Source organism: Phacochoerus africanus, chromosome 3 (genome assembly GCF_016906955.1).
Source record: "Phacochoerus africanus isolate WHEZ1 chromosome 3, ROS_Pafr_v1, whole genome shotgun sequence".
Taxonomy (NCBI): domain Eukaryota; kingdom Metazoa; phylum Chordata; class Mammalia; order Artiodactyla; family Suidae; genus Phacochoerus; species Phacochoerus africanus.
Genome location: NC_062546.1, coordinates 109991959 through 110279924, shown reverse-complemented (window position 1 = coordinate 110279924; position 287966 = coordinate 109991959). Strand labels below are relative to the sequence as shown.

General features: G+C 43.0%; 4 protein-coding genes and 1 pseudogene across 8 annotated transcripts; 3 read left to right on the top strand and 2 right to left on the bottom strand.

Moving 5' to 3' along the window:
* Positions 1-11069: 11069 nt before the first annotated feature.
* On the bottom strand, positions 11070-14989 carry CDKN2AIP (CDKN2A interacting protein). Of its 4 annotated transcripts, none has more exons than XM_047772317.1 (3): positions 14477-14989; positions 13900-13999; positions 11070-13196 (listed from the first exon to the last, which is right to left on the bottom strand). In XM_047772317.1, the coding sequence occupies exons 1-3, from the start codon at positions 14746-14748 to the stop codon at positions 13188-13190; spliced, it is 381 nt and encodes a 126-aa protein (XP_047628273.1). In that variant the 5' UTR covers positions 14749-14989; the 3' UTR covers positions 11070-13187. The 4 variants fall into 4 exon arrangements, with proteins under 4 accessions (XP_047628273.1, XP_047628270.1, XP_047628271.1 ...); XM_047772314.1 differs by having other exon boundaries at positions 13869-13999; positions 14477-14962; XM_047772315.1 differs by having other exon boundaries at positions 13869-13999; positions 14210-14620.
* An 81377-nt stretch (positions 14990-96366) lies between these two features.
* Positions 96367-103222, top strand: LOC125123100 (putative claudin-24). The gene is made up of 2 exons (XM_047772313.1): positions 96367-96842; positions 102863-103222. Exons 1-2 carry the CDS (start codon positions 96367-96369, stop codon positions 102972-102974), a joined length of 588 nt encoding a protein of 195 aa, XP_047628269.1. The 3' UTR covers positions 102975-103222.
* On the top strand, positions 98357-102922 carry LOC125123099 (claudin-22-like). The gene is made up of 2 exons (XM_047772311.1): positions 98357-99261; positions 102863-102922. The coding sequence occupies exon 1, from the start codon at positions 98559-98561 to the stop codon at positions 99213-99215; it is 657 nt and encodes a 218-aa protein (XP_047628267.1). The 5' UTR covers positions 98357-98558; the 3' UTR covers positions 99216-99261; positions 102863-102922.
* Positions 103223-103324: 102 nt separating the features above from the next.
* Positions 103325-285582, bottom strand: WWC2 (WW and C2 domain containing 2). Of its 2 annotated transcripts, XM_047772309.1 has the most exons (23): positions 285069-285582; positions 189865-189974; positions 178520-178723; positions 177674-177750; positions 164532-164611; positions 159056-159185; positions 154640-154786; positions 152976-153049; positions 149376-149618; positions 142659-142748; positions 140642-141261; positions 137096-137225; positions 136127-136207; positions 135959-136045; positions 132580-132772; positions 130895-131059; positions 120063-120181; positions 118760-118958; positions 117361-117525; positions 115255-115347; positions 110249-110491; positions 105981-106108; positions 103325-103524 (listed from the first exon to the last, which is right to left on the bottom strand). In XM_047772309.1, the coding sequence occupies exons 1-23, from the start codon at positions 285197-285199 to the stop codon at positions 103458-103460; spliced, it is 3576 nt and encodes a 1191-aa protein (XP_047628265.1). In that variant the 5' UTR covers positions 285200-285582; the 3' UTR covers positions 103325-103457. The 2 variants fall into 2 exon arrangements, with proteins under 2 accessions (XP_047628265.1, XP_047628266.1); XM_047772310.1 differs by lacking the exons at positions 189865-189974; positions 285069-285582 and adding an exon at positions 177869-177906 and having other exon boundaries at positions 178520-178552.
* Positions 155163-155566, top strand: LOC125123101 (lymphocyte antigen 6E-like; annotated as a pseudogene).
* Positions 285583-287966: the final 2384 nt, after the last annotated feature.

Genomic DNA, 287966 nt, shown 5'->3' with positions numbered 1-287966 from the left:
CACAGCAGTAATAACACCATATCCTTAACCCATTGAGCCACAAGGGAACTCCCAAAGTTAAGTACTTTTAATGTTGTTTTGTATGTCCTTCCAACCTCTTTTCATCTGTGTACCTTTTTTCCCCCATAATTGAAGTGATAATGTATGTACTCATTTGTATTATTTATAATGGCTAGGTAATATTCTATTACATAAAAATACTACACATTAGTTATAATTTTTGGTCATTCAGGTTGTTTTTAGTTTTTATTATCTCACAAAGTTGAGATGACCATCTATGTGCTCAATTGTTTTTATGTATTTTGGATTATGCCCTTAGTCAAGTTCCCTTAAAGCAGAATTATGGAGGAAAAAGTCCTTGTTGCATATTGATATTTAGGCAGATATGCTCTTTTCCTTCCCTCTTCCCTTCTTCCTGTTTATCACTCAGCAATATCCACAATAGTAGTTGCTTTTCTTCTGTGCTTTATTTTATACCCTTCAGGATCTTGGATTTTTCTCTAGTTTGTCTTTCAGTTGCAAGGTGCTTTGCACAAAACTGACAGCCAACACAATGGGTCCCCTGTGTATTTCAACATTAGTCCCAACTAGAGAAAGAAAGAAAAGCTCAAGGTTCACATTTTATCTATCTTGCTTCCTAAACACTTCTCTCTTTTCAACTACCTTTAACAACAGAGATACAAATCAAAATATTTTACATATTTCATCTTATTTAACCCTCATAACAATTACATTAAATCTGTCTTATCTTTGTTTTATAGATGCAGAAATTGAAGCACAGAGTTTAAATAACTTGTCAAAGGTCATATATTAAATAGTAGATTGAAGATTTCAATCCAGGTTTATCTAACTTCAAAATTCTATGATACCACCGTTCCTTCATAGTTAAAAGAAAACTGAGCAAATGTCCAGTGGATTAAATTCTCAAATAATTATATAGGGCAGGAAAACTTTTAGATTCTGTGTCTAGGGCCTGTGAATTAAACACATAGGCGGGAAGACATACAAATTTTGTTTGATGTTAATTTTTTTTAAATTTTATTACCATACCTATGGCATATTGAAGTTCTTGGGCGAGGGACTGAATCCAAGCCACAGCTGCAATTCACGTGGCAGATGCAGCAATGCCAGATCGTTTAACCCACTGCTCCTGGCTGGGGATCACACCCACACCTTCATAGCAACCCAAACTGCTTCAGTCAGACTCTTAACCCCCGGGCCTCAGCAGGAATTCCTTGATGTTAACATTTAACTTTTTCACGTGCATGGAGGCCTTCATATATAATGAATATCCAAAGAAGCAGTTAAATGTAGGGGGTTATATACCATCTTAACAAAGGGTGATAAGTTATGGAGAAATAATTAGACAAAGTAAAAGGGGCTCGTGTGGGTGGTTAACTATGGGAAAGTAAATATATGGGGGACAGTAATGGAAGACAGGGTTATTTAGTGAGGTTTCATTTATGAAGACTCATCTTGGTACCATCTCCATCTCCTGTGATAAACATTGTTTTTCCCTTCCTGGTACAAGAGAGGGTGACACCTGCACAAAGGGAAGGTTGTGTTCTGCTTTCAGGCAGGAGTGGGGAGAGCAGAGAGTTTTTCTTGCACCTGCTGTTTCTCAGTTGCTTTTAGCTCAAAACAATCGTTACACCAAAGTGGCATATTTTTGGGTGGCATATTCTGATCCTCTTCACTTTACCTCTGCCACTTGATGTGATTGGCTAAATAACTAAAATCTTGCTTTCCTTAATTCATTGTTTCCCTCTATTATATTTTACTCATGTTCAGGCCACTTATTCTTTCAGTTTTTCCTTTAGCCTTGGCTCCACACTGTACAATTGAAATTTTCATTAGGTAGCACAAAATGATGTTCTAAAAAGATTGCTGTTAATTAATAAAAGCATTGCTGATTTTGGTGCTGTTTTTAAATTAAGAAAATCGAACAAAATCGCATTTGTATTCTGCTTTAACAATAAATGTAGTCTGAATCAAAAGAACTTATGAATATTTCCAAAACTGATAATATATTCTTACCTTTTTTCTCTTCCTCAGTAGCATTGAATGCACATGTATTATAAATTGCTCAGGCTAATGTCACCCTGATTTACTGAGATTGTTGCTCTTGGAAATCAATAAAGTAATCAGAATTTCCTAAGACCATGAAAACTAATCATGATCACCAGTGAGACAACAGAACACTGCATGGTCATGTAAACTTGTGGAGAAATATATACCATTCAAAGTAGAGAATTAAAAGAAAGGCAACACTAGAGTTCCTGATATGGCACATCAGGATCGGCCAGCATCTTGGGAGAGCTGTGATGCAGGATCAATCCCAGCACAGTGGCTTAAGGATCTGGTGTTGCAGCAGGTGTGGCTTAGGTCACGACTGTGGGTGGGATCTGATCCCTGGCCTGGGAACTCCATATGCTGTGGGGCAGCCAAGAAAGAAAAAAAAAAAAGAAAGAAAGAAAAAAAAAAGAAAGAAAGGCAATGTTGGATTATGGTGGTATGTTTATTTGGTCAGTACATGAAAATTTTCACCAAAGGGAACACTAAATAAAAGGCACAAGTGTTAAACAGCAAAGCCATGAAGCAAACCAGTGCCAAAGTTAGAAATAGGATTTTTAGCCAATTTTGGACCTTCTCAATCAGAATCATCTTCAGCGTTTGCTAGAATGCACAGTTCTGGACCCTAGCCCAGATTTACGCAACCAGAAATCTACAGAAGCAGGGTCCTGGAATCTGCTTTTTACCCAAGCTCCTCTGATTCTTTCACTCTCTGGAGTGGAGAATGTGGACTTAGTCTCTGATTCCCTCCCCGGGGGGCCAGGCACTGAAGAAAGTCTTATAAGGGAACAAAAGTCTGACACATGCTACAGTATGGATACACTTTGAAGATACTATGCTAAGTGAAATAAGCCAGGTGCAAAGGACAAGTATGAGTCCACTTGTAGGAGGTTCCTAGAGTAGTCAGGTTCATGAAGACAAAAAAGTAGAATGGTGGTGCCGAGGGCTGGGGATGAGGGACAACAAAGTCCTGGAGATGGATGGTGGTGATGGATGCACAATACAGTGAATGTACTCAGTGCCTCAGAACTGTACACTAAAATGATACATCTTGTGTTATGTGTATTTTACTATAATTATAAAAGTTACTGAGCAGCTACTAAGGACCAGACACCAATGAACAAGACAAAAAGGTGCCTGGCTTCATGGATCCTCCATTCTCTTCTCTAGGAGGAAACAGATGGCTCAGCAAAAAATGAGAGAATTATGAAGGAAATAAAGAGGGATTTGTGATGACCGAGAGTAAGGGATACGCATGCTAGTTAGTGATCTTTGAGATCATTCTAGGTAAAGGAGGCAGAAGTGTTAAAGTCCTAAAGAGGAAAAGGACTTGATGTTGAGGAAGAGAATGAGGCTGCGGTGATTGAAGAAGCAACGTTGGGTGATTTTCATGTCCGTTGTGGAATCTTTTGAGTTTGTTCAGGGGAGGAGGATGATGGGTTAGGTAAAGGGTCAGCAAACTTTTTCTTTTCTTTTCTTTTTCTTTTTTTTTTTTTTTTTTTTTTGCTTTTTAGGGCTGCACCCAGGGCATATGGAAGTTCCCAGGCTAGGGGTCCAATCGGAGCCACAGCTGCTGGCCTACACCACAGCCACAGAAACCCTGGATCCTTAACCCACTGAGAGAGGCCAGGGATCGAAACTGCAACCTCTTGGTTCCTAGTCAGATTCGTTTCTGCTGTGCCACAATAGGAGCGCCATCAAACTTTTTCTGTAAATGACCAGACAATAAATAATTTAGGCTTTGCTATCTAGAGAAAAACAAATAAATTTCTACAATGACATTGGGAAAAGTCTGACAAGCTGTCTGTAATTTTAAGAAAGGAGTTGCCAGTAGTGACCTTTTCTTTGCTCGGATTAGAAGTGATCAGAGCCTTACCTGAACTATCATCCACCCAAAGATGGGACTAATAACAGGAAGAGGGGCTGGAAGTGCGAAATAAGAGAAAAAAATACAATGTTTTTTAAGATATTTGGAAGAGATCATGTCATTGAGCTAAACTTTCGGCAAAATTGGAAGTAGGCGACTTTGCTTTTGATACCTGTTAGCACTATTCCTTTCTCCAGTAAAGGCAACTCTTTAGGTGTCTGGCACACAAGATGCCCAATACATATTGGTTGAATAAGACGTTTATCTGTGTTTTCCGTGTTTTTGTTTATTCCCTGAGAAATCAATGCCCTAATGCTGCCCCCTGGTGGGGTGTCCACTTCATTGGACATTTTACCTAAACCTTCCCAGGCAATGATGCCAGCTGGAAACCAAGGTTGTTTTTTTTTTTGGTTTCCTTTCCCCACAAAGGATGTTAAGGATGTTAAAAGATATCAGTAGTGTAGGCAGAAATTAGTTAGGCTTTCCTTCTTTTAAATTTGGTACTTGATTTATTTTTTAACCTTATCCAAGTTGGCCTACAGTTCTTATTAAAGACTTCGACTATGTGAGAGGGTAGTAAGTATGGTATATTTTATATATTTTGGATATTGCGAGAGTAGTTTCCCCCCACACTTAAAACTAAAAATGACTTTTTTAGGCCAAATGTTTTTGTAAAAAATAATTAAACTTTTCTTTCTTGAGATACATCATTTTTTTTCATAAATTTTTTTAAAGTCCTAAGACAGGGAGTTCCTTTCGTGGCTCAGTGGAAATGAATCTGAGTAGTATCCATGAGGATACAGGTTTGATCCCTGGCCTCGCTCAGTGGGTTAAGGATCTGGCGTTGCTGGAGGTGTGGTGTAGGTCGCAGACATGGTTTGGATCCCCTTTTGCTGTGGCTGTGGTGTACGCCAGCAGCTATAGCTTGGATTCAACCCCTAGCCTAGCCTGGGAACCTCCATATGCCATGGGCATGACCCTGGAAAAAAAAAACAAAAAACAAAAAAGTCAGAAGGCAAACACAAAAAATAACTGGTTCAAGCCAAGATTGACATTTAATTTTTTAAATGTAGTCTCAGTAGATTGGCTTTAAATTAAGGTTATAAATTTATTTTAATTAATGTTACTTACAGCTGAAAATGTATTGACAATGTTGAATAGTAAAGCTATTAAAACTGTAAGTCAGGAGTTCCTGTCATGGCTCAGTGGTAATGAACCTGACTAGTATCCATGAGGACATGGGTTTGATTTCTGGTCTCTCTCTGTGGGTTAAGGATCCAGTGTTCCTTTGAGCTGAGTGTAGGTTACAGACGTGACTTGGATCTGACCTGGCTATGGCTGTGGCATAGGTGGGCAGCTGCAGCTCTGATTCAACCCTTAGCCTGGGAAACTTCCATATGCTGCAGGTGCGCCCTCCAAAAAAGCAAAAAAAAAAAAAAAAGGGCCCTCTCCTTTAAATTGAACATTGCTGCAAAATTTCCATTGCTTGCCTATGACTAGCAGGATACTCTTCTTTTGCAGAATTTCAGAACTTGTCTAGAGAGAGATCAGGAATTTCATCTAGAGCATACCTTCAGACTGCCTTTTACAGAGTTCCTTCTCTTCGCTCAAAGTCAAGCTCTCCAGCTGAGCAGAGGATTCAGAGAAAGGATCCTTCACCCAATCTTTCAGTGGTGTTGGCAGGGAGAGTCACCACATTCCATTATGTTCTGTGCTTCTTCCAGGTGGTTTTCAGTAAGACTTGCGACGCAGGTATCTTTCCTCACTCTTAGGGCCAAACAGCAGTGGAAGCATTTCAAGATTTTATCAACATGACTTTTTCCCAAAAATTCAGTTTCTTTTTAGACTCAAGAATCTTGTTACTCAGGCTCAAAACATTTTCTCCAGGGAGTTCCCATCGTGGCGCAGTGGCTAATGAATCCGACTAGAAACCATGAGGTTGCGGGTTCGATCCCTGGCCTTGCTCAGTGGGTTAAGGATCCAACATTGCCGTGAGCTGTGGTGTTAGTCACAGATGTGGCTTGGATCCCTCATTGCTGTGGCTGTGGCTGTGGCCAGCGGCTACAGCTCCAATTAGACCCCTAGCCTGGGAACTTCCATGTGCCATGGGAGCAGCCCTAGAAAAGGCAAAAAGACAAAAAACAAAACAAAAACAAAAACATTTTCTCCAGGGCCTCAGAGGTACCTGTTCAAACAGTTCATGGGGTGACAATTTTGCTAACCAATTCATCAGATGATCTTAAAACAGGGAGATAATCCATGTGAACCCAGTATAATCACAAGGGTCATTATAAGTGGAAAAGGGGGACAGAAAAAGTGGGAGAGGGGGGCAGAGAAGTCAGGCTCAGAAAAAGAGATGTGACAGCAGAAGCAGGGTTGGTGTGATACAATTTGAGGACTCAACCCATCATCACTGGCTTTGCAGATAGAGGAAGAGGATTGTGAACCGAGGAATGCTGAGTGCTTCTAGAAGCTGCAAAACGTGAGGAAGCTGACTGTCCTTCAGTACCTCCAAAAGGGAACCCAGAGCAGCCAAGACCTTGATTTGAGCCCAGGAGTTCCTTGTTGGACCTCTGACCTATAGATTTGTACTGTTAAAGCCACCAAATTTGTGATAACTTGTTGCAGCAACAATAGAAAATCAATGTTATTATTTTAGTTTGTCTGCTGCAGGCCAAGACTCAGTAGAGAAGCTTTGCTTTGATATATGGCAACAGAAATTCCCTTACAATAATAAAGAATAGAATTTCAAACTCTAAAAAACCACCAAAGTCTACAAAACACTCACAGATCTGTTTGGTGGGAAGAGTTGAGCTGAGCTTGTGTTATTTCTATTTTCCACTTCTTTCCCCTCTTACTGTATACTGACAGAGATCAAGGACAGGTGAGCAATTTTCTTTTTCAAGATTCTTCCAGAACCAGTTTCACGCTGAAACTTATAGGATGGAAAAGGCGAGGAAGCTGACTGTCCTCCGTGGTTTCAGAAGGTAAACTTCTCAACTCTTTACTCATTTACATTAGCTCACATTAGCAAAAGGTAACAACCAAGAAAAAATTAATGGAGCAAAGAAAGGGAAAGATGAAAGGGAAAGTGAACAACTTGAGTTGGTGGGTTTTTACGGAATGCTCAGAAGAAAACTTGGTGTAATTAAGGGACATCCTCTACCTGCAAGAGAGAATAGAGACGTGTTACCTGAGCTCGACAGAAGCAATCACCTGCTTAGTGCCTGAACTTCCCCCAAGGTCGTTAAGAGAAAAAAGAATTCTTTACCAAAACCCAAATAGCCTTACTTCACCTGCTATGATTTGATTTGGGGCTACTGCCTTGAAATAATTCCTTCCATAGAAGATGTGTTGTGTGAAGTAATGCACGACCAAGTGCTGAGTATAAACAGTGCCTCCTACATCATAACTTGGCATTTGCTATGGCCAAGAACATTTTGTTAGAATTTTTAAGCTGTCCATGCTTCATAAAACCACACACACACACGAGTCTTTTTTAGGGCCACAGCCATGGCATATGGAAGGTGCCAGGCTAGGGGTCCAATAGGAGCTACAGCTGGTGGCCTACACCACAGCCATAGCAACAGCAGATCCAAGCCACATCTGTGACTTACAGCTCACGGCAATGCCAGATCCTTAACCCACTGAGTGAGGCCAGGGATCAAACTTCGCCCTTATGGATACTAGTCAGATTTGTTTCGGTTGAGCCACGACAGGAACTCCTTTATTTCAAATTACTTTTTGGGGGGGGCTGCACCCAAGGCACATGGATGTTTCCAGGGCAGGAATCAAACCTTCACCACAGCAGCAACCCAAACCACTGCAGTGACAATCCCAGATCCTTAACCTGCTGCACCACAAGGGAAGTCCCTCAGATTACTTTTTTTTTTTTACTTTTAAGGGCCCCACCTGAGGCATGTGGAAGTTCCCGGCCTCAGGGTTAAATTGGACCTACTGCTGCCAGCCTATGCCAGTCACAGCAACTTGTCATCGGAGACTCGTCTGTGATTTACACCACAGCTCATGACAATGCCAGATCCTTAACCCACTGAGTAATATAGGACAGCAATTGAACCCGCATTCTCATGGATACCAGTCAGGTTCATGACTGATGAGCCATGGCAGGAATTCCCGGAAAAATTTTTTTAAAGTCATACTTAAAACATACCCACAGATTTGCCACTGTCTAGGAAGTGAGTCAATATAGGGCTTCAGCACCACTTTTAAAAAAGACAAAGCCTACAAATTCCCCTTAAACCGGTAACAACACAATTGTAGGACTGACCTGGTTGCCAGTTGCTTCTTGCTTTGGATACCTTCTGCCATTGCTCAGGAATCCAAAGGGGAAGAAGTCTGTACCAAGAAAAGCTGTAGTTGGGAAGGAAAATGATGGCCCTTTTACACAATTTAAAATCGAGCATGCTTTTGGTAACACACATCAAAGGCCTTGGAACTAAACAATCCTCATGATAAATAATCCCAGCACTACAGCAGCAGTGGCAGGCCCCAAATATTTGGATTAAAAATTTATGACAAAAAAAAAAAAAAGGAGTTCCCATGGTGGCCCAGTGGTTAACGAATCCGACTAGGAACCATGAGGCTGCGGGTTCGATCCCTGCCCTTGCTTAGTGGGTTAAAGATCCGGCGTTGCCGTGAGCTGTGGTGTAGGTTGCAGACGCGGCTCGGATCCTGAGTTGCTGTGGCTCTGGTGTAGGCTGGTGGCTACGGCTCCGATTAGACCCCTAGCCTGGGAATCTCCATATGCCGCGAGAGCGGCCCAAGAAATGGCAAAAAGACAAAAAACAAAAAAAAAACAACAAAAAAACTTATGACAATTCCATTCTTTGAAGTCAACATTTTTTTTTTCCTTCCCTGCAGCATGTAGAAGTTCCGGGGCTAGGGGTTGAATCAGAGCTGCAGCTGCCAGCCTATGCCACAGCCAGTCATTCAGGATCCAAGCCACATCTTTGACCTCCCCTGCAGCTTGTGGCAATGCTGGATCCTTAATGCACTGAGGCCAGGGATCGAACCACGTCGGTTCCTCAATGCTGAGCCACAATGGGAACTCCTAACTTTACTGTTAGGTTTGCCAAAGGAGGAACACACAAGGCCAAGTCAGAAAAGCAAGAGATTTATTTGGACATCTGAAATGAATGGCCTGAGCCCAAGATGGCATCAGCAAGAGAGATCAACTCCTAACTTTACCATTAAAAAAATTCTGGGAGTTCCCGTCGTGGCGCAGTGGTTAACGAATTCGACTAGGAACCATGAGGTTGCGGGTTCGATCCCTGCCCTTGCTCAGTGGGTTAACGATCCGGCGTTGCCGTGAGCTGTGGTGTAGGTTGCAGACTCGGCTCGGATCCCGCGTTGCTGTGGCTCTGGTGTAGGCCGGTGGCAACGGCTCCGATTAGACCCCTAGCCTGGGAACCTCCATATGCCGCGGAAACGGCCCAAGAAATAACAAATAGACAAAAAAAAAAAAAAAAATTCTGGATTTTAGCACCATCAAGAAAAATTAGTTTCAGGACATCATCTCACCTCATTAACTTAGAAGAAAAACCAGTACTTCCTACCTCAATATCCTATTTTATTCAGTAAATTGCAAATTATTTTATTATTAACAAACTCCAAGTGTGCCCATATGGGATAATTCCATGTTGAGAACACTCAAGACACGTAAGCATGAGGGTGAAGCAGTGTAAGCATTAGGCTCTTGATGTGACTCTTTTCAAGGAAATGAAGCTTTGTGATGATGTGGTTACTTAAAACTAGCAGAAAACCAGTCTAAAGGGGACTTTCGGAAATGTTAGCAGTTAGAGAAGTGAGAAAGATAAGCAATAAAACATAGTCAGCTTGGACTCTGGAATCAGACATGGGCCTGAATTCAGATCTTTGACCAAATTATGTTTCCTGTTTTTTCATCTAAAAAATAGGCCAAATGAGAGGTTGGTTGTGAGGAAATGACAACAAATATATAAGCAATTAGTCAACCATGGTACACTTGACATGCATTATTTTGTTTGATTTTCACTGCTCCGAGACAGCTCCTCTGTTACATGAAGTTCGAAGGTTAAACTCCCAGTTATATGCCTACTTAAAGAGGCAGAGCCAAGGTTCTAGCTGGATTTCAAAGCTTGTTTTCTTCTGTACCACACTATCCTGAAGAATTATAATATGCATCTCTCTTAAATCAGAGATTCTTAAAAATTTTGATTATAAGCTTTTAGTAAGTTTACAGCAAATATTTACGAATTAAACATTTGTTTTTACACTAAGCAGCTTCCTCCAATTCTATCAATATTAAATGGTTACTATAATTTAAAACATTTTCAGTAACTTTCACGTTAACTTAAAATTTAGCCAATTTAGGAAATGACAAACCAGCTAATTGAATACATTACAGAAATTTATTCCTGACTAAGGAAACTGAGGTAATTAAAACTGCTTTCACAACCCTCTTGTAATTGCTCCTCACAATATACAAAGGCAACCCATTTACAAAATAGGGACTTGAAACTTGGCATCCAGTTTAACATGCTCAAAAATGAATCATTTTTTCAAGTCATCTAGTGAAAAAAAAATCTATTTTAAGCATATAAAATATCATTATTCTAGAATAAAAAATAGAAATAACTTCTACACATTCAAATTGTGCTACTTATGTTCAACTTTCCTACTCCTATACAACTGACATGTAAAAGGTCATTTCCTAATTTTTCCCTGTACATCATCACCATTACTGCTCAAAGACAGACTCTATAAAGCTAGAAGCATCTTGGGCTGGAGTTGAAGGAAAACAACTATACCACAGGAGAGTTAACAGTCCCGAATCACCTAAGACACAGAAGAGGGATTTCATTCCATGACCAACACCACAATTCATTTGAACAGGTCACCAAAAGAGCTGAGCATGGCTTCTCTATTCTGCCCAGAATTCTTCCATAAGATTTGGAAAAAAAAATCATATGGTTCCAGATTTGCAAACTGTTGACTTCTCTACCCATAAAAAGTTGTGTATCAGCTAGGAAAAATTACCTAGTTGTAACCTAACTTTTAGTGGGAAACCAATTTGCAGGAATTGGTTCTGACTTCAGGGCAGGGGTGGAAAAAAAAACACAACTTCTTGGAAAGGTAAAATAGCATAAAGCATTTAATATCTAAACAAATCAATGTGTTAAGAGTAGTAGTCACAAAATATGCTTAATATAGAAACCCACATTTATGTCTTTAAGAAAAAGTGTAAATTGTATTTTACCTCAAAACATAAATTAACCCACTTAAAGAATCTGCAGTGGTCAAAATCATGGTGAATTTTAAACAACGTCAGAATAAAATAACCTTAAGTACTTTACACTGCTTTATATCTAAAAAATGCTTACAACTTCTCATAAAAATAGTCTGAGGCAACTATTTTTTCTTTTATTCTTTAACAGACACTTTCAGCATTATGGCAACATTCTTAAAATCTTAAGCTTCACAAACTTTCAGACATTCAAATACTATGGTCCCCTTTCCTTTGATGTGAAGGTTTATTCAGCTAGAAAAAAAAAAGGCATGGTAGACAACTTAATACATTTTCACCAAATTGGAAGTAGTACAAAAGTTTTAAGACTCTACAGAACTACACATCGTACCTAATGTGTCATTAAAAATAGAAGACAGTACTTTCTTCAAATAAAACAGCATATTGGTATGCTGTTAATACATCCACCTTTTAATGTGTACTGTCATTCATAAATTATTTACAACTTCCACTGTGTGAAGAGAACTACAATGTAAATTTTCTGCAAAACTGGAAAAAAGCAATACAAAATTTGCGAAAGCTTGTGTTTCATATTATACAAAAGTAAGCCAGTTTTTCTCTTCAAATACCAGATGTTTTATGCAGTGATATTTTGGACATATCAGAGTAATTCTTGAGGGTGTTTTAATGCTGGAGGTAAATTTACTGGCCTTGACTCTTCATCCAGGAGTACTAGATCTTCTATTTCACTGCCTCTGTATTTCCTTTTACAAATTTTTACCACCACCTTTTTCTTAAGAAATAATTTCAAGGCTTCTCTTGATGCAACTGCTTTTGCATTTTCTTTGCTTTTTCCACAGCCAGTGCCCAAATACACAGATTTACACCTCAATTCACAAACAATGCTTTCTTGAGAGCTCTTATTTTGAGGCAGATCTGCCAGTTCTTTCAGTGGGACAAAAAACACATCCAGTGTTGCTTTCAGAGCCTCAATAGCTGCGTTGAGGAGCTCTCCATGATTCACATTGGGACTAAAGCCACCAACAGCTACCAACTTCCATGCCACGGTTTTATACAATCTATTGAAAAAAGGTTGCTTCTGCTTCACATCTTCATTGGTTAACTTGCAACAAGAGAATTTGACAGAACTCTCACTTGACTGTGAAGTACTTTTAGAAGGCAACTGTGACATGCTAGACTGAGAACTACTCTTAGAAGCCAGCTGGGACACACCTGCTATGGAAGTGCTTTTGGAAACCAGAGAACCACCAGTCTGGGAACTGCTCTTGGAAGCTAACAATGATGCAGCTACCTGTGAAGTGCTTTTGGAAGTCAGCATCGATGTGTTTGCGGAGGTGCTGCTCTTGGGGGTTAATAAAGATGTGCCTGATGAGGAACTGTTTTTAGAAACCACTGATGCAACACTTGCCTCTGAACTAGTTTTGGAAGTAAGCCCACTGGAAGCTGTCTCTGAACTAGGTTTGGAAGACAACAGTGGCAACTCGACTTCTGAGCTTCCTGAGGCGCCCAACAAGGGCACCTCTATCTCTGAGATGCTTTGAGAAGCTGAAACTGAAGAGCCTTCCAAACCACTCTTTTTCGGTGATCCACTTTGTTGTCTGGAATCGGTGGACTGGGTCACATGACTATTCACACTGGACTTCAACAACGAAGAAACTAACGACGCTGAACCATGTTTATCTGGAGCTTCTGATTCAGAAGCTTTTCCAGACCCTACCACTGTTACCTGAGAGGAAATGCTGCTGCTGCTTTGGCTGGAAACAGATCGATCTCCATCACTTGTAGAGCTATTCTGACTTGGGGTACCAGAGCTCCGAGTCGAGTTCCCACTACTCTCTGATATGGAAGCTGACCCCAAACATGTTGAGCTATTCTCCTGCTGAGCTGATGCACGTTCTGTTTTGGCAGGAATTTTTGCATGATCTTGCTCAACTGCAGAATTGCTTTTTCCTTCTATGGCTCGTTTTTTCATTGGCTCTTCTACCCCTTCTGAAAAGAAAAAGATACGTGACTAAGCCTTACCTCACACATACCAGGTAAAAATTTACAAGACAAGTACTCATATTAGAATAAAGGCACAAGGAGTTCCCATCAGGGCTCAGTGGTTAACAACCCGACTAGTATCCATGAAGACGCAGGTTCAATCCCTGGCCTTGCCCAGTGGGTTAAGGATCCAGTGTTGCTGTGGCTGTGGTCGGCAGTTGTAGCTCCCATTCAACCCCTAGCCTGGGAACCTCCATGTGCCACGGGTGCGGCCCTAAAAACACACACACACACACACACACACACAAGTAAAATAAAAAATAAAGGTGCAAGGAGAAAATATTTCAGGACTAGCAGATTGTTTAAAAAGTGTACAATAAATTCATTAATTTCTTTTAACAGTGGGGAATAACATCAACAATTTCTAATATTAAAAAATCAACAGCACAGACAACACTCGACACTTTACAATCTCACACAAAGGAAACTATCAAATTCAGAGCCTAAAACACACACATACAATTTAACATTCCAACTTGATTAATAGCATTATGTAATTGTTATTCTATTTATGTAATGTTATTCTAACGTTAAAAAATTAGTAATAACAGTAATTCCTAATTACATCAAACTTAAGTTCTAAACTCCTATGTATGTTCACATCTATGATCTGCTAACCATTGCTACTCGATATCCCTCTTTTCTTCACCTTGGCAACCAGTTCGTCTCTTGTGGTATGGATTGGAGCATCTGTCACTTTGATGCCTTCAGCCATACTAAGAATTTTATCCATAACTTTTTGAGGGTACCTGTTAAAAAAAAAAAAAAGAGAGAGAGAGAGAGACACTTTAAAAAGTGTTTCTGCTAAGCTGCCACCTCTGGGGTACAAAAACAGGCCACAGGAACTGCCATTTCCTGGTTGTAATCAAGAAACTGCCCCAACCACCAGGAACTTTGTTTCCTGGAACCCCATAAACAAACGCGCCAGGGTCTGGGAGGCGGGGTCAATCCTTACCAACCTAGTTTAAATTTAGCGTCCCTCTCCCCTCAAAGCTTTGTCAGCTCAAGGCCAGCAACTCCACCAGCAGCTCCCCAGTCAACGGGGGCACCTCCAGACGGTTCATCATGTCGGCTTCTGGGAGGGATGCCCTTCTCGCCCTTAGAGGGCAGACGGCACCGCAGCTTCCCGCGCTTCACCGCTTCCCCTCCACGCCTAGGGCTCCGGGCCCCAGGCCGGGGCAGAAGCCAAATCCAAGAGAGCTGCTCAGGGAAGCCTGCTCACTCACCGGCACCCGAGGAAGACGTGGTTGGCCCAAGCCATGGAAAAAGAGATAAGCTGCTGCAGCTGCCGATTTCGGGTCCCGCTCTCCGCATCGGCGGCCTCCTCTGGACGAGCGGAGGCAGCGCCGCCGGCGGGGGCCAGGTCCCCGGCGTTGCGGAGCAGGAACTCGCGGCGGTGGCGCCAGTGTTTGTCGGTCTCGCCGTCGCAACGCAGCGCCTCCACCCAGGCGGCTACCCGCGGGTTCTGGCTCAGGTACTCCGACACCTCCTGCGCCATGTTGGGCCTGAGGGTCGCGGAGGCCAGGAGCGGATGCTGCACCGAGAAAGTGGCGGGGAGCGCGGGCGAGCGGCCCTGTCACTGAGGCCTGCACCGGCGGCTATCCAGAGAACGCCCCTCGGAAGGCCCAAACACCAAACAACAGAGCCGAGAGCAGCTGAACCGCCCACTTCCGCCCGCCGCCGGCTCCTTCCCTTTTATAACCTCGCCGCCGCCGAGTGCCCGAGCGTCCTTCCGGCGTGAGCCGGCTCTCCCAGGACGCTTTGCGGCGCGCGAGCAGCCGCGGCGCTGCAGCCCCGGCCGCGGGGGAGGGGAGGGGAGTGGAGGCGGGGCGGGGGGAGGCGGGGCGGGGGGAGGTGGGCGTGCGCCTCCCGCCCCGCTAGGGCGCGCGGCCAGTGGAGTCGCTCGGGACCCTCTCGGTCTGGACTCCAAGACTCCTCGTTTCCGGTCGGCTTTGTGACGCCGCGCCCTCTGGCCGCCTCCCTCCGGCGCCGGGAGGGCCGAGTTCTCGCGTGCGGCGCGCGTCCTCCCGGACTTTAGCCGCCGCCCGGCCGCGAGGTCTGGGCGTCTCGGCAGTAAGACGCCAATTTTGAGCGGGCCAGATTAAACAAAGCTCGCCTCCAAATTTCCATTATTTAGAAAACGGCTTCCAGCTCTGTGGACAAGTGTAGACAAGCGAGGCCTTCCGAGGCAGTCCAGGTCGCGGGGCATTCAGGAATGTGCGGGCGCATATTAACTTAAATTGTACTAATAATAAAGGTGATAAGGTAATATTTAATCCTGTTCGGGGTTGCCTTGTGGAGCCCAGTCTTTGAAAACTAGTCCTGGCCCTACAGACTTGGGTTTGGTTTACGCAGTCAACACGGGCAGTACGGCTTCCCCTCTGGTGGATTTTAGTCAGTAACTTAAACGCTGCGCCGAGGACCTGCAGTCTCTGTCGTGTCTCCTTAGATTAACAAACAGTAGCCCCGCTGGTCGGATGGTCAGGAGGCGACTTGGGAAAGTGCGTTTGTCTCTTCGCCTCAAACCTTCCCCTCTTAGAGCTTTCTTTTTTCTTTTTTTTTTTGCATTTTTTAAATATTTGAGTGTCCACACAAATCATTACTGCCGGCTTGCTTGTTGTTTCCAATATTATTTCCAATAATATTAGGCATTTGGGTATTTTATGGTTAATAAAATTTAATAAAAAGATAAAATAAGTGATAATAATGATAAATTACGAAATAATAAAATTTGCTTTCACTAAATATTTGTTGATTTTGAATTTAAAATAATTAGAATAGGAGTTACCGTCATGGCTCAGTGGTTAACGAATCCGACTGGTAACCATGAGGTTGCGGGTTCCATCCCTGGTCTCTCTGAGTGGGTTAAGTTTTCGGAGTTGTCATGAACTGGTTTAGGTCGCAGACACGGCTCAGATCTGGCTCAGATCTGGCGTGGCTGTGGCTGGCAGCCGTAGCTCTAATTAGACCTCTAGCTTGGGAATTTACATATGCCCTGGGTTCGGCCCTAAAAAGACAAAAACAAAAACCAACCAAACAAAAAAACAATAATCAAACAAGCAAAAAGAAAGAAAAAGCCATGTAATTTATATGCATACTGGAATAAGCAAAATTCAGCTAGTAAATGAAATCAATAGTGCCCACTTTTCCTGCCATGCCAAATGAAATGGCATAAAAGGCATAGGCACAGAGAAATGTTGAAGCTTGGGATTTTGCTTCTAGTTTTTTGCTCTTCTTTCCTATTTCCCTAAAGCTTTAGAGGGGTGAAAAGATGTGGGAATCTGGCAATTTAAAAGACTAGAGAAATTTCATGGTGTTTTCCTTTCATGAATTCTTTGGCATGGGGGAAAGAGCAAGTAAAAATCTGTGCTTACATACCTGGATGATATTTGCACATTTTAAACCAAGAATTTTCTCACTTTTTTCTTTTCGTCTTGTAGCCTTCCACCCAGGGGCTTCATTGCCTTGCAGGGAGAGCAAATAGAGCCTGGATTTCAAAATCCATTGTTAAAGTTATAATAAAAGCAATATGGTCAGAAAGCTGGAGTATTTCTCGTTTGCAAAAGCCAGGTACTTGACAGAAAGATACATGTTTCATTTTTTTTGTTTGTTTTTGTTTTTCCTTAAAAGTTTGAATTTGCACATGAAGATTCAAGGCATAGACCATGGACCACAAAGTTAAGAAGAGTACTATATATTGTACTAAAAAAATTGTTTAAGCCCTCTCACTATACAAAGACTTAATCAACTGGAGGGAGTAAGGATTCAGAGAAAAAGAAGGGAACTTTCGAAAATCAATGTGGGGCGGGGTGGCTTCGATTAGGAGTAGGGAAGTGTTGACTCTCTCTGGACCTTTAGAAGTAGACAGCCCATTAGTGCCCTGAGCCAGCTTGGGTTGGCCTTTAGAGGAGAAATGAGAGAAGTGCAAATCAAAACTACAATCAGTTATCAGCTCACACTGGTCAGAATGGCCATTATCCAAAAATCTACAAATAGTAATGCTGGCGAGGGTATGGAGAAAAAGGAACCCTGCCACACTGTTGGTGGGAATGTAAGCTGGTGCAGTCACTATGGATAACAGTATGGAGATTCCTTAAAAAACAAAAATGAAGTAGTTCCCTTGTGGCATAGCAGGTTAAGGATCTGGTGCTGTCACTGCTATGGCTTGGGTTGAGGCTATGGTGTGGGTTCAGACCCGGGGCCAGGAACTTCTGCATGCTGAGAGCATGCCCCCTGCCCCCCATAAAAACCAACTAGGGCTACCATATGATCCTACAATCCCACTCCTGGGCATATATCAGGAGAAAACCATAATTTGAAAAGGTACATTGACCCCAATGTTCATTGCAGCAGTATTTACAATAGCCAAGACATGAAAGCAAACTAAATGTTCATGAATGGGTAAAGAAGATGTGTGTGTGTGCCTAGTCATATGTATACCTGTCAGGATGTGGGTTTGACCCCTGGCCTCTCTCAGTGGGTTAATGATCCGGCGTTGGCACAAGCCTCAGTGTAGGTTGCAGATGTGCCTGGATCTGGGTTGCTGTGGTGTAGGCCAGCAGCTGCAGCTTTGATTCAACCCCTAGTCTGGTTCCATATGCTGCAGGTGGGCAGGTGTGGTCCTAAAAAGAAACAAAACAAGACAAAACTGCTACATTGTGTCTGAAGAAATCCAATAAAATTTCTGCAAGATGGCTTCCCCATGGGATATACTGAAGGGGATGGCCCCTGGCTCCTGAAAAGGATCATAGAAGCCAGCAAGGGATCAAGGAAGCATTTGTGAGGAAGGTCTGCATGTGGAATATAGAGGCTTGTGTAGAGCAAATGCTGTAGTTAATGTCATGGTAATGGCTTGATTTGTGCACATTCCACAGTAAAGGGAAAAGTTTTATACAAAACAATGTATGAGGTCACAGATCAGTCAAAATCACAGTGGTGATGTGTGTCCTGAAAGTCAAAGATGAGAGTGTTTTAATAGTCCCCTGTGTCAGAAGTTGTGAAAATTAATAAAGAAAAACATCATTTAAAATGGAGTGGGGGAGTTCCCGTCATGGCGCAGTGGTTAACGAATCTGACTAGGAACCATGAGGTTGCAGGTTCGATCCCTGGCCTTGCTCAGTGGGTTAATGATCTGGCATTGCCATGAGCTGTGGTGTAGGTTGCAGACACGGCTCAGATCCCAAGTTGCTGTGGCTCTGGTGTAGGCTGGTGGCTACAGCTCCGATTAGACCCCTACCCTGGGAACCTCCATATGCTGCGGGAGCTGCCCTAGAAAAGGCAAAAAGACAAAAAAAAAAAAAAAAAAGAAAAGAAAAAAGAAAAAATGGAGCGGGGAAGCCAGAAGGAAGAGCTCTTAAGCCTTATCACTCAAGGTCAATTGTAGACCCAATAAGAAGAGAGGTACCTTTGCATCTCCAACAAGAAGGCTACTAGTTTACTGCCCACCAAGAGGAAGAATTTCTCTTGGCTCAGCAACAGTCACAGTCAGCCAAAGAGAAGCCACTACACTTCAAACTTACAGTTTCTTCCAATGGACTCACTGTTTAGAACAGCCCCACCGCTATAAAAGTTCCCTCCTCTCCTTCAGCCTCTGGATTTTCTGTCCTTTGCCGTCAATTTGTGTGTTCTGAATTGCAGTTCTTTGCTGTTGCCCGGTAAACCCATTCTGCGGGGAAAATAACTGTTCTACTGTTTTAGGTCAACCCTGTGGAGAATACAAGTAAGGGGAATACAGGTATTAACAGTCAGATTTAGAGACTGGAACCATTGGCTAGCTTAGCAAAGACAGTTTTGGTGCAGTGACTTGGAGGCAGACTCAGTCTTGTAGTAACTTCAGGAGCAGGGAACAGAGACCTTTGACTGGAAAGGCACGCAGGCATGAGGGAGAGGGGGAGAGAGAGAGAGGAAGCTGGAGAGGGTTATGGGGTCCAAGTAGCTTTTAAATTTAAGAAGGGAGTAACTGGAGCATGTGCATCTGCTGACTGGGAGGAGCTGGAAGATGGAGGGTTTGAAGATACTGAAGAAAGGGGGGCTAGTGGACAATTTCTAAGGAAATCAGAGGGGCTGGGATCCAACACTCAGGAGGAGAGATTAACCTCAGGTAGACAGAGAGACATGTCCTCCATTTTAAAAGAAAAAAAAAAGGTTTATAAGTTTGGAGATGGGAAGTTGAGACGCAGTCTGTGTGATGGAGAAGAGAATGCTTGAAATGCACATTTTAGAGAATGGAGGAGCAAGCTGCCTAGATAAACATAGTTTAAGTTCTGGCATTTTTAAATAAATTATAAATTACACATGCATGCAAAAATGAAATGTTTAAAGAGAATTTAAAGACAGAAAAAGAACATGAAAATCACCCTCCCTTCTCAGTCTGGTCTCACTCTATAGATGTCCTCATTAATGTCAATTTCTGTCTCCGTTTCTTCAGGTGACTATTTTCAAAACTCCAAATTATATGCTTACACTTGTATTTCTTGATTTTTCAACTTTAAACATTTTATTTGCCTCTTGAATGTAAAAGATGGTAGGCGTTCCCGTCATGGCTCATCAGAAATGAATCTGACTAGTATCCATGAGGACACAGTTTCCATCCCTGGTCTTGCTCAGTGGGTTAAGGATCCGGCGTTGTTGTGAGCTATGGTGTAGGTTGCAGATGTGGCTGGGATCCCGCATTACTGTGGCTGTGGTGTAGGCCAGTGGCTACATCTCTGCTTTGACCCCTGCCCTGGGAACCTCCATATGCCCCGGGGGTGCAGCCGTCAAAAGACAAAAAAAAAAAAAAAGATGGTAAATCCATATAACTTACACTCCTTTCCTCCTCCCAATTTTTATTATTTTTAGTGTTCTGTTGGCCACCTGTCATAAATATTATACTTAATCTTTAATTTCTTAGTCTATCAACTTTAGACAGCTTTTAATTCCCACATCATGTGGGAAGACAATTCTGGCGGGGAGACCATATGGCCAATATTTGGACACTCCAAAATATCTAGCTTTAAGAGAAAGTCACATCCCTAGTGGTGAACTGGCAGTGGGTGGCAAATTCTAAAGCATTTCTACTTACCAGCAAGGTTTTTGCCATTTTGATTTTACATTAAGCCCTAACATTAATAAATGTCAATAAATGTGTTTGCTGCTGTGTGAATTAAATAGGATTGTGAAGTTACATCTTTCATTGGGGATAGTTCCTAAAAGAAGCATGTAAAATGAGAGTCAGATTGACGTGATAACACTCTAGCTTCTTTTCTTGCAGCATAGCAATTACTGCAGTTTTAGAAAAGCCCCTTGGTCAACCACTGATGTGAACAAGTAGGAAACAGTGGGCTTTCTCTACAGGTTCACAGATTCTAGTTTGATTAAATTTCAATTCCAAGGAATGACAAATAATGATGTAAAATGGCTTCTGCTTAATCATAAAAGGGATTTTATTGGCTGTATGACTGAAAATCCAGGGAGTAGACTTTTGGGATCTGGGTACTCAATATAATCAGGAAGCCTGTTTCTTCTCATCTCTAGACTTGGCTTTCTCTGCATTAGCCTCCATCTCAGACAAGCTCTTCTTACACAGGGGCAAGATGCTTCCCATCACCCATAGCATGTACAACCCCCATAGCTCAGCAACTGCTTTGGGAAGAGAGCTTGTCTTTGCTGATAGTTTCTGCCATTGTCCTGAGGTTCTGTTGGGAATCCATGGATCCTGTTGGGACATATGTTTATCCCTCAAATAAACACTCCATCCAGGGATATGAAATACTCTGATTGTACAGGTCTGAGTTGAGCATTTACCCTAAGAATAAGAAAACATCTGAGTAGGGTCAATATCATGGAGGGGAAACAAACTCAATAAATGAAAGAATTTACACTCAAAAATGTGAAGATAACAGCCATATGCCCAGAAGGATCACCAAATACCAGAAAAGATTTTAAAGAAAGAATGACAGTAAGGAGTTTCAAATGACACAAGGAAATTCTTCTGTGGGAAGTCTTCTTATCAGATAACTTCCTTTCCTCCACATCTTAACCTAAATGATAAAATCTTTCAATAGCAATTATTACATTCCCTTACATAATATTATACATTATATCCCTCCCCAAAACTATTCCATCTTCTTAGTCTTCATGTTCCTCCTAATACCAATAAGATGGGGATATTAATTTCTGTACTTCCTCACCTTTTTGTGATGTGCTTCATTCATGCCTTATCTGTAGTTTAAACCTAGGAGTGAGATGCGGCTAGAGGTCAGACAAAAGTTCATCTTTGAAGAAGAACAGTTCAAGTTCCCATAAAATAATAAACTTTATCCTGGGCTCTTCAGAATCATGGAAAGTTAGCACTGGAAGGAGACCTTAAGATCATGCGTATTTTATAGATGAGGAAACTGAGGGTCAGAGTGGTTAAGTGACTACTCAATGTCAAAGAAATAGTTAATGCACAAACAAGAATGAGAAACCAAGGAAAATAGTCTATTGTTTTCTGGTTTAGGATGCTGTCCTGTTACATATTGCTCCTTGGTGGAGTGTAACTTTTATTAACTCACACGGTGTAGTGGCTGCAAAAGAAATAGGAACTGAGCTAACGCATGTTAAGTCCAGGAACTAAGAAACAGCAGCAATAATCCACTGAATTATTGGGCAATTTGCAAACCTGGAACAGGAAGCACTGATATGCGTGCCTCCTTGTATCCAGGGCTCTAATACATGAATGTGTGATTGCCTTGAAACTGTGGGCAGGAGAAGTAGAAAGGTATGTTCTACTTCACTTCACTTAATGGTTAAGAACAACCATCTGGGAATCATATTCCTGGGTTTCAATACTGGCTCCATTATATATGTCACCATTGTGGCCTTGAGCCAATTGTTTAACTTCAGCAAATCTTTGTTTTCTTTTTCTTTCTTTTTGTCTTTTACGGCCACACCTGCAGCATATGGAGGCTCCCAGGCTAGGGGGTCAAATAGAAGCTGTAGCTGCCCACCTACACCATAGCCACAGCAACTCAGGATCTGAGAACCGCGTCTGCGACCTACACCACAGCTCATGGCAATGCCAGATCCACTGAGCAAAGCCAGGGATTGAACCACTGAGCAAAGCCAGGGATTGAACCTGCATCCTTGTGGATGCTAGTTGGGTTTGTTAATCACTGAGCCACGACAGAACTCCAAATCTTTGTTTTCTTAATTGTGAAACAGGGATAACGGCACCTATGAATTGCAAGGAATAAATGAGATCACACTTATAAAGAGAATAGGTCAGTACCTGGTACATAGCTTACATGCAATAAATGAACTTTAGAAATAGGTTTTAAGTTTTAATTGGTAATGATGCAGTTGCAATGGCTGTTTTTGTTGTTGTTGTTGTTGTTTATGTCAGTAACATCTTTGCAAAGAACTAAGTTCAGTAGGGACTAATATCAGTCCACAAATACAAGGTGTAAAAAGAAATGTAACTATTTTTTCTATGATTGAATTTATTTCCATTTTAAGGGCCCATTCCACCAAGTAGTGGAAACTTAATTTCAGTCTATTTAGGATATTGGGAATCCTTTCCAGGGAGATCACATGGCTTTGAGGCACAAGTGCTGGGGTGGGGGGTGGGGGGTGGTCAGGATGAGGAGCTCCCGGGCATCCTTTGAAATATCCATCTTTCCTACCACTTCTTCAGCCTCCTCATCTCTACAGCAGGGCCTCTAGGTCAGAGGACTCTCCTTGCCAGACTCATGCCTCCTGGGGACAGGTGGACATTCCATTGCATGTTGGACAAGGCTGGGGTGTGGGACTTCAAGGCCTCTTCAAGGAGACAGAACTCAAAGCCTCTGGCCAAGACCAGAATTACCTGACCCTTATCTTCATCCGACCCATCTCATTGTAATGCCTCCTCCCCCACTTTGAGCAACTTAGCCTACTCCTTCCTGACCCCTGCTGGGAAAGTTGTGTGGCCCACTCCTCACCCAGCCCTGATATGGGCAATATATGCCCCCAACCAACCAGCAAGTGTATTGGAAAACCCCATCTTTCTCTGACCAATCAGCAGGTCAACGGCTGTATTGTAAGACCCCTCCCAACTCCCTGGGCTATAAAAACAGACAGGACCACATGCACGGTGGGGAGGGGGTGTGGGGGGGTGTCGACACTCCCTGATGGTCAGGAAGTTGTCCTGCTGCACTAGCAGCATCTCTTAGCTCAATAAATTTCTCTTTCTCTTCTCCTCTCTATGAGTCCAGAAGTTATTCTTCCGACCCACAGGCACAAACCACCACGTGAGGGATACTGAGTCTCTATAAGGCTATCTCGGGGGCTCAGTGGCCCTGACAAGTCTTGCAGTCAATTCTAGTTCCTCCCGCATGCTGTGCTGGGAGGAAGGGGTGCTCTGGGTATCTTGCAGCTTCCCTGGGTTCTCCTGGGGATGACGTATGTGTCATCTTGCTCAGGGATCCCCAGGCCTGCTGGGGTTCTCAACAGCCTCCCCTCTCTCCTTCCCCATCCTCCCTTTCCCTCTGCAGTTCTGCCATGAGGGAAAATGTAGCCTGGGCCGGCGTGGGGACCCTCCTCAGGGATGCTGCCAGCAGCCTGATTATCTTGCTTCCTCCCCTTCAATTTCTTTCCTTTGAAGAAATTTCTTATCTGGGTAACAGTAGCCTGGTTCTTTATCTATTCTTGAAACCTATAGTTATTATACCCTACCTGGGTTTTTGACCTATAAAGGTCAAGACTTTGACCCCCCCCCCCCGGCTTTTTAACAGCTGCACTTGCGGCAGATGGAGATTCCCAGGCTAGGGATTGAATTGGAGCCACAGCCACAGCAACACCAGATCCTTAATCCACTGATCAGGGCCAGGGGTCGAACCCAGGTCCTTATGGATACTAGCCAGGTTCATTACCGCTGAGCCACAGTGGGAACTCCATACTTTACCCCTTTTGCCTTCTGCATTCTGCTGCATCATGCAAAAGGCTGGGAGCACAGCACACCCTGCATCTCAAACTAGAAAAATAGTTATAAAAGTTAGCAGCACCTCTAGAAATCTGAAGAAAATGGGGAGAGGAAGCATCTTTAGCTGCATCTACCAAGGCCTTCTCAGATAGTAATGCTAGAGACTAATTTACAGTTTTTAGAAGTGATTTCTTTAACCTTGTTGAGTAAGTAGAGTCATCTTGTGGAAAATTTGCAGGCTCATAAGGAATATCTGGGTCGATGGAGTCATTCTTTTATTCTTTCATCTCGCCAAGTACCTATTAACACCCTACCCAGGGTCACACCAATGAGAAGTTATAAAATATAATGGGGGGGAGGAAATAAAGCTGAGGGGTAGAAAGTGTTCAGCAAGTGGCCTGAACAGAAAGAACGAACGTGCTGAAAGCCTTTGATGGGCTACTAAAGGCAACACTTTAAAAATCCCATCTTCTTCTCCTCTCTCCTTCTATGCAACTGTTGGTTGAATAAGGATGAGTTTTTAAAAACCTCAATTAATTTTAAGGAAGGAAACAAAGTAAGTGTTTTTCTTCTCACCAGGGAAGGCAATTTTGATGTTAAACACCTCATTGATAGTGGTAATACTATGCAGTTAATTTTGAAGATGGGAACAAAAGAAGTGTTTTCACTCTCACTAGGGAAGGCAGTTTTAAACACCTCATTGAGGGTACTACTGCCAGGCTCATTTGGGACTTGATAATAGCTCCTCTTGACAAGACAATACCGATCATCGCAGGGTGAAACCTACCAGCACTTAGACGAGTTTTCACCCCCACCTACCAGCAGAGGCACATTTTCTCTGTTTCCTGAAAGGAGTGTTGAAGTGCAGTGCAATCCAATTATTTTTACAGTGCCAAGGCCCATGGAAATGAATTCAGGAGCTTACCCCACTGATTTCAGTGGGGCTCGGGTGCAGTAAAATTGATTCCACAGGGCTTTGATACAGAATGGGGGGGGGTTGTATTCACATTGGTGTATTTTTCCAAGCTAGAGTTTAAGAGGATCAGAATGCTCCTTTTATCACTGCCAGATGAAACTAGAACTCGTAAACAGGAAGGGAAGAGAACTTAGTCGTGTCACCTCCATGACAGTACATTTGCTCACTTTTGTGTGGAAAATCTCATTGGACTTTTCAGTGACTAGACACAGACATCAGTTGAAAGCTTCGGCTTAGAGTGACAAGAGGAGCTTGAAGGGTTGGACTGTCTGGCAGCTGGAAGTGGACACAGCATTGCCTCAGTGGCTCTGGGTCACAGGGCCCTGGACTGACTGTCACTTTGGGTTGTCTTGAAAGACAGGGCTCCTCATATTCTAGTTATTGGTTCAGAGAGAGGAGATGTAATATACCCATTACAAAGAAAAAACAAAACAAAACTGGAGAATTACTTCAATTCTCTTGTGACGTGGTGGCATTCTATTACTGGCACATTCCATGGTGGATACCATTTCCTCATTTTTAGGAATGTCAGGAATGATTAGGAAACAGGCTCAGAGAAGCCCTTGAGCAGTGCCTCACACTTGATTTCCAGGCCAGCATTCTTCCTACAAGCCCTGGTTTCAAGAAAAGAAGAGGTTGGGGAGTTCCCTTGTGGCACAGCGGGTTAAGGATCTGGCGTTATCACTGCAGAGGCTTGGGTCACTGCTGTGGTGTGGGGTTTGACTCCTGGCTCAGAAAAAAAGAAAAGAAGAGGTGGGCCTCTCACCTCCTGAAGTCCCTGAGTCAGGCACAAAGAAAGCACCACTTCCAGGGAACACGTTGAGCTTTAGTTAACCTTGTTTGAAGAATTCACAGAGCCTGAAAAGGCAAGGAGAAAATGCACACACATTTGATACCAAATCCAAGTTCGCTCAGCTCACTTCATGACAGGCCAGTAAATTTGGAGATGAGTTGTTGGGTCAAGGAAGAGTGACTTTAATCAACTTTAAAGCTAGCCAGCAGACCAAGGAGAGGGCAGACTAGTGTCTCAAAAAAAACCCCAAAAAACAAAAAACAAAACAAAACAAAACAAACAAAAAAACAAACCAAAAAAACCCATCTAGGAGTTCCCGTCGTGGCTCAGTGGTTAACAAATCCGACTAGGAACTATGAGGTTGTGGGTTCGATCCCTGGCCTCGCTCAGTGGGTTAAGGATCTCTGGCGTTGCCATGAGCTGTGGTGTAGGTTGCAGACACGGCTTGGATCCCGCGTTGCTGTGGCTGTGGCTGTGGTGTAGGCCGGTGGCTATAGCTCCAATTAGACCCCTAGCCTGGGAACCTCCATATGCCGAGGGAGCGGCCCTAGAAATGGCAAAAAGACAAAACAAAACAAAACAAAAACCATCTTGCCTTAGTCTACTTTTATACAGAGCAAGGGCAGGGGGAGGGGCCAATGGTCACTCGCTATCACTTGCTCGGGGGAAGGGCCCACTGCCATGCTGACCAGTGGCTGAGCAAGCCCACAAAAGGCCTTGCTAATGGCAGGGCAGCACGTGTGTGTCTGGAGCGACAGTAGACACCTGCCCCACACGTCCCTTCCCAGCTCCCACCTGAGCAACCTGGCTAGAGGTTGAGACTCCAGAATGGCACCTTCATGGGCCCAGTGGGGAGAGTGGCACAATGCCCAGGAACTCTACTGTAGTGCTTTCTTTGGGGGGCTTTTACATTTAGGAATGGAATTGCATTCTTACCAAGGCACTCTTGGGTCTTTCTGTAAGCAAGAGGTAGGTTTTGAATATACTAAGGGAAATTTTGGGAAAGGAAACATTGTCAATCGATAAGATAATGTTGGCCAAGGGTTCCGTACTGAAATCTTCCAAAACAAAAGCCCTCTAGAAAATATGAAGCATGCTGTTTATTTTGTTTCAGAATAATACCTAGGATATTGCCTTGGCTTTGACCATATTTGGGCCATTTTTCTCTCTCTGGGCGCAGTTGGTGCCTCTCCAAGTGCAGCTGAGTACAAGCTTCAGTAACTTCAAATGTTAATGCAGTTTTCCAGCACACTCCATCACGTTTCTGCCTGTAGAATCCCCTCCTGGATGTTTCAGCTTCCCTCCGGGGTAGCTAGACACTTTCATCCCTTCTCTGTGCTTGCTGGGCTCTCAGGAGTCCAGAGAAGCTGCTGATGGCTTCAGGCTTCAGTTCTTTTTGAGGTTCAGTCCAACTTCTTCACATGGCACTTGCTGCCCACTTCGAAGTTTGGTGGCTTCCCGCCCAGCAGCGAGGGCCAGGGCTCCAACATGTACGCAGCCCCAAGGCAGGGGCCAGAGAAAACTGCTCCACCCAGGGAAGCCTCCCTCCAAAGCGCAGGTTGAGGCTCACCCCATCCCTCCTGGTCTTTCTCATGATTCTGGATTCGGCCTCCCTGGAGGTGGGGGAGGGGATCGATGTATTCCCGGGGGACTGCACTCCAATCCACTGAGGGGGGTCTGGGTCCCTCTGAGGAGTTAGTGAAGCCTCAAGCCTGCTCCTGGGGGCTGAGAGTCGCCTTTCCTAGTACAGAGCCCAGGGCCCTTTGTCTTAAGACCAGAGGGCCCCTTCTCCATGCGGGTCCCTCCCCCACAGCCCAGTCCTGTCCCCTTTCTCTTCCAGGGGCAGCCTTCACTCCCAGGCTTCAGTGCCAGGAAGCTGTAGCCCAAATTGCCTCTGTGCTCCTAGAGGAATTACAAGGACAAAGGCTATCTCTTAGACTGTCCATCAGACACGCATCTTGGGGCTACTGTGCAGTTGTACAGAAGGCTTCCATGGAAAGGGACTCCTTTCTAGCATCTAATGACAGAGAGTAAAGGAGAAAAGCCAAAGGTCTTTTTCTTCAGCTGGACTTTGGAGGCTCCTGAGATCCCTTCTCTGAGGTCCTAGATCTTATATCTCGCTTTGTTGGTGGAAGGTGGACTCTACTTGGCCTGGGAGGGTAGTGAAGGAATTGGCTTTGCATGGTCATTGAACTCACCCTTTTAGTCTAAGTGACTTTTTCTTTTTTTTTAAGGGCGGGACCCCCGACACATGAAGGTTCCCAGGCTAGGGGTCAAACTGGAGCTACAGCTGCCGGCCTACACCACAGCCACAGCAACACCGGATCCGAGCCAAGTCTTCGACCTACACCACAGCTCAAGGCAACACTAGATCCTTAACCCACTGAGCGAGGCCAGGGATCGAACCCACAACCTCATCATTCCTAGTCGGATTCATTTCCTGCACCACGACGGGAACTTCAAGTCTAAGTGAACTTTGGTAAGTGTCAGATGGCAACTGAGCTTGTGTACATTATTTCAATAATGCCAATTAAAAAAACACTTCTCAAGTATTCCTACACACAATTTATCATTTTCTTTTTTTTAACCAACTTTTTTTTTAAATTAAAAAAATTTCGGGGGGAGTTCCTGTCGTGGTTCATCAGTAATGAACCTGACTAGTATCCATGAGGACATGGGTTTGATCCATGGCCTCTCTCAGTGGGTTAAGGATCCGGTGTTGCCATGAGCTATGGTGTAGTTTGTAGCTTGGATCTGGCGTTGCTGCGGCTGTGGCGTAGGCTGGCAGCTGCAGCTCCAATTTGACCTCTAGCCTGGGAACCTCCACATGCTTCGAGTTGATTTACAATGTTCTATTAGCTTCAGGTTTACAGCCAAGTGAATCTCTTTTTAATCTTTTGAGGAACCTCCGTACTGTTCTCCATAGTGGCTGTATCAATTTATATTACCACCACGATGGTTCCCTTTTCTCTACATCTTTGCCCAAGTTTATTATTTGTGGTCTTTGAAATTTTTTTATTATAATTGATTTACAATGTTCTGTCCATTTCTGCTGCACAGCTAAGTGACCCACTTATACATTTATATACTTTCTTTTTCTCACATTACCCTCCATTATGTTCCATCGCAAGTGACTAGATATAGTTCCCTGCGCTATACAGCAGGATCTCATTGCTTATCTACTCCAAATGGAATGGTTTGTATCTACTAACCCCAAGCTCCCAGTCCCTCCCACTCCCTCCCAATTATGTGTGGTCTTTTTGATGATAGCCATTTTGGCAGGTGTGAGGTGATATCTCACTGTGGTTTTGATTTGCATTTCCCTGATGATTAGTGATGTTGAGAATATTTTCAAGTACCTGTTGGCCATCTTCATGCCCTCTTTTGGAAAAATGTCTATTCAGGTCTTCTGCCCATTTTTTAATTGAATTATTTGGTTTTTTGATGTTAAGTTGTATGAACTGGTTATATAGTTCAGATATTAACCCTTTATTGGCCATATTATCATTTGCATATATTTTCTTAATCCATCATTTTCTTCCTCTTTTTTTTTTTGTCTTTTTAGGGCCGCACCCACGTCATATGGAGGTTCCCAGGCTAGGGGTCTAATCAGAGCTGTTGCCGCTGGCCTATACCACAGCCACATCAACTCAGGATCTGAGCCGTGTCTGTGACCTACACCACAGCTCATGGCAACACTAGGTCCTTAACCCACTGAGTGTGGCCAGGGATCGAACCCACAACCTCATGGTTCCTAGTCAGATTCCTTTCCACTGCACCACAACGGGAACTCCATAATCCATTATTTTCTTAAAGTGGTAGGTTTAGGGGCTGAACCTGCCTCTTCCAGCTGCTGGCAGCTCCAGGAGTTCCCTGGCCTCACTCCCATCTCTGCCTCCATCTTCATGTGGTTTTCTCCTCCTCTTTGTATCTCAAATCTCTGCCTATTACTCCTAAAATTGCAAAAGTATTATTGTGGTTTTTAAAATATACACTGTAATCCATGACAGCAGAAGTCTGTACTCTTATTTTTCAAAAAGTTCTTCCAGGTGAACTTGAATTTCAGTCTCATTTTTGTCAAGGTCCATTAACACCACCAACATCCACTACCTCACCACCTTATCTGAGATGTTAAGTAGAAGTCAATACAGGTAGAAATTAATTCAGGAAGGATGGCCCTATCCCTATGTTGAGTCTTCTTGTCCAGAAAAATGATATGTCTTTTTATTTGGATTAGATCTTCACCTACATTTAAGCCTTCTCTTTTGCTCCCACCCTCAGACAGGTGTAAGGAGGGGCTCAAGAAGGTGGTGCTTGTCTGGTCAAGGCAGTGCCACGGCCCCTTTTGCCGTAGCTAAAGGTGAGCCATTGTGACCATCTTTCTCCCTGGGGAGGCTGCCCTGATACTCAGTTCCTGTCCACCCTTGCTCATCAGGCCCATTCTCCCTCAAGGTCAGTGATGGTACAGGTGGATCCTGGCTGAAAGTTCCGTATACATCACTCCCTTGCAGTGCACCTGGAACACCCTCTTTGGCTGAAGTTATAGAGTGGACCCACCTGTACCATTTTCACTTTTGCTCCATATAATTTTGCTAGTATTTTATTTAGAATTTGTGCATCCATTGTAAATGATAATTGGTCTTGTGTGTGTGCACTTGGCAAGATATTTGTCAGATGTTGGTACCAGGGTGATATTGACTTGAAGAAATGAACTGGAAAGCTTTGCTTCTTTTCCTGTGCACTGGAGCACGTGTAAAGCAGGGACTATTAGTAATAACCAATTGAGCTGGCTTCAGGGAGTTTGTGCAAAAACAGTGCAGAAAAGGAGTAATTAGAAATACTGCTTGGGGGTGGTCTTTTGGACCAGCAGACAGAACATTCTTTTTCCAGATGTTTGCCATGAGAAACAGATTGTGTCTCCACCTTGCCAGCTGGTTTGGGTGAACACCACTGACCTCACAGCTTGCTTGTCAGAATTTCACAAATCCTCCAGTCTGTGTCTGTACCACCTCCCCCGAGCTGTCACTCTCAGCTCTGTTCTCTGCAGCAGGGGAGCACCGAGGGGCCAGTGGGCATCTGGCCCCACAGTCCTTTGCATTGCTTCACTTGCTAAGGCTGAGGGGAGTGAGTGGGACTGATTCAGAAGCTTCAGCACCTGCATATATGGAGGGCAGTGTTACATTGGCCAAGGGCAGAGTCTTATCACTGGCTTTAAAAATAATGTTGGGGAGTTCCCATTGTGGCTCAGTGGGTTAAGTATGAACCTGAGTAGTATCTATAAGGATGAAGGTTCCATCCCTGGCCTCGCTCAGTGGGTTAAGGATCTGGCGTTGCCGTGAGCTATGGTGTAGTTCGAAGATGCAGCTCAGATCTGGCATTGCTGTGGCTGTGGTGTAGGCCTGCAGCTTCAGCTCCAATTCAACCCCTGTCCTGGGAAACTCCATATGCTGCAGGTGAGCCCTAAAAAGAAAGAAAAAAATAATAATGTTGGCAGGGAGTTCCCACTGTGGCACAGTAGTTAAGAACCTGACTGCAGCAGCTGGGGTTGCTGTAGAAGCATGGGTTTGATCCCTGGCCTGGTACAGTGGGTTAAAGGATCCACGGTTACCACAGCTGTAGTAACATAAGCCACAGCTGCAGCTTGGAATCGATCCCTGGCTGGGGAACTTCCATATGTCACGGGTATGGCCATTAAAAAAAAATAATAACAATGTTGGTAGCTGGTCTGAAAAAGGGGAGGAGGGTGAGAGATGCAAGGAGATTAGGCTGTGGGTCTAGTTTTCTTGATCTTCGTAGAAGAGAATGTTCATTGGAAAGGTTTTCTCATCAGCAGGTTGACAGGCCGCTGTAGTCAGTAGCTCCGTTTATAAAGGAACTGGAAAGTAGTGAAAACCTCATCCTATTTTATAATTAGTTCCACCTGTGCCTGTTGGAAGGCCCAGATGGTGTGTGTTGTGGGAGTGATGAAAATGAATGGAGGGAACAGGGAGATCCCCAGGTGACTTGTTAGAGACACTTGTCACTCTGTGTTTCGCTAGAACCTGATTTTATATATATATATATATATATATATATATATATATATATATATATACATGCCACTGTAATTATATATGATATATACTTTATATATAAATACATGTATTTTATCTCATATGTAATATGAAAAATACATATGAGAAAGAGAGGAAGTACCATTTCATTTACTGAACACAATTCATTTCAACATATGGACATTTTAACTAAATTACATAAAGGTTTTCCTTCTAAATTTCACCTCAGGGTTTATGAATGAAATGCCATTCAGACCATAAGGATGTAACTGAACTGCCCCAGGGGGAGGGGCTGAGCAGAGAGCCACACTTCTTGGGAGCCCTAGAGCTGCCCAGGCTCCTGACCGGACTCGCTTGTCGTTGTCATCCGCTTGAGCAAAAAAGTCTGCAGTGAGAGCTCCCCAAGGGCAGTCACTTAAACACCACTGCCTGTTTGAATTATCTCTCCAGGGACTGAAAAAATAGAACCTTTGGGAGTTCCTGCTGTGGTGCAATGGGCTCAGCCACGTAGTCTTGGGAGAGCTGGGATGCAGGATTGATCCCCGGGCACAGTGCTGTGGATTAAGAGTCTGGCGTTGTCGCTGCTGTGGCTTGGATCTGATCCCTGGTCTGGGAACACCATATGCTGAGAGGTGGCCAAAAAAGAAACAAAAACTAAAACACTTTGCCCCTTGGGAGTTCCTGTTGTGGGCAGTGGTTAACGAATCCGACTAGGAACCATGAGGTTTCCGGTCCAATCCCTGGCCTTGGTCCATGGGTTAAGGATCCGGCATTGCCGTGAGCTGCCGTGTATGTTGCAGATGCGGCTCGGGTCCTGTATTGCTGTGGCTCTGGCCTAGGCAGGTGGCTACAGCTCTGATTCGACCCCTAGCCTGGGAACCTCCATATGCCGCGGGAGCGGCCCAAGAAATGGCAAAAAAAAAAAAAAAAAAAAAGACAAAAAAAACCCCCAAAAACACTTTGCCCCTGGATCCAGACCACCAGGGCACCTCTGTGGATAAAACAGATATGTGAATGGGCCACACTGAAAGCAGCAGTACAGTATTAGTGACAATAATTATGTGGTCCCAAATCCAGCCTCTGGCTCAGTGACAGTCATTACCAGCCCTTGAAGGTTTACTGTGTACCTGTGCTACTGTCTACAGGATGGTTTATTGAGATATTTGAGTTTTCTTGAGTTGCTGTTCTTCCTGTTGTTTTCTTCCCTGTTTACCATCCCAAGTTTGGGCTCTCTTGTCTCGTGGTGGAGATGGTGGGAGATATTTCTTTAGAAGCAGAGGACAGACTTTGAAGTCTTGGAAGGGAAGAGGTGGGAGGTGGCAGAGCGACATGAGGCTTGGAGAAGTTCCCTCTGGGCTGGCAGTGGAACACCCATTCGAGTGGATTCTATATGTAATAGAGATGCACCACCCCACCTTATACTCAGGGGCCTGGTTGACAGTCTTTAGGGACCAAGCTGGAGGTACAAAATACATCTTGGCATTGACCTCTGATGGACACAGGCTAGAGCCCAACTCTGGTTTTTTGGCCACCACAGATATGCCAGTGATTCTTGTGTGATCCTGGAGATGGGAGGAGACCCCCAACATGACTGAGGTTGAATTTCTCCCTCTGCAGGAGAGTTAACTTAGAAAAATTTAGAATGTGGCATTTAAAAAATACTGCTTGTTTTAGAGTAAAATTCAGAACCATTAAATATCTCTTATCTCATTAAAACTCACAATACTTCTACGAAGTATGTATTACTGTCATCGCCATTTTGCAGGGGATGCGGTGCCTTCCAGGGGTAAATAGCTCAATTACAGCTAGTAAGGTGGTGCTGGGAACCATCTGGAGGGGAGTGCCCTCCCTCCTCCTTTGCATAATAATTGATTATGGACTTTTCATTTTTGAGTTTGGCTAAGCCTTTGTTTTGAAGTGGTTTCTCCTAAATTCCTTTATGAGAAATTGAATCCATCATGGAGTACCCACTGCACAGATCCACTTGGTCACCGCAGCCAGAGTGCAAGCTTCCTTGCTGAGCAGGGCTGCTGTTCCCCCTACAGGAGGGCACAGAAACACACAAGTGTCACTCACTAGGTCCCCAGGCTCACTTGCTCTCAACCAGGCAGGGAAGGGAATTCAGGCTCAGTGTTATAAAAAAAAAAAAAAAAAAATTAAAGAAAAAAAAGTAAAAGAAATAAACACCCATAAGAGAGTCCTTTGTAACAATTTGGTAATCCAAACAGAAAAACCTTTGATAAGACCCCTGGGAGAGCTTAAATATTTCTCCTCTCTCACTCTCTTGAGTACAGGATGGCTGCAGGTCAACCCTGAAACAAGATGACCGATTCCACCAGTATCAATAAAGCCTTCATCCTGGAGGAAGGAAGTGGGGTCTGGTTTCCACTGTTGCTATAAAAAAAAAATCAGGGCTTTGTTTCTCAGGATTGCTCTTCCAGGAGTTGTAACACACTGCGGTTTGCTTTGGCAGAAAAAGCGCCTTCTGAACACAAAGGGCTGTTTTACGCCAAAGCCGCGCTGAGCTTGCGGGATGTTCCGCCCTGAGGCCACTGGGTGGCGCTCAAAGAGCCGGGATGGCGGGTGAGGCTCGGGCTTCGAGCGCAGGCGGGTCCAAGTGGGCACGACTGTTCTAGAGCCACCGCGCAGAGATGGCTCTGAGGCAAAGAGAGTGGGGCCAACCCCCTCAAGCCACTTTCAGTGTGGACAGTCGTGGTTTTCTCCCACTTATATAAGGAAGGAATAAAAGCATATTTAGAAAGGATGTTTTTACTTGGGAAATGCTGTTTTTATTGGTTTGTAAAAGAACACTGCACAAAGTGTGTAAATGCAGCATCAAGGGTGTGAGAGAGGACTCATCTCGACTCCATGTGGCATCAGCTGGGACAGGTGGGGCGCTGGAGGATCCATTTACAAGATGGCATTGGCACACATCTGGAGAATTGGAGTTGGCTGTTGGCTGAGAGCTCAGCTGGCGCTGAGAGCCTGGGGCCATGGTTCCTGTCCCTGAGGGCCTCTCCACCATGGGCTTGGCCTTTCTCAGTCTGCCTCCTGGGTTCCCAAGAGTGAGTCCCAAGAGACGGGAAGTGGGAGTTTTCGGTTTCTTAAGGCTTGGGCCTGAAACTGGCACTTCAGCTGTCTTGCACCCACTGTATTCTACTGGTTACATAGTTGCTGGGGTCAAGTTCAGGAGTAGAGGGTAGAGATGCCACTTGATTGAAGGAGTATCAGAGAATTTGGGGCCACATTTTCTTTTTTTTCTTTTTGGGGCCACATCCGAGGCATATGGAATTTTCCCAGGCCGGGGTCAAATTGGAGCTGCAGCTGCCAGCCTACACCACAGCCACAGCAACGCCAGATCTGAGATGTGTCTGCCACCTACACCACAGCTCACGCCTGTGAGCCATTATTATAACATTATTATAACCCACTGAGCAGGGCCAGGGAGCAAATCCACATCTTCATGGATACTAGTCGGGTTCATAACCTGCTGAGCCACAATGGGAACTCCCTGGGGTCATGTTTTCAAACTGCCACACCCAGGATCCTGCCTTTACCCCTCTCTTCTCCTCTTTCTGCTCCTTTTTACTCTTTGCCTCCATCCTTCTAGGCTGGAGCTGGTGGGAACAGTCACCAGAAGTCATGACTATGGCTCATACCTCAACCTTAGGGCTGCTTCCATCAGTGGTAGCCAAGCGTGCAGATGAAAAAGGACGGCCGTAATTTAATGTGTCCCTTCTAGGGGGGATGGGGAGGAGGAAGAAGTTTCAGGGAGGTCAGGCAACCAGGCACTTCCATCCGGAGCCAAGAAGAATCATCCGAATGCAGGGAACAGTGATGGTCAGAATAGCAGGTGCTGTTTCTCAATGTTTCTGAGGGGCCTTGGGCACAGATGTGCTCTCCAAGTACAATGCAGAGTTCCTGCTTTTGCTGTGGTGGTTAGAGGTGGATTATTGTTTCTGGAATGGGTTTAAGCTGCTTTTTCATGTTCTTTCATTGTGCTACAAAGGTAATAGAAATTAATAGTCATGAGGCCCAGCCAGCCTCAGCATTTTCCTCTGAGTTGGTGACAAGGAAGTGAGGTGTCGTTCCAATGAAGGTGGACATTTGTGCCACACATCGTCAACTCAAGCCCCTAATTTACCTCACAGATGCTGCCAAGTAACTATGGGAGTAATGGCTATTGTGCTCCAGACCCAAACCGACCTTGAGTCAGACTGTACCTCCCATGGCTACTCTATACAGAGGAGAGTGATGGCAGTCAGCAGACTGGCTCCTTCCAATTATGAAGGTAACGAGAGACATAAATACTTAAAGTCCCAAGGCCCTTAGGGTGAGGGTGGCTCAGTGCCAAGAACTGCAGTGGCCTTTTTTTACACCAATTAGGCACATTTTCCCCATGTAATCTTTCTCCTTTTGCAAGTATTGAATTAATCTCTCTCTCTCTCACACACACACATGCACACATGCACGCACGCACACACCTTCCGCCTCTGTCAGATTAGGAGCTCAGGATGGTCTTCACCAGAAAGAATTTATAAAGGGCAGTTAATAAAGTGAACATTTATCTTAAAGGGGTTTCTACCCAAGGAGACAGAGAGTCCAGGAGAGTCTAGAAGTCAGCTTGGGATCCAGGATTATTTCTCTGGGAACCCCTTGCATCTCTATCCAACATTCATTATAAGAGCTTGTGGAAAGTCTGTCAGGGCGAAGCCCAGCTCCCTCGGAGACAGCTTGGCCCACAGGGACTGGGAGATTTTGTTGGATTTTGAGCTGGACCTTGATGAATGGATAAGATTCAGGTCATCATAGAGGAAGGGAAGGGGGAGTCCTCAAGGGAAGCCAGGCAGGAGACCAGTAAGAAAAGAGACAGTGTGACTGAGGCTGCTGGGACCATAAAAGAGCACGAACTCCAGGGTCCCACCTACCTGGTTCAACTTTCGCTTCCATTTTTAGCACCTTTGGGGAAGACCCTCTTTAAATCTCAGCCTCAATATCTTGTATGTCTTTGGGATTTTATGTCATGCTTAGAAACAGCTTTCTCTTCTCAGATTCCTCTAAAACTGGGCATCCATGTCTTTGTCACATAGTTTATTTTTTAATTTTTCATTTCATTTTATTTTCATTTTTAACACTTTTGTGGAAGTTGATTTACCATGGGGTGATAATTTCTGCTGTACCACAAAGTGATTCAGTTATACATACACACACATCCATTCTTTTTCAGGTTGTTTTCCCATATAGCTTATCACAGAATATTGGGTAGAGTTGTCACACACTTTTCTGATTTCACCTGATCCCATGTCAAGGCTGATCCACGTGGGTGCTCTGGTGGGAGGTGTCTTGGGGCAACCCCAAGCAGCCTTTCTCCTGCCCGGGTGGGGAGGGGCGTGGTTAGGGGCGTGGTCCTGGAGTCAGTCGCTGTGTGAGTTTCTCCACCTCTGTGTCTCCATCCCTCGTCGTAAAATGGGGGTAACAAGAGAACCCACCTCAGAGGTATGAGGTAAGGATTAATTGAAGTGATACATAGCGCTTAGAACTGTGTCTGCCACAGAGTAAATACTTAGAAAACCTTGAAATCATGTTATCATCCACCAAGTGCCTGTGTCTTAAGGACCTTCAGGCTGATGGGCAGAAATCTGGGCCACTACTGTCCCTGTCCCAGCGCTTGGGCAGTGGACCGAGAGCCCCTGCGGTGCTAAGGGCTAGGAAGCAGCGGCCAGCTCTGTCTGCCCCAAGGGCCACTCGGGAAGGGTCAGGCCTGAAGGAGGGCCGGCTGGGCAGAGCTAGGAGAGGTGGGTGGACAGAGCACGGGGCCAAGGCTTGAACCTCAGGGACCGCTGCACACTCTCATTGATAGGACTCTCTGTCGTCACTAGAATCTTGTAATCGGCGGCATCCTCACCGGCTAATTCTTGAAAGAAATCTCCCCTGGCTGCTCTTCCAGCCTCTTCCAGCTTTGCTGTCCCAGTGGGCTCTGTGCACATTTTTTAATAAAGGAAATTAAACACACACTCTTACGCGCGTGCGTGCCCCTCCCCCTCCCAGTTTAAATAATTAACAAATTGTGGATTGAGGATAGCGATTTCCTGGCTTTAGCTGGGCTGTAGCCAGCCACTTAACCAAGGGCAGCTGATGAGAGGCCCCTGGAGGGCATAGAGAGGCAGGGGCGCAGCCAGAGCCGGCTTGGGGCACGAGGAGGTCCTTATCCTTGCTCCGGAAACCGGGGTGAGAGGGGAGGTCTGGAGCAGGGCGTCCCAGTCTGCCCATCTAGTCTGAGGGCGCACTGGGTGGGTTGAAAGGATTGGAAGCCTCAGGTATGGTTTTTAAGCCTCATCTCCTTCCTGACACCCTCAGCTTCTGCCCACTTGGGCCACTTTTGGTCCTATGGTTAGCGAGGGTTTCTGCTTGTATTGAAGCCAGCGGGCATCTTCACCATCCCAGCAGGCACAGGGCCCCACCCCTTTCCTCCTTCCGCACCTGGTCTGGATGAAGACCACCCTCCGGGAGCTAGAAGGCTCTACCCTGAGGGTCCCTCCCTAATCACTCTCATTCGTCATCCTTCCCTGGCTGACTAGGCTGCCAACTGGCCAGAGCGGCTCCGGCCCCACTTGCAGAACCCAAGTTCTGCTTCCTCGGGAGCCCCCACATCTGCCATGGGCCCCTTCTCTCCTCTTTGCCAACCTGCATCCTTCCCTGCTCATATTCCCTATTTTCACTTGTCAGCCAGGTTGCTGCGCTTGGCCCCCAGCATCCTCGCCATCCCAGGGTCCCCTCAGCAGACAAGTCCACAGGCCAGCGCTGGAAACAGTACCCCTGGTGGCTTTATTAAGCCCAAGAGGCTGTACCTGCTTCTCTCCGTGATGCCTGGAGCACCCTTCCCCAACAAGACTTTCTGGTTAACTCTCCTTTAAAAAGCCTGTTACAATAGCTAAACTTTCTTTACCACCTGCCCTTAAACCCTCCGAGTTTCGCTCTTGCTTCTCTGTGCGTCCTTTGAAATGCTTATTACTAACTACTCTGTTACTGTAGAAAATTGGTAATCAGTGAGGTACTCATTTGCTCCATTTTCTAGACTCTGAGATCCTTGAAGGCAGAGCTTACATCTTATTTTATTATTTAAGTAATATATCTTAATAATATCTTACATAACTTTGTTTCTGGAATCAAACACAGTACCTTGGCATTCTCCTTTTTTTTCTTAATGAATTTATAATGAATCACTAATTCTTTTACTATGTCTCTTTACCCCCAGAATAGTCCTTTTATTTCTTCTATTGTATACTTCCCTTACCTAACTTATCCTATTCCTAGATATCTGCTTACAAGGAAACCACATTTCTTAAGGATTTACATTAGAAGTGCTGCACTCACAGGGATTCTCCTGTTATTTTTATTTGTTTGTTTCAAGGGCATGGCTCCTATTTATAAAAGAGATCTTGTCTTACTCTTGGACATGCCAAGAGAAATAAATTACGGAAGAGTAAATGGGCATGAGGGTCGGAAGTGCGTTCCGTGGTCAGCCCCCAGAACTGGTGTAGTGCTTGTGATCAGTCCAAAATGGCCCCAGGGGTGTGAAGGTAATGACTGTCGTTGCCTTAGATGAAAGAAGAAGCAGGGAGTTTCTGGGTATGAAAGCAGGAAGGCACAGCTGGGTATGAGAATGGAGTGGCATGGTTTTACCAAGACTAATTTTAAGGACTTAGTTAATTTAATTGATTAATTTATTTTTTGTCTTTTTGGGGCCGCACCTGGGGGCATATGGAATTTCCCAGGCTAGGGGTTGAATCGGAGCTGTAGCTGCCAGCCTACACCACAGCTCACAGCAATGCCAGATCCTTAACCCACTGAGCAAAGCCAGGGATTGAACCCGCATCCTCATGAGTACTAGTTGGGTTCTTTCATGCTGAGCCACAACGGGAACCCCTAAGGATTTATTTTTTAAATGAATTTAATTTTTAAATTTGATTTATTTAATGTATTAAATCAAGGATCATCTTATTAATAGCCTAAGAAAACAGAATAATGCTTTCAGAATGAAACATAAACGATTAGCTTGGGTAGTTAAGAATAACTGCCTGCATCATAGGTAGGATGAACCTGGACCAGAAGAAGGAGAAAACTTATTGATCGGGAAGAGGAAAGTTAGGACCTAGAAAGTGGAAATAGAAACAAGAAAGAAGTAGGAAGTGTCTGGTTCTTTAATCTGACATGAATGATCCCGGACAAATCTACTCTGTGCTTCAGGTTACTCTGGATGCTAAAATGGTCAAATATTTATTTACAGACTCCCTACTACTTATCCTTTGAATCTCCTCCTGCTCATGGGTCTGTGTTATGGGCATCATGGAAAACCCTCATTCAAGAAGTATGTGGGCTTCCCCGACGCAGCTAGTCTGATTCATAAAATGCCAGAATGTTGTATGCTGGAGAAACAAAAATTAACTTTTACATTCTCTGTATGTTATTATAGGTTTGAATGGTGATTCTCATCTGGATAAAAATCTCCTTTGAGCTATTGGTGTTACTGCCTTAATAACGTCTGTGTCTTCAAATTCAGTGCAAATTCAGTGCTTCATGAGAATTCCCTATTTGCTATAACATGCACATAGCATTTACTTTTTTTGGCCCCACCCACAGCTTGCAGAAGTTCACCGGCCAGGGCTCAAACCCATGTCAAAGCAGTGACCTGAGACACAGCAGTGACAACACTGGATCCTTAACCACTAGGCCACCAGAGAACTCCAACATTTAAAACAACTAAAACCAAAGAAAAACAAAGTCAAGTACCTGACTAATTACAGAGCTTCCTACTTAGTAACCTACAAAACTTTTGCAGACTGCAGATGTTTTGTTTGTTGGTCTACACGGTGTTAGGTTTAAATTTTGCATGGTTTTCAAAATTTTTAAATTTGAGGATTTCTCATAAAAATCAGAATTTCTGACTTGTATTGAAAAATTGGAAGATCTGAAGTTCCCATTGTGGCTCAGCAGGTTAACGACCCAGCGTAATATCCACGAGGATGCAGGTTCGATTCCTGGCCTCACTCAGTGGGTTACGGATCTGGCGTTAGCGCCAGCTGTGGCGTAGGTCGCAGACACAGCATGGATCTGGCGTTGCTGTGGCTGTGGTGTAGGCTGGCAGCTGCAGTTCTGATTTGACCCCGAGCTAGAGGACTTCTATAGGCCATGGGTGCAACTGTAAAAAGGAAAAAAAGAAAGAAAAATTGAAAAATCTTGCATCACTGGACCCTCATCCTGAATGGTAATGATCTGTGGGCACTGAGTGGCTGCTGCCCCCTTTAGATGGGGCTGTAGGTTATCTCAAGAGCTCTGCAGCTTTTCGAAGGTGTTGTGCATCAACACAATATGGGATGAAGCAAAACTGAGAGATGTTGCTGCCAACTCACACACACACACACACACACACACACACACACGCGCCACATTCAGTCACCAACTTTTGAGCTGCCCAAGAACCCAGTCATCCCTCCAGGAAAACTGCCATTGAAAGGGAACCACCCAAATGATGTACTCCCGCTTCAAGCCCTGTGATCTCAGTTGTATAAGACCTCTTCTTGTTATAGCTTTTAGTACTATAATTTTTTAAACTTCAATTTAAAAAAAATTTTTTTTTGGCCATGCCCATGGTATGTGGAAGTTCCTGGGCCAGGGTGTGAACACGGGCCATAGCAGTGACCCAAGCCACTGCGGTGGCAACACTAGATCTTTAACCTGTTGCATTACATGAGAATGCCTTAAAAAAAAACACAGTCTCTTAAAGATTTTTCCCAGAGTTTTGTGCATTTCTGTATTCCCATCATGCCGTAAGGTGCTATTTTACAGACAAAGAACACCGAAAATCAGAGACCAGATGTCCTGCATCAACCAAATCTGTGAATAAGTTGGGAATAGGAGGCAGTGTTACTGACTAGAGTTCTTGGTCTTCTTAAATGTTAGAAACCACTAAGAGGTCGGACAAGAAATTCAGGCAAGGCTTTACTGGGGCTCCTGCTGTACCAGGAGAGATCAAAAACAGGTAACAGTTTCACTTGCTCACTACCTGGGGAGGGGGGGGCATCCCACATATGGGATGAGGGTAGGGGTGTGTCTAGGAGTCAGGCATGAGGCATGGCCTAGGTGATCTGCCCCCCGCGCCCCCCCCCTTGTTGCTGTGTGCAGAGTGCATGCACAATACCCTGCTGTTTGCTCCCCACTTCTCAGAAGCGACAGTTGGGTTTTTGGTCTTTTTGTATCTTGTTGTTCATAATTTGCCCCAACTGAGCAGGCATGCAGTTATTTTTAGTCCCTTATAGTTTCTTTGTGTTTTGTTTCCAGGGCAGAGGTTTGTCCAGGTGCAAGCACTGCAGCAAAGGGCCCAGCCTGTCTCTGCAGGAATCCTGACCAGGAGTCTAGCTGCCATCCCCTGAGCATTGCTCTGCCCAGTTGCCATCTTGCTGGGGAAGTAATGAGATGACAAAACTCCAGTGTGGATATGTGCAAATAATCATGTGAGTACAAGCACCTTCACAGCAATGCCTGTTTCAAAGAGAAGAGGAGTTCCTATTGTGGCTCAGCAGGTTAAGAACCGATTAGTATCCATGTGGACTAGTCTGACTAGTATCCATGAGGACTAGTATCCATGTGAGTTTGATCCCTGGCCTTGCTCAGTGGGTTAAGGATCCTGCGTTGCCCTAAGCTGTGGTGTAGGTCACAGACACAGCTTGGATCCCGAGTAGCTGTGACTATGGTGTAGACCAGCAGCTACAGCTCCAATTCAACCCCTAGCCTGGGAACCTCCATATGCCACGGGTGCAGCCCTAAAAAGACAAAAACAGAGAGAGAGAGAGAAAAAAGGATGTGTCAAGTTGCCAACTGTTCAATACATGATTGTAAAAAGGAAAACTAAAGCAATCAGGGAGGGGAAAAGATCACCACAACAGTTAAGGGTCCAAGAAATGAAACTAACCCCACTATGATGAAGCCAAATCCACAACCTGGCTGCTCTCCCCAAGATCAGAGCAAAGTGTTCTTGACCGTCAGATTGACAATGGTGAGTCCTTATTAATGCATTTCTCTCACACGAAGAGCTGTAAAGTAGAAGGCTGTGCGGACCCACTTTGGCAAGACCTTTACTCTGCACTTTACTCACAAAAAGAAGGAAAACGATTTAATGCCACTAAACTAGAAAAGACAGAGAAAGGGAGTTCCCGAAGTGGTGCAGTGGTTAACGAATCCGACTAGGAACCATGAGGTTGCGGGTTCGATCCCTGCCCTTGCTCAGTGGGTTAACAATCCGGCGTTGCCGTGAGCTGAGGTGTAGGTCACAGACGCGGCTTGGATCCTGCGTTGCTGTGGCTCTGGCGTAGGCCGGTGGCTACAGCTCCGATTCGACCCCTAGCCTGGGAACCTCTATATGCCGCGGGAGCGGCCCAAGAAATAGCAAAAAGACAAAAAAAAAAAAAAAGAGAGAGAAAGGCGGGAAGGAAGAAAGGGCAGGAAGTGAGGGAGGAAGAGAGAAGAAAAAAAGATGAAATTGTGGTTGGATCTGGCAAGCTTTGTGAGGAAGTGAGGGAAATGAGAAGAGATTGAATCTAACACATGTAAGGTAATACACCTGGGAAGAAATAACAATCAGTAAATATACACTGCTGTTTAGGAAATAGTACTGTTTGAAAAAAACAGGGAGTAATTCTAATTACTTACCATAGATCTGAGCCCATACTGTTGTCACTACCAAAAAAACAAAACAAAACAAAAAAAACAAAAAAAAAAGCTGATGCTGCCTTGGGCTGTATGTTTAAAAGGATCCCTCAGAAAACAGAAGTGATAATAAAGTTGCTTTCCACGCCTTTGTCTGGCAGTAATTTTCGGTATGAAATGTGGCTGCAGACTTGCAGAAAGGGATGTTATAAAAAGGACGTGAAAACACTGTTGAATGTTGAAAGCAGAATAGCTGGAATCTAGCACATGCACTGACGTGGGCGGTGTTTTGATGGCTCGGTCAGACCCCATCTTTGTTTAAAGATGTCAAATCCAGTTGGGCCCACATTTCTCTAGATGTGGATTTAAAGCAGGCCTCAGGTCCACATTGTTTGCTGTTTCCCTGTGGAAAGTGGCACGTCCTGCAAACATGCTTGGTGGTACAGTTGGCCCTTCATATGGGCGGGTTCCACATCCCCAGATTCAAACAATCTGGAAATGTTCAAAATTTTAAGAAAATTCCAACAGCAAAGCTAAATTTGCCCACTGGCAGGCAACTATTTATATAGCATTTATATTATTTTAGGTGTTATAAGTAACCTGGAGATGATTTAAAGTGTGCATGGGTTATATGGGGGTGAAGGTGAGGGCGCAAACCCTCCAATCTCCTCTGAGTCCTCCAAAAACAAGACCCAGGGCTTTTGCATATGGTCTTCAACTAGTTGAGGGCACTCTGATAATTGAGTGTGGTATACAGGCTTCTAGCAAAATGCTGAGGCTGAATATTCACTTCATAAATTGTTGCTCTTAATTGTCATGACTTGCTTTTTACTATATGCTCCTTGAGACCAGAAATTTCACATCTTCAATGCTGTGAAAAGCCCTGGTAGATTTAATATAATGCCACGCTTCTGAGAAGCATTCACGAAATATTAATTGCTATTGATGAAAGTGGCAACTATTTTAATTGAGATGCAAACAACCCAAAAGGGCTAAAAACCCTTCGCTCTTTGCCTCTGTTGCATTGGGAGACACTGATTAACGGCAGGCTTCCAATTAACTCCTTGGCCTTCCCTCTCTGGCATCTAAAACTCGGGTGCATTTAAGTGACTGAGCAGTTGTGTGGGCGTGTGAGAGGCTTTCTTGGGCTTAAGCCAGAGAGCCATGCTATTTGCAGCAGAACCAGACTTTGAAGATATGGAAAATCTGGTAAATATGCTAAGGGAGAGACAAGGAACCAGGCCAGGTCAGGTCAGGCCAAAAAATGGGGCATCCAGAGAGATGGGAAGGCCCTGAAGCCGGGTATGTGCAGCAGACACTGGAGGCTGGGAGGTCCTTTGAGCGAGCAGAGGGGCTTTGGGGTGGCACTGGGGCCAGTGTGCTCTGTCCCTTCCCCAGGCCTCCGTTCTATTTATTCGGCCACAGAGGCAGCATGTGGAAGTTCCCAGGCCAGGGATCAAACCTCAGCCACAGCATTAACAACATTTGATCCTTAGCCTGCTGAGCCACCAGGGACTTGAAGCTCCATTTCATGCTGAAAATGTGATCACTATCTTGCTGAGTGTAGGCAAAAGTCCAGGAGGGGTCGCCAGGATCCAAATTGGCATCATTCTTTTTTTTTTTTTTGTCTTTTTTTTAGGGCCACAACCACGGCATATGGAGGTTTCCAGGCTAGGAGTTGAACTGGAGCTGCAGCTACCAAGCCTACACCACAGCTACAGCCATGCGGGATCCGAGCTGCATCTTCGACCTACACCACAGCTCAGGGCAATGCTGGATCCTTAACCCACTGAGCAGGGCTGGGGATTGAACCTGCATCCTCATGGATACTAGTCAGATTTGTTTCCGCTGAGCCACGACGGGAGCTCCTGGCATCATTCTTAGGAAGTGAACCAGGGTTCTCACTCCTTGCCCATGGGTAAGTCGTGATCAGTTTATTTCCCAGGATGATCACTGAGGTAGGCGGATGTCATACCATGCTCAATGATTTCTATACAGAAGCTTGAGAAAAACATCCATGGCAGGACTGAAGCTTTATAGAGAACTAATGCCATGGTGCGTTTTAAAACAAAAAGTAGGCGGTAATTGTCGAAAGCAGTCACAGTGCAGAGAAATGCAAAGCTGCATTTCTGCTTATATCTAGATGACTTGGGATCAATTGTAGATCATACTTTCATTTTGTTCAACTTTTATTCATGAGATAATAACTTTTGCCAATGACTTAGATGTATCTGGTGGTCCAGCTCTCCTCAATTATCTGGCAAAATGAAATTCAGTGTGTTCTTAGAGAAAAAGTAGAGGGAGTAGAGGATTGTGTTTTAACTGCCAGGTTTACTTAAAACACAGTCCCCCTCCCCATTAATTTATATTCCCTGAAGTCAAATGGCAATTCCTTTTTAATTAGCCAGGAGTGTTAAATAAAAAAAAGAAAGCTGAATTTCTTCTTTTCCTTTCCTGGGTGATTAGGATTTGGATCAGTAAATTTTGGCCAGTGCTTTTTTTCCGCAGCTGGAGTGACAAGGACCCAAGGCAGGATATCTACCTTGATTTTAATGACTTTGCTAGAGGTCACTTTGAGGGAAAACTTTCAAAGACATCCACTCAGCAGTGAAAGACAGCACTAATGTTCTAATGCCCTGGGCACATAACTATTACTCAAAATGCGTGTGTGACGCGCGAATTCTTGGGAAATGATATGTCGAGGCAAACTTGTCACCACAGTGTAGAATGATGGCACCCACCCTACATGACTGTCCCCTTTTTCCCTGACCCCTTAAATCAGTAGCTTCCCTAGGTCTCCTCCTGGGAGTGTCATCCAGGTGGTGAAATAATAGGAAGATTGCTCCCATATTTGTAGCAAAAGGAAAATGCATAGTCTTTACTTCTATTTATATTTCTGCAGGAATCATGGGCCATCCTAGAGTAAGGTTTTTCTAATGAATTAAGTTTTGAATTAAATAGACTTTGTTTTGAGTCTTGGCTCTGCAACTTCTTCTTTTTTTGTCTTTTTAGGGCCAAACCTGCAGCATACAGAAGTTCCCGGGCTAGGGCTTGAATTGGAGCTGCAGCTGCCATCCTATACCACAGCGACAGCAACACCATATCTGAGCCATATCTGGTGTCTTCGACCTACACCACAGCTCATGGCAACACTGGACCCTTAACCCACTGATCAAGGCCGGGGTTTGAACCTTCAGTCTCATGGATACTAGTAGGGTTTGTGACTGCTGATCCATAACAGGAACTCCCTGCAACTTCTTAATTATGAGATCTTGGGAAATTTTGTAAACTCTCCAATTGTCATTTATAAAATGAAGGTATTAACACCCCCCCCCCATGGGATTAGGTGAACCTAAAGGAAAATGTGCATAAAAGCACCCAGCCCCGGGTCTTGGTACCTAGTGAAGACTCGTGGTTGGCAGGGAGATTATTCTTTCTCTCCTGACCAACCTCTTCAACAGGTGGTGCTGCTGTCACTGAGGCCACCTGGAGACGTGTGGGAATAGAGGCAACTAGCACCATGTGCTGACTTTGGGAAGTCCTTTTCAGAAACTAACAGCAGATGGGGACATTCCAGAGAGAATGGGTTTCCTGCTGCTTCACTGATGACCAGAATCCGCACATGCCAACGGCAGCGCAGTTGGGTGAAGCAGTGTCCCGAGTAACAGCCTGGTCAGAAAGTGGGTCAAAGAGCAAAGAAAGAAGTTTGAGGAAATGTCCTTCCATAACTCAGAGAACACAGGGAGCCGCAGTAGCATGACTCATGATCCGCCCCTTTCCGCATGTAAGGGGTTAAATTTGGAGCCGGAGTTTAGCCCCCAGCTGATTTGCCAGTGCTCGCCCACTGCCTGGCACTTACTTATAGGTGCTTAATGATGACTGATGACTGATTAACTGAATGAAGGTTACGCCTAGCCTCTTGAGGACCCAAATTTGCATTTTTCCTGCCTCTGAGAAAAAGTGAGCATTTTGTAGGGCACCAAGGTCCCAAAGTCTATTTTTCTGAGTTGTCTGAAATCCTTTAGAATTCACCCAAAGTACTCCTTTGTAGCCATGGAATAAGAGCGGAGGATCCAAGCAGAAGTTTTGACACAACAATCTTTCTGCCTGCCTGTTTTTGTTCCCCCCTGTGGCTTATGGATTTCCTGGGCCAGGAATCAAACTTGCATCAGAGCAGTGACCTGAGCCACAGCAGCGACAAAGCTGGATCCTTAACCTGCTGAACCAAATGTTCATAGGAGCTTTATTTTTTTATTTTTTGAGAAGAAGAAAGCATTGACATTTATTTTTTAACCACTTTACTGAGGTATAATTGACATACAAAAAGTTATGGACATTTAATGTATCCACTTGAGTTCTGAGATAGGTGAAACCATCACCACAACCTATGCCCTAAACTTGTCCACCACCTCTGAAAGTTCCCTCCTGCCCTCTTTATTTATTACCTATTGGGCATCTTTTGTGTCAATTTAAGAGTAAACTCATTTATCAAGTGCAGATTATATGCCTATCATATACCGGACACTTTACGACATATCTTGTTGGATCCTCAAAAAATTCTCATCTAGAGAAAGGAAAACTGAGGCTCAGAGAAGTTGAGCAAGTTGCAAAAGTCACACAGAGTGAGTCTCAGAGTGGAGTGTGTTCAGTTGCAATGAGCTGGTTACTAGCCTGGAGGATTAGGTGAAATCCAGAGGAAGAGAAAGGGGGAGTGGCTTTTGACTCAGGTGGTCCCCTGGGGAGAAGTCACAGATCTCCGTGGACTTGGGAAAAGGCAGTGACTGCAAGGCAGGGTGTCAGGGCAGTGCCGAGAGAGAGAGAGAGAGAGAGAGAGAGAGAGAGAGAGAGAGAGAGAGACAGACAGACAGACAGACAGACAGACAGACAGACAGAGAGACAGAGAGACAGAGAGAGAGAGACAGAGACAGAGACAGAGAGAGACAGAGACAGAGAGAGAGACAGAGACAGAGAAAGAGACAGAGACAGACAGAGACAGAGACAGACAGAGACAGAGAGAGAAACGGAGAGAGAGAGAGAGAGGTGGGGCGAGGATTCCCTTGCAGCCAAGGTGCTTCGAGAGGGCGGCAGCGAGAGAGTAGAGAACACCTTTTCTGGGCAGCTGTGAAGAGCAGGAAGCAGGGAAGTGGGGCGGAGACGCACGGATGAGGCTGCGGGAGCGGGAGCGAGGGAACTTCTGCTGTGGTTTTTTTCAAGGAGGTCAGCAGAGACAGGACAGTCAGGCTGAGTCCGAATTCTCAGGGAAGGACATGTGCGAACCCTGCGTCCCAGGCGAGTGTTGCCTCTACTAATAATCTTGGTCAAAGTTTCCACTTTTATTACCTTCAAAAAATTACCTACTGACTGTTTAAAAGCCTGGAGTCTTTAGGCTAATTATTTTAAAAGGATTAATTGCCAGTGTTTTCATTTGTATTTGATTTGGAGAAGACTCCATTTCTTTGTTATTTGCAAACTAGTCAACACTGGAAACCCACATCTTAAGGACTACACATCCCAGCAATTCCCTGCAGGGTCCTTATACCTGGAGCTAGTGTTAGAAAGATCATTAAGAACAGAGCATCCCTGTCTTCCCTGGAGCTCCTGCTAATTGTGTTTAAAGACCTAGAGTCTAGCAGAGTTAATATTTACAGTGAGGTTATATATTATTTACATGCACTCCAGACACCAAAACATCTATAAATTCACACATAGTTAACCTCCTTCTGCTCCTTCCTTTACTTATTAAGTCAATTCAAGACCCTGTCTATTATCAGATATAAAGTTCTTTCAATAATTGCACCCTTAAGCTTTTTAATAAAAAATGAAGAAGTTGCCAAATTCTCATTTAACAAGAGGTGTCTTTACAGACTTTAGAAGGAGTGGATCTGGGTAAAGTAAACGATTTAAAAAAAAAAAAGAAAAAGAAATTAGTACCATTTCATCCTTCGGAATTAAATACAAATTTAAGAGGAGGAAATGGACTCCATGGTGTGAGATCTTCCTTTGGAATGTAACAAGCTATTCCTAAGGATTTCCAGGGATAAAAGAGTATGCATAGGAACAAATTCGTCGAAAAGGCAAATTACATTGCTTAATAATATGTGCATTCATTAACATGAATTGACAAGTCACATATTGCGCAAGAATTCTTAAGGCAAAGTTCTCAGCCAAGTTGTAAAACTTTGCACCTGCTGTGTCTTTTTATGCACCTCCTGCAGCAGCCTGCTCATTCCAAGTTCAAGCTGCCCAAGTGTCCAGGTGTCCAAGCATCTCAAGATTTCACCCCAGGCTTAAATCCAGCTCTGGGTATGTGATCCGCTTATCTTTCAGGGACAGGAATAAAGAGGTCTCCTCACTTAATCACACAGCAACCAGGACCTGAACGCAGGTGGCAATTGGGAAGTCCTGTTGAGATCCAAGTAGCAAACAAGTTTAGAAGCTAAAGGAGTCCTGATCAAGAATTTGTACATGAATCCTTATGGAATCATTATTCATAAGAACCAAAAATGTTTACAATTCAAGTGTCCAAAAAATGATGAATGAATAAATAAAATGTGGAATAGCCATACAATGAAATATTATTCAGCAATAAAAATAAATGAGGGGCTGTTATATATACACTACAACATCAATAAATGTAAGTCACCAACATCAGCAATAAAAGGGATTATCACTATAGATCCTACAACCATTAACAGAATAATATGGAATATTATGAACAATCTTATGCCAACAAATTCAACAATTTAGATGAAAGTAGACAAACTCCTTGGGTAACTCATAAAAACTGACACGGAATAAAACAAAATTTGAATAGCCCTTTATCTATTGGAAGAAATCAAATTTGTTTTCAAAAACCTTAGGAAGAAAATTCCAGGCTCATATTGTTTCACTGGTGAATTCTATCAGATATTTAAGAAAAAAATGATTCTTTTTGAAAATGAGTGGGGGAAATACTTCTAATTCACTTTATGAGACCAGCATAATCCTAACACCAAAACTTGATAAAATATTACTGAAAAGAAAAGACCATTAGAGGCTAATATCCCTTATGAATATAGTCCTAAGAATCCTCAATAAAATATTAGCCAATCAAATCCAGCAATATATAAAAGGGATTAATATCATGACCAAGTAGATTTTATCCCAGGTGTACAAACTTTTAGTCCCATCCCCCTGACCTCCTAGAGGTTGAATCAATTGCCAGTGGCCAATGATTTAATCCCTCATGTCTATGTGATGTAGCCTTCATAAAACCCCAAAAGGTTGGGCTGCAGAGAGCTTCTGGATTGGTGAACATGTGACCATTTGGGAAGCGTTACACTTGAGAGGTCGTGGAAATTCCATACCCGTTCCCTACACTTTGATCTCTGCAGCTCTTCTATCTGGCTGTTTCTGAGTTATCATGTATTATAGCCTTATATATATTATAGCCTTTTATAATTGAGCAAGTTTCTCTCTCAATTGTTTCTCTTTTTTTGAACTGCTCTAAAAAATTTATCAAATCCAAGGAGGGGGTTGTTGGAGCCTCTAATCTATAAACAGTGGGTCAGCAGCACAGGTGACAACCTGGACTTGTGACTAGCCTTGGGGTGAGGGCAGTCTTGTAGGGCTGAGCCCTTAACCTGTGGGATCTGATACCATCACCTTGTATGTAGGGTCATAACTGAGTTGAATTCTAGGACGCCCAGCTGGTATCTGAGAAATGAGAATTGAGTTGGTGATGCTGAAACCACCCCCTCCCCACCTCTGGATTGGAATAGTTGGTGATCAGAATCTTTTCTTTTTTTGATCTTTTTTGGGCCAAACCCTTGGTATATGGTGGTTCCCAGGCTAGGGGTTGAATCTGAGCTGTAGCTGCCTACCCTGCACCACAGCTGCAGCAATTCGGGGATCCAAGCCACGTTTGCGACCTATACCACATCTCACTGGCAACGCTGGATCCTTAACCCATTGATCAAGGCTAGGGATTGAACCTGTGTCCTCATGGATATTAGTTGGGTTCGTTAACCACTGAGCCACGACGGGAACTCCTTGATCAGAATCTTGTGTCAGAACCCTCTACACACCATTGCATACCCCACCACACATACCCCGTCATCAGCACAGCCCACCAGCACCTACATGTGTCAGAGAGCCACCAGTTGGCCACAATTCTGCGATTTTCAGAATTTCCCCAAAATGTTTTCTGACATTAGTGGTGGTTTCTTTTCCACCATTGGTGGTGAGGAGGAAACTATTAGAACTATTTTATTAATAGAGACATTCTTCTGAGTCTTGTACTAAAACTATTCACTAAAAACAAAATCAGAACAAAAAATTGAAATGGACTATAAGATATCTTTCTTTGGGGGTCTGCTAGTTGATTTTTATCCTGAATGGTTTCTGTTTTATTTTCTTATTCGTAGTGGAGTCATTGCTAACAGAAGAGCAGCTGAAAACCAGCATATTCCCATCACATTCTTTCCCTCATTTTCTCTGGTTCTATTTTTCTTTCCATTTCTTCTCCACGGACTTTTTAACCCCATCTCCTCAATGGCCTCCATTCCATCATTTGTCCTCGAACAGTTCTTTTTATTGGGTCTATCTTATTTCTGAAATGTTCACTACTCAAGTGTCTCACGGTTCTTAAAATCCCCAAAGTATTCATAACCCGTGATCCTTCCCCTCCCTTCCCGCTCCATCTTCACTAGGAGCCCGGAGCATCTTCCCAGCCGACCTTGCTTGGAGCTGACAATAGACCCAAGTGCTCCAGACGCGTGATTAGTTTTCTTTCTATGGAACCAATCCATTTACGTAAACAATTTCACAGTTCCATTCGAAACATCTAAGCACAGCCAGCTCTTTTAAAGTAGAAGAATTCTTTGTTAGAAATAGCCTTTGCTTTTTCTCCAAGAAAAAGCCAGAGGTTATCAATTTTTTAAAGGAAATGTAAACAACTGTCTGGTAAGGAAGAAAAAAAATCCCACATCTCATAGATTTCACTCACTTCTCTTTTCTTCTCCTTCCTGCCCAGCCTCTGTGGAGGGCTGTTTCAACCCCTTTGATTATGGGGAAATGCCAATTATCAGAAAGGATAAATACTCCCTAACTCTTCAATAATGTCTAAAAAGGGTGGATTTTTTTTCTACTCATGGCATATCTGGATGGTTTCATGGGTGAATGGATCTTCTTATTGAATTATTGAGCAAAAGCCTTAAATAAAAACATCGAGGAAGCCTTGATCTTATTCTTCCCCAGCCACAGCACAGGCCAGCCCCGCAGCCTACTTCCTTATGAGAAAGACCAGCAATGCTGGATTTCTCTTCACGGCACACTCATCTGAACTGTGCTCAGCCAGGGGACCTCTCAATGTCTCTTGCCTACAAACAACAGAGCTTCCCTGTGGGGTAAGGAGTCCTTTTTTCTAGTCTTGAACTGAATGCTGTTTGTTTTTCCACAGATCGCTCATTACGGTTCTCCTGTCCCCCCACCCCCACACACACCTGCAGCATGTGGAAGTTCCTGGGTCAGGGATCAAACCTGCACCAAAGCCATTGCAGTGACAATGCTGCATTTTTAACTCTCTGTGCCACAAGAGAACACCATGTGTTTCTCTTGCGGCATTCCGATTCTCTTGAGAGGATCTAAAGTTGGCAAAGGCTTTGTTTACCAACCTTGGTTTATAAACAAAAGGGTAAGTATTGTCTAACTCTTCAGTAATCTTCCATAATATCTGAAAGCATGTAACTTGATTCTACTCTCAACACGTTTTGACGGTCTTGTGGGTTAACAGATCTCCTTATTGAACAACTGAATTATTAAACCTTGTGTAAACAGTAGAAACTCCTCTTCAGAGGTGTTAGATGAAAGAGGGGCTTGGCAACACCATCCTGGAAAAATCCAGTTTTCCATTCTGTTTTTCCTTTGTCGTATCCCAGACTGGTTAATAGAAGCTAAAATAGATTAAGGATTGAAGTGACTTGAATTATTCTGGCTGTCAGATTTAACTTTTGACAAACAAGTATACTTAGTGCAATCTAATATCTGTGTTTGTTCCTAAAAGTCTGTGTGTGAGTTCAGTTTTGGTCATTGAATAATTTTCTCATTTATTTATACTGTAAATTTTAGCATGCTTTATTTTGGCACACCACTTTTTTTTTTTTTTAAGACATTAAGAAATTTTGTGCACTGGTGGGAATGGCTGGTCCAATAGAAAGGGAAAAGTTGGTAACGCAGGAGAGGGGCTAATTGCTTCTGCGACCCCCTTGAGCAATGAGAAGGGTGGGTTCAGGGTGTGAATGAGGGGTTGGCTTCAGGTTGGATGCACCCGCAGCTCCCCCAGAGGAACAGCAGGACGGACCAGATCTCTGGGTAACTGGATGGGTATGAGGTGGCACATCCGGAAGTTCTCTTATGATGCTCCATCAGATCCACGGAAGAGGATCTGGGGGTCTAGGAAGGGGGACTATTTGCCAAACAGCATCAAAATGAGGGAGGATTGAACTCATAGGACAGGAAGCAGGATGCCCAAGTTGTACCTGGGACCCAGGCTCCTGCCTGGGGCTTGAAAGCAGGACCATCGCAGCATTGTTCTCCATCTTCCTCAGCTGCGCGGAGGCCAGGGTCATGGTGGAGAACCAGGTGTGAGCAGGCAGGAGGTCTCCAGGTCAGTGCAAAGAAAGGGAGAGAAGGGAGAGGGGGCTGGGGATAGCAAAGGATAGCTGGGACATGGCTTCGGGGTCTCCGCTAGTTAAGGAGCAAAGGCAGGGATCCAAAGCAGGCAGCGGTGACAGAGGGAAGGGGTGGAGTGTTACATAAGGCTTCAGAGCCATTGAAGTGTTTCCCCACTGGGGTCAGTGGTGACATTTTTTTTCAGATGCTCAAGCTCTCCTAAATTGTCTAAAAATACACTCCATACCTAATGGGGAAACAAATAACTTACGGGGTATAACAGATCCCAAACCAACTAACAGAATCACTGAATGGTTAGGGTTTCCTGTTGGGTCACCACAAGCTGCCCAGGATCACTGGCACCACCCAGCCTTAGAGAAACTGGTGGCCTTTGGTCCAGGCCTGGGGCCTCTGTGGGAGGAAAGGACACTACTTGCTGGTGCCTGGGGCTACAGTAAAGGCAGCCTGACATTGGAGGACAAGGACACTGGGGTTCTGTCTAAGGCCCAGGCCCCAGGGGCCTGGAGCACAGGAGAAGCAGGTGTGTGTATGTGTGTGTATGTGTGTGTGTGTGTGTGTGAGAGAGAGAGAGAGGGGGGTGAGACTGGGGTTGCTCACTGGTCCCCACTCCGCCCACTGGGATTGTGGATTGGCTGGGCACCGACAGTCCCTGACCCTGGCCCTGGAGCACTTTCCCTGCTCAGCCCTAGATGTCAGCCTGGAGGATTTGCTCCTGGAGGCCTGTCTGACCCCTCGATGGGCTTTGGTGGGGCAAGGCATCCTGAATTTCTCCTCCTTTCCATACACATCACACTGTTACATTGTCTGCTTATCTCTCAGAATTACCAATGTGACCAAGAAAGCAGGGCCTCTGTCACTGTGGCTCACAGTTGTATTCACGGTGCTTAAAACAATTTCTAGTGCACAAATGGACCCAATAAAAATGCTGCGGATGAATGGTGAGTTGGCCCACCCCGCTTCCCATTCCTCTTCTTTCAGATGGCATAGCTGCTAAGTTCCAGTCTTGTTCCAGGATTGGGCCTCCCGATGCCATTTCTCATCTTCATTATTCTCTGGCTCCCTGGGTAAGGATTTCAGCTCCACCTCAACAATTGGTGAGCATACTTTTTTTTTTTTGGCAATCCCACGGCATGAGGAAGTTCCTGGACTTGGGATCAAACCCAAGCCACAGCAGTGACAACCCAGAATCCCTAACGGCCAGGCCATCAGGGGACTCCCAATGAGCAAACTTTTTTTTGTTCTTTCTTTCTTTTTTTTTTCCTTTTCTTTTTAGGTCTAAATCCTAGGCATATGGAAGTTCCCAGACTAGGGATCAAGTTGGATCTGCAGCTGCCAGCCTACACCACTGTCACAGCAGCTTGGGACCCAAGCCATGTCTGCGACCTACACCATAGCTCACTGGCAACTCCAGATCCTTAACCCACTGAATGGGGCCAGGGATCCAACTGGCATCCTCACAGACACGAGTTGGGTTTGTTGCTGCTGAGCCACAACAGGAACTCCCCCAATGAGCAAACTTTTAAGGAGGGTTTCTTTCTCAGTTTCCATCCCAAACTCCACGGATCTTTCTGGCTTCCTATATTTGAGGTGTATTCTGACCTTTGGTGAAAGAGAACAAAGAATATGCTGTGGATTTGATCTGTGAGGAAGTGACAGTGAGATGGTTTTGAACCATTTCAGGAGCTGGCTCTCTTGCTGGCTGCTGTCAGCTTGCTGGTTGTGTAGCTTTATTTCTTCTATCATGTGCCCAGGGGTGGGGATGGGGGTTAACAACGGCAACAGTTTTAAAGGCTAAAAATAAAAGTCAACCAACCAGCCATGAGGACTGTCAAGCTACCGTCGCTCACACACGGTTGAACCTTTTTCTGAATTCCCAACAATTTGTGTCCAACACTGACACCAAACCCTGGAGCTGTGGTTTGATATGTCCCTGCTCCTGGGCCCCAGCGCCAGTGGAATGGCAGTGTGTGAGCTGCCGGTCTGTCAGCAGAACTATTACAGACCACTTGCCCAGGGCTAAGTTTATCTTCATCGTGAATTTCTTCAGCAGGGGTGGGCTGGGTGGTTCCTGTGCAAAGACCTAAATCTTTCCTGGCAGAGCGAGAGCACAAATAACCCAATCATCTGTGAAAAATTAATTTACGAAAACACAAGGAAAATACAATAATACAGGAACTGTATTGAAATTAATTAAAAACCGGAGATGCTGCCCTTTGGATGTGGCTCCGGGTTCTAGTTATCAGGGCTGCTTAGAACAGCCTCTGTATTTTCTCACTGGGCCCTATTGCTAAGGATTTCTTGCACTGAAAGAACAAAGCTCCATTATAATTAAATCAAAGGATGATATTATTCTCCCATTGAAGTGTAAAAATTCCGGAAGAGCTGTAGTTAAAAACAATAGTCACAGTCCCTTTCTGCACTGTCAGAGGGTGATTCCCTTCGGGCAGTCCCTGGGCACAGGGTCCAGCTTTCTGCGCTGCATAGCTTCTTGCTGGGGTCTCAAGAGGTCCGGCCATTTCTCATTTTGTCACTGAGCTATGAGTTTGTACCGGGTTGGGGGAGGTCTAAAAAGAAGGAGGAGGCAGAAAAGGAGAAGAGAAAGCAGCAGAAGAATGCCGTTGTGCAGAGAAAGGTAACGTCTCCTTGGAGTCACGTAGCTTTGATTCTTCTGCCAACCCTCACGTGTCCAGGGGGTGTCCCTCCCTCCCTCCAAAAGGAAAGTCTGGCCCCAGCACACACATAATTCCTTTTTTCTTTTTGCTTTTTTAGGGCTGCACTCACAGCATATGGAAGTTCCCAGGCTAAGGGTCGAATTGGAGTGGTAGCCGCTGGCCTACACCACAGCCACAGCAATGGGGAATCTGAGCTGAGTCTGCGACCTACACTATACCACAGCTCATGGCAACGGTGGATCCTTAACCCACTGAGGGAGGCCAGGGGTCGAACCCGCATCCTCATGGATCCTAGTCGGGTTCTTTAACCACTGAGCTATGAATGGAACTCCCTAAGTTTGTTTTCTTAGTGTCTCTTAGTACAAAGGAGTCAAGCTGGCCTTTTCCAAAGGGAATTGACAAAGGAAAGCAAAAAAGAAATCACTCCGGAAAATATCAGTGGCCTGCAAAAGCCAGACTTCCTGAAGACAGATTTCTGATCCTACCATGATGATAGTCACTTCCTGGAACACGGCAACTCTACAGGCGCGGGGCTGTGAGTGCCATCAGGTCACCCGGGAGCCGTATCATCCCAGATGCTGAGGAAAACCCCCCACCCCCCATGCTTTGTTTTCCACGTGAGATAGTCACCATACAAACCCTGAAGATCCATACTATGTACTGTCCGCCTTTGGGGGGGACCTGCCAACCTCACCTACTGGAAGATGACTTTCCAAGTCTGCAGGTCCACTAATGTAACAAGAGCTGAAATACAGGATAATCCCCGATGTTCATATAATTACCTACATGCGTTCCATCCTCAGACATGGAATCCTTGCCCAGACAGGAACTCAGTGGTTGATGAATGAATGAATGGCACTTTATTTCTCAGATTGATTCACAGCCCAGAAATGATGGGCGGGCCTTTAGCCCAGCGGATGCTTAAATAAGTATATTGTGGGACTCAGCAACTTCCCTAGGTTCTTCTAGACTGGATCATTATTTGAAAGTTTTGTCTCTTTCATTCTTTCCTTCCATCCACCTGAAGCCTTCTGCAGGGGTGCACTTCATACAGAAAGAACCCAAGACAGGTACATGTAAATGAGACGTCCTCCCCCAGGCTCTCCGAGGCAGTGGTGGGTAATATTCAGAGAAAGTAGGGCTGAGAGCAGCCCCGGTGTGGATGGAAAGAATCATGAGGATTGCAGGCTACGGAGCACAGGGAAGTCAGGGAGGCTGGGGACCAGCTTCAACTTCCGAACAGTTTGCTCAAGGTAGGAAATGTAAGCATATCTTTAGGAAATGAGGCAGTTAGCTTCTGAAACGGTGCACATATGAAAGTAGGGTTGCTAAATGTCTTTTAACAAATGGAAAGGACAATAGAATAGTAACCAGAAACCGATTTACGTAATGACTTGCTGTGAACACTGTCATGAGAAGCGATATTGACCTTTAGGATTGGCAACCAGGAAAAAGAAAGTGGGTTTGCAGGGTTGCGCAGGGAAGTAAGGACACAGGTGGTTGCAGACCTGCGGGGGAGATGGATTTACGCAAGTTTTCTGGGTTAGCTAAGATGTAGCAAGAGCAGTTTTAAAAGTGCATTTCCTTACTACTCAGCCATAAAAAAGAACAAAATAATGCCATTTGCAGCACCATGGATGCAACTAGAGACTCTCAGACTAAATGAAGTAAGTCAGAAAGAGAACGAGAAATACATGATAGCACTAATATCCGGAAACTAATATATAGCATAAATAAAACTCCCCACAGAAAAGAAAATGATGGACTTGGAGAACAGACTAGTGGTTGCCACGGGGGAGGAGCAGGGAGGGGGATAGACTGGGAGTTTGGGGTTAATAGATGCAAACTATTGCCTTTGGAATGGATAAGCAATGAGATCCTGCTGTATAGCACTGGGAACTATATCTAGTCACTTATGCTGGAGCATGATAATGTGAGAAAAAGAAGGTATATATGTATGGGTGACTGGGTCACCTTGTGTACAGTATAAAATTGACAGAACACTGTAAAGCTATAATGGAAAAAATAAAAATCATTAAAAAATAAAAAAAAATGCATTTCCTGGAGTTCCCATCGTGGCGCAGTGGTTAACGAATCCGACTAGGAACCATGAAGTTGCGGGTTCGGTCCCTGCCCTTGCTCAGTGGGTTAACGATCCGGCATTGCCGTGAGCTGTGGTGTAGGTTGCAGACGCGGCTCGGATCCCGCGTTGCTGTGGCTCTGGCGTAGGCCGGTGGCTACAGCTCCGATTCAACCCCTAGCCTGGGAACCTCCATATGCCGCAGGAGCGGCCCAAGAAATAGCAACAACAACAACAACAACAACAAAAAGACAAAAAAAAAATGCATTTCCTTTGAACAAAAATTCTCTGTACTTCCCCCATGAAAACCCTCACCGCTCTCACCGCACTTTATTTGAATTCTTTAATATCTAAATTCCCTACCCAACTGAACTTCCCTGGTGGCCTAGTGGTTAAGGATCCAGTGTTGTCTCTGCTGTTGTGTGGGTTGCTGCTGTGGTGCAGGTTGGGTCCCTGGCCCAGGAACTTCCGCAAATAAATAAATAAATAAATTCCTTACCAGACTAACCACTCTGAAGGAGAGACCTTGTCAGTCTAGATCATTGCTCTATTCCCAGAGCCAATGGAGATGCGTGTTAGTGGGCATGTGTTAATGAGTTAGTTACTACCTCCCACTCCTAGGATGTACCTTCAGGAAACAATTGGTCTAGGGTGCAAAATTTTTGGTAAAAGGCCATTTATCTCTTCACTGCTTCTAAAATGTCTAAAAAAGAGAGGCCAAAAATGAGAGGCTGGTTAAATTAACGAGGGGATCTATCCAACAGGATACTATGCAGCCGTTTAAGATGAGGCTCCATATTAATGGACATAGAAAAATATTCGCAATATAGAGCTGGAGAGAAATGAAGCCAATTGCACAACCGAGTACCATCTACTATGGAATTTTTGCGAAATTAAAAAAAGATGCTCTGTGATGGAAAATCAGGCATTTTAATTTTCCTCTTTAGGTTTCTGTATTGTCTGCTTTAAAAAGTCTTAAAAAAATTCTTTTATAATGTGAAAGGCCAATAAAATCACTTCCACTTTGAAAATGTAATCGTTCGTTCCCATTTGGCCTTTCTCCATCCACAGAGCAATTATGTGTTGCACTTGTGATGGGGGAAAGAATGGCTTCAATTAGAGAACACGAGAAACTAGACATCATTAACTGAGGGAATTAAAAAGAAGGAATTGTGTCTGCTAGAGGCTCTCTCCTTTGTAGCAAACAAAAAAACTGAAAAGGGGTTTTAAAAAGCCAAAGATATAAAAAGGCATTGTGGGATATAGGTTGATTTGGAGCCCAGGGAAGACTCAGAACAGCAAACCTGGAAGTGATAAATCACAAGGGTTTCCCTCCTTTTGATCCATGCACAATATTATGCAGAATTGCAACCAATCTCAGCTGTCTGGACGCTTCTACGTCCTCCAGCCTTCTGCAAATCACCCTTTTTCTTTACTATCCACATAAACTCACTTGAGACTCTAGGCCAGGCACTGGCTGTAGAATGCTCACCAAGATGTCTGATGACTGCCTCAGATTTGGGGCAACGGGGCTCTGGCTGTGTCCCCATGGTCAGCTCTTTGTACAAATTCCTGCTTTTACTGAATCTATGTCATCTGTTCATCTTGTCACTTCCTAAGGCTGCTGCCTCTATCCACACTGCTTGCCAACACCCAAACACCCCTCTCTCTCACTTCCCAAAGCACCAACAGCGTGGTGATGAATGTCTAGGGACTAAGAGGATGCTTACAGCACTGCTCAGAAAGAATACGCAAAGACTTGCAACTACTCTCGGCCCTCCTCCGTTATCACGGTTCCGCATTTGTGGGTTTAACCAACCACGGATGGAAAAAAAATTTTTTTTTTTAAATTCAGAAAGTTGCAAAAAAGCAAACCTTGAATTTTCCCTGCCAGCAGCTGTTGACATGGTATTTACAACTACTTACATACATTTACATTGTACTGGATGTGTTATGACTAGATTAGAAATGATTTAAAATAAGGGTGAGGGTGTGTGTAGTTATATGCAAATAACACACCATTTAATTAATTTATTTATTTTTCTTTTTAGGGCCGCACCTGAGGTATATGGAAGTTCCCAGGCTAGGAGTTGAATCAGAGCTGCAGCTGCTGGCCTACGCCACAGCCACAGCAAACTTGGGTTCCAAGAGATGTCTGCAACCTACACCACAGCTCACAGCAATGCCAGATCCTTAACCCACTGAGCAAGGCCAGGGATTGAACCGGAGTCGTCATAAATGCTAGCTGGGTTCATTATCTCTGAGCCACGATGGGAACTCCAACACCACATTTTCTATAAGGGACTTGAGCATCTCCAGGTTTGGGTATTTGTGGAAGTTCCTGGAACCAGTTACTGCCCCTTGGATAGCAAGGGATGACTATAGGTATCAAATATCACAACCCTCAAGTCCCTTCCCTCTCCCTGCCATGGGGTCCTTCTCATTGGCTGTCTCCCTCACCACTTTGGCACCTGCTGTCATGTTTTCTCAACATGCCTTTTTTCTTCCATATCTTGTCCTCCTCCCATCATCCAAGCCCATAAAGCCATTTTCCTCCAGAGCTGCCAGAGGACCAAGGCTGCCTTCCTCCAGAGCTGCCAGAGGACCAAGGCTGCCTTCCTTTTACTTTATGAAGCAGAGCAATTTCCTTTTCTTTCACTGCCCAACCCCTAAAGACTAGACAGCAGACTTCACCTTTCCTGACCCAAAGGCCCATGTATATTTTCTTAAGTATAGGTGCCGCCTACTTTGAGTAATGCTTTTTTCACCCCCGGAATGGGAAAATTCTATAGTCATTTGACTTTTTAAATAGTAATCCCTCCTAATAAAATATGCCTAGATATCAGATGTCAGGGCACTGAGCTGCATGGATATTTGCTACATTCTTGTATTTCTGTGTACACATGCTCATCTCTATACATACATGATTTTTTTTTAATAAATAAAAACTGGTATATTTCTTTCAGAAGCTGCTCGCATTTCTGTTGTACAAACTTTAGAGGTGGAGAAGGAAAACAAGAACATATGGAAAAGGTATTTTGGGGTTTGGCACAGACATTTGGTAAGAAACCTCAAAGCAGCTCTGTCTCAGAGCTATTTGCCAGGAGGGGCCCAGGGAGGTGGAAACCAAGAGTTTCCATTTTGATGGCAGAGACTATTCAAGACCCTGGGGGCTGAGCCTGAGAGGTTTCCTCCTCTTGCTGTTGGCAGATGGTCCCCTGGAACTTTTCCCCTCTTTTTTTTTTTTTTTGGTCTTTTTGCCTTTTCTAGGGCTGCGGGAGGTTCCCAATAGCTGCCGGCCTACGCCAGAGCCGCAGAAAGCAATACAGGATCTGAGCCTCGTCTGCGACCTATACCGCAGCTCACAGCAACATCCTTAACCCACTGAGGGAGGCCAGGGATCGAACCCGCAACTTCATGGTTCCTAGTCAGATTCATTAACCACTGAGCCACGACGGGAACTCCCCTCCCCTCATTTCTTTGTTCAGTGTTTCTTGTAATTTATCGGTCTTTGCCTCCAGTTTATTTCTAAGATCTTGAATCATCTTTACTATACTTAGTCTAAAGTCTTTTTCATAGAGGTTGGTAATCTCCAGATCACTTAGCTGTCTTTCTGTGTTTTTCTCTTATTCCTTTAATGGACTCATAATTCTCTGCCTTTTCATTTTGTATAGATTTTTTTGTGTGGTTTCCTTTCTGCAGGCAATAGAGTTGTAGCCTCTCTTGCTTCTGATGTCTGCCCCCCTTGTGGCTGAAGTTGGTGTGGGGACTTGCTGTAGGCTTCCTGATGGGAGGGCCTGGTGCCTGCTCCCTGGTAGGTGGAGCTGATTCTGGTGGGTGGGGGTTTTGGAACTTATCCACTCAGCTGGGCTTTTTCTCACCAGACGCTAGTGTAGCAGGCACCCCCAGGTCCAGAGGAAAGATGATATCCTTTGAAGTGGCCCTGGGATGTATAGTTATGACTTTTTTTCTTTGGCTTATTCCAAGCTATGAATAATTTAGGGTTGCATTTCAACCCAAGACTCCACTGACTATTCAAAAACCTCTGCTCCTCCTGCTCCTCTTTCTGCCTTGGATTGTCCTGGAAATGTTTAATAAAGCATCTGGCATTGAGTTTGTGCCTAAGCATTCAAGAAACACGACTACAGTTACCCGAGCACATGCATGTGCATTGGCTGAAAATAGCACAAATATTGTCTGGAAGTCAAGTCCGGGAAACATGATGGGCTCATTGTGGGTATCCACGTTCTGGAGGGACATTTATAGCCACAGCTAAAAGGCTGGATAATGGCCCTATTTAGAACAGCCATTTAGGACCATAAATACATTTCCTCAAATAAATCTGCTAATTCCCCTTGCACCGACTTGACAAGCTCAGCCAAGTTGTTTGCCCTGAATGCAGCAAATGGCCCCACCGTGTGTCCGTCCACATCAGGGACCTTTGCAAAGTGTAGAAATGCAATTGTCAGGCCCTTTTTGGAAATGATGGCACACAATGTGCAAAAAGAAACGGGGTGAACATCTTACAGAAGCAAGCATTTGTTTTCCAGCTAGTTGCCTGGATGGAATCAGAACTACTGCTGTAGGAAAAATTGGCCACCATTCAGGACGCAGGCAAGTGTTACTATAAGTATTTTTGAAAGGACCAAAGGAAACAAACAAACAAAAGCAAATTTTCTTTCAGGTACACTATAGAGATTAGGGTGGAGAGTAGAAGGCTGTTAACCCTTCAGGGGGGTCGGCGTCTTTAAAATCCTTCAGAGCCTCCCCTTAGGATTGTTTTCTTTAAGGCTGCACCCTCGGCCTATGGAGGTTCCCAGGCTTGGGGTCAAATCGGAGGTACATCTGCTGGCCTATGCCACAGCCACAGCAACGCCAGATCTGAGCTGCTTCTGTGACCTACAGCACAGCTCACAGCAACGCTGGATCCTTAACCCACTGAGTGAGGCCAGGGATCGAACCAGCAACCTCATGGTTCCTAGTCGGATTCGTTTCCGCTGTGCCACAATGGGAACTCCTCCCCTTAGGTTTTTAGGAAAAAGTCCAAATCCCTTAGGATGGCTGAAAAGACCCTTTCCGGTTTGGCTGTGTCCCTTCTGCCCTGCATCCAGGGCAAACAACTTGGCTGAGCTTGTCAAGTCGGTGCGAGAGGAATTAGCCTTTCGTGATCTGCTCTAAACTTACAGAATCACCAGCAAGTGTCTAGTTCTCTGGAGTTTTCTTCCTCTTTCTGTTCCCAGCTTTCCTCACCTAGTGAAATATTTGCAGGAATTCCTGTATAGGTCATTCTCTCTGCTAAGTCTTCTTTGAGTGTTGTCCTCCACCCCAGACTGACTTGGATGGTCACCCGGCTTGTCCCCATGGGCCTGTGGCTGTGTGATGGCCATCTCGTCCATTTTCTTGTCCCTTTTCCAGTAGGCTGAGAGAAAGGGTCATCTGCCTAGTGCTAAAACACAGTAGGTGTTTGCTAAACACTTCTTGGCTAATAAGAGACAACATGTATTTATTCCTACCGTGTATCAGGCACTGTTCTCAAACACTTTACATGCCTTATGTCCTCCTGTCCTTCCAACAGCCTTATGGGGTCAGAGCGGGACTAGGAACAGACTCATTTTATAGGGGTGGAAACTAAAGCTCCGAAGTTTGGGGCAACATTCCTCAGGTCAGTCACATAGCCTGTCAGCATTGGGGTCAGTATTTGAATCCAGGCAGTTGGACTCTTGAGCCCATATTTTTAATCCCCTGCTGGGCTGAGTGATGGATAAATACATGAAGGGGAGACATCATTTTTTGATGCTATTTCTTAAGAGTGGAGGAGGGGAGAAGAAGCCAGGGTTATACGGTCACAGACACAGGAGCCCAGCCCCTTGCTCTTGAACTCTGATCCCTTATATGACACCTGTGGAGCAGGATGGCAGAGGGGTGAGCAGGGGTAGGGTGGGGTGGGTTGGGGAGCTGTTCTTCCTCGGATGTCTTCTTGCTCTTTTGACTTCTTGCCCATTTGTTTTTTGAGTGGTGAATAATTATAGATTATAGAGGTAGGTGTGGGTTATTCCATTCGCAGGCTATAAATAATAAGCCCCACTTGTCCTTATTACTGCTTTGTGTTAATATTTTAGAAAAACATTAAATCTAAGGAAAAACACCCTCTTCCTCCAGCACAGGTGTTCTTCAAACCAAGACTGCCACAGCTCCCTCCCGCAGGCACTGGAGTCCCAGCCACAAGTCATCAGCGGCTCCATAACTGCCCCTGCCAGGCTCTGATGGTCCATCACTCAGATCCTGGTGGGGATGGAGTGGGAAGAGATAAGATTGAATGGCAGGAACCTACTCAGGAGCCAGCTGAGGTGGCCACAGGCTCCAATAGGGTGTTCCTCCCGATTCACCTCTAGAAAAGGGTAGAGCGGCTGACCTGCAGATTGAATCCTTTGGACCTGTAGTACCTCAACCTTCTGGAGCAGTTCTTGGGGCTTCATAGGTCCTTGGGGGATATCTCTTTGCCTGTGGAAGGTAAGCAGAAAGAGAGGAAGCAAGAAATAGGTAAAAGAAGAAGGAACGAAGGGAGGGAAGATCAGGAGGATACAGAGACTTGGATATTGAAGAGACCAAGGTTAGACATAAGAAAAGCAAGGCAAGTCAACTCAAGTAGATGCGTCTGAGGATGAGGTGGTCTTTTCAATGGTGGGTTTTCTTTTTTTTTCCTTTTTTTCTGTTCTTTTAAAAAAAATTATTGGCTATATTCCTCCTGTCATGCAATATATCTTTGTACCTTATTTTATACCTAATAATTTATACCTCTTACACCCCTACCCCTACATTGCCCTTCCCTCTTCCCTCTACCCACTGGTAGATACTAGTTTGTTCTCTGTACATCTGTGAGTCTACTTCTTTTTTGTTATACACCCTAGTTTGTTGTATTTTTCAGATTCCACATACACATGATATCATACACTATTTGTCTTTCTCTGACATTTCATTTTGCATAACGCCCTCCAAAGTCCATCCATGGGTGGGTTTTATTTTCAATTACTTTCATTTAAATATCATCTTTTTCCCATAACTTGATTTATTTTGGGTCTTTGAGGCCTGTTAATTTTCCTGTCTGCAGGACTTGGGTTTTGGGGATGAGCAATTTGCTTCCTTGGGATTTTGAACAGCTGGCCAAGGTCCCACGGTGGTTCTGATGCAGACCTCCTTTGTCACAACTCTTTTCTGTACCCGCCCAGCACCTCCTGGTTCAGATCTGCTTCTGATTTCTCTTGAAACATGAAGTGACTTTACAATAGGTGTATTTCAGTTCTAGGCAGAATTGTGTTTGGAATAGCAGAGAATGATTGTGAGATTTCAGAATTGGTTATGGAGTTAGGTCACTGTAATTCAGTTTCCACAATCTCACCGCAAAGACCTCCTAATGAAATTATATCAAAGCACGACACAGTTGCTCATTTATTATTTTTCCTGGGTATGCCCGGATTGATGGCGATGACAAACCCAACTCTGATTATTTTATCACAATGAGGTCAGCTGCATGAGCGATCTCATGGCTGAGACTCAGAAAATATCATAACTCACTCAAGATAAGGTCAATATCATGGTGTAAACCACACACTCTATAGTTAGAACAATCATCCCTTATACACTGACATCCGTTTTCAGATGTGCGTCCTTAATCAGGTCTTCCAAACAATGCGTTCTTTATTAGAAGGTTTTGCTGCTTTAATCTCAGACAATAATGGCCATTCACTTACTTGAGCTGGCAGCCGCCTTCTCCTCCCTATTAAAATTCCTTGATTGGAATCACCCTCTCATTGACCTAAACCATTCATTACAAACTATTTCAGACAAGCTCCTGATAACCCTGAAGTAGAAGTACCACCTCTTTTTCTCTCATCCAAGACGTTTTTCTCTGGGAAAGCTCTAGTCACTGCTCAGAAAGCGAATTTCTTCTGTCCTCACATTCTCAATGAACAGCTTTGCATTAACATGGATCTTTGGGTTTCCCTGATTATCCAATAAAGTTGATGAGAGCTGGTGCTGGGAAATAGATATTCTTTGCTTCTGATGGGAGTGTAAGTTGGTAGAACTGTTCTGGAGAGCAATTTTGTACTATGTATTAAATCAATAATAAAGTGGTAACTATCATTAATGGTAAATAAGTTGTTAATGCTTTTTAAAATTTGTTTTATTATAGTTGATATACAATGTTCTGTCAGTTTCTGCTGGACAGCAAAGTGACCCAGCCACATTCCTTTTCTCATAACATCTTCCACCATGTTCCATCGCAAGTGATTGGGTGTAGGTCCCTGTGCTATAGAGCAAGACTTCATTGCTTATCCACTCCAAATACAATAGTTTGCATCTACAAAAGACCCCTCACCCCGGTCTATCCCACTCCCTCCCCTTCCTCCTTAGCAACCACAAGTCTGTTCTCTGTGTCCATGAGTTTGTTTCTGTTCTGTAGATATGTTCATTTGTGCCAAATTTTATTTATTTGTTTATTTATTTATTGTCTTTTATCTTTTTAGGGCCGCACCCACAACATATGGAGGTTCCCAGGCTAGGGGGCCAATTGGAGCTGTAGCTGCTGGCCTACGCCAGAGCCACAGCAACGCAGGATCCGAGCCGCATCTGTGACCTACACCACAGCTCACAGCAACACCAGATCCTTAACCCACTGAGCGAGGCCAGGGATCGAACCCAAAACCTCATGGTTCCTAGTCAGATTTGTTTCTGCTGCACCATGATGGGAACTCACATTTGTGCCATATTTTAGATTCCACACATAAGTGGTATCACATGGTATTTGTCTTTCTCATTTTGACTAACTTCACTTAGTATGAGAATCTCTAGTTGCATCCATGTTACTGCACATGGCTTTATTTTGTTCTTTTTTATGGCTAATATTCCATTGTGTATAGGTACCACATCTTTTTTTGTTTGTTTTATTTTTTGCTTTTTGGGGCTGCACCCATGGCATGTGGAGGTTCCCAGGCTAGGGGTCTAATAAGAGTCACAGCTGTTGGTCTACACCACAGCCACAGCACTGCCAGATCTGATCCGCATCTGCCCACATCTGCGACCTATACCACAGCTCACGGATATGCTGGATCCTTAACCTACTGAATGAGACCAAGCATTGAACCTGCAACCTCATGGTTCCTAGTTGGATTTGCTTCTGCTGCACCATGACGGGAACTCCTGCATCACGTCTTTTTTTTTTTTTTTCCTTCATCTTTTTTCCATTTCTTGGGCCCTCCCTTGGCATATGGAGGTTCCCAGGCTAGGGGTCGAATCGGAGTTGTAGCCACCGGCCTACACCAGAGCCACAGCAACGCGGGATCCGAGCCGGGTCTGCGACCTACACCACGGCTCACGGCAACGCGAGATCGTTAACCCACTGAGCAACGGCAGGGATGGAACCCGCAACCTAATGGTTCCTAGTCGGATTTGTTAACCCCTGCGCCACGACGGGAACTCCTGTATCACATCTTCTTAATCCATTCATCTGTTGATGGACATTTAGGTTGTTTCCATGTCTTGGCTATTGTGAATACTGCTGCAATGAACATAGAGGTGCATGTATATTTTTGAATGAAAGTTTTGTCTGGATATATGCCCAGGAGTGGGATTGCTGGGTCATACGGTAGTTCTATATTTAGTTTTCTGAGATACTTCCATACTGTTTTCCATAGTGGTTGTACCAATTTACATTCCCACCAACAATATAAGTTCCCTTTTCTCCACACCCTCGCTTGCATTTGTTATTTGTAAACTTATTAACGATAGCCATTCTGAACCATGTGAGGTGGTATCTCATTGCAGTTTTGATGTGCATTTCTCTAATAATTAGTAATGTTGAACACTTTTTCATGTGTCTGTTGGCCATACATATCTTCTTTGGAGAAATGTCTATTTAGGTCTTCTGCTTTTTTTGCTTTTCAGGGCTTCCCCTGAGGCATATGGAAGTTCCTAGGCTAGGAGTCAAATCAAAACTGCAGCTGTAGGCCTACGTCACAGCCTCAGCAACTTGGGATCTGAGCCATGCCTGCAATTTACACCACAGCTTACAGTAATGCCAGGTCCTTAACTCACTGAACAAGGGAAGAGATTGAACCTGCATCCTCATGGATACTCTTTGGGTTCATGACCCACTGAGCAAGAATATACAATGGAGAAAAGACAGCTTGTTCATTAAGTGGTGCTGGGAAAACTGGACAGCCACATGGAAAAGAATGAAATTAGAACACTTCCTAACACATACACAAAAATAAACTCAAAATGGGTTCAAGACCTAGATATAAGACCAGACACTATAAAACTCTTAGAGGAAAACATAGGCCAAACACTCTCTGACATAAAACACAGCAACATCCTCTTAGATCCACCTCTTAGAGTAATGACAGTAAAAACAAAAATAAACAAATGGGACCTAATCACACTTAAAAGTTTCTGCACAGCAAAGGAAACTCTAAACAAAACGAAAAGACACCACACAGAATGGGAGAAAATCTTTGCAAATGAATCAACTGACAAGGGATTCATCTCCAAAATTTATAAACACCTTCCGCAGCTCCATACCAAAAAAACAAACAACCCCATCAGAAAATGGGCAGAAGATCTAAACAGACAATTCTCCAAAGAAGACATACAGATGGCCGAGAAACACATGAAAAGATGTTCAACATCACTCATCATTAGAGAAATGCAAATCAAAACCACTGTGAGGTACTACCTTACACCAGCCAGAATGGCCATCATCAAAAAGTCTACAAACAATAAATGCTAGAGAGGGTGTGGAGAAAATGGAACCCTATTACACTGTTGGTGGGAATGTAAATTGGTGCAACCACTGTGGAAAACAGTTTGGAGATTCCTCAGAAAACTAAAAATAGAATTACCATTTGATCCAACAATCCCACTCCTGGGCATCTACCCAGAGAAAATCATGACTCAAAAAACACATGTACTCCAATGTTCATTGCAGCGCTATTTGCAATAGCCAAGACACAGAAACAACCTATATGCCCATCGACAGAGGAGTCGATCAAGAAGAGGTGGTACGTCTACACAATGGAATATTACTCAGCCATTAAAAGGAATGAAATACTGGCATTTTTAGCAACATGGATGGACCTAGAAATTATCATGCTAAGTGAGGTCAGTCAGACAATAAGACTCCAATATCAAATGCTATCACTTACATGTAGAATCTTAAAAAAGGACACAATGAACTTCTTTGCAGAACAGATACTGACTCACAGACTTTGGTAAACTTTTGGTTTCCAAAGCGGACAGTTTGGGGGGGTTGCAGAATGTGTTGGGGGTGTGGGATGGAAATACTATAAAAAAAACTGGATTGTCATGATCATTGTACAACTATAAATGTAATAAATTCATTGAGTTATAAAAAATAAAACAAATTAGAAAACAAAAAAAAGAGAAGTAAAAAAAATTCTGCCTTTCATTCCTTGGGAGTGTGCACATTAATTGTCTTAACTGATTTGCAAGAAGGTCAGGAGGGAAGTTTTTCTGCTTTTGCATGGCTTTGAGGAAGGGAGAAATGGGATTCTTCATGCACTAAGTAAATAGATGAAAACCTGTAGAAGCTGGAGTGTCTCTGAATGAGAGGAAGGAAAAGGGTGGAGTGTTGAGCTGTAGGTAGGGATTTGAAATACCTTGTGATCTGTTTTATCAATGTGACAGCCTGCAAAAGTCCGTGGCCCACCAGTAGGGACCCACTACTCCCAAGGTTTCTTTTACATGTGTGGCTGCACAGAAGTTACTAGAGAAAAGCATTTCATCACCCAGTAGAAGAGGAATCCTATTTGCAGTTTAAAATCTTTATTTTTTCACCATACTGGGTAAAACAAAAAAGAAAAAGCTTCCTGCAGTTGTCTTTTTGAGCACAATTCCATTTGACTTGCAGCCTGCAAGTCCTTGCCTTTAGTGGGCCAAACCACCACCTCCCACAAAAATCTGTGACTGTGACCATATTTGGAAAATTACTTGGTAGATGGAATTAAGGATCTCGAGATCCTCCTCTGTGATCTGGTGGGCCCGAAATCCAAGTATCTTTACAAAATGGCAAGAGTCACAGGCTGCAGAGAACAGCCAGAGGAGAAGGTCATGTGAAGCCAGGCGGAGAGGGGAGTGATGCCAACAGCCACTAGGAGCAGGAGGAGGCCAGGGACTGAATCCTCCCTGGAGCCTCCAGTGGGAGCACAGCGGACTCCTTGACTGCAGGCCTCTGGCCCCAGGATTGTGAGAGAATAACTTCCATTCAGCTTGTGGTAATGTCCAATACACCCTGTCCACACACATTATCCATCCTTGTTATTGCTCTGGTCACCTGGTGTCCCTGGAGGCAGTTATCTGTTTCCTGCCTATCATTCTAGAGTGTATTTTCCATTAAAAATTGTGGTTGCTCTGAGAGTTTCCTGGTGGCTCAGTGGGTTAAGAACACAGCAATGTCACTGCTGTGTTTGTGGCATGGGTTCCATTCCTGGTCCCAGAATTTCTGCAAGCCGAAGGCACGGCCAAAAACAACAAACAAAAAAAGTTGGAGCTGTTCTGGAATGCATGCCCTCAAATGCATTTCAGTGTTATCTCTTGGATGTTTTTCTTCTATTTCTGAATCTCAACCTCTTACCCTCATTTCCTTCCTGGGCTCTTCCCATTTTAGGGGTACCCCTCAATTTCTGGAAAATTCCTCAGACAGCAGAGAGGATCTGAGGGGTTGGACCCTGTGCTTGGCATCCACCCCAGGTCCCCAGGAACCATTGATGTCCCCTGCAATCCATGACAAACCTCCTCTTCATCTTTTGCCCTTTCTCTTGGGACCTGAACAAGTATGTCATTATTTTCTTGTATACGCTCACCAAGCAGAGAGACGGGGGTGTTTCCCATAAAAAGCTTAGCAGAACCTTTTTACTGGAGATTTCCATGGATTTGGAAGAAACCCCTTTAGTCTCACAGTGGGGATGGACTCGACTCCCGGTCCATCTCACTTTGTTCAGCAGTGCCGTGTGGATTTGCTATCAGTTCGATACACAACAGGAAAGGCACCAAGACCATTCAACTTGGGCCTGATGGGTGGAAGGTCATGCAGGTGAGACAGAGGCAAGCGAGAGCACTCAAGTACCAGAGACAGCGGCCAGGAGGGAGGAACAGCCTTGATCACAGGCTGCGGTCATTGAGTCTAGTCCCCAGTGCGGCAGTGCCCGTCCAGACTGTCCTAGTTACGTGTATCGATAAATGTCCTTTTGCAAAGAAGGTAGTTCATGATAAGTTTCTGTGACCTGCCATTGAAAGAGCCCAAATTCTTGAACCAAAGTTGCCAATGACCTTCTTCTTCTTCTTTTTTTTTTTTTGCTTTTTAGGGCGGCACCCATGGCATATGGAGGTTCCCAGGTGCTAGGTGTTGAATTGGAGCTGTAGCTGCTGGCCTTCGCCACAGCCACAGCAATGCAGGATCTGAGCTAAGCCTCATCTGCAAACTATACCACAGCTCATGGCAAAGCTAGATCCTTAACCCACTGAGGGAGACCAGGGATAGAACCTGTGTCCTCATGAATGCTAGTCATATTTGTTAACCACTGAGCCATGACAGGAATTCCCACCAATGACCTTCTAACTGTTAAGTTTCTTCCCCTCATAACAGGGAAGCAAAAAAAAAAAAAAAAAAAAAAAAACAGGACCAGCATGTGGATCTTAGGACTTCAAGTCCCAGTTTCTTGCCATTAAAGAGGGAACATATTTCAATTCATCTCATTTGTGAAAAGCAAGTCGCATGGAAGATGTGATCAAAAAGCTCTGCAAGTTACAATTAAAAATTCCATAAAACTCAGTTAACATGGACACAGGATTCATGTCTTCCATGTGCTTCCCTGAGGTGCTAACACACTGGTGTCACCATAAGTGTATCTTGTTGGCACCGTATCTGAAAATCCGGACAGAAGTTCTGTCCTGGTGGATTTGGTGGTTTCCACGGCGGCCAATCCATTTCCTTTTGCGATTGGTCCCAATATAGAGATTAGTCCAAAAGTGTCATGTTCATAAAGCAGTTGCTGGACGTGGGTACGTTTTTACCACCCCCTAATCACCCGCTGGCGAGTGATGTGCAAAGGTTACATGTGGCTTAAAAGCTGATGTTTTCTTGAGTTCTCCTGATGGCACAGCAGGATCAGCATTGTTCCATCCAGCACAGGTTCGGTCCCCAACCCAGTGGGTTAAGGATGCAGTGTTGCCTCAGCTGCAGTTTGCATTTGATCCCTGGCCCAGAACTTTCCTATGCCTGGGGGTGGAAAAAAAAAAGTTGACATTTTCAAAGAGCTTTGCAAACAAGCTAACTGGGTGCAACTCAGGGGCCACTCAGTTGAGACCTACCCTCCGTGCCTCCAGCCCTGTATTCACTCATCTTCAGAACCATCACACACGTTTTGATTATGTTGTCCATTAGCCGGATTAACTGACACTCCTGGGCCTTCTGGGAAGCACATGTCTGACCTTGCCACCATCAGCGAGCTATCAGCCCAAAGGCTGTTCTAAGCAATTTGCTCTCAGATTGAGTTGTGCTCTTGCCAGGAGCAAGAGTGGTGTTGGTTTCCCAACCTGTTTCTACCATTTTTCTTTGATACTGATTTGTAATTTAGTTAAGACACACAGGCTGATTAAATAGGAAGCAGGGGATAACCTCCATTTTTATGAAAACTAGTTTGAAGGCTTTCAAAAAATGGATCATGTTTGCTCTATGATTAGATATTGGTGAGACAATTATAAAAGATTAGGAGCAAGTCAAAAGAATCTTGACATCTTCTGCACTTGAAATACTCAACAGCCAAGTTTTTACTTTACTTAAAAAAAAACAACAACCAAGAGGAGTTCCCATTGTGGCTCAGCAAGTTAAGAAGAGGAAGAGGACATAGTGTCTTTGAGGATGTGGGTTTGATCCCTGGCCTCACTCAGTGAGTTAAGGATCTGGCATTTCCATGAGCTGTGGTGTAGGTCACAGATGAGGCTTGGATCTAGCATTTCTGTGGCTGTGGTGTAGGCCAGCAGCTGCAGCTCTGATTCGACCCCTAGCCTAGGAACATCCATATGCTGCAGGTGCAGCCCTAAAAAGACAATACAGAAAAACCAAAACCAAAACAAAAAGTGGAGTTGGTAGAAGTTGTGTTGAAGTGTGGTTTCTGCCCAAAAGTTGGAGAGATTCCCCAGTCCCATGACTCGTTTTCATAGAAGGGCCTGCCCTGACCTCACAAGATGAGTGTCCATATATGGAATGTATATTTCTGTCTTTGAAAGTAAAATTCTATGACTAAGGTGAACATGTGTCATTGTTCCTGGTTCCCTGCTTTAAGAGGCTGTTTCCATTGGATGACCAGCTACCGATGTGATCGTGTCCGATCAGAGGGCTTCTGCCCTCAGCGAGTTTCTCGGCCCTTGTGTCCCTTTTGAATGGGAATCTGCACAAACCTGCAGCATCTGTGGGCTCACATGCCACCTGCTTAACTGTCCTTGGCCATCATTTTCCTCTGAGTCAAACCTACAGAATTTTAAAATTGAAATATAGTTGATTGACAATATGGTGTTAGTTTCAGGTGTACAGCAAAGTGATTTAGTTAGATACATACCTATATATTTTTTAGATTCTTTTCCATTATATGTTAGTATAAGGCGCTGAATATAAACATCTCCCTGTGCTATATAGTATTGTTGCTTATTATTTTATGGATAGTAGTTTGTGTCTGTTAATCCCATGCTCCCAATTTATCCTGCCTCCTCTCCCTTTCCCCTTTGGTAACCGCATGTGTGTTTTCTTTTTTTTCTTTTTAGCCCCACCCCTGTGGCATATGGAAGTTCCTAGGCTAGGGGTCAAATTGGAGCTACAACTGCCGGCCTACACCACAGACACAGCAACACCAGATTCGAGCCACGTCTGCGGCATACACCACAGCTCACGGCAATGCCAGATCTTTAACCCATCAAGTGAGGCCAGGGATTGAACGTGCAACCTCATGGTTCCTGGTTGGATTCGTTTCTGCTGCGCCACAATGGGAACTCCTCACTCTGGACATTTCAAACCTTGTTTCTTCACACAGCTTGCATATTTCTGGTGCCAGCCCCCAGAGGTCACGTTCACATTGTTGTTGGACCTCTGGACTTGCATCTTCAGGCTGTGGCGTTTGCTGCATCAGCACAGGTGTTTTCTAGGAGCCTCCCACATTGGGACAGCTATCAGTACCCTAATTCTTGGAAATAACTGAGAACCACTTAAACATTTCTGCACACCTCAGTTAGATGCATCCTCAACTTGAATAGGGAACCCTCCTACGTTGTTGGTGGGAATGTAAATTGGTACAGCCACTGTGGAAAACAGTATGGAGTTTCCTTCAAAAACTAAAAATAGAGTTGCTGTAGGATCCTGCAATCCCACTCCAGCACAAATCCAGAGAGAACGCTAATTCGAAAAGATACATGCATCTCAGTGTTCATAGCAGCACTATTAACAATAGCTGAGACAGGAATTGACATGAAAGCAACCTAAATGTCTATCTACAGATGAATAGGTAAAGAAGATGTGAATATATATTTAGTATCATACTACTCAGCTATAAAAAAGAATGAAATAATGCCATTTGCAGCATGGATGGACCTAGAGATTCTCATACTAAGTGAAATAAGTCAGACAGAGAAAGACAAACACCATAGGATATCACTTATATGTAGAACCTAAAATATGATACAAATGAACTTATTTACAAAATAGAAATTGACCCACAGACACAGAAAAAAAAACTATGGTTACCAAAAGGGAAAGGGGGTACGGAGACATAAAATAGGAGTTTGGGATTAACCTATGCACACCACCATATGTGTGAAATAGATAAACAAAAAGGTCCTTCTGTAGAGCCCATGGAACTATACTCAAAATTTCATAATAATAATAATCTAACCATGTTGGATAAGAATATGAAAAATAATATATATATATACATATATAAGTATATGTATATATACTTACAAATCATCATGCAGATATATATATAAACATATATATGTATGTATGTGTGTGTATATCTATATATCTATATATCTATCTGACTCAATTGCTGTATACCAGGAACTAACACAATATTGTAAATCAACTATACTTCAATTAAAAAGACGTGTCCTCAACTCAAGTTCTCTTTCGTCAAGTCCCCCCGAAAGATATGCTCTAATGCTGACCAACATGGGGCTTGGGTGGGAGGCAATGTGAGAGGAAGGGAGATGAAGGGAAAGTCAGAATGACAATGATAAGAAAGAGACAGTGGTCTTGACTTATTGCAGGGACGATATCTTACTTTTGCCAATTTCCCCCCAAAATAGGACCATGTGAACAGATTGCTAGGCCATCGCCTGGAATGTGGAATGAGCTCACACAGGCAAGTGGCCGCAAAGTTTTATTCCATTCGCTTTGTAGAAGTCTGCCTTTGGTACAGAGGGGAACTAGCAAAGACTTCCGGTCAAGATGGTGGACTCCTGTGGGCTACTGGTCCCCCACCTCCCAGTCATTCCTGGAGAGAGAAGCATGGACTTGAGGAACTGATAAAGATAACAACCCTGCTTTCTCCTGTTTCCAAGAAGCTTTTAAATAATTATCACCTGTCTGCTTGACACAGAAATCAGCAGCAACACGAGTTCCGTCATGGCTTAGAAGAAACGAACCTGGCTAGTGTCCATGAGGATGTAGGTTCGATCCCTAGCCTCACTAGTGGGTTAAGGATCTGGCATTGCCATGAGAAGTGGTGTAGGTCGCAGACATGGCTTGGATCTGGCTCCACTGCTGTGGCTGTGGCTCTGTTGTAGGCTGCAGCTACAGCTTCAGTTGGATCCCTAGCCTGGGAAACCTCCATATGCCAGAAGTGCAGCCCTAAAAAGACAAAACAAACAAAAAAAGAAATTAGCAGCAACCATTCAGGCCTTTGGCGTCAGTGTCTGGGGCACTACTATAAGGCAGGACAAAAGTCAAGTAAGTCAGGACAGGAAAGGGAGGGAAGTAGGTGAAAACAGTTGGGGATTCCTATGGGCATTTACTCCTCCACCCTCCTCAGTCTCCAGGCAGAGACCATCGTCCCCCCACATGGCTTATTTAAGACTAGATGAGAGAAGAAGAGAGGCCTGGTGGACCAGCAGCAAACAGGGGTGCTCAGCCAGGGATTCTTCGGTGCCTGTGGCTCGGCCTTGGGGAGTACCCCTCCTCCTCCTTATCTTCCCAAGAGGCACCCAGACTAGGACCCGGCCTTCAACCCTAATGGGCATTGTCATGTCCAGAGTGGCTGCTACCCCGGGAACCTGATCTTAGGCTTTCCAAAAAGAAAGACTGAAAACTGGAACAGAGTTTTTTAGTCCCAGAGCAGGACTATTGGAACAGATGGACTAAGATTTTAAAATATTTGTTATTTATATTTATCTTAATAGAAAAGGAAGCTATTGGCAATATAAAACAGGAATAAGAAGTCATTGGTTTTTCAAAAATTTATTTTATTTTATCTTATCGCTTTTTAGGGCCGCAACTGTGGCATATGGAGGTTCCCAGCTAGGGGTCAAATTGGAACTACAGCTGCCAGCCTACACCACAGCCATGGCAACTCAGGATCCGAGCCATGTCTGTGACCTATACCACAGCTCACGGCAACACTGGATCCTTAACCCACTTAGTGAGGCCAGGGATTGAAACCGCATCCTCAGGGATACTAGCCAGATTCGTTCCCACTGTGCCACAGTGGGAACTCCAAAAGTCATTAGTTTATAACTTATTGGCAGAACAGAAAGAGATATCTTTGGGCTCTCAATAGAGAAATTTTACCTTTTCAGTTCCTGCCAGGCACCACATGAAGCAGAAATGAGACAAGAGACTTCCTTTGCATGGAGCTGGCCCTCGGTGTGGGGGGAGAGAGGCACATCTGTGTCTGAGGAAGATGTGCAGGCGTGCGGTCCAAGTCAGAGACAAGCAGCATCAAAAACAGTGGCCCCGGGTTTTGACATTACAGTTCCCACCTGGGGCCGTAGGGGTCCCTGATTCCAGGTTGGGGTTTTCTTTCCTCCTAAAGAGCCACATATACATCTGCTTTTTAAAAACATGCTTTGGGAATTCCTGCTGTGGTGCAACACAGGAGTGTCTTGGGAGTGCTGGGATGCAAGTTCGATCCCCAGCCCGGCACAGTGGGCTAAGGACCCTGTGTTGCTGCAGCTGTGGCTTTGGTTGTGACTGTGGCTTGGATATGATCCATGGCCCGAGAACTCCGTATGCCTTGGGGTGGCAGAAAAATTTAAAAAATAATATAAAAACATGGAGTTCCCGTCGTGGCACAGTGGTTAACGAATCCGACTAGGAACCATGAGGTTGCGGGTTCGGTCCCTGCCCTTGCTCAGTGGGTTAACGATCTGGCGTTGCCGTGAGCTGTGGTGTAGGTCACAGACTCGGCTCGGATTCCGCGTTGCTGTGGCTCTGGCGTAGGCCGGTGGCTACAGCTCCGATTCAACCCCTGGCCTGGGAACCTCCATATGCTGCGGGAGCGGCCCAAGAAATAGCAACAACAACAACAACAACAACAACAAAAAAAAAAAAAGACAAAAAAGACAAAAAAAATAATATAAAAACATGATTTGTAAATGAAGAACTTGAGCAACTCTGCAAAGAAAGGACCCAAGTAGAATTTCTTTCCTGTCAGGTTACCTTGTAATGATTGTAGAATACTTACATACTTTAAAAAATATAGTTACCCTCAGCAGGGGCATGCTGCTTTACATTCTTTTTTCATCTTTTAGGGCCCCACCCACCGCATATGGAAGTTCCCAGGCTAGGGGTCGAATCGGAGCTGCAGCTGCTGGCCTACACCACAGCCATAGCAATGTGGGATCCTTAAACCATTGATCAAGGCCAAGGATTGAACTCGTGTCCTCATGGGTACTAGTTGGGAGCCACAACTGGAACTCTGCTTTACATTCTTTCATGGCTTAAACATCCCAATCTGAACGTGCCTGTGTGGTCCAGGTACTTGTCGTTGTTAATGGCCATGGCACATTTTGTGTCACTGCATAATTTGCTTAGTCGTTTCCCCATTGTGTGTGTCTGGCCCATTTCCAGTTTTATACTGTGTTGAACTGCAGCTACTGTGTATATATTTGTACATATGAGGTTTTTTCTTCTTTGGAGTTATTTGCTTGCAGCATATCCCCAAAAGTGGGGTTACTGGGTCAAACAGTTCTTAGCTCTTGTTACATATTGTCCAATTTTTCCCAAAATGAGAGGAACCATTATAAAGAGCCACCAGCAGTGTACGAATGCACTTATTTCCTTAAAGTTCCTGCCAGCATTGTGCTTTATTCTTAAAAAAAAAAAAAAGTGTTAGCTTAATAGACAGGAGATTGTTTTAAGTGACATTTCTGTCATTGCTGGGGGTTTGAAATCCATCAGCTTGGCATGGGGCCAGATGGCCACAGGTCTGTGTAAGGTTCCCAGCAGGAAAGAATGCAGTGAGCCGCACCCAGAGAAGAATAAAGAGGTCACCGTGGGGGCAGCACCACCAGTGCCCGGTAGTCACTTCTCTTCAATATAAGTGAGTTCCGAGGAGGCTTGTCCCACACATGTGAGGTATATTTTGTCCCTGAGGGTAGACTCCAAGAATTCTTTTTTTTTCTTTTTTCTTTTGGTCTTTTTGCTTTTTATAGGGCCACTTCCCACGGCATATGGAGGTTCCCAGGCTAGGGGTCGAATCGGAGTTGTAGCCGCCGGCCTAGGCCAGAGCCACAGCAATGCCAGATCCGAGCTGCGTCTTTGACCTACACCACAGCTCACAGCAAAGCCGGACCCTTAACCCACTGAGCAAGGCCAGGGATCGAACCTGCAACCTCATGGCTACTGGTCGGATTTGTTAACCACTGCACCACGAACAGGAACTCCAGGAATTCTTTATATTAGTCTGGACCTTCAAACTCTCCCTTACTCACCTTCCCAGAAGTGGTTGGGTGTGAAGCATGCCAAGTTTGGTTTTTATGAAAGTATGGATTAAAGTGCTTGGCCTTGGTTCCATTGGCTTTGGAGGGGTGCTCTGGGAAAGCACAGAGGGGTTGGGAGCTTGGCTCTGTCTCTGCTTCTCCCCACTTGCAAAAAGAGAAACCTCCCCACCGTATGTGTGTGGAGATCATGGCCCCAGCGCATCCAACAACAGCCAACAGCCTTCCACTCAAACTGGAGCCATTCCAGTTGACTGAGCCCAGAGGTCCCTGCAGAGGGTGGTGTAATTTCTCCCAGATGATTCCTAGGTGGGTGGCCCCAGACGGGAGGCTGCTTCAGTTCTGGGCCACGCTCTTGACAGTGGACATTCTCAGGGTCAGCCCAAGAGGATCCCAGCTGGAGCACCAGCAGGACACCAGGGGGCCTCTTGCCTCCCCATCTCCAGACCTGCTGTTTCCTCTGCCCAGCTGCCATCATCCATCTTTGCTCTTGCTAATACCTGTCATTTCCATGTCAGCCTTTCCCAGAAGCTCATTCCTGACCTCTGGTTCTGGGCTAGGAGCAGCTGTGCCGAGCTTCCCTAACATTTTGTCCTTTCCTCTTTCTTGTCTTCGTCACGCTGGATCACGACACCTGGAATGTTACCCATCTCAGGACCCGCCCCACTGTGGTGCCTGGTGCATGGCTCCATTTGTGAACCAAAAGAGGAAAGAATGAACAGATGTGATGGTGCAAGGATGAATTAATCAACCCTGGTGCTTCCAGGGGCCCCCAGGGTCTACAGTTTGCAGCAATCCAGGGCTGGACCAGAAACTTGTGAGCCATCCAAGGCAGAACCTGGATATGAGGGGGACTGACCCCTAACTGTGGTAGCAACGGGAGGGCTCTGAGGTCTCATAGGCCACTGGTTCTCCATTTTCTCTCAGCTTTGGTAAAACCAGAATCATTCCTCCCAAACACAAGTTGGACTGTAGTCTTTGTTCTAATGACCTCAGAATCCCTGTATGGAATGAGGCCAGAAAATCGAAAAGAAACACAAACAATCAATCAAAACTTTGCTGTGAGGAAACATTTCCTTTTCTTTTATGTTGCTCTACAAAACCGCACAAAATATCACACGTCTATCACAATCCATCAGAGGTCCCCTAGTCCTTACCGCACTTCATTCAGCTTACCTGACAGACATAAATGAGCCACTACAACATTCTGGACACACTTTGGGGCCAGGGCCAAGGCCAGAATTCCTTGGGTTGTGGGTAGGTGAAGAAATTCTAATTGGAGGCAACTGCAAGGAATACAACGACCAAAATAAAACGAAAACAAAAACAAAAAAAAACCCCAAACAAAAAATGATTAGCACTGAGAATTGCACTGAAAGCTAGGTCTGAGAACAAGGATAATCCCAAGAGGGTGGGTTGGCAGAGAGGAGAGGAAAGACATGGGTGTCACTGGGCAAGAGGAGGCTGCATGGTCAAAGCCTTGTTTTTTTTTTTTTTTGTCTTTTTGTTGTTGTTGTTGTTTGTTTGTTGTTGTTGTTGTTGCTATTTCTTGGGCCGCTCCCGCGGCATATGGAGGTTCCCAGGCTAGGGGTCTAATCGGAGCTGTAGCCACCGGTCTACGCCAGAGCCACGGCAACGCAGGATCCGAGCCGCGTCTGCAACCTACACCACAGCTCACGGCAACGCCAGATCGTTAACCCACTGAGCAAGGGCAGGGACCGAACCCGCAACCTCATGGTTCCTCGTCGGATTCGTTAACCACTTGCGCCACGACGGGAACTCACAAAGCCTTGTTTTGAGTGGCTGTGGTCAGATGGTCTTTGAAGGGCCAAAGGTGCCAGGAGTGGAAAAAGCTTCCAGAAAGGAATTGCATATGGCCATTGCCTTCAAGGACTTCTTCAAACATCCAGTTAGCAGGGAAATCGTACAAGGAAATGGGTCATAGCACACGGAAGGGACTGGTAAAAGCAAATACTATTTTCCCACCATGGCCATTTTCTAGGTGCAACGATAATAAGTGTATTAGCAGTAATTTTTATGATTTCGGCAGGATGCACATTAGTCTTTGCTTAAGTAAAGAGTTTGCTTAAAATGTGTTTGACGTTAAAGATGGCTGCATAAACCAAACTTATAATATGATCTTCAAAATTTTATTGTATGCACTCTTTGGAAAAGAGATAAATCAGGCTCAGCAGGTTAAGAACCCAACATAGTGTCCATGAAGATGAGGGTTCAATCCCTAACCCCGCTCAGTGGGTTAAGGATTCAGCTTTGCCACAAGCTGCTGCATAGATTGGAGATGTGGCTCAGGTCTGGCATTGCTGTGACTGTGGCTGTGGCTGTGGCTGGCAGCTGCAGCTCTGATTCAACCCCTAGCCTGGAATCTTCCATATGCTGTATTTATGGCTCCAAAAAGAGAAAAAAAAAAGAGAGAGAGAGACAGAGAGTGATAAATCAATAAAACGAAAATTTCTTGCAACAATGTTGTTTTGCAGAGTTGATAATTGTCTTAGCCAACTTCAGATTCTTTAGAGAAGTAGGTTAAGTGGGATATAAATTATAAATTAATAAGTAAAATAGAATCCCAAGATTCTACTATTTTCCCTCTACCATAGGTTGAACTCATAACTAAAATTTAATTTTTTTCAGTATATCATGTAAAGACAACAGCAACTGCTCTTTTTCAGGCAACTAGATGGTCTATTTAATTGTAGTTTTCTAAAATACAAAGTTCTTCAAACTGGGAATCACAGATGCCTAAACATCTGCAAGATTTTAATTTTGCATTTTTGCCTTAGTGATATTTTTTTAAATTAGCAATTGTAAAGAGAATACTTACAATGTCAATTTTCTTTTAGTAATTGTCATAAAAAGACTGAGTTTCTTAAGTCATTGTTTTCTCAAACTGGTATTCATGAGCAAATTCTGAGAGGACTAAAAAACTATTTCCTTGTAAATTCCTCAAGTTTAAGAAATGTTGCTATAATACATATCCTGCTATAATTCAGAGTCCATTCTCCAGTTCCTCTAATGACATAGTAACACTACATCTCATATTTTCTAATATCTCTTTGATATTAAATTAAATCTTTGATTGTTAAAAATCTGATTCTATTTTTATTTCCTAAAGCACTTTTTCCCCCATATGTTTTAAGTTTGTCAAGCAGCATGGTGTTTTTTTTCCCCAGGACCACGATTTTCTCCACTGTTATTAGGGATTCATATAAGCCATGGAAAAGAATAAGTGTGTGTGTGTGTGTGTGTGTGTGTGTGTATCTGAGTCACTTTGCAGTAGAGCAGAAATTAACACAACATGGTAAATCAACTATACTTCAATACAATTTTTAAGAAAAGATCCAAGTAGAAGATGCATGAATGTCACAAATGAAGTAAAATATTTTTGTCTTTTCCTCATTGTAATGACCATGGAATTGTTCTAAAATCTTCGCATTGTTGGAGTTCCCGTCGTGGCTCAGTGGTTAACAAATCCGACTAGGAACCATAAGGTTGCGGGTTCGATCCCTGGCCTCGCTCAGTGGGATACAGATCCAGCATTGCCGTGAGCTGTGGTGTAGACACAGCTTGGATCCCATGTTGCTGTGGCTCTGGCATAGGCCAGCAGCTGGAGCTCCAATTGGACCCCTATCCTGGGAACCTCCATATGCTGCGGGTGCAGCACTAGAAAAGACAAAAAGACAAAAAAATAAAATAAAATAAAAGCTTCACATTGTCATCTTTGAAAAAATAAATTTCAATACATACATTACATATGTATTCAATCAATGAACAGGTAAATCAATGTGAAATTTAAGACTTTGTGTGGGGGCCATACTCCAGACTCAAGGGGACCATATGTATCCATCTTTGTGTGAGTCAGAGATCCTACTGCCATGCCTTTCATCAGGTCAGTTCTCAGTAAGTGTCGGCTGAATGAATGAATGCTGGGAGCAGCAAGCTCATGACACAAACTTCAGTAGCACCAGAGTCACTGTAGATCCATCTTGGCTCTTCATCTGGGCCAGAATAGATGGAGCAGCAGTGGCAACACCTCACAGATTTTTTTCATGCTCAGTTTGAAATGGTAAATCTCATCATGCCAGTCCAACTCCTGCCAAATCCCAGTCTGAAATTCTTAGGGTGGCACGACTCATTCATTTATTCAACAGACATTTACAGAGCACCTCATATATGCAGAGGATATATGGGGATCCAGAGGTGAAAAGACAGATGGACTCCAGCCTGTAGGGTGTTCACATTTCGGTAAAGACAGGAGGACAATGAAGAGCAACAAATACATCAGAATCTAGAGAGGCTGGAGGGAGCTGGGGAGGAGGAGGTAATCAAGCTGGACCAGGGGATTGTGCACCTGGAGTCCATGAACTCCAAGAAAGGGGTTCTTCCAAATGGGAAAAACTACCATTTTTACTAAGTTAGCATTACTATAGGAATATAACATGGAGATACCTGGTGTAGGAAGGAACCAGTGAATGGATGGATGGATGGATGGATGGACAGATGGATGGATGGATGGATGGATGGGTGAATGGACGGATGGATGACGGATGGATGGGTGGGTGGATGGATGGGTGGGTGGATGGATGGGTGGGCGAATGGATGAGTGGATGTATGTACATACGGATAGGTGGGTGGGTAGATGGGTTAGTGGGTAGATAGACAGGTGAATGAAAAAATTCAGGACAGATGCAAAGTGTTTCACATTTACAATGTCTTTAATCAATTATTCTCCTCTTAGAAATAAAATTTCCCTTCTACCTAAAGCTAATGGAAATCTTTGTGATGATAATATCAACAGCCCTTCTCCCAAAGAAGGATCCTCAGGAAACTTGGAAAGAAACACTGACTCTGGATCCAGCCTCCCAGGCTTGGCCACAGGTAGAGCAGGTGGGCCAGTGGCCACAGGAATCATAGTCAATGACCAGGGCATCTGATTTTCCTCATCTAAAGGCAAAGGAGGCAGTCACACAAGACTGCCATGGGTGGTGCAGCATGAGAGGAGCAGCCCGATGAGAGAACTACTCACTCCCATCTGAGGAGAAAGAACAGGTTTCAGTGGCAGGTAAGCCAAGCCAAGAATGCCTGCCAAGCCATTGCCGATGGCACAGACCCCAGTTTTAGAGGACTCCAGGCGTATAAGGACTTCAGAAAAGGGCACCTGTTTCAGCCAGTGTATAGTAAAAACCCAGGCCTAGAAGAAATGCAGTTTCCCATCATTGTCTTTGAAAGACAAAATACAAAATAAACATACTCCCAGAGCTCCCGTTGTGGCTCAGTCGCAGCAAACCCAACTATTAACTGTGAGGACAAGGGTTTGATCCCTGGCCTCGCTCAGTGGGTTAAAGATCCAGTGTTGCTGTGAGCGGTGGTATAGGTTGATGACTGGGCTCAGATCCTGAGTTGCTGTGTCTGTAGTGTAGGCCGGCAGCTATAGCTCTGATTCAGTCCCTAGCCTGGGAACTTCCATATGCTACGGATATAGCCCTAAAAAGAAAAAAAAAAAAGTAACTTTCCTGTATTAAGAGCCTCTCATGTGCTTTGTAATTTCATATGTATCCCCAGTCCTCGCAATCATCTTGTGAATGTTGGTGAATTATTATCACCATTTTACAGATTAGGAGACTGAGGCTCAGAGAAGTGAAATAAGCTGTCTCCATTCACATAAATGTAAGTTGCAGAGTTAACGGTTTGAAGCCAGGTCTTTCTGATTCCAGAACCCAATCTCTTCCATCTTCTTTAGAAAAACCTTGGGTTTATGGAGGAATCTCTTTCTCTTGGAGGTGGGGGTGGGAGAGAGACCCGAGTAATAATTCTGAAATACTATCACACCATGTTTAGTGTGTTAATAGACCATGTTTAGGAGTATTCAGTGGGGGTGGCTAAAGGCCCTTTACGTTGACTGGGTGAGATGTATCCTCCTTGGGAACTGCCTGCAGCAGGGTCCAGGGGTTGCCACTCACCTCCTTCCTTGCAGCCAGGGAAGAGGGCTGTTGGGTGGTGGTCTCTGAGTAGAAACAGGTGTGTTAACAGATAGTAAAGAGTTTATGAAAGAGAGGCTGTGATGACAAAAAAAAAAAAAAAAAAAAAATCACCAGACACAAGGATTTCCTTTGCAAGGGGATTTAGAGAGAAATCTCTCTCAGCCCCTTAGTGCCGCTCTGGGGAAACCCTAATGGAAGACCTTGCTGAGAGAACAAAGATAATTGTGTTGGGGAGCCGGGTACCTGGCAGCAGCGGGTGTGCTGTCAGGCAGAGGTCCAAGGTGCGCTGCTGGGACCCTCTCGCCTCCCTAGACAGGAGCCAAGTGCCACGCCTGCCTGGCTCTGGGTTGGAATGACAGCTTCTAGCGTGGAGCTGGCTCAGAGGGCCCTGGGGCGCCAGGGGGTTGCTCAGATTGGTCATCTGGGCCATTCCTTTACTTAGTTAATTAATTTATTTATTTTTGTCTTTTTAGGGCCATACCCATGGCATATGGGGTTTCCCAGGCTGGAAGTAGAATCAGAGCTGTAGCTGCTGACCTACACCACAGCCACAGTAGTGCGAGATCTGAGCTATGGCTGCTACCTATATCACAGCCCATTGCAAGGTGGGATCCTTAACCCCCTGAGCAAGGCCAGGGGATAGAACTGCATCCTCATGGATATTAGTCTGGTTTGTTTCCACTGAGTCACAATGGGAAATCCTGGACCATATTTTTAAATTCCCTGGAAGGCTCAGGTGACTAGTGGGACCTCTGAAAGGACACACCCCAAAAGGGGTCGATTCTTCCCTCCCTCACCTTCTCCTCGGGTCTGTCCCATTTCAGTACACTTTACCGCCAGCCACCCAGAGGCTCAAGACACGACACGACTCCGAGTGTCACTGTTGACTCATGCCCCATGCTCCCAGTGTCACTGTCGATTCATGCCTCATCAGCATGTCCTGCCCACGCACCCCCTGGAGGACGCACTTGAATTCCTCCGTCTCCGCTGGTCCCCTCCCAGGCCTGCGCATCCCCTCCACCCCATCAGTTTCTTCCCACCTCCAGCCTGAGCTTGGTCCCTGGCCGAAGCCCTGGTCCTGCCTGTCTGGCTCCACCTAGTGCACAGGCCTCCTGCCCTCTAATTGGTTCCTCAGCCACGTCAAGGATGTTCCCTTTGGGCTTCAGGCTCACCTTCCCTAGGCCACCGTGTGTTCCCCCATGTTTTCCTTTGGTTGACTTTCTCATTGGTCAGTTCTTGGCTCACGTGTTACTGTCTCAAGGAGACCCGGAATGCCCATCACAAATCTCATCAGCTTCTACCACCGTTTGGTTTTTTTTCCTCTCACTGCGTGTGTCTGTCTCCCTACCAGTCACCCAGGGCTATATTTTTCCTCATGGCCTGCCAAACCTCAGGGCCTAGTTAAGGGCCTCACACGTGGTAGTGGCTCAATAAATGTTTGTGGAACAGGTGAATGACTGTTCCTCCAGCCTATTTGTCCATTGTAACCTCCTGTCACTCCTTCCCACCCACCCCATGCTCTTTCCGGCCAGGATCTGGGAAGAAAGACGACAGAAGTCCCAGACTGGGCACTACCCCTGGCCATGCCTTTGCCCCTGTCCCCTGGGCCTGGAGTCATGCCTCCCTCCTGGCTTCTGCCCCTCCCCCAGCTCCTAGCACTTTCCCATGCATGACTGGTGCATGGTTACTGTTCGTATGGAATTTGGTTTCTCTCCCAATGAAACAACAAACACTCTGATGGCTGGGGCAGCAGCAAGGACTGTGGATTCCCGCCAGAGCCAGGCAGTGTGGGAGAATTTCAGAAAGAGCTGGGGAATCTGAATTTGGAGGCCAGGCTTGTATCTTCACCCTGGTTCTAAGCAGGTGCGGGTGCAGCGTTTCTTCTGGCCTTGGGTCCCTATAAGATGAGGCCGCTGTGGCGTCTGAGGTGTGGGCTGATCCCGGATCCAGGAGTTTCTTGACGTGCTCACCTCCTCAAGAGGAGGTGCCCAGCTTGTCACTGATTTATGGTGATTTTCCCATCTGCTAACTGGAAATTAACTCAGCCGTGAGGGTTGTGAGCCTAGATTAATATTTAGAAAGGATTTACAAAGAAAAGAACCCAGTTAAACTTGAGATAGAGGGCTTTTCATTTCTATTTGCAAAGTGGGTGGGGATGGAGTTCCTGGCTAGGACAGTCCCCACATTTCTCCTAGCAAAGCCCCTTTGCTGTAACAGTTTCTAATTTTACAGCCATGAAGGCAGCACTGGCTTTTGCGGCTGCAGCCCCCCTGCTGTGGGATGCACTCAGCACCCGCCTCTGGTCCAAGGAGGTGCTGAGTGAGTGCCCAGGGTGAGCAGGTGACACTTCTAGATAAAGAGGAGAGGCCTCTGTGACAACAGCCAAAGATCGCTTTTTACAGTACAAAATATTAAGACCTGGACTTCGGCGTTCCATTTGGGCTTAAGTTTTCCTCTGCGTACAGCAAGCTAGTTGGCTTATTTAAGCCTCAGATTCCTTATCTATTAAATGGAGGTAATAATAGTGCCTAATCACAGGGTTCTTGTGAGGATAAGTAAGATCACACAGATAAAGCCCTTCTCCTAATACCTAGCAAGCAGTAAGAGCTCAATAAACACCGGCTATTAATATTATACTTTATTCTGTCCCTTGGTCCCATCAGTCACTGTATGACAAGATGGTCCCTTCACTTTCCAGTGTGATCTCACATTATTTTAAAAATATTAGTCCTTTTATATTCTTTTTTTCTTTCAAGCAAGGTCTGTGGTATGCAGAAGTTCCTTGGCGAGGGATCAAACCCACACCACAGTAGCGACCCGAGCCACAGCAGTGACAACACCAGAGCCTTAACTGATAGGCCAGGGAACTCCTAAATATTAGTCGTTTTAAAGTTCAGCATAAAATTTCAGCTGGGACCTCAGAAGACAGAAACATCAGGTAACTAGGCTTTCAGAAACATTCCACCCACACACACCCAGCAATAATAAAGGGCTTTCAGACCTGGTGCTGGAAATGCCCTTATATCTCCAATTTGGAGAGAGCAAGGTCATGTTGACCAGGGTTCCCTACTTCCTCTCTGAAATGTCATTGCCTGAGGCCACCTGCAGCCCCGAATACACCAGTGCCTACGTGTGGACGATGCATCCTGGTGTGGATATTTGGACCCCCTTCGCCTCTGCTCCGGGACTTGAAGGCCAGCCCCCGGGAAGAGTCCACATACCCTTCCCCATCTGTCCCCTAGATGCTCGGCAGGGCTGACCCCTCCTGCCAAAATGTGTCAGGCCAGTGGGATTAACTTTGGATGCCCACCCCACAATGATCTTCTGATGTAGGAAGCCACTGGCAAGTGTGAAGAACCAGGGGCGCACGCGTTAAAGTTTGCAGAACAGTATTAGCTTACACTTGTTGATAGATGTTTCCTTACAGTCTGTGTTACCTCCTGATCTGGGTTTTGTTTTTGTTTTTATCTCCAATGAGCAAGGGCAGGACCTTTTTCTTTTTCCTTCTCCCCAAACTCTTTGATGAAAGTTTTAGGGCATTCAACAGAAGGCCTGGCAGTTATAAATCAAATTAACCAATCCAAGTAATTGATAAGTGCTGTGAATTTTAAAACAATTTTTAAAATATCTTAACCACCCATGTCATAAAGGTCCAGAGGCCTGAGAGTCACAGAGCTGGTGGTGTTTGGGGGAACAGAAAGACAGAAGAGGCCACATCCATATTTCAGAGAAGTCACCTTGAGCAAATCAGCAACAGTTGAGAGGTAGGTGGAGTAGGGAGGGCTGGCAGAATCCAGATCAGACCAGCTGCCCTCTGCCTTCTCTGCAGCCCCCAGGCTGAGCTTTGGTGGTGGGTGTGGGGTCAGCCCAGGATCCTGACAGGGTCTCAGCCCTAAGCTGGCAAAAAAGCCAAGGACCCTGGCTCTCAAGTGGTGATCAACATGTTTTCGAATTCTTGCAGGAGCTTGTTAACCAGCAGAATCCTGTCCCCCAGCTTCCTTGAGAGACTCATTGTCTGGGCTGGTCCCAGGCATGAGCTGGAGCTGACTCTTGCTGACTCAAAAGAGCCGGGTGTTAATTTTTCAGGAACTTGGGGAGTTGGTTGTTAAACATCACTCTCACTAATGTTGAACGACATACACTTGAAAGTTATATGAAAAACAAAAGTATTTATTAACTCTCAAAACTTGTCACTTCCTGATTGTTTTATACCACTTAGTTGTTATCTATGCTCTTGAAGTTATTGACATCAATGTATCTCTATGTAAAAATGCTCTATGGTGGTGGGCTGTGGCACGTCTCTTCCTGACCCCACATTCAATCACCCATATCAGTTGTCTGGATTGGTTATGGAGAGAGTATTTACACCAGGAAAATTGGCAAAAGCTATAATCCAGGGCTCTGCGTAACCCCAGGGGTTGAATATTCATGAGCACACCACTGGGGTGGAATCTACAAGTTTTGTTGGAACAATCCCCTGCGGTTCTGATTTAGAGAGAAGCTCTTCTTGGCACACACTGCTAAGTGTAGACTCAGGAGACCCAGCCACCTACCTGTGTGCTCTCAGAAGAGAACTGATGTGCCTGCCTCCAAAGCTCTAAAAATGACTTGGTGATCCTGGGCAGGTCACTTGCCTGTCTGTACTTTGGTGCTTTTGTCTATAAAATGGTGCTGCTCCCAGGGTACCCCCATTGGGTGACTTTGAGGATTATCTGAGATAATACATGTTAAAGTCCTCAGAACAGTGCCTGTGAGTTAGAAGACACTTGATCATTGCTACCTATTGATTCTGATCTGATGAAAGATAAAAAGGTTCGTCCAGCAGGTTATCATTTTTTCTTCTTTTTTTTAAAATTTATTTATTTATTTTTCTGCTGTACAGCATGGGGGCCAAGATACATGTACATGTATACATTTTTTTCCACCCTTCGTTCTGTTAGAATATAAGTATCTAGACATAGTTCTCATTTTTTCTTAGAACATTTTTTTTTTCTTGCGAGAATCCTACATGGTTGGTAGAAAATTGAGAAAATATGCTGAAAATGAGGAAAAGAACAAGTAGCCATTTCTAGCATGCTGTGAACATTTTGGGCCAACTCCAGCCTTCCCATCTTCTCCCCAAACCTAGACCATGTCCTTCTTTCTTTTTCTTTTTTTCTTCTTTTTTTCTTTTTAGTGGCATATGGAGGTTCCCAGGCTAGGGGTGGAATCGGGGCTGTAGCTGCCGCTGACCTATGCCACAGCCACAGCAATGCCAGATCCGGGCTGCGTCTGTGACCTATGCCACAGCTCACAGCAACAATGTCGGATTCTTAACCCACTGAGCAAGGCCAGTGGTCGAACTCTCGCCCTCATGGATGCTAGTCAGATTTGTTTCCGCTGAGCCACGACGGGAACGCCGTAGACCATGTCTACCTTGACATCCTTCAGCAATAGGACAGTGTCATGGGCCAACTCAAGCATGATGTTTTGGCAATGTTTCCTTATCCTGCTGAAGGTGGTTGACCGGGTTCGTGTCTTTGAGAGTCATTGGTCCTGCTCAGGCACCAGGATGGCCTGTGGTCCTGAGGACAGGTGACTGGCTGTGGGACCAGTGTCCAGTGCTGGCATTCTACACCAACATTCACTACCAGATGGAAGGCTCCAGCTCATCTGCTTTTTAGACCCATGTTTGTGGAGCACATGGTGGAGACAAGGTGCTGTGCTCTGGGGGCTGTGAAGGCAACAGAGTGTTTTGTCCTGATAAGTGAGCTCCTGGTGTTAGGAGCTTTACTATTTAGAAGGACAAGGAGTTAATAAGAGAAACAAATAAACGATTGCTTTCTTTTTAGCCAAAAACCCTGTGTTTGGCCGGAGGCATCCCCTTGCCTGGGGTACTCTTTAGGAGAAAGGGCAATCCTCCCGCCCAGGATTAGAGGCCAGGGTGGGGCTGGGGGGACTTTTACTGTCCCTTCAGTGTCCCCAAGGCCCTCTTATCTCACAGCAGTGATGATTCTAGTGTTTTAAGATTCGGTGGGTGCTTTTCCTACAAGATCTCAAACCAAGCCAACAACTACTTCATCTTGTGCTCCACTCAACCTGGAGCTCAGTAAGATGGATGCTGGGAGGTGTGCCCTGATCTGCAGAGCCTCAGGGACTTTTTTTTTTCTTTCTTTCTTTTTTTTTTTAGGGCCACACCTGTGGCATCTAGAAGTTCCCAGGCTGCTGAGCCACAATGGGAATTCCCAGAGCCTCAGGGATTTTTTTTAAAGGCAATTTTGATGATGTGAGATTCATGTTTTTCTGCTGACTTTAGGCTAACGCTCCCAGAGGACATCAGTGGTCCGTCCGCTCCATTTCCTTCAACCCCTGTCCTGTGCCTCTGCCCCTGCAGCAGGGCCACAGTGTCAGCTGAAGACATGGGACCACAGCAGGCCCTCCCCAGGGGCCATCTCTTGCAGCAGCCACCAGGCCACAGTTGGGCTTCAGGCGGTTCTGTCCGTGTGTCTTAGATGATACCTAGGTGCTCATCACTGGACTTACCAGTTAGGTTTCTGAGATGCAAAAACAATCATGTCACATCCTTGCTTATGTTTTTTCAAAGGTTCTTAATTATCTGTATCCTAAAATCCAAGTGATTTAGTGGTACTTAACTGTGTCCCACAACCCAGCCTTGTTTCCTAGGGGCTCCCCTGCTTCCTGCTGCCGCAGCTGCTCAGCATCCCCCACCCTACCAACCTCTGGGAGCGACCCTTCCTTTCAAGACACTTTTGCCTGCTTCCCTCCCCCTAAAGAGCCACCCTCCCTTAGTGAGAATATTCTTTTGGGGGGGGGGTCTTGCTCGAGGACAGATCTTTGCACCCCTGGCTTTCCTGTGGTCACCGACACAGACATGCCAAGCTGAATCAGTGAGCCAGGCTAGGGCCTCCTTCTGTCAGCCCTGGACCAGCAGGAAGGGCAGGACGATGGGAAGGGGGAGCTGGCACAGACCGGCAGAGGCAGGAGTTTGTGCAAAACATGTCAAGGTCTTGGAGTTCCTGTTGTGGCGCAGTGGAAATGAATCTGACTAGGAACAATGAGGTTGCAGGTTCAATCCCTGGCCTCACTCAGTGGGTTAAGGATCCGACATTGCCATGAGCTGTGGTTTAGGTCGCAGATGTGGCTTGGATCAGGCGTTGCTGTGGCTATGGCATAGGCAGGGCAGCAACAGCTCTGATTAGACCCCTAGCCTGGGAACCTCTGTATGCTGTGGGTGTGGCCCTCAAAAAAAAGACAAAAGACAAAAAAAACAAACAAACAAACCAAAAATGACGTGTCAAGGTCCTTGCAGCCTAGGCAGTTTGGTTAGGACCACAAACTTAATCTTGAGCACAAAAGCCTAAACCTGAGGAAAGAAAGAAAGGCCAGCTTTTCTATGCAGGGCTTGCCATGCACCCCCTACAATCCAGATTTGACCAGTGACTCCATTATCAGGCCCTCCTGATTTACTTTCTTTCTTTTTTTTTTTTTTTTTGTCTTTTTAGAACTGTTCCCGAGGCATATGGAGGGGTTGAATCGGAGCTGCAGCTGCCAGCTTACACCACAGCCACAGCAACGCCAGATTCAAGCTGCATCCTTGACCTATGCTGCAATTCATGACAATCCCAGCTCCTTAACCCACAGCATGAGGCCAGGGATCAAACCTACATCCTTGTGGATACTAGTCGGGTTCTTAACCTGATGAGCCACAACAGGAACTCCAGCCTTCTCATTTCCTAATGATCATATGCATGCATTTACTTTTTTTTTTTCTTTTTAGGGCCGCACCTGAGGCTTATGGAGATTCCCAGGCTTATGCCACAGCTGTATCAGATCCGAGCCTCGTCTGCAACCTACGCCACAGCTCATGACAACAATGCCAGGTCCTTAACCCACTGAGCACTAAGCAAGGCCAGGGATCGAACCTGCTACCCCGTGGTTCCCAGTTGGATTCGTTAGCCACTGAGCCACGGCGGGAATTCCAAAAAAAATTTTTTTTAACATGTTGAGAGAATAAATGAATTGGAAGTTATTTGGGTCCAACCCCCACCAGAGAAATGACCTCCCTGATAGTCTTGACAGGTGGGAATCACCTTTTAAAAACATCTTCGGGGAGTTCTCATTGTGGTTTAACAGGTTAAGAGCCTGACATAGTGTCTGTGAGGATGTGGGTTCTATTCCTGGTCTTGCTTAGGGGGTTAACATCCCAAGTTGCTGTGGCTGTGGTGTAGGCTGGCAGCTTGCAGCTCTGATTCAGCCCCTAACCTGAGAACTCCCATATGCCCAGGTGCAGCCCTAAAAAGAAAAAAGAAAAAAATGAAAAGAAAAAAAACCCACCACCTTTGGGACAGAGAGCTCCCTATCTTTCAGAGCAGCTTATTCCATTCTATTTTTTGTTAAGTTTCAATGCTATGTTTGGAACCACGTCTCCATAATTGTTTGGGTTTTTTTTCCCTCCATAATTGCTAATGATGCCTCTTGAGAGCTGTCATCAACCTGACTGCCCCCTGGACAGAAAGTTCTAGGTCACTGCCATCCCACTGCCTGGGATGAGGCCTGGGGCAAGTCTCTAGCCCTTTCTGGACTCTCATGTCTTTTCTCTCTCTCTCTTTTTCTTTCTTTCTTTTTTTTTTTTGGCTTTTTAGGGCTGCATCCATGGCATATGGAGGTTCCCAGGCTAGAGATCCAATCAGAGCTGCAGCTGCCAGCCTATGCCACAGTCACAGCATCTCGGGCGGGATCCAGGCTGTGTTTCTCACAGCAACACAGGATTCTTAACCCACCGATTGAGGCCAGGGATCAAACCTGAGTACTCATGGATACTAGTCAGGTTCATTAACGCTGAGCCTCGACGGGAACTCCAGGACCCTTATGTCTTTGTGCAAACAGGAACAACTTATTTCAGTACACTGAGGACAGCAATAAACTCTGATTCTGAAAATCTGAAAAAATTAAGGAAGAATTCATCTCCTCATTTAATGTTCGATGCTGAACAGATGGTGCTGAAGAGGGTGTGTCTTCTAACCCGACTCTCGGGCTTCCTTTGGTGTGTCAGGACCCCCCATTGAGTGACGTTGTAAAGGACCTTTTCTCATCCTGGACCAGAAATGTGATAGGCAGTGGGTTCTGGTTCACAGGTTAGAAATTTCCAGGGCAGTGGCTCCACTTTAGGGGCCTGCATATCCTGCCTGTTCCAGGCAGCCCATCAGGACCAGCCTCTAGCTGTGGGTGCAGGAGCCGGGGACCTGCGGGGAGGAGCAGCCCTGGGAATGCGGGGCACTTGGCCACTAGTCCTGCCCGGGAAGCCCCTCATCCTGAGGGGTCGTGTTCTGCAGAAGCAAGCCCTCTTCAGTCCAAAATGCCAAGGTGATTGCCTCAAAGTTCAGCCCACGGTGGCTCTTTTGTCTTGGAATCATCAGCAGCCATCCTGCTACGTGCTGCTTTGTCTGTGTGGCTTAAATGACAGTGAAGACAGCTTGGCTCTGGACAAAAACCCCCTCTCAGATATGAAGAAATTATGTCCCTAATGAGGATGGAGAAAATCCCCTCATGAGAGCGAGACCTTCCTCAGATGCCTCCTTCTTCACTTCAGGACCTCTGGGCACAGCCTTGGTCTTTTTTGTTTTAATGAACCCAGTGAACCAGCCTCTACCTTTCAAAGGAATCCGAGGGAGTCTTTCCTGCCAAGTCTCCACCGAGTCTCTGTGACACTCGAGAACGTGGGCCAGGCTCCTGTGTAGGTTAAGGAAGTCCGAGAAGAATAAAGATTATAGGCAAACAGTCTACCTTTCTTTACAAGGTCTTGTTTTGCATCCCTGAAATCTCAGATTCAGCTATTACAATGAGGTCCTGTTGTAGAAAGAGCTGGCCTTTTATCACCACTTAAAATCTAATTAATCCATATTGAAGCACAAAGATTTCTGTTGTATTTTAGGGTGAGGGGTCATAGAGCCCTCTTTGTTCATCCTTTGACTTATACTCATCAGGCATTGGGGATATAATTTTACCAAGCAAATTGGAAGGTAACAGATCAAATCCTTATCAGAAAGCCTAACTCATAGTTTTAACAGAGTCCTTCGTCCTTTACATGAAACATTATATTCAAGAACAAAAACGCATTTCAGGGTGCCCAAAGAGTTAACAGCCCATGCTTATATTCCCCAGGCAGCATAGAACCAAGATCGTCACAGTCCTGGCCACCACGAGAGAGCAGCTCCTATAGGGGTGGCAGGAATCCTAAGAGGTTTTGCAATGGCTTTAGTCTTTAGAGTAGTGATGCAATTCGTTGGAATTTCCCTATCTTTGCTGGGATGGGTTTTGTCTATTATTACAACTTACTTGCCGCAATGGAAGAACCTCAACCTGGACTTAAATGAGATGGAAAACTGGACCATGGGACTCTGGCAAACCTGTGTCATCCAAGAGGAAGTGGGCAGGCAATGTAAGGACTTTGATTCTTTTCTGGCTTTGCCGGCCGAGCTCAGGATCTCCAGGGTTTTAATGTTCCTGTCAAATGGGCTGGGATTCCTGGGCCTGCTGGTCTCGGGGCTCGGCCTGGACTGCTTGAGAATTGGAGAGACACAGCAGGACGTCAAGAAGCGGCTGCTGATCCTGGGAGGAATTCTGTCCTGGACAGCAGGCATCGCAGCCCTGGTTCCTGTCTCTTGGGTTGCCCACGTGACAGTCCAGGAGTTCTGGGATGAGACCCTCCCAGAGGTTGTGCCCAGGTGGGAGTTTGGGGACGCCCTCTTTATCGGCTGGTTTGCTGGCTTTTTTCTCCTGCTAGGAGGGTGTCTGCTGAGCTGGGCAGCCTGCGGGACCCGGGCTCCCCTAGCTTCTGGCCGCTATGCAGTGGCAGAAATGCAAACTCAGTGTTCATGCCTGGAAAATGGAACTGCCAATCCTAAAGTGGAAGACTTCGACAGGACCAGAGAGCAGTATCTTCCTACAACTGTGCTGGAGGGATCTACATGATCAAGGGGCCTTAGTTATATAACCAAATATGTGCTGCTCCCATTTTCTCATTCAGTAACTACTTTTCTGTCCTAGATAACCCTGCCCTGCAAAATCTGGAGGAGAAAGAGGCAAATCTATGTAAAAGAAAATTATAGTGGTGAACAGATTACATAGGTAGGAACAAAAAATATTTCACTCATCTGGTTATTCAAATCCAGATGTGGTGGCGGTTGTTCAAGGTAGTCAGTGTTAAGCTTTAATGTGTTCATTGGATACTAGAAACATTCTTTTGTATTGGTGGTAGCTGAAATTGATAATAATTAATTCCTGTTTCCTACAGGAAAAAATCCTAACAATCTGAGCTCCTTTAAGCATTCTACACCAGCAATACCACAGACTAAGTGTATTTCCACAATGATTTTTTTGAACAGAAGTGGTGCATGTTTAGGAAATTACAAGAACACTGTGTGGCAGGGCTTGATGAGGCTGGCAGTTTTCAGTACATCACGATACTCCCAGATGTAAAACACTGGCCAATCTTTTCTCTCGTCTCTTCACTCAAAGCTTTATATTTTAAAAACACAAACAACTGCAAAAATATTTTGCTTGATATTCAGCTCATCTGCCTTAATAAAAATTTTCTTTTGTTCAATTAAAAATTATAAGCATGGGGGCGCGCCAACAGACGTTGATGCTAATCTACCAAGTCCTCCTGCTTAACTTTTCTGAGGTATAGAAAGCGCATTTGAGCAAAGAAATGAAAATCCCAAGTGCTTATGCTCATGTGCGTGAAGCTGACAGCAAGGCACAGAGGAAAGGAGACTTGGTATTTAGTTCAGAATTGTTTCACGTGTTCTGGGGTATATGTAGCCTAAGGGATTAAAAAATAAGCCGGATTGAAAGTCTACAGAAGAGATTTCTGAGATAGATTTATTGGGTTAAGAAATGCTTTCCTTGAAGCTATTTTTTAAAAATGATAACACCCAGTATAAGCACCACATGAATACTGAAATAGGAGACCTCGTAACAGACGGAAATCTGACAGGTGCAATTAATAAGCTATGAAGCAGCAGGAGTTTGCAACAAAACTGTCGATTAAACATTTCACGTAGAGACTTCTTAATTCTTTGACTCGCTGGAAAGGTTGGGAACAACATGAAAGCCATTTATACGTTAACAATGGGAGGAGGATTACAACTGTTTAATGTTATTTCGGGGACAAACTGCTTACTATAAAATGCAGCCCATAGGACATGAACATGATCTCAGCCACACCTTGGCACTACTGGTTTGCAGAATTATTTCCCTATCCTTTTCTGAAACCTATTCAACGTGGAATTGAACAATAGCAACTCTGGCAAGAATCCTCCTATATACACAATGACAAAATAGTTCTGGGCTTGGAAGTGATTAACGCAAGTGTGACACTCCTTTTCACAGCCACTGAAAGGCAGGAGTTAGTCCGGCTAAGGTCGCAGGACCTTCTAATGGCTTTGGTATTTCGAGCTGTGGCACAATTAGCAGGAATTTTGTTATCTTTGCTGGGATGGGTTTTATCTTGTCTTACAAACTACCTGCCGCAATGGAAGAACCTCAACCTGGACTTAAATGAGATGGAAAACTGGACCATGGGACTCTGGCAAACCTGTGTCATCCAAGAGGAAGTGGGCTGGCAATGTAAGGACTTTGATTCTTTTCTGGCTTTGCCGGCCGAGCTCAGGATCTCCAGGGTTTTAATGTTCCTGTCAAATGGGCTGGGATTCCTGGGCCTGCTGGTCTCGGGGCTCGGCCTGGACTGCTTGAGAATTGGAGAGACACAGCAGGACGTCAAGAAGCGGCTGCTGATCCTGGGAGGAATTCTGTCCTGGACAGCAGGCATCGCAGCCCTGGTTCCTGTCTCTTGGGTTGCCCACATGACAGTCCAGGAGTTCTGGGATGAGACCCTCTCAGAGGTTGTGCCCAGGTGGGAGTTTGGGGACGCCCTCTTTATCGGCTGGTTTGCTGGCTTTTTTCTCCTGCTAGGAGGGTGTCTGCTGAGCTGGGCAGCCTGCGGGACCCGGGCTCCCCTAGCTTCTGGCCGCTACGCAGTGGTGGAAACTGGGCATCACCGTGTACACCCGGAGATGAAAACCACTCACCTGTAACTCTAAGCCAGAAGGGATCAGTGGTGTCTACTCCCCAGATGATTTGGTAGGATTTCCTGTTACTCAGTCACCCATTCACTCTGCTTTTGATTTTCTAAAATGCATTTCCCCCTGTCGCTTTTGCAGCTATCATTTCTTGCTAAGGTGGTAAACCACTTTTACCTTCTACTCTGAGACCAAAAAAAATCAAGACTTAATAGTAATCATCCTCATTACTGGGGATGAGTTTTCTCAATTATAAAATTGATTATGATTGCACAGAACAGGCAAATAAAATATTGTATTAGTACTTACATATTCTCGAAGGTGTTACTCATAGATCATTTGGCACCTGGAAATGTTATTGCTGATCATTCACTTCTCTTAAGTGTTTAAGATTACCTATTACACTGGAACTAAATTCTGGCTGCTTAGTTAAAAGGTATGACATCTGATTATACTAGAGAAATGGCTGGCCCTCTGGAAGCTTGAGAGGGGTACTGGGGACACATGATCTCCCTTTTATTTTTATTTTTGTCTTTTTTGGGGGGTCTTTTTAGGGCCAAACTCGTGGCATATGCAGGTTCCCAGGCTAGGGGTTGAATTGGAGCTGTAGCAGCTGGCCTATGCCAGAGCCACAGCAATGCTGTGGCCATGTCTGTGACCTACACCAGAGCTCATGGAAACGCTGGATCCTTAACCCACTGAGCAAGGCCAGGGATTGAACCCACATCCTCCTAGATGCCAGTCGTGTTCACTAACCGCTGAGCCACCATGGGAACGCTACATGATCTTTTTCATTGGAGACCTCAGTGCCTCTATGGAGAATTTCCCAAAGTCAGCCAGGGTTCATTTAGGCTTTTTTTGTTTAAATTATGTCAGAAGCAGAGGAGGGCAGTCTTGTGTTTTGAAAATTCATGTAAAATCTCCTACACACGTGCTCTTGCTTCTGTGTCTTATGCTCTGTGATACATGGCACAGCCACAAGGGGGCACCTCGGATCAGGATGGGTGTGGGGGGGGGTGGTTGTAGAGCCTTTTTTTTTTTTTAAATGGGCAATACACGTGGTTTAATCCAGAACTACCCACAACAAGCTGCTGGCTTGCTGGATTTTTTTTTTTTTTCTTTTTAGGGCAGCACCTGTGGCATATGGAAGGTCCCAGGCTAGGGGTCAAATTGGAGCTGTAGCTGCCAGCCTACACCATAGCCACAGCAATACCAGATCCAGCCTCATCTGTGGCCTACACCACAGCTCACAGCAACGCTAGATCCTTAACCCATCGATCGAGACCAGGGACTGAACCCAGGTCCTCATGGATACTAGTTGGGTTCATTACTGCTGAACCATGATGGGACTTCCTTGAGGGATTCTTCATGAAAGATTTTATCCTTGTTTGGAACATGGTTCAAGTAAACTTTTGTGCTTGTGCCAAGCAGGGAAATTAACTGAACAATAAATGACACTGAAATAAAGTATTAGGTAATACGTATCTTTGTTTTAAAAAAAAAAAAGCGCTGAATTTTTCTCCACTCACAAACACATGAAAAGTGCAGAAACCAGAGTTAATCTGTGATGTATTTGCATACTTTTACAAACAAGACAAATTAAAACAGAAACATATTCAGAATTTAACCTGATTAAATATTTAGTTCAGTCCTGAGCTTCTGATATTTAATACAATATAGATAAGGTAATACCAAAAATGTTTTAAATTTATTTGATTTGCATGCTACAGAGATTCAGCTAAACTTTGTTCATTTGGCTAGCAATATTCTTTTTGTACCTGTAACACTTAGATTCTGATATACAAAATCGTAATAACATACTGGTAATTCAAACTTGAGAACTAAATATTACATTCTTTTACCCTGTGAAGAATAAATTCTACCTTTAAAAAATAGTATTTATAATATTAAAATTCATGTTGTCCATATGGTTTTGTGATCAAGTTATTAAAATGTTTTGTCACTGTGAATCATTTGGGTTAGTACAAATATGACAGGATTGTTAAGAGCTGCCTATAAATACATAACACTATTGCTGATTTTTTTAAGTGTGAAAAAGGATTATATTAAAATAAGTTCGTCTTTCATGTTAGAAATGAGCAAATGTTGTAAAATAAAACCCAAAGCATCTTGGTCACAACAGTTAACTACCAGCCTGAGACAGATTTTGTTCTTTTATGCTTGTCTGAAACTCTTTGTATTACAAAAAGTTAACAGCTAATCTGATGGAATTTATAAAGCCGTAAATATTCCAATATAGCCTCTTCTATGGCAGACATTTAAGATGGTCAGAACCGAACTATATATTAAACAGAACATAAATAAGACCGTAAATAAATAAATGAAGAAAATAAAATCGTACGGTACAACCACACATAATCCTATAAACATTTTCATGGTCAAACTAAGAAGCTGAAAACAGCTGACCTTCATTGAACTCTACATTAAATAAACTTCTGTTTTTCACATTTGACCTCGACAAGGATGAATGGGGCTCTTCTAGTTCTCCTTGGTCATCTAATGGGAGAACCGGGCAGCCTGGAAGGACTGTGCTCGGTCAGTTCACGAGGCTGGTTTTTGTTCCAAGTAGTGTCACGTCCAGTTATCGCTTCAGAGATAGTTGTATCTAAAATGGTGGGACACTTAGGAAAAAGTCGGTCAAGTTCTAGGCTCAGAAATTGCTTAATTTGAATTTTGATTCTGAGAAGATGAACGTTCCAAAATATGTGTAATGACTTTCAAGAAAATGAAAGCCCTTACCAGTGAGGATTCTAGCTTAGGAACAGAACATGTGTTTCTTTCTTTTTTAAGGGGACCATTCCTATGTGATGATTTTTTTGCATCTCAGAAAAAAACTATTGATTTCACTTGCTAGATAAAATGGCTCACCCAAAACTGTCTCTTCCAGTATTCCCGACTGAGAAATAAGTACGACCTAATTTGCAGAAAACTATTTACTTTAAAAGCCTTTTATGCTGGCAGAGCGACACAGGGGATTTAATTCTTTTAAGAAGTGCCCGGGCGGGGGAAGCTAAACTTCTCCACTGGAGGACACTTCAGCCAGTTTCTCTCTTGTTCATCTAGAATATATTTATTTATTTTTTTTATAAATGACTCAGCTTTTACTTCAAATGAACCATCTTCCCAAGTGCTCTCTTTGCCTCCCAACTCCTCACCACAAACGGTAGCTGGGATTTCCTAAACATGAGAGCAGCAAAGTAATCTCTAGTAAATGTTAGCAATCTGCTTACTAAAGTGATTTTTTAAAAAATTTTTGGCAACCTTGATTCAATCCAGATACCCGATGTTCCTGGTTTCACCTAGCAAGTGCTGATGTGCTGCCTTCCACACTTACCAGCACCGCCTATCCTCCCAACTTGGGGCCACCACCTCCTTCAATGGAGAACCAACCTCACACTAGGATGAAACACTACTGGTCCAGGGCCAAAACTCACATCTCAACGCTCTCGCAAGTTCAGGTTGAGTGAGAAGCACAGCTGCTCACCGATGTGGGATCTTAGTGTACTGGGGGCGAACTGGCTTTCTCCTTTCATCTCTCTACACTAAAGTCCTAAGTCATGGGATCTTGAGCGTGGCCAGGAGTATGGCTCCTTTGCATTCTTGTGTTCTTGCACTCAACATTTTGTTTTTGTTTTCTTTAGACACATAGAAAAGGACAAAAAGGAAGTTGTTTTAAGGAAACAAGCTGTTCCAACAGAGGTGACGGAAATGAATGCAGCGCCTGTTTCAGGTGGACCTGGGCCTCTGCACTGAAGCTTGCACTCAGGTTTAACGTCACGCTGGACAAGCTGCCCTCCAGTACGAAGTACCCAGCGCCGCTGCCATCTTCACAGTCGCTCATGGAAAAGCAAAGGAAGAGCGAAAACCACCTTCTGCTAAACCGAGTTATTTCTCAACAGTCATTTCAATAGGATACATCTCTGGATACTGCTTCTATTCCATTTTTACAAAATAAAGCCCACTGGCAATACACATATACTGTACACTTGTGTACCACATTATCCCATTTTGGTTATCTGATTTTTTTTTCTTTTTTTAAACATATAAGAATTATATTCAAGGTACTTTACAAATTAACATGTTGAAAATCTGATGTGAAATAAAAGCTCTTTAAGAGTTGATAGATATATTACAAAAAAAAAAAAACACCCCAAAACCCCAAACAAGACAAATGTTCAGTCTTTTGCCCTTGCTAAGAAATGCAGTGGTAAAGAAAGGACTTCGTCGGTGCTGTAATCACACGTCATCAGCCGGCAGGGACGGGATGCTTATCTTCGCTCTGGTGAAGTAGGCGATCTTTTCCCTGGAGTCGGGGTGAGAAACATGCCAGCTTCAAAAGGATGTTGGAAATACTGTGCCCATTAAAAACAGTCCCAAGAATGCCAGCATGGTCTCTACAAGCCTGGATGGGAGGTCTTTTCCTTAGCCAGAGCATCGTTTAAATCAAGACTTTACAGGGAGTTCCCCATGGCTCAGCGGGTTACGAACCCGACTAGTATCCACGAGGACATGGGTTTGATCCCTGACCCAGCTCAGTGGGTTAAGGACCTGGAGTTGCCATGAGCTGTGATGTAGGTTGCAGATATGGCTCGGATCCCGCATTGTTGTGGCTGTGGGGTAGGCCGGTGGCTGCAACTCCTACTTGACCCTTCGCCTGGGAACCTCCATGTGCTGCGGGTGTGGCCCTAAAAAGCCACCAAAAAAAAAAAAAAAAGATTTTATGGAAGGACATAAACAGAATAGCTGCTCTGCCCCACTGAGAACTACCCGTGGACCAAGGCAGCAAAAACCATCCCAGGATCTCCAAGGTCAGACAGTTTTTAAACCATCGGGGGTCAGTCTACCTCTGAGAGCTTCTAGACCAGCTGGAGAAGATCCCAGAGGCCAGAATTCTCACAGCAAACTACGTGATCCTGGGAAAATTCTGAAAAGTCAACACCACACTAAGGTAAGGGCACCTTGGTGAGCGCTACCAGGACTTGGACAAAGGGAGAAGGGGCCTGACTGTCGTGGAGGCAGGTCAAGTAGAAACAACCTGAATGGGAGAAGCCGAGAAGCGAGGGGGCCGAAGGGGTCTCAGAGGTTAGGAGAGTGTTGAAAAAAATACAAGATTTTAGGGCCATAGAGCCTCCAAAGGCAGGAGCAACACGCCCATCCTCTACCAAGTCTACATTTGAACAGAATTCCCTCAAGATGAAGGCTGAGGGTGTCACAGATGCGGGGCACACTGGGCGCTGTGGAGAAGAAGAGAACACTGCCCTTCTTTGAGAAACAAACAGTTGGATGGTGGATGAAGATGTGAGAACTGAGTGGAAAAGCTCTAAGGAAAGGGGACAGAAGAGGAGGGTGAAAACCCTGGGAAACTGGAAGGGGAGTGATTTTTTGTGGTGGAGCATCCCTTCCATCTGTTCTGTTCCATAAGAGAGAAAATTAAGACTTGAAAGAGGAAGTGAGAGTGGTCACCATGTCACTGAAGGCAGAACTCAAAACTGGGGCCTTTGCCTCAACACTGCCTGCAAATGAATTTCTTTGGCTTACATGGTGTTTTTCATTAAATACCCAAAATAGCTGTCAATGTCTGCATCTGAGCTATCTCACATAAAATTCCAGGCTTCTAAGTTGCCTTGACAAATCAGGAGACCAGGGAGCACTGGGCTTTGACTCCAGGTGAGACGGCAGCTCAGGCAGAGGGCACCACAGGCCCCACCACTCCCTACTCTCCCTCTGCCCAGGCAGTGGCAGGGACTGGCCCCACGTGCTTCCAGCGTGGCCACCTCATCCCAGTCCATCTCCCTCATTTTCCTCACCTGCCTGATGATATAAATGGTTTTATATGACAAGGCACTTGAGGAGTGTTTATAAATCTTTTTTTTTTTTTGGCCAGCACCGAGTCCTAACCACTTAACCACCAGGGAACTCTCCTGTAAATCTTTATTCCAGGTTTTAGCAATGGCTGGTGTTGGATGACTTTCCCCTTGGACAATATTTCTTACTCTCAAAATGACCACAGCACCAAAGCATGAAAAGATTCCTCTAACCACACTGCAGTTCTCACCACCCCAGGGGCAGCTTTTCTGAAAGTTACAAGAGCGATTCTGGAGCAGAACAGAGGCAGGAAAGACTTGACTCTATTAAAAGCCATCACAGGAAACGAAGTGAACCCATGATGCCTCTGCCTCCTGTCCCTTCCTCCGACCCACTCAGGATAGCACCACTTCCCTCCCACTTGGTCCTCTGGCACCAAGTCCCATCCCTTCCCAGGGGTCCCTCTGCATGCATGGCCCACCCACCCTCATGTCACACATGCTCCCCCGACTGCTCCCTTGCAGCCGCAGAGCTCCTACAGACTCTGCCACGCACACACTCACACACGCAACCAGACCTAAGCCCACCGCAAACTCAAACAACCCAGCCTCATCTGTGCCCCTCCTCTCACTTGACTGAAACTGCCCTGGACAGTCACCAGTGGCGTCCAGTCTGGGGATGCTTTTCAAACCTCTTCTTTGCTGTGGGGTTTGACAGCATCAGTCACTCTCTCCACTTGGCTCCAGGACCACGTCCCTGGGTTTCCTCCTACCTCTCCAGATATTCCTGCTTCCATCTCAGTGGTCACCTTCTGGATGTTGGACCCATGTGCATTGTGAAGCCACCATATGTGGGATGAAGACCCCCATTTGTGTCTCCCCTCTGACCCCTGTGGTGAAGGCCTGCGTGACTCAGACATGCGGGGATAACCCAGGGCGTTTCGGCGGGGCCTACCTGAAGGACTGAACCTGCCGGGGCACCTTCCGGCTCTGCTCACGGAGCCGACACACGTCCTTGGAGACCTGCCTCATCAACTTCTCTGCATTCAAATCCTGCTTCTGCTCTTCTTTTGACTGTTCAGCCTGGCAAGGAAATGAAACACAGGACCCCACAGAATGTTAGTTAGATTCCCAGAGGTGCTAAGACTTGAAAGATGCCGGCCTCGCGCAAGGAGGGCAGCCTGGCAGCCTAGGATCTGGGGGCTTCACCAGACGACACCCACATGCCCAACTCAAGCTGATAGGGAGCAGCCACTGGGTCGGGCCAAGTGTGTTTTAAGGCATTTAAAAAATCTTATTACATAGACAATATGGGAGCACCTGGTTACATCTGGAAAACCTGATAATCCCCCAAAAGAAATTAAAAATAATTCACAGCACTGTGTTCAGGAAACACATGCTGCTAACATTTTGGCAAATACACTTTCAACATTTTATTCATCTTTTCAACCCACTTTTTTTTTTTTCCTGTTTTAGCCATTTTAACAGCTGTTCATTGAAGCAGAATTTACATACCGCAAAGTGCACTCAGAAGTGTGCTGCCTGAGGACTTTTACAAAGTGATAGCTTCTCACCTGCTGGCCCTGAGCATGTGAAAGGACCGGAAGTCAGGGAGAGGCCAGAGGATGTCTTAGTCCCTCAGTTTCCACTGAGGGTCCTACTTCCAGGAGGACGTGTTCTGAGCTGTGCTCTGGCCCTTGGCCGGGGGTTGGGGGGCGGGTGTGTTGGGAGGGACACTATTAATTTAAGTCAGACGTTGGGGAGACTGCTCATCTAAGATGCCCCACCCTGCACTGGTCAAACCCTCTCCGCTCGGCCTCCTAAGTGGGGCACTCCAGTGACAGAATTTAAATGCAGCCCTGCTCAGTGGAGGCCACTAGTCATGGTGGGGCAGCTGGGGCTGTAAAGGAAGTGGGTGGGGAAATTTAGAATGTTCGTATTTGCAGCTCAGAGCACAGTCTTATGAGAAAGATGAGCTCAGGCCAGAACTAAGCTGTTGGCACAAAGACACAGAAGGAAGAATGGCTTTGCTGACAGGGTGCCTACATCCTGCTGTGAGCTGGTGGACCTTCCCATCACTGGGACCCTTTTGGACTTGAAAAGGCCAACTACTGTACTTGTGTTATTAACTTAACAGGTAAGGACCTTAAAAGCAGATGAGACTAGCGCTGGCAAGAAGGGAATTAAGGGTCTTGTCTCCCCAAATGCACATACTGTTTCAGACACCTTTAAGGCCAGGAGTCACGCTTAAGAGACAAGATCTCTGACTGGTTCACAGTGAAAGGTAGACAAATAGCAATTCTACTACTAGCATTTGTGCCCTGGAGATACTACTGAAACAAGAGAAGTGCCCTAAAATGTACATGGATATTCATTTTCACATTGTCTCTAACTGAAATTTGGGAAACTATCATTAATAGAACAATGAAATGATTATCATATATTTATGAATAAATATATATGATGATATACTCATAATATTGTCTACTATGAATGCCTTAAAAACAATGAATTTTAGCAACAGTTACTAATATGGAAAACTTTTCGTCATATATTAATAGAATTAAGTGGGAAAAAAAAAACCCAGTTTCAGAATACATCTTTAGACCCTATTTTTCTTTAAATCTGCTAAATGACACTGACACATACATGGCATAAAAAAGAGCTGGAAGGACATACACCAAACTGTCATCAGTGGTCACCCTGGGGAATGGGGCTCAAGGGCACGTCTACCTTTTGCTTTATTGTTGTGCATTATTTGGGTTTGTTACAATGTGTTAGTTTTTTAACTAAAAAAACTTAAAAAAAAAATTTACGGCTGCACCCTTGGCATATTTAAATTCCCAGGGCCAGGGATTGAATCCAAGCCATAGCTGTGGCAATACAGGATCCTTTAATTGGGAGCCAGGGATTGAATGGTCACTTCTGCAGTGACCCAAGATGCTGCAGTTGGATTCTTAACCCACTGCACCACAGTGGGAACTCAAACTTTTAAAAATTTATAATATTCTTATCACAAAAGTGCACTAAACTCACTTTAAACTTGAAAGCAAAAATGCTGTTGCACTTTTAGGAAAGATGACATTTTACCAAAACTATTTATTCAGGCATGTATTTATGAGGAATCAACTTACACCACTTTTTGGAAAGGCCCCAGGTGAGGGACTTAGTAAACACAAAGGAACGACTCCTACCAGGATGTGGTACATCAAACTAGGAAACTAGTCATTCTACTAAAGTATTGCTGCTATTCTAAATCTCAGTAATTTATATCATGAACAAAACAGTCTTAAATAAGCCATCTGCTTATTGATTTGAACAAACAGAAATCAGGAAAAGCCAGAGAAGGAAGGTACAGGCTGGATATATTTAGGTAAGAAAATCTAGTCCATTTCCCCAAGAAAGTGTATTTTAGCAGATCGGAGATATAAGAGGCCCCAGGGCACCTGTTCAGAACTTGGTCCCCTTCCATATGAATGGGAGGGTAGAGGGCTATTTTATCCCTTGTAGCGTCCTATTAAGATGGCCCCTCTAGGTAACCTTAAAGGCTGCTGATAGTTTCAACTACCAGCATTTATGCAGTGACTGCAAAATCCCCTTGAACCTGACTTTGGAGTTCCCTGGCGGCCTAGTGGTTAAGGATCTGGCGTTGTCACTGCAGTGGCTCAGGTTCAATCCCTGGCCTGGGAACTTCTGCATGCCGTGGGTTCGGCCACAAACAAACAAACTTGGCTTTGATTTGTGCAAAGACTGACTACCATGGAACACAAGCAGCTGTTCCTCTTCCTGCTGTATAAGAACACACTTCACTAAAGACTCCCTTTTTCTCTGTGTTTATATATTTATATCTATACCTGGATCTGTATCTTCCTCCAAAAGCCTGGGTGCCAAAATATAGCATCAAATTTTCATCAGCTGTTAACAATCAATAACAGCCAACTCTGCAGGCAGTTAAGTCTCAATGCTGAGTACTTCACTGTAATCATTAAGATTTATTTTGTTGAATGAGATGTATTAATAGCTTTGGCACAACTTTTCTTAGCAGATTTTAACTTTTAAAGATGTTAACATCTGTATTAGTTTACACTTTTAAGGAGCCTAGCATCATGGAACACTGGCATTTTGACAGGGAAATACTCAGAGGAAGAAAAATAAATTTCTGCTTTGTACGCAACTTGAGGGTCCTTTGGAAAAATGCCAACCCTCCCTGGACATGCCTCTCCCCGTCTCCGACAAGTCTGCCTGGTTCACAAGGATCAGAAGCCAGTTTTTATGCCCTGGGTTCCAGGAGAGTGTGCCTGACCTCCAGTTTACGCGAGGGGGCCTGACCTGCAGAAAGGTCCAGTGATTTACTTACAGTGATGAGCAGTTAATGAGCCTGACGGAGCAAGGAACACAATCCAGTTCTAATTTACAGTCCTTAGTTTCTCGCTCTGCTTCCTAAGGGGGTTGTGTGGTGCTTGAGGACACTAACTCTGATTCCTATTCTGGGCTGCAAAACAGACTTTCAGCCACAGAGGAGGAAGGTTATGGAGTGTGACCCAGAGGCCTGACAGCTTTCCTGACAAGGGAGGCAAGTCTGGGCTCTGCTGCGGGCTTCCATTCACGGCTTCCCTGGGAGCCATCTTTTTTATGGCAATTGGCAGGCTCTTTGCTCATTGTTAGGTGTTTTATGGCCACAGGGCTGAAAACCTCACAAAGCCCCAACTGCAGGGGAGAGGTGGACATGAAAGGGCAGAGTGTGTCTCTGTGTGTGTCTGCACGTATATAAGGAGTGGACCTGGGAATGAAGAGCAAGCAGGAGAGAAGCTGATAGTTCTCACCAACTTCTGAGGCCAGAATGAAAGGTGTACAGTTGGAACAGCCTCTCTGTCACGGAGCTGGTGACCACGTCCTTTGTCAGGGATGAGAAATAGAAGCACACATATCAAATGATCTATGCACAGAGAGTTGGTAAAAATAAAGATTTACAGAAAAATTTGTACTCAGGGGAATCAGACGGTTCTCAAACAGTACAAATGCACCTTGTTTTGCAGGTTCTTTCTTCACCATTGTTTGATGCAGCAGCTGCCACTAGGCGGGAGGAAACACAATGGGAACAAATGTGTCCCAAGTTCTGGCAGACTACTGCCAGACTGGGGTGGAGGTGGGGCCCCTTCCACGCTGCAGTTTAGGCCACGTGACCTCCAGGGAAGGGCCTCATGGTGACCCCAAGCGCTGTACCTGCTTCTCGGCCTGCCTCAGCAGCTTCTGGAATCCCTCGTCCTCCAGCACGCCTGGCGGAAGGTCGGTCTCGCCCTGGGCCTTCAGGGCCTCGAGCTTCTGCCTCAAGCCCCGCAGGGCCTGCAGCTCGTCATTGAGGCGGCTCTGCCGGGTCAGAGAGGCCTGGAGGTCCAGCTCCAAGTCCAGGGAGGTTCGCACTGGGCATTCTGGCGCTGCCCTTCTGAGGACCGGCTGGCACACTGTCTGCAGAGTTAGGAAACAACACAACACCCTCACAACACTGGTGGTCACTATTCTGCTCTCCCCTTCCCTGGAATCAAAGTCTGACCGGCTGAGTGACTGTGACCTGCTCTGGCCAGTGAAGGGGGAGTGAGAGGAATGTGAGTCCCCTCCAGGCAGAAGCCCTGCAAAGCCAGCACGACATCTGTACAGTCTTGTCCCCTGCTGGAGGGGCAGCAGAGATCTAGAGGTGGAGGCCCTGGTGGCTGGGGTCCTGAGGGAGGACAAGGAGCGGGGCGTCCAGCCCACCTGCCAGGAACAAGCAGTTAAGCCACAAGTGAACCTTCATGGTTTGAAACCACAGAGATTTTTAAAGTTGTTACCGTGGTGAAGCCCAGCTTAGCCTGACCAATTTACTACACAAGGCCGGCCCTCTACAAACAACCAATACATTATAGGAAACCTAGAGCTCTTCCATTCAGGACATGTAATGGCAGGCCCTTAGCTTATTCCCTTGGCTACCACTTCTGTACATGCCAGCCCGTATGTCACTGGTCAGGGGAGAAAGGTGTTGACTCCCTCCTCCAATCAATGTTTTTTTTTTTTTTTTGCTTTTTGCTTTTTAGGGATGCAATGGCAGCATATAGAAGTTCCCAGACTAGATCCCAGCAGCGTGGGATCCGAGCCACATCTGCGATCTACACCACAGCTCATAGCAATGCTGGATCCTTAACCCACTGGGCGAGGCCAGGGATCGAACCTGCGTCCTCATGGATGCTAGCTGGGTTTGCTACTGCTGAGCCACAACGGGAACTCCACCTATCAACATTCTTAAACTCCAGCTCCTTCTTTCACTTCCCATTGTCTATTACCTACTTTCAGCCCTGAATCACTGTGTTCTTTCTGGGGCCAGGCTTATCCACTTACTGAGAAATAATTACTCAATATGCAAGAATAAATGTCTGCTGGGGGTTTGTAGGCAAAACAGTAGGAAGAGAAGATGAAGTTTTGACCTCGAGGACTTCGTTCAGAGAATGATACAAGCCAGTGAACAGCAATAAACCCTGAAGCAGCATCTTGTGTCACAGGGAGTGAGGGGAAGGGAGAGATCATTTGGGGCTGGGTCAGACGCTCTTGAGGAAAGGAATTTTTTCTTTTTTGTCTTTTTAGGGCCGAATCCCCTGCCACATATGGAGGTTCCCAGGCTAGGGGTCTAATCGGAGCTACAGCTGCCAGCCTACACCACAGCCACAGCAACACAGGATCCAAGCGGCGTCCATGACCTACACCACAGCTCATGGCAATGCTGGACCCTTAACTCACTGAGCGAGGCCAGGAATCGAACCTGTGTCCTCACGAATACTAGTCAGGTTCATTAACCACTGAGTCACAACGGGAACTCCTGAGGAAAGGAAATCTAATGAGGCTGGGCAGGAGCACGGAAGCAGAAGCAAACAAGGCAGGTATTTCTTGCCTGGACTGTTGGCAGTGGGAATGGAAAATAAGATAGAAACTGGTACTATCTGATACAAGAGCACAGGACTCAGACTTGACAGGCACTCCAGCCTGAAGATCTGGAACAGTGGTGGTGCTCATGACAGACAAAATGGAGAGAGAAGCCTGTCTGTCCCTCTTCCCGTTTCAGAGCCGCAGCCCAGGTCTGAATAGCTTTCATTGTCTCCTTGCTCAGCACATACTGCTGGAACATTCTCTAACGTTCTTCTTATTGGATTTCCCTTTATTCGGCCTCTATGCTAGTAAACTTATTACACAGCAGAATCCTCTAAACACACTCTCTTCACCTGCATTACTCAAGTTTCTGGTCAGGAATCCGTACTAGGTGTCAGGCAGGTGGAGGCTTTCTAAAGACGCCTGTGGCAGGGGCCTGCTGGGAAGTGTTCGACAGAGGGCTCACTGATTTCCAAGACTTGCCAATTGCCTTGGTGTCAAAGCTCCTGCCGCAACCGCTTTCTGGCCATCAGTGTCGCACGCTGAAATGGGAAGAGCAGTGCCGACAGGTCTCCCCAGCCTCCTGCCTCATGCCCCGGGCACTGCCTTCCCAGCTGCTGTCAGTGACCTTCAGAGACACTTCTGCTCTTCGCCTCCACCTCTTTCTCGTGTTCTGTCTCCTAAATCAGAGTACTGTTCCCCATTTACATCTACCAAACCCTCTGCCCACTTTATGTTTTCTAGGGCTGCACCCTTGGCATGTGGAGGTTCCCAGGCTAGGGGTAGAATTGGAGCTGTAGCTGCCAGCCTATACCACATCCACAGCAACGCGGGATCCAAGCCGCATCTGCGACCTACACCACAGCTCACAGCAACACCGGATCCCTGATCTATTGAGCAAACCCACATCCTCATGGATACCAGTCGGATTCACTTCTGCGGTGCCACGATGGGAACTCACTCTATCTGCCCACCTTAAATAATCTCCTAAACAATGTCTCAGGATTCACCTTTGTCTGGTTCAAGAAGTTCTAATAACTAAGTTTATCAGTACCCTGACTGTTTTTCAGCTCCATTCAGTTCATACACACTATGGTTAAAACTTCTCTGAAAAGGGCTACCATCCTCTAAGAGTATGTGCTTTTAAAAATGCAGGGGAGAAGTTCCTGTCGTGGAGCAGTGGTTAACGAATCCGACTAGGAACCTTGAGGTTTTGGGTACGATCCCTGGCCTTGCTCAGTGGGTTAAGGATCCGGCTTTGCCGTGAGCTGTGGTATAGGTCGCAGACGTGGCTTGGATCCCGCATTGCTGCGTCTCTGGCACAGGCCGGTGGCTACAGCTCTGATTCTACCCCTGTCCTGGGAACCTCCATGTGCCTGGGTGCCGCCCTAGAAAAGGCAAAAAGACAAAAAAAAAAAAAATGCAGGGGACTTTTAAAGGAGAAGAGAAGAATTTTCATTCAAACTGGTGGAAATTTAGGTGCTTTCAAAGCATAAAGTTTGGTAATTTGAAAGATCTGTACTTCAAAATGTCCTGAAAATGCTGATGTTAAATAAATTCACATTCACCTTTAGAAAAGAGAAATGTAGAGTTCCTGTGGTGGCTCAGCAGAAACGAATCTCACTAGTATCCATGAGGACAAAGGTTCGATCCCTGGCCTCACTCAATGGGTTGAGGATCCGGTGTTGCTGTGAGCTGTGGTGTAGGTCACAGACGTGGCTCAAATCCCGAGGTGCTGTGGCTGTGGCATAGGCTGGCGGCTACAGCTCCCATCCGACCCCTAGCCTGGGAACCTCCATATGCCTCAGGTGCAGCCCTAAAAAAGGCAAAAAGGCAAAAAATAAAAATAAAAAAAGAGAGAGAGAGAAAGAGAGAGAAAGAAAAGAAAAGAGAAATGCGCTTATGACTGTCTAGTAACTAGGAAGTTAAATGTTATCTAGTCACACAGTGGCTTTATTTTTTTTTAATTTTTTTTGTCTTTTTTTTTTTTTTGCTATTTCTTTGGGCCGCTCCCGCAGCATATGGAGGTTCCCAGGCTAGGGGTCTAATCGGAGCTGTAGCCACTGGCCTACGCCAGAGCCACAGCAACGCAGGATCCGAGCCGTGTCTGCAACCTACACCACAGCTCATGGCAATGCCGGATCGTTAACCCACTGAGCAAGGGCAGGGACCGAACCTGCAACCTCATGGTTCCTAGTCGGATTCGTTAACTACTGCGCCACCACGGGAACTCCCACACAGTGGCTTTAAACCAGAGTCACTGGGGGGGATAATTATACAACTTAAGCTTCCAATCTCCACTCCCAGCCTCTCCATCCACAATGGCTGAACTCTGACCAAGCTGGGTCACTCCTTATCCTCTGCATGTGTTTTTCTGCCCCCGTGTCATTTCATGCCACCTACTGACAGCACCCAGTATCCATCTCCAACCCCTGCAACAAAGTGTCCGCTTTCTTTTGAAATCTTTTGAAACTTTATGGGGGCATCAAGGCCAGAGACCCTCTCACAAGGCCTTTTTGATCCTCCCAGCCAGATGAGCTCACTCCTCTCTTGCATCCACACTTGGAAGAGCCCCGTGTGCCCTCAGAAGGTCTGCTCTGGGCTGGGAAGTCCTGTCCCATCACTGCAGGGCTCAATGTGCCCAGTGCTGCCTGCTTACTGAACAACATGATCTCAGCTGAAATAAAGCAGCTTAGGAAATTAGTCCAGACAATGGTTGGTAAACAAATAACTTTCCATTAGAATTTCCGCTGTTGGTAAGTAAATACGAATTTCTGAACAGTCCAACCATTTATTTATTTAAATATGCATCCAGGGTTACCCTTTCAAGCTCATCCAGAGACCTCTGGCTTCCAGCAAAACCTGACTTGGGCTTTTCCATCTTCATTAATCTTAACCTTCTAAAAATATCTGTCTATAAGTGAGTTACTGAAGCCATGTACTACTTTACCAGAATGTCTGCCCCTCACAAAAGGGATGGGTGTTATGTTCTCCCCACCGCAGCTGAGAGCCCGCTGTGGTGTGGACACCAGGCGGTCAGCGGCAGAGTGCGCCCCCACTCGGCGGCCCTTCTCCAACCATCTAAATTCACTGCTTTCATCATCACAGGTCCCAAACAGGTGACGAACGAACGCTGTCCAGCAGGCCTGTCCTCCCAAATGACACACTGTGTCTCCATAATACAATGGCTTCCTCCCATAGCCCAGGAGCATGGGGCAAGGATGCTCAGTGGTGCCGGTGTTCATGCTTTCATGCTTCTGACAGTCAAGGCTCTGGGTGGGTCAGAAGACATGTTCTCTGGGTCTAGGACAGTGGGGTGTTGCTGAGGGAATACATACCCTTTTCACTCTCAAACTTCGCCGTTCGGTGGAATTTCTTACGAACAGTGATTTCTTAGCCAGGGTGGAACTGTCACTGTCACTTCGATTTAACTGGAAACAAGTGTAAAAAAAGGGAAATCACTGGATAATAAGTGATTATTATGTCAGGGGAAGTTTACAACTGAGAAGTTTATCACAGAAAGAAGGTAGTGATAACACAGGTTTATTTCTTTATGAAAATGCTCCTCAAACAAGTTTTTCTGTTTGATGTGCTTCTTATTTTATTGTCTTTTTGCCTTTTCTAGGGCTTCACCTGTGGCATATGGAGGTTCCCAGACGAGGGGTCTAATCGAAGCTGTAGATGCCAGCCTACGCCAGAGCCATAGCAAAGCCAGATCCAAGCCACTTCTTCAACCTATAACACAGCTCAGGGCAACGCTGGATCCTTAATCCACTGAGCGAGGCCAGGGATCAAACCTGTAACCTCATGGTTCCTAGTCGGATTAGTTACCACTGAGCCATGAAGGGAACTCCTGATGTGCTTCTTAAATAACTTGATTCTCTTAAATAAATGCCTTTTGGTGGCAGTTATCAGAAGTCATGTGTTAAGATAATTACATCTAGTTTGAAATAAAATTATCCTGTGTATTTTTAGCTAATATGCACTATTCATTCTTTAAAAGAAAGGTCTGTATAATGCACAGAGCTCAAGGTCAGAGTGAGGTCACAGTATGTGCAATCCAGCACACCCCTAGCCAATGTCCCACTCTCCCCATCCTCACTCCCTCACCTGCTTCAGGTCTTTGCTGAAATGGCACCTTCTGAATCCTACTTAAATTTGCAACCCTCAGCTTCAACATTCCCATTTCTTCTTAAGTTTCTCTACTGTTTCCTATAGCATTGGTCTTCACAATTTATCTATCATGTTTATTGTGTGGCTCAACCCTTAAGAATGTAAGCCCTGCAAAAGCAGAGTCTGAGGCTTCTGTTCACGGGTGAGTCCCAAATATCTACAAATATGCTTAAGAAATAGTAGGTGCTTAATAAAAATGTTTGTTGAATTGAATGCATATATTTACAATTTTGAAAGTATTTTCTAACCCATTTTCTAATGTTAAATCTAAATTGCTATAAATCACAAATACTTATGGAAGTAGAATTTGGTTGATCCAAATTACACAATATTCTCCATTGAACTCTGAATGTGATTCAGTGTCTGGAGGCATTAGTAAGGGCGATTTTTGTTCTAAAACCCAATTCACATTTTTTTTTTGTCTTTTAGGGGCGCACCCACGGCATATGGAGGTTCCCAGGCTAGGGATCAAATTGGAGCTGTAGCCACTGGCCTATAACACAGCCACAACAAGGCAGGATCCAAGCTGCAGCTGCGACCTATACCACAGCTCAGGGCAATGCTGGATCCTCAACCCACTGAGCAAGGCCAGGGATCGAACCTGTGTCCTCATGGATACTAGTCGGATTCATTTCCACTGAGCCACGATGCAAACTCCCAATTCACAATTTTTGATTCAGCAGGACTAATGTGGTTTGAAGTATGCATGAAATGCAGCAGAAATATATAAGATATTATAAATCTACAGTTCCGATTGGACCCCTAGCCTGGGAACCTCCATGTACCGTGGGTGCGGCCCTAAAAAGACAACAGACAAAAAAAAAAACAAAACAAAAACAAAAAGATATTATAAATCTCAAGTCACTTGAAGTTTCTAAATACGTCCTAATGTCCAAACAGACTTAGCAGCCAGATCTTTAATGTTACTTATTTGCCAATAAATGGCATTAGAAACAGAGAGACATTAAATTTGGGAAAAGAAAGAAAAAAAGTTCCACAACTCAAACTACAAAAAACGATTGAGAGTGATATTTTATGGCATTTCTAGCCATGAGTATTTGTAGTGTTTCAAGATCTCTGTGGCACAATCTATTGCCACTAATAGGCCACTCCCTGGCAGGGGTCAGGGACAGGCAGCAGCTCCCCAAGAGGTCTGTCTGCCTGACCTGGCTGACAACCAGCCCCACCCCACACAGAGCCCCTGCCCTGAAGATAATGCCCTGCCCCACAGACGCCCCGCCCCGTCGACGCCCCACCTACAGATGGCTTACCCTGCAGACGTACTGGCTCCGCTCCCCAGGGGAGAAGGTCTGCGAGCGAACAATCACGCTGCTCCTCACGAAGGGACGCTGTCGGGCGCTCAGACCGCTGCGGTCTTTGGGGCGAACTGCCACACTGGCACTGCCTGCCTCGTCCGTGTTTGTCTCTTTATCAACCTAGAAGAGGAGTCAGTAACTTGTCAGGATTGGAGACACGTAGGCAAGTTGATGCTACTTTCTTCTGAGTAGGAAAGAAATACCTAATCTTACAAGAGACTCATCTAGCACCAAGGCTACTTCTAAGAGACAGGCTTCTTTCTCCTGATGGGAACCACGTGTGATGGTTTTCTGCTTAGGTCTTAGGTCTGTGGGTAGGATAACATCTAACCAGGAGAGTTACCTATAAGTGGCGGTGCCACCTCTAACAGATTCGATTTTTAAAATGAAAGTTTAGATTTACAGAGGGCAAATGTGCTTCTACAAAGAATCTCATTTGAGAATGCTTCACTCTTAACATTATTCAACTTTCTGATTCATTTTTTTCAGAATAAATGATAAAAGTAATTAAAGAAAATGAAAATTGAACCTCAGGTTTACACAGAATGTGCAATTATATATATATACACCATCATTCCTTGGTATTCATGGGGATGGGTTCCAGGGTGCCAACATCCGTGAATGCACGGGTCCCATGGTTGGCCCTCTATCTGTGGTTCCACTTTCTCGCCTTCAGCGATTGTGTACGGTTCACAATCTGCCCTTTGCTGAACCAGATTCAAGGCTGGTTGAATCCGAGGATGCAGATTCCGAGGGCCGGGAGTATACGTACATGTAAAGTCTTCCATTAACGTATAACATTATGTTTCTCAAAAATAAAGAATTGAAATTCCAGAGTTCCCAAGTTTGCCAGCATCCTCAAACCCTGAAAATGATTTTTCCCCTTTGGGGCTGTCAGTCTTAACGTGCCTCTTACTAACTAGCAAAGTCATCTGCTTAATACACATGGCTGGCGCCTGTGCCTAAACGGAGTCATCTGCCACCTTCTGGTGTCACCTCAATCAGGGCACCATCTAACCAAAATGAGCTTTACATGCTTACCTCTTGCTTAAAATTGAAATAAACTTACAAAATTTATGAAACTTAGTTCTGAAAATGCTTTCAGTAAATATTCACAGGACATTTACAGAGAGCTAAATAGCACTGTCTTCTTACATGAAATTTAAGTGGAAAATGAATATTTGGGGCCTATTTGAAAATGTCAAGGCATTTACAACGCTTCTTACGGTCTACTCCCATAAATGCCCATCCTGGCACAAAATCCTAATAAGGAATTATACTTGAAGACACAAAATGGGTCCTCATGGTGCCTCTGGGAGACCAAGTTTTAGGAGGGGTAGCTGAGAAAGCTCACCAGGGCAGGTACTCCAGAGGGAGGCTGACTCCCAAGGTCATTGGCACAGCTGTTGCTTTTCCTACTCATGTCCTCATTCACTTCCGGCACACTCAGGCATGAGCTTAAGTCTTCTGCACAGTGATTGCCCTCAGCCAACTTATCTTCAGCCCCTTCCTCAGCCGCAATTTCATCAGAGGCCTCTCTTAGCATGGTTAACCTATGGTGAAACAAAACACAATACCATTCAAGGTCAAGCAGGCATGCTCCGTGATCAGTGCAACCTGGACACTTTACCCATAATCTGGGTGATGAGCAGATTCACACATTGCGACTCAAGCCAGTTCTCAGGCTGGAACTTTCACTATGCATATATGTGCCAACGGCAATTCCAACATAACAGTATAAACAACAATACATTCAAAAATTAAACCAAATGTTTTACATATATACTAAAAAGAATGACACATTCACTAAAATTTGTTTTTAGAGAAAACAGTACAAACCTAGAAAGATCGTTCTTTATACATATGTGAATCTAGACAAGGGCTATAATAAACTTTTTTTCTTTTAAAAAAAAATGAGGTATGAATAATGAGAAGGAAACAGAAAAGAAGGTGAAAATGGCAAGAGACAGAAAAATAACTACTCAAGCTGTTTTCTAAACATCAGCTTTGACTTATCAGAGCCTAAATGGTACTTCTGGTAGTTTGCAGAAAAGGAGTTGTTTTTAAATTTATGTATGACTCTACCAAAAACTAGCATATACCTTTCAAAATAGATAGTTTAGACTTGAAATAGTGTCAAAATTACTGAAAGCAAGGAGTTCTCATTGTGGCTCAGCGAGAACGAACCCAACTAGCATCCATGAGGATTTGGATTTGATCCCTGGCCTCGTTCAGTGTGTAAAAGATCCAGCGTTACCATGAGCTGTGGTGTAGGTCACAGACTTGGCTTGGATCCTGAGTTGTTTGTGGCTGTGGTGTAGGCTGCTGGCAGCTGCAGCTCTGTTCTGACACCTAGCCTGGGAATTTCCATAAACCACGAGTGTGGCCCTAAGAAGGAAAAAAAAAAAAAATTACTGAAGCAAGAACAAAGATTCTTGATCATGTGTTAACTTTGCCCACAGTCTTGCCATTCCTTCTTTTAACTCTCTATTGACCAAGGAGAGGCTTTCCCCTGGGGCAGCTCCCTGAAGCTGCATTACTTTCCATTAATTTCAGAATAAGATCTAAACCTATGAAGGTTTCCCGGAACGTTTCTTATGAGAAACTAAACACATCCTCTCTGAGATCCCAGTAGCAACAGGAAATAACGGCTTTACCAATCTCCATCTGGACCTCTTTGCTCTTCTTCTTGCCCTGGGTCTTCTTCTTGTGCTAATTCTTTTTCCACAGCCAATAGCTCAGCTGATGTTCTTGCGAGTAAGGCTGACACTGCATCCTGGAGAAGGTAAAACACATGGCAATGAAATTATATACATCACAAAATGATTTAAAAACTTATCAGTTGGGGACTTATGCTTCCAGTTGTGAAAAAGAAGGAAGTATGAAACCCAATTCCATTGAGACCAAATAAAAAAGCTGAATAAAATAAAACAAAAAGCAAACAACAAAGAAAAACTCCAGCTGTTTTAAAGCAAGGAAGAGCACCAAAGGCAATTAGGATTTGAGGGCCAAGATTCCAGGGAGAAGGAAAAGGTAAGAAGTTGAAGGGATCATCTTTTCCCTTGGGAGCATGGTGAGGCACACAAGCTAACAGACTGTGGTCGCCCACAGCTGTGGCAGTGGTAGTAGGATGCAAAGATGAAAACTGAGTTGAGGACAAGGTAGCCAGCATGGGAAGGGCCAGAGAAAATGAACTGCAAAGTGATCTCAATACTCTGCATAATATTTCTTTCAAGACACTTGCCAGTCCTCAGCTGCCTACATGCAGAGCAAGAAGCTAGGAAAGCAAAAACCAGCTGCTAGTAGGTTAAACAGTAGGCAGCTATTTCAGTTGCCTCATGGTCCATCCAATGCAGAGAAAATCTGGAAATCAGGTTCCTCAAGTGATCCAGGGGATCTGCCCATTTTCTTTCCTTCCTTCCTACATTCCTTCCTTCCTTCTTTTTTTGCTTTTTAGGGCTGCATCTGCAGCATACGGAAGTTCCCAGGATAGGGGCTGAATCAGAGCTGCAGCTGCCAGCCTACACCACAGCCACAGCAACGCTGGATCCCAGCCATGTCTGGGACTTATATATACTACAGCTTATGGCAACACAGGATCCTTAATCCACTGAGTGAGTCCAGGGATTGAACCTGCGTCCTCATGGATACTAGTCAGGCTCGTTACCTCTGAGCCATGACAGGAACTCCTGGATCTGCCCATATTGTAACCTGCCTTCCAGAAGCGTATTAAATCCTCCCTGGAGGAAGTGATCAGCCAGTCTCTACAATCCTTCATATGTAATATCTAGCATTCCACTGGAAATGGGACTCAAGGACTGAAAGCCAAGAAAAATAATAGGCAAAAGAGGCAGACCTATAGTTGATTCAATTTTATAATTAAATTTCAAGAAAACTGATGAAAAAATGGAGAATTTCACTAGAATAAACACAAAGAAAACCACATTAGCACATCAGAGCAAAACTGCTGAAAATCAAAGAAAAACAGAAATTTTACAGGTAGTGAAAGAAAAAAGATGTAATACCTTTTAGACTGCCCTCTAGCAGCTCAATAGAACAAATGGAAACCAGATGACAACAAAATGTTATCTTTAATGTGGTCAGATAAATAATTGCTTTCTTAGAATTTTGACTATGAACAAAAAAAGGAAAGAAAAGAAAGAGTTCTTCATGAATGAAATTGAAACAAAGGTACTAAGAGCCCTGTACTAAAGGAAAATCTTCAGGCAGAAGGAAAATGATCCAAACTGGAAGCACAATAATGCAGAAAGGAAAAAAATATGCCAGAAAAGGTAAAAATGTGAGATTCAAAATATATCTAACTAAAATATATGCCCAATATTTGCACAGAAGGAGGAAAAGGAATAACAAAGTCTTTTAAAATCTTTGTACTGCCTGCAAAAAAGCAAAAGTATTAATTTAACAGTTTCTAATGTCAAGGATACATGCTATAATCATTAGGAAAACAGCAAAAAAAAAAAAAAAGAATGTATTACTAATGCTTTAATAGAAGGAAAAATAAAATTTAAAAAACACTTGATTAATCCAAAAGAAGGAATAAAAGGAACAAAAATAAAACAAAAATAAAAGGAACAAAAATAAAAATAAAAGAAAACAAATGACAAGATAATAGGATCAAAACCAAATACATCACTAATAGCATTATGTGTAAATAAAGTAAATATTTCAATTAAAGATGAAGATTTAAAACTCCTGGATAACAGGAGTTCCTGTCATGGTGCAGTGGTTGGCGAATCTGACTGGGAACCATGAGGTTGCGGGTTTGATCCCTGACCTTGCTCAGTAGGTTGGGGATCTGGCATTGCCGTGAGCTGTGGTGTAGGTTGCAGATGTGGCTCAGATCCCACGTTGCTGTGGCTGTGGTGTAGGCTGGTGGCTATAGCTCCAATTAGACCCCAGCCTGGGAACCTCCATATGATGCAGGAAGCGGCCCTAGAAAAGGCAAAAAGACAAGAAAAAATAAATAAAAACTGGATAACAAAACCAACTATGTACTGCTTGTAAGTGGAACTCTTTAAATATAAAAACTCAGAAAGGTTGTTTAAATATAAAAATTCAGAAAGGCTGAAAGAAAAAGAATAAACTATTCAAAGCCTAAGCAAAAAAGAACTGATGTAGCTTTATTAATACTAGACAAAATAGATTTTAAAATGAGAGGTATTATTAGAAATAAAAAGGAATATTTTATAGTGATTAAAGAATCTATTGGGAATTCCTGTCATGGTGCAGCAGAAAACAAATCCGACTAGGAACCAGGAGATTGCGGGTTCAATCCCTGGCCTTGCTCAGTAGGTTAACAATCATGGATGTGAGCTGTGGTGTAGGTTACAGATGTGGCTTGGATCTGGTGTTGTCATGGCTCTAGCATAGGCTGGCAGCTACAGCTCTGATTGGACCCCTAGTCTGGGAACCTCCATATGCTGCGGGTGAGGCCCTAAAAAGGACAAAAGACAAAAAATAAAATAAAGAGTCTGTTGAACAGAAAGATACAATACAATGCTAAATTCATATTCGCCTAATAACCTAGATACAAAATACGTAAAGCAAAGGCTAACAGAACTAAAAGGAGAAACAGACATCAATAATCATGGAGACTTTACTATACCTCTTACTAACTGATAAAATAAGTAAATTGAGGTCAGTAAATGCAAAAGATTTGTAAAGCAAACGTGACCTCCAGAAAATACATTCTTTTAAAAAGCACATAGAACTTTTACTAAAACTGAACATAAAGCAAGCCATAAAGCAAGTCTCAACATTCTTTACAAATGATATGCATTCTGTTCTCTGACAACAGTGAAATAAAACTAAAAGTCAGTAACAAAGATAACCAGAAAACTCCACTAATTGGGAATTAAGTAAATATACTTCTTTAAAAAGTCTTGGCTTGGAGTTCCCATTATGGCTCAGTAGAAACAAATCTGACTAGTATCTAAGAGGACACAGGTTTGATCCCTGCCCTCGCTCAGTGGGTTAAGGATCCAGCATTGCTGTGAGCTGTGGTTTAGGTTGCAGATGGCCAGCTCGGATCTTGTGTTGCTCTGACTGTATGTTGGTTAGCGGCTATAGCTCCGATTCCACCCCTAGCCTGGGAACCTCTATATGCCATGGGTGTGGCCCTAAAAAGACAAAAAAAAAAAAAAAAAGCCTTGGCTCAAAAAAGAAACTACAATGGAAATTATAAAATATTTTAAATTCTACAGGATTTTGATAATGTCCCATTATCAAACTTGTGAAAAGCAGCAAAAGCTGTGTTCAAACATAATTTTTTAGCCCTAAATGCATATACTGTAATAGAGGTTTACAAAATAATTACCTAATCTATCTCAAGAAGTATAAAAAGAGCAGCAAATTAAAGCCCAAAAGGTAGTAACAGGAAATAATAAAGAGCAGAAAATAGAAAACACATATATGACAGAGAAAAATCAGCAAGGCCAAAAGTTGTTTCTTTAAATAATATAAAAAATTTGACAAGTTCCTGGTAAGAGTGAGGAGGAAAAAAAAAGGCTCAAATTAACAATATCAGGAATGAAACAAAAAACATAGCAAACTCCTTGCATACATGGAAAGACAATAAAACAGTATCATGAATAACTTGATGCCAATGTTTTGATAATTTAGATAAAATGAACAAATCCTGTGAAGAATACAATCTACTAAAACCAATGTCAGCAGTAAAAGTTGAAATAGTCTGATAACTAACAAGGATATTAAATCTGTAGTTAAACAATCCACCAGCCCTTTCCAGCTGGGATTCCATGAGAGTTAAGCCCCAAAGCCCTCAGGCATCCATTATACTAAAACAAAATGAAACATCCAGGAGGGTATAAGTTACATACCATCCTTGGGAGAAATAAGAAAACACTCACTGTAAACATTTTTTTTGGTAGTACTTATTTCTCTCTGAGAACCCTGGTTGAGAAAAGTTGCTTATTAACAAAGAAGATTATAGGCCAGGTTGGTGAATTCTCTTGGATATTCTCCCAAATACTTAAGGAACATGTAATACCCATCTTACAAAAACTTTTGCAGAGAGTAAAAGAGAATACCTTTCAACCTGTATTATGAGGTCAGCAAAACCCTGATATTAAAAAAAAAAGACAGACATTACAAGAAAATTAAAAACCAACCTCTCTCATGGACATAAATGAAAAAAACCTCATTCATAAACTCAAGAAATCAAATCCAGCAATGTATATAAAAATACATATAAAATACACTGCAATGAAGTCGGTTTTATTCCAGGAATCCAAAGGTGATTTAACATTTAAAAGACAATCGATGTGTAATCCACTATATTAAGAGAATAAAGGAGAACAACCATGTAATCATCTTAAGAGATACAGTAAAAATGTTTGATAAAATTTAATATATATGCATAATAAAACTCTCAGCAAACTAGAAAGAGAAAGATACTTCCTTAATCTGACAGCAATTAACTAAAATAGTATCAGAAAAAGCATTCTAAATGATGATTAACTGAAAGCCTTCACTTTGGAAAAAAAATGGTATTATCTACAAAGATAAACAACTAAGCCAATGGAACAGAATAGAAAGTTCAGGAACAGACTAACACATGTAGAAATCATCTGGTTCAAGACAAAAGTGACACTGCAATGCAGTTAGGAAAGAAAGTCTTTTCAAAATACAAGGCAACCTATAAAAAAAAAAATACAAGGCTGGGTCAATTGGCTATCATATGGATAAAAGGAGTCTTGACCCCTACCTCAAACCTCACACAAAGATTAATTTCAGGTGGACTATAGATCTAAATGTGAAAGGTATAACAATAAATCTTTTATGAGACAATGTATGAAAACATCTTAATAACACTGGGATAGGCAATAGTTCTTAAATAGAAAAAAAAAGGCACTAACCATAAAGAGAAAAACAATGATAAATAAGACTGTATTAAACCTGAGTACTTCCAGTTGCCAGAAGACAACACTGAGAAAATTAAAAGGAAAGCCACAGAATGGGAAGATATTTTTAATGTACATACATTTTATCAAACATTCAAATCTAAAATTAAGAACTATTAAAAAAAGCATACAATAGAAGAAAGGGCAGAATCTTGAACAGACATTTCACAGAAGATGACATTCATTTAACCATTAAACATTATAATCAGGGAAACGCAAAAAACACAACAAGAGAGTGCTATATATCTACCAAAATGGTTAAAATGAAAGAAGACACACAATGTCTTTACAAAAATACATGTATAAGAATGTTAATACTGCAATGTTCATAACAGCCCCCAAATTTAAAACTCAAATGTCCTTCAATAGCAAAATATACTGTGACTATAATTATGCAACAAAATATCATTCAACAATGAGCATGAATGAACTACAATTACACAAAAAAATATAGATAACCCCACAGACATAATGTTGAGTGTAAGATGCCAGACATAAAAGAATACATACTGAACTTCATTATATGAAGTTCAAAGACAGGCAAAACTAACATATGGTGATGGAAGCAAGAATAGAGATTACCTTCAGGAGAGAGTGGTAATGATTAGGATGGGGCACAAAGGAGGATTCTAGGGTGCTGATCATGCACTGTACCTTGTTCTGGGTGGTAGCTACATAGGAGTGCCTGATTGTGAAAATTCACATAAGATTTGTACACTTTGTTATACATCTCTCCATCACTCCTCTCCATAAAAGAAACAAGTAAGAGTGAGATTAAAATAAGATAAAAAGCATAATAAAAATATCTCTATATAAAACTATACTCTAAACTGACTAGACCTAATGAACACCTACAGAATACTCCATCCAAAGGAGAATACACATTCTTCTCAGGAGCACAAGGAACATTCTCCAGGATAGACCATATGCTAGGCCATAAAACAAGCCTCAGTAAATTTAAAGGGACTGAAATCATACAAATTATATTTTTGACCACACTGTAATGAAATTAGAAATCAACAGCAGAAGAAAATACTTAGAAATAACAAATCTGTGGATATTAACAATTCTAAATAACCAATGAGTGCAAAAAGTCATAAGGAAAATTAGGAAATACTTTGAGATAAATAACAATGAAAACAAAATATACCAAAATTTGGGAGTTCCCGTTGTGGCGCAGTGGTTAACGAATCCGACTAGGAACCATGAGGTTGCGGGTTCGGTCCCTGCCCTTGCTCAGTGGGTTAATGATCCGGCGTTGCCATGAGCTGTGGTGTAGGTTGCAGATGCGGTTCGGGTCCCGCATTGCTGTGGCTCTGGTGTAGGCCAGTGGCTACAGCTCCGATTCGACCCTTAGCCTGGGAACCTCCATATGCCGTGGGAGCGGCCTAAAGAAATAGCAAAAAGACCAAAACAAACAAACAAAAAACCAATATACCAAAATTTATGGATGCCCCTAAAGCAGTGCTCAGAGGGAAAACTTATTGCCATTTGTGTCCATATTAAAAAGAAGATAGATCTCTAATCTATAACCTAATGTTCCAGCTTAAGAAAATGGAAAAAGAGCAAAATAAACCTAAAGCAGTAAGAAGGAAGAAAATAATGAAGATGGGGGTTAGAAATTCATGAAATAGAGAATAGAGAAATATTAGAGAAAATGAACTAAATCAAAAGATGATTCTTTGGAGTTTCTGTCTGGTGCAGCAGAAATGAATCTGACTAGGAACCATGAGGTTACGGGTTTGATCCCTGGCCTCGTTCAGTGGGTTAAGGATCCGGCATTGCCACGAGCTATGGTGTAGGTTGCAGACGTGGCTTGGATCTGGCATTGTTGTGGCTCTGGCATAGGCCAGCAGCAACAGCTCCAATTTGACCCCTAGCCTGGGAACTTCCATATGCTGTGGGTGTGGCCCTAAAAAAAAAGACAAAATACAAAAAAAAAGTTGATTCTTTGAAAAGATCAAAAAAGTTGATAAACCTTTATCCAGCCTGACCAAGAAAAACAGAAAGCTCAAAGACTAGAATAAGGAATGAAATTGGGACATCACTATCAACTTTACAGATATAAAATGGACTATAAGGGAATACTATGAGCAACTGCATCCAACACATTAGATAACCTAGATGAAATGGCCAAATTCCTAGAAAGACACAAACTACTGAAAGTGACACAAGAAGATTCTGAGTAGACTTATAACAAGTAAAAGGATTTAACCAGTAAACTGCGCCCCCCCCCCCAAAAAAAAAGTAGGCCCAGGTGACTTTACTGGTGAATTCTACCAAATATTTAAAGAAGAATCCATATGAACTCTTCTCAAACTCTTCCAAAAGGTAGAAGAGGAGGGAATACTTCCTAACTCATTCCATGAGGCTAGAATTACCTTGATAACAAAATTAGACAAAGGTATCACAAGAAAACTATTACTACAGAAAAAAAAATAGGCAAACAGGCAAGAAGAATAAATAAAGGTGATTGGAAAGAAAAAAGTAAAATTGACTCTATTTGCAGAAGATATGATCTTATATATAGAAAATTATAAGAAATCCACCAATAGACTGTTAGAGCTAATAATTCAGCAAGTCTGCAGGATACAAGATAAACAGTCAAAAATCAATTATGCAATGAATAAGCTGAAAATACAATTAAGAAAGTAGTTCTATTTACAACAGTATCATTAAAAAAATTAACAAAAGAAGTACAAACTTGGACTTTGAAAACTACAAAACATGGTTGATAGAAATTAAGGAAGACCTAAATAAATGGAAAGACATCCCATATTCACAGAGCAGAAGATTTAACACTGTTAAGATGACAATACTCCCCAAATTGACCTATAGACTCAATGTAATTACTATCAAAATCCCAGCTGTTCTTTTTTGGTGGAGATTAACTAAGCGATGCTAAAATTTGAATGGAAATGTAAGGGACCCCTGAATAGCCCAAGCCTTCTTGAAAAGAGACCATCATGACCCACACTTTCTGATTTCAAAATAACTGCAAAGCTATAGTAATTAAGACAGTGTGGTACTGGCCTAATACAGACATATAGATTGATAGAACAGAATTTAAAGTCCAGAAATATAAATGCTCAAACTTGGGGTCAATTGATTTTTGGCAAGGTTTCCAAGGTAATTCAATAAGGAAAGAATAGTTTTTTCAATAAACAGTACTGAGACAATTGCAAACTCACATGCACAAGAATGAAACTGGACCCATTCCTCATATCACACATAGAAAACAACTTGATCACAGACCTAAAAATGAAGACTAAACTTTAAAACTCTCTGAAGAAGGAGTCTTTGTGATGTTAGGTTGGACAAAGCCTTCTTAAACGAGACACCAACACAAACAGCAGAAGAAAAAAACAGATAAATTGGACCTCTCTCAAAATTTAAAACTCTGTACTGCAGTAATTCCCGTCATGGCTCAGTGGTTAATGAATTTGACTAGTATGCATGAGGATGTGGTTTCGATCCCTGGCCTCACTCAGTGGGTGAAGGATCTGGTGTTGCTGTGGCTGTGGTGTAGACTGGTGGCTAGAGCTCCGCTGTGACCCCTAGCCTGGGAACCTCCATATGCTGTGGGTACAGCCCTAAAAAGACAAAAGAGACAAACAAACAAACAAACAATGCTCTGTACTGCAAATGAAACCATGAAGAAAGTGAAAAGCTAACCCATAGAATGAAAGAAAATGTCTGCAAATTGCTTACTGGATAAGAGACTTGTGTCAAGAATATATGAGGAACTCATCACTCAATAACAGAAAGATAAATAATCCATTTTTAAAAAAGACAAAGGATCTGAACAGACAGTTCTCAAAAACAGAAACGATATACTAATGGCCAAAAAGTCCATGAAAATATGCTCAACATCTTTAGTCACTAGGGAAATATGAAACAAAACCGCAAGGGTACCACTTCACCCCCATCAGCATGGCTAGAGTCAAAAAGACAGATTCATAACATGGGGTGAGGGTGGGAAGAAACTGGAACCCTCAGACACTATGAGAAGAAGGTGAAATGGTGCAGCCACCTGGGAAACAGTCAGGCAGTTCCTCAAAAAGTGAAACATATAGAGTTACCATATGACCCAGTAATTCCACTTCTGGGTATACACCCAAGACAAATGAAGACATATGTCCACACAAACTCTTGTATACAGATGTTTGTAGCAGCTTTACTCAGAGCAGTCACAAAGTAGAAACAGGCCAAAGGCTCATCAGTTGATGAATGGATAAATAAAGGGTAGCATATCCATGCAATGGAATATTGTTTGAAAAAAGAAATGAAGTACTAATACATGCTTCCATATAGATGCACCTTGAAAACATTATGCTGAGTGAAAGCAGCTGGTCACAAAAAGATAGATGTTGTATTCTTCCATGTATATAAAATGTCCATAATAAACACATTTTTAGAGACAGAAGGATGATTAGTGGTTGCTTTGGGTGAAAGGGGTTAGGCAGAATCAGAGGTGGTTGTTAATGTGCACGGGCCTTCTCTCTGGGGTGATGAGAATGTTTTAATATTATCCTGAGGGACGGTTGCACAATTCTGTGAATGTACTACAAACTATGGAAGTGTGTGCTTCGAATGGGTGAACTGTACACTTTAAACAGATGAATTACATGGCATGTAAATTACACTGGACTAAAGCTATTTTAAAAACCCCATACACAGTGCGACCATTAGAAAAGTGTTCTTAAATGCAGAAGCCATATTTTACCATCTTGCCCACATTCCTTAGTGTCTTTCAGGCATTTAGTACCTCATGGGCACAGGAGGAATGTAAGCTCCACCAACACATGTGTTGTTTCCTGTCCCACCTTCCACAGTGTTCACCGTAGTTTCTTGCACACAGATGGTCGATAAAGCACTGTTGCTTTGTAAGATAATTACTCTTGCCTAGTACACTCCTCACAGATAGTCTAAAATAACCTTTACAGTAACAACATCCACAAATACCAAATCCATGAAGGATGGCTTCACAAGTTGCCCCCCTGCATGTTTTGTTTTGTTTTGTTTTTTAAATTCTGAAGTGTGACTGTTGCTTACAACAGTTTTTAAAAGAAAATATTTATGGATATTGATGTTACAAATGGAAACTAAGACACTGTTTAGGCTTAACAATTTAATGCTTGCAAAAGGTAAGAGTTCCAAATGAATAACCTGACAGCACAATGAAAGATGTGATCATGACATATGAAGGTGCAAATTTAAATAAAAATATTTTCCATGGTCACTTAAAACAATGAGGTGCCCACATTAGTTTAATTTTTACAGAAGAAAGCATGAGCAGAAATGAATGATTCTTTCACAGGCTTAAACAAAGCTGGAAATTTATTTATTTATTTATTTATTTATTTATTTTTGTTAGGAAGCTGGGAGAAATGTTTTTGTTGTGATTGTTGTTGTTGTTAGGAAGGAGTGAAAGGAGGGAAGGAAGGACAGTGACCGTGAAGAAGCCACAGTGGTGTCACAGCATGATCTCTCCTCCGTATTATTTCATTAAACTGTAACGACGTTTTTCTCCAACTTTGACTCACCAAGTCTATAGAATCGACTAATGGCTTGCTTGGTTGAAATACAGAATCCTCGGTTTCTTCTTCATTCTTTTTGCAGGGCATTTGCTTTGAAGGAAGCAAGTTATACCACAGAGTGAAAATCTCGTTGGAAAAAGGTAAATCTGCCAGGCTGATCTGAGTTCCAGCCTATATGAAATATAAGGAAAAGAAAGAGAGAAGATAAAATGTTTCAATTTATATTTGCTTCCTCTGACATAATTAAGATTATTGGACATTCTTGTTTTAGAGCAGAAAAATTGCAATACTCATGATATAAAGCATTGGGAGATTTTGTAAAACCTGGAGATGTCACATTTTCAGCTGTGACTAAAAAAGAAATAGAGTTGACCCTTGAACAACATGTGGGTCAGGATGCCAACACTACTCCCACCCTGAAGTTGAAAATCCCTGAGTAACTTCAGAGTTGGCCCTCCAGATCTGAACTTCAACATCCCCGAATTCAACTAATCACACCTAGTACCAATTTAGAGAAAAAAGAAAAGTCTATGTATAAGTGGACCACAAAAGAAACCCAGGACTGGTTTCTATTTTCCTCACAGAGACAATGTCGGGTCCTTAACTCACTGAGCCACAAGGGAACCCCCCAGGACTGGTTTTTGGATTGGGATTATAGCTGGCCTTGAACTACCCAGGGTTTCAACTGGAGACCAATGTTTCCGGAACACCTGGGCACACCTTTAGACACCTGCATATGAGCACCATATGTAACTTCCTGGTGTTGTCAGAGAGCACGATGGCGTGTTAACCTTGCTATTAGTTATGTATGAAGTCTTCTGTGTTAGCACTTAAACATCCTATTGCTCTAAACAGTAATGCTTCAGTCTTCCCAGAAGCTCTAACACCATAGCTGGGAGAACAAACTGAATAAAGGAACTATACTCAGTGTCCTGCTTAAATCTGTAACAATGAATTAGGTGTGGGATGTCCTTTTGATGTCTATCCATCATTCATGAGCTGTGTGACCCTGGACACAGCATTTCTCCTAGAAGTTCTTCCCCGTTGTGGCTCAGTGAAAACGAATCTGACTAGGAACCATGAGGTTGCAGGTTCGATCCCTGGCCTCGCTCAGTGGGTTAAGGATCCAGTGTTGCCATGAGCTGTGGTGTAGGTCGCAGACACAGCTTGGATCCTGAGTTGCTGTGGCTGTGGCTGTAGCTCCGATTTGACCCTTAGCTTGGGAACCTTCATATGCTGCAGGTACGGCCCTAAAAAAAGAAGAAAGAAAAAAAAAAGCAGTTCTTCATCTGAAGATAGGAGTAATCATACCCTTCTCATAAGATTGTCCAGAGGATTAAACAAGATACTGTATACAAAACACCCAGCATGAGGCTCATATCGGGAATAATAAGCATACCCCACAGTGAAGGTCATAACAGAAGTTAGAGAGTTCTTCTCTATCCAAAGGTTAGAAATAAAAAAGACTTTATAGAAAATCATAATTTCTAAGCAGATGTGAAAGGTCTAAAATAAAAGAATGGAAACCAGAAATCATCACGTCAGATAAAAAATGAAACCGCCATTGGACATGTCTGGGGCACCAGGCAGGTCTGTAGGCCCATCAGGCTGGCAAAACAGCAACTAGAAAATTATTCTCTGAATATCAGACTGTGAGTGTCATCTGATAATGGCACTGAGGAAATTCCTACCAGGCACTCCTCCCTTCGGTGTCTACTGACAGAGCACAGGTCCACTCTCAGAGTCTTCTGCTGCAGGGCTGTCTGGGAGATGGCCACTCTGAATGGGTCATTGAACAACATGGACTCCATGGCTGGATGGACTTTCGTTCGAAATAGACAGCTGACATCAGTTGAGGAGGGAAGTAGAGCAACCCTAAAATATCTGCCAAGAACAAGGATGAAATGGGTTTCACTGGTACTTCAATAATATGAGTCACAGCTGAAATGACCTGCACAGGAGACAAGCACAGGGAGCATGAAGGTCACTATCAACCCAGAGCTCTGCTGCCACCATCAACCCTGAGCTTTGGCACAGAGCCTTTGTGGCTAACCCGATGGCGCCGACAGTGCCCTGGATCAAGCAAGGCCACACTGCCACCCACATGGGGCTGCAGCTGAGGCACACGGAGGGGAAGGGAGAGGGACAGAGACTGTGGGGCAGGAGGATTGAACAGCCTGCTTGCCCGTGAGCTGCCAATTCCTTAGGAAGCTCTATCTGAACCTGGGAGGGTGGGAACACACCAAGTAGACACGGTGACTTTGTCCCCAAGAACACGCATCCTGCGTATTCAACAAGAGATGCTGATGGTCACTCCCTGAGAATGGAATACATTCTCCAACTAGAGAAAAAGAAACTCAACGTAGCACATTGTTAGGAAAATTTAAAACACAGCATTTAACAGTTCAAAAATCACTGCCTAGCATCTCAGAAGTCTCAGGTATGACGAAGTGGTTTATGCTTTGTCAAATTCAGAGGAAGAGTCAGAGAAAAACAGTAACTTCTAATACTAATTTAAAGTGAGTTTTCTGAGCACACACTGCATGAGGACTCACAATTCTTAGAAACAGCATGAAGTATTTTTTTTTTTAAATCTCAGAAAGAGAATACACATTAAATCCTCCCCTGTCCCATTTCCAGACTTTCTAATTCACATGCTGAGGGGCACCCTTCTCCAATTAAAAAAATGAAATTCACATGAAGAACCGAGGCAGGTCATACTATTTCTATATTTTGTATCAGCACTGATTATGGAGACTCAGCATTAAAAACCTAGTGGACCTTGGGACATAGTTGTTAAGTCTGGAGATTCAGTGGAAGAAATCTTCCTCTGCCTTTAGGGAAGGGAAATATTTCAGAGAGGTGGGCAGGGGGAGGAGTGTTCTATTTCTCCAGACTCAGTTTCCTTTGTCCCAGTGGTCTAACCACGTACACAGTCCTAAAATAGTTCCAAGTGAAAAAAGAGAGGTTTCACATGTTTAGGAACCAAAGGCCCAGGGGAAGGAAGGGAGGGGTGCTTTTCCTCTCTTTTGCTGGGACGTGGGGTCAGGAGCCACTACAGAGACACTGTGGCTGTCGCCAACCATCTGAGGAATCAACTCTGCTTGTCATAATTAATAATCAAAAAGTTTTGACATCAGGAGAAAAAAGAGAACTATTCTGAGGCTATTTCATGCTAGCTGTCATCTTCTCAGTGTCGTTATTTAGGCCAAGGTTTCATAATGGGTTCAGAACGTGTTGCCATACATTCTGGGAAGGTTCAGGCCAGTTAGAACAGTGACTGCACAGCAGCTTGGGAGCAGAGAGGTGGTGCTCAGGACCTAGTCCTGCTGCAGGTCCTACCATCACCTCCGGAGGGCGCCCCGTGACTTCCTGTGACCAGGTGAGCAAGGGTACTGGGGTTGCAGTGGCGGAGGTGGAGGTGTGGGCAGGCCCGTCCCTCCAGCAGGAGTCTAACCCAAGTCTGTGTTCTTGGGGAGCTCTGGAGCTTTCACCTGCCCCTGTGGTCAACTCTCACTCTTTACATATTCCATCCCTGGTGGATGTCTTTCCTCTGATACACTACCAAGACTCACCCTCCCAGATGGCAGTGTACTTATCAGTAGAAAAAAGTCACAAATGACATTATCAGCCAGCCCTCCCTGAATATGATACACAGCCATTCCCAGTCTCTGTCCTGGAAGGCAGGCTCTCGGGCGATCCAGCCAGCATCCTGTGGGGCCCTCCTTCCTTGCTGGTCCTACTGTGTGGATCCCCCCACACCTTGATTCCAGGAGGTCCTTCTGGAACCCTATCCCCTCTTGCTTTGATGAGTGTCAATACATTGACCTGGAGGAGCGCTATTCTGCTTTCTTTTACGAAACACTCTCCATCCAGCTCTTCCTTTATTAGATACAAGTTTCTTCTCTCTGATAATTCTTAGAAATTAGGGTGTGAACTTAAAAGTAAACCTGTTGGGAAAACATCCAGAACTCTAACATTTACTCTATTAAGTGTCCTTCTCACTGAGGATGACAATCTATCATTAAGGAAAACATTCATCTGGCTGGGTGTGGCATCTCGGGGTCACCTCTCAGCAGTTTTTTCTGGGAGTTCCCATTGTGGTTCAGTGGAAACAAATCTGATTAGCATCCATGAGGATGCAGGTTCAATCCTTGGCCTTGCTTAGTGGGTTAAGGACCTGGCATTGCTGTGAGCTGTGGTGTAGGTCGGCAGCTCTGGCTCCAATTTGACCCCTAGCCTTGGAATTTTCCATATGCCGCCAGTGGGGCCCTAAAAAGACAAAAAAAAAAAAAAAGAAAATGGAGCTCTTTCTGAGTTCTGAGCCCCTGTACTAGCGTAGTCAACACGTATTATTAAGTGTAGGTAGACTTATAGGTTCTGGAAACTAAGTCAGACATGCTAAGTCGAGATCCGGATTCTTTCCAGCACTTAAGAGAGTCCCTGGCACTGAACTCTGACTTAGAGCGGGGACGGTAGCAAAGATCGCTAGAGACATCTGTCAGGAAACAAAGTCTCTAAGCAAGAGACAGCAGAAGTATGTGTCACTTCGTTGGGATTCATGGTTTGATGAAATAAGTTTAAGAAATTATTATTCACAGGAGTGAATGCTTGATGATAAAAACATAATACTCTTACAGGTGCCAATGATGTTTGGCAGTGTTGTACTGATACAATTTAATCTCTACATTTTCATGAAAAAGATCAGAAAGTTCCTCAGCACTTAGAATAGTCCCAATTAGGCAACAGCAAAAATTTTAACTATATTTCAAAAAAAACCTGAGGTCCCCAACACAGCATGATACGGAATTTCTTGTTGAAAAGGGAGATAAAGAATCTTGGTTCCTATTCTTAACAATGAATCAGCTGAACAAGGATCAAAACCCAGTATGCTTTTCTCTCCTCCTCCTTTTGTCTTCATCTGCCTAGAGCTGATTAAGACATCATCAGCCCTGTGAGGTCTTTCCCACATCTTCACTGGATGAACTGCGAGATTACAATGTAAAATGCTCATACGCACAACTGCACAACTGTAAGCTCTTTGATTTGTTCTTCACTGATTTTACTTACACTTTGGAAGTGTGAGGTATCAGGAAGACATGAAGATTTCGGAGTTGTGCTATAATCACCAAGAAACTTGAACTTTTTGCATCGTATCTGTCAAGAGAGAAGCTGATGAGATGAGGAAGAGCTCGGGGTCTAGGCATGCCTCTCCCTGTGCAGAGTCTACAGCCTCACCTGAGTCCAATCTGCACCTGGGCCGTCTCCACGATGGCCACATCCTCTTCACCGAACGGAACGTCTTCGACTTCGCTGGGCCTGGGGGCAGGGAAACAGCAGGCACAGGTTTGTTACCCTGCGACTGGAGAGCTATGGTCACTGTTCTCCACTTACTGATTTCGAACGAAAACCTGAATTAACAGCACCCTCTACTACCGGGTGGGCCTCATTCTAGCAAAAGCTCATTCTTTTAAATCTTGGTTCTCCTTGTCAAAAGGAGTCTGCATCTGGGCCTTGATAAGGAGGACCCCCCCAGTGGATGCCTTTGCTGAGCCTCCCTGGGCTGTACCACACCCCAGCCCTGAGCCAGGCTTTCTGCAATCTGCGCACAAGAGAAGCTTCGTGGGCCAAGCAGCCACTGGCAACCACTCCAACATTCTCATTAAAATCGAGGTTGTGGAGTCCCCAGTGTGGCTCAGGGTTAAGAACCCAACTAGTATCCATGAGGATGTGGGTTTGATCCCTGGTCTTGCTCAGTGGGTTAAGGATACAGTGCTGCCATGAGCTGTGGTGTAGGTCACAGATGCAGCTCGGATCCAGTGTGGCTGTGGCCGTGGTGTAGGCTGGCAGCTGCAGCTCGAGCTGGACCCCTAGCCTGAGAATCTCCATATGCTGCAGGTGTGGCCCTAAAAAGACAATAAAATAAAATAAAATAAAATAAAATAAAATAAAATAAAATAAAGTAAGGTAAGGTGAAATAAAGTAAAATAAAATCGAGGTTATATCTCTAGGCCCAGCTTTGGGCACACTCGCCTGTTCCTCATCTCCCTGCTGATGGGGTGTTTCTGGTACAGGTGAAATTTCTAGGCACACCACTTCCACTGCCTAAAACCCTTCCTACCGCAGAGAGTGGACTGACATCAGTGCGCTCAGGGCCGGGACCCACATGCCGGCTGTGAGGCGGAGGCCCGCCTACTGAATCCTTACTGTTTCACGAAAGCCTCGTAGACCCCGCTGTCTCCAGCCACAGACTCATCCGACACGGCGGCTGACACGCAGGTGGTTTTCTCCCCAAGCAGGTGGATTCCTCTTCTTTTGGGTAATGATTTTTCCATGTCTAGGGAGGCAAGAGTGACAGCACTGAGCAGGATTCTGTCTTAGGAAAGGTAAATATAATACACACACAGTGTTTGGCTCTGAGAAACCCCAAATAAAATTTCCACCTGAGAATCAAGGATGTTCCTATTCAAACGGATACATTTGGATGATTCCAAGCACTAAGACTTACATGATTCTTAGGATGCTAATAATTTTGGTCATTGTTTGAGGAAGGGTACTGTTTCTTTCTGTCCCGGAATTTTTTTTTTTTTTTTTTCCTTTTTAGGGCCACACCTGTGGCATATGCAAGTTCTTAGTCTATGGGTTGAATCTGAGCTACAGATGCCCACCTATACCACAGCCACAACAACGCCAGATCTGAGTCGTGTCTGCAACCTACACCACAACTCACTGCAACACTGGATCCTTAATCCACTGGGCAAGGCCAGGGATCAAACTTGCATCCTCATGGATACTGGTCAGGTTTGTTACTGCTGAGCCACAGTGGGAACTCCTGTCCTGGACTATTTTAAGGGAAGGGATAAATGCAGGAATCCTTGTGGGCCCCTGGACTCTCTCTTTTTGGTGCTCACTGCGGATACCACACTCAGAGCTAGGCCACTATCTGCCTCCCACAAGCAACAGAGACAATTCTACAATAGAGAGCCTGGAGCTGCTCAACAGCAAGGAAGGTTTCCACCTCTTTTGCTCCTCTCCACACGCCATGGTCTCCGTCTCCTGAGCTGCTGCTCTAATAGAAGTTAAAGAGAAAATGTCTTTGACTTACAGCATTCCTCACAGGCTAATACCATTAAAAAACTCTGTGCTACTGAATCTTTAGCACCAACTACCACTTCACTTTTATCTCCGACTCTATTCCTAGCCCGGCATCCTGCGGAGAGCAGGGAGCCTTCCTTTAAAGCAGTGTTCCTGGGTAATAAGCTGGAGCCCGGGGCGTTCTTTCATCCTCAGGCGGCCGAGTGAGCGGGATCCGTATTGGTATGCATTTCGCCCCCCTTCTGAGTCGTGACTTTACATCTTGTTAAGATGTTTAAGTTTTAAGGCTTCAGATTACAGGATTGATTGCTGCATTTTCCCTTTTATTTCTGGCAGTGGGAATGCTTTTTCCTTGATGATGAAGTGCCTTCTCTCCGCCCACCCCCCTTTGTGAGGGGTGAAGGTGATGACATGATTTATTGATTACCCCCAGGAATAACCACAGCAGTCTGAAATTGACTTTGACAATGACAGAGACTGACTGTGGAAGGACTTCGGAGTTATTCCAACTTGATTTCTGCCATCCAGCAGGGGCTGGTGCCAGGGGGTCAAAGGTATAGAAAAGGAATTCGACTTTACCTGCACAAGAGTCTAGAGAACAGAGGGGTGAGTGGGTTTCACCACGTGAGCTACCCGCCCCCATGCCAAGGTTAGACATCCCCCAAGAGACCCAGTGCTGGTGACCTGATCTGGAAGGAATTAGTCTTCAAGGTTAAATATATGCTCTCAGTTGTCTTTATACGTGAAATGCTATTATTTGCACACAAACCTCTTCCCTTAGTGTAACTTTTTAACAGTGCTTTTCTAATACAATATGCATTAAAAAAATTAAGAGCTGTTTCGTGGAGGCCCAAGATACTGTTCTCCAGGCATGGACCCTCCGGACAGACACAGGAGCAGACTAAGGGTGAGGGGCAAGCCAATGGCCAGGCAGACGATGCAGGAAGGCCAGGGACGCCAGTGCTTCAGGACTGCTGGGTAGGCTGACCGTGGGCTATGTTCTCCCAGATCCCATTCACTTCCCCAGCATCCAGCTTCATTTACTGGCCCCTCCAAGCAGACTGAACAGCAAAACCAGCTTGGAAATGCTCAAGAACTCTGAAAGCCTTCAAGCACAAAAGAATGGCCCCAAACCCACTCCACTCCCTCTCTTGCTCTGTCCTCCCTTTGTAAATTCCAGCGTTTGCAACAGGAAGAGGGTTTAGCAGAGTTTGCATTGCTTAGTGTCATATGGTTAATATTAATTACTGTGAACTGAGTGCCAACTGCCAGGCTGGGCTGGATGCTTCAGAAGCAGTTTAGGAGTATTAACCCTCCCAGGACCCCCCTCTAGCTCCCGCTTTGCAGATGAAGAACAATAAGCTTGAGAGACTAGGTAACATGCTTGCTGGAACACGGCCAGTCAATAAGGCCACCGAGACTCTAGCACAGGAGGGGCTGGCTCCAGGGGTGGCAAGACTGTGCCACACACCACATGCCTTTCTGGAGGCAGGCATGAGGCCTCACTGAAGGTTCCTGCTTTGCTGGAGCCGTTGTATAAACACCGCTCCTGTGCTCATTTTCTCTGTGGTTCATTATTTCAATAAGACATCACTTGTAGCTTTGGCACCTGCCAGGAGAGTGGCACACAAACCACACAGGTGTTTCCTATGCTCTGCCTCTGCCCCAGGCCACTGGCAGGCAGTAGTTTAGTTCAGTATTTGAAACCACACAAATGAGCTGCATCTCTCCACCTCTTTAAAGTCTGAATTGGCCAACTCCTAGGGTCAAAAATACAAAATAAATATGCTTCTTGAAACAGCAAGAAAATACTTCTCAAGAGGCCTGTCCTTGACTGTTGTTGACTCGGGAGCACGTATAGATCTGAGCCAGGCTCCAGGGACCAGCGCTGGAGTTTATTCCACTTTTCGTTTGGGGTGGGCTCCTCGGACCTCAGCTTTGACCATCTGCCAACCAGAGTACCATCCCATTCTCTTTACAACTAAATCTAACATGTTAAAAGCTTCTGCCTCCCAGAAGTGAGTAATTCAAAAAATATTAAATTCTCCCTCTGTTTCTGTCTCTGAGTACAAATGTGGCAGTAAGAACTCAATCCACTGCACTTTCTTGGGCTGCAACTAGTACTGTGGCCAGAAGATGGCAGGGTGACACCATGCATGGGGACTGGCTTTCTCCAAATTAACTTTGGGCAGAAAGGGAAAGTCTGGCATGAAACAAAAATTGTATTTATATAGAATTCCCATAGCAATCCAAACATTGAACCTTGGTACTAATTAGCTGGTACGCTAATTGCCTTGGTTTTAATCTGTTTTAGGCCAACTTTGAAAAGAAAGTCCTGTTGCCTCGGTATTTCAGAACCAAAACCTATTTGGAAGCCTGAGGTGTACATGCTCCCAGGCAACTGCCGTACAAAGTGGGCTACTAGACAACAGAATGGATACTTAGTGATTAAATCTATTAAATGGGGAAGGTGATTCGTATTTGCTGAAGAAATGTGTAGGTTTATAGCAATAAGAACTCCCAAATGAAGCCAAAATGAAAAAAGGAACAGCAGCAGGAGAAGGGGGACAGGTACCACTTGTTTCCATGGGAGAAATAACCTCCAATCCTTCTCCTTACAGTGGCTGAGAGGGAACTGAAAGCAGGGTCTCCATTTACCTGCAGGCCCTTCAAACAGTGGCTCCCGAGCACATTCGGCGAGGCTCTTCTCCTCTGAGAGAGACTGGGGCACTCCCCCCGAGTCGGAGTCCAGCAAAAGCTGATTCTCTCCCAGGCCCAGGTCTGCGAAACGGCTGCTCAATTCACAGTCCTCAAAGTCTGCGGCGAACTGATGTAGAGGGACGTCGTGGGAAGACATGGGGAACGTGCCTTCCAAGACCAGGGGCGAACCGGGAGGGGACAAGGACGACAGGGAGGACCTGGAGGACAGGGACGCCACGGACTTGGGGGCCTCGCTCACGGGGGGAGCGTGGCCTGTGGCTGCGGCCACTGCCCCGCAGGGCCCGCTCTGGCCGGGCTGGCTGGGGGACTTGACCACTTCGTGTTCGTGGATGGTGGTGATAGGTCCGGAGGGGATGTAACCACCTTTCTCCTGCAGGAGGAAGTCCAGTTTGTACTGATAATCCACGTCTAGCTGGTCACCCTGACCCGTGTAGTAGAGCTCGCTGGAACTGAGGGAATTGAGCGACCCTCTGCTGGACGTGTTCAGAGACCCTCGGCTGGAGGCCAGGGAGCCCAGGCTGCTCCCGGAAGACATGGACAGGGTACTGGCCGAGAGGCTGAGGGAGGAAAGCACACGTGTTAGAACGGGGACGATGCGGCAAAGCCCTGCCGGCTCCTTTGGACCTGAGAGGGAGGGAACCCAGTGATACCAAAGGACAGTCAAAGACCGGGGAAAGGAACTTGCTTCCACATCGCACGTTCCGTGTTTCCAACCTGGCTCCCTACATACTCTTTAAGCAGCAGCCCTACTCTTACTTAAGAATCAGCCCCCTTGTGCACAAGTTACAAAAACTTTAAAAAAGGCATCAAACACCTATTGATAAACCTATCTGCATAAACATCCAGAAGCAACTATGCAGTTAAAAAAATACAGAAGGGGGGGTATCAATAGTACAAAGGGTTAATACAGTGACTTTACTTAAAGAATAAAACTTTCTGTTGTGAGAGAGGAAAAGGCAGGTTTCTAAAGACAAAGACCCCATGGCTCACTCTCCTTCCTCCTCTTTTTGTGTCTATTTTAGGGATGAATATGGGGTTACTCTAGGGCAAATCCCCCCCCTCCTTTTTAAAAGAATGGGTAAAGTGGAGAAATGTGTCATTTTCCTAAGTATGTCCTGATAGTCAAAATACATCTTCTTCCCAATACATTTCAAACATATTCCAAATAGGACCCTGGGGTTCATGGGGAAAAAAAAGCAAACAAAACAAAAAACAGAACAAAAACCAAATCTCTGCTACTTTAAATTTGATCATCCAATTTTTTTTTTTGTCTTTTGTGTCTTTTGTTGTTGTTGTTGTTGTTGCTATTTCTTGGGCCGCTCCCGCAGCATATGGAGATTCCCAGGCTAGGGGTCTAATCGGAGCTGTAGCCACCGGCCTACGCCAGAGCCACGGCAACGCAGGATCCGAGCCGCGTCTGCAACCTACACCACAGCTCACGGCAACGCCGGATCGTTAACCCACTGAGCAAGGGCAGGGACCGAACCCGCAACCTCATAGCTCCTAGTCGGATTCGTTAACCACTGCGCCACGACGGGAACTCCCAAATTTTAATTGTACTAGTATAGATATTCTCTTACTTTTTTTTTTTTTTTTTGCTTTTGAGGGCTGCACCCACGGCATATGGAAGTTTCCAGGCTAGGGGTCGAATTGGAGTTGCAGCTGCCGGCCTACACCACAGCCACAGCAATGCAGGATCCAAGCCACATCTGCAACCTACACCACAGTTCATGGCAACACCAGATCCTTAACCCACTGATCGAGGCCAGGGATAAGAACCCACAACCTCATGGATGTTAGTCTGGTTGGTTACTGCTGAGCCACAACAGGAACTCCAATATTTTCTTACTTTTAAGTCATTGAAAGTAAAGAGAAAAAGAATGTACAAAGAACTAAAACATATCTGAATGTAGTCAAGAAAGATTTTCCCCTCAAAGAGACCAAACAGGCTTACTTTTTAAGTTGTGAATGCAAATATGTAGTTAACTTAGTAGTTTCTTCAAGTTTCTGTAGCAGTTCTTTTCTTCTCTCTTCCAATTTCAATCTAGACCAAAAAAAAAAAAGAATGAACTTATTTTCATGTGACTATGATCAAGTATGAAAACTGAAGGGAAAAAAAAGATTATTATTTCTGCTTTGTGAAATTCGAATAAACTTGACACAGAGAAAACAGAACAACCCACCAGAAGGAAAGTGGGCAGAGTTGTCACAGCCACTGAGTGAAGCAGAGCACTGAACCAAGTGTGGCCAGTGTTACTGAGAATTTCTAAATTTCTGGTATTCTAAAACTTTCTTAAAAATGGGTAAACAGGAGTTCCTGAAGTGGTGCAGCAGAATCTAATCTGAACAGGAACCGTGAGGCTGTGGGTTCGATCCCTGGCCTTGCTCAGTGGGTTAAGCATCCAGCACTGCTGAGCTGTGGTGTAGGTCACAGATGTTGCTCGGATCCTGCGTGACTGTGACTGTGGCATAGACCAGCAGCTGTAGCTCTGACTGGACCCTTAGCCTGAGAACCTCCATGTGCCTCAGGTGTGGCCCTAAAACAAACAAACAAACAAACAAAAAACAAAGTAAACAAAACCTCACAAGTTCAGGGAAGATAGTGGGGAGGAAAAGAACAAGAAAAAACCAAATCAGAAATCCTTATTTTTATGGAATCCTTCCGCAGGCTTCAGGTTCCATTACTAAAACATTTGACAGCAATTCAGAAAATTAGAAAAGACTATCTAAGTAATGAATGTGGTAAGGACTATTCCAAAATCATATTTAGTGATAAAAATTCCAGTCTTATTTTGATGACAATTTTGGCGATGAAGAAACAAATTAGTCCATGTTGTCAGTGTGAGCCAATTTGGGCTGAACTGTTTAAGCAAGAAGAAGACATCCAAGTGATTTCTTTTCCCATCGACAGCACAGCTCGTCACCTGCACTGGATCATCAGGAAATTTCATCCACAGTCAAGTGGGGTCTTCAGAAAAAGCTAGACAGCAAAAGAAACTGCCCAAGTTTGGGAACATTCTCATAGTCACAGCAGAGTTTAAAAGTGGGGTGTGTGTGGGGGGGAACAGCCAACGCCATGAACTGTTTCAGACCCTCTAAGTAGATTATCCTGTTTAACCACCTCCACAACCTTGTGGGGTAAAATCATTATTAACTGCATTTTATTTATTTATTTACTTTTTTTTGTGCTTTTTTTAGGGCCACGCATGAAGCATATGGAAGTTCCCAGGCTAGAGGTCAAATCCGAGCTCCAGCCAGCCTACACTACAGCCACAGCCATGCCAGATCTGAGCCGCGTCTGCGACCTACACCACAGCTCATGGCAACGCTGGATCCTTAACTCACTGAGCAAGGCCAGGGATCGAACCTGAATCCTCCTGGATACTAGTTGGGTTCGTTTCTGCTGCACACCACCATAGGAACTCCCACTGACTGCATTTTATAGATAAGGAAACCGAGGGTGGGAAGGCCCAGCAGGTAAGCTGTGGAGTAAGGATGGGAACCCAGCTCCGCTTTGTTTGGGGTGGAGGCTTGGCCCTCAGCCCTGCCGCTTCAGCTGTGGCCGCTTCAGCTGTGACCACTTCGGCTTCCCACACATACACAGCCTCCCTCTTTCCCTCTGGCTCTGAAGGGGACACTCACAGCTGCACCAGTGTAGTGCCACCCTCCCTACTCCTTCTAAAATTCATCAAAGTACGGTGAATGTTACCGATCTGGGTTCTTGGCCTTCCTTAATCAATAAAAATTGATGAGGCCAGAAAGGGAAATTTAGACAAAGCTGCATTGGGGCTGCGGCTGCAGTGGGAAGGCAGCAATAGCAAATTTAACAGGTTCCCAGGCATTGCACGCTCACTCATTGGGGGTGGGATGGGGATGAAACAAGCCTTAGTGAGGATTTAAAAAAAAATCCAAGGAGTTCCTGTTGTGGCTCAGCAAATTAGGAACCCAATTAATATCCATGAGAATGAAGGTTTAATCTCTGGCTTCGCTCAGTGGGTTAAGGATCTGCAAGTCAAAGATGTGGCTCGGATCTGGCATTGCCACGGCTATGACTTCGGCTGGCAGCTGCAGCTCCGAGCCAGCCCCTAGCCTGGGAACTTCCATATACCACAGGTGCAGCCCTAAAAAGAAAAACAAACAAACAAAAACCCAGTATTATGGGATTGTGTACTTGAACACGCCATTTTGAAATATACGAGCAGATCAGGTCTTTAGACATCATTGAAATGAGCTCCATCAGCATGGTCAGTGGGCAGCAGAATAGGACCCAGAAAATCAGCATGGTTTTTGGGCTAGCTGGCTGCTTACTCCTGTGTCCTTAAGCAAGTCACTTAATTGAGGGTCTCAGCGTCCTCATCTATAAAACGGTGATTATGATCCTATCGTGTCTACCTGCTAAGGCTGATCAAGGGATCACGGAGAGCAGTGTGTGTGAAAGGAGTCTGCAGACATCAGAACAAATCTCCCTGGTTTGAAGCCTCAGCACGCCCTGCAAGGTGCTGTTACAAAAATGAGCTACTTTTCTTTGGCAAAAAATAAAATTTCCCTAATTTTCAACATCTTTGAAATGTTATGTATGTTTTAGGCAGGGAGTAAACATGCCCATCTTTTATTTATAGATACCTATCCTTTGATGTGTCACCCACGCAATTTCATTATATGTTAGAATAAAAAAAGTAATTCTTGTCTTTTTGTTTAGTACTTCAAAGGGTGATAAGTTCTTAATTCACAGCTTTCAAAGATGTATTGTGAAAAGGAGTACAGTCTCTACTTTTCAGAATCTCTTATATGTAAACAAAAACTCAACATGGAAGAATATTAATTCATAGTGGATTCACTGAGTTAGAAGGTACATAAAGGTCTGAAGAAAGCCCCCAAATCTACTAAAATCCACGTCTCTGGACGCAGGAGCAGGACTTTTGAAGTAAGTTTTGAAACTAAATATCACACAAATGAAGGCATTTCTGTACAACATAGTGTGTTTCATGCTGAGATTTAAATCCAAAGCTTTCTCATCTCAGTCACAAATGATGGTTCCATGGTGCCCTCCTCCAGTGATGGCTCAGGTGCTGCACTTCCAACCTTTTCCGGTTCCCCTGAAATACTGAGGCCTGGTTTGTGGTCCCCAGTGAGGCACCAGCTCACTCCGCCTGCTGCCTGCAAGCCCACTGCCCTTCCTCAACCTCCTCCTGGCAGGAGTCCTGATAAGTTCGCCATTGGGAGAAGCTTGACCAAGGTCCTGGCGAGTGTCAGAAACCCTGCCAGGGGGCGGCTGGTACTGTCCTCAGTCAAGCGCCCCACCTCTTGTCTCTGATGGAATCAGAGCCTCTCCTACTGGGAGCTGGTTCCTGGAATCCTTACTGGGAAATGACCTCCCCCGCTTTGTCTGGACCAGGGGCTACAAGAAACTGCTCAGACATCAGTTCCTTCAGGAGGGTGCGCCCCTGTCTCTCCGAGCCCTTCCAGCCCCTGTCCAGAATATGAAAGATGTGTGAAAAGTCTTTTTTCATTTGAGAGCCATTTCTCTTTGTCGATGATCCTGTACAGAGCATCTCTCTTCCCGCTGCACCTTTCGACCACTAGGTGGCGAGCTCCGTCACCGCTGTCTGGAGAGTCAGCCACAGAACGACAGGGCTGGCGGGCACACAGCTGGGGGACTCTGGGATCATACACAATGGCTGAAAATTTGTGTGAGTTTAGCTCCTTCACCAAAATTCAGTAATGACTCAGAATCTTGCCTGAGGCCACCCCTGAAATAATGAGAACCCCCACAATGTAAATGGAAAACAGGACAATGTGAGGGATGTGACAAGTGCTCCTCTAACAGTCCTTGTAGAGGCCAAGAAGAGATGGAGGGGTCTGGTAGCAAGAAGAGATGGAAGGGTCTGGTGTTGGTAAGGCACCCTTTGTCTGTGATGAAACTTAAGTTTGACACAGTGAATCCTATTATCCAGAAGTGTCTCCTGTGACCTCCTGCTGGAACACTGAGACACACTGACTGCAGAGGACTTCCCTGGCTTTCAGGGTCAGGGCGGGTGGCGAGCACCCTCTTTCAGTTCAACAGCAACTATCAGCAAAGCAGGAACATACACATGCAGTGGGCAGAATCGATGAAGGCGGTGAGGGATAAGAAAGGGAGCGAGTACAGGAAAGTAAACACTAACAACAACCAAAGCCAAGCCACTCTATGTTGTGTCTACTGGGAAATAAAGGACTCAGTGTGCCCTTCACAGGGGGCTCCGCTCTCTTGGACAGGGAACACCGAGCCGCTTGCATCCAAGGGAGAAAACTGTTTAAGTTGCTCAAGCAAGAATGTGTGAGTTCCCCAATATTACTCATCGGATGAGCTTTCCAGAGAGGAAGCTGGTATTCATTTTGTAATGCTAAATGATTTGACTCTTTCAGATGACTCAGAAAATCAACATATCACAAATATAAAACACATACACTTCTCTTCCCGCTAACAACCAATCCACTCATGGGAGATGGCCATGCAGGGGTCATAGGTCAGAAGGCTATCTGAGTCGCTTACTCCCTGTGTGACACAAACCGTGTGGCTGGATCTCATTAGGTAGATAATCATTTCATGTAAGGACTTTATAGCTCCTCTTCCAGGAGGTCAAGCCTACTGCTGCTGCTGGAATTTTGATAATTATTATGCGTATGCAAGCAAGAGTATAAAAACCAAAGTGTAGGCACTTAAATTCTATTTTTAATGTTACTTCAGTGGTCATTCGTGAAGCTCTAGCCCTAAAAAAAAGACAAATAAGACATCATGCCTGTAAAAGCTGATTCAAACAAACAAATGCCAATTTTCTCTCTCCCATAACAAATCTAAAGTCCATTTGTAGCCCTTCCTGGATTTACATACTGCATAGTAGAACAGCTGAAATGTCAGATGTTTATATGTTAGATAGGTATGATTATATGACATTTCTTTTGTGGCCACACCTGCTCATATGTAAGTTCCCAGGCTAGGGGTCAAATTGGAGCTGCAGCTGCCAGCCTATACCACAGCCACAGCAACACCAGATCCGAGCTGTGTCTGCGACCTACACCACAGCTCACGGCCACACCAGATCCTTAACTCACTGAGTGAGGCCAGGGATCGAACCTGCATCCTCATGACACTTTTCGGGTTAGTTACTGCTGAGCCACAATGAGAATTCCACCAACCAATGTTCTTAAACTCCTATATGACATTTAGTAAATGTGACATAACACATAAAAGATCACTGGTGTTTTATAGATGAGCCACACAAAGCTATCCATTTCATCACATTTACCGATGATTATCAAACTTTTATCCTCGAATTCAAGACACACAGACTCTCATACCATCACAGTTATTCAGGAAAACAACTGAATTCTGGCTTCTCACCCTTACTTTTTGTTCCTTTTGGTCTTTGTCACATGGATCCTTACCTGTCCAGCCTTGCTCACACCTGTCTTTGGGCTGAGCCTGCAGTCAGCACCACTGGACAGAGGTGTCAAAGCAGGAGAGGGAGAGAAGTGGGCAGGTGAGCGACTGGGATTATTTAAGATGGTGAAAGAATGTCATCTGTAGAGGGTTCCCCCAACACTTTTTCCCGCTCCCTAAAGCTGAGATGCTGCAGCTGTGCGTTACCTCCGTCAGCCCTTAGCTCACAAAAGCCAACTCTCCCCACATGGTGAAACAAGCGCACGCAGTAACGCCTGGCCAGGATATCAGAGGTTTATCCTCCACTGTCCTTTCCAGCACCACCCTTTTCAAATGTTTTGATATTATGTTGACACACAACCTTAAACATTTACAGAGGACGAGGTATTAGAAGGCAAGAAGCCAAGAAGTTAAAAAAAATAAAAGCGACTGGATTATGGCTGGGTATGTTAAATTTACTTCCAGGTCACCTGAATGTGAATTTCTTTCCTGTCATTGTTGGCTTAAAGGATGGTCGAGCAGTGGTTCTAAAGGGCTCCTCGGTCTATGGCTGAAACAGGTAAACAGGTGTCTGACCCTCAGTCAGCAAGGCGGGCACACGGGGCTCCGGTGCAAATGACTTCAGGTCAAACTGACACACAGGGTTCCCCTGCTTAACAGCCCAGCTGACCTGCTTTCAGAAGTGGACTTTTTAGATCAATTTACACCTCCCACAGAAAGATCAGAACAATCACTCAAAGTGTTTTCCTTTATGTTTTCACCTGCTTCAGAGGAGGGTTTCAATTGATAAACAAAATCCAAGTGAACATTTTGTGACCTGTTAAGATATCAAAGGGAGCAAGTTGTCTTTTCCTTATGAAATGAAAAGCAATAAACTTTTGCATTCTTGTGAGTAATAAAACCCAGAAGGGGAAGCGTCAGCCCGCTGTAACAGTCCAGATAATCTCTCTTATCAGAGTGCCGTGGTTTACAGCCACTGTTATCGGACGCGGCCAGTGATGGACTGCATTCCTGGGTTTCTGTCAACATTCCTTAGTTATTGGACATCTGTCTCAGGCACCTTCACGTTCCCAACCCACATGGAAGAACTCCGGGGCCTAAGGAGGGTGTACCCTACTGCTCTCCACAAGGCAAGCCCTTTCATACTGGTTCCCTGCCTGCTCAGGGCGGAGGCGTTTGGGGTTGCCAAGGAGCACGGAGATGCATGGAGGCCCCACTGCCCACACCCCCCAGCCCGGGAGGAGGACACACCTCTCGGCCAGGGCCCTGCTGGGCGCCCCCCGCACTGACAGCAGCTCCTCCTCTAGCCGCTGCCTCTCGGCATCCAGGCTCTCCAACTCATCTTGCGTGCGCCTCTGTGGAGTGACGAACTGAAGCTCCTTCAGAAGTTCTTCTTTTTCATTGATCAGCATCAGCTTCTCCTTCTCAATGTCCAGCGCCCCGGGCCAGGCCTCACTGTCCAGTTTCGACAGTTCAATCTTCAAATTGGCCATACTAAAATAAGATGAAATAAAATAAAACAGGTGTGCACAAGGAAATTATATTCATTATCCTGTGATAAACCATAATGGAAAAAATACGAAAAAGAAATATATGTATAACTGAGTCACTGCGCTGTACAGCAAAAATTAACAACACTGTAAACCAGCTATCCTTCAATTAAAAAAAAAAAAAAAAGGTGTGCACACACTTAGAAGTCCTGAGAAAGGGGAACACAGGACAGGCCAAATTCGAGGCTGCCCCTGGGGATGGCTGTGAGCGGCTGCTGTGTGAGGTGACGGAGCTGATCCCAGCTGATGCTACACTTAGTTGTCATCTGCCTCACTATTCCCATCTTTAAAATCTGAGAAGCAGACCTCCCCACCTGGAGAAAGGGTGAAGGTCAAAGTACAGAAGCTTAAAAAGCAGAGGGCTGAGGCCTGCGTGGGGTGGCAGCAGGAACACCCGGGGGCTTCATTTAAAAAACAAACTGTGGTAAATGATGCCTGAAATGCCTTTGTTCTAGATCTCATTCCTCTGGACAAAGACGATGTCCCCAGGCTAGGCTGGGCAGCAACCAGGGACTCAGTTAGGGAAGGAAGTGGGGAGAAAAGGACCCAAACCCAGTCCATTCACCAAGGCTCCAGGGTTGCCAAGGAAATGGGAGTGTGGCTTCTTTCACCCATGTTCTTAAGCCGTGCACCTGAACTCTCTTCCTGCTCAGGGCCTGGATGGAGTCTACACCATATACCCGGCGCTCACTGAGCTGGCCCTGTGGATGTGGTGGCGACCTGGTTTTCCTCTGAACATATATATAGCAGCACCTGGGGACCCTGGCCAGCACAGGTGGCTGAAGTGGCTCCACTAGAGGGACAGCAGGTGCTGAGGTGATGTGGATGGGAGGGGACAGAAGGAAGCAATCGCAGCAAAGGGAGACTTTACTGGTTTCATAATTTTGCTGACTCCAGATTTCACTGTGTCCAGAGCTTCCTATTCAGTGGTCAAGCTAACTCTTGACTCAGTAAGAATGCTGTGAGCACCTGAATCAAATAACTCACTCTGTGTACTGGGAAGATAACCAGGGTTGTTCACAAGGGAAATGGCACTTGGCTGTTCTGACCATAAGCACATGATCAGGGCAAACCATAGACACAACTGATGTTGGCATAATGAACCCATATTCCTATTAAAAAATGTTGGATGATTATTCTGGGTATTGTTACAGCACCCACCAGAAAATGAAAATCAGAAAAAGGGGTCTTTTCCCATCTTTTTGATGGCAGAAGTTGTGGAAGAGAAGGAAAAGGTGATCGAAAAACATGATCGGGACATAGAAGAAGTTCCACACTCCTGTGCCCTAAGTTTCTTTCTTGAGTTAAAAATAAAATTGTCATCGTAACCTGGCGCTGCATACATAATGTACTTCTGATTTCCACCCATCGCCTGCACTTATGATAGATATAACATCAGCTTGTCTTCAGCTTTAACCACAAAACCATAAACAACTGTCTCAACGTACCAGAAAATTAATCATCAAAATGCTAAATAAGCATGATATTATTAGCTTCATTAAGGACATAAAACAAAAGCTGGAGGAGAAAACAGGTCTCAGAGAAACAGAACTTGCCTCTCTACTTACTCAGAATTGAGGAAGAAAAAGCATTTTCAACATATGCGTAAACCCTTGAGACATAGCTTCTCGTCAGAATCACTGGTAACTTTAAAATAAAACCCTGAATGCTAATAGAACAGCAAAGCTCTTTCTATTGTAAAGAACTAACATCTTAAGTTTTGATGTGACTGAATTAACCAAGTGAACTAGGAGCAAGGATGTAAAGAAGGAAAGAATGGCATCTGTTACTTGTGGGGTCAGGTACTGGGTAGGTCTTGAATTTTATTTGGAAAGAATGCACCAAATCTGGGCAAGAAGGTTTCTGGGATATGGTGCGTCAGCTCCAGATGGAAGGAAATATTAGTGGCCAAAGTGACGCAGAAGCTCAAGTGGCCTCAATGGCAGTTGAGTCAAAGCCCAAAGACCCAAGGACGTTAGGCCTGGCTCCCTGAGATTAGTTCTAAGTTGTGGCCCTTTTCTTTGGAAAACCAGATACCAGTCCTGGCTTTGTTTCTATCAGAGTCGAGGAGTTCTGGCTGCTAAGGGGCTGGCGTGCTCATGGCCAGAGAACCCTAAACAGGCTTCCCCATCACCAGACCACAAAAACACAAAGCCAACCTCAGCCCTTGCTAAGGGCAAAGCATGAGCGTGGGACCTGAGAAGCAGACAGTAAAGTATGCAGACTTCCCTAACCTCAAGGAATTTGTAATGTACTTGGGGAAATTTATAGGCATCAACATTGGCGGAGTAAAATGCTGCTCAGAGAGACTAAGCAACTTGCTTAAGCTCTTATGGTTAATAATTTGTGGAACGAAGCAAGGGGTTCTTTCAGTAACTCCAAGAACCAAGTAATAGTAGTAACAGAGGCTACACAGAGGCAAATATTCTACTTAGGCAGGTTAAGTAAGTACTTTGTTAAAGCCAGACAACCTCAGGAAGTCTGGCCAGTTACTTTCCAATTATCATCATCACCAACAATAATGGATGTACTTCGACATCCATCTGCTGGGCGGGCTCCTCAAGGTGGGAAAGCATGGTGGACCAGCATGTTCTCAGCCTAGCCGTTCCTGCTCCCATAGTGTAGGTCTGCCCCCCACCCCAGCTTCCTAAACAATAAAGCAGCAGCATGTAAAAACTTTTACAAGGAAAATAATGAAATGAAATGTATCAGCATGTCCCTCTCCCTCAGAACAAGCCCAGAGCCTGGAATCCGTCACCAAGGGAAAGACAAAGACGTCTCCCGGGCCTTCACCAGCAGAGTCACAAGGTAAGAAAATGGGATGGCAGACAGGGGTGAGGAAGTGAGGATATGAAGTGAGTCGCCCAGCAGCAGACACCTCAGCATCCTCCAGGTCACCAGCAGGGGGTCTTTGGGGCAAAGGAAGATGCTGGATGCTGTTTCCCTAAAACTTCTCAACTGCTACAAGCCACAGTATCCCGTTTCAACCTGCTTACTTTTAGTTGTAAATACCACACAAGCTCAAAGCTTCTTCCTTCCAGAAAGAAGGGGACAATTTCATTCCACCCCTCTCATTAATTCTCCTTGTTCTTCAGCTTTTTGGGGGGAGGGGTGAGACAAGAGAGCAAGTATGGAGGGAACCCCCCAACCTTAGAATCTAAAAACTGCAAGGTGACCTTGGTAAGAAGGTGTAGGGAGCGCCCACGAGGTGTCACTACAGGCGCAAAGATCAATTCTGGGGAAGGAAACCCTTGGTTGAGTCCGCTGACCACTGACCACTCAGCAGCTCCCCTGCTGTTACCTTCTTTTGGCTTCTTCGTACTGGAGGCTCAGCCTGACCTTTTCAGCTAAATTTGATCTGCTTCTCACTCCGATCTAGTAAAAAAAAAAGGGAAAAAGTCAATTAACTCTGCTAATGAATGAAATAAACTGCTTTTGTTTCTGGGAAGTACAACTAATTGAAAAGCTAAAGAAGATGGTTCTGAAATTGGGAACACCAGTTTAAAAAGGCACTTATTGGGAGTCCCAGTAGGGACAAAACATTTCTTTTTAATTCAAGCTTGTCTGTTTTTCAAAGACTTTAACATCATTTTCTCTACACATTAAATTCAAGAGAAAAAAATATCAGGTAAATGTTTCTGGAATCTAAGAGTTTGTGAAGGGCATACAGGTCAATAAAATTTATGAACTGGAACTAATTTCCTTGCCTCTATGAGCCATCATTTCCATCATTTAGCTTTCAAATGCACAAAACATAAACTAAATAACTTCGAAAATTATTCAAACAGGTAAGCCTCTACTGTTGGTCTCTACCTGTTCATAGCACCAAATTCAAAGAAGCATAGAGAATACAGAAAATAACTGGAAACTTATTGAAAAGTAAATATCTGCTAATGGCATCCTCAAAGGTGGAACACAAATTGTTAATAATATTTAAATATTTAATAACATTAAATATTTTCTTTTCTTTTTTCTTTTTTAGGGCCTCACCTGTGGCATATGGAAGTTCCCAGGCTAGGGGTCAAATCAGAGCTGGAGCTGCCAGCCGACACCACAGCCACAGCAAACCGGATCCGAGTTGTGTCTGTGACCTACACTGTAGCTCACAGCAACGCCAGATCCTCACTAAACAAGGCTGGGGATCAAACCTGAGTCCTCATGGATACTAGTCAGGTTTGCTTCTGCTGAGCCACTATAGCAACTCCCAACATTAAATACTTTCAAATGCCAGGTATATAAACCATAAATCAATCATTTTATTTATTTTTTATTTTTTTGTCTTTTGTTGTTGTTGTTGCTATTTCTTGGGCCGCTCCCGCAGCATATGGAGATTCCCAGGCTAGGGGTCTAATCGGAGCTGTAGCCACCGGCCTATGCCAGAGCCACAGCAACACGGGATCCGAGCCGCGTCTGCAACCTACACCACAGCTCACGGCAACGCCGGATCGTTAACCCACTGAGCAAGGGCAGGGACTGAACCCGCAACCTCATGGTTCCTAGTCGAATTCGTTAACCACTGTGCCACGACGGGAACTCCTAAATCAATCATTTTAATATAATCAACTTCAGATTTATAAAAACAAGTTTACTGGTTAGTTTTTAAAGGCATATATTTACCTTTCTCATTAGCCTTACTGTTTATTTGTAAGGACCTTAATTTCTAAGACTCTAAACTTAATAGGAAAAACTTAAAGTCTCATGTGTCTCTAGCCTTTCAATAGAGTCTCTAAATAAATACAGTATGACAAAGTTTGAACAAAGCTATTCATATGGACAAATCCTGATATGCCTGGCACTGAGGCAGAAAAGATAAGGCTATGCTTTTTAAAACCAATCTTATGAGTGTGAAATACTGAATGCACACAGCTGGAATTCACACCACCTTTCTAGCTCTGTTCCACCCATAGTGTAATTAGGGTCTATCGAGGACAGTTCTGGGCCAACCCTTCCACGTGGGTAACTTACATCTCCGGAAATGCTTGTCTGTGACCCAGCATCCAGGGTCTGTCTAGAGAGAGATAAATGGGAGTTCACAGGACTGGATCTCAAGTCTGGCTCAGATGTGCCAGTGCTCTGGTCCAAATGAAACCGCTCCTGCAGCTTAGCAAGGCTCTGTTCAGGAAAGACCAAGTACCCCATGAGGCTTAGCATTTAAGAGGGTGAAACTTCCCCACTAGGTAAAATTAAATTGAAAGAACTGATCTCAATAGAAAAAAAAAATTACTTTATCTTAGTAGGTCCTTATCACTTTAAGTTGTTGAAAAAAAAATAGTGTAGAATATAATTTTTGCATATACACACAGGGCTTTGAAATTATGTATGATCAGGCCGCCACCTTGCAGACCTGGACTGTGAGTGGCTGTGGGCACGGGCACAGGCGTGGGCTGGGCAGCGCCGACAGGCGACAGGCGAGGGACCTGGGTCCAGCGGCAAGCAGGGTTGACTTTGTCTTCGTCAGACCCCAGACGGGACACCTGTCCCCTCCAGAATGAAGGTCTTCCTGCTAGCACTGCTGGCTGCCCTCCTGGGTGTGGAGCGAGCCCACTCCCTGCTGTGCTTCTGTTGCATGAACAAGAACAACAAGTTTTACTGCCTGAAGCCCACCATCTGCTCCGATTCAGACAACTACTGCATGGTCATCTCTGCATCTGGCAGCATCAGGAACGTGGTCGACTTTGGCTACACCCTGAACAAGGGCTGCTTGCTCCCCGATTGGTCCTGGCCCGAGCGTCAATCTCAGTGTGGCGTCTGTAGGCACCCACTGCTGCCAGAGCTTCCTGTGTAACATCAGTGTGACCCATGGCGGGCTGCTGGCCAGTGCCACTGTGCTGGGCCTCGGGCTCCTGCTCAGCCTACTGTCAGCTCTGCTGCGGTTTGGCCCCTGACCCTGGGCTACTGTGCCCTGCCCAGACTCCCAAAGCTCAGGAAGAAAGGAAAGCCCAGCCCCTCAAGGGATCTTGAGGCTGACTCCTCACCCTGCTGATCCCACCCCCTCAGCCCTGGCACCCCACAGGCAGCCCGCTCCCTGCACCTACACCTGCCAGCCACCCTGACTTTTGTGTCAGGCCTTCCTTGGGGGGGGACTTGGGAACAGATACTGAGGGTCCCACGGTCAGAACTGAGTTCCTGCTCCTGTGTGCCCCCAGGTATGGAAGATGGGCTGTGTGGACAGGCGTGTGGCCCATGTGTCCTGCCAGGCGTGCGTAAGCATGCAGCCGTGTGTGAGGGGAGGCGTAGAAGTGTCGGAGTCCAGTATCAGCAGCCCTCAGAACCCCAAGTGTCAACACAGCCCCTTCCCCCCAGCATCTCTAAGTAGCTCATTTTGCTTGGAGGGCAGCCTTATGGGAGGCCAGGGTTCCACCATCCCAGGTCTAGGCTGCTGACCCAGGACGTGGCACCCACCTTCGGATCCCGCTGCAGCCCTTGCTCTCCACCCCCCACTGAAGCCCTCCTGCTGCTTTGGTGCCTCAAATAAACAAGGATGTTCCCACCCCCCCTAAAAAAAGTGTGTAAGATCATCTTAAACAGGTTATCCTTCCCAAGACAGCCTGGGAATTTTTCACCCCATAAGTAATGCACCTTTATATCTAATGTTTCTTATTTCTAAAATTTTGTTAAAATGAAGTCTATGTTAATAAGAACTACTCACTTTATGTAGTAGAAATTACGGAAGCTTGCAATACCTATAATGCAATCTCATTTTAGATGTGGCAGGAAAACTTCCCACTTAGAAGACTTCTACAATTATGCCATTTTATATCTGGGCAGGACCCAAGAGATTATTTCGTTCACATTAATGTTAGAGATTAGGAAACGGAAGCCCACAAGTCACATCAGTACCCATGGTGATGTTTGGATTGGGAAAGTGCATAATCACAATCGAATGTGACTGGTGTTGGCACCCAGGTTTAATAGAGTGAGTTTACTTTAGAGGGAGGATGTGGGCAGGTGAAAGTATTAAAAAGGAAAAGTCTAAATTGATACCAACAACCCCCCAAGAAACACTAATAAAAACGCTAGAAGCTCTTTACTATCAACTTTCAGGAGAGCCAGGATTTAATCCTGATATCTAAATTCTCATAAGAAATTAGAAATATCAGTGATCTGATATTTGCTTTTCACTTAACCTTTCCTATTTTCTTTCAAAGGGTATTTATACAAAATATATATGCGAGAGGATTATCAAATATTACAGAAAAAAAAAAAGAAAACTTTGAGGGACTCTGAACAAATCTTTTCTATTTTTTCATGGGAACAGTGCAAAGATGTGTATTCTTCAAACCTGCAATGACAATGCACTCAATCGAGTAGGTTATGATTAGCATGTTTTTAAATGAAACAGAAGAGACTAGAAAATAAAATCAAAGTATATTAATAACATTAAGAAGGCATATTTCTGTGAAATTTTTGTGTGCCTATGTATCTATAGGTAAAGGCATTTGTGTTGCTGAGTTCTGATGTAAAATATATTTCTTACCTTGGGTTATTGCCAAAGAGGTTTGAAAGTCACAGAAGATGTCTAATGTACCTTTCAGCCCTACTGTTGATTTCTGTATCTACTAATTATTTTATATATTTGGCATTAAAAAAGGAATCTAATTTTGAAATTTAACCTGACCTGTGTATAAACCCAAAGTTTACAGGAAGAATCAAAGATGACCTAAAATTGCTAAATTATTAGGTTCCAACATAAATTTTTTCAAGTTCCATTAACTTTTTCAAAGGACATATTATGTGTACTTAAGGAATTACTAATTTAGACAGCAGGATCACTGTAATAATTAAAAACACATCCAAGTAAAGTTTAGTATATGTTACATATATGTTAGAACCACATATTCTGGAGCAAGACTTCCTGGGTCTGAACTCAGGTCCTGCAAATTTAAGTAACTTAACCTTCTCTTTACTGTGATTTTCTGTGCTGTCAATCAGTTGAGGATAATAACAGTGACTATCTTTAGGGCTACTGTGAGAACTAAATGAAGAATTTCCCTGGAAGGCAGGCAGAAGATTGCCTGGCACAAAGTCAAGTACTTTAAGTATTTGCTATGATTACTGTTGTCTTTTCTATTTATTTTCTTCTTGAAAGTTATTTCAAAATTCCCCAAATGTGGAGTTCCCTTGTGGCACAGTAGCTTAAGGATCTGGCATTGTTACTGAAGTGGCTTGGGTCGCTGCTGTGGCGAGGGTTCAATTCCTGTCAGGAATGTTCACATGTTGTGCAGATGGCCAAAAAAATCCCCCCAATGCAAAATTACATGCATTCAAGAATATCCACATATATTCAACTAGCATTTTGAAAATGACATGAGGAAACTGAATATGGTATTTAAATGCAGAGGTTCTACAAGAATGCAAACCATGGGCTTTAACATTTTTCGAAAGGCACAGACTAAATCCTCATTCAGCTAGGTAAAGAACTCCAAATACCTGAAATATTTTTTTGGCCTCACCCACAGCATGTGTAAGTTTGAACCCATGCCACAGCAGCGACCCAAGCCACTGCGGTGACAATGCTGGATCCTTATCATGCCTGAGCCACAAGGGAACTCCTGAACTCCTGAAATATTACAAAGAATTCTCAGTGCTTGTGATAATTATGGGATGGTGGGGAGGTAAGAGGAATTAGATACTTCTTAAAAAAAAAAAAACTTGACTGTTTCTGCTAAAAATAGATATTCATAATGCAGAACACTGAATGGTTCCCTGAATGGTTGTTTTCTCTATACATAAGGCTGGCTCGCTGGAGCCTGGAGCCATAAGGTGAAAATAGATGTACAGGTATAACAAGGAGATCTTCTGCCATCAGCATTTCTCCTAGGGTGACTATACAGACACCCCCAGCCTGGTGGGCATCCCCCATCCCACCCCCAGCTAGCGCCCTGGAATCTCCTGGGGTGGGGAAAAGATGTTCTAAGCTCCTCTTATCCCCTCCCCCACTCTCCAAGGCACAGCATCTACTTAATGATGACAGGCGACATACCCTTTATGCATCCTGGGCTGAGGATTACTGGTTTAGATAACCCTGCTTATCAGGGCTACATGAAGTTTTCAGTGGGCTGCAGGTTGCACCAAGATGCTAATCTCCTTACATGGGCTCCAAGATCCAGCAGCCCCAGTCTCAAAGGTCATCCAAAGCCTGCCTTCAAATAAGCATATCAGAACCTTGGCACCAATCTGTTTTCCTCCAAGGAGACGGCGGCCTGAGCGCCTATAACAATCTCCTAGGGGACCAAGTTCCACATGAATGGGGTTGGGTAAGGTGGCAGTTGGGTTGATAAAGGGCCATCCGGACTCTGATGGAGAACTTTTGCCCCAAGACAAGTTTTGAGGGGCTCCAGAAGGTAGCAGTTTGACTTAACAAAATGTTCGATCACATACCTGCATCAGATCCTGTTTTTCTTTTTCTCCTGAGCTAATAGCCTTTCTGATGGATTTCAGCTCAGTTAGAATGGCTTTGGCTTCACTAAGTTCATAGCCACTCTGGCCTCCAGACATTTTTTTATCAATTCTGTTAAAGGGGAAAAAAAGGTAAAACAAATCAAGCAATAACAGAGCACAAGTTAAAGAGACAGTAGGACATGGGTTTGGGGTTGCCTTAGATTATTTGGCTATTTAGGTCATGCACACCAGTGTCAAGCTGATGGTTTCTCGTTCTCCCTCTTCTGATCACTTTGACCTGAGACTCTCTCACCCTCACTCATCCCCAGTCCACTGGAATCACCTTCAGCCTCAGGCCTTTTGTCTTCAATCTGTTTGGGTGACCCTACTGCTAGCTGAACTCAAACCTCATCACAGGCTGATCCTGACCTGCAACTTGAGAAAGAAGGCTCGGGACATGGGGAGCACAGGAACCTGAGGATTCGTCACTGCTCCCGAATTTTACATGCCACCATGTCTGTGCACAGCACCTACTTATTTCTTTTGCAATATATGAAAAGTATTCTATTTTTATGACAGTGACGAGTCAAGATAAAATTGCCTGCCTCGCTGAGTGAGTGCAAATCTAGGAATGAGGCAGAGAGCAGATGTGGCCATTTGTCCTCTGAGGTTGAGTAAAGAGTGCGTCAATGAGCTGGTTATTGCCTCTGCAGATCTGCTTACCAAGCGTCCTTACAGTCCACATGGTTGCCCTATGCCAGAGGATTTCATGTAACCTAATTCTTTGTGTTTGAAGGGCCCAATGAAATAACCTAATCTTTCTTAAAAAAAAAAAAAAAAAAAGGCTTAACAGTTTCTTCCCAATCCCTCTCCTGGTTCTCCCCAACACCTATGCTGCCTGGGACATGTTATGAAAGAACTTGGGCTTCACTTGAGGAACACATGGCCACGCCTGTGCCCCATCAGCCAACAACGCTATTACACACGTTCTCGGATGGAGCCTTGCGTTAGTCACAGACTCTCCAGAGCAACGGCACCTATTAAATCACAGAAAAGTGGCTCTGAGCTAATTCGGTTTATAACATTTAATAATTTCTATTTATTTCAGTGTGAAGGGTATGGTCTGGAAAAAAAAAAAAAAAAACCTAACACATTATCTCATTCACTCTTCCAAACTCTATTCCAACAAGGGCAATTTGTAGAAAACTTATTTTCCCAAGTACTATTTTAGAAAATATTTTATGATGCTAAACAAGAAATCAGAGTCTAAAGGACCTAAGAAAATAAAATAAATTTCATCATCGGGTCATTCTATAATAAAGTACACCCAATGAAGTCATGGAATTACACACACACACACACACACACACACATACAGTATTTGTGATTGGAAGGGACCCTAGAGAAGATCATCTAGTCATGTTTCTTCCGAGTGAAGAAGCTGAGACCAGAAAGTTTATGAAAATTTAGCCCATAGCTTACATAAACACTTAGCTAAGTAATACAGCCGTCCTCAAAATGAAAGACTCAAGCTTGGGGTTCCTAAGACTATTGCATTTAGAATATTTGATAGGAACCCTGGAAGTACTTTGAATATTGGTTAATTACATTTATTTTGGGAGGGCTTTATCAATGCAATTGTTGGCTCCCTTAAGCACCGTAACTACCAAATTAGTTGAGGCGAAAGGCTTGTTTTATTAAGAAAAAAAAGTCTGTGAGAATTCACAATACTGTTAGTAATAAAGGCATATCAAACTGTCCAAGTGACTTTCTAAAGCCCAAATAATTTCTCCCTATTTGTAGAAGACCTGCAGAATTTAGTGGTAAAACAAATCTTTAATTCAGAAATCATCTTTGACATTTGAAAATAAAAGCAGGTGGAACTGTTTTTTCAGAAGTAAACTTTAACATTTAAAAATAATTCAAAAGAAAATCATGGACTTGGAGAACAGACTTGTGGTTGCCAAGGGGGAGGTAGTGAGATGGATTGGGAGCTTGGGGTTAACAGATGCAAACTACTGCCTTTGGAATGGATTAGCAATGAGATCCTGCTGTGTAGCACTGGCAACTATGTATGGTCACTGATGATGAAGCATGATAATGGGAGAAAAAAGAATCTATATATTTATGTGTAACTGGGTCACCACACTGTACAGTAGGAAAAAAATTGTATTGGGGAAATAACAATTAAAAAAAATTCAAGATTGCTAATTCAAATTTCAGACAGTTTTAAAAATAGATGAGAATTTCTCTGACAGCCACTGCTCAGCTGAATGTTAAATATGACAAGAACCACATCCACTCAGCATTCACCAATGGAACCCCTTTTGGTCTTTCTTTCCCTTTTTCCTGCCTCATTTGAACCCCTCTACTTTATTTATTTATTTTTTGGCTGCTCCCTCAGCTCGTGAAAATTTCCAGGACAGGGATCAAACCCATGCCATAGCAGTGACCTGAACCATGGCAGTGACATTGATGGATCCTTAACCCACTGAGCCACCAGGGAACTCTCTACTTTAAATGTTGTTTTTCCCCTTTACCTCCATGTTCCCCCCCCCCTTTTTTTTTTAACTTTTTAGGGCCACACCTGCATCATATGGAAATTCCCAGTCTAGGGGTTGAATCAGAGCAGTAGCTGCCAGCCATGGCCATAGCCACAGCAACGCCAGATCCAAGCAGTGTCTGCAACCTACACCACAGTTCACGGCAATGCAGGATCATTAACACACTGAGTGAGGCCAGGGATCAAACCCGAGTCTTCATGGATACTAGTCGGGTTTGTTACTGCTGAGCCACTATGGGAACTCCATGTTTTTCTTTTCCCTCCACTTTTCATCTCTCCCCTTTTCTCTCTTTTGACCATAACTGACTACAAAATAAAGTATTAACATCAGCTGCTGATTTTTAAAACAAAGTATGTACTGTGCTTTTTACTCTTAATTGAGAAATAAACATTTTATATTCTTCCCTAAAAAGCTAAAAAAAATTTTTTTGGTTTGTGTATACCCTAATTAATTTTTCCCCTAAAATCTCACCCTCTGCATGCCTTCCCTAGAAAATGTGTACCCGCTGGGCCAAACTTTTAAAGATACTGTAAGTACCCTTAGCTTGCTGAGTGTTTCATCACTTTCCATTTTCCAGTTTTGAATGAACACTGGAGGTGGCAAAGCTGAAATACACTTCTCTTCCTAATATCCAACTACACATAAGCTACACTACCACTCAGGCCAAAGTCGAATTTGGGACCACAGTCTGAAATGAGTAATGAAAAGAATAAAACCACCTTCGTTCATCTGGCATAAACTATGGCACCAGGTAAAATGAAAGCCAGGTTTAAATTACTTAGTAATACCAGATGCCACAAAATGATTCCATTTTATTGTGAACAGTGAAAACTTGCAAAAGTCTGTGGTGGGATTCTGCTTAAATCTTTTCCTGAAATATACTTTCTGTCCTAGCTCCACGCAAAAGTCCCCTTAGAGTATGGGGAATGAGGTTTCTTGAAAAGTATGGTCTCTGGGTTTAATCGATTATTATTCAATCTTCTAGTAGCATGGTGGTTTAGATTTGAATGAAAACAGCTTTATTTTGTCTATAGTTAAGGTCAACAAGAGAGTTCTCTGATGTTAGATATCATATCTTTCTGCTCTTGGTTCAATGGATTAGAATCACTGCAAGAGAAAGCCTGAATTTCTGCAACAAATGTCCATTGTTTTCTTGTGGAATGTTATTGACAGATTCTTAAACATGCCTTAGATTCCTATAAAAATTGCTTGCAAGCAAACTGCTTTGAAACAATACGGCATTGTTACATCAATATAACAAAAACAGCAAGTTTGGCTAACCTTTAATCCCGGGTGGTGACATGAGTTATAATTTCATGTGCCTTAAAAATATGTAACGTGTGGCTAAACGTGTGGCACTCTTCAAAGTTGATTTCCCCTCCCCGCTCCTGCCTCAAAGCCCTCCTTTATGTTGATATACAACTTACTAGATAACACATTTGGGTATTTCTAGGTCTGCTCAGTTTTTAGGGCAGCCTTGCAACCAAATGAGAGTTTTTGAACAGAGCTGTACCTGAGAACCACCTAGAGATCTCATAAAATATTACATGGGGTGGAGACCAGAAACAGGGTTTTTTGTTTTTTAATTTTATGGCTGCATCCATAGCATATGGGCCAGGAACTAAATCCAAGCTGGAGCTGTGACTTATGCCCACTGCACTGGGTCGTGGATCAAACCTGTGCCTCAGAAGCAACCTGAGCTGCTGTAGTTGGATTCTGAACCTACTGCACCACAGCAGGAAATCCCAGAAACAGGGACTTTTAAAGAGCTCCTCAGATATTCCAATAGGCAGTCAGGTTTGAGACCACCAGGATGGGTGCATCTGAAAGAATATCACAGTCATGATCATGAGGTGAGTGTCAGAAACAAACACTGAGACAGTAAACCCAGTGTCTGAAAAGAACATCACATGGCTGGTGGTCAGGAGGAGTGAATAGGGTTCCCAAAATTTAACTCGTAATCCAAACGGTATAGAACAATCAGCTTACGTGGTCCGGCCTGAGAGCATGTAGGGTGTTTAACGGGGAAACACCCTGATGCCTTGGACTGCTGCTTAGGGAGTGGGGAAGAACAGGAACCCACCTGACCTGGAGCCCATGGGGACCCCTGTGAATAAGGCCCCCTTGCTACAGGTGGCACCCAGCCAGGTGGCATGAGGAGGGAGGGAAGGGGGAAGCAGCTGGCTGCCTTTCAAAGGATGAGGCCTCGGCCCTCCCTGGTCATGTGGCTGCTTCCCTTGGATGGGGGACCCCGGGTGGTGCTTTGGGAGCTGGGACGTCTTGGGGCCTGTTGGGATCCCGTTACGCTGGGCTTCCTCAGCAGGAAGAAGGTGATTTCAGGGCTGGGAACTGGGCAGGGATTTCCTCCTGGAGGATTTCTAGCCTCTGTCATCTACGTTCTCATGCCCGGCTCAGCCTAGAGCTGGGATCCAGCCGACCGCCGCACAGAGACACAAAGCGCAGAAGGAAGACGGGAGGGGAGGCGCTCACTCAGCTCCTCTGCAGACACCCCCTGCTGTGCTCGCTGTCATCAGCTGCCACCAGGTGAGCCTAGGGCAGACACACGTGGCCAGGCCTCTGAGCTCAGAGGGCTCAGAGGTGCAGGCTCACTGCAGCAACAGAGAGCAGGCCGGAGGGGACCTGGAGGACAAAGCCAAGTTTTTCACTTTGGTTTCCTTGGATGCCCAATGATTAGTAAAAACTTTAGACCTTTTCAAAGGATATAGATTTTTCCCAAGTTTTGTGTGTGTGTTGTTGGTTGATTGTTATTCTGTTTTTTGGTACTCAGCTCTGTGCTTTGTACTTTATTTCTCTTTGAGAAATCTCTTAAGTCATCTGTGCTTCTATTTTCTTTGTATCAGTTTGAGGGCTTTGGATTATTCAGGAGTCAATTTTCATATTTTTATACTCACTGTTTCAAGGTTGCAAAGCCTTGTTCTTTATAGAGCAATTCTTGCTTCATCTGTGAGAGCTCTCGCTTCAGCTTTTTAACCTTTTGTGAGAAATCAATGTAAATATGAATGTTTGTAAATAATTAGCAACACCGCTTTAAAAGGTAATCCACTAGTAAACTATTAAACACATAAACAAACACAGCCATGAGTTTAACATTCACTCGACTAGTTTCTCCTGGACATAAATTCTATGGAAGGTAGATTTAGTTTAAATGATCGTTAATGCGCATTATTTCTCATATTTACCTTCATCATCGTAACATTATTATGAGTTGGACATCACGATGGTCTCTGCGATAAACAGCCAGTATGGGGAGAGGCAGGACATTCAGCCAGGGTCTGTCTGACTCTGTCCTCACCCTTCCCTATACTTCAGGTCCCCTGGCCACCGTTCTGCTCCCTCAACTGTACCAGCTGTACCAGCCTCAGGGCGTCTGCACGCGCCGTGCCCCCTGCTAAGAGGCTTCTCCCTCAGATTATCAATAGCTGACTCCGAGTCACCCAGCCTTGGCTCCACGTTACCTTTTCAAACAGCATTTCTCTGGCCATCCCACCCGGAACCATCCCTCCGTTTTGTTTAGTTCACAGTACTTTCCAAGAGCTGAAACTATATGTATGTGTACTTGTTTCCTGTCTGTCCCCCATGGGAAAATGGGAAGCATCGCACCAGCTGGATCTCAAGCTTCTAGAATGGTACCAGGTGAACAGCAGGGGATCGATAAATATTTGTTGTCAAAACTGATAAAGTTTTTTTTTTTCTTGTTCTCTTTGGTAGTAACAATACTAAAATTTGGCAGGTCAGAGAAATGGCACAAGCCCTATTTAGTTACAAAGGAAAGGTCTTCTCATGGGTGTCAGAATCTTATTTCCACATATTAAGTTACAGCCTTAAGTTTTCAGCACATTCTGTTTTAGAGTATTTCAATGTATTTTGAACTTTTATTTCCTATTTATTATACCCATGCCATAAATATTTACTGATTCTCCACAATGTGTCAGATCCTGGGTTCTGAAGGGTGAATAAAACAGACCTGATCTTTGCCCTTATAGGTCTTACAGAGTGACGAGGAGCCTGACACCGGGAAAATAATCATCCAACCAAATAAATCTTACCGACTGCCATAGGTGCTATAAAGGAAAAGCACACAGTAGTTGAAGACATAAAGGGGGACAGGATTTAGTCTGAGGCTTTGGGTAAAGTCTGGGAGGAAATGAGAGATGAGTAGGCGTCACTGACAGAGGGGGTCCCCACAAGGCTGAGCTTGTGAATAAACACTGAACAATGGGAGGGGAAAGTCAGCAGGTCTCTGGGATTTAAAGAAAGCTACCTACCACTGCTGGGTGACAGAGGTGTGCATGGCGGGGGGTGGGGATGGAAAAGGAAGGCTGATTACACAGAGCCTGAAGCCACATTGAGGATTTCTAAATCTGCTTCTAAGAACAATGAGAATCAAGGAGGGATTGTAAAGCATGAGCTGCATTATGATTTTAAAAGATCACTGTGATGATGCCACGGCGACTGGACCAGAGGGGCCCGAAGGGGCCAACCTGCCTGCACTGGGGCTGACAGGCAGGCAGTGCTATAGGAAAAATATATTTTAGAGGCAGAGTCAACGGGACTTGGTGACGGCTCAGGGTGGGGTGTGAGGGGAAGGTGTGTCAAAGATCACTTCCAAAATCTTCGGTGCACGAAGGTACTTTCCTTGAGAGTGGGACCAGGTCTTGGGGGGAGAGAGGAAGGGTTTTTGTTTTGTTTTAGGGCCACATTTGTGGCATATGAAATAGAGGTCAAATCAGAGCTGCAGCTGAGGCCTACACCACAGCCACAGCAACACCTATGCGGGTCTGAGCGGCGTCTGCAGCCTATGCCACAGCTTGCAGCAACACTGGATCCTTAACCCACTGAGTGAGGCCAGGGGTAGAACCCTAATCCTCATGGACGCTAGTCATGTTCTTAACCTGCTGAGCCACAATGGGAATTGCTAGGGGTTTTCTATAAGACATTTCTTTTTCTGATACCCATGACACTTGAAAGGCAACTGGGATATGTGGACTTGAAGTGTCTAGACTAGAGATATAAAATTAGGAGTCACTGACATACAGATGCTATTTTAACTGCATGAGAACACATAAGATCACCTAGGGAGTGTGCACTGGGAAGGGAAGGGAGCTCAGGAAGACCTGGGCATCTCCATCACTCAGAGGGCAATGAGAGGAAGAGACAAAGTACATCATGAAGTGGAGGCAAGAGCAGTCGCAGGATGACAAGGGGAGTGGCAGGATGAAGAGAAGAGGGTCGAGAGGGAGCAAGGCTCTTCAAGGCATCAAACGGCAGGGACAAATGCTGTGTGATACTACATTTGTCGACTATAAGGCACAATATTTTGGATACAGGAGATATTCAATAACTCATCTGCTGAGTCTATCTGGAGGTTTAACAGTTTGTGCCCCAAGGAACATTAGGGAAAAGGAAATACAAATAATTGTGTTGCAAGACCCAATTCACAACTACAAAGAGAGGTACAAACAATGCTACTGGAGTCCAGGGGAGGGGATTACTTATGGACGGGGCATGGGGGCAGCCTCAGCAAGGAGGAAGAGATTCAGAGCTGAATTTTGAAGGTGTTTCGTATTCACAAAGTACAGCCAGAAAGCTCACATAGTCCAGTAAAGATATCTCAGTTTTAGTGTCAGACTTTTATCATGTCGGGAGCCATGTAACTTCATCCCACTGGTAATTCTACTTCTGACAGTGCTCTCAAAAGCTTTTTACCAAAAAAGACTAACATTTTTATTTAAAAACGACATGAGAGTTTCCATTGTGTCTCAGCAGGTTAAGAACCCAATGTAATATCCAAGAAGATGCAGGTTCGATCCCTGGCCTTGCTCAGTGGGTTAAGGATCCAGCGTCGCCCTGAGCTGCGGTGTAGGTTGCAGACATGGCTTAGGTTCCATGTTGCTGTGGCTGTGGTGTAGGCTGGCAGCTGCAACTCCAATTTGACCCCTAGCCTGGGAATGTCCATATACTGCAGGTGTGGCCCTTAAAAACAACAACAACAACAACAACAACAACAACAATAGAAATCTGGAAATCTCAAATAGCTGGGCTGAAACCTGTCTTTACCTCTGAAAATACTGTTGATAAAACAATGGTGATATGGAGCCCTCTTGGAACAACTGAGTTAAAACATTACACCTCTCTGACATAAAATGGCATGCTACTTAAAATCATTTTGACTGTGAAGACATCCCAATTTAATCTCTTTCAAAAATTACCATTTAAAATTTAAATTAGCTTTGACAATTTAGATTCTCTTCTTGTTTAAGTGATTTGAGATTTTATTGTATGTTGGGAAACATACACCTGTGTTTCCTTTTCTTCCACATTATTTACTTCACCTACTTGGCTGAAAGCTACTGTTTTGATTTTGGAGTCTTCTGAGTGGGTTACTGAATGGTCCTTAGCTCTCGAATATCAATGTTGCATTTTATTTTGTCAATGATGAAAAAGGTTGATTTTATCATAATGACTATTGAAAACAGGTATCATTTCCAACCTGACATTATTTACAACTGTTTTTGCTTATAGGAGTGTGGTCTTAACTGTTGGACACCCTTTCTTCTCAGAGGACAGTTTGACATGGTTCGCTGTTAGAGGATCACTGTTTCTACTCTCATTCTCCAATCCACTCTTTCGTTTGTTTGTTTGTTTTGTTCTGCCTTTTTAGGGCTGCACTTGCAGCATATGTAAGTTCCCAGGCTAGGGGTCAAATCTAAGCTGCAGCGGCTGGCCTACGCTATAGCTATAGCTACATGGGATCCCAGCCACGTCTGCAACCTACACCATAGCTCACGGCGACACCCGGATCCTTAACCCACTGAGCAAGGCCAGAGATCAAACCCGCAACCTCATGGATCCTAGCCGGGTTCGTTTCCACTGAGCCACAAGGGGAACTCCCTCCCCAATCCACTCTTAAATGTAGGACACAGAATTCGAAAACAATGTCCTTAGGTCACAGCTAAGGATTACACTAATGCTGACTTGCAAACCTGGCACAATGTGGACTCTACTAGGAGGCAATAGTCAGAGCCAACACTCACAAGCACTTCAGGTATTCTAGGCACTGTGCTAATATAAATACCTGCTTTCATTCCCCACAACTACCCTATTAGACAGATACTGTTTTAGTTCTCATTTTGCAGGTGAGGCATCTCAGACCTAAAGATTTTTTTAAACTGTCAATTATAAAAGTTATAGTTATTAATGGCATGATCATATGTGGAATATAAAAGGAAGACTAGAACTGGAGCAAAATGACCTAAATAAAATTTATGGCCCTTATTCTATATTATAAACTTCAATATTCCTATATCTCACCCAAACTGGAAGGTGAGAATAGTCCCAAAAGCCCCAGTGCCTTTTTTTTTTTCTTCTCATACACACTGAACTTTTGGCAGCTGGAGCCAACTATCAAATTTTACAGACCTATGTCTATGGACTCAGATCTCACACCCCAGAGCCCTAAATTGGAGGCAAGAGACCCCTGACTTTTGCACATTCCCTGCCTTCTATACTGACTACACCAAAGCAACAGACATTCTGAATTGATTCTAAAGTTATTTCTGAAAACCAGAAAGATATTGTGATTAAATGTGATAAGCACGACTGGAAATCATAGAGACTCTTACCATTTCTTACAACCCTAGTGTGTAATGAGTTTTCTTTTAAAAGAAGGAGAAAGAAGATGACAATGAAAGAAAAGTAAATTCTAGAATGGGTAGGCCTTGGAAAGATCACAAGACAGGCAGGTTTCAGAAGTCTGCCCTAAAAGTGACCCTTGCAACATTAAAGTTATAATGAGCATGATGACATTTTCCTAATGACTACCTTCCCTTCTCACTGCTCTCTCCATTGTCGTGTGGGAGCTCCCTAAGCAAGCCAACAAAGGGCACCTGTCACCTGGTTCTTCTGGAAATCATTCTCTTCACTGTTGCTTCCACCTTACTGAAAGTCCTCACCACCTGCCTCATCTCTCAGGTCACTTCAAAGAAAATGAGAAATCAGCTCCAGAGAGTCAAAAGATCAATAACAAAAACATGTCTGACTTTACTAAAGAATAATGGAAAACTGAATCCCAGATGCTGTTAGAACCATTTGTGGTGATTAATAAATGGATTCTGAAGAGATGACTGAATATATATATATTGTCTTTTGTCTTTTTAGGGCCACACCTGCGGTTTATGGAGGTTCCCAGGCTAGGGGTCTAATTGGAGCTGTGGCTGCTGGCCTACACCAGAGTCAGCACAATGCCAGATCCGAGCTGTGTCTTCGATCTACACCACAGCTCACAGCAATGTGGGATCCTTAACCCACTGAGTGAGACCAGGGATTGAACCTGCAACCTCATGGTTCCTAGTCAGATTTTTTCTGCTGCGCCACTATGGGAACTCCAAAAATATATTTTTTAAAAACTTAAACTTTTGTTTAACAACAATAAAAAGGAAATAACAAAACAAAAACTACTGAGACAAATTATATGAAACATTTTGGAAATATACAACCTTGAGATACAAATAATGATACAAATACTGAAGGTCAAGGCTACATCTTTTACTTCTAAATAAAACAATAAATTGCCATATAATCCAGCAATTCCGCTCCTAGCTTTATACCTAAGAGATATGAAAATGTATATCCACACTAACACTTGTGCAGAAATGTTTGTAGCAGTTCTATTTATTAATCAAAAGTGGAAACTCAATACATGAAATGTGTTATATATCTGTACAGTGGAATATTCTTCAGCTATAAAAAAGATGAAGTACTGACACATGCTACAACATGGATGAACTTTGAAAACATTATGCCATGTGAAAGAAGCTGGTCACAAAAGAAGACCACATTTGCATAATTCCCATTATACAAAATGTGTAACAGAATAGGCAAATCTAGAGAGACAAAATATAAACAATGGTTGCTTGGGCATTGAGGGTGGAGGTGTGGGAAATGGGCAGTGATAGCTAATGGTCTACAGGGTTCCCTTCAGGGGAGACAAAAATGGTCTAAAACTAGATTGTGATGATGGGTATACAGCTATGAATATACTAAACCCCACTGAATTGTACATTTTAAACAGGTGAATTGTGTGGTGTGGGAATTATTTCTCAATAAAGCTGTTGAGTTAAAAATAAATAAATTAGCAAACAAAAACAGAAAAGGTAGAACATTACACACAAAAAAACCCTCAAATCATCTTAACAAAGACAAAACTGAAAATCATAGGGTCATTATATACCAACTCAACTTGCAAAAAAATAAATAAATAAATACAAATGATAAACACCTGGTCAATGGCTTCCTAGTTCAGATTAATATCCAAGGTCCATGGTGGTCTCCAAGGCCAACACATTCTGTCTTCATCTCATCACCAAGGTTACCTCTCTCCCCTCTTCTCTGCTCTCACGTTTTCTCCCTCTATTGAGGACATACTTGACTTTTTTGTTTGTTTTTAGGGTTGTACCTGCGGCATATGGAGGTTCCCAGGCTAGGGGTCCAATCAGCGGTATAGCTGCTGGCCTACACCACAGCCACAGCAATGCGGGATCTGAGCTGCATCTGTGACCACACCACATCTGTGACTACACCACAGCTCACGGCAATGCCAGATCCTTAACCCACTGAGCAAGGCCTGGGATCGAACCCGCAACCTCATGGATGCTAGTTGGATTTGCTTCCACCAAGCCGCAACAGGAACTCCCCACACTTGACTTCTGATTGTTCCTTGAAGACCCCATGCCTTCTCTTGACACCTGGACCTTTACGCTGCTCTTCCTCACCTAACTTCACCACCTCCATCTAGTTTTTACTCAAATGACACCTTCTCAGTGAGACTGACCCTAAATACTCTATTCAAAATGATGATCAGCCCGCCTTCATTCTTTATGCCCTGTTCCAGAGCAATTATTTTTAGTTGGATTGATTAAAAACAAAAAACTAGAAGCTGAAATTATCAAAATGCTTTGTCTGTATAAATTGGAATGATTAATGATTTCTGTTTACTCTGTTAGTGTAGTGAATAATATAATTTTCAAATCGTAAACTGTACAAATCTAGGATAAGTCCAACTTGGTCCTGACAACCTATTTTTAAATGTTCCTGAGTTTTATTTACCAATATTTCGTTTGGGATTTTCGTATCAAAGCGCATGAATATGGTTGGCTTATTTTTCTTATTAGTTTGTCAGAATTTGGTTATATGACCCTAATCTTCAGTGTGTCTCTGGAATTTCACTGATAGTAACAAGGCTAGTCAGATTTTTTTCTTTGAGTAATTAAAAAAAGTTTTTTTTAATTTTTATTTTTTCAGCCACAGCATGCAGAGGCTTCATGTGGGATCTTATGTCCCAGACAAGGCATTGAATCTAATATACACATTCGTTACAGTAATAGAATGTGGTCTGCACAAAACTTTAAAATGTACTGAAGCTAGTGTAATGGCCCAATATGGGGTCAGTTTTCATAAAGGTACTCAGTGTGCTTGAAAACAATTTCATCCTCTACTCTTTTGCTGGCATGTTGCACATACATTTCTTGGATTACACTTGTCAACCATGTTATTCACCTAGTCTATACCAATTTTTTGAATCTGCTTGATCTACCAATCCTTCAAAGTTATACTGAAATCTTCCATTATGATTGTGAATTTGTCATTTTCTCCTTGGATTTTCTGCCAAATTGTGCTTTATATATTTTGGGGTCCCATATTTTAACAGATTCCTTACAGATTCATAGCCTTCTTTTTTCTTCTTAGTAAAGCATTTTGCCTTATCTACCCCTTCCAAAATTAACAAAGCGATACCAGCTTCGTTTTGGTTAGAATTTGATTGATGCCTCTTTTTCCCTTTTTTATTTCCCCTCCAATATTCTGCAAAATTTTATCTTGTTTTCTCTTCTCTACTCCTAAGTTACAATTCTGATATTGCATCCTTATAATATTGATTCTTCTATTTAGGAAAAATGTATGACTCTCATTATCAAAATTAAAATGTATGACTCTCATTTATATCCCTCAACAAGGTTTTATAATTTTCTTTAGATAGGACCACTTTGCATTTCTTGATTAAAGTTATTCCTAGGCATAAGTTTTGTTAACTTTATCATGTATATGATCTTTCGCATTATATTTTATAAGTGGCTGTGACAGGTATGTAAAAAATATATTATATACATATATAATACACATATATTCTATTTACCTTATTTATAAGTTCTAATAATTACTCCTTTAACTCTTTTCCCTCACATACAAAATGATATTTTAATCACCTTTATTGCTAAATAATCTATAATAAAGTTCATCAAATTTAAAAGTATAATATGATGAGTTTAGATAAACATATATACTCATGTAACCACCAGGTGGTCACCATAATATTTCTTCATGTCCCTTTGCTGTCCACCCCCACCTGGCCCCTAGGAACCACTGTTCTGCTTTCTGTCAGTTTTGTCTTTTTAAGAATTTCTCATACATGGAAGCACACAGTAGGTAGTCTATATGGCTGGCTTATTTCACTTCTCTTATTGCCTGTGAAATTCATCCACATCACCCTTTTGATGACATTTTATGGATATACCACAATTTATTTATCCATTCATCCTATGATGAACCTAAGGGTTTCCAGGTTTGGGTAGTAAGAATAAGGCTCCTGTGAATATTTACACTCCATCTTTGTTTGAGTACATGCTTTCGCTTTATTATTATTATTATTATTTTTGTCTTTTTGCCTTTTCTAGGGCTGCTCCCACAGCATATGGAGGTTCCCAGTTTAGGGGTCAAATCAGAGCTGTAGCTGCTGGCCTATGCCAGAGCCACAGCAACGTGGGATCTGAGTCGAATCTGCAACCTACACCATAGCTCACGGCAATGCCGGATCCTTAACCCGCTGAACAAGGCCAGGGATCGAACCTGCAATCTCATGGTTCCTAGTCAGGTTCGTTAACCGCTGAGCCACGATGGGAACTCTCCATGCTTTCACGTTTGTGTAAACACTTACAAGTAGAATTTCTGGGTAACATTTTAAGTATATGTTGAACTTTATAAGAAACATATTTAATATAAATAGATATTTTCATGGACTCAGGAGGCTGATTAGGATTATGTCAAGGAAAAGCATCAAAGTATAAGGAAATTTTTTCTATTATAATATCTTCATCTCACACAGTTTCACAGAGCTTAATCTCCAAGGTCCTTCAAAAATTGAGAATGAGCTTTGCAGGCTATACAGGATCATTTAAAATTGAGCATTTAGAAATCATTATTTCCCTGTTCCTGTCTGCTTAGACTGTATACTCTCTCACAGAAGAATTTAATTGCATTTAATTTTGTAAAAGGTCATGAGCATGAAGATATCCAAGGGTTTATGCATGGAGATGGAGAAGTCTAGAGTCATGGCCAGAGAGACTGATTTGGTAGTTTACTCAGGTGAGGAGAAACCAAACATCTCCTCCCCAACAACAGGGTGATGATGAAGGATTTCCTCTGATGTATAATTATCTAGCCTGCAGCATGGTACCCTTCAAAGTTAGAAAAGGAGGTCAAAATCATTAGAGAGAAAGAGAAAAACAAAACATTATGAAATCAAAAACTGTGATTGTGTTAGAATTTCACTCTTCTCAAGGTCTGAGTATGCTTTTTGAAAAACAAAAAACACTACTGTGTTATGAATTTTAATCACTTCCAGCTGTTAGTGTGTCTTAGTGATAAGACCAGTTCTCCCATTAAGCATAATATCTTCCTCTCACTTGCTTCTTTTCTTTGGTGAAGGTGGGTCAAGTCAGATCATTCTTCATTTCACTCAAACTTGACTAAGACTGTTGCACTACTTTAATATCCAACAATAGAAATTCCCTCTGGACATCTTAAGAGAAGAACCATGCCTACTGCACAGCTTGGTGTTGGCAAAGCAGGATCACGACATCTCCCATAAACCCCGAGATCAGGAAGTTGCCACTGAAAGAACTCAGGGTGGAAGCTAAGTATAAAGATGTTACTCCTTTTCAGTCAAAAGACAATCCTTATTTGTAGCAATTTGCCTTCCCAGGAGGCATATTCCTTTTCCTTTAAAGTACATTGCAATGACTTTTGTATGTTACTTAACACCAGTGGTTAAAGTCATAGTTTGATGTGCACATGAGTTAACTCTATTCACAGTTACAAACTAGTTCTTATACTCAGCTGCCATTCTTGTATTTTTTAATTTCTTTTCTTTTCTTTTCTTTTTAGGTCCCCACCTTTGGCATATGGAAGTTTCCAGGCTAGGGGTCGAACTGGAGATAGAGCTACTGGCCTACATCACAGCCACACAACAGCAACATCAGATCCAAGATGCATCTGCGACCTATACCATGCTTGATTCTTAACCCACTGAGTGGAGGCCAGGGATTGAACCCTCGTCCTCATGGACACTAGTTGGGTTTGTTATCAGAGCCATGAAGGGAACTCCAGCTGCCATTCTTTTAAAATCTATGCCCAAGACTACAAATAGGTGAGACTGACCTATTTTTCATTAATTCAATAAAACAAATGAAGCGTATCTACTAATACTGTTACATTAAAACAATCAAGCATGAAACCAGTGCTTGACTTTGCCTGAAAAACTGTTACTATGACCAAAAATGCAAGCAGGTCCCCTGAGACATCAAAGCAATGAAGAATTAGCTAATTCATGAGTTACTATTTCTGTGGTATTACCTTGTGAAAGGAACTACTGTACAAAGGGTTTCTTACAGGGTAGGCCAGCTAAGAAAAGCTAGGCTATCAAAATCCACAAAACTCTGCTCAAGTTACCCACCACTTCTGAATGGCTGGGACATTCTCAAAGAGCTCCCTGGCCAAAATGGGCACAAATGGTAGAGAGGGCATCATCGGCCCTGCTGGCATCAAACCATGACACAGGTCAAGATATCACAACAGAACACAGACTACAAGGGCCAGTGTGCTAAGGAAGCATTTCTATAAAAAGGCACTTGTACCTACAGGAAGTGTTAAACACCTATTCAGTAATGGAAGAGATGCTCATCTTTCATTACAGTTATTTATTTATTTTTGTATTTATTTGTGTATTTATTTATTTACTTACTTATTTTTGTCTTTTTGGGGCTGCACCTGCAGCATGTGGAATTTCCCAGGCTAGGGGTCAAATTGGACCTGCAGCTGCCAGCCTACACCACAGCCACAGTAACGCAGATGTAGGTTGCAACCTCAGCTCATGGCAATGCTGGATCCTTTAGCCCACTGAGCAAGGCCAGGGATCAAACCCACATCCTCGTGGATACTAGTTAGATTCTTAACCCACTGACCCACAACAGGAACTCCTCATTACAGTTATTTATGAATGTCTTTTGCCCTCTTCTTGAAGGAAGCACCATTTTGAGGAGGGCACTCCTTCCTGACTCACCTCTTTGGTCTCAAGTGTTGACATACATAAATAATACAGGCTTCTGATATTAAACCTGGTGCAAAATCAGCTTTTATTTACTGCTTTAGGAGACAGGTCTGGGGAACTGATCAGCTGGGATCTTCCAAGATCTCCTCAATTGAAATGCAGCTCCATTTCCTTCTCAGGGAAATGTGTGAGATATCCTATATGCTTTTATTTTAAACTTCCTCTGTTAGTTTGTATCTTTCCAGAAGGGATTAAATAGACAGGTTATGATACCCTGTTAAGGTATCCCATTTACAATGTGTCTTACAAAGAATTGAAAAAATGCACAACAGAATTAAGCTGAAATCAATAATATAAGAAAAGAAAATCCCAAACTATTTAAAAACTAAGCAATACACTCATATGAGAAATCATTAAAAAATGGAAAATATTTCGAACTGACAATAAAAATACACAATTTGGAGCTCTCTTGTTGGGCAACAAGTTAAGGATCTGGCATTTTCACTACAGCAGCTCAGGTTGCTGCTCTCATGTGGATTTGATCCCTGTGTAGGACGCAGCCACAAACAAACAAACAAACAAAAAAACCCCACTCAATTCAAAAGCTGTGGGATGTAGGCAAAAGCCATTTACTGAGAGTAATTTAGAGCTTTAAGGGCAGATAACAGAAAGTAAGAAGGCCCAAAGCTGTGTGTCAGTATCTGCTAAAGCTGAAGCTCTGAATGCTTTCTGACACAGCAATTCTACTCCTATTTGCATAACCAAAAAAAACATGCACATATGTGTACCTGAAGGAATGTATAATAGATGTACTTTAAGGCCTAATTTCTAACTACTAGATGTTGGAATCAACTCTAACATATACTGATGGTGGAAGAAATAAAGAATTCATGGTATCTATACAAAAGGGGAATGAATGCTTTACAGCAATACAAGTGGATGAGTCTTGAAATGTTGTTCAAAAGAAGCCATCATTAATCCATATGGGAGCACTCCATGTTCACCAAGTTCACAACAATCAACTCATCGGTCTGCTAATAAAGGTACCCTCGTGTCACCTTTAGACAGAAGGATGAAGATGGTGAGGGGATACCATGAGTGCTTCTGGGGTCATGGCAATGATCTCCTTCATGACCTATGTACTGGTTGCAGGTGTTTATTGACTTGGTGAAGAATCTTCAAGACTCCCCAAATCAAGGATGTAAAAGCTCTGACCTTAACAGCAGAGTGTTTAAAAGATCAGCAAACAAGCCAAGAGGAAGTGTGAGGCACTGGTAAAGTTTGACCTAGAAAAGGAAATGACTTGGTGATGTGAACTGTGGGCATCTTGAAATATTGGGTTGTCTGATGAAAGAGCAATCAAGCTCAGCTCTGGAGAAGTATTTCAGCACAATAAGGAAAAGTAAGTTTTTGAGACTCAAATTCTGATGCAATATACTAACTACAAGTAATAAAACTGCCCAGTAGTGGAACAAACTCTTCCTCAGTAACAAGAACAATCTCGATCATGCATGCCTTCTAAAAAAAGTAGAAAGACCAACCTCCCTAAGGATAAGGGGAGGGGGTCCTACACTGAATAAAGATGGCAGATGACCTCAATGTCCCTTCCTGATTCTATGCAGATGTTCAATGCAGAACCGTAGTAAAAAATCTTACCCTTAATCGCGTAGTGGAGATCTCAGCTTTTAAAATATCAGGGTCATATTTAGTACTGGATGAAGATCCTGAGAATACTTTCAAAGGGAAAAAAAGAAAAAAAAAGTAACTTGTACAAGCTGCCTGACTAATTGTCAACTTGGAATTTACAAACTCTAAAAACAACAAGATTCACATGCTTCTGTGGATACTTACTTAACTTTATAACTCCTTTATTGTCATTCATCAGACACCTAAATATAAAAAGTCATCTTCAAACCTTTATAATTTTTTTTTAAAAAAACTCAATAAAAAGGAGTGTTACAAAGACCCCAGTGCCTCATTTTCTTCTGAATCTTCTATCTACGGACAAAATCTTAGAGGATCTTATTGCAGGTACCAGAGCTTTGCATTATCCAGAAATTCATAATTAAAGTAGAACTTTGAGCCCATCATAGCTGCTTCTTTAAACAAGGCCAGGTCCATATTATTAGTTTTTGAGATGAGAGAGAGAGAGATGAACTCAGGTGGTCAACAGAAACTTCATTCTAGCTAGGGGCTCCAGTTTTAGTTTTGTCCCAGTGAAAATATTGTACTAGAGTAACAAAAAGGGCCAGATTATTTACCCATTTCAGTTCATGAAAAGATAAAAATTAATTCCCAGCTGAGGAGACTTTTATCTGGAATGGAGTCAAGGGTTTTTACTGAGAAATCTGACGTGTGCCCTCGGCCTCATGTGGCTTTGAGGGACCCCTCCTGCCTGGGAAGCAACAGGACTCAAAATGAAATCCCACAGAAACCCAGTGGCCTTCTGTTACCTACAAATTGGTCCCCATTTCTAAGGTCTGAAGAGCACACTGTACTTACAGCTGGTACGAGAGCTCGACTTTTCCTTGTAGGCATCATTCAAGCGGACGTATTCGTCCAGGGCCAGCGCCAGTCTTTGCTCTTTCACATGGTACAGCTCCTTCTGCGTTCTGAGAGCCTCCTGGGCCACTGACAGATAGTCCTTGAGCATTTTCTCCTGCTCCCCCCTCCATTGTTTTCTTGGATCTTCAATCTGTGTGGTTTCTGAAAATATATCAGGTAGGTTATTCTTTAGAACTTCATGGTGGGTTTTTTTTGGATTATTTAAGCTTTTTAAAAAAGCCGCCATCCTTAATTCTTATCTTCTCTAAGTAATCTATTAGTACTACAAAGTGATGTTTCCAGAAATTTGATAAGAGTTTTTGTTTTATCTTACCCAGTGCCTTCCCACTCCCACCCCTATTGGGTTCTTGTCAACAATTTATTCTTCCCACACGATGTTACCAAAGTGAGCACAGCAACCGGCTATGCTCAGGTCATTCCTTTCAGGAACTCTCTGGCTCCTCAATACTTTCAGGATAAAAGCAAGCTATTACTGGCAGCATTCAAGCCATATGATCTGAAGCCAATCTACCTCCCATGGCACATGCTTCTGTTCATTTAATCCAGGACTCGCCACATCAGTGCTACTCAAAAGTCTGTCTGCAGACCAGCATGGGTCCATGAACTCTATTAGTTCTGCAACGGTAAGTACGAAAATCAGGAGGAAACATTTTGAAATGTCTACAGCAATTTCATACAGTTATTGTCTATCTGTTGATTCTAATAATAATACTGGGGCTTGCATTTTGTAATTCTTTTTTTAACTTTTAAAATTCATTTTTATTGCATTTTATTAAAAACAACAACAACAACAAACCAGTTAGTCCACAGTGGATGAGAAATTTTAAAACAAACAAATAAGAAGATGGAATCCTGGTCCCGGAGTTGAGAAGAATCTCCAAAGGCACAGCCCTTGGTTCTGCATTTCTGCACTCTAGCATCACCTAGAGAGCTCTAAAATACATCTAAAACCAATGAGAGCTTTTTCAGGTGGAAGCCAGGCAATGGCAGGTTTACACGCTCCCCCAGTGATTCCCATGAGTGGCTGTAGCTAAGAGCCCGTGCTCTGCAACAGCTCACACACCGCCTCCTGGATGGAATTATGAAATTATTCAAACTATCCCGTCCTAAACTTGCTCAAATCTGCCTCCCCTGCCTCACCCTCTCCTCTCCGAGGAAATCACAATAAAAGCTCTGGCTCAAGCTTTCTCCTGCACTCCTTCTGCCTCCTGACTGAGCCAGGTGCCTCCCCACATGGCCCTGTATAGTGTGATATGGCCCCATTCTCTTGGAAACTGTACGTGGTACTATGTTTTCTGATGGCACTGACCTCCTTGTGTTGTCACTCAGTCACCTGTGGAAATTAAATCCCAGGTACAATCAAGACAGATGGATTGTATGGGCTGTCCACTGCATGAAGATGAGGACCAACCTGTCCCTGACAAGTTAGGATCAGAAAATTAATTTATCAGTTTGGTGAAATGACCAGTGGCATGTACTGTCTTCAAAATGCTTTGTGTGTGATTCTCAATCTTAATGTATTTCAACTCAATATTTCTGGCTTCCCCCAAGGACTGCAGTGAGTCAAAACCAGAGAATGACAGGAGGCATTCTGCTGTGACCACAAGATTCCCTAGAAACCAGGCTGGTTCTGGAAACGTTTAACCTGGTGTCCAGGGATGAGGGATAATACCACAGTGTCCAGACTGGGAGGCCTGGGCCAGCCAGAGGCACAGCCACCACTGCCTCAGAGCTAAAGCCCTCCTTTTGGTCACTGGCTAATAAAAACTCAACTTTCTTTAAAGTAGTAAGTATTCTGAACACTAATTTTTAAAGATGTAAATACTTCAATATGAGGCAAATCTCATATAATTGTGGGGGGAAAATATGCTAGAGTCGAGATACAGGAGGGGCCGGTGCGGACAGAGAGCCCTCCAGCCAACAATCTTCAAGGACATCATCACTGGGCAGCCTCACCATCTGGGGCACACAGAGAGTAGACAGAGCTCAGCCAGCAAGACCCTAAACTTCTCCAGATTTCTTATAACTCAGGTCTCTGACTATCCAAATATGTCATATTGACCCGACTTAAAACACAGAATTCACCCTCTAACAAACAGAAATTTATGGTCTTAAAAAAGTGTTGATAACCATGGATGACCCACAGTGATCCTCACCTCCTAGTATTCATGCCCCTTGAATACAGGCTAGACCCAGACTTGCTTGGAATGAATGGCACTCAAAGAGAAGGGATATCACTTGAGGCTGGGATACAAGAGGCCGTGATTGCCATCTTGCTCTCTCTGCCCTGCTCTTCTTGGCTTTTTTGCTCTCATGGAGCAAACTGCCATGTTATAAGCCACCCAATGGACATAGCAAGGAATGAGGGGGGTGACTGACCAGCAGCTGACCAGGAACTGAATCTTGCCAACAACCCCAGGGAAGCAGACCTCCTGCAGTCATGCCCCTGGCTCGCTCAGGGCAGGCAGCCCATCAGAGACCTGCAGCCAGAGGACAGCTCGGCCTTGTTTGGACTCATGACCCACAGAAATGGTGAGATAATAAATGTATTTTAAGCCACTAAGTTTGGGGATAACTTCTTATAGAGAGATCTATAACTTGTAAACTAAGCAGAGATGATACAAATTGAAAATGTATATGAAAACTTGAGACAGTTATAATAGTTATAGTAAGGTAAGTACTCCCAGTTTTCTCTCACTATCTTAAGAGGTATATTTCTAATATATTAATCTATTTCCCTACCTACTGGCGAATTAGCATACTGTCAAATAAAATGCTTATCATCAGCTAAATTGCCACAAAACACAGAAAGTAACACTGACTGACACGTAAATGAATAAAGCACTGTAATAATAATAATAAGAAGAAGAACAACAACAACAACAAACATAAATTATCAGCATTTGTTTGGGTAGATGAGCAGAAAACACTCTAGTTGACTGATTTATATACTGGATGCTACAATAGATTCAGCAGGAAACTGACATTTCTGAAATACCGCACCATTCAAATAGGAACTACAAAAGAGGGTCCCTAGAGGCACCTTTGAAGAAGGCTTCATAAAGCAGGATTGGGCTTCATCTCCATCAGTTATATTTGCTGAAAAGATCTGTGAAGAATATTTATTAAATGTAAATACTCAGAAAAGTATATTATACAAACATGGTATTTTTATAAGACCTGGTGGCCTTGGGAGATCATTGTATTATAATGCAATAAAAGTTGCATGTTGTCTACTATAGGCAAGAAATATTAGATGATATACTGTTAAAACATCATGTACCTCAAGGGAATTCACATTCCGTCGGGTTTGTGTATGTGCAACTGTATAGATAGTGAACACATTGTGAGTTACAAGAGCTTATCAGGGAAGACATTAGACTCTTCAAAGGAACATTATTTCTGTCTCTCATGCATATTTCTACTCTTTCTGTTGTGCTCAGGAAGAGTGAATGAAATGAATATGAGTAACTCTGCTTATCTTCTTTTTTCGAAACCATCTGCTATGCTTATTTGTTACCTGTTTGTTCCTTCCACGGAAAATTATTGAGCATCTACTATATGCACTAGAGGAAACAAGATCTTCCGACATAATCCCTCCTTCCAAAGAACTTAGAAAATATAGAAGAAATTGTGACACAGGAATTAGAACAACAACAACTTTATACATCAGAAAAGGGTAGGCGCCCTTAGAAGAGAAAGGTTAAGTGCCACGGCAGTTTAGAGACACAGGGGTTTCCTCTGGCTGAAAAAGTAAGGGCCCTCGGAACAGGCAGTGATTAGTAGGGCTTTGAAAGGTTCAGACAAGAGGCCCTTCAGGACTTACTCCTGTTTACTGCCCTAGCCCTTTCCCCCAGCCCCACTCACATCAGCCTTCAGCGGCACTGAACTTCTTTTCTTCCTTTCATTAAGGCCTCCTCAGACCTCTGGCTGTACTTGTGGGCCTTCCTTCTTGCAGGCAGTTCCTCCTCCCAACTGCCAAAGCTTCATCCCCTTGTTCTCCTGGCTGGTTAACTTAGCCATCCTTTGGGTATCAGCTTAAAGTGCCTTCTCTAAGTAGCTGCAGCCCTGTCCTTGAGAATGGATTTAGTGCTTTACTTGTTCTCCGTTGTTCTGCGCATGATGGTCTTTCCTTGCACACTCTGCTTTCTCCCTTCTGCCCCAGTGCCCCTCGGGGGACGAGCTATGGTTTCCTGAACATCAGGTTAATAAAGAGGAAACTGATTTTGTAAGCAACAGTGTGCTGCAGAAAGCTTCTAAGGAAGGCCACGAAAGGATCTTAGTTATATTTTAGGAAGCTCATCTGAGAGAAATGTGAAGTTTTAGAGCTGAAATGATTGTGCAGAAATTTTTTTGGATGAAAGACTGTACATTAAAAGAAGCAGTTTTATAAACTGCATGCAATATAATCCCACTTGAGGTATAAAATGTATTGAAAATTCTGTGTGTGTTTTTGTGTGTGTCAATATGAAAAAGTCTGGAAAGATGCACATTAAAAAGGTTTAGAATACTTAGTTATCCATGAGTTGTGTGAATATGATTTGTTTCTTTATTTACCTACATTTTCTACTTTTCTCCTATGCATCTCTATTACTTTCATAATTTTTTTTTTTAAAGAGAAAGTTGGGGAGTTCCCAGGTGATGCAGCGGGTTGGGGATCTGGCTTTGTCACTGCTGTAGTGCAGGTTTGATCCCTGCCCCAGGAACTTCTGCATGCTGAGGTTGCAGCCAAAAACAAAACAACACAAAGAAAAAGGAGGATTTCTCTGGTGGCTCAGCAGGTTAAGGATCTGGCGTTTTCACTGCTGTGGTGCTAGTTTGATCCCTACCCCAGGAGCTTCCATATGTCATGGGCATGGCCCAAAAGAAAAGGGGGGGGGGACAGGAACAAAAGGCACAAGGTAAGGAGGGTCCGAATTAGGAAAACAGCAGTGAAAATGAGGCTAAAGGAGCAAATCTAAAAATACATTATAGAGGAAAAAAATCAACAGGAATTGACAAAGTGATTCTACATTTTTCAGTTCAGTAACCATGAGGGCTATGATGTTTTGAAAATAACAAAATCATAGGGAAAACTGAAGAACCCCATTTTGTACTACATAGGTAGCAGTGTCCTATAGCTGGAAATGTCTGACAAACAGGAGAACAGTCAGAGCCAGAAAGACAGACGGGGGAGTGGTTCACACAGCAAAGAACAGTCCAGCTGTGGACGAAGAACAGCATTCAAGGGGAGGAGGGTGAGGCCACACCTCCAGGGAGTGACAAGGTAAGGGACTCTCAAAAGGAGTATAAGCAAGTGAGGAGAGAGAGAAGGACCAGTCTGAAGTGAGGAAAATAATGGCTTCAAGAAGAAAGGGAGGAGTTCCCACTGTAGCTCAGCAGTGATGAATCTGACTAATACCCATGAGGACATGGGTTCCATCTCTGGCCTCACTCAGTGGGTTGGTGATCTGACGTTGCCATGAGCTATGGTGTAGGTGGGCAACTGTAGCTTCCATTCGACCTTTGGCCTGGGAACTTCCATATGCCATGGGTGCAGCCCTAAAAAGCAAAACAGAAAGAAAAAGGATAAAAAAAAAGAAGAAGAAAGGCGTAGTTGTCTACCTCAGCTCTACATCTGGGCAGAAGAAAAGGATGACTGTGAGTGAGAAGAGGTCCTTGGACTTGACAACAATAGGATATATGTCAATTATCACATGTCAGTGATGCTAACTCCTAAGTGTCACTACCAGCATAAGGCATTTTACGTGGGATATTTGAAGTATCCGAGTTTTTTTTCTTTATAAAATATCTTAACAGTTTACCCTCTGAAGAAAACACAAAGGATGAAATAAGATAAAGATGAAGTAACAGGACCAAAATTTTATTTCCTTTCTTTTAAAGGAAACAACTCCATAGAAAACATCATATACACCTGAGGAATGTTCATCAAACCCAAACACACGTGTTGCTTCAAAGTTTGGTTTAGGGTGGATTTTCAGGAGTTCTTTGTCCTGGCTCTGGGTTCTGTGTCAGATAGGTGTACAACAGAACAGTCTTCTGTGAATGATACCGAGTGTGTCAGTAGTATACTCCGTAAAAACATGGGGAGTGAAAGATTCCACTCACAAACTTGAACACACACACCATTGAAATGAAATTCTAGAACAGGCAAAGCTAAGCTGTGATGAGAGAAATCAAAATAATTTCAGCAGTGGGGCGGGGATGCCTGGCAAGGGGCAGGAAAGAACCTGATGAAGGTAGGGGTGGAAATATTCTGTATCTTGAGTGGAGTGACAGCTACACAGGACTATACATTTGTCAAAATTCATTGAGATACACACTTATAATCTGTGCATTGCCTTATATGTAAGTGAGACCTTAATTACTAAAAGACAAAAAAATCTAAGGTACAACTCTGACCCTAGCAGAAAGTGATTTACCTCTGGTTGTAGTGGTGATATCAAAACTTAAAAACAGTACTTTTAAATTACTTTCTAGTTTGGAGTTCTCACTGTGGCACAGCGAAAACGAATCCGACTAGGAACCATGAGGTTGCGGGTTCAATCCCTGGCTTTTCTCAGTGGGTTAAGCTCCGCGGTGTTGCCATGAGCTGTGGTGTACGTCACAGACATGGCTCTGATCTGGCGTTGCTGTGGCTGTGGTGTAGGCCAGCAGCTATAGCTCCGATTAGACCACTAGTCTGGGAACCTCCATATGCCTAGGGTGCGGCCCTAAAAAGACAAAAGACAAAAAAAAAAGAATAAGTAAATAAATTATTTTCTAGTTAGTTACAAACACCACCCCATCAACATCTATATCCCCACACACAGCCACTAAAAGGTGAGTTCTATCATAAAACACTCAAGGCCTAAAATAACATCATTGTCAAGGTCAAAATTTTATACTTCTAGATATTTAATACTGTTACAAAGAGATAGTATTAAACAGCCAAACATTCTTTATTTCATTTTTTATTGAAATAAAGAGAAAATAATGCTGAAACTATACAACGTCAAGACACAACATATGTGTGGACCAGCTGTTAAGAGAAGATAATACCATTTGCTTCCTAAATTACTTCATAGAAATGTCTTAAAGATTAATGAGATAATGGACCAGGTCCTTTTTAGTGGGAAAACTACTTGCTATGGGTAACTGGGGCAATTTGGGGCACAGTCAATACATTAGGCTGCCAGGATATCATAACTGCATCAAAGCAAAATGGTAGCCTTAAAAATTTATATTCTGATAATCAAGTTTTAGCCTATTCAGAATGCTGTTTTCTGAAGCATAATTTATAATTGAAATGCACTTTAATTTCTTCAAAAACAAACGGGAAGCTTTTAATCTGTGAGTTAAACAATAAAGCTCTTCCTTTCCTCAAGCATGGAAGAGCCGATTATCATATTAGGCATCCAAAGACGGAGAGATAAAGATGCAGCCACTGTCCACAAGAAGCTCACAATTAGTGAAGAAAAACATACATATAAATAATTTAAATGCAATACGACAAGTACTTTTTAAAAATCCCTAAGTACCAGGTGTTATAGAAATACCCACACCAGGCACCTAGTTCAGAATGGGGGCGGGTCCCTGTGAGGCAGAGGGTCAGGGGCCAGGGAAGGCCTTTGGGAAGCAATGAGGCCTGAGCAAATGGACCTAGAAGCATATGTCAATCGGCTAAGAGGAAAGGCCTAGGGGCTGGGCAGAGTGACTGGGGCTGAAACCAACACACGCAAAGGCAGAGAGCCAAGGGAGGGCAGGGCACACTGCAGTATTGTCCAGTGCCAGGGAAGGACAGGGCAGGAGGGAGAGTGGAGGGTAGCGGGCACACTGCAAAGAGCCCTGAGAGACAAATGCGGTCATGACACAAAGGCTTGCAGGATGCAAACAAGACTAGTACAGAAATCCTGATACATGTACAGGTGAGGAGGGAAAGGGCAAGAGAAAACTGGGCAGGAGCAGCCAGGTGTGCAAAATAAATTCCAACAGGAGGTGTCACAACATCCAAAGGAGTAAAGAGCAACAATGAGAAGGAATAGCCCTCAGGGACAGGGATGTGGCAGCTCCAGACCAAGGAAGACAGGCTGGGGTGCTCTTTAGATTCCATCATCCTGAGGACCTCAGCAACCTCAGGAGAGCTGTTTCTGTGAAACGATGGGGAACTCGGAGGAAGTGAAGTTCGTGCAGACTGGGTGTGGCTGTCAGTAAGTTCTGTGGTGAAGGAAAAAGAGAGCACCATGCTGGTGAGCACTGGGGTCGAAAGACAGCTCTGCATGTGAGTTAGTGGGGTAGTGAAAATAAGAGTTAGAGGGAGGATGAGCGTGAGGTGAAAGAGAGAGAAGATGAAATTGATAGAGATGGTTATTATATATTTATTTGTTTTTGCTTTCGGTAGTTTTCATTTGGTTTCATTTTGAGATTCTACAGTGTTTAAATACTAAGACCAAAGAACCTTTAGAAACTGAAATGGCGGGAGAAATTTTTTAAACCAGGAAAAAATTGGTAAAGATACTAAAAAGGGGAGGAGAATGGAATATGAAAGTTATTAAGAGGGATCTTTGGGAGGTAGGGGTGAGTGGTTCAGAAGAATTCCTCTTCCACTGAGAAAAAAAGAGCCCTAGAGGCGGATTTACTGAAGTCTATCAGCAGTGGGAAGAAAGGTGAGGTAATTAATTTTCTCATTTTGGTGCCATAAACCCTTATTCCTGTTGAACCAGGACAGGAAGGTTTGTTTCTGGTTCCTCAAATATTATTTAAGGAAAAAAAGCCAAATTTTTATTCATATAAAATAAGTATGAAAGTAAGATTTAAATGGTTATTCATTTCAGATATTCCAGAGTTATTTATTTTCAATAACATAACAATGAATTATAACTGTTTAAAATGAAGTTTACTTTACCAAAAGTAGCCCCTTCCATCATAACACTAAAATATTTGGTTGTCAGTCACTGATAAGCAATAAAACCTAATACAGAATAATACTGTATTATTAGGTTTATCAGAAAATACAAAAATAGGGACCTAATCAAACTGAAAAGCTTTTGCACAGCAAAGGAAACCCAAAAGAAAACAAAAAGACAACTTACAGAATGGGAGAAAATAGTTTCAAATGATGCAACTGACAAGGGCTTAATCTCTAGAATATATAAACAACTTATACAACCCAACAGCAAAAAAGCCAATCAATCAATGGAAAAATGGGCAAAAGACCTGAATAGACATTTCTCCAAGGAAGATATACAGATGGCCAACAAACACATGAAAAAATGCTCAACATCGCTGATTATAAGAGAAATGCAAATCAAAACTACCATGAGATACCACCTCACACCAGTCAGAATGGCCATCATTAATAAATCCACAAATAACAAGTGCTGGAGGGGCTGTGGAGAAAAGGGAACCCTCCTGCACTGTTAGTGGGAATGTAAACTGGTACAGCCACTATGGAGAATAGTTTGGAGATACCTTAGAAATCTATACATAGAACTTCCATAGGACCCTGCAATCCCACTCTTGGGCATCTATCCGGACAAAACTCTACTTAAAAGAGACGCATGCACCAGCATGTTCATTGCAGCACTATTCACAATAGCCAGGACATGGAAACAACCCAAATGTCCATCGACAGATGATTGGATTCGGAAGAGGTGGTATATATACACAATGGAATACTACTCGGCCATAAAAAAGAATGACATAATGCCATTTGCAGCAATGTGGATGGAACTAGAGACTCTCATACTGAGTGAAATGAGCCAGAAAGACAAAGACAAATACCATATGATATCACTTATAACTGGAATCTAATATCCAGCACAAATGAACATCTCCTCAGAAAAGAAAATCATGGACTTGGAGAAAAGACTTGTGGCTGCCTGATGGGAGGGGGAGGGAGTGGGAGGGATCGGGAGCTTGGGCTTATCAGATACAACTTAGAATAGATTTATAAGGGGATCCTGCTGAATAGCATTGAGAACTTTGTCTAGAAACTCATGTTGCAACAGAACAAAGGGTGGGGGAAAAAATGTAATTGTAATGTATACATATAAGGATAACCTGACCCCCTTGCTGTACAGTGGGAAAATAAATAAATAAATAAATAAAATAAAATAAAATAAAATGCCTAGAACATTGTTTGGAAGAAAAAAAAAAAAGAAAGAAAATACAAAAATAGGAGTTCCCGTCTCAGCCCAGTGGTTAAGGAATCTGACTAGGAACCATGAGGTTGCGGGTTCGGTCCCTGGCCTTGCTCAGTGGGTTAAGGATCTGGCGTTGCCATGAGCTGTTGTGTAGGTTACAGACATGGCTCAGATCCCGAATTGCTGTGGCTCTGGCATAGGCCGGCGGCTATGGCTCCAATTCGACCCCTAGCCTGGGAACCTCCAATGTGCCACGGGTGTGTTCCTAAAATGACAAAAAGACAATAAAATAAAATAAAATATAAATAAAATGAAAAAGTAAATTTACAAAAAAGAAAAATGAAGACCAGTATTATATTAGACCATCTGAATAAATTTTTTAAGAGTGTCTAGAAAGCTGAATATAAATATAAACACTCACAATATAAACAGACATACAAAAAACACTGCTTCAAGTATGTTATTTAAAAGTTGTTCACAAATGTAATAAATTCATTGAGTAATATAAAAAAATAAAATGAAAATAAGGGGAAAAAAAAAAGTTGTTCACAGCCACAGTGATTCTCTGCGCTAGGCTGACCGTGTCAGGGACATGACAGATCTAAAAGCTATTAAAGTGAGAGATGCTTCCCTTCTGATCACAAAGAAATCAGTAAACAGAAACAAGATGTTTCTTGTTACAGTTACAGCTGCATCTTCCAGAGTCGCTGGCCAGTGTCAATCCGTCCCTCAACCCCACCGTGACACACATAGCCTTGCCATTAGGTCAGAATGCACCCAGGCCTGCCTCTTTTTGTGGCAAGGACAGGAAAGGCGGGACCCCACCCCGAAGGCACAGTGGCTGTGGGGAGAGGAGCCAGATGCCCATGGTCTCCACAGGCCCCAGACCTGCGCTGAAAAAAACTTGCACCCCACCAGGCAGGTAGACAGACAGACTGACAGGCCAGACGCCTTTCTCCCTTTCTGCCCCCAAAAGCCCAACTCGATCCATGTGCCCTAAATTCCAAAATGGACATTTCAGTTAAATATTAATCACTGGCAAGTGGAGGTTTAAAATAAAGAAATTCGCTTTGTACAATGTTGACTCTTTTGTATGACTCTAGATTTGGGTAGATTGCTTTTTTGATATGTTTGCTTGTACCACAAAGGAAAACTTACTGTTTATGTGATCGATGTAGTAGACACCAATCTGAGGGTCAAAACCGGCTTCCCATCCCCACGGAAGCTCATCGCCAACACAATCAGCAAATGACAAGGGCTTCGTTAACCTGTAACAAACCGGAATCAGGGCACAGGTGACTCTTTCCATCAAACCACAGGTGTCAAAATTCAACTCCCCAACCACATGTTAAGTGTTCAAGTTGCGTTTCCTTTTCATTCTTGATTCTTTTTTTTTTTTTTTGTCTTTTTGCCATTTCTTGGGCCGCTCCCGCGGCATATGGAGGTTCCCAGGCTAGGGGTTGAATGGGAGCTGTAGCCGCCAGCCTACGCCAGAGCCACAGCAACACGGGATCCGAGCCGAGTCTGCAACCTACACCACAGCTCATGGCAACACCGGATCATTAACCCACTGAGCAAGGGCAGGGACCGAACCCGCAACCTCATGGTTCCTAGTCGGATTCGTTAACCACTGCACCATGACGGGAACTCCTCATTCTTGATTCTTTATAGAGTTTGCACTTTGGTGCTTGAAATCTTAAAGGAAAAAAAACAAGACTAAAACACAGAGATGAGTATCCAAAAAAGCAGCCGTAAGTCATAATATCCTTTTGAAAGTTCACAGCCTGATACTAGAGGTAAATCTGTACAATAAAAAATGAGGCCATCTTAAATTAGGGCAAAGTCTAAGTTGAGAGTCAGAAGGGTTGGGATCTATCTGAATAGCCACCCCATGAACAAGGACGGTCTGCCCCGGGGTCCTGGGGCCAGCATCATGGAAATCCACGCGTCAGGACCTCTGAGACATTGTGTACATGGGGCTACGCTGACGTCAGAACTGCATGCTCTTCTATATGTTAATCGACTGTGAAGTTCACTGAGAGCTCTCCTTGAGAGGAGGGACAAAGAGATCCCGTTTCTATAGGTACCTTGTACTTAACAGTCCCTCATAAAATGGCTAATGGAAGCAAACACATCAAGTGTTTATATATCAAGATGATCTCACCCTTTGTTTTTGTTTTTTATCCTTTTCTTTTTTCTTTTTTTTGTCAGGGGAGCTGCACCGGCAGCATGTGGAAGTTCCCAGGCTCAGGGTCAAATCAGAGCTGCAGCCGCCGGCCTACACCACAGCCACAGCAACACTGGATCTTTAACCCACTGAGTGAGGGCAGGGATCAAACCCACGTCCTCGTGGATACTATGTCAGGTTAGTTACCGCTGAGCCACAACAGAAACTCCTGATCTCATCTTTCGAAACTGTCTTATACTTTGTCCTTAAGCTTGAAAACTAGTGGGGAAATCAGTTATCTAAGCAGAAGACAGGTTTCAGAGTTAATTGTGGGGTGATTTTCTCTTTCACTTCGTTCCTTTTCTCTTCAGAGGCTTTCCCCGGCTGCTAGAGGGCCAGCACCACAGATGAGGGACCCCTCTGCTGTAGGGTGATTGACCTCAGGTGACATCTCTTCTAATTTAATGCTCTGGCACCACCAGCATGGTTCCTACACAGGAACACACCTGGAATCTCTGTGATCCAAGCTAATCAAGAGCAACGATTTCATAGCTCAACTGAAACACAGGTCAGTTCCAGGATCGCACCATTCAGCAGAATAACAAAGGGCATCCTCTAAAACATGAAGAGGAAGGAATCCCCTTCTTCCCAGGTACGGCTTGTGACAGCCTTCCTCCAAGGACATGAGACACCAAGGGATGAGGGGGGAAGGGTCTCCTTTTCTCCTCGCCTGTCCACAGCGGCAAGTCCGCTTCTTGAGATGGCTCCCGGGGCACCGGCCCTGGAAGGCTGGTACGCTAACAGAAGGAAACACGGAGCCAGCGTAGCCACTGACCTGCTGGGGCCTCCCTGCTGGGCCACTCTCGATACCTCAGGTTCCTTCTCTTCATTTTAAGAGGTGGTCACATCCCCCACACACAGACACACCCCCATCCTCTCTCTGCAGTTTAACTATCTGCTTAGATTAACAGGAGGATAAAAAGGGATTAACTTAGAAAAGTGTCTAGGACGTGGGTAAGCAGTCCATAAATGTGAGTGATTATGAATACAAGCATGACAAGTGAATGTTCTCCCTGACTCTCCAGCAGATCCGGGTCTGGCAGCATCACCTAGAGCTGTGTTTCTCAAAGGACAGTCCTCACGACCAGCAGCGTCTGCCTCTGGCAACGGGTGAGAAGCAAACCCTTGGGTCTCTAGCACAGTATATGCCTTCAAATCAGAAACTCTAGGGCCCAGTAATGTATGTTTTATCAAGCTTTCCAAGCAATTCTAGAGAATCTGGCTCAGAAGTTAAGAACTTGAAATTCCACATCAAAGGGACCTGGAATCAAATCTTTGTTCTGCCACTTACCTGGCAAGTTATTAACCTTGAAATCCCCTGTTTCTCAATCTGTTTTTTAAAAAAGGCAGGGATGGGGGGGGGCGCTGTGGAGATCATGAAGTTTAAATGAGAACCAGATAGTGCCAATGCCTGACAAATGGAAGCTTCAGCATGTATTAGATGAGTGTTAAGCAACACGCCCAAATCTGGCAACTTGCCGTATTCACTTTGCAAACCTCAAGTCGAACTTAATCTGAGTCAAAAAACTGTTGCACTTAGAATTGTGCTCAAATCCCATCTTACATCATAAAAACTGCCCAGGAAAAGTGAGTTTTCTTTTAACAAAGGAACCAGATACTATCAAAAAGCTCCCCCACCGAGGGAAGTGGCTTGTCTTCATACTCTGTCTGTAAGATTGATCTTTGACCACAAAGCCCCTCAAATACTGTTCTACTTGAAGATTCTCCTTTCCCAAACTCCCTTATCTCTGCTGTCTAAAGGCATGCATCCTGAAGCAATGAAGAATCAGGAGACATGGAAATGGTAACTTTAAATGATAAAAGAGAGGTAACAGACAAGTTTTATCCTGGCACCAAATCAACATGTTTAGGCATGGTGTGAATATATTTACTACTTTAAGAATCAGAAGTCACAAGTTTCAGAACTTGCACTATGATTACAAGTTAGGGTAACTTGATTGCACCTGGAAATAATCCAGGTTTTGGTATTAATTGTTCAACAGATAATAAGCATTCATTAAGATGTTTTCTCCATACCCTATCAATAAATAAAAGCATTAAATATATATTTATAAATTACAAAATTTTAATTCTTATCCAAATTATAAAACATAAATAGAATAACATTCTCAGGTACCAAACAAACAAAATTAAGCACTCCATTATGCTGCTATCCTGGTAAAGAAAACATATTACTATGATATGCTAAGAAGTAAACATGAAACAAAAATAACAGATGCATTCCAAAATTAGAAATAACATGCCTCAGAACAAATACAGTGAGCAGAAATGGTGATTAGCTTCTAAATTTCTTCCTCTTGTTTTGCAAAAGGAAATCTCTGAAATCTTTGATGGGAAGGAAGTGAAAACTGGATGGAGTTTGCTGCTTCCCCACAAAGCAGTGACAGCATGCAAAAGGCCTAAAATTACAAGCGTCTTTATGCTAAATTCCAGAGATTACTCTTTGCTTAAAAGAGAGTCTTCCTTTGCACAGTGGCTAATGTGAGGAAAACGGCAGTCTACTACTGCACTTTGCACAGTTTACATACAAGATGTGAACTTTGCATGGTATCTCCCCTCCTTGTGGACACTGTATCATTCTTTTATACAACCTGCCATTTAGTATTTATTGTCAGGCCATGGATCCCTATGACACGAGATGCCACACACACAGATGGATTTACATGATGGTGGTACTGCAGTGTGTGTAAACACACATCCAGAAACACTGACTTCGTGCCAATTGTGCTAAATGGAACAGCACTTGACAGAGAAAACCATTTTCAGGTTACTAAGACTCTTGCCACAATCCCAGCCTCCCAAACGTACGTTTAGCATGAATGTTAAAGGTTAGGAAGAGTTATTTTTACTTTGTAGCATCTGTTGCTGCTGTCTTTTAACTAACTCAAGGCAGACTTGGTACCATCAACTGTCTGTGATGAAATCGGCCCCACAAACTCGCCTGAACTGCTTTAAGGGAACGGGGGAAGAGTTAAGGATGAAGTTCACAAAGTGAATTTTAAAAGGAGGGTAAACTAGCAGAAGTCTCTCTGCAGTTCTGAAAGAATCTGTGATGATGTTGATTGGTCCCCTCCGAACAACTTCTATCTGTGTCCATCACGAGTCAGGGAAAGTGGCAACACAAAGGAATAAAATGGGCCAGTAATAGGAATGAGTGAACAGAGGCAGCAAGAGGAAACCCGTTTTTTGGGTTTTTTTTTCTTCTTTTCTTTTTTGGTTGCACCCATGGCATATGGAAATTCCCAGGCCAGGGACTGAATCTGAGCTGTAGCTGTGCCTGCAGCTGCAGCAAGGCCTGATCCTCAACCCACTGTGCCATAGTGGGAACCCCATAGTGGGAAACTAGCTTTTAAGAGAAATTATACAAAACTTCAGAGGAGGGTAATGCAGTTAGTTCTGTGTCTCTGGGGAAATAAGCTTAAATTCTTCTGAAAGAGTCATATTAGATAGACGAGAACTGCCAGACAAGGCAGACCCTAGCCTGGGCCATGGGTCAGGGAGGAAAATGCTGCTCCAAGTTTAACTGCTCATCCGACAAAACTAGCTACAAGTGGCATTACTGGGAGGTCTGACCTGGCTCATTTCTTCTGATTGAGTCCACGTCCTCTTGGATCTGCTTGCTCTCAGGTCTGCTCTTCTTGGCTCTAGATTGGCTCTTCTGAAGCTTAGACCCACCCAGCTAGTTTTATCCTTGGTGCCAGAGGAAGCCCTTTCATCCCTCTTCTATGTGATGGGCTTTCGAATATTTACACACAAAGATCTTGTTTCCTAAGTCTGCTTGCCTAGAAGTTGGCTGCCCCGCTGCCCTCTCCTCCATCCTTAACCCCAGGTTGCTCCTTCTTGGTCTGCAACCTCACTTCATCAGTTACTGAGTGTTCATTTTTTCTCCCTCAGCCTACAGATATAGAGTTACTGCCCCCCTCTGCTTCAGAAAGCCTCCCTTCAAATCTTCTGACTCATCTTTTGACGTTTACTCCCTAACCCTTTGCTTATCCTAACCTAGAGATTTTAAATCCGGAGGACTTAGGAGACCCTATCAGAATCTGCCTCATGCCACCTAACCTGATTCCCTAATCCAACCAGATGATAGAGAAAAGGAAAACTCAATTTAAAAATGAAACTGGGAGTTCCCGTCATGGTTCAGCAGTTAACGAACCTGACTGGCATCTGTGAGGAGGCAGGTTCGATCCCTGGCCTCATTCAGTGGGTTAAGGATCCGGCATTGCTGTGAGCTGTGGTGTAGGTCGCAGACATGGCTTGGATCCCGAGTTGCTGTGGCCCTGGTGTAGGCTGGAGGCCTCAGCTCCGATTGGACTCCTAGCCTGGAAACCTCCATATGCCTCTTGAGAAAGACAGAAAGAACAAAAAAAGAAAGAAAGAAACTGGAGGCAAGGTCTATGCTTCAGAAATATCTGTTATGAAAACTATGAAAGGTTTAGACAAAATTAATAGCTAAATAATTCTCAGATTTGGACAACTTCATTTAATTTTAAGTAAACTTTTTGTTCCTCAAAGAACATTTGAATAATTTTAAAGTAATTTTTCAAAAGCAAGATTTTCTTTTTCTCCCATTTTCTCACTTACATAGGAAATACACAGTAACAAGAATTCAACATCATTAGTTATCAGGGAAATGCAAATCAAAACCACAACGAAGGGAGTTCCCACTGTGGCACAGCAGGTTAAGGATCTGGTGCTGCTGCAGTTGTGGTGTAAGTCACAGCTGTGGCTAGGATTCGATCCCTGGCCTGAGAACTTCCATACACTTCAGGTACGGCCAAAAAAAAAAAAACAAAACACCAAGACAAAACAAAAAAAAACACAATGAGGCACCCACTGGGATGGTTATAATTTAAAAAAGAAAAATGACAGGTGTTGACAAGGATGTGGAGAAATGGGAATGCTATATATTGTTGATGAGCATGTAAAATGGTTCAGCCTCTATAGAAAACAGTTTGCCAGCTCCTCAAAGAGTTAAACACAGAATCACTGTATAACCTCACACTTCCACTCCGAGTGGTATATACCTAAATGAACTGAAAACAGGTACCCAAACAATTACATGTTCATGCACATTCATAGCAGCACCATTCACAATAGTCAAAAAGACAGATTTTCATCAATGGATGAATGGATAAACAAAGTGTAGTATGTATATGCAATGGAATATTATTCAGCCATATAAAGGGATGAAGTATATATACTACAATGTGGATGAACCTCCAAGCACTATGTTAAGTAAAAGAAGCAGACATAAAGGTTATCTATTACAGTCCCAGTATATGAAATATCCAGGATAGACAAGTCCATGAAGACAGAAAGTAGATGAGTGGTTACCAGGGGCAAGGGAGGGGGTAAATGGCGAGAAAGTGCTCAGTGGGTATCAGAGTGATGAAAATGTTATGGGACTAGATAGAAGTGGTGGTTGAACACCACTGTGAATGTATATATATATATATATATATATATATATATATATATATATATGTATGTATGTATATGCCACTGAAATGTTCACTTTCAAGTGGCTAGTTTTGTGTTATGTGAACTTCACCTCACTAAATTGTTTCTAAAAAATAGTAACAACAATGCCAAGACTCCAAGTGAATACTTTCACAAGAAGAAGTAAAATAATAAAAATATGGGAAAATGTTCAACTTCATTAATAATAGAAAGAAATGCCAAATAAAACAATAATGAGGCTTAATTTTAAGCCTACTAGGATATCAAGTTTCTGTTTTGTTTCGCTTTGTCCTGAGGATGAAACTCGGTTCTGGTGAGGATGTGGGAAATCAGTTACTTTCCTTTATTGCTGGTGATTTTGTAACTGGATACATCCTTTTAAGAAACAATTTGGCAGCATTAAAAAGCCATTAAAATGCTGATTCCCTTTAACCTAGGAATGCTATTCTTACACAGTGTTCCCTGGATCCTGTCCCACTGACCACCCCATAAAGACTCCAGGGCCACCTAGGGCATCTTGATGACACTCTTGTCTTGATGAGCTTCTCAAAGGCAGGGCCTCTGCACCACTCTGCATCTCTAACCCAGTGTCCTGGGTGCACAGTCGGCATAGAATCAATGCTGACTGAGTGAATGCAGATTAGAAAAGAAGACAGGAGTTCCCGTTGTGGCGCAGTGGTTAACGAATCCGACTAGGAACCATGAGGTTTCGGGTTCGGTCCCTGCCCTTGCTCAATGGGTTAACGATCCGGCGGTGCCGTGAGCTGTGGTGTAGGTTGCAGACGCGGCTCGGATCCCGAGTTGCTGTGGCTCTGGCGTAGACCGGCGGCTACAGCTCTGATTAGACCCCTAGCCTGGGAACCTCCATATGCTGCGGGAGCGGCCCAAGAAATAGCAACAGCAACAACAACAACAACTACAACAACAAAAGACAAAAAGACAAAAACAAAAACAAAAACAAAAAAAAAGAAGACAAAGATGAAAACAGGAACATCAGGGAAGAAGCATCATTTTAAAAAATATTCGGTTTACACATATGTAATGGTAAATGCATTTACTAAAAGAAGAATGTGAGGGCTGATATCGAGGTGATAGCTGACAAACATATTTCCTGACTCTGGGACAGGACAGAAGAAAAACTCTCTCAAAACTGCATCAAGATATCTGGTCCTATAATTTAGTTTATTATAATTATATTATGTATCATAAATAAATAGCTAAACAGAAAGATTATTGGTTACAAAGTGGTAAAAATTTATTTCAGGTGTTTCAATAATTCAGCAAGTTTTTTTTGCTTTCTTTTTAAGTGTTTGACCCCATAAAAGAAAACAGAGAGGTCAGCAAACACTTAACCGGCACCTCTTCTCTCCTAAGTGCCAAGAAATGTTTGCTTGTTGGACTATTTGGTTTTGGAAAATAGTTTGAGAATTTAAGTGGATGTGCTGGCAACGAAGATAGGAATGTTTGAGAGAGGATGAGGGCTTAGCAGATTACTGTCCAAACAAACAAACAAAAACTCACCAAGACTCTCATCCTCCTACCTGTGGTCCAAACAACACACAACCATCACAGACTTCATCACAGATAATAACGGTCCAAAACCCGGGGGAGAAGAAGCTTGACATTCACTCTGAGAACATGTGCTCTAGTCACAATAACAAAGAACTGACACTGCCCCCGCCCCACCCCTCTGTGTGGAGAGAACCTTGTTAGACTCGACCTCTCTCAAGAGGTCAGTTAGGGATTTAAATGAACTATGTTACTTTTATTAAAACTTAAGGAACTGGGAAGATGTTTTTTAATCCCTATGACCTTATTACATGGGGTAACCCCAGTTAATAATGTGTCTCATTCCAGGCTATGCCTTTCTTGTATAAGTATGTAAGTAACATATACTGATGCACATAGAATACTATGCACATTTTTACAAGACTGGTATTAATGTAAGCAAACTCTACATATACTATAGTTTGGGGTCTTACCTTAAAAAACACAAGTAGGGAGTTCCCATTGTGGCTCAGTGGGTTACGAACCCAACTAGTATCCATGAGAATATGGGTTTGATCCCTGGCCCTGCTCAGTGGGTTGAGGTACCAGCATTGTGGTAACCTGAGGCACAGGTTACAGATGCGGCTCAGATCCAGCAATGCTGTGGCCACAGGTCCGATTCGACCCCTAGACTGGAAACTTTCATATGCTGCAGGTGCAGTCCTAAAAAGCAAAAAAAACAAACAAACAAAACCCCACAAAAAATACCTTCTCATTATGAAGAACACAGAGAACAGGATAAACAATTATTAAAGTCCCTCCTTCATTTACTTGTAGAATAATACATATGGCAATAGTTTGGTACCTTTTTAGTCCATCTATAAATTCATATACTTTTACAAAACATGCAAACAGGCTCATACTTATGTGCATTTTCTATGACTGTTCAGTTTGCAATACAAGTTAGAAATCTTTCAATGAGCATATATATATAGATTTACCTTAATCTTTACACTGAGCGGATTACAGCCCATTATTCACTAATAACCAATTAACAGACACTAGTTTCAACTTCCTTCAAGAGAAACAAATGCTTCAATGAACTTGCTTGTAAGTATATTCAGCTGCGCAATATTTTTTAGAATTCCTGGTGATGAGTCAAAGAATATATACACCTTTTAAATTTAAAAATCTCAACATGCATTAAAGAGATGTTAAAGACATATTAGCACTTAAATTTTTAAATTCTGATAGATACTCTCTCCTTCCCATGGGCTTTACCAGTTTGTACTCTCACCCACAAGGTAATCCAAGGCTCCTTTACCCAGGTTCACAACACTTCACTATTGTCATGGGGAGGGTAGCAATCTGGTAATTACTAGTAAGGGTTGTCATTTTGTTCTATGTTTATTGGCTTCTTCTGTGAACTATCCACAGGGTTCGAGACTTGCCTCTGAGGAGAAAAGGCTCCTGGTAATGGCATACCCCCGAGTCACTGGATACTTGAAAGGAGAAGCTAGATAATGAAAAGTCGGGTGTGTGTGGAAGCAATGCGCTTACTAAACATGAAAGAGGGAACAGACGAGGTGTGTAATGCTATGGTTTGCCAATTTCAAAGGAGTACAGTGATATCAGCATGGGTAAGCAAAATTATCAGAAATAACTAATTAACGTAAAAATGTGCTATGTGTGATGTGCCAGAGGGACACGCAGGTAAGATGCAGTCTAAAATTTCCACGCAGAGATCAGATAATGGATGAGATTAATGAGCCAGGCAAGGCCTTGGGGTATGCCCACATTTAATGGGACAAAAGGAGATAACAAGAAAGAATGCTGAGGAAACTGACTTCAACTGAAAGAGGAGAAAAACAACAACCCACTTCAGTCTCTAATCTTTTCGTTCCTGTCAATGAGAAGAAATAATAAAACTATCCACAAGCGTTCCCATCATGGCTGAGCGGAAACAAATCTGATTAGCATCCATGAGGACGAGCGTTCAATCCCTGGCCTTGCTAAGTGGGTTACGGATCCGGCGTTGCCATGAGCTGTGGTGTAGGTCGAAGACGCAGCTTGGATCTGGTGTTGCTGCGACTGTGGTATAGGCAAGCATCTACAGCTCCAATTCGACTCCTAGCCTGGGAACCTCCATAGGCCAGGAGGTTTTTTTAGGGTATAGCCCTAAAAAGAAAAAGAAAAAAAAAAGATAAACCCACCCATAAAGGAACATTTCACCCATGCATCCACCAGGTCACCCAGTGTTTACTGTAAGGTCTCCTCCATGCCCCGGGGCACACCCATCATGCTAAGCATGGCTCTGGCCCCCAGCAGCTTCTCCATGGACAACTAATGCCTGTCCTCCAGGGGGGAGGGGTGTGTGGCCTAAGATGCTAACCCAATGGCATCTAAGTGTTTGCTTTGGAAACAAATGAACTTGGACTGTGCCCCTTGTACCATCAAAAAAGTGTTCGATTAATACAGATGGGGCAGTCTTTGTGACGGAGGGTGGAGTTCTGTGGGACACAAAGTAAAAGTCGCCCTCATAACGACACACTGTTAGACTCCCTGGAACAAAGCACCCATTGCTCTTTTATGTCCGTCGTCTTATTTGTTATGATGGGAGCAATCTTCGGAGGCCAGGAAGCCCCGCTGGCGGAGCCCACACTGATGTGGTCTCCTTTCCACACACTGAGTCCATGGTAACTAACCACCTTCACTCCCTGGCCACTCTGACCACAGGAAGCAGTTACTGGTCATGCTGGAATTTAATAATCCCAAGACTAGCTTTCTTTCTTTCTTTCTTTCTTTTTTTGCTTTTTAGGGCCACACCTGTGGCATATGGAAGGTCCCAGGCTGGGGGTTGAATCGGAGCTGTAGCTGCTGGCCTACACCACAGCCACAGCAATGCGGGATCCAAACTGCGTCTGAGACCTACACCACAGCTCAGGGCAACTCCAGATCCCTGAGCCACTGAGCAAGGCTGGGGATTGAACCCACATCCTCATGGGTACTAGTTGGATTTGTTTCAGCTGTGCCATGAAGGGAACTCCCTAGACTAGCTTTAAAAAAATAAATAAATAGCATTACAGAAGTTTAATTTATATACCAGAAAATTTGCTCATTGTCAAGTGTACAAAGCAGAAATTTTTAGTAGATTTAGAGGTAAACCACCACCCGATTTAAGAGTAGCACGCTGACCACCCCAAAAGAGAAAAGGCAGTGAGCCCAACATACAGTAGCAAAACTGTGCTTTTATACATGCAGTTCCCTCTACCCGGAACCTCTTTTCCACGTCCACTTTCCCACCATCCTGTCCCTTTCTCAGGCTCACCTTACAGTTGTCCTTTCAGATTCAACCTCCTTAAAGGTTCAAGCATCATCCTCTCAGAAAAGCCGTCCTGTTCCCTAGGCTGTACTATTTAATGACATTGTATGAGTTTTGGTTTTGGAAATATTTTCCCATTTCAACTGGTCGTTTTTCACACTGTTTCCAGTTTTTCGTTTACTTGTCTGTTGAGTTCATTAACTTCCTAGTGATTTTTTGCCTCTGTATAGATGTTTGCTAGAGTGGACACTGAGTGATTCTGGCTGGACCTCTCTGTGGAAATAGAGGCTTATTAGAGTCAACAATATCTACTCGCTATTCCATGGGGCGTCTGACAGCCACATCAAAAGTAAGGTGTATAAAATACAGCCCTTGATCTCCCTACCCCCTTTGTTTCCCCAGATGACTCCATCCTGGAAAATGGCAGGTCATCAACCCAGATGTTCAAGTCACATCTGGGAGGTGGTCCTCCTTGATGTCGTCCTTTCCATCACCCCCACAGTTGATCCGTCATAAATCTTGCAGGCTTGCTCTCCAGAACACAGCCTCTACTCACACAACTTTCTTTCTCCGCTGCCCCCTCTCTAAAACGAGCTCTGAGCATCTCCTGCCTGGACCAACACCAGGACTTTAACTAGCCGTTTCTACTCTCGTCGCTCTACAATCCATTCACCACATGACGGCTGATGATCTCTTTTAAAAGTGGGTTTTAATTTTTTTCTTTTTACATAAAATTTTAGTTGGAAACTACAAAAACAGATCCTTCTGGTAAAATACTAAAATACTGCCAATAATGTGCAAGTTCCCTTTAACCACCAGCTCTCACCCCACCCACACTTCTTTCCTCAAAAGTATCCACTATGACCAGTGGCTATTTCTCTATATGTGGGTAGAAAACACAAGCTGCTCCTCACATGATAGTAGAGCGTTTGTGCCATTCTGCAGTCTACTTAACAGACCTTCCCTCATTCTCTCTCACTTTCTCTAGGTTTAGACCACAGTTTATTTAGCCTTTCGAGGCAGTACAGTACCAATGGACATTTTAACTGCATCTAAAACAACACTGTACTGAATATCCTTGAAGGAGCCCTGGGGTAGACCTGGATGAGTCTTCTGCTGGGGCACAGGTTTACAAAGCTACCCTCAGAAAGTGCTGCCTTCCTCGCAGCTACACACACACACACACACACGCACGCACGCACGCACGCACGCACGCACGCGCACATGCACACCACACAGGAAGGCAGCTCCTAAGAGGAAGGGACTTGGCTGAGGTGCCTGGACCTGCAGCCTAGAGACAGACAGCTCCACCGGGCAGCTCCTGGTTTAACGGCACAGCCATTGTCAGTGGAGTTGTGAGAACTAAGCCTTGATTAGGAACTGGTGCTTCACTTCCATCCTCTGGTTTTGACTTTTTTTTATAGTCTGCAAATGTTGTAACGTTTAGAGACAAAGCAAATGAGTTTCATCATGCATTTCATATAGTCCATAATGTAAAGTCTGGGTTGCCTCAGTGGATCTCAACCTTGTCAACCCTGCCTGGGATAAATGCTCCCAGAAAGGATGTTGGTTTGGCCAGGTGAACACTGCACTCTTGCTGGATGTAACTGAGCAACTCCCCTGGTGCTCTAGTGATGCTCCTGGCAGAACCTGGTCTTGCATTAGGTCTCTTTATGACTAACCTACATAGACTCATCTGGCATTTTGCTTTCAGGGGTCTTCCAGGGTCCCAAAGTGGAGAATAGACTGAGCCAAGCCCAGACCTTTCAGAACTTACAGACTGTAGAGACAGCTGACCAGATTCCACACAATTAAACCAAGTCTGACTGCTTCCACAGGAAGTTCTGAGAAGGTAAAGGAGTCAGTCATCCTCTAGGACCTGTAGCTTATCACAAGGGAGATTTAAAAACCATGAGCTGGAAAGCATGCCTGATGTTTCAAAGATGATGTTCAGAGACATGCAAAATAAGGTATGCCTGCATCTGGAAATGTTACTCTGAAACTTTGTTACCAGTTTTTAATTAGACATCAGTCTTGATCACAATCAGTCTCTATAGAATATCTAAAAAATATTTTATATATAATGTCTCCTTAAGAGGAGGAAACATCGTTCTGAATATTAGCCTTTCCTGAGCCTTTGCGTATACCAAAAGAGTACTGCAAACATTTAAAGCTGCTGACCAAGGGTCCTACAGTTTCCTTCTCCAATTTCTTTGCACTGAACTGTTTTCTACTAAAATTACAAAGGTTCAGAAGTTCCCGTTGTGGTGCAGTGGAAACGAATCTGACTAGGAACCATGAGGTTTTGGGTTCGATCCCTGGCCTCGATCAGTGGGTTAAGGATCTGGCATTGCCGTGAGCTGTGGTGTAGGTTGCAGACACAGCTGGGATCTGGCATTGCTGTGGCTGTGGTGTACGTCGGCAGCTATAGCTCCAATTCAACCCTTAGCCCGGGAACCTCCATATGCTGCGAGAGTGGTCCTAAAAACCAAAAATAAAATAAAATAAAAATAAATTTTAAAAATTACAAAGGTATAAATTTAAGTTATTATCATCAGAATCTAATTTGATTCTTCCATGATATATAAATTTAAAAAATTACAAAGGTATAAATTTAAGTTATTATCATCAGAATCTAATTTGACTCTTCCATGGACTGAGACAAATTTGGATATTTTGAGACATATTTTTAGTGACCAAGCTATTTCACAGATCCCAGGTAATCCCTATCTTTTAGACTTAGAGTTTAGATGACTCTTTTATTTATTCTTTGGTTGACTTGATGTCATGTGAGCTAGAAGCAGAGGCTCATCATGGAAGTCACTGCAATTTGCAGGGTGCCGTGAAGGCAGGAGAGCTGATGAACACGCAAATCTGTCTGAAGTATTCACTGTCCACATTACCCAGCTGACTTCTCTAATGTTGTTACCATGCCTGATTTATTTTTATTGATAGTCTTTCTTTCTACCTCCCTACGACCTGTGTGTCCACCACTAGAGTCCTTAGTGCCTAGAACAGTGGCCGGTACTCATCTGACAAGTGCTCAGTGACTGTCCTTTCTGTCACCACTGCAAGTGCACTGATGGACCCCATCAACCGCATCCTAAATCCCTCTCAGGATACTAGGATTTCGCATTGAAACACACTTCATCCGGGCTCTGGGTATAACACAAACCAAAAAGCTCACATTTTCTTTTTTTTTTTAAACTCCAAGATTGGAATTCTGAGAATGAAGCATCAGAAAACTAAGAAATGTTCTTAAGCATCCCAAGGAATGGCGCTCACATGCTACAAATCAATTCCATCCCTAGCATTTGCTTTGCTAGTTAAACAAACGATTGGATTTTTATAACTTATAGGAGACTTTCTTTGGTGGTATTTCCTTGTGCCCTCCAGCCTCTATTTTCCTTTGGCACAGCACCAGACCCTCCAAGCACTAAAAATTAGACGTATGGAATGTCAGGAATGTCTGATAACCACACTAACTTCAGAGCTCGGCCATTAGTCATCAACAGAAATGCATGCCCTTTGAGCTTAGACTCAAATTCAACTCGAAGCAAACAAAAGTCATGAGGCTGAGTGCTGTCGAAGTGTGCAGGCTGCAGTGGGGTGGGCTGGAAGGCTCTAAATATAGTTCTTCATTGCATCAAGGACACATACTGCTTCTTTACCAAAAAACGTTAATATGCCAAAAGTGCAAAGTGTTGACTGCTTGGTTAAGTTTTTGATTAGTAGCACCAAGTTGGAAAATCAAATCACTAAAATCACTTTATGAAGTTCGACCTATTTCCATATATTTTCACAACATCTCCCTGACAGGCCTTTATCTTCAGATACTTATCCACTTCTGTAGGTGCTAGTACTGTCCAAGATTAATTAGAAGAAAATATGCAAACAACGAAAACTTTGAGGAATTGATCTAGTTCAAAAGAGAAATAACAACCCATTTAAGCATCTTTTTCTCAATTTGACCCCAATTTTTAATTTAAAAAAAAAGGATAAAAGAATTCTTGGAACAATTGGGTAATTTAAATCTACCAGATGTTATACTTCATGTTGGATGATAAAATGAGGCTTTTGAATTTTTTCCATAGTTATAATAATCCATGTTATGGTATGTAAGAGAACACTTTTGTTCTTGGAAGATGCGTGCTGAACTATTTAATAGTGAAGGATCATAATATCTATAACATCTTCCAATGTTACAGCAAAAAGTCAGTAACATAAATATAAATACAATACATATATATATATCTAAAGAGAGAGGGAGGAGAGGATAAAACAAATGTGGCAACACATTATACATCAGGTTTATTAAATTTTTCATAATAAAAGTTGGGAGAAAGAAAATCCCTCAGTAAAGAAATTTCAATAAACACAATAGATTCAATACATGTGTTTGCCTACCCTCAATCTAGAAAATTGCAGAAAAGGGATTACTATTATTATTATTATTGCTTTTTTTTTGCTTTTTAGAGAAAAAAAAACACATGGAAGTTCCCAGGCTAGGGGGTCGAGTGGGATCTGCAGCTGCTAGCCTACACCACAGCCACAGCAACGCCAGATCTAAGATGAGTCTGAGACCTACATCACAGTTCACAGCAACACTGGATCCTTAATCCACTGAGCAAGGGCAGGGATCAAACCCACATCCTCATGGATACTAGTCAGGTTTGTAACCTGCAGAGCCACAATAGCAACTCCCAGAAAAGGGATTTTTTTTTTAACAAGTCATAAACGCAGAAGGACAAAGGTCGTGTCAGAGGATAAGAGCCACAAAATTTGAGGTGGTGGAAAGCTGAGTGGTGACTGAGTTAGCAGACCCAAGAAACAGGAAATCTAATAAGTCAGCAAGAGAAAGCCCCGCAGCTTATTTGATACATGCTGCAAACCCCTGAAAGGTTCTGGAATTCCCGAATCAAGGACGTAAGACAGTTGGGTGCGGCTGTGGAGGACTAACGGGAAGTCTGTTCTGTTAACAAGTAGCCAGACCTGGAAGTCCCAGTGTGGTGCAGTGGGTAAAGGAGGCATAGCGGCAGCTGTGATGCACGGGTTCTATCCCAGGCCCGGGAACTTCCACATGCCACAGATGCGGCCGAATTTTTTAAACAAAAGGAGTAGCCAGACCCTTAGCCTGCCTCTGCCCAGTTTGGGTGAAACTGAATGTTTCTTTGCTAGAAAGACTCAACCAGGGAGACAGTGGACTTCCTGGCAGCTGGTGCAAACTGCAAGAAGGCATACCTTACTGAAAACAGGAGGACAAAGGACTGTCCACACACTGACCAGTAAGCCTCCCAAGCTCCCATTCCCTGCTCAGCTTTCAGGACCCTTGGTAGCTAGGTTTGCATTTGCTAGGCAAGAGAAGGATGGGTTTTTCCTGGGAAACCTAACAAGCCTAGGAGCAGAGATGCAGAGATCTACTGACATTAATACCTGGGAGCATCCTAATAGGAAGGCTGGGCCAGATCACTATACGACTAAGCCTCACCCACAAAATAGAGCTTCCAAACAGCTCCCCCACCCCCCACTCCCACCTTTTAGGGCTGCATTTTTGGCATATGGAAGTTCCCTGGCTAGGGGTCAAATCAGAGCTGCAGCTGCCAGCCTATCCACAGCCACAGCAATGCCAGATCTGAGCTCATGGCAATGTCAGATCCTTAACCCACTGAGTGAGGCCAGGGATCGAACCCACATCCTCATGGATACTAGTCAGGTTTGTTACCACTGAGCCACAAGGGGAACTCCCCCAAACAAGCTTTATGATGCATTCTTACATATGACTGAGAGCTGTATTAGTTCGGAAAGGCCAGGTAATGCTCCACCAAAAAACAAGACCAAAGTCTCAGTGGCTGAACACAACAAATGCTAATTTCCCACTCTAGCCAAATTCGAAGTGGTTCTGGATGACTCCTCAGGCAGGTGGCCTCCACAATATGGCTCAGCATTGCAGGATGCAGCTCAGGTGACTGGCATCTCCATTGCAATACAGACAGGTAGGCAGATAGATCGATCAATCGATTGATTGATCAATCTCAATCGAGCAATCTTGTGGGCAGGGGAGATGTACACATCAGTACTGTTCACATTCCACTGGCCAAAACATATCACATGGAGACAGGGAAATTAATCCCTTCATGTGCCTGGAAGGACTGGAAGAACCAGAATGATTGGTATTAGTTATTCTAACACAGAAGAATACTAGGTCTCTAAAAGTTAAAAGCAAAATCTAAAACACACTAAAACAATGAAACAGGCAATGGAATGCAGAGGAGAAATTTTTAATTTTGTTCAGAGAAATTGAAGAAAATTTCAACTAGCATCTTCAGAGAGATATAACTGACCATCAAAAATAAATATTTGGAGAAATAATTTTAAAACTCTTAGAAATGAACACTAGAATAGAAGAAATGAACCTATCTATTGAAATGTTGGAAAATCAAGTCAAGAAAATTTCCCAGAGAGTAAGAGAAATAGAAAGGAAAAAATAGGAAAATTGGAGGATCAGTCCAGGAGGTCTAGTATCTGAGCAGTGCAAGTTCCAGAGAGAGAACAAAGTATCCATAAAGGGAAAGATATCAAAGACGTAGTGCAAGAAAACTTCTCTAAACTGAATGGCTGGTTTCTTGATCATAAACAGCCCACCCACAATAATGGTTAAAAAAAATACTTAAACCAAAATACTGTGAAATTTTAGAACATGGAGGCAACAAGAAGAGTCTAAAAGCTTCCAAGAGGAACAAGTTATTAAAAAAAAATTAAGAATCAGAAAGGATATACAACTAATTAATTTTCAGAAAGAAAGAAAGGAAGGAAGGATATCAATCCCACTCAAAACGATATCAAAACCAATAAAATACCTAGGAATAAATTTAACCAAGGAGAAATCTCTACTCTGAAAACTAAAAGATACTGATGAAAGAAATTGAAGATGACAGGAATAAATGGAAAAGTATTCTGTTTTCATGAATTGGAAGAACTGATATTGCTAAAATGTCAATACTACCAAAAGCCATCTATAGATTCAATGAATTCCTGTCAATATAACAATGGCATTTTTTATAGAAGTAGAGAGAAGATACTCCTAAAATTTGTCTGGAACCACAAAAGACCCTGAAAAGCCAAGGCAATCCTGAGAAAGAAGAACAAAGCAAGAGGCATCACACTTCTTGATGTCAAACTATACTACAGCTATAGTAATCAAAACAGTATGGGACTGGCATAAAACAGACAAACAGATGATTGGAAAAGAATCGAGCGCCCAGAAATAAACCCAAGCATATACAGTGTACTAATGTTTGACAAGCAAGCCAATAATACTCAATGGAGAAAACACAGTTTCTTCAATAAATGGTGCCAAGATAACTGGATACCCACACTCAAAGAATGAAACTGAACTTCTATCTTACAACACACTGAAAAATTTACTCAAAATGGATTAAGACTTAAATGTAAGACCTGAAACCATGTAACTCCTAGAACAAAAAAGAGAAATAAAGCTTCTTGACATAAGTCTTGGTAATGACTTTTTGGATATGACACCTAAAGCACAAGCAACAAAGTGAAAAATAAACAAGTAGGACTGTGTCAAACTAAAAAGCTTCTGTAGAGTAGAAGAAACCAAGGGCAAACTGAAGAGACACACTAAGGAATAAGAAGAAATATCTGCAAACCATGTATCTGTTAAGGAAGGGGTTACCATCCAAATATATAAATAACCCATAAAACTCAATAGCAAAAATAAATAACTCAATTAAAAAAAAAATGGGTAAAGGACCTGAACGGACCTTTTCCCAAAGATACACAAAGGGCCAAGAGGGACATGGAAATGCGCTTTACAACATTAGTCACTAGGGAATGCAAATTAAAAGTGTGACAAGATATCACCTCATGCCTGTTAGAATGGCCATCATCAAAAAGACAGGAGATGACAGGCGCTGGTGCTGGTGGAGAAAAGGGAACTTTGTGCGCTGTTGGTGGGACTGTACCGTCACTATGGAAAACAGTATGGGAGATCCCCCAAAAAACTCCAATTCTCTGGTGACACAGTGGGTTAAAGATCCGCTGTTGTCACTGTAGCGGCTCAGGTCACTGCTATGGCGCAGGCTGCAGGTTTGACCCCTGGCCCTGGAACTTCCGCATGCCACTGACACAGACAGAAAAACTAAAAAAGTAGAACTGCCATATGGTCCAGCAATCCAGCAATTCCACGTCTGGGAATATATCCAAGGGAAACAAAAACACTAACTTCAAAAGATACCCCCATATTCATGGCAGCATTATTCACAACAGCCGAGACATGGAAACAACCTAAGTGTTCACCTTTGAATAAATGAGTAAAGAAGCTGTTATATGTATACATATTTTTCAACCATAGAAAAAAATGAGGAACTCCTGCTATTTGTGCCAACATGAATGGACCATGAAGGCATTATGCTAAGTGAAATAAATCAGAGAAGGACAAATACTAGATGATTTCATTTATATGTGGAATCTATCCAAAAAAAAAGAACCCTCATAGAAAAGAAAAAGAGATCAGACTTGTATTTACCAGAGGCAAAAGGAGAATTAGTGGAAGGTGGTCAAAAGGTACAAACTCCCATTATAAGATAAGTAAGTACTAGGGTGTGATGTATAGCATGGCGACTACATGAAGAGCTAGCAGCTAACACTGCTGCGTGATACATAGGAAGGCTGTTAAGAGAGTAAATCTTAAGAGTTCTCATCACAAGAAGACAATGCTGCTTTTTTTTTTCTTTTTCTTTCCTTCTGCCTTTTCTTTATATCTATGAGATAATGGATGTTAGCTGAACCCAGTGTGGTAATCATTTCACAATATACGTATAGCAAACCATTATGCTCTATGCCTTAAACTTATTGAGAAATGCCAATTATTTCTCAGTAAAACTGGGGAAGAAGAATCCAAAAGGCGTCGGACTTCTCAATACAGATTGGAGGCTACAGGTCAGTAGAGAGATGTGGTCACATTCTGGGTACAAATTATTTCCCATCTGGAACTGTATCCCCAGGTAAAATATCTATCAGGTGTGAGAGTAGAATAATGTGGCATTTCTGAGGTGTAAAGACTCACAAATTTATCTCCTATGCCCCCTTTCTAAGGAAACTCTACCAAAGTAAGAGAAGAAACCAACAAAACGGGAAGACATCCAAAAAGTAAAATATTGAATACAGGAAAAAAGAGAAAGGAAATCTGTAAGATGACAGTAGATGGAGATCCACACCGTCATGATACCAGTTACAGCCATGGTGATTAACCAGGCAGAACTGGAGGCACTGGAGACCAAGACCAGGAGGAGGAGGAGGTGTGGAAGTGATAGGATACCTGTCGTGTTTACATGCACTGAAAGGAGATTTACAATTTTGGCAGCAAGCTGGTAAATGGGACATAGAAAATGAAGCCAATGGAAAAAAAGAGGCAGTTATTAACTACAGAGAAAAAACAAAGGAAATTCAACTATAGCCCACTAGATGGGTCATTCAGAAATAATATTTATATAGTCATAAAAATGTAAACATTGACTACTGATTTCTTTCCAAGGTGATATAATACTCAGGATGATGAAGGGAAGGAAAATGTGTACGTGGGGCAGGCTCTCGGAGGAGCTGAACCCTCACCCAGAGTGGGAAGTCAAATCAACCACTAAAAAGTCAAGACATCTACAAGAGTTATTTAAAAATACGGAGGTAAATACCAAAATAAACCATTAAATATGTAAAGGAGGCTGACCCTGGGGAGAGAGAATCCTGCGTGGGCAGGAGCAGTAGGTCAGGGGATTCCTATGGTGCCCTGGGAATCTCTAATGTTCACTGGTCATTCACAGATGGAACTCTGCTTAAAATAAAGTTGTGAAATCGCCCATAAGTTTCCAATTTTAATTCCAAAAGTCAGAAAATTTTATGTACTACTTGTTTCCTGTTTCAAATTGAATCCTAAAGAAACTGCACATAAGGTTTTACATTTTTTAAGGTGTGTGTGTGTGTGTGTGTGTGTGTGTGTGTGTGTGTGTGTGTGTGTGTTTAGGGCAGCACTTGTGGCACGTGGAAGTTCCCAGGCTAGGGGTTAAATCAGAGCTGCAACCACCAGCCTACACCACAGCCACAGCAACTCGGGATCTGAGTCACGTCTGCAACCCACACCACAGCTCATGGCAACACCGGATCCTTAACCCAGTGAGCAAGGCCAGGGAGTGAACCTTCGTCCTCATGGATACTAGTCAGGTTTGTTACCACTGAGCCTTTTTAAATTTTTAAAGTTACATTTGGGGAGTTCTGGTGCATCGGAAACGAATCCGACTAGGAAACATTAGGTTGAAGGTTTGATCCCTGGCCTCACTCAGTGGGTTAAGGATCCAGCGTTGCTGTGAGCTGTGGTGTAGGTTGCAGATGTGGCTTGACCTGGTGTTGCTGTGGCTGTGGCATACGCGGGCAGCTACAGATCCGATTCCATCCCTAGCCTGGGAAGCTCCATGTGCTGCGGGTGTGACCCTAAAAAAGCAAAAAAAAAAAAAAAAAGTTACATGTTAAAGTTACATTTGCCCAGAGCTTACAGAAAATATTTTTTCCAGGATTCTAAAGCACATCACCTAAACATTTGAAATTATTACCAATGTAACCTTTTACTATACACTAAGTTCAAGTGAATCAAACACAACAGAAGATATAAATACTATACCTTGTTCTTCTGGATTTTATTGGAAGCCTTTTGTTACATTTAATATACCATTAAGAGATACCAAACAATATATACAAAAAGTATTCTGTAAAGTACATAAATCTTCATTTTTGAACACATGGCCCTGCTCTCAAAGAGACTAAAGTCTAACCGGAAAGAAGCATATGCAGAAATATATATAATGAAAGGCAGTTTGCTTTAGGAGCCATGTGAATGATACCAAGAAGCAATGAAGGCAGCTGATCAGAAAAGTTTCCATCTGGTCGCATCTGAGATGGTGGTTGTCACACTAAGCTCTCATCAGTTACCTTCTCTCTCCCTTTTATAAAGCAAAAACCAAATTAATTTGAAGAAGTTACTCTCACGACATCCCAAAAGTGTATTTCCACATCCACATGTTTCACCTCTAGGACTTTTCCTTCTCCCCGTGCCTGCCCTTTGCAATACACCAGCGGTTCCCAAACCTGGCCAAAGCGCTCTCTCTCCTCTACCCCCCCAACCCCCCATCTACGTCTTCTTCCCAATGACTAAAACTCCAGGGCCTCAGAGCCGAAAAGCCTGCTCAGGGAGGCCCCCTGCAGCTGTTGTCAGATACCTGAAGATTATCCTCACGAAGGTTTCTGATTGTTTAATTTCTGCCTCCCAGACTCAGGCGGGCTGCTGACTTGGTCCCCATTGTGACTTCAGGCACCTTGCCTCCTGAATCTGATGTTTTAAGCTGGATGATGGGTCAGAGGACCCACTGTTTTCTAGAGTGGAAATCATTTTCTGGCCAAGGGCACGGCAACTGTCAATCTAATGCTTTTATCTTTCAAGTTAACAAGAATCTGGAACAAGTATCTCTGATCATTATTTCTGCTGTGGTTTTTATGCTCCTTTTTGTCCAACAAACCTTCTACTATATTCTCTAAGTACCTTGAAAATTTAGTTTCCAAAGGAAATGAAATCATCCTTTTGAAATACACTTTTTTTTGAAGCTCAAATTGGTGTCCATGAGAAACTATCATTTCTCTAGTAGGTAAACAGCTACTTGGTTGTTTACGTTAAGGTAGGCTAGAATCAGGTTTCAAATGCGTTCCTGGGGTGAAAACATATTATTTTGATATTCATATTGAATATTCAACTGTTAGTTATTCAGTAATTCACCAGTTTATGAGAGAAGGTTGTAGCACTTAACACTTCATTTCTTTACACCAGGTCTTAACTCTTCAAAATTACTTCCTTTAACACAAAAACTATGTGTTACAAACAATTTGGGTTTCTATGCATCAAGATGCCTATTGTTTGGGTAGATTATGGTCACTCCAAAACTATATTTCCTCAAGATTTCTCTGTTGGACATCTAAAAATATAATGATTAAAAAGCCTAAGTTAACTTTCCATAAAGTATAAAAAAATATACAAAACACATTGTCTTTCCTTCCTCAAACTTTCGCAGCTTTATAATAACACATCTAATTTCAATGAGTATACATAATGATTATGTATAATTAGAGTAAAATAAAGTTTGCTCATGCCAATGATTTTTAAGTTTGTAATTATTTGGCCAATTCTGCTAATTTTAATATTTCCAAATGTTTTTTAAAATACAAAGACATAGACTTTATGATACTTCATGCCATAAAAAGATGGCATTTAATATTGAAAGACAATTGTCTTCTATTTCTATACTTGTCATAATTTAAAATCCTACTTCAATGTGTGAAAATGGTATCTCTTGTCCTTGTTTTCAGTTTTTGTCCTTAACATTTCTACCATAACCAGCATGCATGTTGACACTCAAATGACAGGCAGGGAGGGAATGACTGACTTAACAATCTCCTTAATGTTTGCTTTCATCAAAGCATTTCTAGGCACTAGACATTTAAAAAAAAAATTGAGCTTCAACCTCCTTGAGGTTGGAGTGGACATCTTTACGTCATCATAACTAAGCCAAGAACAGAGACAACTGAGGTGACTGGGCCAGAAGGAATCACAGATTCCTCAACTACAGCTCCATAGTGAGATGAATACCCAACATGCCAAAAATCGGAGCAGCTAGGGTCGAGCCTGTCTCTTCCAATAGTTTGCTGGGACAGTTTTAACATGTAACAATCTATGATTGCTAGTTTTCTTCAACTATAAAACAACAGGGCTTCATTCAAAGGGCCAAAGTCAATTCATGCTCTAAAGCTTAAAGATTTGTTTTTAGATTCTGCAATACTTCACCGTAGAGTGTGGGAGTTCATATCTTATTTTCCCACTGGCTTAGACAGAAATCTAAATGGTCCTTAACTGGCAGTGGCCCCCAACAATTTTATTTCAAACCCCTGTGCCCCCAAAGAGCCCTTTACTATATCAGGCAGGAAATACGAGGACCTTTTTAAATCTTAAAAGAGAAAAAAAAATCTTTCACTGACTTCTACTGCCAACAACATAAAATCCAAGGCACTTGGTCTGGCATTCAGGATACTCAAAACCTGACCGCAACTTCCCTTCCCAACTCTTATCTCCAAAGATTCTCATTCTTGTTGCCAAAGCTATAATCAAACGAAACACCAAAGTCTTCCTGGAGCTCATGTTCTTTGTTCATGGTATTATCTTTGCCCAGACTGGTCTCCATCTCCACAGATTCAAGTTTTACCTGATCCTTGAAGCTAGGGGGACCATATACCATATCACCCAAACTGGGACAAGTCTGACAGTGAAAGGGGATATTAATTGGATGAGACACAGGGATGCCAGGAATAAACTGGGGCTCACCCCAGCACACTGGGACATGCGATTGGTCTAGGTAAAGCCCCACTGGAGCTTTATCTACTGGAAATAATAAAGTATCTCTCTCCTAAACCTCTGTCACACTGAAAATGTGTAGCCCCTTTCGATGATCACGTCTGCTGTGTATGTGAACTATGTGTACAACAGGCTTTATCTCCCTAACCCATCTGAATCACGAAATGATTCATCATTACACTCCCCACATTGCCTAGCATATAGTAGGTGCTTAGTAAATATTTGGTAAATGAGTGAGCTCCCAGTTATGTATGACTCCAAAATGACATTAGGTTCTTTCAAGTTGGTACATGTCTGTGTAAAATCAGCACCACAGTTCACAGAAAGAAGAGCCACTCCATGGTTACACCAAAGAGCCAACTCCCATGGAGATGTCCACGTTCACACAGCAACAGGAAAAGGACGCTCATGGCCCTGCTGACGCACACTTCAAATACATGCTGATTCAGGCCTACTTCACGCATGGATTCCAAATCCCTAAGGTACAAAAAAACCCCATGCGGTGGATGCAAGGAGTCCCCACTTTATAAAACACTGTGGTTCATGGAAACGGAGAACATCGTCCAGAATGAACTGCTAAGGGAGGAGCCAGATCTTAAATTCAGACCTTCTGACCACGAGGACCATCTTGATCCACACAGGACACAGCAATGAACTTGACAGATGAGGCATTTAAGTAACAGAAAACACCTGCTCTCATCCCTGAAGGCCGTGGGCTCCAACATACAACTGCGCCAAATGTCTTAGGCAGATCTCTTAATTTTTTGAACATGAGGGGGGAAAAATCTTTCATTAGCTGTTTCTTTCAGCCACTAGTACAGAAAGACCTGGTTAAGTCGGAATGGGAAAAAAAGAAAAAGGAACATAAATGAGAGAAAAAGAATTTAACATACTACGAAACTAGAAGTAGGAAGTGTGGAGTGTCATGGTGTCAGCATAGAACTGGATTCAACACCAGCACACATCACAACCCTACCACACAAGTTTGTCAACTCATTTTGGGGACACAATAAAGCAGGCACTTTATTACCTGGAATGCCCACCTGCAGATAAACGCTTCTACTAAAACAGAAGGTCTAATGAATTAAACAAAAGCATTTTTTTAAAAAAATCAACCACACTTATTTTTTGGTCCAAGTATCTTTCATTATACCGCATTCAAATGCCACACACAGGATTTGGATGAAAAATTACAACGTGTACTTTGTGCCAGTTTTTAAAGTTCCTTCATTACCTATATGGTTTCTACATTCTTTCTTTGTAACAGTAATTAAATTTAAGCCTCAACGGGCTTCATTCCCATTTGCTATGAGTCTGAAGGCATGAGAAGTATGTAGCATTTATATAACAGGAAATATCTAAAAGCATTCTGCTGAGATTTCCTTCCCCCACACCCCCTTCCACACCCATCCCTTAAACTGCCTTCAAAAGGACGGCTGTGCTCCTTAAAAGTTAAACACAAGTTACTAACAGGAATGGTGTACCTATTCCTTGGTTTGTTTGGACACCACATCTCCACTAAAGTTGTGTGTCGCCTGGCTTCAATAGCCCCTCAAGCTAGCACCTGATCCCTAATGCTCAAATACTTTAATGCCACGAGGTCAAATATGTTTTTCTGCTGTTATCAGAGTGGAATTTAGGAGGAAAAGAAGAAAGCTTACCAACTTGGCTTTCCAGTCTCTACATACCTAACCTGGAATCAAGAGGCCCTTCCAACCTTTGACATGAATGTGCCTCTGACTCTCCAAGTTGGGAGAGGCCTTTCACCACCCCCCCCACCCCTCCCACCCTCACTCCCAGACCCACCCTCAGATCAACTTTGTCCAACGGTGATGTGAGTTCCCATGGCATCTGTGCAGTAAATGTAAGGCTCTGGAACAAATGGAATGTTTGTTTATGGTCCCTTAGAGGTAAAGAACATGAATACAGTGCTTAAATGACTCTACCATTTGTTAGTTATTCATACCTCCACAACAGTACCAGCAAGTTATTGGTACTGCTGGTTTATTAAATGTCCAAAATGTGCCTTTTCTACAGGGTACCATTGGTCAAGAAAAATCATCCCAGTGATCAGAGTCTGGATGTCATCAGCCTGGAGGGTGTCACACAGAACTGGCACACAGCCAGCCATAATTTGTCTGATTTTTGAAAATATCCATGTCCCTAGAAGCCAATCAAAGTCCAGCTCCACTGAGAAGCATCCTCATTATGGGCAGGTCAAGCTGGCCTAAAGCTGATCTATTCCAGGACCCAAGCCGACAAGAAAGGACCTGCCAGCTCCCATGCTGCATGGATCACAAAGTATTTTTCCAACAGTGTGGACTTAAAAGTTTCCTTTTTTCTTTTTTTTGCTTTTTAGGTCCAAACCTACGTCATATGGAAGTTCCCAGACTAGAGGTCAAATCAGAACTGCAGCTGCCAGCTACACCACAGCCACAGCAACTCAGGATCCAAGCCACGTCTGCGAGGCCAGGGATCGAACCCTCATCCCCATGGATGCTAGCCAGGTTTGTCACTGCTAAGCTACAATGGAAACTCCTCCTAAATTGTTCTCTTTTTTTTTTTTTGTCATTTTTGTCTTTTTATCCTTTTTAGGGCCGCACCTGCGGCATATGGAGGTTCCCAGGCTAGGGGTCTAATCGAAGCTGTAGCTGCTGGCCACAGCAGAGCCACAGCAACACCAGATCTGAGCCAAGTCTGTGACCTACACCACAGCTCATGGTGTAGGTCACAGCAACACCGGATCCTTAACCCACTGAGCAAGGCCAGGGATTGAACCCGCAACTTCATGGCTCCTAGTCGAATTTGGTTCCAATGTGGCACGACGGGAACTCCCCTAAATTACTCTTGATTTTAAAAAAAGCAGGATGGGAGTTCCCGTTGTGGCTCAGTGGTTAATGAACCCAACTAGCATCCATGAGGACATGGGTTTGATCCCTGGCCTTGCTCAGTGGGTTAAGGATCCGGTGTTGCCATGAGCTGTGGTGTAGGTCGCAGATGCGGCTCCAATCTGCTATTGCTAGGGCTGTGGTGTAGGCTGGCGGCTACAGCTGCAATTGGACCCCTAGCCTGTGAACCTCCATACGCTGCAGGTACCACCCTAAATGGCAAAAATAAATAAATAAATAAATAAAATTTTAAAAGCAGGAAACTCTAACTCAGTTCTAACTTTCTCTGCCTTCTGAAGACCACTTCCCAGTCTCTTCTTTATCCTCCTAGCACTTGAAAAAAATTGTCAAATCACATAATGCAGAGGACGCTGACCTGCGTTGTCTTCATATTTTACAAGTAGAGTAATAGGTAGTTTAAGATTCTGAAGTTTTACTAAATGAAATTTAGAGCAGAAAGTGAATTTCTGATATGGACCTTTTTAATTGCTGCTCACAGAAATTATTTTGTCCAAACGGCAAGAGAGAATTTTAATTTCAGTTCAATTTTCTCATTACCCTCAAAAACTCTAAAAGTACCATTTTGTTAAATTAAGTCAGTCCCAAGTGAATAGAGTAATTCAGTAACTTAGCTCACTTGTCCATAGGAACACCCATTTCATTTTTTTCTAAAATTAATACAACCTGCAACATTAAGGCAAACCACTCCCACCAATCCTGCTGCCTTATTCAATATACAATTCCATGTGCAATTATGCTATAAAGTTACAAGGCCCCAATAGCTGACCACAAATCACTTTTGTACACTATAACCTAGAAAATATCCAACATCTCTTCACGAAATTGAAGACACCTAAAATAATTTTAATAATTTTGAGCACCATCCACATACAGGAACACAATCAAGACAGGGGATACTTTCAAAGTAATTTGGCAATGACTTGGGCCAATTCAAACAATCAAAATGAAAAATAATCAAGGAGGGAGTTCCCATCGTGGCTCAGCGGAAATGAATCTGACTAGCATCCTTAAGGATGCAGGTTTGACCCCTGGCCTTGCTCAGTGGGTTAAGGATCCGGTGTTGCTGTGAGATGTGGTATGGGTTGCAGATACAGCTTGGATCCCATCTTGCTGTGGCTGTGGTATAGGGCAGCAGCTGTAGCTCCAATTTGAAACCTAGCCTGGGAAACTCCATATGCCAAGGGTGCAGCCCTAAAAAAAGATTTAAAAAAAAAAAAGAGTTCAGAAGACAGGCACAAATTTCAAACAGAAAGAAAGAAAGAAAGAAAGAAAGAGAGAGAGAGGAAGGAAGGACGGAAGGAAGGAAGGAAGGAAGGAAGAAAAATAATCCCAAGGAAATAGAACCCTCCTGCACTGTTGGTGGGAATGTAAACTGGTACAGCCACTATGGAGAACAGTTTGGAGATACCTTAGAAATCTATACATAGAACTTCCATAGGACCCCGCAATCCCACTCTTGGGCATCTATCCGGACAAAACTCTACTTAAAAGAGACACATGCACCCGCATGTTCATTGCAGCACTATTCACAATAGCCAGGACATGGAAACAACCCAAATGTCCATCGACAGATGATTGGATTCGGAAGAGGTGGTATATATACACAATGGAATACTACTCGGCCATAAAAAAGAATGACATAATGCCATTTGCAGCAACATGGATGGAACTAGAGAATCTCATAATGAGTGAAATGAGCCAGAGAGACAAAGACAAATACCATATGATATCACTCATAACTGGAGTCTAATATCCAGCACAAATGAACATCTCCTCAGAAAAGAAAATCATGGACTTGGAGAAAAGACTTGTGGCTGCCTGATGGGAGGGGGAGGGAGTGGGAGGGATCAGGAGCTTGGGCTTATCAGACACAACTTAGAATAGATTTACAAGGAGATCCTGCTGAGTAGCATTGAGAACTTTGTCTAGATACTCATGTTGCAACAGAAGAAAGGGTGGGGGAAAAAATGTAATTGTAATGTATACATGTAAGGATAACCTGGCCCCCTTGCTGTACAGTGGGAAAATAAAAAAAAAAAAAATAATAATAATAATAATAATCCCAAGGAAATAGAACACATCCTAATTTATACCCAAGTTAGGCTCCAAAAGCTCATGTCAGCTGTTGAACACTCATGATACTTACTTGCTTAGGTCCCCAAACCAGACCATGTTAGTATTTTAAACTCACCATGTACAGAAATAAAGCTCTCTGCTCCTTCCCTATCACATGACAAACCTCTTCACCGGAAGAGGATGCACCCTGCGTTCTGACTACCTCCTTCAGCTGGCTCCGGCCCCAGCTCTGGGGCCTTCCTCTAGCAAGAAGAGCATCCACAGCCCCAGCTCACTGAGTCCTGCAGCTCCATGAGTGGGAGCGTGCAGTGTGGATCACATCCTAGGCTCTTGGTCTCTCTGTGGGCACACAGATAGTCTGCCTGCTTCCTTTTACTGCCATCGCTTCTCACCATCCAGAGCCTTCCTCCTTTCTGTTGACTGGGAGAAACAGACTCATGGCTTCCTTCTTTGGGTCCTGGTGCAAATCACCATGCCATCCTAAGGCTTTTTACTGCTAGTCTCTCAAGTAAGCGGGCTTCTATGCCTGGAAGTCACTTCCTCTCACCGAGGCACTACAAAAAAGAGCAAAAAATGAACCCTGGAAATAATGATGCCTCTTGGAACACAAAAGAAAGATGAATATGTTTGAAAAGGCAAAGGCCTTGAAAAGACCTTGGGGTTAAGGATGAGATATCAAGCACTTGGAACAAGCAGTTGGAACCGAAGACAACCACTGAACGAGATTAACTAGACTTGGCAATGCTATAGGGGTAGGGAGAGGTGAGAAGAAGAGTTGGGTGACACAGTAGTACAGTTGATTCTCACGAGTCAGACCACCTAAAAGTCCCATAAAAGAAAGAGAGAAAGAGAGAGGGAGAGGGAGAGAGAGAGAGAGAGAGAGAGAGAGAGAGAGAGAGAGAGAGAGGAAAGAAAGGAAAGGAAAGGAAAGGAAAGGAAAGGAAAAGGAAAGGAAAGGAAAGGAAAGGAACAGGAAAGGAAAGGAAAGGAAAGGAAAGGAAAGGAAAGGAAAGGAAAGGAAAGGAAAGGAAAGGGGAAGAGAAGGAGGGAGGGAGGGGGGAAGGAAGGAAGGAAAGAAGAGGGGAAGAAAGAAGCTTTGCTAACCCTAAAGACCAGAAACAAGCTCATGGGCAATGAGGCAATGACAGGCCGGGGCAGCTCGAGAATCATAGAGCATAAAGGGTAGCACGTTATGGAAAACACCATGAAGAGTCTAAGAATATAGCCAGATACAGACACTAAAATGACTGATAATGGTTGCTAAAGTGGTGGCAATGGAAGATAAGGAACTTTTATTTTTTGTACAGTTAAGTCTTCACTCTGCACAGTAGTGCAGGACCATAAAAAAGAATGTGCAACCGAAACTGCAAATTAATCTTAATAATTAATGGGAAAAGGCTACACCTGTTCCATGATCTTTGAAATTTTTCACCGAAATAGTAAGAATATTACTGAAAAAAACAGTAAAACTTTATTTAGCATAACTTAATTTAAAACATAAGACAGAGAATTGAAGTGTTCATCTATTTGTGAAAAACTTATGAAGAGTAGTTTGAACAGGGCTTGCCTTCTTCACGCTGTATAACTCAGAATCTTTTCTATACCTGACAAACTGCCATACTCCTTTCTAAGTCTGGATCATCTGCCAACATTTTATCCTTCGTGCTTTTAATGTCATGAATTATCTCCAAGAGTTCCTTTCACGTCAATATATTTGGTGCCATCACTTCCTCTGGGATATTTTCATCATTTTCATCACAGTCACTTGCCTCACTTAAGCCAAAAAATCTGCCTTCACTGAGTTCCTGTGGCTACACGTCTCGTCTTTCAAGTGGTGGCACTGTCAATGTGCCCATGGTCAACTCTTTCTTCTGTGATTCTATTCATGTTGGAGCGAAATCCTGCAAAGTCATTTGCACAGTGTGGTAAAAGCTACTGCCATTCTGCACACCTTTTTCTATTACTTCCTGCTATAATGCTTGGATGTTTTCTAATGGATGCTTTATCTCACATTTCTTCCAAAATTCAGCTACAGAAAAATGCATGATCTCAGCTGTAGCATCAGTCACCAATCTGAAAGTCCATTTAAGATAACAGGATTTAAGAGTTCCCTTCATAGCTCAGCGATTAACAAACCCAACTAGGATCCACAAGGTTGCAGATTCGATCCATAGCCCCACTCAGTGGGTTAAGGATCTGGTGTTGCCGTGAGCTGTGGTGTAGGTTGCAGACATGGCTCAGATACAGCGTTGCTGTGGCTGTGGTGTAGGCCAGCAGCTGTGGCTCCGATTTTCAACCCCTAACCTGGGAACTTCCATATACCGCCAATACACCCTAAAAAGCAAAAAAGTTTAACAGGTTTTAAAAGCTAGGAAAAAGCAAATTTTGACATTTTCTTTCAGGTCCCCGAGAGAATGAGAGTGACTTGGAACATTATCTAAGAGTAGTGATTGTACTTCAGAAGTTAAATTATTTTGCATAATTCTAAACAAAAACAAAATTGAAACAAGACTTGAAACAAGGATACAATAATCTATGACCTTTTATTTGTATGCTAAATGACTAGTTGAGATGATTTTTCACTATTGTTCAATGTTCTGGGATTCTTAGACTGATTGATAAGTGTCAGTTTTAAAGTTGCTCTTTGAATTGCTTCCTAACAGGAGCGTTACCTTGTGTTTAAATCCTTTATAGCCATGTCAAGATCTGACAACTTTCATGGCACGAGTTCCTGATGGCGCTGTTTTCTAACCTGTCTCATCAACATTAAAATATTTGAACTATATCTAATCACTGTAATGTAACATGATGGAGGATAATGTGAAAAAAAGAATGCATATATATGTATTACTGGGTCACTCTGCTATACAGCAGAAATTGACAGAGCATTATAAATCAACTATAATAAAAAAATTTAAAAAGAAGAAAAAACATTAAATATTTGAGGATCATCCTTCTCACCTGCCTTAACTACTCCTTGGACCCTAGATGTAAATTTCTCAGTAGCACCCTTATCTATGCTATGGCGTCACCTGATGGTCTAGCATTAACCAATTCATGTCAACTTCTGAATGATGAAACCAGTCTTTAGAGACAGTATTTCCTCTCCAATATTCACATTTTTCTTTCAATGTGGCAATGAACTTCATACTTTGGCTTGAATGATAATCAAACTGATTGGGATTTTTTCAATTACAGCCTTTTTTGGGAGCCGCACCCACAGCATGTGGAAGTTCCTGGGCCAGGGATTAAATCCACACCACAGCAGAGACCCAAGCTACTGCACCGACCAGGCTGGATACTTAACCCACTGTACCACAAGGGAACTCCCTAAAATTACAGTCTTCAATCTAAAATGTAAGTAAAAACTATTTCAACCAAAAGCTGCCCTTCTGTTTCCAACACAATTTAAATGAAAAGATGCTAAAATGACTTCACCTCGTTTTTACATGCACGGGATGTATTCAAATGCTTCACGCAGGCCTAAGTCTCATGCCATCTTTGCTTTGCTATCAATATTTTCAAGTCTTCTAATCACTTCCAGTTTCACTTCTAGCATTATCACTTTCCATTTCTTTGCACGCCCTCGAACAGGAGACCAAAGTTAACCTCACCAGCAGTGGGTGCCCCCTGATGTGGGGCACTGAGAAGGACACCAGATCACTTCTAGGGTATTTCTAGCAAAAAGGCATAATCTGAATCTAATCATGATCCAACACAAATTGAGGGGCATTGTTTATACCAAACATGTGCATATCCTCCTCAAAAATGCTAAGTTCCTGAAAGACAAAGAAACACTGAGAAACTATTCCACATTAAGGGAGAATAAAGAGACATTACAACTAAATAAAACAAGTGAGCCTGAACTATATGGGGAATGTGTCCTATAAAGGACAGTATCGGGCACGAATTCAATTCAATGTAATTTGAATAAAGTACACAGAACAGATCCTGGTACTGTGACTATGTAAGAGAATGTCCTTGTTTTTAGGAAATGCAAACAAATGTTTAGGGGCGAAGGGTATCAAGTCTGCAGTTTACTCTCAAATGGCTAACAAAAATTAATGTATATAAGGGTGAGATCGAGAGACATAGAGAGAGAGAGAGAGAGAGAGAGAGAGAGAGAGAGAGTAGGGGGTGGGGGAGAGAGCAAAGGGGAGGAGGGAGAAAGAGACAATGATAAACCCAACATCGTGAAATGTTAACATTTGAGGAATCTGGGTAAAGAGTACATGGGAGTTCCTTGTACTCTTTCTGCAACTATTTTGAAGGATAAAATGCTTTCAAAATAAGAAGTTAAAAAGAGAAGAAAGAGATAAATTTTGCTTAGCCTGTTCCAATGTGTATTTTCTGGTTAAGTTCTTAATTCATTCACTGAGAACAATAAAGCCAAGGCAGAGTAGACAGGAGTATAATTAAAGAACAAAAGGGAGTTAGAAATTTACAAATAACATTATGGCATCATCTTAAAAGCTGAATTCAGAATTAAAAAAAAAAATTGTAAAGTAATCAGGCTCTGTAATACAGGTTGGAAAGTTGTGATTTAAACCATCAACCCAATGAAGTAACACAGGGAAAAATTATTTCAGCCTTTTCTTAGGTGTTCTTGGGTCACTGAATCTGTACGCAGATTCTGTACAGCAGCAGGCACTCACATACAGAGAAGGATCAAGCAAAAGGTTCTATTGTGTGACATTTCTTAAAGTACATCTTCAAGTGCCTATAGTCCAACTAACTGCTAACAGAGGAAAGAATAACAGAGTAACTCTTTTAACATCACTCGTTCCCAACAACAGCACTTGACCCAGGCAGCCTTATCACCCCAAGATCATTACAGTTTTGTCCATATTGGTCTCCCTCCCTCCAATCACTCTTCCTTTCAATCTCTCCAGCTACACTCTTCCGGATTCTTCCTTCTAAAATACACCTTCCATGCCATGTAACTCTTTTATCAAAATCCTTCGAAAAAGATACTCATAAAGAATCAGGTTCAAGTATCTTACCCTCAATATCCAAGGTCTCCTACCACCTAGTCTTCAGCTTCTTTTCCAAACTTGTTCTGTAATCTCCCTTCAGCCCAAACTAGCTACTGTGTCTGTGCTGACACCCAACACTTTCCCTGCTGACCTTCAAAGCCCACATGGGGGTCCACCAACTCCGTGAAGCATGTTCTCATCATCTCAGCCGCCTCCCTCTCCTTGGAAGATATAGTAATTAGAATACGCTGCACATAAGTAAGTGGAAGGAAGGAAGGAAAGGAGGAAGGGAGGAAATAGAAGCCCTACAAATTTCTGATTTTTTGAATATCAATTAACTAATTTGTGCCCATCAATTTCCCTCTCCTTCCATTCATTTTATTGCTCCAGCTTTGCAAGTACCTTAGTACATGCTTATTCTACAATACAATAGGATAGAAAGTTTTGTCTGGATATATGCCCAAGAGTGGGATTGCTGGGTCATATGGTAGTTCTATAGTTTTCTGAGGTACCCCTATATTGTTTTCCATAGTGGTTGTACCAATTTACATTCTCACCAACAGTGTAGGAGGGTTCCCTTTTCTCCACATCCTCTCCAGCATTTGTTATTTGTTGACTTGTTAATGATGGCCATACTGACAGGTGTGAGGTGGTAGCTCACAGTAGTTTTGATTTGCATTTCACCCATTATGTTCATTGAGCACTATTCACAATAGCCAAGACATGGAAACAACCTAAATGTCCACCAACAGATGAATGGATTAAGAAGATGTGATATATATACAAAATGGAATACTAATCAGCCATAAAGAGGAACAAAATAATGCCATTTGCAGCAACATGTATGGAACTAGAGACTCCTGCACTAAGTGAACTAAGTCGGAAAGAAAAAGATAAATACTATATGATATCAATTCTTTCTGGGAACTAATATATGGCACAAATGAACCTTTCCACAGAAAAGAAACTCATGGGCTTGGAGAGCAGACTTGTGGTTGCCAAGGGGGAGGGAGAGGGAGTGGGATGGACTGGGTTAGTAGATGCAAACTATTGCCTTTGCAGCAGATAAGCAATGAGATCCTGCTGTATAGCACATGGAACTATATCCAGTCACCTGTGATGGAACACGATGAAAGATAATGTGAGAAAAAGAATATATACATACATACATGTATCACTGGGTCACTTTGTTATACAGTAGAAATTGACAGAACACTGTAAATCAACTATAATGAAAAAATAAAAATCATAAAATTTAAAAAAGGAAAGAGTAAAAAAAAAATAGGATAGAGCATTTGTGAGAGCAGAGATAGATGAAGGGTTTATCAAGGAGCATAAAACCAAAATCGGTACAGGAAAGATTGGTGTTTGTGGACTGAAAAGGGCCAGGGTGTAGGGAAGGCAGCAGAGCAGTGACGGCCACTGCCCACCACTGGGCAGTGCTTCCAGCACACCGCCTTTGGTACTTAATGCTGTGCCCCATCGGGGGAGGGAGTGATGATTAGCAGCATATATGCCAACCCAGACTAAAGGGTGAACTCCATCCTAACCCAGCTCAAATGATTAAAAATTATAATCAGTTAAATCTAAATTAATGAAACGGTGCCACAATTTCAAAGTATAGCAGTAACAAAGGGTAGATTCTCTATGGAGGATGTAGCCATTTGGTTATAGAAACGGAGATCCAGGCAGGAGGGGGACGACTCGAGGCCGTCCTGACCCCTCCCCTCCTCTTTATTCAGGACTCGGGCTTCAAGATCATTTCAAGATACTCCTCGGGAGTAGCTATGTGTGGTGACCGATGACACCTAGTTATTGTGGAGCCCATTTCATAACATATTTAAGGGTCAAATCATTACACTGTATACCTGAAACTAATATAATGATGTATGTCAATTACATCAAAATTTTTTAATAAAATAATTTTTTAAAAGAAAAATTCTTATAATTGCAACCCAGTTCCACAAGAGCCCAGATCCAAGGGGAGATTTTAAAAATCTCCTTTTGAAAGGTCTCTAAAATAAAAAGAGATAAAACACATTTAATGATATTGTGCAACCCTCCAAGAGGTGTCAACGATAAAATTCATCCTAAACCAAGAGAGCTACACCTCTTACTCCCCACGACTGCATGTTTGAAATGCATTCATTCCCTTGTCCATCTCCCCCAAACAGACTCAGCTCTTTGACAGCAAACTGCCTTTTATTTATTGCTATATTTTCAGCTTCAAGCCCTATTTATGGGCTCAATAAATGTCGGCTGTGGAACTATAAGGATGCATCAAAGTAGTTGACCATTTTGACCCCTCCCCCCAAAAGAAAAGCTATTCGTAGGGGGCCACAATTTTCAGAAATGGCATATTGCTCTAATATTCGGTCTTCACAATTCAAGGTAATTGCAGTAATAATAGTTAACACATTCCGAGCAGGTATCTAATCACTTGCTACTCATTAACAAACCTTTGAGTTAGGTACCCCTGTGACTTAACAGAAGGGGTAACTGAGACCCAGAGAAGTTAAGTAACTTGCCCAAAATCACACATCCAGAGAGAGGCAGAGGCAGGATTCAAAGGCTAGCAACCTTGAGAGTCCACACTTTCAACCATTATACAAATACAAATGTAACAAAAAAGACCAAATAAATGCATTGTAAGAATTAATCAAAAAGTATAATATTTCAATTGCATATGTTTGGGTTAATTTTTAGAATGCAGTCTAATTTAAATAGCATTAAATGATGATTTTATTTTGCTTTTAAAAGCTACCCAAGTTGCTGTTAAAATAGCAACCTCTTTAATTTTAACTATTTGTAGGTCAATAATAATTACCAAAAAGTGACATTTTAATTATTAATCAAAATAACAGGAGACTTTTCTTTAGTAACAGTAGTCACTTTTTAAATAGGAACATATTTTAAATGTTTAAATATTTTAGTTATAAGTATGAATAATAGTGTCTCTTAAAACCAAAATGATATAAACACAAATGAAATAGAACATTTCAGCCAAGTTACCAGAAACAAGTATCTGTATATGACTCTATCTTTCTAATCCTTTTCCTGAGAGGTGATGAAGCACAGAAGACCGTGTCCTGACTTTGAAGTGCTGCTGCAATCACAGCTGGTCCATTCTCCAGCTCTGTGACCTTAGGGAAGGTACTTAACCTCTCTGAACTTCATAAATAATGCCAAGAGCCTCAAGGTATTTTGAAGACGAAAATATATAATATACACAAAACAGCATACCTAAATGAAATAAATGTTAAATCCTTTTTTCTTATAAGAGAAACAAGACTAGATAGATAACCTTTGTCACTGCACATTAGTTAATTCAAAATATACTAATGTTTTCCAGAGTTCAAGGCACAAGCAACGTTTCTTCATCCCTGTTTTCATTTCTGAAACTTTGAGGAAAACAATCAATTGCATTAATACATCCCAATTCTAGATTTCAATTTACATGGGTTATATAAAAATATTTACTTTAAAAGTGAACTTTTGAGATTATTTTGTTTTAAAACTGTTTTAAAAAGCTGACAATTTTGGCCTCTGTCAGCCTTTGTGATGATTTTAAACTCTGGGTAAGATGAAGAGATCCCCGTCTTACCCACTGAAGGCAAGAGATAGGACCAGGTGATATTTAGTGGTTTCACACAGCAAAATAAGGTTTTGAATCTGTCAACAAACACAAGTAGATCCCAAAACATAGATAGTTCTAATGAAAAGGCAGAGTCCATTCTTCTCAAAAAGGATTCACCAGTAGCAAGTAGGTAGCAACTAACAACTTTCAGGCCAAGACCACTTGCTCCTCGCCCAACCCAAGAACCAAATGGCCTCTGAAATGGCCCTTCTCAGGTCTGTTCAGCTTCTCAGGTGGTCAGGTGGACAGAAGGATCCCCTGGCTCATACAGGTCCTGGCACCTCAGCCTCCCATGAACACTGAGTAACCAAGAAGCAGATGAAGGAAATCCTTTTTTATAGAAATAGTCAACAAATGAATAAGGAATGACCAAATGACATCACCGCTTTGCAACTCCCAATTATCCACAGATCTAGACACTGAACATCAATAGCTTAAACATGGATTGCTTTCCCAGTGTCACTGAGAAACAGCTCAGACACTGTGTGCTTTCTACCACCAAAATATCTATATATCTCTGTCTACCCTGAATTTGATCATGTCTACAGAACTACGATCAATTTACAAGAATTACAAAACTGCACAATGGGGATGTTATCAGAAAAAAAAAAAAAGGATAAAGAGAGAAGCTGTAGGCTAAATAATACTTAGAAGACACTTTTTAAAAATGAGTCAACTCATGGTGTTTGTAATTTTATCAGGATAATTATTTCATAAGAAAGGGCTATAGAAGGCTTCAGGGTGGCTGGCAAATTTCTAGTGACCTATTTTTTAAAAACAAAAATAAGAAATTTTTAAAAAAGGACAGTAAGATTCAAAAGGTAATTTCAGATTAGCCATTAGTCAGACCATACATTTTTTTTTAAAGTATTAAATCCAAAAAAATAAATAAATAAATTAGGATAGGCGCAGGAGCAGAGGATTTAAAATATTACTGATTTTTTTAAAAAAGGGAATAAAGAAGTCATTATGAAAAACAGTCAGAACTCTGAGGAGGTCCTTACAATTCCTTTGCTACTCTTTATTTTGGGTTACACTGGAGGGACATCATATAATCTTTACAATGCCTGGGGGCCCAAAAGGTTTGTATTGTTCTTTTTTTTTTAAGCATGTTTTTATTTTATTTTTCAATGATTTTTATATTTTCCATTATAGCTGGCTTACAGTGTTCTGTCAATTTTCTACTGTACACCAAGGTGACCCAGTCACACATACATGTACATATTCTTTTTTCTGACATTATCGTGCTCCATCTTAAGTGACCAGATAGAGTTCTTAAAAAAAAAAAAAAAAAAACTAAATGTCTCACCTTAATGTGAGAATGAGGAGAAGGTTCGGTGGGTCTATTCTCAATTGCTCATCTCTACTAAAAGTTTTTTAGATTTTTTTTTTTTTCTTTTAACTCATACCAGATGGCTTGGGAGAGAGAACTTCTTCTAGAGACTCCAACTTGAATAAGAAAATCCTTGCTGTAAGGAGCTCAAAATCGGGGATAGAAGTTGCATAGGAACATGGACAAGTACCTGGTGAGCTAAGAGCTAGAGACAGAATACAGACAAAGGAGCAAGTCTGAAATCTGGAGCCTTGTTGTGTGGTTTATCTGGTGCATCTTTGGAGAGGAAGAAAGCTGCATTTAATCTACACAGAGAAGGGGAGAGGGCAGCAGGGAACATGAAGGCAGAATTGGGTAACCATTACGGTAACTTAGCAAGAAAAATTAGAGACGTGTCTCAATGCTTTCAGTATTAAAATGAGGAGGAAGATACAGAAGCACCATGATAATCTTAAAATATATTCACTTAGTTAAAAGTCTAAGATTTAGATATAATTTTTTTTTTTGGTCTTTTGTCTTTTTTGTTGTTGTTGCTATTTCTTGGGCCGCTCCCGCGGCATATGGAGGTTCCCAGGCTAGGGGTTGAATCGGAGCTGTAGCCACCGGCCTACGCCAGAGCCACAGCAACGCGGGATCCGAGCGCGTCTGCAACCTACACCACAGCTCACGGCAACGCCGGATCGTTAACCCACTGAGCAAGGGCAGGGAGCGAACCCGCAATCTCATGGTTCCTAGTCAGATTCGTTAACCACTGCGCCACGACGGGAACTCCCTAGATATAATTTAAATAAGGACAAACAGGCTTTCTATTCCAAGTTTATTAAATTTCAATATTCATCAGCAATGATGTAAACACAGGATATGTCATTACCCGACTAATTCTTGGATAGTTTTTTAAAAAAAAAGAACAATATTCTTCAGAGTACTTTATCTCCAAAAAACCACTTTTTAGCCAAGACAGGTATTTTTATATGAAGGGGAAAACGTGCATACTTAAGTACTGTGAGACAGCCCCAATCTCATATACTATATATATCTTTTGTATTCAGGGAGGTAAACCAGAGTTTAAGGGCAGTTTTATGAAGATTAGCTAACGGCAGAGCTATAATTTCACAGAGTTCTAAAGTTTCTTATAACCTACTTTTATTTTTTTTAACTACTCAAAACAAAAGGATTATTCAGCAAATCATTCTAAGTATTTATTTTATAAAGGCTGTTCCCATTTATATTGAACAGTGACACAGAATTAAATATATTATTAGTATGTGCAAATACATGCTTTCCCAGAGAAAAACAGGTTTCATCATATAGTTCTTATATTTGCCTTGATATGCTTTTATGTGTGTCTTTATGATGTTCTGGGAAACAGAATTTAAATAAATCGTTTGGACAATCCTCTGTTTTAACCTTACGCAAGGAGTTCCCATCATGGCACAGCAGAAACAAAGCTGACTAGGAATCATAAGGTTTCGGGTTTGATTCCTGACCTCGCTCAGTTGGTTAAGGATCTGGTGTTGCTGTGGCTGTGGTGTAGGTCACAGATGCAGCTCGGATCTGGTGTTGCTGGGGCTGTGGCATAGGCTGGCAGCTGTAGCTCTGATTTGATCCCTAGCCTGGGAACCTCCATAGGCCAAAACAAAAAAAAAAACAAAAAAAAAAACCTTACTCAAGATCTCTTACAACAAAATTTAACTGAAATTCTAAATAAAAATATGCCAGAAATGTCTGTACCATCTTCAGCTTGATCCTAAACTTTTAAAATTTCTTTATTTTTCAACATCATCTTTTTACAACATTTTAAAGCAAAAAGTTTACCAATAAAAAACCTGCCAGATTCTCCTGGTACAATGGCCACATTTTAGATCCTGGTGACTGGAGGAAATCTACAGTAACACCAGGATAATCTGAATGTTTGTTTCTTATCACAGCTGTGATGGCTCTCTCCGCTGCTCAAACATTTACTCTGTTGTCATGTTACTTGTATGGCAAATAATATGAGTTATAATAAGGATCTGGCTTTAACTCAGAAAATCAGTCACAACACAGACTAGCTGCGTGGCTTTGGGCAAATTATTTGTCTCTCTGAGCCTCCACAGCCTCACAGAAAATAGAGATTATATCTGCCCAGACTGTACGGTGCCCTCAGGGGCAGGCTGACCTGTACCCACCCAAATCCCAAGCGATCCTGCCCATCCCATGCCAGAAAAAAAGCATCATTCTGCCAACCCATGGTACTAGGGGCGTGGAAGAACTCCCAAGAACTCTCAATTTCCTACTTCGCACTTTCAAGGCTTCAGTTGGAGTTGACAAGTCAGCTGAGGAAGGTTTTACAAATCTAGCCATTCCAGTTCTCATGACTGATCCACACCCGCATCCCCACTTCCCAGCCCCAGCTGCAGAAAGTGCTGGTGCAGCCCCTTAAGTAGACAGGTTGCCAGTACTCTGGAGGCAGCTCATTACAATTTATTTCTTTCAACCACTCTGTCTCAAGTCAAGACAAAAGGAGCAACACTCTCGCAAATCAATACTCAGAACACCAGTTACGACAGACACTTGCCAAAGGTGTATATCCCAGTCGTTACTGGCCTGGACTGAGAGCATTAGGCAGACAGGGCAGACATTCCATCACCTAGGACTTCCAGGTCCTGGTAATCCACATTCCTGTTTCCTCTTATCTCAGGAATGGCATCCTCTCAAAGTCCAGTTTTACCCATACCCAAGGCTGACAATTAGAATGAGATGGTGGCACAATTTGTGTGGCAACAAGAGCCTGGCCCTCTACTAGCACAGGCTCAGCAGTTCCACCAGAATTCCACTCAGTGTGAGCCCCCTGACCGAGGGGCAGAAGATTGAGACCTCCAACCAATGGGGCACTGTTCCAGCTGCCTTTACACATAAGCCACCTCAACCTCTGCCATGATGGAGTCTTGGGATAGACACACACACACACACACACACACACACACACAGGGCCCAAGACCTTCCAACCACCAGTGAGACACCCACACAAGGACTGAGCCTACAAGTGCCACCATAAGTCCTGAAAGGCCTCGAACCCAAATGGCAAGACCTGGAACTGAAGTATCTCTACCAGTGAAGTCAGAGCAATGTGATAAAGGCAGGAGACAAAGGCAGACATGCCCTAGAAACCACACAGTAAAATTCAGATGTTCCAGAGAATATTTAATGATATAGGAGAGTGCTGATTTGAGGTCATAGTTTTAGCTAAGTTCAGATCAGAAAACTGTTTCCACATGCTTCACAGTCTCACAGCTGCCGCCTAAGTGCTCATTCCCAGCTTATTCCAGCACTAGCTGTCATGATGGTCTTGAGATTGTGTCTGTTTCAAAGGAGGGAATTGCTTTCCTTTCTTAAGGTATTCTTTTTTCTTTTCTTTCTTTCTTTCTTTTTTTTTTTTTTTTTGCTTTTTTAGGGCTGTACCCACAGCATATGCAAGTTTCCAGGCTAGGGGTTGAACTGTAGCTACCGGCCTACACCACAGCCACAGCAACACAGGATCCAAGCCATGTCTGTGGCCTATACCACAGCTCACAGTAATGCCGGATCCCCAGCCCACTGAGTGAGGCCAGGGATCAAACCCACATCCTCATGGATACTAGTCGGATTCATTTCTGCTTCACAATAATGGGAACTCTGATTAATATATTTTTGATTATTAAAGAAGTTAAATAGTTTTTCACTTAAAAATTTTTTTTTTAATTTTTATTTTTTTTTTGCCACTCCCACGGCATGCAGAAGTTTCTAGGCCAGGGATCGAACCCGAGGCACAGCAGTGACAACACTGAATCCTTAACCTCTAGGCCACCAGGGAACTCTTTTTTCACTGTTTTTTCTTTCTTTTTTTCTTTCTGGCTTTTTGGGGCCATGCCTGTGGCATATGGAGGTTCCCAGGCTAGAGATCGAATAGGAGTTGTAGCCTCTGGCTAACACCACAGCCACAGCAATGCCAGATCCGAGCCATGTCTATGATCTACACCACAGCTCACGGCAATGCCGGATCCTTAACCCACTGAGCAAGGCCAGGAATTGAACCTGCCTCCTCATGGATGCTAATCAGATTCATTTCTGCTAATCCATGAGGGTAACTCCTGCATTTCTTCTTTTTGCAAATCATTTCTTTAACCAAACTGTTGCAAGAAATCTCCATAAATTTGTCCTTTTACTTACTCTGTTCAGACACATTTAAAAAAACCACAGGATGAAAAGGGTAAGCAGTAAAACTTAAAAATATGTATCTTGATATCCATTCTGCATCAAAACAAAAATATCGAAAAGCAAATCCACAGCATAGGGCAGGATAAACTGAAGAGTCGAAAAAAGAACTTCAACTAATTTGATGCTTTATTTTACCTGTGAGGAAGCCAAAGCCTATGGCGCTTGTCCAAGGTCAGACAGCCCAGACTGGATGACTAGACTACATTTCCCTTGGCCCTTCCATCTAACATTCTTGCTACCACAGCATTATCTCAGCTCAGAGATTGAATCTTTGCAGTACTAGGTACCTGGTTGTACGACCACAGTGATTCTACCTCTTTAATAAACAAATATTTCCGCATGAGAAATATTTGTCACACAGCATGAGAAGGCCCCCTTGAGCAGTGTAGTGGATTCCTGTTGCTTCAGCTGCTTAGAACCCCTTCTTTCTGCCTGAAGAAGATGCCGAATCCCCTCCCATGTGGCTACAGTGGGACCACTGTGCCCAACCTCCTGCTTAGCAAGCATGTGACCAGGAAGGGCCAATCATATTCAACTGTCCACATCAATTGCTATACATATTATGATTTCAAAAATAAAAAAGATGTATGCAAATAAACTATAATTAGAAGATAATATGCAAACAAACATTTTAAAAAATTAGGTCTAAGGATGATTATCTTTAAATTTTTCTTTAATACTGCTGATCTATCATCTTTTCAACAAAGATAAAAGAAAACCTGCTTGCCAGGTATGTTGTAAAATAGCTTGAAAATATATATTGCCCCCAATTTTCTTTATTTAAGTAAAAGTCATTTATATTCACTTATTCTGAGGTAGTTGTGACCCTAAGTGTTTCCTAAATAACATACATTGAGTCCCTAAAACAGCCCTATGAGGAAACAGACAGAGAAACTCACCGCAGGGCTACGCAGTCAGTAGTCCACAGTGCCAGAATTAAAACCATACTCTCAACCACTAGGCCATTCTGCTTCTCAACCGCAGGCCGAGCTAAATTCATTACACTTTCTCTCCATCTATGGAGACACACTCTGAAAGAAGTGTAAAGAATTCTCTGAGCAGCCTCTCATCAATGGCCATCCTTCCTTGAGCTGTGATTTTTGTCCAATTTTGTTAGCTAAATAAAACCAAATCCAGCCAGTGCTTAGAAATACAAGAAAAGCAGAGTGGCTTCCAGAATGCCCTAGATATTACTGAGGTGACACTTTTTCCCAATATTTAAACATAATGTTTGTTTGTATATTATGTTCTAATTACAATGCAATGTTTACAATGAATAGTGTTCCAAGTGCAATGAACAGTATTAAACAAATCTCATCCTGTTATAAACAGTTAATATGAAAACAACTGAAATCAGAATAACCTCTTATTAGTAAGACACAGCATGAATGGGTAATGACACCTGGGATCATACGTTTTCTCTCTATAAAAATTTCAATTAGTCATGGCAGCCACGGCCTTAATTATTACTTTCAAATATTAATTTTAACCTTCAAAAGAATGATTTAGCAATGCTCCAAGATTATGAAATTAAGCCAAGCAGTTTCTTTGCCCCAGTACATTTTAGTACTAATCTCCTAGTAAAACGCTCTCTAAATTTGTAAGTTTTCTTAATTTTTCCACTGAAATTCCAAAACGGGATACTTAATTAAACACTAAAGTTTCATAGTAAATAATTACTATCTATTCAAGTCAAAATGGTCACAATTTACCAAACTAAGTTATCTCTGCAACCACTTCCAACACATACATATAAACCAGAGGAAAGCTCCCGGATTCAGATTAATGAAATTCCTAAAAACTAAAGTAATGAAGTCAATCAATCAAGTATTAAAAGGAAGCTTAACTTTGTTACTTTTCTAAGTAACTCAAACTAGGGAAACAGATCATTCAGGAAGAGTTCTGAAGATGTGCAGATGGCATGTGTCAACTGTAAGTAAGTGGGTTTACATGGGATTCTGAGGTACAGGCACCTGCAAGAGATGCTGGAAAACAGTTTATTATTATTTCCTTCTTTGTGGCTCTGAATCCACTATCTTGATTTCATAATCACTAGCAGTTTGGCCTTTCTGTTAAGGAAGAGTAAACACGAAGAACATCAACCCCGTACGAATTCATGCCTTAACTCAAAAAAGGCAAAACTTTCATTATATTTCATCTAATATTCTAGAAATAGAACTTGTTACCTAGAAATGTTTGTATATTGCTAAAACACATAAAGCTAAAAGAATGATCATCAGATCTACTACTTTGTAGTTCCCAATTATCCAAAGAAGCCCGTATATATCTAACATGCTGCGACAGCAAATGAATCTCATCTCTATGGCAACCCTGATCAATTAGTAATGACCTCTCCATGCATGTTTTAGAGAAGGATTCTGAGGCAGCAGAGGTGTGATGGGGATGCAAGTGGAAAGTGCCATGCTTGAGTCGCCTACGCCCATAGTACTAAATACTCAGAGACTGCCAAGTTAATAATAAAACATAATCTAAAAAGAAAATTAGCCTGCAAAAGTGAGGGGCACACTATGAATTTCGAAGCCAAGTAAAAGTGATTTGGGGCAAATGCCATTACTACATCTTCTATTTGGTGATTCTCTTCCGACAGTGCCGGGGTTAATTTCACTGTCCATTCTTGACAGGAGGTTGGATTTTCTTATTCTTCACTTTATATTGCGCATTCTGGGAAGAAAATTGCACTTTCTTGGTTTTTACTTTATATATAATTTATGGAAGGAAGTTGAACATTCTTGTGTTTCACTTTACAGGATACCAACAGTAAAACCACCCAGCCCACACCCTAATGCCCTTGGGTAACATTAGCCTGCTGCTGAATGCTGGCCAGAACATACACCACATGGCTCCCTTCCAGGGCTTCTCAGACTGCTGCAGCCAGGGAATGTGCCTGGGGGCAGGGGTATTCAAATCCACAAAACAGGCATGGCATTTCAAATGTTATTTCAGTATTAAAATAGGCACAAATGTGTTATTTAGAAGAACACGAAATTGGCCTGAATCTTTACAAGAAGAAAAGAGATTACCAAAAAATGTTCCCTTTATGGAAAGACCTGCGGAGCATGTGAGCGCATGCACACCCCCCGCCCCAGGGTCAATTTTTGCGTTCAGAATACCTTGGTGGAAAGCTCAGAGAAACACAGTATTGCTCCATTAGTGCCCATAAACTGAGGACTGACTTATAAAATATAACAGTTATCTTGACTTTAAGAGGAGAGTGGGACAGCAAGCTGATCCTGTTAACAACTTGGCTTCTGACAAAAAAAGTATATTTGGACAGAAAAAGTTTGTTTGTTACAGTTATATCTGCACCATCATCACATTAATAATAGCAATACTGAATATTTGAGCATTTCCAGGCAATATGACCCCAGAACCTGGGGGTGTCACCCCTACACTACTTGCCAAGAATATTCCGACTAGTAGAGGGCCTTTGAATACTGTATTATGGCTCCTCTGTCCAGAATGTCCCTCTCTCAAATATTTCCCTGGCTCAGGCCCTTACTTTCCTACCACTTTTCTAAAATAGCACCCCACCCCATCAAGACTGCAATGGTTCTTCAACTGCCTTACCTTTCTGTATTTCTTCTTCACAGCACACAGACCTTGCGCTGTGCATTTCTCTGTTTACTTCTCAAGCATGTCCCTCCAGCGTATACTCCATGAAGGCAGTACCTGTTTCTGTTATGCTTTTCACACATTATCAAAACCTACAAACAGTGCCTGGCATATAGCAGGAGAATTAAATATTTGTGAAATGAATGACTATTAGACTGTACCTATTTATTCAAAAATGTACCGTATGAGACATGAAGCTATCAGACTTGTACACCTACATAAGGACACACTCTGCGCAGTACAGAAAGTAGTACTCCCAAGGTCTCCACAGCACCACCACAAACTGCCTTATTTTGGCAACACATACCACAGTTGCTGCCCACAGAAATGCCAAATACTTTGAAATAAGCCTGTGGTGGTACAAACGGAAGCCCAGTCACTCTGGTGAAAACTTTTTTTTAAAAACTGGCACCCACTAGAAGGTAGCAGAGAAACCTCTTCAGGCACAGAGGATGGCCTATTTGTCCCCCAGAGTGGTGGTGAGATTGTACAGCTGAACTGTGTCCTTCCAAAGTTCAAACATTAGGAATTCCCATCATGGCGCAGTGGAAATGAATCCGACTAGGAACCATGAGGTTGCGGGTTCGATCCCTGGTCTTGCTTAGTGTGTTGAGGATCCAGCGTTGCTGTGAGCTGTGGTGTAGGTCACAGACACAGCTTGGATCTGCTGTGGCTGTGGCATAGGCTGGTGGCAACAGCTCTGATTAAACCCTTAGCCTGGGAATCTCCATATGCCACGGGTGTGGCCCTAAAAAGAAAAAAAGACAAAAAACAAAACAAAGTTCAAACAGTAGAGCCCTAACCGTCCATGTGACTGTATTAGGAGATGGAGTCTTTAGGAGTTAAGGTTAAAAAGAGGTCATAAGAGTGGGGCCCTAATCTGACAGGACTGGTGGCCTTCTAAAAAAAGGAAGAGAGGAGTTCTCATGTAGTGCAGCTGAAACGAATCCAACTAGGAACCACAAGGTTGTAGGTTCAATCCCTGGCCTCACTCAGTGGGTTAAGGATCTGGCATTGCTGTGAGCTGTAGTGTAGGTTGCAGACACGGCTCGGATTGGATCCCACGTTGCTGTGGCTGTGGTGTAGGCTGGCCAATACAGCACTGATTAGACCCCTAGCCTGGGAACCTCCATATGCCTCAGGTGCAGCCTTAAAAAAAGACAAAAAGACAAAAAGACAAAAAAGAAAGAAAAAGAAAAAAGAAAAGAAAAGAAAAAGGAAGAGAGAAATCCTTGTTCCTCCTTGCACTCTGATGGAGAAAAGCCATGTGAGGACACTGTGAGAAGGGCATCACCTACCCGTGACACCAGCACCTTGGGTGGTCTTGGACTTCTAACCTCTAGAGCTACTGGCATTTTCTTATGGCAGCATGAAATGCTTAACACGTACACGGTGGGAGTCAGACAATCCTCATCAGCCTTGAAACCCTTCAAAACCCACACCTCTTCCCCTGCTAAATCCTCCCCACGTGGTTCCCCACAAACCTGTCTCATCCACATGAGGGGCTGTGCTGGTTGGGGATCCCCCATTGCAATAACAGAGGTCAGCAGTTCTGGAGAGGTTTTGTTTCTATCTCTATCTTTCTGCGCTTCAGTGCGTGTAAATAGGGGGATTTCAATAATACACCTCACAGGGTTTTGTGAAAATTATATTAACTTATGATAAATGTTTAGAGCAGTATGTCACACAGAGTAAATGCCATATAACATTGCTACTGTTATTAGGGGTAGCATCATCTGATTTTACTCCCCAAAAACACTATGCAGTGTGTACAACCAGTACCCACATTTCAGGAAACTGAAGCCGACCAAGGTCACACAGTTGTGAGTGGAAGAGCCAAGATCGAAAGCAGGCAGTCCAACTCCAGGATCCAGGCTCTAAACTCAGCGACTGGCCCAGAGTGAAAACTCTGGGAAGGTTATTGCTTTTATTATTAATGTCACACTATAATTTAGTAAAGAAAACAAAAAGTGGGCATAAATCAAGAAAGTCATTTATTTTTCCTTTCCAATGCTGTTTTTATAAGGTCTCATCAATCATTTTATATGAGTAAAACTATAATTCTATCTGCTTATTAAAAAGAATGCATCTTCATGTAAACTAAAAATAGCCACTATCCCAATATATTCCTGAAAGTATTGAAAAGTTCTAAGGAAACAGTTCGCATTTATGACTTCTAGGTGAGTCAATCCCTTCCACTAATAACTATGAAGCAAGTCTGTTTTAGTCTTTCTTTTTTTTTTTTTTTTTTGCTTTTTTGCTTTTTAGGGCCGAACCCTTGACATATGGAAGTTCCCTGGCTAGGGGTGGAATCAGAGCTACATCTGCCAACAGACACCAAAGCCACAGCAATGTGGGATCCAAGCCACACCTGTGACCTACACCACAGCTCACAGCAACGCCAGATCCTTAACCCTCTGAGTGAGGCCAAGGATCGAACTGGCATCCTCATGGATCCTAGTGGGATTTGATTCCACTGCACCACATTAGGAACTGCTGGTCTTTCTCTCTATTGGCAGCACTTGACCACTCTCCCTTCCAAGCAGTGATCTCAGGTCCTGTTTAGGAAAGAATCACTGCAGTAACTGTCTGCAGAATACACATTACTTTCAAGCACACATGCAACAGTCACCAAAATGGTAATGTACATACACATTCTCTGACCCCAATTCAGTTACAACAGAAATCAAAATCAATGACAAATCTTAGTTAGGGGTAAAAAAATATGATGAAATAGCTAAAGATTACAAAATGTGTAAAACTGAATGATAAAGAAAACCCTACAGGTAAAAACATATGAAACTCAAGTAAAGCTACAGGTAGTTAGATTTACTATGCAGTAAGTGCAATTTTTTAAAGAGAAAAGACCAAAATTTTAAGCATCTCTTTTAAGTTTGAAAAAAAAAAATCAGTAAAATTAACCCAAAGTAGAATGGAGATAGTAAGTGCAGAAAATAATGAAACAGAAGGAAAATGATAAAGAGGATGAATAATGTCAATGTCAAAACTCATTTCTTTGAAAAAAGTAAAACTGACTAGTCTCTTACAAAAACAGAAAAAGGAAAATACAAATAGGTAACAGCAGAAGTGAAGAGGAGACCTAACAATAGATACTACTACTTAGATTAAACATGTAAATTTCTTATGAATCACTTTGTGCTAACAGATTTGGACATTTGGATGAAACTGCAAATTCTTGAAAAGTGAGTCTCAAATGAACTGAATCAAAAAGAAATAGAAAACCTAAACTTTTTCACAAGAAACTATATCAGCGTTAAAATGTTATGCCAACATGATTTTACAGGTTTGTTCAACCAATAAAGTCAAGAATGAACAAAGGCTGATATTGAATCAATTATTTAATAGCACAGAAAAAGGAGGCATGTTCCTCAACTCATTTTATCATGGTACAAAACCTCAATGTCAAAATTTGACAAGGAAAGAATGAGGAAGGGCAACTGTAGGTCAAATTCACTTAATGACACAGACATAAAACAAAACAATAGAAAATTTAATTGGCATCAAGACATACATGCTAAAAAGATTTTTTTTGGTTTTTTTTTGGTTTTTTTTTGTTTTTGTTTTTGCTTTTTTGGGCCCCACTCATGGCACATGTAAGTTCTCAGGCTAGGGGTCAAACCAGAGCTGCAGCTGCTGGCCTACACCACAGCCACAGCAACAATGTGGGATCCAAGCCACATCTGCAACCGAGCTGCATCTGTGACGGATCGCATCTGCCATGACAAAACAGCTCACAGGGATCAAACCCACATTCTCATGGGTACTAGTTGGATTCCCTGTGCACCATGATAGGAACTCCTCATGCTAAAATAGTTTAACATCTCTGAAATCAAAATACATTTTGCAGTCTAAGACACTTTATAATCATCATTTGCCATTTAAAAAAATTGATACCTTTGAAAGGGATTTATGCTACAGAAATGGCATTTTAAATTTGAAAAACAAGTACTGGCAAATCAAATTCTGAAAACAGTAATGAGAATAAGGATAATTCATAACCAGCTTGGGTTTACTTCCGGAATGCAAGGTTGGTTTAACATTAAAATATCAATTAATGTATTTAATGTAACTTTTGCATTCACAGAAGAAAACTTAGCTCAAAAGAACAGAAACCCTTTTGATAAAACTCAACATCATTAAAAAAAAAGAAAAGAAAACTCTTAGCATGCTAGGAATAGAAGGGAACTTCCTTAACAGGATAAAGGGTGTCCACAAAATACCTATTTACATTGAAAGCATTTCCTGTCGGATTTAGAACAAAACAAAGATGCCCATTATTACTACTTCAATTCAACACTGTATTGTAAATCCAAGGTAGTACTGTATGGCAGGAAAAAGACATAAAAGGATTAAGGATAAGCAAGGAAGAACAAAAGTGTCATTATTTGCAAATGTTATCATTGTCCTCATATAAATAATCTAGGAAACTTTCCCTACCAAATATTTAGATTCATTATAAAACTATAATATTTAAGACAATGTGATAATGGCAAAATAACTGAATAAATAGGTCAAAGGAACTAAAGAGCAACAAATAAGCCCAAAATAAACCCAAAATATCACCCCACAAAAATTGAAAGGTGATATAGACAAACTTGTGGAAGAGGCACGACTGCTCAGTGGGAAAAGTTAGATTTTTCACTATAGTGCTGTGGTGACAAGTTAGACATGTAGGGAAAACATGAAATTGGTCTCATTCCATACCCCATACTCAAAAACCAAGGCCTACTGATTTAAAGATCCAAATGTGAAAGGCAAATCTCTAAAACTTTGCAAAGATAACAGAGTACAATACTTTATGATCTCAGGATACAGGATACAGTTTTCTTGACCAAGAAATAAATTCACAATCATAAATGAGAAGATGGACAGATCTGACTATTAACTTAAAAACAGCCATTCATCAAAAACTTTAGGAGTTCCCGTCATGGTGCAGTGGTTAACGAATCCGACTAGGAACCATGAGGTTGCAGGTTCGATCCCTGGCCTTGCTCAGTGGGTTAACGATCCGGCGTTGCCGTGAGCTGTGGTGTAGGTCGCAGATGCGGCTCAGATCCCACATTGCTCTGGCTCTGGTGTAGGCGAGGACTACAGTTCCAATTAGACCCCTAGCCTGGCAACCTCCATATGCCGCAGGAGCAGCCCTAGAAAAGGCAAAAAGACCAAAAAAAACAAAAACAAACAAACAAAAAACTTCAGGAAGGAGTTCAAGTTGTGGCACAGTGGAAACGAATCTGACTAGTATCCATAAGGGTGTGAGTTTGATCCCTGGCCTCGCGCAGGGGGTTAAGGATCCGTCATTGCCACAAACTGTGGTGTAGGTCACAGACGTGGCTCATACCTGGTGTTGCTCTGGCTGTGGTGTAGGCTGGCAGCTGTAGGTCCAATTTGACCCCTAGACTGGGAACCTCCATATGCTGCAGGTACAGCCCTAAAAAGAAGAAAGGAAGGAAGGAAGGAAGGAAGGACAGAAGGAAGGAAGGACGAGAAAGAAAGAAAGAAAGGAAGGAAGAGAAAGAAAGAAAGAGAGAGAGAGAGAGAGAGAGAGAGGGAAAGAAAGAAAAGAAAGAAAGAAAGAAAGAAAGAAAGAAAGAAAGAAAGAAAGAAAGAAAGAAAGAAAGAAAGAAAGAAGAAGAAAAAACTTTAGGAAGAGAGAGCAAAAAGTCACAAATTAGGAGAATATATTTACAGTGCCTATTGCTTACAAAAATTTTTTCTAAAATATATAAGAAACTCTTAAGAATCAATTAAAAAGCCCAGCAAACCAACAGGAAAATGAACAACCAAAAAACAAAACAAAACAAAAAAACCAAAAAACTCCACCTAAGAATTTTAAAGAAAAGGTAAACGTATGGCCTCTAGATATATGAAAATATGCTCAATTTCACCGATAATTAGCGAAATAAAGAACTACAACCACATTGAGCACATTGAAAATATGCTCAATTTCACTGATAATTAGAGAAATAAAGAATTACAACCACATTGAGTTACTAGGATCAAACCCACTCAAATGAAAAAACTTTAGAATTTAGACAACCTCTAAGTATTACCAAGAATGTGTAGAACTGGGAGCTCTTAATTACTGCTGGAGAGTATAAATTTTTGACAAAAAAAAAAGGGTCTTTTGAAAAGTTGGCTTTACCTAGTAAAGTTGTGCATGCAACCATACAACCCAACAAATCCCCTCCTAGATACACACTCTGGAGACGCTGCTCCTGCATACATGCCTGAGAAGATATATAAAAAGTGCTTAGAGCAGAATTGTTTATAATAGAGAAAAACTGGCTAAAAATCTAATGCCCATCTGTTATACAAATACAATGTAAGACTACAGAATAGTAATTATGAGTACCAGTCGTCAACATGGATAAATTCTAAATTTTAGTTGTGTATTGGCTTTAATGTAATATATTCTTTTTGCTGTAAGCTACTTTTTAAAAAATTTTGTCACTTTTGGCCCTGCCTGCAGCATGCGGAAGTTCCTTGGCTGGGTATCAAACCCAGCCACAGCAGTAACAATGTCAGATACTTAACTGCTAGGCTACCAGGAAACTCCCTCCAAGCTATTTTTTTAAATTAATACATAGTAAAATTGATATTTTGCAGAGTGTACAGTTTGTGAAATTCAGCAAATGTATAGATTTGAGTTAGCACTACCATAATCAGAATACAGGACAATCCCATCACACCCCAAAACTCCCTCATTCTGCCCCTTTGCAGTCACACACTCCTCCTCCCACATCCTCAGACTGTGGTAAACACTAATCTGTTCTCCAGCACTATAAATTTATATTTTGAAGAATGTCACATAAATGGAATTACATAGTATGGAACCCTCTGAGACACAAGTCTTTCACTAAGCATAATGCTGCTGAGATTCATCCAAGCTTTTGTCATTTTCTCTGCTGAGCAGTATTCCACTGAATGTAAGTGCCACAATCTGTTTATCCACTCACCCACTGAAGGACATCTGGGTTGTTTCCAGTTAGGGGGGATTATGACTGGAAGTGGTATAAACATTTGTGCATAAGTTTTGGTGTGAATTAATTTTTTACTTTTCTAGAAAAAATATTAAGCAGGATTATAAGGTTTTATGGTGTGTGTGTAACATCATAAGAAACTGGCCATCTCTCTTCCAGAGTAGCTATCCCATTTCACCTTCCATCAGCAATATATAAGAGTTCCAGTTACTTCACATTCTTGTCAGCCCTTGGTGTTATAGATGTTCAATTGTTTCAATACTGTTTGTTGAAAAAAGCATCCTTTGCAGTTGAGCCTTTTTTCAAAAATCAATTGTCCATATTTGTGTGGATCTATCTCTGGAGACTCTGTCATGTTCCACTGATCTATATGTTCATCCTTTAAAACACCATACTGTCTTAAGGACTTAGTGGTTCATTTTATATGTCAACTTGGCTAAGCCACAGTACCCAGATCTTTGGTCAAACATGAGTCTAAATGTTGCTGTAGAAGTACTTTCTGGAAGAGATTAACATTTAAATCAGTAGATTCTGAGTAAAGTAGACTACCCTCCACAGGGTGGGTGGGTCTCTTCTAATCAGTTGAAGGCCTTGAAGAAAAAGACTGAGGTTCCCTGAGGAGGAGGAAATCCTGTCTGTATACTGCTTTCAGAATCAAACTGGAGCATCAACTCTTCCCTGGTGCCCTGCCCTGAAGATTTTAGACTTACCAGCCCCCACAATTATTCAAGCCAGTTCCTTAAATATAACTCCTATTGGTTCTGTTTTTTTAGAGAACCTTGACTAACACAACTACTACAGCTTCACAATAAGTCTTGCAGCTGGACAGTGTGATTCCTCCAACTTTATCCTTTTCTCTTTTCTAGCTCATTTCCCTTTCCATGTAAATCAGCTTGTCAATATCTACCAAAAATCCTGCTGAGATTTCTATTGGAACTGAGTTAAATGAGTATGGAAAAAAAGTGACATCTTTACCATATTTAGTATTCCAATCTCTGAATATATCTCTCCATTTATTTAGATATTCCTTGATTTCTTTCCTTGGCATTTTAGGCATTCTAAAGATTATAGTTTTGTGTAGGAGTTCTTTTGTGGTGAAGCAGATTAAGGATCCAGTGTTGTCACTGCAGCAGCTTGGGTCACTGCCTTGGTGCGGGTTCAATTCCTGGCCTGGGGAATTTCCAAACTGCCACATGCCATGGGTATGACCATCCCCTCCCCCCAAAAAAGATTATAGCTTTGTGTACTTTGGGTTTTATCTAAGTATTTCAGTTTTTGAAGCTACACTGTAGTGGTGTTATTTTTTTTTCTTGTCTTTTTGTCTTTTTGCCTTTTCTAGGGCTGCTCCCTCGGCATATGGAGGTTCCCAGGTCGAATGGGAGCTATAGCCGCTGTCCTACACCAGGGCCACAGCAACGCTGGATCCGAGCCACGTCTGCGGCCTACATCACAGCTCATGGCAACGGCGGATCCTTAAACCACTGAGCAAGGCCAGGGATCGAACCTGCAACCTCATGGTTCCTAGTCAGACTCGTTAACCACTGCGCCACCACGGGAACTCCAGTGGTGTTATTTTAATTTTAGTTTCCAATTATCCATTGCAAGCTTATACAAATACTGCTTTAATTTATGTACATACCGTACCCTCAAGCAGGCGGAGCCTAACTTCCTAGTCCTTTAAAGTGTGGGCTTCTACATGGTGAACTCTTTCCCAAGAGGACAGTATGGAAAGAAGGAAGGAAAAGGAACTTTACAGTAAAAACAAAACAAAAAAACCTGACAGACACAACCTCAGCCAACATGCACAGTGATGAGCCTTACAGAAAGACCTGTGGTAATGGTGGGAGACGACAGGTGAGGGGGCCAATGACACATCAGGTCAGCTGAAAGTGTGATTTCAGTTGGAGACTACATCTCTTCAGTTTCACCTGCATTCTCTGTGTTCCTAGAAAAAGTGCTCTCAAACCCCAGCAGGCATGCTGTAAATATAGGCAGGTATTGATAAGATGCCTATTTCTCTGTGATCCATGAAGTCAGTAACATCTTCTTCATGACTTTCACATATGCTAAGATACAGCCCATAAGGTGCTGCCTTAACCTCTGCAGTAGTTCACAGCCTTTACTACAATGCTGACACCAACCGCTGAAAGTATAAAGACAACAAAAGCAGATTTTTCTTATACTACTGAGAATCTTTCCAAATTGTGACAATTTAGTAAGGGCTTTTGAAAGAAAAATAAAAAAAAAAAAGCTTTTTTAAAGAAAAAGGAAAAAAAAACAAAACAACAGCTCATTTGTCACCAGAGCATTTAAAATATAACATTCTGGCTCAGATGCTGCACTATGTTTACACATAAGCACTTTAATGGAGGAGGAAACTCCATTTCTTGGCAATATGTAGAAATTCAAATACCTTTGACAAAGGTATTCCAAAAGCCAAACCTGTGTTTCCACCAGCCCTGCTTCTGCAGGCTCCTCTTGATACAAGATGATAACATACTTCAGTTGGAGCCTACAAAGGTAGAAAAGTCTCAGCTTTAACTATAAAAAAAGCAAATGTGGCATAAAAATATTTTCTCATGCTGGATGCCCCAGGAACTGGGAAACTTTTACCAAAGGTCAGACTGACAAATAATAAGTCAGCTTCCACTAAGAAAGAGAAGTCACCTTTCCTTCTGCTCCTTTTTTTTTCCCCCAAATTAAATCTCGTTAGCAACTCCCAAGAAAAAAACTAGGACTTCTAGTCTTGATGAATCCAGATTAGCCTCTGTGCCCAGGAGCTGGGCCATCAACTCTCCAAAGGCTCCCCAGACAAACTCCATTTACACTATTCTTTCATTGAGTTTCACAATGTGTGCATGTATAAAACTTCCAGAAAGTTTTATAGGTTAATATCCAAAACGTATAAAGAACTCACACAAGTAAATATAAAGAAAACAATCTGATTTAAAAATGGGCAGAGTTCCCATTGTGGCATAGCAAAAACAAATCCGACTGGTATCCATGAGGATATGGGTTCAATCCCTGGCTTCACTCAGTGGGTTAAGGATCTGGCATTGCCATGAGCTGTGGTGTAGGTCGAAGACATGTCTTGGATCCTGCGTTGGTGTGGCTGCGGCGTAGGGTGGCAGCTGTGGCTCTGATTCCACCCCTAGCCTGGGAACTTCCATATGAGGCAGGCGAGGCCCTAAAAAGCAAAATAAAAATGAAAATGGGTAGAGGATCTAAATAGGCATTTTTTTTCCAAAGAAGACATTCAGATGGCCAATAGGCACATGAAAAGATGCTCAGCATCACAAATCACCAGGGAAATGCAAATCAAAACCACAATGAGGTATCACCTCACCTGTCAGAATGACTATCATCAAAAAGACAAGAAATAAAAAGTACTGGAGAGGATATGGAGAAACTGGAACCCCAGTACACTGTTGATGGGAATATAAAATGGCGCAGCCACTGTGAGAAACAGTACGGAGGTTCCTCAAAAAATTAAAAATATAGGAGTTCCCATCGTGGCTCAGTGGTTAACGAATCCGACTAGGAACCATGATGTTGCGGGTTCGATCCCTGGCCTTGCTCAGTGGGTTAAGGATCCGGCTTTGCCGTGAGCTGTGGTACAGGCCGGTGGCTACAGCTCCAATACAACCCCTAGCCTGGGAACCTACGTATGCTAAGGGAGCGGCTCTAGAAATGGCAAAAAGACAAAAAAAAAAAAATTTAAAAATATAACTACAAAATAATCTAGCAACTCCAGTCCTGGGTATTTATCTAAAGAAAATAACACTGGAGTCCCGTCTTTGCTCAGCAGTTAACGAACCCAGCTGGCATCCATGAGGACTCATGTTCAATCCCTGGCCGCACTCAGTGGGTTAGGTATCCGGTGTTGCCATGAGCAGTGGTGTAGGTCACAGACCTGGCTTGGATCCTGCGTTGCTGTGGCTATGGCGTAGGCTGGCAGCAAACAGCTCCAATTTTACCCCTAGCCTGGGAACCTCCATATGCCGCAGGTGTGGCCCTGAAAAGACAAAAAAAAAAGAAAATAAGAACATTAATTTGAAAATATATCCCAAAGTTCACTGCACCTTTATTTATAATAACCAAGATAGAGATGTAACCTAAGTGCCCACTGATAGATGAACTAATAAGGAATAATTATATATTATATATATAATAATTACATATTATATATACACATATATGTATGTATATATAAATCAGCCATAAAAAATTGAAACCTTGCCATCTGCAACAACATAGATAGATCTGGAGGGTATTACACTTAATGAGATAAGTCAGATAGTGAGAAATACATACTGTATGTTTTCACTTATATTCGGAATTTAAAATAAACAAGCAAATACAACAGAAACAGACTCACAGATATAGAGAACAAACTAGCGGATGGGTAAAAAATACCACTGTTGTAAATGTGCATCACAACACTGAATTAACAAAATAACCTAGGGGACTAAAATTGAAGATAATGACACTCAGCAAAGAAAGCAAGAGAAGCAACTGAAAACACTAACTACCTCTCAAGACAATGGTAAATATGAACATTCTTCCTGAACACTGCCCTATACAAGGTAGGCACTCAGTGCGCGTTAAGTGAAAAAAGGAGTGACTAGAAGAAAACTGCAAAATTCCAACTATCTACTGTGCATTTACAAATAAATGATCTTTGCAAAGCTGTGTGGCAGCCAACTTTTTGGCAGAACACTAAATTAAATTCCTCAACAAACTCTACTAATGTTGTTAACAAACAACAAATAACGTCTATAAACTCACTCTGTGAGTTTTAATTGCAACCTGATAGATGTATCATTTTCTCAAAGATTAAAAGAACATGCCTTTCTTAAGCAATCTCCAGCATATTAACATTTTGACCAGGTCAACCAATCCCCAAATTTTAATTACTATCATTGTAAATGTACACTACTACACAATAATACCCCTCAAATTTATATCTTAAGACTAACCCTGTCTCCTGAGCTCTAGACTCCAAAAGTCAAGTGCCTACTCTACATCTCCTTCCACCTGCATGTCTTACAAGTACCTTAAACTCAACAGGTCTACAACTGAACTCAACCTTGCCATTCTGCTAATGATAACCAGCTTAATAAATGACATCACCATCCACCCAATTGCTCAGCCTGAGAGAAGCATCCCTCTGCTTCACCCCAAACAGTCCATTAATCAACAGATCCTCTCGCTGCTCAGTCTTAGATCTCTGTTACATACAGACACTTAATCACTGTCTCCACTACTGCTACATGAATCCAAGTCAACACTACCCCCTGCCTCAACTACTGAAGTGGTTTGCTAGCTATCTTCCCCTCTGCAATATGACCCCTTTCCCATCAATCTGTTTTTCTACTTCCCACAGACTGACTAGATAAATTAGAGTACACAGTTGCAATAGAATACTACATATCTATAAAAAAGAATGAAATAGCTCTTTCTATACTGCCATGGAATGATATCCAAAATATGTTCAAAAGTAAGAACTTTGCTATTTTCATAATAAAAAGATGAGGAAAAATATATAGTTATGTGTTTGCCAGTATGTGCGCAGAATATCTATGGAAGGGATACATAAGGAATAGTATATAGCTGTCTCCATGGAAAGGAAATGAATGGTAGGAAAACAGGTGAAAAGGAGACAACACTGCTGCATTCTTTGGTGCCCTTGAACATCAAATTATGTGATTACTTTACCTATTGAGAAAACAAATGTCAAAAAGGAAAGGAAAAATATCCTGTCTCGGGATAAACTACCAAGACTTTGACCTGGTCCCTGCTTAACTTCCCAATCCTCTATCTAACCACCTTTCTCCCCTCGTGAAAGGCCCCCACCCTCCCGCAACACACATGCACTCGCGCTCACGCGCTCACTCACACACACACACACACACACACACACACTCGTGCACTAGATTCTTTCTGAACCTCCAAGACATCAAGTGCGTCCTGAGCAGAGAATATGCACATGCTCTTTCCTCTGTCCCCCAAATGGTCTCTTCTTCCCTGTTCCAACTAACTCCTCTTATCCTTCAGGTTTCCATTAAATGTCACTTCCCTGATTCCCAGAGTAAGTCAAAGGCCACACCTGGCATGATGCCTGGCACAACGCAGGTGCACAGACCCTGGCTGAATGAACAAACACATGGACTGACAAGGAAAGCTGGGCTTGGATCCAGCTTAGACCCCTACTGGCAGACTATTTAACTTTCTAAATCTCATTTATAAGACAGAAACAGTCACATCTGCCTCTTTTGTTGCAAAGGACTATAAAGAAAGTACCAAAGAATCAAGCCCCAAGTCAGTGCCCTGTGGAAACCAAGACATGACCGCAGCACCCACAGCAAGAAATGATCAGATTCCCAACTGCACGCCCCTTAATGGGTAAGAGACTACTCACTCGTGGAAGAAGAGACATCTTTTATTTAGTGTAAAAGCCAAGATTCAGGGAGATAAAAAGAAAAAGAAAGGTACGTAGGAATAGAAAAGATGTTACAGTAAACAAGACAGCAGAAGAGGCTGGAGCAGTGTATAATACTTAGACTCCCCCAGGCAAGAGAAAAGCAGGTGTTCAAAGTAGAGAAAAACGCCAGGGACAAAGGCACAGCAGCCCTGCGCGCTGGGAAGCCGCAAGGGAGCAGCTATGCCCTCATAGAGTGGGCGGAGCCTGCAGCTGTGATAGGAGGTCAACCGACTGCAGAGCCAGGCCTGTGGTGAAAGCCATGAAAACCATGGATTCTGGCCTTCTCTAGTGACAGGCACAGGGATGGGAATACACAAATGGTTACACCAAATGTAATGAGAAAAAGGACATCTGCTGAGTTCTTGGGAAGTGCACAAATGCTTGGTGGACTGGTAGCATCTGATTCATCTAATCTGTATATTATCAAGATTTAGAGAAAAAAAAAAGATTTATAAAGGACACCTACACAAATTCTTGGCATCAGCAGTGATGGGAAACATACCACCTTGTAAGGTAACCCACTGCATTCTTCAACAACTGAAGCAATCAGATCAGGGCTCATTATAAAGAAAAAGATGCAGGCCTTCTTACAGTTGTGTCCCCTGGTCCTATCACCCTCACACATGAAGGCTAGTCTTCCTTTCCTATAACAGATCTTCAAATATTTAAGATGATTCTAAGTAGGTGACTATGTTTCCATGTGCCCAGGACAGTCCTGGTGTACACCCATCATCCTAGCATAAGTACTAATAGTGCCCTCTTTCACTCTCAGAGTTCTGGTTTGGACAATAAATTATATGTTCACTCAGTTTGCAGGCACTTCCCCACCTGCAAAACACTCTCCTCTTCAGTCTAAGCACTGGCCTGGACACCACCCATTCCTCCTGTGACTCAGTCCCTAGGCTCTTCACTGTCCCTGAGGCCTTAGCTTTGAATGAGTGCCACATGACTGAAATCCCCACACCAAACACAATTTCCAGGTATAACACCACAGGAGAAGCCAGAATTTATTCTTCTGATCATATAAGAGCACTTTAGCATTTTCAGAAATCAGGTCACATTCTTTATTCATGCTGAGACCAAAATATCAATGAAAACTCTTCTACCCTTTCCCTCTGTTTCACCAGGCAATCCTGTACTTGCATGAATAGTGTTTTAGACCCTGGTACAAGGCCCTTGACTGTTGTGTTAGATTTAATTTAGTTCATTACTTCAACCAAGTCTATAAGACATTAGGGTCCTGACTCAGTCACTAATCCTCTCTTTCCCTGCTTTATTTTATCTGCAAGTTTGATAAACATATATTTTCCTCTAAGATGTTGATGTAAAAAACAAAGAAACAAACAAACAAACAAAACAAAACTGAACTTGGAGCTACTGTCAAAATCCTACAACAAGCCCAAAGGAACTTCCTCTCCAGGTTCCACTGACTCCTCATGGACACCTTTGGGTCACTTAATTACTAGCATGTCTAACTAAGAGGCTAACAAGTCCACATTTCACCATGTTTTTCCTGAGAACGTTACACAATATCTATTGCATGAGACTATTCTGAGACACATTACTGTGCAGGTAACATCTGGATGTCAACGTGAAAATTTTTTTCTTTTTTTTTAGGGCTGTACCTGCGGTATATGAAAGTTCCCAGGCTAGGGGTCGAGTTGGAGCTGTAGCCACTGTCCTACACCACAGCCACAGCAACACCAGATCCGAGCCACACGTCTTAGACCTACACCACAGCTCACGGCAACACTGGATCCTTAACCCACTGAGTGAGACCAGGGATCAAACCCACGTCCTCATGGATGCTAGTTGGGTTCGTAACCGCTGAGTCACAACGGGAACTCCCTCGATGTGGAAATTTAAAGTCACTCAATGAATACAGCCTCTCATATGTGCCAAGCACCGAGGCTGCCCTGGTGATGCAATGGCAACAAGGTACATGGCCCTAGCTACGAGGGATTTTGACAAACACTCATTTTTAAGGAGTCAGAGGAAGACCCAATCAAAAAAGTGAGTAGAGAGTCAAAGATTAAGGTGGAGAACAAAGAGAATGCCTTACAGAAAGTGCCAGGAAAGAGGCTCGGTGACGGGAAAATGAACTACAGACACCCCTGAGCCCAGATGGAGGAACCAACAGTGGTACAAACGTCCCCGGAAGGCAGAACTGGTTACAGAGGACAGGTGCTGTTAAATAGTGATGGGAAAGTGATTTGAAGATTTGATGTATAAAATAATCCCTTTTAAAATAAAGTCTAAAGATAAATACTGAATATTTCACAATCTTCACACAGAAGAAGGGTTTCATGAAAAAAGCATTTCATGAAAGCCAGAAGCATAAAAGACTGGAAAATTTCATTAAATAAAAATTCAAAGCATTCAACACCATAAAACTCCACAGGAAATGATGTGTAGCACACAAAGGCGCTGACTTAAAGCTTGGAGTCACAGTCTCAGAGTCATGGGTGGGAGGAGGGCCACAGTGAAGGAAAAGGGGTAAAGTCAGAGAGCCACCCTCCTGGAAGCCAAGGCAGAGACGTGTCAGGCAGGCGAAAGACACGACAGGCCACACACAAAAGTGAGCCAAGGAGTTCCCGTTGTGGCACAGCAGAAACGCATCTGACTAGGAACCATGAGGTTGCCGGTTCCATCCCTGGCCTCGCTCAGCGGGTTAAGGATCTGGCATTGCTGTGAGCTATGGTGTAGGTCGCAGACGAGGCTCAGATCTGGCATTCTTGTGGCTGTGATGTAGGCTGGCAGCTGTAGCTCCAACTGGACCCCTAGCCTGGGAACCTCCACATGCCATGAGTACGGCCCTAAAAAGCAAAAAAAAAAAAAGAAAAAGAAAGTGAGACCAAGAAGGAAGAGTGGTGAGGGCCCCTGTGCTGGCTTCTCCTTGTGCCCTGGGGGACACAGCAGAGGCAGGGACCACTTCTCAGAGCCCCTGGCTGGTCTGGCACCTGGGGAGTTTGACACGAGAAGGGAAAGAAGTGAAACAGAGAGCAGAACCACTGATCTTGAGAACTACCCACCTCTCCAGTGCAAAAGGATGTTGGAGGCACTGTGGCAGGTCCAGGCTGGCTCGGAGGACGCCCCGCTGACTCGGGCCCAGACCTGCCATGCTAGCCACTCCAGCCTGCAGCTTTTCCTCGCTCTTCCAGCAGGCGACTGTGTGCTAGAGCCTTACCCCTTAGAACACAGAGAACAGTTTGTTTCCTGAGTGAACCCTGATTGACGCTGCACTGGATTTACTAAGAAGGCCACTGTCTACTTTTGAAAAGTTAGATTATAGTAAAGCAATGAACAGGAAAATGAGATCAGAGGGCATTAAAAATAAAAGGTAGTCAGGCATCATTCACATCACTTTATTGAGCATGTGCCCAATAAATATTTGTTGAATGTTGAGTGTGGAAGAATTGTTTCAAGAAGATGGGCAATTAAAAGAAAGAGGAGAAACGTTAAGGTACTACAAGCGCTCACAGGTCATTTTCAGTCATGGACCCAAAGTCCAAAAGAGATTCATGTTCTCCCTGAATACTGCCTTCTCAGTGTTGCCATTAAGTCTTCAACATAGAAAATAAAAGACAAATATTACAACCCTTTGTCATTATTAGCAAATCAGACTTAATTCCTCATAGAAAATGCATATGCTTTCTTCATAAAATACCTGAAAACAAAACAAAATCAGGCCCAGAAATCATTTGTGAATTTATCAAGCATATGGACAAAACAAATGTCCTTCCTTTTCACAGGTAATACAAATATACAGCAAAGTTATACTGCGTAGCACTGTAATTTAGGGGGAAAAATAGACTGCTACAACAATAAAGCAATGGATAAAAACTGAGAAACTGAGTTTACTGGGCTACTCCAGCCACATTCACATTAATCGAGCCCCCAAAAGTCTCACACACATGTACCATGGTCTCGTTATGCAGAGGGCAGACAGAATGGAATATCCCTTGTTCCACCGCCACGAGAAGAAATACATACATAGAGTTTCTGAGAGGAAGTACGGGGGTAAATAAGAATAAGCAAGAAATCAGAAAACCAGACTAGGATTCCGATTCAGGTGTCTCTTAAGGAGCAAGAAACGTTATTGAAAAATTCATGAGATGGAGGCACTATAATTCTTTTCATGCCTCAGTGAAAGTCTGATGAATAAAGGAAACACTTATAAAGAATGTTTTTAGTTTCTCTGACATGAAGTGCTATATCAGGCAAATAGGAACTTTAGGAGAGATCCATAAATAAAATCTCTTCAAACTATTAATCTGGCCAAAAAAATTTTGCTAACAATGGGACAGTTTACAGAACTCCCAATTTCTCTGAAAATGTTGATAATAAATAAAAGTGGCCAACTTCCTGAAAAATACTTCTTAATATGCCAAGTATTTGATTTTTTAAAAAACTTCAAATACCCACCACTGAACCTGGTGGTAAAGAGAATTAAAAAGGGTAAGATTTGCTCCCTATGCTCAGGAACATGAAATTAACATCACTGGAAAGACCAGAAAACCTAGTGAAGCAGTTAAACAGTATGCATGATGAGGCACGATACACCTGAAGGATGTAATTAACAGAACCAGAGAAATGTATTCATCAAACTACTCATGAGTCAGCAAGTACTTACCAAGAACCTAAAATATGCCCACTAAACTAAGTGAATATAATAACAGCAATAGCAATAATAATAACAGCAGCTATTCATTGAATGATGTCTATATAACAGGCCCTGTACTCAAATGCTCCAAATTATCTCACTCAACCCTCCCAACAATCTTATGAGGTTGATATTATACAGAATATCCCCATTTTTCACATTCAACAATGAGGCACTGAGAAGCTGAGTCAAATAGATCTGATTTCTTTCAGGCCCTACTCACTCACAAGCTCAATTACTCTCTCTCTCTTTTTTTTTTTTTTTTTTTTTTTTTTTTTGCTTTTTAGGGCCCCACCCACAGTGCATGGAAGTTCCCAGGCTAGGGGTCGAATCGGAGATACAGTCGCTGGCCTACACTAGAGCCGCAGCCATATCCAAGCCACATCTGCAACCTACACCAAAGCTCACAGCAATGCCGGATCCCTGACCCACTGAGCGAGGCCAGCGATTAAACCCATACCTCCATGGATACTAGTCAGATCTGTTTCTGCTGTGCCACAACAGGAACTCCCTCAATTACTCTCAAACTCAGTTTTCTTCATCTATGAAATGATAATATCAAAGGATTAAGTGATATCACTACCTTTGGCACCAAAACAAAGTCAAGCCCTCTCTAAATCAAAATATCACCACTGCACAAGATGACCAAGCTACCAAGTAAATAGAAGAATCAGCATTTCAATTCCATCAGATTCCAGAACCTACATGCCAGAACCACCATGCTACACAGAGGGCCTGGAGTGAGGTTTCTGCTGCAAATGAAAGCTTTTGGTCTGAAGTTGGTTTAAACAATAAGAAAATCTATCTATACCCCACCTAACACATGGATGGTTGGGGACTCCAGGGTTGATTGTTTCAGCGGCTCAACAATGTCACTGAGCACCTCGCTCTGTCCATCTCCAATCTGCCATCCTCTATGCTGGCTTCACTCGTCAGCTGGCAGCAAGCCGGAGGCCATGGGTCCAGGCAACACATCCAGGCAAAACACGAGGAATTAGAAAAACTTTCTCCCTCTCCAGGTTTCTCCCAATCTCAGGCAGGCTTTCCCTCACCTCTCACTGGCCAGCACAGGCCACACTCCCATTCCTGAACCAGTCTTCAACAAAAGGGCTGTAATTTTCACAACTGGCATACACTAAGTATCTGAGATAGACTGAAGAATTAAAAGATGTATTTAAGGAGGAAGAAAACATAAGCTATCTCTTTTTTCTTTTTTTGGTTGTTTTTTAGGGCCCCACCAGCAACATATGGAAGTTCCCAGACTAGGGGTAGGGCTACGGTTGCCAGCCTATGCCACAGTCACAGGAATGTGGGATCTGAGCTGTGTCTGCAACCTACACCACAGCTCACAGCAATGCCAGATCCTTAACCTACCAAGTGAGGCCAGGGATCAAACCCGTGACCTCATGGTTACCAGTCAGGTTTGCAGCCTGCTGAGCCACAAAGGGAACTCCTAAGCTATCTCTTAATGAATCCACAAGACATGGCTTATAAGTAAGAGATACAAGAATTTCAAGTGGGGAGAATGGAGAGCCAGAAACACAACAGAGACACTGGAAAAACCATTCTGGTTAGAGAAGCAGGGTACCAAACTACAATGGAAGTCCATGTGACGAAAGCCCAGGAGTCATACAACTGCTTGTATTAATCAAGTAAGCTCCCATTTAAGTCACTAATTTTAAAGCAATAAAGACCTGAAGTACCAAAAATATACACACATTCAACCTTGCACCTAATTCAAAATGCAACTGATCTTAGAGCGTAGCAAATAATAGAGAATTTTGGTACAGCATTCTGCTTTCTTCTTATAATTCTTTTCCCATTCTCACACATAAATAAAAATAGTGTGTGCATACATAGGCCATAGAAGACTACAAATCACAGCTATTTTTCATTTTCTTGCAACTAGGCTTGATATAAAAGCTAATCTATCCTTTGACCTGAAAATACAGTAATACTTAAATCCTAGAAAGTTCTAAGAAACTGCTTCCATTTTATCTATAACAGCTCTTCTGCTAGTCCTAGGAAATCCCTAGTTTTATTTGCCTTGAAAATGACAAGAGTGAGTAGAAAGAACATTAGAAATCTCCCACCACATCATATTTTGAGGCAGGTACTGTGTGTTTAGAGGAGCCCCAGGTTGTCTGCTGGGTTGCAAAGGGTGTCAGAGTCACTGCATCTGATTCCCTTCTCTGCCTTATATAATAGGATTCTAGAGGATTAGATGTAGGAACAAGCTCCCAGGAGCAAGTCTTCACTACAAACATGTAATCCTGCAGGAGCAGCACTGGCATCCTGTCTTGAACAATCCAAAACAACAACTGGTTCCTACCCAGTTCTGGTCTGCAGTGGACAAAAGTAATCTGAATACCTGAATGACCAAGATGATGGCTTCTTGGTTACTCTGAGGACAGTCAGGGTCACAGAGACAGTCTCTGTAGAAGGAGGAAAGAGTGGAGGAATTGGGCAGGGCCGGGATGAGGATAAGGCAAGCCACAGTCCTGGGGCGCAGCACTTAAGGAGGCCTCTGCTCTCAGAGTCATGCCATGCAGTGCAACCCGCACCGGCACAGGTGGGAACACACGTGCCTCCTTAAACCCTGCATCTTAGGCCCACCTTTCGAGGTGCCCTGCCTCATTCCAGTCCAGCCTGGAGGCCAACAGAGCCAGCACTTATCTCACCAACTGCAGGCACCCACCAGACAGGCCTGAAGGCCCTTCAATTCAGTGCCTCTGGGAACGGAGAGACGGTTACTGTGGAGGTGGGAGTCTGAGAATGAGCCTGAATTCTGCTGGAACACTGAAGACAAACACACAGACTGGAGTAAATTCAAACAACAAGTGTATGGAATTTTCTTTTTTTTCTTCATCTTTTGGAGGTTCCCAGGCAGGGGTTGAATGGGAGCTGTAGCTGCTGAGCTACAGCACAGCCACTGCAACTCAGGATCCTGAACCCACAGAGTGAGGCCAAGGAGCAAATCTGCATCCTCATGAATACTAGTTAGATTCGTTTCCACTGAGCCACGAGGGAACTCAGAATTTTCTTTGACATTAAAAAAGCTCCTGGAGTTCCCTTCGTGACGCAGTGGTTAACGAATCCGACTAGGAACCATGAGGTTGCGGGTTCGGTCCCTGCCCTTGCTCAGTGGGTTAAGGATCCGGCATTGCCATGAGCTGAGGTGTAGGTTGCAGACATGGCTTGGATCCTACGTTGCTGTGGCTCTGGTGTAGGCCTGTGGCTACAGCTTCAATTCGACCCCTAGCCTGGGAACCTCCATATGCCGCGGGAGCGGCCCAAGAAATAGCCAAAAAAAAAAAAAAAAAAAGCTCCTGAAAAGACAGAGTATAAAAAGTTTTCAAAAGGTTTAACATTACGTGGGGGCAGGAGGAAGCAAGAAAACTAGACTATACTATATTTTTTAGACACAATATTATATGATGCAATACCAACAAAAATATCTTTTTTTTTTTTTTGTCTTTTTGCTATTTCTTTGGGCCGCTTCTGCGGCATATAGAGGTTCCCAGGCTAGGGGTCCAATCGGAGCTGTACCCACCGGCCTACGCCAGAGCCACAGCAACGCGAGATCCGAGCCGCGTCTGCAACCTACACCACAGCTCACAGCAACGCCAGATCGTTAACCCACTGAGCAAGGGCAGGGATCGAACCCGCAACCTCATGGTTCCTAGTCGGATTTGTTAACCACTGCGCCATAACGGGAACTCCCACCAACAAAAATATCTTTAATTTTCTTTCACAACTGAGTATACAAACAACTACCTTAAACCAAATAAGCATTTGATCAAAGGGAAGGATTCATCACATTTTCACTGATATTAGCATTTTTCAAATTGTTTTTAGCATTCATTTTTACAAAACCACCACAAATTTATTTCAAATATTTCAATAGGTATGAAAATAATTTTTTACAGACAAGGATGGCTGCAATACCAAAAGAGAGTAGTTGTCTGGGATCACCCATTTATAAACTAAAAATGTCTGTCAGATAATCTGAATTCAGCATCTGAAGGCAGGTCTCCTGGTGCCCTGGAACTGTGAGTCATTTGAAAATACAACTGGTGAAAATGGAAGATGTGCCTTTACCTTCATCCCAGGAAACACACACACCTTGTTTCAAGAGCTTCCAGCCCTGGGCCATCAGGGTGCACGAGGAAGCAGAAAAGGAAAGACTGTAATTCCAGACCAGCCTTGCTCCCCTTCTCAAGGCCCCAGGCACCTTAGAGCAGCCCAAATAGCCCATGTCACCCATCCCCAAATGCCTTGGCAGGAGGAGGGCAGCAGTTGGGGACCTTTCCCGAACTTGGGAAGATTTCTTTGGCCACATGTGGCATCAGGAAAAGTTACTGTCTAGTAACTTCGAAGCTTTTGCGGAGAAGTCTGAGGTACCACCGATTCTAAATTCTGCCATAAAGGAATTCAGAACTGAACACTGATAAATAAATACAAAATAAGCGTGAAATCTTAATATCTCGGAAGCTCTGCTACAACTGAAGCTGTGATCGGTAATCTGCAGGGGAGGAAAAAGTCTTCCTCAACCTCTGAGGGAACGGTTCCCAGCAGGGTCTAAAAATTAAACTGACCAAGACACATTCATGGGAGAACAGCACACAGATTTATTTAGTAAGTTTTATGTGACAAGGGAGCCTTCACAAGGAAATGAAGATTTGAAGAAACAGTAAGACCTGTGTATGTTTATGCTAAGTCTGATGAAGAGGCGGCAGTTGTGGAAGAATACCATAATTGTGTGCCTGAAGCCCATCACAGAAAAAGAATATTCACAGCTTTAACTGCTAATACTAGTAAATAAGTAATAATGAAAACAATTCTCAAAGAGTTACCAAAAAGATGATAAAGCAGAAGGAAGGAAGGAATAAAGATAAAAGCCAAAAATTGGAGAAAGTTAATATCAATATATTCAAGAGCTGGTTATTTTAAAAAGAAATACACAAATAGCCAAGCAATTTGGTAACCTAAACTAGAAAGAAAGAAATGAAACAGTACCAATACACTAAGTAATACAGAGAATAAGAAAACAACAAGACAGAATAGAAAGGAAAAGAATGTAAAGGGATTATCTTGCTCAACAAATTGGAAAACACTGATGATTTTCCAGGAAAATATAAATACTGAACTGATCCCTGAAGACAGGAAAAATCTAATCAGTAACACAGATACCAAAACAGTTATCCAAGAACTGATTCCCCAGAAGAGCAAATGAGTCATGGATGCGAACACTACCAAACTGCAAAAAACAACAATTTCAGTGATGCTTTAACTGTTCCATGGAAAACAGTGAAAACTTTCAAGTTCTTTTCAGGAAGTCAGCATAACATCAGCACCAAAATCTAATCAAGGGACCATCAAAAGAGCAGAAGAGGAGTTCCCGTTGTGGCTCAGTGGTTAACGAATCTGACTAGGAACCATGAGGTTGTGGGTTCGGTCCCTGCCCTTGCTCAGTGGGTTAAGGATCCGGCATTGCTGTGAGCTGAGGTGTAGGTTGCAGACATGGCTCAGATCCTGTGTTGCTGTGGCTCTGGCGTAGGCCGGTGGCTACAGCTCCGATTCGACCCCTAGCCTGGGACCCTCCATATGCCGCAAGAGCGGCCCAAGAAATGGCAAAAAGGCCAAAAAAAAAAAAAAAAGACCAGAAGAAAAAAATTAGAAAATTAGGCTATTCTCAGGAGTATTAATGTAAAAATTCAAAATAAAATACTAGCAAAGAGAATCCAGGAATATTTTTTTTTAATGACCAAGTGGGCTTTATGCCAAAATTCAGAATTAGGAAATCTATTAATAAAATTCATTTTAGTAATAACTTAAAGTACAAACTAGCTCTATATAGTAAAAAGATACGTGAAAATTAAAAATGCATATGTAATATATATCCAAAAAAAAAAAAAGACAAATGAACATCCACATCTATAAGATCAAGATTTAGGTTTAAGGTTTAAACTGACATACATGCCAGTTACTATCTTAGAGGATTACTGATTTACAGCAGTGATGAAAGCTCCTATTTTCATACATTCTCTCCACATCTGATTGTTTCTTCTTTTTCTTTCTTTCTTTTTTTTTTTTTGCTTTTTAGGGCATTCATGGCACGTGGAAGTTCCCAGGCTAGGCGTCGAATTGGAGCTGTAGCCGCCAACCCATGCCACAGCCACAGCAACAGAGGATCTGAGCTGTGTCTGAGACCTGCACCACAGCTCACACAGCCAGGGATCAAACCCACCTCCTCATGGATACAAGTCAGGTTCATTACTGCTGAGCCACGATGGGAACTCCCTCCACATCTGATTGTTATCAGGCTTATTAATTTTATTAAATCTGATGAAAATGAACTGGTGTTTCACTGGAGTTTTCCTCTGCATTTCCCGTATTGCTAGTGAAATTGAGATTTCTTCATACATTCGTTGACCATACTGTTTTCTTCTGAAAACTGGTTGTTATTTTTACTCCCTTTTCTCCCATGTTCTTATTTACTTATTGAATTACAGATCTTTATTTATTCATTCATGCAACATTGTCTCCCTTTTCTGTCTTTTGATTTTTTTTTCCCCCAGCTGCGCCTGCAGCATGTGGAAGTTCCTGGGCCAGGGACTGAACCCACACCACAGCAGTGACCAACACTTGATCCTTAACCTGGTGCTGCACTACAAAGGAGCTCCCGCTTTTGATTTTATTCACCCATTATGTCAGAGTTGCTCTGTAGGCAAATGCATCGGTCTTTTCCTAAACAGCCTGGAGTTCTTAGTTCTGACTACTATGACATACAGATGGTCACCTATCTATAATTTCCTAATAGCTTAGAATCTGTTTTTCCATGTTATTTTTCCACATTAATCAATCTGCTTTTTGTGTATGGGACAGCACAGGGATCTGAATTTTATTTTTGAATATAGATGGCCTATTGTACCAGAACCATCTCTTGAACAATCCATTCCTGCCCGACAGATTTTGCAATCTTCTTAATGTATAAATAATGTTTACGAAGCAGGAATAAAAACAGAAACTATTCAACAAAAAAGTGAAGAATAGGAAGACTTAACTCAAGATTTTTTTTTTGTCTTTTTGCCATTTCTTGGGCCGCTCCCGCGGCATATGGAGGTTCCCAGGCTAGGGGTCAAATCGGAGCTGTAGCCACTGGCCTACACCAGAGCCACAGCAACGTAGGATCCAAGCCATGTCTGCAACCTACACCTCAGCTCATGGCAATGCCGGATCCTTAACCCACTGAGCAAGGGCAGGGACCGAACCCGCCACCTCATGGTTCCTAGTCGGATTCGTTAACCACTGCGCCACGATGGGAACTCCACGATTTTTTTTTAAATTCCCTTTTAAAAAAGGAAAAATAATAGATGCAGACTATTGCCTTTGGAATGGATTAGCAATGAGATCCTGCTATGTAGCACTGGGAACTATGTCTAGTCACTTATGATGGAACATATAATGTGAGAAAAAAAATGTATAATGTTTGTGTAACTGGGTCACCATGCTGTACATAGAAATAAATAAAAAATAAAAGGTACAAAAGGAAAAATAGGTGGTTTTTTAAAAAGTGAAAAAAGGCAGTTCCCATCATGGCGCAGTGGAAATAAATCCAACTAGGAGCCATGAGGTTGCAGGTTCAATCCCTGTCCTCGCTCAGTGGGTTAAGGATCCAGTGAGCTGTAGTGTAGGTCACAGATACAGCTCGGATCTGGCATTGCCGTGGCTATAGTGTAGGCTGGCAGTTTAGCTCCGATTTGACCCCTAGCCTGGGAACCTCCATATGCCGTGGGTGAGGCCCTAAAAAGCAAAGAAAAAAAATTTAAATAATTAAAAATTAAAAGTGAAAAAATGTTCCCAATTTTAAAATGCTATTTTAAAATTTGCATTTCTCTCATCAGTGAAAAATACCAAATGTTTTGAAACATAATGCTTAGCAAAGGTGTGGGAAACAGGCAATAATTAACAGGTTGTAGGGAGTAGAAACAGCTATAATCTCCATGGGCACTAAGCTGAAGCAACCTATCCAAATTGTAAATGCATATGCCTCTGACCAGCCTCTCACTTCTGGAATCTATTTGCATTAAGGAGACTATACATGTTAGTGAAATGTTGTTTATAACACAAAAATAAAAACTCAGGAGTTCCCGCTGTGGCTCAGCAGGTTAAAAACCAGACATAATGTTCGTGATGATTCAGGTTCAATCCCTGGCCTCGATCAGTGGGTTAAGTATCCAGCATTGCCACCAGCTGCAGCATAGGTTGCAGATTCAGCTTGGATCCAGCGTTGCTGTGGATGTGGCGTAAGGCCTCAGCTGCAGTTCCAATTCGACCCCTAGCCCAGGGATTTCCATATGCCACAAGTGCAGCCATAAAAAGTGGGGGAAAAGGAAAAAGAAAAACTAGGAAGAACTTAATTTCATCATTGAGAAAATGGTTCAAAAATATTTAGACACTCACGAAATAAAATGTTAAGAGGCAGATTATATGCAATGGCATAGAAAAACCTAAGACATACTATGAGGAAAGAAGTCAAGGTTCAAAATAGTATTACAATTGTGTCAAAAAATAAAAAGCTAAGATATATATAAAAGTATTTGTATGCACATGTCCGTCTGTATGTACAGAGAACAGCTCTAGGAGAATATATAATACACTGATAATAGAGATCTCCCTTTGAGCAGAGAAATGGGGAGCCAAGAGGGACAGAAGAGAAATTTACTTACTTTTCACTAAGTATCTTCTTGTTCTTGAATTTGTAACACGTACATGTATTATCTACATGTATTTTTCAAAAATAATAGAAAAGCACTTTTAATCACTTAAAGGAAAAATTGCTGATTGATTCTGTTGTTGCTAATATAACTGAGTCATCTTTCACCACTCAGTAGTGGAAGAGGGAAAGGAGGTGCATTTTGCCCCTAAAGCCTGAGGACCACAGTAATAGTGCTGCAGAGCCCACAAAAAAACAGCAAAGGTGGAGCAGGTAGTAGAATATTTCGTACAAAGAATAAACAAACAAATGAAGTTAGGAGGCCAACACTATAGAAGATGAACATGTCTACCTGAAGGTATTGAATTAATGGAGATAACACATGTGAAATGACTACAGGAGCTCCTGACTTGCAGTGAACACTCTGCAAATGTAAGATCATTATCACACCATGTAGGTCACACTCACACAGGTGTATATACCAGCTTCCAGTTACCTACTGGGTGACATGCGCTGAGAGACACACCTGAAAAATTTCATTCCAACCCTCAGTCAATTTGTAATTTATCAGGAGAGACAAGAAACATGCACACACACTTATATACACATACAGTCAATTCTAAAGTGAAACACATTCCATATTCCATCTTCAGGTATTTCTTGTAGTGGGTAAGTACTAATGACCCTTTGTTTTCTGACAAATGACAAACTGGCTTAGCATAGCGGACAAATCCAAAATCTGGAATCAAATTTTGGCTCTTTACTTTCTACTCAAACCTCAGTTTTCTCATCTAAGGGGAAAAACAACATTATCTACCCTGCAGAAATTGCTATCACATAAAGACAGAAAAGAGAACGCAGAAATAAGTCCTCACATACATGGTCAAGTGATCTTCAACAAGGATGCCAAGACTACTTGATAGTGAAGGACAGCCTCAATAAAAATGAATATACACAAAAATTAACTCAGAATGGATTTAAGATCTAAATATAAAACCTGGAAGTTCCCATCGTGGCTCAGCAATAACAAACCCAACTAGTATCCATGAAGATGTGGGTTCGATCCCTGGCCTCACTCAGTGGGTTAAGGATCCAGCATTGCCATGAGCTGTGGTGTAGGTCACAGACATAGCTCAGATCCTGCGTCACTATGGCTGTGGCCTAGGCCAGTGGCTGCTGCTACGATTTGACCCCCAGCCTGGGAATTTCCATATGCCACAGGTGCAACCCTAAAAATGCAATAAATAAATAAATATAAAACCTGAAACTCTAAAAATCCTACAAGAAAAGATAGAGTAAAAGTTTGTGACATGGGTTTTAGTAACCATTTATATGACATCAAAAGCACAAAGCAACGAATATAAAAATAAACATATGGGACTACAACAAACTTAAATAATTCACACAGCAAAGGAAATGATCAACCAAGTGAACCTATAGAATGGGAGAAAATACTGCAAACCACATATCTACTAAGGGATTAATACCCAGAATACATAAAGAACTTATGCAACTCAACAACTAAAAAACAACCCTATTTTAAAATGTGCAAAAGACCTGCACAGACATTTCTCCAACAAGATACAGAAGCAACTTAAATCTCCATCAACAGGGAAATGGATAAAGAAAATGTGTCATTTATACACAATGGAATAATATCCAGCCTTTAAAAAGGACACCCTTTCATATGTAACAAGGATGAAACTAGAGGACATTATGCTAAGTGCTGTATGCCAGTCATGAAAAGATAAATACAACATGATTCCATGCTATGAGGTATCTAAGTCAAACACTTACACACTGACAGTAGAATGGTGGTTGTCAGTAGTGGGGGAGGGGGGAAAAGGAGTTGTCCAAAGAATACAGTTTGGTTTTGGCAAGATGAAAAAGTTCTAGAGCTCTGCTACACAACAGTGTGCATATCTTTTTTTCTTCTTCTTCTTTGGCCCCACCCATGGCATATGGAAATTCCCAGGCCAGGGGCTGAATCTGAGCCACAGCTGCAACCCACACCACAGCTGCAGCCAACACCAGATCCTGAACTCACTGTGCCACATCAGGAACCCTGTGCATATCATTAATACTACTGTATAGCATCCTTAAAAATTAAGATGCTAAATTTTGTTATGTGTTTCTGACCACAATTTTTTAAAAGCCTACGATAATCAAATGAGATAATACATCTAGCACATCGACCAGACTTCTAGCACATTAAAGGCCCTCAGTAAATGACTGGGATATTATTATGATTATCAATTCTTTATTTTTTTTTTACTTTTTTAGGGCCACACCTGTGGCATATGGAGGTTCCCAGGCTGGGGGTCGAATCAGTGCTGTAGTCACACCACAGCCACAGCAACGTGGGATCCAAGCTGTGTCTGTGACCTACACCACAGCTCATTAGCCCACTGAGCTAGGCCAGGGATTGAACCTGATGGTTACTAGCCAGATTCGTTAACCAATGAGCCAGGACAGGAACTCCCTATGATTATCAATTCTGAGAGCTCCACTGATGGTGCCTTATAAAGATATGAAAATTAAAAAATGAGGAGTTCCTATCATGGCACAGCAGAAAAGAATCCAACTAGAAACCATGAGGTTCCAGGTTCCATCCCTGGCCTCGCTCAGTGGGTTAAGGATCTGGCATTGCTGTGGCCAGAAGCTGTAGCTCTGACTGGTCCCCTTGGGTGGGAACCTCCACATGCTGCAGATGTGGCCCTAAAAAGCAAAAAAAAAAAAAGAAAAAAGAAAAAAGAAAAAAAAAGAAATAAAAGAAAAGAAAGAAACTTAAATTAAGGAAAAGTTAGCCAAGAGAAGGAAAGGAGTAGGTTGGTTAACACACACACACAGCCGTAGATCCAGTACATGTGCTACAACAATACAGTCAGGCCAAGTTACTAGGGTAAATGACTTATCAACAAGGCTCTATGTAATCAACAATTTTCGACAAATAAATGCTTTCGTATTGTTCTGTATATTAACTTATTTAAGGGGTGGGCAAATTTTTTGTATAAAGGACAAAATAATAAATATTTTAGCCTCTGCAGACCATGCTGTCTCCATCTCTCTATTCAGCTCTGCCATTACAGTGTGAAAGCATACAGAAGGTACTAGCCTTAACATGGCTCTGTTCTAATAAAATTTTATTATGGAAGTTTACGTAATTTTCACATATCAGAAAATCTTCTTTTGATTCTCGGAACCATTTAAAAACCTAAAATCCATGGTTAGGTCACAGGCCATTAAAAAAACAAAGAACAAAAAGCAAAAAAACAAAACAAAAGAAAAAACAAGCAAACAAAAAAACACCGAACAGATGTGAGCAGGATCTGGCCCCCAGGTAACAGCTTGCTAACAACCGCCTTAGAACAACAAAAGAAAAAAGACTATTTTATGTCTACAGGATGGTCACTGCATAAAATGTTTTAACTTTTCCAACTAATTTTGTAACTAAATTGAATAACTGGACAATACTTAAATTATTTTACCTGGCAAACCTAAAAGATGTAGATACTAAAGATGTTCTCTCCACTGTCAACCAACAGATCATAGACATTTCCTACTTCTTATATCTGGGTAACATTCTTCACAAAAAATTATACATATCAACAATTTCACTGTTTTCCTCCACAATGTTTGATCAGTGGCATCTCTGCAGTGCCAGGACCCAGGTTTGGTTTGATTCCTGGCAGGCACAGTGGGTTAAAGGATCCAGCGTTGCCACAAATACAGCATAGATGTCAACTAGGGCTCAGATTGGAACCCTGCCCTGGGAACTCCATATGCCACGGGGCGGCCAAAAAAGAAAAAAAAAAAAAGAAGAAAAAGGATGGTAATTTAGGGATATCATGATTTTAACAAACACTCTTTAGTTATAAACATGAAATATTTAAACTTTTCTCTGTAAAGAGGTTTTTATTTAAATAGTAAATTGAGGATATATAATAATCATTCAAGTGGCCCCAAAGTAGGTCATACATAAACAAAAGACTTACATAAAATGTTGTCTTTCCCCCTAACCTGCAGCCTTACTCCCTGAAAGTAACCACTAATAAAGTTTCCTTGTGCAAAACCATTCTAGTTGACAAAGATCTGAACATAGGAGTTTATGAGCGTGTATGTTTAACTCAAATAAAATCATAGTAGAGATCTTTGTATCTCAATACCATACCTTTCTTTATCAATTCATGGTACTTCTTTCTATATGCCATGATTATTTAACATGGATAAAGGTGTTTTTAATAAAATTTATATATATCACACATACATACACACATCCCTTTTCAGGCAGCTGACCCTGTGACTATGAAAACTCTAAAATGACTGATTTTCCAACAAATGAAAATCCTCTTTAAGACCAGAAAAGGAAAACCAGCTTCCCTGTTCTTTTTTAATCCCCAAATTATTTAATTAACTTAGAAGGATTTAATCTTAAAGTAGTAAAAAATATCCTAGCTGTACTTGCAAAGGTAACTTGTACCTTCTTCGCAGCTAGGACATCACTTCTGATATCTTGATGAAACAGAGCTTTAGACAACTTCTGTTTCCATTGTGACTAACTTTAAACTCATCAACAAACACATGCAAGGTCCTAGCTTGAACTGCTTAAGCACTATATAATTATCAATATGGATGAATATCAGAACAAAGAAGTCTGGGGTTAAATATGGACCCTGGAACAAGAACTGACAACAGTGGAAAGGAAATGAACTTCTTATGTAAGAGGCATAGTTTTCTATGATTTACACATAAAAACTCTTCTTAATGAATTATGTGAATATCCATCTCAAAAACTATACACTCATTTAAGTTCTCACTCTTATCCCAGAATATCTTTTAGAATAAACATCCTAAAATTATATGGTTTTTTGGGGGGGGGGGTTGTTTTCATGGCTGCACCTCATGGCATATGAAAGTTCTCAGGCCAGGGGTTGAATCCCAGCCACACCTGTGGCAACACTGGATCCTTTAACCCACTGTGCTGGGCCACGGATCGAACCCACACCTCTGCATCGACCTGAGACACTACAGTCAGATTTTTAACGCATTGCCCCAAGGTGGGTCTTTAAAAACATAAGAATCCAATTTAGATTTTCAAAATTAAAAATAAGCCTTGTTTCAAAAAAGAAATCACTGTTGTTCAACATACAACATGCATGGCTGGCCACAGAGAGATGCAAGAGTGTGAGGGGGCACCTGACTTCTCCTAAAGGTGGAGGGCTCCCCAGGTCCTTCTGAAATCTTCAAGAAGACAGTTATGTTTTCTTCCTGCAAACTGTGTAAAGAGCTAGTGCTTCAGGGTTTGTTCTCAAGAGTGAGCCGGGGAAGCAGCGAGCGTGCAGGAGGAGGACAAAGGGCGTCTCTCCACAGAGTCCTATGCTCAGAGGGAGAATTAATTAATTACGTTATCACTATAAACCCCTAACCCGGCCTGGTCCCAGCCCTCTTGACTCTAATTGGGGAGGTGCCTTCTGCAGTCCAGCCAAACTGCCAGCCCTTCTGGGGAGTGAATTCACCGGGAACCCATCCAGGAGCCTTCACTGCAAGACCAGCTCAGGGCTTCCCTTCAAATGGGCCAAGTTCTGCCCTTGCCACCGCCGCTAATGTAGGTAAACACTGCTAGTTTAACCAGCACAAAGGGAGCATAACAAAAATCACACAACAAAATCAAATAGCCAGCAGTCACCGGGAGTCAGTAAAACTTAGACTGGAGTAGGGTAGAGAGCAATGAAACAAAACCATCAGGACAAAAGGAGACTTTAAGCAGGACATAAAGTGTGGAGTGGGGTGGACGAGGGGTGAGTTTTAAAAAAGAAAAGACAGAAAGTTGAGGAATTTCAGAGAAATCATGAGTTTTCTATGCAAACCATTACAGGGGCTTCTTTTTGGTCACAATAGTAAATAAACCCAGACAACTCAATGCTAGGCTACTAGCTGCGGGGGCCCGAAGTCTTTCCTCATTTGAATAGTATTTTAGGAATGTTTTGTCAATGTGTCGGATGATTATTCACTTCTACCGCATTCTTCCCTTCACCACGATGATTATGGTCGTAGTAACCATTTATTTTATAGGCAGAACATTCAAACAGTAAATGATGACCTTTTTTAACATGTTAAAATTCATATATTTACCCAAAATTCTTTTAAAAAGGAAGGTTAACTTTAACAACTGTTGCTCATAGCAACAGAGGAACAAAAGATTTTTCACATGCATAATCTACGCATTTAATTAAAATTCACAAACTTGGATCTCAAACGGAGTCAAAAGTAGAAATGTAAGAATACTGGATTCCCAAACAGCAGCAGATACACAGCATTTTGTTCAGCTGTGACAAAGACAAAGGGGGGTGGGGTGGGGCAGCAACTTGTGACAGGGATAAGGAATGTATTTAAGTTTAGAGACTCCTTTATAACCACCCTCTTAGTGAAGCGCTTACATTCATTCTTTCAGGTAAGTTTCATAACATAAATAAATCAAACAAAAATACACCAATACTCCCTTTTCCTTTCAATCACTTCACTTTTACCAAGGCCAGAGTTCCAATCCAAATCTAAGTAGCATAAGGCAGACTCTAACACAGCAATTCACAGGAAGAGATGGTTTTTCCTCCAAGACTTCAGCTCAACTATAAGAGAACAAGTGAAAAAGAATTCCAAGCAAGTTCTGTAACTCGGGAGTTCTCTGATGGCCTCAAGGGATAAGGCTCCTGCGTTCTCACCGCTGTGGCTCTGGTTGCTGCTGGGTGGGAAGGTTCAAACCCTGGCCCAGGAATTCCCATATACTGCCTATGTGGCAAAAAAGAAAAAAGAGAGAGAGAGAGAACCTGAAATAACGTTGCAACTCTCATTGGGGGAAAAAAAAAAAAAAAGATCTGTAACTCATACATTTGTGAAACCCAGGCATTCTCAGAGAACAGACTGCCCATCAGGGCTTCAATCAATGAGAGAGAGAGAGTTCTATTAAAGAATGTGGACGAACAGGAGCCTCAGCATTATCGCTTTGAAAATCCTCCATCCTTAATAATCTATGCACCCATAAAAAAATAAAATAAAAACTAAAAAAAAGAAAGAACAACAACAAAAATAATAAGCAGTCCACCTGTCCTCTCATGGAGGTGGGGGCATGGAAGGCAAATTTGGGGAAGGGATGGTCCCACATAAGCCTGGATTGGGAGAAGGCTGTGGTACAAGGTCAGAGTGTTTTTAGAACTAGAAGATGAGGTCTGACAACCTAACAGCTCTCAGCCTCTGAATGAACTTAAAACACCGAAATGCGGCAGAAGTGACAGAATCAGATCTGGCTTTAACTGAGCACCTAATATGCACAAGACATTGTGCTGGGCGTCCTGTGAGGGGGCATAAAAAAATAAGAGTTGCATGGTTTAACCAAATGGAGCCTACAAACTAGTTTGGGAAAATTAAAAACTCTGAAAAGATAATAGTTCAATGTGAAAAGTCCAGACAATATACTTAGTTTTGATGCAGATGCTAAAAACAAGCACCATAAGATGAGGCATTGGAAGATGACCTGTGGCTGTGCTGTTAAGGGAAGCATCAAGAGTTGAAACACAGGCTAAGTCCTGAAGGGCGACTATTACCTCCAGCCTCAAACCCCAGTCCAAGGACCCTTCTGAGTAGTAGTGCCTGGAGGTTGCGCAAAGAGAAAAGCACAGCTCTGAAGTCAGACAGACCTGGGCATGTCCTGCCACCACTGCCTAACAGCTCTGTGCCCTGAGACAAATGTTCACATGTTAAGCCTCAGTTTCCTACAATGGGGGCACTAATGGTTCCTGTCAAAGGTTTCATTTATTCAATAAATATTTGCTAAGAGCTTGTATAGAACTAGACACTGAAATACAAGAGTGAACAAGACAGACACAGGACCTGCCCTCATGGCGCCTTAAATGACATACATGAAGGTTCCACAGATGATATTTATTTCCATCATCATCTTCATCATCATCTTTAGCACAGTGGTAGAAAGTATAAGACATGCTCCAGTAAGAACAAAGACATCATCTTAGCAGGAACAAGGATTCATCCCCACCCCCTGAAAAAAAAACTAAAACCAAAACACTGGCATCCTTCAGGATTCAGTCCTAGAACCTCTTCTTTTCCCTCTAGCCCAAGAATCTCACCCCATCTCACAATTTAAAAATACTATCAGAGCTCCTACTGTGGCACAACAAGATCACCAGAGTCTCTGGAGCGCTGGGATGCAGGTTTAATCCCCAGCCCAGCACCGTGGATTAAGGATCCAGCAGGTTGCAAATGTGGCTTGGATCTCATCCCTGGCCGGGAAGCTCCACAGGCTTCAGAAGCATGAATGACTGTCTGAATGAATGAATGAATAAATAAATAAATAGATAAAATAAAAATACTACCTATGTATACTACCTAGTATCTCCAGCTCTGGAGCTGTCTCCCAGACTCCAGACTCTATATCTAGCTGTCTGTCAGATATCTCCGCGTGTACATCTTAACAGACTTCTCAGACCTCCAAATCTGAGAAGTACTGAACTCTGGAGCACTGATGCAGCTGAATACCAACCAAGCGTATTCATTCTTTGGTCTTTTCCCATCAGCAAGTCAGTAAATCCTTCACTCCTCTCTTTTCCTTATGTCTCACATATATATCTAAAGCATGAAAAGTTTTTTTCACTTTTACCTAAAAACATATCCGGATCCACTGACTCTCCATCTCCAAAGCCATCATTCCAGTTCAAGATTTGATTCTCATCTAGGTTATACTACTACAATAGTTGCTATCATTCCTTTTCCATAAAGTAATCATCTCTTAAAAAATGGATAACAACAGGGGTTTCCCTTGTGGCACAGTGGAAACGAATCCGACTATGAACCATGAGGTTGCGAGTTTGATCCCTGGCCTCGCTCAGTAGGTTACGGATCTGGCATTGCCACGAGCTGTGGTGTAGATCACATATACACATGCACACTCGTGCACACAAACACACAAGCAACCCATTATTCCTCTATTCAACTTAAAACTCTCCAGTGGCTCCCAGATGCCCCTAAAATGTCGATGGTTTACAAGGCATACATGACCAGATTCCCTTTTTATCTCTCTGCCTCCTCTCATAAGACCTTCCTTCCTCCCTCTGTCTCTGCATGGCAGCCACACAGACTACCTTTCAGTTCCTTGAACATAACAACCTCCCAAGCACAGTGCAGTCCAATAGAACCTTCTGCACCAACAGAAATGCTCTATATCTGTACATGTGGCTAACTGAGCAATTAACACAAGGCTAGTAAGACTGAGGAACTAAATGCTTAAGTGTATTTAAATTTTTTTTTTTTTTGGTCTTTTTAGGGCCACATCCACGGCAAATGGAGGTTCCCAGGCTAGGGGACAAATTGGAACTGTAGCTTCTGGCCTACACCACAGCCACAGCAATGGGGGGATCCAAGCCACATCTGTGACCTACACCACAGCTCATGGCAATACCAGATCCTTAACCCACTGAGCGAGGCCTGGGTCCTCACGGATCTTAGTCAGATTTGTTTCCACTGAGCCACGACAGGAACTCCTAACTTTATTTGATTTTGATTAATTTTTTTGGAGGGGTGTGGAGTGCAGTGGCTTGATGTGGGATCTCAGTTCTCAGACCAGCGATTGAACCTGGGCTGCAGCAGTGAAGATGCTGAATCCTAGCCACCAGACCACCAGGGAGCTCTCAATCTTGATCAACCTAAATAACCACATACTCCTAGCAGCCATCATACTGGACAGAGTAGGGCTAGGAGACTAACTTGTTTCTCTGGCTGGTCTCTTCTTCCCCCAGATCTTCACATGGATGGCGCTTTGTTACCCCCATGTCTCATCGAATGTTGATGCCTCAGCAAGGCCTGACCACCCCACTCAAAGTAGCTCCCACCGGCACCACCATCACTCCATCTTGTGTATTTCCACTAAGACACATTCAGCACTGCCTTTAAAATGTGTCTTACCCAAACTTGAATATAAAATCCATTAAAGCAGGGACCTTGCCTATTTCATTCAACACTATTAGGTCCCCAAGATGCATGTGCTTGGCATACAGGATTTTCAAATGTTTGATGAATGCTTAAATGAATGAGTGAGAGAGTGAATGACCAGGAGGCCACATCTGTAAAAGCAGGCTGGGGAAAGATTATGGAGGCTACTGGAAGAAGGCAAGGATCCTTCAAAAACTCGTATTTCATTTCCATGGGCATGGGGCCCTGCAGTGTTCCTAAGTGCCCATGGGGATGGGTAGTCTAAGCAGGGCACAAAGGAATGGTATACACGCCAAGCAAGTCTTCATCCTCAACTAAGGATGAAGGGTTTGATCCCTGGTGTCGCTCAGTGGGTTAAGGATCTGGCATTGCTGTGAGCTGTGGTGCAGGTGGCAGGCATGGCTCAGATCCCCCATTGCTGTGGCTGTGGTGCAGGCTGGCACCTGTAGCTCTGATTTGATCCCTAGCCTGGGAACTTCCAAATACCTTGGATGTGGTCCTAAAAAGACCAAAAAAAAAAAAAGAATACACAGTATAGAGAGTATTCCTGACCAGCCAAAAAGTTAGCAAACCTGGACCCATAAGCCGACAAAACTGATAACCCAGGGACACCATGTACAATATGGATTCTACACACTCCTTCATTGTCATGATTTCAAAGAAAAAAAAAATGATTGGCATTTTAAGTTACATCTGTTTAAAACCATAACACTAAGGGAAACTACAGAGTAAAACTTTACTCTGTGCCTTTCAAATCTTTTAATGTAAACATGATCTACCATGCTTTAAACTTCATTGAAGATCAGCACCACTTAATAAAATCACCCTCGTATACAATGGAGCAATATCGGTAACATAATTCCAGGTCTATCACCAAGTCAGAATTCTCATCAGGAGTTTATAGCACAAATCTCTGTAAGTCAACCTTTCCTAAATAGGAATTGTCAGCACTCACATATAGTGTGGCCTGAGTGGTGACCACAACCACTGCTAAATCTGACACATTCATTTGTCCAGAAATACTTGGGACACTTATTTAGCTAAAAGTCACTAGTAAGTCAAAATAATGTCTACGATTCTTTAAATTTAAATCTCCTAACTGCACCCCCTGGGGGACCATGTAGGTTAAATATACACCTGTGTTCAAATTCTCTAGGGGGACCACTGTAACTCCTCCTGTGTTTTAGGAGTAAAAGAACAGCTTCCAAAGCTTACCTCAGTTACTCTGTCCTAAACCACTTTCCAGTGGGCTCTAACTTCAATGCTACTCTCTGCTCTCTTCTCAGAACCAGGTATTCTTTACTGACATCAGGGTTAACAGCACAGGAGCAATTATGTACAGAGCAAAACAATTTTAGCCCTTCATAGCATCTTTAGAACACTCACAACTATAATAGGTACCAGCTTGGTAAAGTAAAAATAATACATGGAATTATTTTCTATTTGATCATCATGGCCAACTTTGTGATTTTATAAATACCATTAATACATCCCAGGAAAGTCATGTTTCCAGCCAAACCAGATGACTATAATATTTATACTTCCAAGAGTAAACTGTGAACAAATAACTATGGGAGTTCCACTGTGGCTCAGAGGGTTAAGAAGCCAACATGGTGTCCATTGGTGTCTGTAAGGATGCAGGTTTGAACCCTGGTCTGGCTCAGTGGGTTAAGATCTGGTGTTGCCATGAGCTGAAGAGTATGTTGCAAATGAGGCTCCAGTCCAACCCTTAGCCCAGGAACTTCCATATGCCACAGGTTGAGGCCCTAAAAAGAACAAGAAAAAAATTATGGTACTTCTAAAAGTTTTTTGTTTTGGCCTGTTTCTCTCACGTCCCCATGTACAATTCCAGCTGTGTCAGAGAAGAATGGGTCTGGAAAACTTTAAGTAGCATGCTGCATGTCCTTAAAAGATAAGTAATAAGAGAAGTAAGGCAACTCCTCCAATTCAGCACCCAAGCATGATTCGTTTTTATACATCAGGACCTAAAGTTGTTTATGAAGTCGATCATCAATGAACACTAATAATCATGCCATTTTTATCAGTTAAGATTAATGCTTCTCTTAAATGTTTATATATAAGATATTGTAAACACTTCATCATTTCACTTTGTATCACGGATTGGCAACTTTTTCTGAAAAGGGCCAGAGAGTATTTTAGGCTTTGTGGGCCATGTACAATCTCGGACACAAATTCTTCTGTTTTTGTTTGTCCTTTTTACAACCCTTTAATGATGTAAGACTGGCTGGACGGATACAAAGAAAGAAGGCTGCAGGCTGATTTGGCTTTTGAGCCATAGTTTGCCCACTGCTTTTCAAGTATACCAAAAAACCCATAATTACATAGTATGGTCACACTTTGACTAAAGAAAAACACTTTCAACTGTTTTTTGTGTTTTTCTGTAATTTTTTTAAAGTAAACTATTTCTTTTAGAACAGTTTTAGATTTACAGAAAGCAGTTAGTGCAGGTTCCATATATCCTACACTTTTCCACAATACATCAGTGAACCAATCTTGATACATTGTTATTAACTAAGATGCATAACTTTTTCAGATTTCATTAGCTTTTACAGAATGTACTTTTTCTGTCTCAGGATTCCATAAGGACATCATATGGTGTTCACTCATCCTGTCTCCTTAGGCTCCTCCCGGCTGTGACAGTTTCTCAGATATTCCTTGGTTTTGAAGTCAGTTTTAAGGAGTACTGGTCAGATATTTTGTGAAATGCCCTCTATGGAGATTTGGTGAGTGTTTTTCTCATGATTAGACTGGGGTTATGATGTTTTTTGGCGGGGAGAAAGACCACAAAGAAAAATTGCCATTGCCATCACATCGTATCAAGGATACATCAATGTGACTTATCACTGTTAAGTCATGATCACCTGGCTGAGTCTGTGTTTGTCAGGTTTCCTTCAACTTTTTTTTTTCCAAAAAACAATTAACTGGAGTTCCCATTGTGGCTCAGTGGAAACAAATCTGACTAGGATCCATGAGGATGCAGGTTCGATCCCTAGCCTCGCTCAGTGGGTTAAGGATCTGGCGTTGCCATGTGCTGTGGTGTAGGCTGAACATGTGGCTCAGATCTGGCATTGCTGTGACTGTGGTGCAGGTTGGAGGCTACAGCTCCAATTCGACCCCTAACCTGGGAACCTCCATATGCAGCAAGAGTGGCCGTAAAAAGGAAAAAAAAAAAAGAGAGAGAGATTTTAATTCTTACCATATTACTAGTTTAAAGCTTTTAAACATCAAATCATTTTGAATAAGCTGTCTATACACACACATTACATTCATTGCCTACGTTATGCACATCTATGCCTCTTAAAGATATATCATATTTGAGATGAAGACAAAAATAAATATGAACTCTGTTAGAATATTCTACTTTTTTTTTTTTTTTTTTTTGCTTTTTAGGGCTGCACCCGAGGCATATAGAGTCTCCCAGGCTAGGGGTCCAATTGGAGCTACAGCTGCTAGCCTACGCCACAACCACAGCAACGCCAGATCAAGCCACGTCTTAGACCTGCACCACAGGTCATGGCAATGCCAATCCTTAACCCACTTAGCAAAGTCAAGAATCAAACTGGCAATCTTATGGTTCTTTGTCGGATTTGTTTCCGCTGTGCCATGATGGGAACCCCATACATTCTACTTTTAATTTCTCCTAGCTCTTCTTCCCCTGCCTCTTAGGAGACATAAAAAGGTGGAGAGAGGAGTTCCCATTGTGGCGAAGCAGAAACAAGTCCATCTAGTAACCAAGAGGTTGTGGGTTCACTCCCTGGTCTCGATCAGTGGGTTAAGGATCCAGCATTGCCGTGAGCTATGGTGTAGGTTGTAGATGCAGCTTGGATCCGGCATTGCTGTGGCTGCGGTGTAGGCCAGTGGCTATAGCTCTCTGATTGGACCCTTAGCATGGGAACCTGGGAACCTCCATATGCTATGGGTACGGCCCTAAAAGGCAAAAAAAAAAAAAAAAAAAGGTGGGGTGGTTAGAGTGGCAAAAGCTAAAAGGCTAGAATGAAGGAAGAATTTCTACGTCATATTAAAGCTATCAAAATACTGAAGAAGGAAATGCAAATCAAAATCACAGTAAGATACCTCACACCCACTAGAAATGCTTAAGAAAAAAAAAAAGAAAAAAGGAAATGTGGTGAAGATGTAGAGAAACTGGAACACTTGTACATTGCTGGTGGGAATGCAAAATGGTGCAGCTACTGTGGAAGAGTCTGAGTGTTCCTCAAAAAGTTAAACAGAGAATTAAAGCTATCAAAATACTGAAGAAGGAAATGCAAATCAAAATCCACTTTTAGGTATATATCCAAGAGAACTGAAAATATACTTATATAAAAATTATACATGAGTGTTCATGGCAGCATTATTCATAATAGCTTAAAAGTAGAGACAACACAAATGCCCATCTGCTGATGAATGGAGAGACAAGGTGGGGGATACCCACACAATGCAATAGTATTTACAGTCATAAAGAGGAATGAAGGACTGATACGTGCTACAAACATAGGTGAACACGGATGAAACTTGGAAACATTATGTTACGTGTAAGAAGCCAGACACAAAAGGACTCAATAGCATATGATTCTATGTGCATGAAATGTCCAGTATAGGCAAAAGCACAGAGACAGAAGGTAGATTGGGGGCTGCCAAAGGCAGGATGAAGGATAAGGAAAGAGCTCTTAATGGGGATGCAGTTTCTTTGAGGGGTGATAAAAATGCTCAAGAATTACATGGTTGCACAACACTGATCATGGTTGCACAACACTGAATACACTAAAAAACAATGAATTGTACACTTTAAAATAGTTAATATTATGATGTTTTTTATCTCAATAAAAAAATAAATAATTGGGGAAGAGAAAAAACTACTGAAGACACTGAGAACATTCTGAACCTATATATTTGGTAAATCATTTTTAACGCACAACTTATCTACACACTGTGCCTTTGAAAAACCCCTCTCCTATTGTACTTCTGTGGTAATTTTTTCAATAATGGGAGCTTCAGAAATGGATGAAGAAAGTAGTCCAAAATTCTAACAAGAAATCAGTTCAACCGGGAGTTCCCGTCATGGCTCAGCAGAAACAAACTTGATTAGCATCCATGAGGACGCAGGTTCAATCCCTAGCCTCGCTCAGTGGGTTAAGGATCTGGCATTGCCGTGGGCTGTGGTGTAGGTCAAAGACGAGGCTCTGATCCCGAGTTGCTGTGGCTGTGGTGTAGGCTGGCGGCTACAGCTCTGATTGGACCCCTAGCCTGGAACCTCCATATGCCATGGGTGCAGCCCTAAAAAGACCAAAAAAAAAAAAAAAAGAAAAGAAAAGAAAAGAAAAAAAAAAAAGAAATGAGACCAATTTCAATTGAGTTCATAGGACTGGAACATACATAGATGAGGGTCCTGCCCCAAGGAACTTACACTGTATTGGGGCTAACACTGTTACATTTCAGTAACTCCCACATCAGCAAACTGAGGTTGGCCACACTCCTCTAGAGTGATGGCATCCATTTCCTACAGACATTTACTCAAAAGAAGTGAGCAAGTGCCACACAACCTGCAAGGCAATATCTCTGAATCCCAAAGGCAGGCAGTGCAGGACCCGCCCAGGCTGCCAGGCAGTTTCTACCCTCTCCTCAGCACAAGAGGACTTGTTCACAGGAAATTTAAATCCTTACTGGCTCCAAGGCAACATGTTACAGTGGCTGACTAGGTAGCTCACAACTTGGTGATTTGTAGCTTTAAAAAGATAAATTACTTATTTATAAATAATAGTCTTTCTTGAAAATGCAATTATTGCCCTGAGTCATCCAACAAAATTAAACTGCAAACTACGGACTACTAAAATCAGGGAAAAAACCTCCACCAGGTACCAAGCAAGCACTTCATCAAGGGTCACAGAAAACTGTTGAAAACAAGAAATAGCATGTTGGGAATTTTAGGAAGACAGTATAGTTTAAATTAGTGCTTCTCTATACTTCAAATATCATAATCACTCAAATAATTCACAGTAACCACTTGGCACCCAGACTGGGACAGAAGCTGCTGGACAGGGACGATTCCCAGTGGTCTATGACAATGATAGCTGAGATTAAGGCTATTGGGGTTGATTTTGCTATCTTTGCTCTTATAGGTAATTCACATCTTTATACTGTTTGTCAAAATGCAGCAGCTTAATTCTCTCATTATTTTAAATATAACTGGAAAATCAATTGTCCCTGCTTATTGGTGGTTAGGGGTACAGGTTTTGAAAACCTAATAATAAGAAAATGGAAATAAGAGAGCAGCTCAACTAGTATTCTTTTATTAATTTAACAAACTTAATTCATTAACTGACCTAACCAACATTCATTTAACATCTACCAGATACAAAGGATACAGAATAAGTAATTAGGTCTTTTGAAGACTTCACACTCCAGCAGTAGGTTTAACAAAATCACCTGCTTTGACTTTAAAACAAAGACAATACAGAGTTCCACAGGGCCTCATCTTAGGTGCCACAAACCGAGCCTGGAAAGCCGAGGTTAACTCAATCAAGCTGGTGACACACAGCAGACATCCTTTTGCTCCTCATTGTCATCCTCCCTGACTCCTGGGGATTTCTTCCCTTCAATTAGAAGGTCAGGTTGCTCAACATCTGATCCCAGCCAGAAACTGAAGATTATGGTTCTATCAGCCCGTTTTAATGTAAAGTCACTTCACGTGGTGGTAAATCTTTTAAGTTCAACTAGACAAAGATACTGCATCCCTGGGTAGATTCCAATCCAAGGACAGTAAATGAATAGGATTCCACTGGGAGTTAGTAAAACCACTCATCCTGTCTCTTAGGCCTGCCCACCTTAGCCACTTACTCCTCCCAGAGGCAAATAAACCCATCATGCACCTTTTCTTCCTATGTTGAATACAGTGGCTTTTTTTTTTTTAAAGCACCAGACCATTTGGCCATGATCTATGGCCCTCTGTAAACCCCAACTGGTGAGGTCAAAGGGTGTCGGTAGTGAGCAAATTAAGAGGCGAGGAAGTGAGCCCACCTGCAAAACAACTACTGGCCCGCTTCTGGTGGGGAGGGTTGCTAAGGAATCATGGACAAGGAGCTTTCCCCAGGATTGGGGTGTGGGGAAAGGAAGGGCAAAGTCAAGATTGTTATAGTAAAACTATATTCAGGTTGAAAGAGAGCCCTTAATTCTTCCCCAAACTGAACTTCTAATGTGCCCCAAAATACACTGAACTTCCAAGTTCTACCTGGATCTGCACTGTGGCTCAATGAGGTCAGCTTGATGGGTCCCCAGGCCACACTCCCAAGGTGTTCACCCTGTGTGTGACAAACCCAGGGGTCACAGAATCCTACCCAGTTGATAGGGACCTTTGACGACCAATAAAAACTGGTCGGTCAGTCTGAAAAATCAACCCTGGGCAAAGAGGTTCTCCTCCATCCAAAGACCCTGAGCATGCCCAGGTGTCCAGGAGGTTTAGAGTGAATGATCAAGGACACAGGCTCTAGAGCCAACTATCTGGCTTCAAATCCTGGCTCCACATTTAACAGCAATGGCAGCCTCCCTATGACTCAATTTCCCTACCTGTAACTGGAAGGTAATAATGGCGTCTGCCTCCTAAGAACACTTGGAGAATAAAATGAGATTACAGTTGAAGAGCTTTGCACGGTGGCTGTCACACAATAAACACTGAGAAAATATGTGCTAACACATCCACCATTTCCAGAGGTAACCTGAACTGTCACTCAGTTCCTAAACTGCAATGACAACAAGTACTAGTCTTTGACTGGACCCTAGTTGTGGGCCCCCAAACATCCGAATGGGGTAGGTGGTATGATCTGCACTTTAGAGTTGAAAAAAATGGAGCTTTAGAGGGGTTCAGATACTCCTCCAAGCTTTCTCAGTAAGAGGTGAGCAAGGAAAGCTGTGATCACATCGCAGCAGTCTGCACGATGTCATCGACCTCCAAAAGCTTGAAAGCATTTTAAAATAATACTTCAGCATTCTAAAATCACTACTCATTGAATAAAATTATGTTCTCGTGAAATCCCCCAGCCTTTCCCTATGATATTTGCATAATTACCTACATAATCAGAAAGACCTCACAAATTCAGATAGACCATTAAAAACACAAAATCATGGAGTTCCCTGGTGGCCTAGCAGTTATGGATTTGCTGTTGTCACTGCTGTGGTTTGGGTCACTGCTGTGATGCGGGTTTGATTCCTGGCCCAGGAACTTCTACAAACCATGAATGTGGCAAAAAAAAAAAAAAAAACCCACAAAATCATTTTCCTTAACATAAACATGATTGGGTAAATCATCAGAGCCATCTTAATTAAATGGTTTTAAAACTTCAAAAGTACTGCAGTTCCACAGTTTATCAAGTCACTTTTCTTTCAGGATTTGTAATTTGATCCTGGAGAACAGACACACTCCAATTGGCCTTTGTACCATTTCTCTTTCCATATGTTTGGAAAGTGTGTAACAAAACTGACCAGAGGGAACAGTTACCCCAAATACCCTCTTCTACCATCTCTTAACACTATTTAGACACCTCACTGCCCTAAAAGAAAACACAGTCAAATTTAAACTATGTCAATGTTGACTCTGATTTTATGGAATATCTTTAAAATTCCAATACTGAAATCCAGAAAAAGTTATAACCAGCTAAATTTATAAGTACCTAAAGATCCAACAGCTTCAAGGAAAACTGAGTAAACAAATCATCTTAGTCAAAACTGTTCGTCCCCATCAAATGAACTGGTTCCCAGTTTCCTGAAAAACCGAGTTTGTGATAATTGTTAATCCATTAACAATTTAAAATAAAAGACATGCTTAACTTGTTTAAGAAGTAGTGATATAGATAAGCCAAGCCATATAATTTTATTCCACTTTCTATTTGCTTTACCCGGGCCATTAGGTATTGCTGTAATCCTTGTTGGTAAACACAAATGAGATACAATAAACATGTAAACTGAAGCAGGAAAGAATCTAGAATGCCTAAAAATTTCAAGAATGCACTGCAGTTTCAATAACCTGACACTCCAAGTATCAGAAAGCAGAAAGAATTACAACTGTAAAAGCCAAATATTTATACAGGTGCTTTAAAAGCCACTGTTGGGTGCACACCATCATCGACATTTACTATCTGTTAAGCAGTTTCAAAGTGCAATAACTGGCTTGGAGCATGAAGTTTATGACAACAACTAAGATGTCTGGAGAGACTGTGAAGGTGTGAGGCTTGTCATAACTTTCATCAGGCCAGCAACAGGCAGCCAAGCTGGAGCAAGACCGAACCTCAGCACAGGTGCCTTTTTTCATTTCAAGAGGGAAACCTAAACCGATACCTTCATGGATAATTTAACAAGGATTGTTCCATAAATTTATAATGTCACTTGCGACTTTCTTATAATTGCTCTTTAATAGCATTCAAAAACAATATTTGTGGGTGGAAATATAAGTACAAAACTGCTCCAGCTTCAAATTGAGACAAAGCAGAGTGTTTAACAGAAGCACCTACAAAGGTTATATACTTCAAGGCCATATTCCATAAAAAGCTGGAAAGAAGTTTCAGAAATGACTAAAGTCCAAATGTTGGAGTTATCCTTAATGGTAAGTTATTTAAAGTTATAAACAGGAATACCTCCTTAATGGACAGTTAACAAATTTACAATTAGGAACTCCTCTCCTACTATTCTTATAATAATTTTAATATAAGAATTTTCCTTTTCAGGATAAAAAGATGGGAGAGAGAAACATTTGTGATCATTCAACTAAAACTTCGGCTCCTGAACTTCTAAGATGATGAAATGTTCCTCCTCTTCACTTCTGAGCGGGAATAAAAAGTGTGTTGAAAACTAGAAAAAAAATCATGCTAAGCTCAAGTAAGTCAACGTTCCTCGATAACCAAGGTTCCTCTCCACTGTTCATTTCACTACTTCTTACTTCCAAACAGAATCTGCCTTTTCAAGATCTGGGAGTCAGTTCAAGTTTTCAGGTGAAGACTAACACTAGGCAGCAAAACCCCAAACAAACGTTTGTAAAATCTGAGGGGCGAGGTCAGTGACATTCACCGCCAGGGCCCAGCGAGGAAGGGTGCCCGGGACCCCTCCATGCCCAGGGCCTCCCGACCGGTGGCATGCCCCATCAGGAACGTGCAGCCAAGGCGGGGAGCCAAGAACAGCCAAAGAGATGCCACAGGTGGCCTGGACGGCAAGTCGGCCCCACCTTGCACTTAGGCCTCCTCCCGGGAGGCCCCGGGCCCGGCCCCGCCTCCCAGGCCCTGTGTACCCTCCAGCCTCAATTTGGCCAACTTTAGGCGGAGGCGAGCTCGGAGCAGGGCTCAGGTGGTCCCTCTGCGTCAGTTAGCGGGACACAGAGTGCCTGTCCAGGCGTCAATTCCACCCTTCCCTCTGCGCCCGGAGCGTCTAAAGGTCCCAGGGCCGTCGGGAAGTGGGTGGGCAAGGGGGCCCTGGAAGGGGCGGCCCCAACCGGCCCCTGCCTGGGCGGCTGGCCGGCTGACGCAGCCCCGGCTCGGGCAGACGGTCCCGCTCCTCCTTTCCGGGACCCCTCCTGGCACCCCGGGACCGGCGACGCCCAACGCCCCACGCCCCCCTAGTCGGCGGGCGCCGCCGCTCGGCCGGGTCTCCCGGACAACAGCAGCCGCCGCGCTTCCGAGGCGGGTCCCTGCGCCCACCCGCGGCCCGGCCGCCCACCTGTCCCGGGGGTCGATCCAGCTGGTCCTCCGGGTGTTGTGGTCGATGTAGAAAACCTTGCCGTCGTAGTCCCTGGCCTCCTCCCAGCCCCGGGGTAGCGGCAGCTGCCCGCTCCCGGCCCTCCTAGGCATGGTCGGCGGCCTCGCCGGCGAGCGGCGCCTCCATAGGGACCGGGCGCGGGACGCGGCGGGAAGGCTACTGCCCGGCCCGGCCGCCGCACCGGACCCGTGTGCCGGCGAGGGGCTGCGGGGTGCAGGGCGCGGCGGGGCCACGCGCGGGGGGCGCCTCAGGAAACCTTGTTCTCGGCCCCGCCGGGGATCAGTCCACCATGTCTGCGTCGGAACAGACGATCGAACCCTCCTCCTCCTCCTCGCGGCTGCCGCCGCTGCCTCCGCCTCTTCCTCCTCCTCCCCGTCCCCCTGTGGCCGCAGAGGGTCGCGGCGCCCAGGCTGCCCCAGCCGCCGCCGTCTGGGCTCAGATCCGGGAAGCTCGGCTGAGCCGCGGCCGTGGCGGCTACGGGCCTCCTCATTTGCATGTTATTAGCATGCGCCCCGCCCACGGACCGCCCCGCCCGCCCCTCCCCTCGCTCCTCATCTGCATGCACATTCCTCGCCGCCACATTCCAGGGCTTAACCCTGCAGCTCCCGCGGCTCGCTGCGCCTGCCGGGGCGCCGGCCTGAGCCAGGGGCGGGGGAGGGGAGCCGACGGCCAGGTGGGAGGGAAGTGGGCGAAAGAATGCGCTGCTCGCCCCTTCCCCGTGACCCCCAGTTATCTCCCTACGGCCAAGCACTTCGGATTTTTAGAGTTTCCGGACTGGAAAGACAGCTAGAGAGAAGTCCCCGTAGCGCTCTCAACCTCTTTCCGACTTCTAGGGAAACCACACGACTTGCGAGAGGAAAGGGGTGGGGACGCTCTCTTCGGAAGAAAAAGTCCCAACAAACAGCGAGGGCACAGAGGCTCCCCCACGCTGCGCCCCGCGCCCCGCGGACCCCCAGGGCGGTCCCGGCCGGTGGGAAAAGTGTGAAAAGCCCCGCAAGCCCTTGAAGAGCGTCGGTGGCGTGTCCCGGGCGGCCTCGCCCCCGGGGCCTCTGCAGAGCTCCCGGCCCTCGGTGACCTCAGCCGACAGGCCGCGGGCCTGGTGGAGGAAAGCGAAGGCGGGTCCCGCTCTCTGGGCGCCGCGACACGCCTGCCCCAGTGGCCCGCGGAGGGGACTCAAACCTGAGTCGGAGCAGCCGCTGCTCCTCCAAACCTTCCCGCACTACCCCCCCACCCCGCTTTTCCCCGCGGACGTCGCCGCCCGCGGGCCTGGGGCGCTTCACCCGCGGGGCCCCTCTGCCGCTGGCCTCCGCCGCAGAGCTTAGCTGGACGTGGACGCACCCCATAACCAGCCCCTTCGGTTCGCTCCTGCCCCGGGAAGACCCTCACTCCGAGCCCTGCTCTGGTCTAGAAGGCGTGGGCCACCCTGCTGGAGGGGACTCCTGGCAGCCCGGCGTCCAGGCTTTACGGGCCTCTGGATGTGACCGGGAAGGAACGTGGACTTTCCCTCATTCCACAAGCTTTTATTTATTCAGCAGCTACTATGTCCCGGTCGGCCCTGAGGAGGGGCCGGACGTCGGGCGACGGTGCGAGGAGCAGCAGGTCTGGCAGGGCCCAGACAACAGAGTATTTTTCGCCCCCAGCTCCTGGATCTGGAGGAAGCTTCCCAGTCCACAATGACAGCTCCAGCCAGGTCTATACCAGCGTCCTCCATTCTTACCCTTCCAGATTACTAACCAGCTTCTTTTAGACTTAAACAAACAAACAAACAAAAAACAGGAAGACCCCGGAGATCAGTCATTCACCTCTGGGTGTGAATTCGCCTAATCCTGCCGGCTAATGCTTAAAAAACTTCCCACCTTGTGAGGGACACAGCGGTGGGCAAGGGCTTTCAGAGGGTGTGCTAAAACGTCCGCCTCCCTCTCCTGGATTCACAGGCCAGTAAGGGAGCCGTGGATTTGTGATTCACTGTGCTGGCTCTGGTGAAGGTGGTGTAGCGGCTGCCTTGGCGGGTGGGGATGGCCTCTGGTTCTCCAGGCTTTCGGGGCTTCTGAGGTCAACCTCGAAGGAGGAGGAGGAGGATGGTCTTGCAGGGTAAGGACGGAGGATCAGGCTCAGAACAGCTTTACAGCGGGACTGGACTTGCCTTCTCTGGCGAGGGCCTTAGAAGAGGTTGTGTTGTCCCTGTAGAGTCAGGGCAGAAACTTTAAACACTGGAAACCCTGAAGAGCTCAGAAGGGAAAGAGCTACCAGAGGGAGCAGGAGCTGGGGAAGGGAGTCACCCAAGACAAATTCATTTACTTTGTCTTTCTAGGCTTTCCTCATTTACACCCAGGAAGCCAGGCTTTGCCCTTACCAAAGGGACACCCCCCAACCCCCACCACCTCCTGGTGCTGTGTTCATCCCAGCTCCATTCATCAAGAAGTGATCACAGAAGGCATGCTTCTCCAGTTCCGGGTGAGCTGTGTGACATCCTAGTGGGTAATCTCAAGGTTGTACTTCTGAATGTTGTGCAAAAGGTGAGACTTGTCTAAAAGTAATCTCTCACATCACTGAGTGAAGGAAGTGCTTTGTTTTTGACCTACTCTAAACCGGCCCATTAACGTGGCCAAAATTCGTGTTATGGTATACTAATAACATCATTCAGCCAAGCCATTCTTCTTTAAACCTTGCTTCCTGGAGTGCTTTGTTTCCCCCAAAACAATTCAGAAACGTGTATTGTAGTAAGATGGCTACATCCTACTATTAAAAACAAAACAAAGTAATATGCTTTTTGCTGTTGTCACCATTTATTTCGTTTCACTGGGATGAACTACTGCACAGTACTTCTCAGTATAATTTCAAATTTGATAAGCTTGCAGA

Bases quoted from the DNA above. Each gene is read 5' to 3' on its own strand.
- LOC125123099 (XM_047772311.1), top strand. From the start codon at position 98,559: ATGGCTTTGGTATTTCGAGCTGTGGCACAATTAGCAGGAATTTTGTTA.
- LOC125123100 (XM_047772313.1), top strand. From the start codon at position 96,367: ATGGCTTTAGTCTTTAGAGTAGTGATGCAATTCGTTGGAATTTCCCTA. The intron at 96,843-102,862 runs GTGGGAGTTTGG...TGTTTTCTTTAG, and splicing joins CTCCCAGAGGTTGTGCCCAG to ACACATAGAAAAGGACAAAA.
- WWC2 (XM_047772309.1), bottom strand. From the start codon at position 285,199: ATGCCTAGGAGGGCCGGGAGCGGGCAGCTGCCGCTACCCCGGGGCTGG. The intron at 164,612-177,673 runs GTAAGATTTTTT...TTCTCACAAAAG, and splicing joins TCTCCACTACGCGATTAAGG to GTTAAAAAGCTGAAGCGAGA. The intron at 137,226-140,641 runs GTAAATGGAGAC...TTGCCTCCCTAG, and splicing joins ACTGTTTGAAGGGCCTGCAG to ACATGGAAAAATCATTACCC.
- CDKN2AIP (XM_047772314.1), bottom strand. From the start codon at position 14,748: ATGGCGCAGGAGGTGTCGGAGTACCTGAGCCAGAACCCGCGGGTAGCC. The intron at 14,000-14,476 runs GTGAGTGAGCAG...TTTTTTTAACAG, and splicing joins CACGTCTTCCTCGGGTGCCG to GTACCCTCAAAAAGTTATGG. The intron at 13,197-13,868 runs GTTAGCAGATCA...TTTTCTTTTCAG, and splicing joins AGGGATATCGAGTAGCAATG to AAGGGGTAGAAGAGCCAATG.